Here is a 288,358-nt window from a genome sequence, read left to right as displayed (position 1 = left end):
TTGGCTCATAGCCAGTACAGGGCTGTAGCGTGTTTTATTCACAAATTGAAACAATGTCTGTAATAACACCATATACATTTTAAATACCCCAGTTGCCTAAATGCCAGGCAACTAGAGACCAGTCTCATGACTTGCTAGTGTTTACATCTGCAGATGGTAATATGCTGTTTGTTTGTTTCCACTCCTATTCAGTCCTAGAGCTTGTCAGCTAGATGTTAGAACCACTAGAAAGGCTGGCTCCACTTCAGGTAAAATAAGCACCAACCCTAACTGTTACCTCAGACTGCTATCAAGACATTTCCCAAGTGAACTGGGTCAGAAATGTCTGTGGCTCTCACATATAAGCCCGTTCTCATGAGACTTCCAATGCAGCGATGTTCAGATGCACTTGACAAGCTTCCAATAAAGGCCTGAAAGGCTAGACAGTGATAACCTAACCCTGCAGTCGAGATCTTTCCATCACTAATTTAAGCAGAAATGGGGTCACGTTTCCCAAGGATGATAGTGATGTGGCCCTACAGTATGTGTGACCAGTAAGCAACCCAGCAGTCCTTGACCTTGAAATACTGCACAGGGATAGGTGTCCTCTGAGTCAATCATTAACAAGCTTGACAAGTATTCTCTCTCAACTATATCAGACGGCGCTGGTGACACAGGATGTAAAGCAAAAATATGCAGAGAGATCGCATCCAAACTTTGCAACTTCTAAGTTACAGCCTGATTCTGCAGCTCTTACGCTGAGTAGCATCTGCTTGTGCAAACAGTCACACTAAAGTCAAGGGAACTACTCAGCTGAGTAAAAACTACATGCTCTAGTTGACAGGTCAGCAAGTCACAAGGGTTGCACAACTTCTTTCGACTCTGCCTCTGAACTGAGGAGTGAGTAGCTCTGCAGGAATTAGTTGGCAATAAATCCACTAAAAGAAAAGGAGTACTTGTGGCACCTTAGAGACTAACCAATTTATTTGAGCATGAGCTTTCGTGAGCCACAGCTCATCCACTGTGTTCACATCAAGAGATGTCCCGTGAACTGCGGTGATCACCAAAATGAGAATGTAAGACAACAGAAGGATGATTCATGCCACTTAAAGTCAGTGCACTTCAATGCAGAATTGGAACTGATAATGCTACAAAACTGAAGGTGTGACTGACACGGAAACTGAGGATTTCTGGATTCTAGACTGTTCTTGCTGACCTTAAGCCTGTGGCTATGCTCCACAAATCTTTTTTTACACAGATACCCAAACTCACTCAGGCAGCTTGGAGGTCTCTTATCCAGCTGCCATCCTCATTTGCCCCAAGGCCTTTAGTAACTCTCTGACATTAAGAACACAACTGATTCACTAAACGTTATCACTGGGGTGGACAGCAGAGTGGTTACACTGAATGGGCCGCTCCTGTCAGTTTGGCTGTGGAAACACAGATCCATTTCTCATGCCTCTCAAATCACGAGCTGCTGTTGTTCATTACATGCCTGATCCAATTCCCACTGATGTGAATTCCCACTGGAGCCTGTCCATTGACTTCAATAGAAGTTCAACTGGGTTCTCAGAGTATATCACACACAAGCATTGCTCTGGATTTAAAACCAGATAGAAGAAATGGTTAATAACCATATGAAAAAGTAATGGTCATGGTCTCATTCAAACACGTGGTTTGGTTTTAAGGGTAAAAGGTGGTAGAATCAAAATCTCCCCACGGATTGAACCAAAAAAATCCAAATGGCTGCCTATGAGAATGCTGGTTGAACTGTTCTTGTCCGATTTTTTCCAGATAATAAAAACATATTTTGAGATTATCTTTCTTTAGTCTACCTATTGAGTGAATGATTCATATACCAGTTAGGATAAGTGCAATGTAATTAATATATGCAATGTATAATATACATTTTTAAAATATTTTATGAACTTTCTCTTCATTAGTTTATCATAATTTTAACAGTATGAGCAGATGGAGAAGCAATGTGCTAACTGGCAGGTATATGTGTTAATTCCCCTGTTCTCAGTTTATGGGTCCAGGCCCATAAGGTGCTGAGCACTTCTTGGGAACTCCCGATCACTTCACTAGTATTTGGGGGCATTCAGACCTTCACTGCAGGTGAATCTTCATAACTAGGCTTGGCAGGATTAGATTTTTATCGGAAAATGTCAGTAAACATCGATTTCACCGACACACTCAAACCAATAAAAACAATATTTCTATTGATAACCATTTGAAATTTACAGATAGGTAAGGTAAGAAAAACGCTGCCTCAGAACTTATTAGAGTTTGATTTAAGGATATCTGCTTTGTATATTTTGACCTGGGATGTTGACAATTTATGTCTTAACGGTTACAAAGCTTTTTGAAGCTCAACAGCCTCTAATTTCCCTCAATTGTGAAAATTTAAATCGATAAAAACAGGAAAAAAATACTCAGAACCCATCATTTTGTGTCACTGTGAAAACTGTAATCAATAAACATATAAAAATGCTTAAATATAAACAGATATTATCCACTGAAATGGCAAAAAAAAAATCAAAATCAAAATCAAATTCTGCCATGCCTATTTATAAGAGCAATAAAACGACTTAACTGCATAGCTAAAATTCATGTGAAATTCTTTGGCTTTCTTCCTCCATCTCCATGTTGGATGGGTGGAGGTGGGGCACAGATGTTTAAACGGCGGTTTTAACTACAGTGACATGATTTTTTTGCTCTGCCCAAACTGTCTTTGGAAGGAGCACCTGGGCCAAAGAGCAAGGCCGTTCTGTGACACATAAGGAGGGCTGGGCCTTTTTTGTTTCTTGGAACCAAGTCAAAGAAGGCGCCTTGCATTGTTCACTACATTTCTGCCGTTCATCTGGATGTCAGGGTATAAAAAGGTGAAACTGTAGAAAGAGCCACCTCTGGTCGTACTGAACCCATTTGGCTCCTGGAATGCATGCCGCTCTCTGGAAACCATGAGGCTGTGAAAAAAGAGACAGTAAGTTTTGGGAGTACTGTTCCCCACTCATTCGTTTTTATTACAGGATAAGCAGGTTAATGATAACAGTACCAAGGGGAAGGTATGGCATGCCATGCAGTATTGTATATGGTGCAACAGTTTTAGACAGTTTGTTAAAACAGCTGTTCTCAAACTGTGATCCGGGAGGCATTTTCACGACTGGTCGTACATAGAGGCTGTATGATAGGATCCGTTCAGTCTACCAGGATTTATTACAGTCATATATGCAGGCAAGGTGCTCAGCAACTCTGGTGACAAAAACAGTATGAAGACACTGCAAAAGGGAGAGACAGGGAGAGAAAATTGTAAATTTTTAGGTTGTTGGGCTTTTATGCAGACAGTTGCACAAGTGATGAGCTAGGCCGTGCTTAAGCCTTTAGTTTCATTCATCGCAAGGCAACACATTCATACAAAAGCAAGAGCGATTGTCTCTGGTGTGACGGATGCTGGATTAAAACACTGAGTTGTTAAAGGGGACGGGTATGCACTTGTAACTGAATGACAAGGTGCTGAAGCAAACAAGATATGCATGGCTTTAGGCGGGGCAACATAATAGTCATTGTCAAAATAGTCAATATTCAATAGTCAATAGTCAAAATGACCTGCTATTAAGGTGACCAGATAGCAAGCGTCAGGACAGGTGGTGGGTCACAGCGATTCAGTCAAATATTTTGAGTCTGTTTGAGCTTTGAGGTGGTGACAAATGCCACCCATGTGCCGTTGGACAAGATCCCCCCAGTCATTCAGTCTCCTCCCGTTCACGAATACTGAGGTAACTGCAACTTACACGGCATAAATTAGCAACTCTGTGGCCAGAGACGCCAAAGACAGGCAGAGAAGGAGAGTGACCACTTACTGCTTGACGGGGTCCCTCCGAGCCATTTGCGCTGACAGTGGGAGGGCGCTGTCATTGTGTCCATGGAATATGGTGAGGAGGGGCCTGCAGTGTCCCTTGCACTGCAGTAAAGAAAGGCATGGTGATAGTGAATGCAAAGAGGATTATTTATTCAGGATGCTAGCTGCACATAGACAGACTCTCATTTCCATGGTTCTCAAGCTCACAGACCAGAGAACACAGCTTATGTCACCCAAAGCCTGGCTAAATTCTGACCTGGACGATGCAAGCCTGGAGTAGACAGCTGATCATACTACAGTGCCTTGCTTCCAGACACGTACTTATTTCCCTTGGGGTGGATGCAGACTGTGTTTTGCTAAGTCTTCTTCGAGCCACAGCCTCACAGTGTCTTTCCCTTTTGTTTCGTTAGAGCGTGCAACAGCAACCCCATTTCAGCCAGAGGGGCAGAGTGTAGCCAGATCTAGCCTAGCCAGATCTCATGCAATATGATCATGTCAACCTTTACCATCTTCTAAGGCGAGTCAGTGACATGGGGCTTTTCTCTGAAAACTGAGGAGCATACTTATAGACTGGGGGGTATTCGATTAAAGCGAAGCACATCTCAGCAGGTAACAGCTACCATATATTGGCCCTGATCTCGTCTAGCAGTGACAGTGGGTAGCATGGAGGATGTGGTAGTTTTTGTGGTTGGCAACAATTATTTTGCCCTTTCTGCTAGTTCTTGCTGTTTTTTTAATCTACACTTAAGCCAAGTGATCGCTTCCAACGTGTCTGATTAATGAGGGGTTTCGATAGTGCCCTGATAGAGCTTGTTTTGTTTCTTCTATAGTGAGACCTTGGATTTTGACCCCATTTTGCACACAAATTGATGCCCCCCTCTTCATCCACCTTCACCCTTGGGTTTTACATGCCTCCCATAATGACCACCTAAGTGCTGAGTTGGGGCAGCCCCCCAAAGAGCTGTCCTGGTTACAAAAGGGTTAGTTATGAGGAGTTTACAAGAGCACAAGGAAGTAATGGTGGAAAGAAGATAGAGGAGACAACACGAGTGACCATGAGTCCCAGCATATCCCATGGCAAATTAAACATGGAGGTGAAAATGACCTGTGAAACTCAGCTCTGCAGCTGGATCCAAAGCTCCCATATGAGAACAATCTGGCCCCCGGAGCAGCAGGGAGAATGGCAGGAGTTTATCCGTGTTGTATAAAGGCGGCTCACAAACTGGTAATATCTTTTCTAATCTAAATGATGTGGCCGAGCTCTTGGCCAAACCAGAGGTCATCGCTAACGGCACCATGCTCAAGAAGGTCGTCCTGTTAATTCCACCCAAGAACGTTACCAAGTTTCTGAATGCTGCCATGTCTGCTGCTAACAAGGTATTAATTGATTCAGAGGTTCACATTTTGGATTACATTTTTCCTCCATAGCATAAAACTACAGAATGGTTAATGCACAACAAATACTGGTCTTCTGGTTCTCTTATGGTCATGCAATATGTAACCATTACATTTGAATATATATTTGATATGTAAATAACACACACATGCACGCATAGTCTACTAAGGAGCATTCTGCCAGCCAGAGCGACCACGAGTGATGGTGTCACACCAGGAGGTGTGTAGTGAAGTTCTGGCTCAGTCCCAGAAATCCAGGAATCTCTGGGGTAGCCCCACAGTGCTGCCAGAGTGGGTCATGATATGTATGGAATGCAGGGAATTTAAATGATAGAAGACAAAATAATATGTATATATGGTGTATTGTGGGACTTTCTCAAAGGAATCTCATGAATCACATGCATTAGGACCTGGAGGTTTGGATTTCTGTTGGTTGTGATCGACTGACCCAGCTCTAAATTCTAAGATTCTAGGATTCATTTCAGGTGCTCAGACATAGTTTACAGACCTCTTGTGAAAATCTCACTCAGAGGCTGATCCGAGAGAGCCCTAAGCACCTTTCATGAGACGTTGAGAGTCCTCCTTGAGATGAATGGGATCAGCTTCACGGGACTGGGCCTTCTATGCTTCTCTTCAAATTTAATAAGAATTTAACCAAATTTTCCTGTGAATCAGCTTGCACTGGTTCCTGCTGAGAACAGGACACTGGCCTAGATGGACCGCAGTTCTGGTCCAGGCTGGCTGGTCCTAAATCCTACCTCAAATTCAGCACATTTCAGGTAACAGCAATTCTCCTTACTCTCAGCTTATTTGTAATCCTCCACATTTTCTGATGAAATTTTCTCCTCTTTCTCTTGCTTCAGGCCAGTCTGACAGATTCCCAAATTACCGCACTGAATGTGATGATACTGACAGCTGTTTGGAACAAACTGAGTTCCAGCTTCTCACACTTCATACCCCTGGACTGGAAACGTTTGTTTCAAGATTTACGTGTGCTACTTCCCAGCATAAATTCAACTCATCTTCAGCTCATCCCAGCCAATATCAGCTGCTCCTCCTACCAGGAAATGTAAGTATCTGCCTGCTGCTGTTCTAAACACTCAAATCTGAGTTTGAAAAGCAGGATGGCTTCCGCCATCCCAGCTTCACTGAAAGACCTTCAAATAATTCCTCAATTGTCAAGAGAAAAATGTAAGCCTTACCCTACTACGAGCTGGGTGTTCAATCTGTTATACCTGTGCAAACTCACTGAAAGAAGCAGGATTATGGAGGCATCTTTAAAGACATGAGAGGAAGACAGTGGTGTTGCAAACTGAAAGCCTAATTTAACCTGCAAATACTTAATTGCTGGTGAAGATGCACAAAATGGAAAGATCCCAGCTTGACTGTCAGGTCCCAGGCTGAGTTTGCAGCCCTGGCAGTTAGAAAAAAGACATCATGTAGCATGTAATCAGTGCAGGTTTGATATGGAATCACAGAGACATTAAACTTGGGACTCTCTCCAGCACAGGGTGCCAGGCTGGCTGAGAGAGTACGTCACTTCTCAAACTAGAATCACTAAGTCCTCAGTGCTGTCAGAACAGCTTCTTTCCCAAACTAACCAAACAACCCGTACAATGTAAATGACACTCAGTGGACACATCCAACATTGTCAATATTTGGTATTGTTTCCTCACAGAGCCACTGCTCTTAGCAATGCGTATACGGAGCTTACTGAATCGGCACAGGACTCCATATACAAGTATCTACTGGCTGTCCACAGAGGTAAATTATGTAGTTAAAATGACTTCTCTGTGAATGCGAGCAAAGAAAGTCTGCCTGCCTGGGACTAAACGCTCAACTGCCATAACTCCACTCAGTTACATCAGCAGATAATTTGGCCCATGGAATTTAAAACAAACCGTTGTTCCTCATCTTACAAATCATATTGTGGCCCATTTGTTTTAAACGTGATTTAACGAGAGTTGGGAGAATTGGTTCAGAATCACATCATTTAAACAGAAATGACCTTTTTTCTATGTTGAGGTCAGAACAGGTTTGATGAACTCTAAGTATTTTAATTTTCTTACAATCTTTCCTTCCTGGTTTTGCGTGGAAGTGAAATTATTGAAAATGCCACCTGAAAGATGGTAGTCTGAATAAAAGCAGGAAGTACTAAAGATCTCACAGGCTCTTCAGGCAGAAAGTCCCCACCCCACGTGTGATCACAGAGCCCTCCCACCACCTACTGCCTTCTCCTTCCATCCCCACCACTCAAGATGCATGATCTTATTCTCCATCCCCCAAGCAAACAACAAGTGGTAACAGCATCAACTCCACAATGAGGCCTTTGTCGTATTTAGAACCCTGATCCCCTAACCTCTGATAGATCCTTGTGCCAGCATGAACTAAACGATGTCAACAGAAAAAAAGAAAAAGAATGCATCAAATACACCTCTGATGTAAGCCTCCGTTAAAGAAAGTGGAGTTCCACCCACTTATTCCAGCAGGGAATTTGTCTCTATGGTTTTAATACACAGCAGCTTACAAGTATATGCATGTGCTTTCATCTGCTTAGAAAAGGGTGGATTGGAAGGGTGCAACTTTCTAAAAAGAAATAAAGAACTCTCCTCCAAAGAGGGAGAGCTCCGTTGTCATGCAGAAATAATTCACATTTGTCTGGCTATGTCTCTTGCTTTACGGTCTTTTTTCCCCTAAGATTCCACCCTCAAATGTTGCACTGGATCCAGTCTTACAGCTTTTCTGGATACCTACTTTGTCAAATTCTCCAGCAAGCTGACGGCTGAGGATTTAGTAGCCCTAATTCCTTCCAGCCAACTGTCACAGGTGAACACATTCATTATTCAAAATCACTTTCAAATGCTAGTTCGTCATTGATTTTGGGCCCAGTCCCGCAATCCTAACTCAGGTTAAACAGTCACTGAAGTTGATGGCCTGAGTTATCGTTGATAATAATATAACGAATCTATTTAGCTTAATAAAGAGAAGGTTAAGGGGTGAGTTGATAACAGTCTATAAGTATCTGCATGGGGTACAAATATTTAATAGCGGGCTCTTCAGTCTAGCAGGGAAAGGTATAACACAATCCAATGGCTGGCCGTTGAAGCTAATCAAATTCAGAATGGAAATAAGGCATAAATTTTAACACTGGAAGTAATTAGCCAATGGAACAACTTACCTAGAGTTGTGGTAGATTCTCCATTGCTGACAATTTTTAAATAAAGATCAGATGTTTTCCTAAAAGATCTGCTCTAGGAATTATTTTGGGGTAGTTCTATGGCTTGTGTTATATAGGAGGTCAGACTAGATGATCACAATGGTCCCTTCTGGCCTAGGAACCTAGAAATAATTAACACAGAGTCAGGGGTTTAATAAGCAGGTTGTAACAGCTGCTTCCTAGTGGCCATAAGGTGGGAATAGGGAAAACAGTGTGAAAATCACCCCTGTGCAGAGGGCTAGTACAAGCCCTAAGCACCAGTTAAATCTCACTTAAGATCTCAAAATACAGCTTAGGTGAGACCTAAGCAGTGCATAGGCCGAGGGTAAAAGTGTCCTAAGGGCCAGGTTCGTGACGGTATCTAGGCATCTAAAACTGCAGATGGGCACTAAGGCATAAAACCAAACATTCGGCATAAATTGGTTTTCTGGACACATTTCAGATGGCCCTAAAATATTTAAAGACTAATGACTTTAATATTGATTCATGGTCATCAGTGCGAGTTCATTCATTAAATAATGCTACAGCCAGGACAATGTATCTGTTTATTGTTTCCTGCAATGTTCAGACATTCTTTTCTGTTAACCCAATTTATATGGGTTAATTACAGAAAATTGGCTCGATGCAGCCCAGAGAGCTTCGAGACATACTGATAAAGCCAGGCTATCCCAGCAACTACACAGCTTTGGAAACCCTCCTCAGAAACTATGAGGACATCGATAAGATTGGTACAGTGCTGGATGGTCTTAATCAGCAGGTATAATGTGTATCTAAGAGCTTAGTGAGATTCCCAATATCTAGGTGAAAGACAATAGCAGCTGCTGTGCAAATAAAGGAGAGAAAAATCACAAAGTCATTCAACTCTCATGCTTCAGCACATAAGCTGATCACCGGCTGGGAGGCTGGAAGAAAATTCTTCCAGAATGTACATTATTGAATAGTTAGGAATGTTACAAGAATTTATGCCTTCTTGGCCACTCTTGGAAATTGGAAAATAGATGCTTATGTTAAATATTAACAGACATCCTGCTTGCTCAGCAAAACGGGGAGCTGCCACCTACTTGTCAGTTGATATTTAGCTTTACGTAACCCTGTCTGCTCTAGAGCAGAGTTTCACAACCTTTTTGATACCAGGGACTGGCTTGTGCCTTCATAAACTGTCAGGCAGACCTCAGGGACCGGACCAGGTCTCCAGATTGGTCATCGAGAAACACGGCTGTAGGGACAATCGCTAAGTCTATCAGTGACGTGTAGCAATCCATTCACTGGCAGAAAATGATATTTGTCCAAGACCCACTTTCCTGCAGCTCATGTACCTTATGCTGTGATTGTGGGAGATCTCGAAAGCAAAGCAGAACTGAGTCTGGATAGGGACACCTGCAAAGAAGACCTGAGGTCCTGCAAGAATGAGGTCACTGAAGAAGTAAAGAGAGAAGCATTGAAATTGAGGGGGAAATTAAGCTCTTGTTAATATAATGACTTTAGTTAACACTAGCCAGAGAGGATCTATTAGCCAATTTCACATCACCCTTAATTACACAGTGCAATCCTGTATCTCTCAGGTAAATAGGACCAATGGGAGCCTGAAAGCTGTTCTGAATGGTGTCTGGCCCAGCTTTGTAACAGCTCTGAGCTCCTTTAACTCATCCAGTTTGGACCAATGGTTAAAGAAGCGGCTCCAGACCCATCTCCCTCTCATCACCCCGAGTCAGCTCAATACATCTGAGATTCTTACCACAAATTGCCTGGCATTCCGGCATCTGTAAGTATTTTGCCTTTTCCCTTTGAGAAAGCAGGTTCCTAAGGTGACGACAGCCTTCAGGGGCTGCACTCACCACCTCTGACTCTAACTAAAGCACTTCTCCAGCTAACGGAACAATTTCACTAGTCAAGAGCAGTAGCGGACTCTTCCAGGTGCTAGAGGGAGACAAAAGCTATACTATGTAATGTATAGCTTACATTGTAATGTATATTACAATGTAATAAGGGTTACACTGACAGATTGATATGTATTATCTCCTATGGCCTCAGTTTTAAAATGCTCTTAGGCTGTGTGGAGAAATTGTTGAACAGTTTGGAGGTTTCTCAAAGGGACATGAGACGGAAATCGAAGAGCATTCCATAATTTACCACAAATTGGTTGGATGCAGGAAAGGATCTCTTGCAAGCTCCCCACCCCTCTGTCCGATCACCTAGTCCATTCCCCATCTGCAGAATGCAACACCTTTTTGTTAATGCCTTAACATTTCCCTTTTCCCCTCGCACCAGAGTAAAGGCTTTAAACATCCACTACCATGATTACACAGTGGAGATGCAGAGAAGTATTTACATCATTCTCAAGAACTATCTTCTTCAGCCAGGTAAGCTCCTCACGTAATGTATAATTAACCTGTGGAACTCTGTACTGCAGGATATTTTTGAGGAAAGTAATCTTGTCATTTTTTTAATTAGACATTTACAGTAATAAAAATAGCAAGTGCAATTACACTAGCTAGGACCAAAATTGCAAGGAGTCATCGTCACTAGGCCTCATGCTTGATTACCAGCTAGGATCTAGAAGAAATGTCTCCCCAGGGAGAGCATTCATCAGTTAAGTGACTGACTGTTTTAAATCTTCCTTTGAAGCATCTGATGTTTGCAAGGGGAACCAGAACTAGCTGGATCATCATCAGTCTGTTCTGTGGTAGCAGCTGCAACATAGTTAATATTAGTGCCATTTATATCTATTGTTATGAAAGCTATAGGGGGGACTGGATTGCTTAGGAGACTGGCTTTCAGACGGAACTGAATTAACACAAGAATAGGTCTCACACTCTGTCCAACAGAGGGCACCAGTACAGAGATTCCTGAATTAATCTCTCAAAGCAACACATACTTTGGGCCTGCCAGCATTTTCACTCTGTGTCACGAGGCAACACTGTGGGACGAAGGCACAACAGCGATGGGAGCCGAGAGACACTGTTCCCCCCTCCTCCTTCTCCCCCCCGCTCTCTTGCTGGTAATAGCTCATCTTAAGTGATCACTCTCCTTACAGTATGGTAACACCCATTTTTTCATGTTCTGTATGTACATAAATCTCCTCACTGTATTTTCCACTGAATGCATCCGATGAAGTGAGCTGTAGCTCACGAAAGTTTATGCTCAAATAAATTGGTTAGTCTCTAAGGTGCCATTAGTACTCCTTTTCTTTTTGTCGATTTATAAACAACTGTTGAGAAATGATAACTCTCATCCCTGGCAGGTGACCAGCCAAAGTGCTATAACCAAAGCGATGAGGACCAGAACTCCACGGCTTGGTTTCTAGACCACCTGGGAAAGTATCTGACACACTGCACTGGTGAGGATCTCAGAGCCTTCAGGGACAGCCAGCAGTTGGTACGTACAGAGTTTGGGTTTCTTGAGGGGTTTCGTTCACTACGTTTTACTGTCCGTCGACGTAGGAGTGCATTCATGCACATTAACACATCAGTGACCAGGCTCGTCATTATTATTATTTATTTATATTAGCATAGCGTCCAGGGGCCCTAGTCATGGACAGGGCCCCAGGCGCTGCACAAACATAGAACAAAAAGATGGTCCCTGCCCCCAAAGAGCTTCCAGTCAAAATATAAGACAAGAGACAACAGACGGATGTAGACAGATGGGGGAATACAAGGAAATAATGAGACAATATTGGTCTCTGCACACCAGCAGCTAACTGTTGTCAAGATAGTTGTAGGCATCATGACAAAGAGTTCTGGGGAGGGACTCAAAGGGGACACCTTTTTGTTTTTTTAACAGGCAGCAGGGGTCGAGCAGATTGACCGTGACACTCAGAACCCCTGCTCTGATTTGCTCTGGGATCTTGAGCCTCCTTTAAGTCTACTGCAGTCGTGGAACGACTCTCACGGATTTCCACAGGCATTGTTCTGTGCTTCAGTTTCAGTCATCTGTAAAATGGGGATAAGAATATTTACCTACATCCTGGAGGACGATGGGCATCAGTTAGTTCATATCTGTAAAGAGGGAACATGCTGTAAAAGGGATGGGGGTTGTTTTTATTATCGCCATTAAGAAGCAGCCGAAAGGCAGCGCTGGCCGCGGCCTCAGGCTGGCTCATCTGCTTGCTGAGCAGCAGCCTGGGATCTAAAACTGAAGCAAACGCAGCAGCTCGATTAGAAGGATAAGAGGCTCAGAAGGCTGTGCTGTGCCAGTGTTTCTGAGTGTTTGTTTTATACTGTTGAGACCGTTGCAAGGACACAGCAATCTGGCTGAGCTGCAAGGCCCCGCAGAGACAGCAGCAAGGCTGTCTTGGATATGCACTGCCAAGCACACTGCAGCTCCACCATGCACGGCCAGTCACAACACTCGATGGGCCGGTTCCCCTACTGGTGCAGATCCATGGACTTCGGTGGAGATTTGCCCATTTAGAAGAAGCAGATCATTTGGCTTTATATTTTTTAACATATTCTCTGGGTTACATTTTATTATAGGTCCAAGCTTAAGTACCTGGGATGCTGGGAAATCAGGAGCACAGGAAAGCATCCATCTCAGTTTGGAAGGAGATTAGGGTTTCTCTGCCTCCTTATCTTGGAATTTTCCCCTTACAATTCAGCTTTCCCGCTATATAGCAGTGGCAATGGCTAACGACCGTATGGCTCCCTTCATACTGTTACTACCTCAGGGAGTTCTGTGGAGTTACGCATCCCCTAGGGCCAATCTCAATCTCAACCCTGGGGTAACCCCACTGATGCCAGGGGTGTGATACCAGAGGTGCACTTATACCCTTTGAGATCCAACAGAGAACCTTGCAAGACAAAGCCCCTCAGGCTGCCAGATGTAGTTGCACAGAGACCCCTTTGCATGGTGTTTGGCTGGGCTGATTGCTGCCTGAGTATCCCTGAATATGCCGTATTTTAAAGAGACAGGGTTAGGACCACTTGCAGCAGTCCAGGAGCGATCAGCACCCTGCACTGCCAATGTGACAAACTCCCCACTCTCCTCAACCGCTCTGCACATGTTTTCACTTGGCTGGTTCCCGTTGGGCCGTCAGCAGAGATTGGTCCCTAGTTGGTTGATTTCGGATCCGGACCTGCTGTTGAGTGGGGCGGAGGGCATGTTTCAATAACAAGGACAATGGTGACATTGAAACCTTTCGTCAGAACAGCTTCAAGACTTTGCGGTGGATCCTCGAAACCTGGCGCTGGTGCGGGAACTCACGCTTTCAGAAGACGTGAAGGAATACTACTCCACTCTGATCTCGATGCAGAATCCTTCCATCGGGCTGGGAAGGTAACGTGACTGGTCTGTGACTGCTGTGGGGACGGCATGTGTACCTTTAAGCCAACAAATCAGGCATCAACGTTAGGGTCACAGGGGTTTTAGGGCTGCCTGGCCACGGTGCATGATACCCACTGGGTTCGCTTGCCTGATTTCAAGGTGATTCAAGGTGTTTTTTTTAGTTTTGGGTTCACACAAATCCAGCAAACTAAGACACCCTATTGAGTGTCATCCAAACCAGTTTAACTCAGTGGAATTTCCCTGTCTCGACATGGCCCCCCTTAGCTTGCTCATGGAGGGAGAACCCCAATGTTCTACACGGCCCCTCCCCTCTAGTCACGTGCAGAGAAAGTCCATCCCGACTCCTCCACTGTCTTCCTACTTTGTGGGGGCTGACAGGGTAGGACACTCCCCACACCAGGCCTCTGCCTGTCCCCCCACTGTGCAGCAGTGGGGCAGTAACAGCACCGAGCCGTGGCCTCGTTCCGGGGCCTCTCTGCACCACCCCAGTGCTCCTGAATAACCCTGGCGAGGCAGGAGTTAAATGCCCCAATCCGGCCAGGGCCCCACCCATCCCCCCCCGAGTAGGTGCTGCGCCCCTCTGCCCGGGCTCCAGGGCTCAGACTGCAGAGAGGCGGCCCGCGCATGCGCACTACCTGTTTTGAAGTGTGACTGAAGACGCCAACGCACGCGCACATCTACTCCTTTTGCGCCATTGAGGCTGCCCTCCGGCGGCCGTCGCGGTTTCCGGCAGCGTGGCTTCTCGCCGTTATCTCCCACGCCGCCGCGCGCTTTCCGGCAGCGTGGCTGGAATGGCGTCTCACTTCAGCGGGGTGCTGCAGCTGGCCGACCTGGATGATTATATCGGGCCCTCGCAGGTGGGCGCGGGGGCGAGCGGCGCAGGCGGGGAGCGCGCTGGTTGGCTGCCTGCCAAGGGGCGCGAGGGCGGGGGGAGGCTCTGCACGGCACGGGGCTGCCTGGAGGGGGGCTGGGCTCTGCACGACCCTGGGAGCGGGGCACTTGGGGGGGTCCCCCCGGGGGCCGGACATGGGGGATAATAGGGGGTCCCCCCCGGGGGACGGGGATGGGGGGGTTGCCTAGGGGATTGGGGGGTCCCCCGGGGGTCGGGGATGGGGGGTTGCCTAGGGGATTGGGGGTCCCCCCCCGGGGGTCGGGGATGGGGGGGTTGCCTAGGGGATTGGGGGGTCTCCCGGGGGTCGGGGATGGGGGGGTTGCCTAGGGGTTGGGGGGTCCCCCGGGGGTTGCCTAGGGGATTGGGGGGTCCCCGGGGGTCGGGGATGGGGGGTTGCCTAGGGGATTGGGGGTCCCCCCCGGGGGACGGGGATGGGGGGGTTGCCTAGGGGATTGGGGGGTCCCCCCCGGGGGATGGGGATGGGGGGGTTGCCTAAGGGATGGGGGGGTCCCCCGGGGGTCGGGGGGGTTGCCTAGGGGATTGGGGGGTCCCCCCTGGGGGATGGGGATGGGGGGTTGCCTAGGGGACTGGGGAGTCCCCGGGAGCTGGGAAGGGGGGGTCTGTGTGGGTATGTGGGTGATTGCAGGTTTGTCTGGCAAGGGGGGGTTATTCAGGGGCCCGCGCAGGGGAGCTGCAGGTCTTGGGGGGGGGGGACCGGTAAGGGGGGGGTGCTCTGCAGAGTGTGGGACAGGAGGGGGATGAATGGTGTTGCCCCCTCTTCTCAGCCCCTCCCCCCCTCCTGTCAGGTGAACGCTGGGGTAGATCCCTCTGGGGAGCCCTTGGGGGAGAGCCTCTGTCCCTTCTCCGTGCTCCCAGCCCAGGCCAGGGCGCCTGGGCTGGGTATCCCCAGGTGGGGGGAGTTCTAGGGGCGAGAGTCAGGCTGAGCACAATGTCTTCCCCCCGCCTGGTTGCCACTGAGTCTTTGCCTTGCCTTGCCCTGCCCTGCAACTCCACCCCCAAGAGGTGGGGACCCAGGCTGACTGCTCACAATTGGCCCTACGACAATTGTTTTCTGGTAGATTTGAAATAAGTTTTCATAGAATCATAGAATATCAGGGTTGGAAGGGACCCCAGAAGGTCATCTAGTCCAACCCCCTGTTCGAAGCAGGACCAATTCCCAGTTAAATCATCCCAGCCAGGGCTTTGTCAAGCCTGACCTTAAAAACCTCTAAGGAAGGAGATTCTACCACCTCCCTAGGTAACCTCCCTAGGTTTCTGCTTCAAGGGGCTGTGGATGCCCCTGTGTCTCTCTGTTCTTGCTCTGAGCACCTAGGGTGGAAGGCGCTATTGATGTGCACTGTAGTTATTGTTACGTTTCTCATCTAACGTCTCTAGAAAGGGGATTGTTTCCTTTACAAATGAAGTACAGCCACCTATGGAATAGAGCACAGAGGCTGATTAACCGTTCGTAACACCACCACGCAATCGGTGGAAATGTTCTCGTAGTGAAAAAGCTGCTTCTGCACTTCTAGGACAGCTGGATAACAAGTTGAGATAAAAGAAAAGGAGTACTTGTGGCACCTTAGAGACTAACCAATTTATTTGAGCATGTAGCTCACAAAAGCTTATGCTCAAATAAATTGGTTAGTCTCTAAGGTGCCACAAGTACTCCTTTTATTTTTGCGAATACAGACTAACACGGCTGCTACTCTGAAAGTTGAGATAAAATCTTCCAATTTTTTTTTAAATTCTTACAAGGGTTCCTATAATATTACTCTTAAAGTGTAAATTATGGACGACAATAGACTATCATTTTGTAAATAGTATCCTCCAAACAGATGGAATCAATAAAAGGAGAGCTGATCTAGAAGAGCAGAAAAGACATCAGTCAGCACAAAGTAGTTGCAGTATGGAGGGAATGGAAAGTGGCAGGAACACAGGTGAGCTTTGCTGTCATTTGTAAATCAGAGCAAATAGGAAAGCAAGACTGGAGAGAGTTGCTAACGGAACAGAGCCCCAAGTGAGGAGCAGTATAGGGAGAGGACATAGGAGCGCAGGGCTAGAAGTGGGGAGTAAGTCCATGGAGAGGTTTGATTGATTTAGATTCAATGACCATAACTGGTGCATCAGAGTGATTTGGTCTTCCCTGCAGTGGGAGCGTTCTGAACCCCCCTAAATTCAGAGCAAAGATTTTTAGAAGCAGGATTTACAGTAGTCAAGATGGAAAAAGGATTTTGGTAAAGTAAGGATGATTTAAGGTCAGGATGAATTCTGGTGAGGCTGCTAGCCAGACTTCTAGACAAGGGAGGTCTGAGTGCACAAACAGTGCAACTCTTGGAAAGTATAAAAACACCCTCAAGGCTTCGGTCACCGAACTCTAACAAACTAAACCGGAAACAATCCATATAAAGTCATCTGCTTGCCTTCAACATCAAATGAAATTTCATTGGCAATAGCCACATGTTGAATGTAATCCCCACACCTCCTGTCTGCTAAATCTCACAATGAAGAATGCCTGATCCCCCTTAGCGATTCTGGAAAGGACAGAACTTTGCAGTCATCTGTTTTGAGCAAGACTTCTTTAAATCTGAGCGTTTCACACTGGCAGCAAAATTATATTATAGTTTTGATTATGATGTTGGGAAAATGTTCATTCTGTAAAAATGGGGTAAGTAGGTTTTGTATGTTTGATTTTTGCTTGTCTCCTTGGTGGTTACAGGAACTGTAAGATTGCATGCTAAACAAAGAATCCAATGCAGCTTAAACCAGAGATAAGAAGTTTCCACTCTGGAACTGATCTTTGTTTACACTCTGTCCAGTTTCAATCAGTCTTTTCCTCTCCTGCCTCTTTCATATTTAAAGGTTCCTCTCCTTAATTTTTGACTTTATTTCTGTTTTAGGATTGTGTAAAGCCAATAAAAGTTGAAAAGAAACCTGGAAAAACAGCAGCTAAGATCCGAATTGAAGATGATGGGAGCTATTTTCAAATCAATCAGGTAAGACTGTTTTCCCCCTTGTAATCATTGTGTAGAATGCCCATGAATTACCTTATTATTCTGTACATAAGTATGTTACAACTAGTAAATATCTGATATCACTTTGGCAATCATTGGGTAACAATCTAGATCACTCAGTCTGAGATGATGCCTGTTGTCCCTGTTACTCATTTGAAAGAGTGGGGGTGGGGTAAATCAAAATAGATGCGACTAGCTGCTGGTAATTTCTTTTACTTTTGGTTCTAATTTTTTAAAAGATCTTTGTAAAGTGGCTTGTCATGTAATTACGTAACCTTTGGAACTAGCTGATAGAATCAAAACCAACAGAATTGTAATGAACTATTTTCATGGTTGCAAAAGTAGAGTTACAGGACTTTGGAGGTTACCTGAGCTGGGAGCGTTGCAGAAATGGTGCGCTCAGCTTCAGGGGTTAGGGTGTACTTCTTACACAAACTTGGGATGCTCCTTTTTCAAGAGAGCTTGACGTCTGTTGTGAGTTGAAGATGGAGGCTGCTGCATTACTGGTGTCTGTTAAGGAAGGTGCGCAGAGGTCTGATTGTGCACTAGAGCAGGCATCATTTAGTGGGTGAAAGCAGTGTTTGACATGCGATTAAGGCTAGCAGTACCCTGCTGTTCAGGCTATGATTCTGGTTTCTGACTTTCAGTTTGGTCTGACTGAAGTTGGGTGAAGGGGGCCCCCCCAAAACAAAGTCATTTGAAAACTGACTTACTCAGTTTGCCTATTTTGGCAAAATTCTCTTAGTACTATGTAGCAGGTTGTCTTTGACATGGTCTGCATATGGATCTCTGATTGTTATGGCTAGGACTGGATCTAATCTGTTTCTTTCTAGGATGGAGGAGCACAAAAGCTTGAAAAGGCTAAAATTACCCTGAATGATTGTTTAGCTTGTAGTGGCTGCATCACATCCGCAGAAAGCGTGTTAATCACTCAGCAGAGCCACGAAGAGCTCAACAAAGTGTTAAGTTCCAATAAGGTAGGTGATACTCAACCGATGCAGTAGCCAGCAGGTAGGCTCGAGAATTTGAAAATCATACTGTTTGATTGCTGAAGCGCAGGTAAAATAATGGGTAAGAAGATCTTCTGTATCCAGATTAGTCTTCAAGAACCAAAAGCTATTGCAGCCCATCCACAGCTGAACACACTTATCTGTTCCTCTGAATTTAAAAAGTGGTCAGAATAACTTTGTGAAAGGATCATAATATTTCATATAGTAATCTCTTGATTTGGAAATGCAACATCTTCCCCCACTGGATCATACTTTAAAAAGAAAACATTGCGACCATGGACAAGTATCTTCTAAATGACTAATTTAACAAAGATGCTCAGGAAATGTTAATATTCCACTTCTTGTTTTTCAGACTGCAGCTCCTAATCAACAGAAGCTAGTTATAGTTTCCGTTTCACCACAATCCAGAGCATCACTAGCTGCAAGATTTAAGATGACACTTCTAGAAACAGCCAAGAAATTGACAGCATTCTTAAAAAATTTAGGCAAGCTTGTTACCTTTTGGTAATCACCGATGAAATTTTTTGGTATAGCTTACTAACCTTCCTAGTGCAGCTTCTGTTAAAATCTGTAGAAGTTGCAAGAATAAAATTCCAAGTGCCTGTTTCAAAAATCATAATATGAATGGGAATTCAGACCTCTGTTACTTTGATGGCATATTAAACTCAATGTGGGGGAAGGGATCCTAAAACACTCCATCAATTCATTTTTCTCATCCAGTTTTTCTATTAGACTCTCTTATTATGTACTAGGAAACTGTTCTGTTTCTAATTACAGCAGTCTATAAATATGTAAAAATACCAGGATTTAACCTAACTGGGCTGGATTTTTGTGTTGTAGTTTGTGGCATTTGTCAATTTTTTGGTGGCTTTAATATCTCTGTGCTATCTAGGTGTGCACTATGTGTTTGATACAACTTTCTCAAGAAACTTCAGCTTGCTGGAGAGCCAACGAGAGTTTGTACGACGCTTTCAAAGGCAAACTGAAGATAAAAAGGCTTTGCCCATGCTAGCCTCTGCCTGTCCAGGTATATTGTAAAATAGTTAAAAATGGCTATAGAAGTGGTCAGATAATGTGGCAGACTAACTGCACACTAGAGAAGTGTAGTAAACGGCTGAAAAAGTTAATGGCTAAAACCACGCATAAGTGAGACTTGCTCTTGGTGCCATGAAGTTCTCTTTTAATGTCTTTTCACTTTCCGTTCCACTTAGACAGGGACTACTGTGCTGTGAGGATATTATAAATGTCTTTAATGGTTTCATAAAGAAAGACACTTGTTTCCAAATATGATTACATGAAATGTGGAAGTTCTTACCTATAGTGGTACAGATGTTTAAGTGCATCATTACTTTGCGAAGCTAGTCTTGTCCCAGAATCTGGTTGGTAAGAGCTATTCTTACACTGTGTGCAGAAGAGAGGCTGAAAATGGTAGTTATTGGCTGGTAGTAAGGCTGATTCTGAAGCCACTGAAAGTCTGTGCATTGATTAATTATACTTCATCTTTTCGCAGGTTGGATCTGTTATGCGGAGAAAACTCATGGAAGTTTTGTTATTCCTTACATTAGTACCACTAAGTCCCCACAGCAGGTCATGGGCTCCTTGATCAAGGGTCACTTTGCAAAACAGCAGGTAAAGCTTTACATTGACCATGCTTAACAGGAAACTGTAGAAATTAGATCTTGAGCTGTGTTCAAAACATTGTTAAAGACAGCATATTAAATAGGACTGATTTACGGATATGAAAATCTTGTAGAGCACTAGCAGGTCAGCCTGTCTATCATCTCCATTTTATTTCCTGAGAAGCGTAGAGTTGGAGAGAGAGTGTTAAAATCAGACTCATGCCACCAGGTGTCTCCTTCGCCTCCCTTCTGGTACTTGATCTTAGAGCAGTCCGTGTCGTTCCCCCACCCCCCCACACACACACACACCTTTAGCTGCCCGGCTCTTTCCCTGCAAGTGCCTATTGGGAGCAGAGTTTCAGGTTTGGCATTGAAAAGATCAGTTAAAACTTCTGTCTGTTGTTCAACAAATCCAGAAGAATTGGAATTGTCAGATCCCTACCACCATCCTATTTGCTTTTCTGGTGGCTTTTTCTCCCCTATCTAAAAGCAAATGTCTACCATGATCTTACGCAGAGCTTGAATTCATGTTTACGTGCAGATAGTCTCCCCAGCTTAATGTTTCTATTTCAGTTTGATTTAATTCTGTTCTGTTCTGTTCTGTTGTTGTTGCCTCTGGAATTCCTCTAAATGTCACTTTGATGTCTAAGGACTGGGGTTGCTCTTTTGGCCAAAAGTTGAGTCTACCAAAAAACTTGAGCGTTGTTGCCATGTTTTATTATCCATAAAGGAACTTTGGTTTTAACACTTTTGTTGAATAAACTCAGACATCTGGCAACTACTCAGAGCATTTGACAAGAGATACTGAAACAATGGCCTTGAGTCAACAACTTGTTTCCTTGGTCCCTGGGAGCTTCTTGGATCGTGATGAACTTTTGTACCTGTTTTCAGCTAATTTCCTGGAGTTGCTGTTGCAGAATATAAATTGTCGTGGGTTTGAGTCTGGCCTGTGGCAACTGATTTGAAACACATCTGACTACTCATGTAATCATGGACTCTTAACTGACTGAATCTGCCAGGATTGTCTGGCTTAGTAGAGAAAACACGCTCTCCCCACACCCAAAAAAAAAAAAAAAAGCTATTCAAGCTTGCTACAGGGATTGTTACTCTATTATTCTTTCCTGCACAATTGGGAAGGAACAGAAAGTATTAATTCAGTTACTGAAATTGTTAGCAGCAAAGGAGATTTCTAGCAGCATAATTGGCTTTTAGCTGCTTCACTCCTACCTGTACCTAATTAATTTAATTAGTGCAACTGTACAATTTTTTTGCAGCATTTTTCACCTGACCAGACCTACCACGTGACAGTAATGCCCTGTTATGACAAAAAACTAGAAGCTTCAAGACCAGACTTTTTCAGCCAAGAGTACCAAACTCGTGAGGTTGACTGTGTAATTACTACGGGTAAGGGAACCAGAGGTGCTCCATTGGTTGTTATGATATAAGGTAGTAGCTGCTGATCCTAAAAGAATGCTCTGAAATGCCATGTAGACTATGCTATCTAGCTTCACCTCACTTGTCCTCTAACCCACAGATATGCGCTAGACTAGAGTGCTTTGTAAAATATGCTTTCATGACCTCTTACCAGTTCTGTTAGTAATTTTGCATTTTAACACTTGGTTTTCTAGGACATTAGCCAATGAAAACTTGTCAACTTGGAACGTTTTTTGCATTTACCTTTGAGCCATCATTGAGCAGTTCAGACTGCTTTCCTGCAAAGCATCTCCCATTGCCACACAATAGAAGTGAAATAAGTTATGAAGAAATAGTCACTTGGGACAGTTGACCCTAATTACATTTGTGGATTTAGGCTTTCATACTGATGAACATTTTTCTGTTCCCTAATAGAGAACCCTTACGCTTGTGGTTCTGTTTCAGGAGAAGTTCTACAATTGTTGGAACAAAAGGGAGTGTCTCTGTCAGATGTGGACTCTGCTCCTTTGGATATCATGTAAGAACAAATGATCCCCCTTAAACATTTACTGAAATACTCGCACAGCTGGGTTCTACAGCAGAGTTTGCCCCTTCCACAAATTATTTAACACTACAAAAGTTACAGAAAAGATGCAAGTATCTGCATCTTACTCAAATTTTTGCTGTTGTCTTCTGGATTTTGAATCTGTTAAGAACAATAGTGCATCATAAACTGCTCTGTGCAATCTGCAAGATCAGGTTAGTAAGCATTTTAGGAGACTTTGAAGTTAACTGTCTGCTGTAGACTTATTTTCATAGCCCAACCAGTAATAGCTGTTTTTCTCCAAAGCGTCAGGAGTGGATGAAGTCACTTAATAAGATTGTTGGTGACATAATTGTTCTGCTACCCACACTTTTCCGTCCAGTCTTTATTACTTTAGATAGCTAACATTCGCACTGTATCTGTGTTTTTAGAGACATTACACCAAGCATAAATTTAGAAACTAATGATCAAGTGGAAAAATGAAATAGTCTAGAATGGAGAATATAATATGATACAGAAATTTACAGGTCTGCTGTATTTAATTTTTTGGTACTGTATGTATTCCAGTGCTAAAGAACAAATGAGAAAATATCAAGGTAATTTCAACTAGTCTCTAGGTGTTCTCTTAGTCAATAAAAGCACATTGAACATGTGCAAAGCAGATGAGACTGTTTAATTGCTTTAACTGAAAAGTAACTGCAGGCTAAATGCCAACTGTATGGAAAGCTAAGTGACTAAAAGAATTTGGAGGATTTAGAAATCCGATGTTTTATTCATCTAAATTAGCATTAGCTGCAGTATTCCACAGCACATTAAACTAAAAGGATGTGTTTTCATCAGTGCATGGAAAGTGACTTTGTAGTACTTTGATACATTAATAAAACTGAAGTGTTACAAATTCAGTATTTCCCTAGAAGCTGTAAGAGGAGAAAATAGATGTACATGGCCCAGTAGGCTAGTGTACAAGATTTTGCCTCATGGTTCGAGCATGTCAGTATAATAATGCCTGCATCTGTAATTTTTACTCCATGCATCTGAAGAAGTAGGTTTTTTGCCCACGAAAGCTTATGCCCAAATAAATCTGGTAGTCTTTAAGGTGCCACTAGACTCTTTGTTCATTAACATTTCCATAGCACCAAACAAAATCTCTAACGCTTTGATAAAATCCTTGGCTAACTTATTAGAAGTGCTTGTTTAATATTATGTTTCATGCTTAGTGATGATAATGCTCCTCTCTAACCTTTCGCTATCCTTAACCTACTTAATAAATTGACTGGTCATAAACAGAACATATTCCACAGAATTTGGAGAATTAACATAAGTAGTCAGATGGCTCTTAGTCCATTTATTCCTTTGACATGTGGAAAAGGCCAGTAAGAGGTTATTAAATTTGGCAGCAAGAATGATACAAGAGCCAAAAATCCTTGAGCCTTTGCTGGTATAACTGCTTGCCTTAGCCAGCGATGGGGCTTACTGTCAGACTCCTTTTCATAGAGCTGTAGTACGTAAGGCTGGACACACTGAATCGCAGTTCCTGTAAACAAGGGTTGAGTTAATAATAGCCTCTGAAGCTGATTACTGGGTGAAATATTGTCTTTCACAGTTCTAAGTCTGAGATTTTTATCTGCAAGTGCAACATCTTAGATCTGACTGAAATCCCAGGTGTTTTCCCTTCTGCAGCTCTGAGGAGCAGAATGCAAGTGTCACTGTTTGGTGTGGGTCATTACACATATTGAATCTCTTTCCCCATGTTAAGTATCCTCACACATTCTTGTCAACTGTCTAAATGGGCCATCTTGATTATCACTACAAAAGTTTTTTTTTCTCCTGCTGATAACTCATCTTAATGAATTAGCCTTTTACACACACACAAATACAGAGAACATGAAAAGGGGGGGTATGTATGTGTATATAGATATAATCTCTCTCTTCTTACTGTATGTTCCATTCTATGCATCCGATGAAGTGGGCTGTAGCCCATGAGAACTTATGCTCAGATAAATTTGTTAGTCTCTAAGGTGCCACAAGTACTCCTGTTCTTTTTGTGGATACAGACTAACATGGCTGCTGCTCTGAAACCTGTTTGATGAGTGGGTATAAGCACATAGCTCCTCTGATTACCCTCTCATAACAGAAGCCATTGTTGTGGCTTACATGTGGTTTGTTGTTCTCAAGAAGCATTACAGTGACCTTCCAAGTAGATAGCTGTGCTTTGACAGATTACTGGAATGGAATTGTTTGAGGTGTTTGACCTATGGCTTTTCTTGGCATTATTTAGGCCGTATAAACATGAGTGTTCCCCTTTAGCTTGCAGGCTTCTAGGAGAGACTGAGCCAAAGATCAAAGGTTTGGCCTCATTCATTTTGGTCTTTCTGGTTTCCTAGAAGTTCTGTGGTTAAGGGTATGGAAACCAGTTGGCCAGAATTGATAACTGAAGCCATTTCCCCTCCCAGTTGTACTGGAACATCCGCTATATAAATGCTTTTGGGATAAGTCCCAATTTCTGGGTCTGAAGTGGATTCATGGAGGTTGTTCTATTGGCATTTCCCCATTATTGGAGAGAAGTGCATAAGTAGCAAAACAACTTCCAATGAAAAGCAAAATTCAGCAATAGGGTTGCTGCTTATTCTGCAGAGTGGCTTTAACACTCATCAATGGCATTATCATCAAAATAAATAGTTGGGATCCTTCAGAAATGGAAATGAATGAGATATGAAGTGGAAGACCAGTTTAAATTCCCAGGTGTGATCAGTGCTCCAGAAATTCCTAAGGTAGGCCTGTTCGAAGGCAGTTTCTATTGGATAGGCTCTCTAAGACTGTACGGTCATGTAAAGCTAGACACTGCAACCAGTCTCCTTTTTTTTTTTTTTTTAAATTGGAAGCTTCAGTTATAGAAGCGGAAAAGTAACAAGTCTGAGCAAAGTTCCTTAGATGTTCAAATAGACACTTGTAGTAGGGATTAGCAAAGATGATAGAGTTTAAGGCTTAAACACTCTGATAACAGTGACACAGTGAAAGTTACCTGGAGATGGTATGTTTAACTTGGAACAAATTTTCCTTTTTAAAAGTTTTCAGAGGGCTTTGGATCAGCGTAGGGTTAAATTTACATAGCCATGGAATGATCACTAGTCAATACCGGGCAATTCAGAACTATCAGACGGGAAGTTGGTCTCAAGAAAAACTAAATTATAGCTGGCGACATATTACTTCCGAATTCCACAAGCCCTTGTTGTGCATGATGCAGTAATTCTGTTTCAAGAGGGGAAAAGGGACAGGGTTAACTCTTTTACTAGTGGTCTGAAACTACTTCACCAGAGTTGAACGGATTCTCAGTGCCAATGGACTTAGCACTGGGTATCCTATTTTATAAACAGTTGCAAAGAGGGGCCGCCTTTTCTTCCTTTTTCCCTAGGTTTAGCAGCGTTTTAGAAGAGGAGCTCCTTGGCCATGCTGGTAGCGGTTCTGGTGGCTATTTGGAGCACATATACAAGTATGCAGCAAAAGAACTGTTTGGGATTCAAGTGGATGAAGTTCAATACAAACCTTTAAAGTAAGGAATTGAAATATGTTGCAAAGTGCTGTATTTCAGTGCAGTTCTGTTTATACTCCTCTCCTGGCGGTAATTAAAGAGCAATGTTCAGTGTTAAACATTTTACAGCAAGCCATTGGCACTTGACTCCCTACCCCCCACAGTTAACTTAGCAATGAATCAGCCTGCAGTCTGTGCAGCCTTTTCCCTTGGTGCCTTCTTGACTCCTTCCCCATCACCCACATAGTGTTCTGCAGTGTAGATTTCCCCACTATTAAACTACAGAAAAAATGTAGAGCAACCTGGCAGCTGAAGCTCTCATGGAAATGAGGGAGCTCTTTGCCTGTCATCAGACACTAAAACACGTGTGTTGGGATTTTAATTCCTCCTCCCTAATTGTGTTAACTAGTAGTTTGATTAGAAGACTAGGTGTCAGGACTCCTGGGTTGTATTTCCAACTTTGCGACCCAATTGCTGAGAGACCTTGAGAAAGTCACTTAAATCTCTCTGGACCTCATTTTACCTGTATGTAAAATGAGACGCCTGCCTGCCTCCCTGGTGTGTGTTTAATGTATCATTTGTAGGGCTCTGTAGAAGTACATACTAACATGGGGATTTTTATATCCAGACACTGATGCTCTTCAGCAGATCAAAGCAGCAAGGTGGTCATCTAGGGTGAGTGCACCTGAGGTCCAGGGATGCTAAGAGGAAACCATGCACAAGTTGTTCTCATATTTCCCAGGCACCCTGTGCAGTGCATGGCTATTTCGCCAGGGGGCAGCATCGCTGGCCTGACTTGAGTTGCCGAGTGTGCCAATTGTCTGACTGAGCAAGACTGGAGAGAGTTCAAAGCTCGAAATTAAGACGTGTCCAAGCATCAGTTTGGGGAAAATGTTTTCCTTAGCACACTGTGTTTCTAGTTTTGTAGTTACTTGCGTTATAACTGTTCTGTTACTACTAAAGATGCCAACAATTGATCTTTTTATACACACAAACCATGAAAAAATGAGTATTTACCACTACAAAAGGTTTTCTCTCCCCCTACCCCACTCTCCTGCTGGTAATAGCTTATCTAAAGTGATCACTCTCCTTACAATGTGTATGATAATCAAGGTGGGCCATTTCCAGTGGGGTGGGGGGAGAGAAAACCTTTTGTAGTGGTAAACACCCATTTTTTCATGGTTTGTGTGTATAAAAAGATCTTCTGTACTTTCCACAGTATGCATCTGATGAAGTGAGCTGTAGCTCACGAAAGCTTATGCTCAAATAAATTGGTTAGTCTCTAAGGTGCCACAAGTACTCCTTTTCTTTTTGCGAATACAGACTAACACGGCTGTTACTCTGAAACCAATAATTGATGTTGTCTAGAGTTACATCTGCATTATGCAGATATAAAAATGTTCATCTTTACGCGCTTTTCCTTTTGTATTTGAAGTAGAATTGGGGGTTATTTCCCTAATTTAACTAGATTTATGGAGGCTAGTTTCTTCCCCAAGAACTCTCTTGTACTTTGCCACCTCAAAGAAGGACACAGTTTCTTTATTTGAATAAGCTTCTGCATAAAACTTAAACTTGTTCTCTAGTATTTAGTCAAATGCCAAATAGAGAATTAATTTAGACCAGTGATTCTCAAACTTTTGTATTACTTTACAATAGTAAAGAATAAAATTGTCAGACACATAGAGAAACATAAATTGTTGCGCAAAAGTCAGCATGGTTTCTGTAAAGGGAGATCATGTCTTACTGATCTCTTAGAGTTCTTTGAAGGGGTTAACAAACATGTGGACAAGGGGGATCCAGTGGACATAATGTACTTAGATTTCCAGAAAGCCTTTGACAAGGTCTCTCACCAAAGGCTCTTACGTAAATTAAGTTGTCATGGGATAAGAGGGAAGATCCTTTCATGGATTGAGAACTGGTTAAAAGACAGGGAACAAAGGATAGGAATAAATGGTAAATTTTCAGAATGGAGAGGGGTAATTAGTGGTGTTCCCCAAGGGTCAGTCCTAGGACCAATCTTATTCATAAATGATATGGAGAAAGGGGTAAACAGTGAGGTGGCAAAGTTTGCAGATGATACTAAACTGATCAAGATAGTTAAGACCAAAGCAGGCTGTGAAGAACTTCAAAAAGATCTCACAAAACTAAGTGATTGGGCAACAAAATGGCAAATGAAATTTAATGTGGATAAATATAAAATAATGCACATTGGAAAAATAACCCCAACTATACATACAATATGATGGGGGCTAATTTAGCTACAACTAATCAGGAGAAAGATCTTGGAGTCATCGTGGATAGGTCTTTGAAGACGTCCACGCAGTGTGCAGCGGCAGTCAAAAAAGCAAACGGGATGTTAGGAATCCTCAAAAAAGGGATAGAGACTAAGACGGAGAATATCTTCTTGCCCTTATATAAATCCATGGTACGCCCACATCTTGAATACTGCGTACAGATGTGGTCCCCTCATCTCAAAAAAGATATACTGGCATTAGAAAAGATTCAGAAAAGGGCAACTAAAATGATTAGGGGTTAGGAACAGGTCCCATATGAGGCGAGATTACAGAGGCTAGGACTTTTCAGCTTGGAAAAGAGGAGACTAAGGGGGGATATGATAGCGGTATATAAAATCACAAGTGGTGTGGAGAAAGTGAATAAGGAAAAGTTATTTACTTGTTTCCATAATATAAGAACTAGGGGTCACCAAATGAAATTAATGGGCAGCAAGTTGAAAACAAATAAAAGGAAGTTCTTCTTCACTCAGCGCGCAGTCTACCTGTGGAACTCCTTGCCTGAGGAGGTTGTGAAGGCTAGGACTATAACAGGGTTTAAAAGAGAACTGGATAAATCCATGGAGGTTAAGTCCATTAATGGCTATTAGCCAGGCTGGGTAAGGAATGGTGTCCGGAGCCTCTGTTAGAGGATGGAGATAGATGGCAGGAGAGAGATCACTTGATCATTCTCTGTTAAGTTCACTCCCTCTGGGGCACCTGGCATTGGCCACTGTTGGTAGACTGGCTACTGGGCCGGATGGACCTTTGATCTGACCCAGTATGGCCATTCTTATGACCCCTTTCACATAGCAAGCCTCTGAGTGTGATTCCCCCCTTATAAATTAAAAACTCTTTTTTTATATAATTAACACCATTATAAATGCTGGAGGCAAAGTGGGGCTAGGGGTGGAGGGTGACAGCTCGCGACCCCCCACATAATATCCTCATGACCTCCTGAGGGGTCCCGACCCCCAGTTTGATAACCCCTGATTTAGACGAAAAAAGAAAAGGAGTACTTGTGGCACCTTAGAGACTAACCAATTTATTTGAGCATGAGCTTTCGTGAGCCACAGCTCACTTCGAAGTGAGCTGTGGCTCACGAAAGCTCATGCTCAAATAAATTGGTTAGTCTCTAAGGTGCCACAAGTACTCCTTTTCTTTTTGCGAATACAGACTAACACGGCTGTTCCTCTGAAACCTGATTTAGACGAATGATTTTGCCTGCTTTTATTCCCTAGAAACAAGGATTTCCAGGAAGTGACACTGGAAAAGGATGGCACAGTCCTGCTGCAGTTTGCCTTGGCTTATGGATTTCGAAACATACAGAATTTAGTGCAAAAACTGAAACGAGGAAAATCACCTTATCACTATGTTGAAGTCATGGCTTGCCCATCAGGTAAGGCTACACAGGAACTTTCACTGGTACGTTACTGGACGTCAAGGTTTGCTGTAAGACTTTTTAGGGTTTCTGAAGTTCTGAGAGCTGGATTGAAGCCTTCATGTCTGTCTGTCTGTGTCTGAAAGCTAGAGGCCTTGTGTTAGTGTTTTGTTAAGTCAGGTGTGCTGGTCTTGTTTTTTAAGTGTAGCAGTCAACAATTCTTTAGCAATTACTTTATAGTCATGATTGAAACTCTGCATATGAAAACGGGGTGCAATTCTTAATGAACAATTCAGCTTTTAAAAACCTGCTCACTGCCCTGCCCCTAGCTTTGTAAACCCAAGTGCTTCCTAAGCCATGCAAAAATGAAAGTTCTGCTCTTCAACTAGCTTAGAGACAAGTGGTGCTCCGTTCCAGTGTGCTAGAAACAGCTTTACCACTTCGCCCAATCTTTCCCCCTTCAACTTGGGCAGTGATGTTCAATTACCGTCTCTGCGCTCACAATGCCCAACTCCTTCCATTTGGCTGATGGGAAAAGAGCCATATTCTCAGCTCAAGAGTGACACTGTCACCTCGAGAGGACTGCAGGGTGTGAGAAATGAAGGAGTCACATGTAGGAAAAATTCTTAGACTTCTTAGAAAATGTTAAATAGATTCTTACCTTTCTGGTGTAGGAAGTGCTGCAGCCTCCTCTGGTTGGATACATGGGCAGTTTAATTTAGCCAGTCAGCTAAATTAGGAAAACTCAATCCCTCTGGGGTAAATAAGTCCAAAGCAAGCACTGGCTCTGACCAGCCATTCTTCACCCTCTCTGGGCCTCAATTCCTCCTCTAGGGTTCATTTAATTTTCACCTAGTAGCAGTGTTCCCCAGCACTGCAGAATTGGTTGCATGGTCCAAACTAAGCATTATGCAGCTGACTCTGATAGCTCTGGTTTCAGGCACACTGCTCCCCTGCATTTGCAATCCCTGGCTTCTTCCCATGACCCCTCCCAGCTGCTTTCTTCAGTCATCCACCACGCTTGCATACTCCCCCTCCCAGTGTTCTGTTTATGGAGAGGGCAGGATTTTCCAATCTCCTTCCTTCAGTTGAGACTCAAAGGCTATTCCTGACTTGGTCTAAGCATGGTCCTTTTCCAGGCTGTCTGAAGGAGAGCCACAAGTTCCTGCTCCCTCTCCAACTCCCCCCCCCCCCCCCCTCTCTCTGAGGAACAGGAAGTCCTAGTTCCCTGTCCTTTTATCAGCATGCATTGCTGTCCATTCTGAACCACGACTGGGCCATGACTGACCAATAGGCTCCTTTGTAGGGCTTGTGTCCCCCAACTGTTACAGTATTTGATTTCATTCCCCACTCAGCTGTGTTTTAATTTATGAAGTCTTACCTTGCTACTGTCAATTGCAGATTGAGATCATTGTTTTGTATTAGTTGCTTTTAATTGCTCTTAAAGTTTTATTAAAGCATTTCCACACCCACAGGCATGTTCTCTTGTTGCACCTAGGCTGTTTAAATGGAGGTGGTCAGATCAGAGCAGAAGGTGAATCCAGCAAGGATTTGCTTCAGCAAGTTGAGAAGTTGTATGAATCTGTTAAGATGGAAATTCCAGAGAGGAACCTCACTGTAAAAGAACTGTATGAACAATGGCTGGGTGGTACAGACTCAGAAAAAGCTGGAAAAATATTGCACACGGAGTACCATGCAGTGGAGAAGATGAACTCTGGATTTAATATCAAATGGTGAAGATGTATAATGCACTTGTATTTCTACAGGGACTGTAAATCTGTGAGACCAAGAGGTACACTTACTCAGTGCCCTTTTAAGTTGTCTGTCATTTTAAGGTCCTCAAAAGTCAACATGTGCACTGAAATTCTAGGATACTGTGACTGGAAGGACACAATCTATACATAGAAAATGTCTTGCAGCTAGAAGATAATGTGTGTACACCCTGGTACTGCTAATTAGTTCCTACAGCTTCTAAGGCTATTTAAATAAAAACAAATGCTGACTTTAGATGTGAAATACGTCTCTTTAAAAGAAGTAGTGCATATTAGCCACCACACTGTGGCCCCAACCTTGCATTCCTTTTTCACACCCCCAGTCACACTGGAGTCAATCAATGCATTTAAGGTACACAGAGAATCCAGGACTGACCCATGTCAACTGTGACATTATTTGGATCTTCTTAAGTCAAAATTTTACCAGTCCTGTACCTGAGCAACACATCTGCTATATTTTCACAGCATGAAGTTTTAGGGCTGTGACTCTTAGACATCATGTTCAAGTTAGAGTTGGGTTAATTGGCCCCTGGTACTCTATTTCCTGCTCCTGGAGTCTAGCCGTGATATCATTTCCTGTATTTCAGGTAAGCTGAAAGTTGCATAGGCATGGATGGAAGCAGCCTACAAGCGAGTGAGTTTGTTTAAAACTTTTATTACCAGTTGAACTCTGACTTGAATGAATGGGCAGAAAAACTTGTCACCAGTTTTTTCATTGAAATAGTCTACAACTGCCGATGTGAATTAGAGGGATTAACAGAACAGCAGAGTCTACCTAATATCTCAGTAGCAGAGTTCACTAGTGGATTTTACCTGACACTCAGATCAAGCAAGTGATCTTCATACAGTATGCTTCACAGAAGGGTTAAACAGGCACTTTTCATTTCAGAATGACACACAGTACTCGGCATAACTGTGCTCAGTTCTGAATGGGGCCTCTAGCTGCTACTCTACGACAAATACTAGGACCAGAATATTAAGCCTGTGAGACCAGAAAAGAATCAAGGGTAGTTGCTTACTAGAAGGAATATCATGGTAGTGAGTATAAAGTCACTCCATATTTAACGCAAAGCACCAACACACCTAAAAACAATGGTCTGCTTGCATTGGAACACATAGTCTCCGGTTTGTTTGATAGAAACATGTACCTTAAACGGGCTGATCTTGCGACATATTTGAAGTTTGCTTATGGGCAATTTTGAGAACTGTTCATATTAAACAGGGTAAAGACCTTTTTATTTGATTTGAGCTCACTGTGAATTTCTAATTTCCTACTAAATTTCTTTACGTAGTATGGTCTAAGAATTCTTAGACCATCACTTGACAAGGGATTAAGGGATACTGTCAGGTTTGAAAAATTAAAATACTTCCAGATACTGGACCTGCCACTCTTCTTTGTGGCAGGTTACAGAGCGGTAGCCATGTTAGTCTGTCTCAGCAAAAACACCGAGGCGTCCTGGTGGCACCAGGACTCCTCCTTGTGGGTTTATAATCACATGTTCCTATATTTAAAAATGCTTCTCTTCCCTACCCTGCTGTGTGAGACCCACAGAGTGAAATGAAGGTAACTGACTACAGAGAAAGCTGTGAAGGGCGCACAATGTAGAAATTCTCTTCCAGTGAATCATTTTACATGTTACTTTCAGCAATAATATATATGATTTTAAGCTATTGTCCTTTTAAGTCCTACACAAAACACAGCAGACCTTACAGTTGCTATATGGTTAAACTGTGACCAACAAATTGGTTTCTTTTGATATCTTGTAAGCAGCAAACTACACTCCAATCTAAGCCATGCCTTGACAAGCTGTTAGAAATCCTCATTCAGGGAGTTTAGGCTCTGAGCCTACAAATGCTTTATGCACATGGTTAATTTCATGTATCCAAGTAGTCCCCTTGAAGTCAATGGGAGAACTCAAGTGTTTAAATGTTAAGCACGCACAGCTAGAGGACAGGAGCTTTACATTTTTTTAAAAAGAACAAATGCGAGATGCAACTCAGATTTTGTTCACTTACAATGCTTTGACGAAGCCAGTATCTCTCTTGCATGCCTGGGTTCCTGCCTTTCCAATAAGATTACATGGGCCTAATGCAGAATGGGGAAAATTAGGTAGCTGGAGCAAAAGATGCCATTTCACTTAACTTCTGCTTTGCTAGAAGATGACTGGCCTGTTGGTGGGACTCAATATTTGAAAATCTTAAATTCCACCACATTTCAGATCACTGAAGTATTCATGCAAAAGCTGAGCTCCTTCTATTTTGGAACAGTCTGCTGTGTATCTTAGGTATTTGTTGGTTTTGGTTCTAAACAGAGCATCTGATCAAACTGGAGCAACAGATCTACCTCCATCTTGTCAAAAGCAAAGTTGTGAAAGACAATGGTTGCCTTTTATACCTGTAAAGGAAAGTCTTGTTTTCTCTTGGTACCTCCCTTTTTTAAGTCATCAAATGTTTACCAAAAATAAACCATCAGTAACATGCACAACATGTCAAAGTTTAAAAAAAAAAAAATCAAAGCTTTATTTAAAGCTGTCATTACAATCTAGTAGCAGGTACACTCTGCTCATCCGGCAAGACTCTCGCATTGCTTTTCTCTCCTGTTTTGCAAGGAGGGGGCTAGTTTCAGTGAATACCTTCTCATGCATAGTTTTACATATAGTATTGCATTAAACCTGTAGGTTTTAACTGCAGCAAGCCCCATGGATTCTAGTGTTAAGTGATGCAATTCTAGGTTTAGTACACAAGTGCTAGGACTTTGAACTAAAGTGCAAAAGACCCAAGTTCAGTTTATTTAAAATGTGCAGTCTTCATTAGGCATATACAAATAAAATGCTAATTAGCTATTGCACTGTAAAATTAACCCATTAGTAATCTGCATTTTGTTTTGCTACCCCTTTACGAGAGCTATATTCTACACATCAGTAAAATAATCTCAAGAGTTGTACATCAGTGGTGGTTAGCATCAAAGTGTTACACCATGGTCAGGTCTACACACAAGTTGTACGGTGCAAACCTAGTATGGAGACAATTATATTGGTTTATTTAAAAAAAAACGCTCACTGTACATAAAAAAAATCAGGTCAACTATAATCCAGTGCTAAGAACTTATCAAGTTTAATCAAAGCTGTGTGAACAGTTTTAGAGTCAGACGTTTTAGGGGGCCCAATCTGCCTTCCTTGGTGTTCTCATTCACCTGTGTGATGTAGGTGTAAAATCACTGCCCTTTTAACGGAGTAGTGTTTATCCAGCTTTTTCACTTTGGTGTAAACAGTAACTCAAGGTAGTGGAGAATGAGGCCTGCTATTTAATAGTAAAAGCTATGGAATCCTGAAACAGAGCAACTTGCTCCCTAGAACTGCTCCCTCTAATCAAGGCATGCCGATTTTCACAGCTGTTTACAGAGCTACTCTAGATTTTCTTTCAGAGGAGACAACACTTAATTCTAAATATTGTAATAAACTGCTCCAGTGCCTTGCAAACTTTAAGTACTACACACAGTTTTCAGATTGTTAAACTAAAATTGGAAGGCTGACAAATTTTTTTTAAAAAGCAGATCTTGAATTTTTACTTCTATAAAAAAAATTAACAGTGATACAAACACAAGTCCTTCCCCTTTCCACTCTGCTAAACGTACACGTGGGAGGGGAAGAATCTTTCACGTTCTATAGTGGGAGAAAAGCAGCAGAACAGATGCTGCTTACTGACCCAAGGCCCTGATGCTGCAGACATGGATGTGCTTAATTTCATGGGTGTGAGTAATCCCCTCGTCAATTGCATAGAGTTAAATGTGCATAAATCTGCACAGGCTTTTAACTGTGGTTCCTTAATCTGCCTCTGCTGGTAAAGGGAGCATATAAGCATATTTTCAAACTAGGAGCCTAAGGGACGTGATCCATCAGGCCTTCTGCACAAGCAACTCCCAGCAAAGTCTTGCTTTCAAGGACCACAAGCCTGGGCTCCAATTTAAAGCATTTTGCGGGGTTAATCTGTTCAGAAGCCCATGCTATGTCCCTAGTAATTGTTTTTCAAATCCTGCTATCACATTTTGATTTGGGAATATTAAAAAACAGGGTGTGTTTTTTTTTAATGCTGCTTTTGACAAAGATATTCCTGATTATTAAGCAAAAAGACAATTCCCCTCCAATTACCCTGCTGCTAGTTTCAGCTTGCTGTGATTAAGCGTGGTAAATTTTTGCCTTACATACTATAATTCTATTACATGAAACCTTTCCAACCTGTCAAGGTTGCAGGGAGCCAGTGTCGGCTCCTTGAAAAGATGCACTGCTTTATATACTCAATATACATGCATCACCAGATCACACTACAAGGGGCCCATTGACTGCCCGTTTTGATTTTCTGGAGACAGTTAACAACTGAAGACAAGGGGAGTTTGGCACAGAAATCAGCACTTTCAAGTTTCTCAGTTATCGTTTGTGAGAGTCACTGTTGACAAGGCCAGCCCTGGCTTCGTGCAAAATAAAAATGTTTTTTCTAATGCTACATTGGTACACAGCATAGTTTCGTTCCATTCAGCGAGCAGCCCCTCCTCCAGTAATTACTAGAAGAATTGGAAGTTTTAGATGTCCCCAAAATATCTTGTTTTGGGGAGCAACAAAACAGCCTTTTAAAAACAGGAATTGTTCTGGGCAGAACAGTTCCACTTCGAACCCTTACATTCAGATTTCCCCGTTTTCCAGAAGCCCATAGTTTACTTCCAGGTACAAAAACGAACCTGGTTCTTACATCACCCCTTTTAAGAGGCAGGGCTCAGAAAATCAGACCATTCACAGAGGGGTGTAAGGAGAGAGAGGAATTGCTTAGGGTGGTTCAAACACGTACAGCTAGAAGTGAGGGGATCAAAAGGAGAAAAGAAACAAGGCTGAATTACATCCCCAATTCCGAGCTGCGGGGCCCATGCAATAAGGGAAGCTTCAGTGGCCGAATCATTTAAAGCCAGACAGGACAGAGCCCTACACTATGTGCTACGGGGAACAATCCTTGCCCAGCGGGGAGACAGACTGGCCCTCGCTGTGGCCTTGGTTGCATTTATATATTGGCACAAAATAAACGATCCGACAAACCCGGCTGCATTTCACTTCTTCTCCATGAAGGGGCTGAAGAGACCCCACTCGAACGCCAGCATGGCCTGAGGGGTCAGCCTCTCTTTGGGCTTCTTGAAGTTATCCTTCTCTGTGCGGAGAGCTCGCAGCACGTCCACCGGATCCGTCTTGCCCGTGAATTTCTGCACTGATTCTTCCCTGCAAGTTCAAGCGACACCCATTGAGTGCCCCGTGCGTAGCAGCAAAGGGAATCAAGACTCAAGGCCAGGTTTGGTTTTCTGGGACTCCGGTGGCCATCTGGAGTCTTGTTTTTAGAGACTCCCTTTGGCTTTACACCAGAGTAACAGAGCAGAATCTGGCTGTAGTCTGTCTCCTCCCACCACCCTCACTGGTGGGGAGCAGAAGCCAATGGGGAGGGTATCTTCTTCTGTCATATCCCTGTAGAAGGCTGGCTAGGAATGAGTTATCCTGGATGGGGAGCTAGGGGGAGATGAGACTCCTCCCCGCCCCATCACCTACCTGATGCTTCTCATACTGGTGGGAAGGCAAAATTCCCCTTCCCCTGTGAGTCACCAAGTGAAAGGTCTGTTGCTGGAAGGCAGAAAAGCAGCCGCATTCCTCGGCCTGGTGCAGGACGGGGCAATGCTATGGGGCATCTCCGTTCCCGCAGAGCCCGCTGCCCCCTCACACTCAACTGGGCCTGCCAGTGAGGCACTTGGTGCCCAGGGGGCTGCGGGAGGCGCTGAACTCTACTCACGAGACCCGCAGGAAGGGGTTGTAGTCGAACTCCTCCTGCAGAGTGGAGGGCACCGTGGGCAAGTCCTCGTCGTCTCGGAGCTGGGGAGAAACCACAGACTCGTTCAGCGTATGGAGACGGTCCCCATCACTGAGCTCATGGAGAATATCAGAGGCAGATGCTTAGAAGCTCCTAGACATGGGGACAAGCACCTTAAACACACAGACCAATTAGAGGGGAAACAAATCTAGCGTTCGCAGAACTCAACGTTCGTTCCAGCCTCCCCCTCCCGCTGGGACTCTCCGCTTCGGAAGGGGAAACACCTACTTTTGCCCAAGCGAGTTTCTTTTTCACAATCTCGTTCTCCGGTTCCACTTTCAAAGCAAACTTGAGGTTCCTCACGGTGTACTCGTGCCCACAGAACACTTTCTGCAAGGCAAACGAGACAATGCACCTTTACGGCCTGCATGTCGCCCTGGGCTTGGTACCTCCCCACCCAGGATAGCACGTCTTGAGACGGCGTCCCAGCGGCGGAGACCCCAGGAGAGCTCCGGGGGACGAGCGTTCCCGCCTGTGGAGGAGCCTGGATGTGGAACTCCCTCAGCCAGAGCCACGGGCTGCTGGTCTTCAGAGTGCACCGCAGAGCTCCGCTGCTTAGCCAAGCAGCTGCTTGACCTTGGGCGGAGATTCTGGAGGGCTCTTCTCTCTAGCGGGCTAGGGTGTCCTACCAAGGGAGGATGCATTTAATGCACGTGGTTTGCCCACTGCAATTAATCCAGGGGGAAGCAGCTGCCTGGGGAGAGCTCTGGGCCTGATTCCCCATAGTCACAGTGTCTAGGAATGATTTGGGGGGAGCTCTCTGGCCCGTGTCATGCAGGAGGTCAGACTAGATTATCACCAGGGTCCCTCTGACCTAGGAATCCGACTCATGCTGAGGGGACGGTGGGAAGTAGACGCTGGTGGAGCGTTCTGGGCCCAGTCCCCACACTCATGAAGTAGCCACGGCCATTCCGGTCAAAGAGTGGCATTTGGCCAACGTGTCAAATGGCAAGAGGCTGGTGCCAGCCAAAGAGAATCCAGGCAGCGCACGTTGCTCAAGAAGATGGAGAAGCACGTTGGCACCAACGTGCTGCGGGCATAAAGCTCTGCCCGGCCTACACCGAGACACAGAGAGGGAGATGAAGGGAAATAGGGGAGAGGGCCCGGACACCCCCTGAAATAGGCGCGACACTCACAGTGTCCTTTGGCAAAGCACCCAGGATTTCAGTCAGGTTCCTGTACATCTGCTCGGCCGTCCCTTCAAAGAACTTCCCACAGCCACCAATGAACAAGGTGTCACCTGGGCGGGGAAACACGTCACCTTACTGCGGGGAGGGCAAGGAAGTTCTGCCTGCAGGGCAGGCGGGAAGCCTGTGGCCAGGGGCTGATGCCTGGGGGAAGCCCACCCTGCTGTTGTATCTGTGCCAAGGCTGAACCGGACTTTACTCCCCGGGGTTGGCAGTCAGGCATGTTTTGCTGGTCTAGTGGGCAGGGCACTATTCCTAGCTCTGCCACAGGCTTCCTCTGTGCCCTTGGGCAAGTCACTTAAGCATATAAATACTTAAGAGGATCTGGACCTCTGGGCTTCAGTTCCCCATCCACACAATGGGAATAACAGCTCCGCCCTGCGGGTCAGGGGCCAGAGAAGGGCCTAGACAGATATCACTTTAAAGGAAAACAAAGCCCATCTTGCTCAGGCTTACCCTTAAAATGAGGCAGTTCCCATGCAGATCGCAGCTAAAGGAGGACGGAATCTGAATGATTCTGGGTGGAATTCTAGTCTAATGATCGGTCCCCCCACATAGCTCACTCAAAGAGATCTCAATCGGAGACTGTCTGAGACTTTTCAGCTCCGGCTGGCTTCTCAAGAAGGTGCTGAATACCTGAAAAGACGGCTGGAGCATCTGGGGAGTTCTCTTCCCACATGAAATAACACACGTGGCCTGACGTATGGCACGGCGTGAACAGGCACCTCACGTTAATATCCCCGAACTGCAGAGACAAAGGGGCAATCCGGGTTGGTATTATCACCACACGTAGGGACCCTAGTCAAGGACCGGGACCGCACTGCTCTAGGCGCTGCATAAACACAGAACAAAGAGATGGTCCCTGCCCCAGAGAGCTTCCAAACCAAGCAATACGGACTTCCCTTCTTCACGACAGGATGCTACAGCAGATCAGCTTACTTCCATCCCAGCCGAGATCTGCTAGCCGACATTTTTCAGAAGTCAGCTGCTTACTCTTCGGTACAACTGAAATCACCAGAAAGGCCTGGCTTTGCAACCATTTTAGAAGCAACGCCTCACCGTGGAGAAGAGAAGTATCTTCTTGTTTGGAACAAAGGTGAGTGACTTGGCACATCGTCATGCTGATGACCCCTCCCCAGGAACGTCAGAAGCTTCCTAAAAGCATGGCAGGTCACCAGTGGCCCTAACCATGGCCCCACTCCCATGCTACCCCTTACCCCCCCAAGGCCCTGCCCACATGCCACCCCTCAGGCCCCACCCCCCACTCACTCCTCTCCATCCCTGCCTTGTCACTTGCCCTTACTACCGATACAAAGTGGGGGGCCATGGCCCCGGCCCCCCTATGTTCTGGCAGCCCTGCCCCTCCCTTACCTCAATAACTAGATGACTCAAGATGAAAATGGGGCAACCAAAAGATAAAATTCTCAAAGACAGACATGCAAGAATATTTTCCATGTTCCCCACCTGCTAATGCCAAAGACGATGCAGGACAACAAGTGACAATTATGCTTAGTATTTATAAGGCATTTTTCCCTCTTCCTGGCATTTCACCAACAGGACAAATAGCAAATTAAGATTCACAACAGGCAGATGTTATCCCTGTGTTACGCGTGGGGAAATTTAGATTGGGGATTGGCAGTTTCTGGCTCACAGGCCTGTGCTCACATCCACCCCAGAGTATATAAAGCCGGCTATGAAGTTCGTCCACAGGATCTATTTGAACAAAGACGGGCTGCAAAATTTCTGGCACTGTGTTGACTGGCAGTGTTCAGATCTAGGATTTGGTTCAATGCGTTCTAAAGAAAAGGGTCATTTGTAAAATTCAGATGCACATTTGGATTTCAAAGAGTCCCCGAGCAGAGGCGATCTATCACATGTGGATTTATAACCTTGGGAAAATGCTACCATCTACTGGCTATTTGTTCCATATGAGAATCTGCCACAGAGAAACCTGGCAGCAGTAAACCAGGGAAGGTTATTGACGCTGGATCCTAGCACCGACCCCCGCGCGGCGATCCCATAGATTCCCACACACGCTAGAGCAGAGACAGACCGAAATGAATTAGTAGTTGGAGCAACTGACAGGCAGCAGCTTTCTCACGCTTCCCCCCTCTCCCCTGGTCACAGCAGTGGGTTACACAGCAGGAAAAACCAAAGACAGTAAGAGTGTGTGTAGTGGGAGCATGGACCGAATCCTTCCCTCGGTTACGCCCCTACAATCTCATGCACATTCATCCCCGGGCAAGCAAAGGACTCTCTCGCTCTGGTCCCCGTTCTCACATTGACTCCCTGTGGGTCTTTGGGCACATCACTTCCCAGCTCTGTTCTTCGCCATCACCCTCAGTAAAACAGGGATCCTGACACCGACCTCCCTGCCAGGGCTCAGGAGGTGTCATTCAATCGTGTGTAAAGAGCTTTGAGATCCTGAGGGGGGCGCTAAGTGAGACAAGAGGAACAACAATGTTAATAATAAACCTCCAGTCTCGTACCTTTAACTCCTCGTTGTGAGTCACCTTGTGTGTCAAGGCTCCAATCCGCTCATCTGCTCCATACACCTGCAGCTCTGGATACACCTTGGCCAGTTCTTCATTTCCTCGGGCGTGGTCCCTTCACAGACAGGGAGTGAGATTAGCGTCTCCAAGATACACTTGGCATTTACTGATACCCCAGAGGAAGGGGGAGGGCTAAAACGAGTCTCAGGCTCCTGCATCAATGTAACCCTAGCGTTACAGTACTGCGGGGACAGCCCTGGTGTGTGCTGTGACATGAAAAATACCGCAACTCAAGATTTCAGCGCATGAAAAAGGGCCACCTGACATTCTGGAACAGGACACAGTTTATCCATATGTGAGCACAGCAGCCCAATAGACCTGTTCTGCATTCAGGACCCAATCCTGGGGAGCACGGAGAGCACTCTGCTTCCACCTCACAGGATCGGGTCTCTTGATATCTCTCAGATCACAGAGTGTTGCTGTCATGTCATGAGCAGGGATTTCTGCATAGATCTCCCCCCAAGCCTCATGCACTCTGATGAGAGCATACTATGAACATAAGAACGGCCATACTGGCTCAGACCAAAGGTCCATCTATCTAGCCCAGTGTCTCGTCTCCCGACATTGGCCAATGCCTGGTGCTTCAGAGGGAATGAACAGAACAGGGCAATTATCAAATGATCCATCCCATTGTCCAGTCCTAGCTTTTGGCAGTTAAGAGGTTTAGGGCACCCGGAGCATGGGGTTGTGTCCCTGGCCATCTTGGCTAATAGCCATTGACAGACCTATCCCTCACAATACAGGTTGACTGTGTGTTGTGTAAAGAAGTACTTCACCGAGTGTGTTTTAAACCTGTTGCCTGTTAACTTCATCGGGTGACCTCTAGTCCTTGTGTTACGCAAAGGGGTAAATAACACGTCCTTAGTCACTTTCTCCCATCATTCGCGATTTTATAGACCTCTAGCATATCCCCCCCTTAGGCATCTCTTTTCTAAGATGAACAGTTCCAGGCTTTTTAATCTCTCCTCCTATGGAAGCTGTTCCATCCCCCTAATCGTATTTCTTGCCCTTCTCTGCACCTTTTCCATTTCTAACATACAGTACTGTACCCCTTTCCTCTCCAGAGCACTTACCAATGGTGATGGGTGGTAAGAATTGCTTTAAGTGCAACGCCTTCTTTTCTGACAATTTCTAGTAACTAAAATGGGGGGGAAAAAGAGTCATGTCAAAGAGCATAGATTTTAATAAGATCCTGTGTTGGAAAGTTAATCATTAAAGACCCTAAAGACAATCTTGAAAGCCTTGCTGCTTCCTGAAACACGACTCTGCAAAACTAGCATCCTGCAGGGTCTCCCAGTGACTTCAGATTATGTGTGAACAGATCACATTTGAGGAGGCAAAAAGAAAAGGAGTACTTGTGGCACCTTAGAGACTAACCAATTTATTTGAGCATGAGCTTTTGTGAGCTACAGCTCACTTCATCAGATGTATACCGTGGAAACTGCAGCAGACTTTATATACACACAGAGAATATGAAACAATACCTCCTCCCACCCCACTGTCCTGCTGGTAATAGCTTATCTAAAGTGATCAACAGGTGGGCCATTTCCAGCACAAATCCAGGTTTTCTCACCCTCCACCCCCCCACACAAATTCACTCTCCTGCTGGTGCTAGCCCATCCAAAGTGACAACTCTTTACATAATCAAGTCGGGCTATTTCCTGCATAGATCCAGGTTTTCTCACATCCCCCCCACCCCCATACACACACAAACTCACTCTCCTGCTGTTTAGATGAGCTATTACCAGCAGGAGAGTGAGTTTGTGTGTGTATGGGTGTGGGGGGGATGTGAGAAAACCTGGATCTATGCAGGAAATAGCCCGACTTGATTATGTAAAGAGTTGTCACTTTGGATGGGCTAGCACCAGCAGGAGAGTGAATTTGTGTGGGGGGGGTGGAGGGTGAGAAAACCTGGATTTGTGCTGGAAATGGCCCACCTGTTGATCACTTTAGATAAGCTATTACCAGCAGGACAGTGGGGTGGGAGGAGGTATTGTTTCATATTCTCTGTGTGTATATAAAGTCTGCTGCAGTTTCCACGGTATACATCTGATGAAGTGAGCTGTAGCTCACGAAAGCTCATGCTCAAATAAATTGGTTAGTCTCTAAGGTGCCACAAGTCCTCCTTTTCTTTTTGCGAATACAGACTAACACGGCTGTTCCTCTGAAATTTGAGGAGGCAGCGATTCTAACTACCAGCCCTGCAAATTCACCCTGCGATCAGCATAATACTTGGCGCTGGAAAGGCAGCGTAAAAAACAGCTGGCACACAAAAAGCCACAGGTACAAGAAACAAGGCGCAGCCTCTTGGGATGGTTTTTCATGCAACATAGTATTAAATGTTGTCAAGTGCGATTTCATTTATAAATCAGAACCCAGCATCAGTGAGAGAGTTAAGGGATGGATATTTTTGTTAGAAGAAAGAGGTAACCAGAACAGTGGGTCTCTGCCTGGCAGTTTGAACGTGAGCAAATAATACTGCACACAGCTCCTGACCGCCCCTCTCCTGGGAATCAAAAGAAGTGCTTAGTACATCATGTATCTTCCTAACACTGTGAGCTTCCATAAACTCTTTCAAGATGTCTTATCGCAAATGTCACAAACTCAGCCCATTTCTGGTAGGATCTTTAAGCATGATGCCTTCGGGAGCTCCCTAGAACACTGGGGGAATCCACTCTGTGATCACAGACAGATCAGATCAGGGTAACTCACACTACACCACTGGAAATCCAACTGCAAATACGCCCCTAATTCGAATCCCCCTCCCAAATATTCGCAGCATTGATATTGACAGGGATTCCTACCAATCGGGAGATTGTGATATTGGCTTCCACTTGTGCAACAGCGCTTTTTGGCCCAATTTGCATAAGCGTGTGCACAAAACTGTATGCATGTCATTTGCACATGCAATCACCACAACTGCACATGCAGTCACAGCACCTCCAGGTACAAATTATGTGCATGCCTTTCACATCTTTTCACATCAATATGAAAGTCTGGCCTTGGGTATTTGCGTCATTTTGGTCTGATTAAGAGTCAAACTGTGATCAGAAATGATACTGGGCACAAGAAGGGTGCAAAGGGCAACCCACCTGCAGGAGAGAAAGGGCTGCCCAGAGGCAGCCATGCTATCAGCATGACCACTCCCAAGGGGACGAGAAGGTGAAGCATAGCCCCACTGTCTCCCACCCCAGCCGGCCAGCCCTGGAGAGGAATGCACCCTGCACCCCTTTTAGGGATATAGCAGCAGCCATACTCCCCCATGCTCCTGGAGGCATCATGCTTCCAGAGCCTATCGGAAATGGAGACAGATCCTCTCTCCCCGACGGGCCCCCTGCCCAGCCAGTGACTGTATTTGATGGCCAGGTTGGCAGTGGATGAATTCTGTCAGATACAAGCTGTGTTGCTATGAGAGATGCTTTTTCCATGCTGCTAAGCCCAGTAGCTCCAACCTGCTGCACCATGATTGGCTCAGCTGCCAGTCTCAAGGCCAGCTAAAGCAGGGAGAGTTGAGCGCAAGACTAAACACCTAGCCTCATAACAAAAAACCCCAAAATTCTTCACTGGTTATAGAAACAGAGCCAGGCTGCCATTCTGGTGAAAAGGAACACTACCAACCCCCTGTGCTGCATGAAGCCTCCTGGTGGAAGGCAGTCTCTGGAAGCCAGGGCCCCAGGAAGTTTGATGCTGTTAGCAAGAAAAGACTTCAGAGTTGGCTAGTGGAATGCAATCGCACAGATCATGAGGGAGATGGACAACTATAGACTTGAAATCCTGGGCATCGGTGAGAGGGGAGTGTTAGGTGTGGATAAGAAGTACTTCGAGCAAGAGGACACCACCACACAGGGAGCAGCGCCCCATACAACAGATTCTGTGGGGGAAAAAATCATTCATCAACTGCAATCAATGAACCAATGCAACGTAGATGCCGAACTCCAAACCAGAGGCCTAAAGATGTCAATCAGTGCTCTGCTCCAACAGAGGAGCACAGCGATGACGACAAGGAGGACTTCTATAATTGCCTCTGAAGTGTGATTGACAGACTACCTAAACGCGACTTACTCCTTGTCTTGGGCAACTTTAATGCTGGAGTAGAATGTGATAACCAAGGAATGGAAAGAGCAACAGGGAAGCATGAGCTGGGAACCATCACCCAAAATGGCAAGAGACTCATTGAATTGTGTTTGGTCACCAACCTAGTTCTTGCAAGTAGCCTGGTCCCTCACAAAGACACGTGGAATTTGTCAGATGGCAAAACAAAAAATCAGATCGACCACAACTGCATTCGCCGAAGATGCAGGTAATCTGTCCAAGATCTAAGGGAATACTGAGCAGCAGATGTTCACAGCAACCACAATCTTTGCATTGCTAAACCGAAATTAAAACAAGAGGAAGATCAACTTTAAACAGAAAGTGGTAAAGAAAATGGACAGTACAAAACTGAAACCAGAGAGTCCTGTGAGAAATTCCAGCGTGAACTAAGGAACAGATTGCAGGCACTGACAGAGGCAGAGAAAGGTGACAGAGAATGGGCCTGAAGAAAAAGGGCAGCACTCAGAGACAATGTGAATCAAGCTGTACCAGTCACAGTCGAATATCAACACAGACAGAGCAAGAACTGGATAGGCCAAGAGACGTGGCGTCTCAGCAAGGAAAGAAAAATTACCAAAGGAAAACTCCTGAATTCTAAGACCAACAAACTATTGGAAAATGTACAGGAGGAGTACAAGAAAGCAGACAAAGCAGTGAAAAGCAGCTCAATGAAAGATAAACGGAGATATGTTGAAGACTGAGCAGCAGAAGCTGCTGCTAGCATAGGAAACCACAGAGCCACTTACCAAGTGACTAAAACCCTGTGTGGAAACTTCAAAACAGGACATGGGCCAATAAAAAGCAAAGAGAGAAGAAAGAAAGCTCACAACTGAGGTAGAACTGAAAAGCAGATAGGCAAAGCATTTCAAAGATATCCTCAATAGACCCAGCTCCACTTCAGCATCTGATGTTGGTGAAATACATGGACCTGATCAACTTGACTAACATCGGTCACTAGAGAAATATCAGAAGTGAAGGCTGCAATCAAAAAGCTGAAAAGTAACAAAGCAGCAAGAGATGATCCAATTCCAGCAGAAATGCTAAACGTGGTTGATACCATAATCTTAACGAAACGGACAGAGCTGTTCAACCAAGTTCGGGGAAAAAAGACCCCTCCTGACCAGTGGAAACATGGAATCATTGTCAGAATACCCAAAAAGGGTTGATCTTACTGATTGTAGCAACTGGAGAGGAGTAGGGAAAGCCTTCTGACGTGATACTACACAGGATGAAAGGCAGTTGATACAAAGATTAGGGAAGGCCAGGCTGGATTCAAGCCCAAGAGATCCTGTGTGGATCAGATGTTCACACTAAGGTCCATCATAGAAGAATGTGTAGAATGGCAATCTCCCCTCTTGGTCAATTACATTGATTTTTCAAAAGCCTGCACAAGACCCTGGAATATTCCTCAGTCCTACGGCATCCCAGCTGAAGTTATCAAGATCATCAAGGAAGTTCTGTGTAAGGGTGAACACCCAGAAAACAGAGCGCTTTAATATGGACACTGGTGTGAAACAGGGCTGCATTTTATCTCCACTGTTCTTTAGCACTGCCATAGACTGGATAACGAAGAAGTGTATTAGCAACACAAACATCAGTATAGATGGGTAGATGGCAAATGCCTAGAAGACCCAGGCTTTACTGATGATATTGCTCTACTAAGTGACACCCTGGAAAAGTTACAAACAAAGACAGACAACCCAGCAACAACAGCATGCCAAGTAGGGCTCAAAATTAGTTATGCTAAAACAAACATCCTTGAAACCAAGACGTCAAGCAGTAACATCACATTAGAAGGCAAAAATATCAAGAAAGAACAACAGTTCACCTACCTGGGCAGCACCATTTTAGCCAACGGAGACCCCAAGAAAGAAGTGACACCAAGGGATAGGAAAGGCATCCACAGCATTTACAAAACTCATCAACGTATGGAATCAAGGCTACACAGCACCAGAACAAAACTGAGAATTTTCAATTCAGACGCAATCTCGGTGCTAAGATATGGCTGCAAGAACCGGAGATCGACTAAAAAGTCAGACAGAAAATGAGACACCATTGAAAATAAGTGCCTATGAAAGATTCTGGGCACTGGCTGGAGAGAGCATCACCAATGAAGAGATCTGAGAATTCACCAACCCACAGCTCGTTTCTGCCATACATAGGGCATGTACTTCAGATGCACACGGCTACCTGCATGTAGCAGTCCAGTGGAAACGAACTCGTGGGAGGAAACAAGGACGCCCAAGAGAAATCTTAAGAACCCCCATTACCAGGGAGGGCACAACTGTCTATCTCAACACCATAGAGCAAATGGAAGCAGTAGCAAATGACAGAGAGGAATGGAGAAGACTGGTTTCCACCCTGTGTGCTCACACGGGATGTAATAATGTCCTAATAAAGCCCAGGGCTTTAGAGGCGTTTTTTTTAAATCGACATAAAATACAGTTTTAGTACCATATTCTTAAGGCTGCTCCAGATCAGGCCTTAAGCTATTAATTAATTGTTTGAATCAGCAAAGCAACAGTCACTAACAGTCAGATTTCCCTTGGTACTTACAGTATTTATCCCTTTAGTGTAAGGAACGCAGCACACAATGTAGAGATATATCAGAGACTCAGACTCTCCAATGAACTCGGCCTGGGTGGAACTCTGTACTCCTGGGGTTCTGCACTGGAACAAGGATCAGCCCATCTGGAGCTCAATGTAGGATGGAGGCTTCTGTTATCAGAGGGTACATCTGCACGGCTATAAAAGACCCGTGGCACAGCTGCCCTGACTCAGCTGACTTGGGCTACAAGGCTCTGGCTGCGGGGCTAAAAAGGGCAATGTAGATGTCCAGACGTGGCTTGGAGCCCAGGCTCGGAGACCCCACAAAGGGGGAGGGTCCCAGAGCCCGGGCTCCAGCCTGAGCCCAAACACCTACATTGCAATTTTAGTTCCACAGGCCAGTTGACCCAGGCTCTGACACTTGGTGCCATAGGTTTTTTATTGCCATGTCGATGTACCCTAAGACAACAGGCAAGTGCTTAAGAATGGATCCCCATCATTTCCATCTCACCATTAATGCTGCTTGTTTGTTTTTGTGCCTCAAAAGCTCAAAAATCACAAGTCAGGCCTCTAAAATCAGGAGGTTATTTTTAAAAACTCTGATCATGTTTAAGCCAATTAAATAATTTTAATAAAATAATTAACAAACAAATAATAATTTAAAAACTAATTTGGGTTTTGTCTCTTTGCCTTCTGGTTTGTGAGACTTGAGGATCAGATTTTCAGGCTCTTCCCCAAACCAGGAAGAGGACTAGAAACTTTCATTTAAAAAACAATTAAGCTGAGATTCTCACAGAACGATAGGACTTTAGCAGCATCACTCCAAAAACCTAGTAATGCCAGGCCCATGATAAAAATCACCAGAGTTGGCAACACTGCATTTTGGATAATGAAACAACCCAGGCCAGTTTCACCTTTGTTTCTAGTCAGTTTAATTTTCCATCCTCTCCACTAGCACAAGACAGTTCTTGTGTTTGGGTGTCCAGCACTGCAGGGCAAAGTGTGAATCAAGAAAAACAAAACAAAAACATTTTTACTTCAATTTTTAAAAAAACGTTTAAGGCTCTTCTGTTTGTTTTAGGCTGTATAACATCTTTTTTGACCTTTCCCCCTAAAACAATATACATTTTGGGCCTAAGCCATAGTCAAGTGTCATTTTACAACACACAGTTGCAATCCCAGGGTCCATCCTACAGACCCACACTGAGTAACTTTTAAATCCTGCAAACAAACAGAGAAGCATTTACAAGATTGGGCCTCATTTGTACAGCACCTGGCACAACAGGACCCATTGGGACTGGGAACTTCAGGCACCATCACAATACACAGGTTTAATAAATACAATGGCTTCTTGTTTTTCCTGATTGTAACTTTTCACTGAGCTCAGACCTGCTGCAGGCATCCACCCTGGACTAACTAACCCCATAGCCCTTATCTGATAGGTCCCTATGTGCTCTTAGTGGAAGCCAAGCTAACCCAATGCTCTAGATTCCTTCCTTTGGTGTCTACAAACAAGCCAGCCTGCTCTGAACAAACGTCCTGAACCAGGACCAGATGTCCCTCAACTTCAAGGCTTTAAGTAGCAAAATTCCTAGTTACCCTCTTGGGAACAGCCACATCCACTACAACAGCTTCCTTGGTATTTTCCTCAATGACCAAGTACATGTAGTTATCTTCCAAGACTGAAATAACTTTGACCTTCATAGTCCCAGGGCTGTGAAGCTCCAGGTGAGCTGTAAGGGCAATTCCATTATTATAGAACTATCCCACACAAATCACAAAAATTACAAGAAATAATCTTCCCAGAACACACTGTGGGGGAATTAAAGAGACACACGGAAGCCCCCAGCCCACGCGCAAAGCATCCTCCAGCCCCGGGTGAGCCCCCCGCACCCAGGTGCCCATCACCCCCCACCAATGTGGAAAAAGCCCACACGCGGTGTGAAAAGCCCCGCACGCCGATCACCTCCTCCACCCCGGTGCAAATTAATCAGCTGTCTGCTCGTGTCACCCCCCCCCCCCATGCCCTCGTGCACCCCCTTTCACACGCGTGTGCAGCAACCCCCGTGCACACCCAGCCCGGCTCGCGGGTGATCGCGGCAGCCCCGGGGTTCGGTACCTGCTCGGGGCGGGCAGCTCCCTTCTGCGGGGACCGGGAGGCCCCGGCCGGCGGATCGGAGCGTAGCCCTGTCACTGTGCGCCAGGGCCCGCCCCCAGGGCTCGGAGGCGGCCGCCTCCATCCCCGGCCCCCGCCTCCCGGCTCTCCCCAGCAGCTGCGCTCAGCCCCGGGCGGCCGCCGCCCGTTCTCCTGCGCTGCCCCGGGACAATCTGCGCGACCCCAGCAGCGGCTGCCCGCTTCTGGGGCTGCGGGCGCTGGGTGTGCGACATTGCAGGGGTCGTGCAAGGCCAGCTGCTGCGGGGGGAGAGGGGGCGCAATCCCCCCCGCTTAACCCTCCTCTTCCTCTCTCGACCCCCCCCCTCCCCGTCCCCTGCCCAGCAGCCCAAAACACCTGGCCCAGGAGGAGCCCCCCCCCATTCCTCTCCTTACCTTCCCCCTCCCTGGTGGCAAGTCTTGCCCTCGGGTGACAGGTGTGTCCCACCAGCACCCAGGGGAGCCCACCAGCACCCAGGGGAGCCACTGTAGTTTCAGTAGCCGGCAGGCGAGGGCCCGCTGGCAAGCCTGTATCCGGGTGCCTGCTTAAAAGCCATGGCCTGGGGGGGGGCCTACATGGCACGGCAGCCTATGCTGTCCTGGGAAGGTCAAGGGGAAAAGCTCTTTGACCTCAGCCCGGGCAGACGGGTGGCCTATTCTTCCAGGCCTCACCTGTCAGGACAGCTGTGTCATCTCACCTCATCATTCCCTCGGGGCAGTACCCATCCGTAAAAGGCAGAAATGTTAAATCCTCCACCATGTACCTGAGCCCCTTAGCCCAATCCCTTCCCGCTACACTGGGAGGGCCTAGCAGTGGGCAGCAAAGAAATTGTGTGGGAGGAGGAGAGGGAAGGTCTTAAATTATTTCCAGTCCACTGTGGGCCGGTGGGAGAAGAAGAAACCTCAGCCTTCTCCCTTTGACATTCTGGATCTTTTACAAACTTATTCCCCCTCCTGCCCCCGCCCGCCACTTATCAACATAACCAGCGTGAAGCAGCAACGGGGGTCCTGGCACCTTGCCGAAGCACATGCAAAGGTTTTCTATTTCTTTGCACCTGGAAAGGGCTTTCAATTCCAGGCTCGCAATGTGTTATACAGCCCCATTTTACAGTTGGGAAAACTGAGGCAGGAGCTGAGTGCACAGGCTGTCTTTTTACTTCACGTTTGTACAGCAGGGCCAAGCCAAGAACTCAGATCTCCTGAGGCCAGGGCGGTATTAAGGTATAAGATAACGAAGCTACCGTTCAGGGCCTTGTAATATGAGGGGCCTCTAAAAAAGAAAAAACTGACTCCATGTCAAATTTTATCAAAATCAGCTGATAAGTAAAGGGGATATGGAGAAAAAAAAGATTCACTCTAAATACAGACATTTTCATTCAAATATTACAAAAATATACACATCTGGTTATACACATACCCTTACCCTTCACTAATTGTTCATTATTGACAGGGGAGAGGCTAGGTCTGAGAAAAAAAAAATGATAAAAGCACTTGTAAAATTAGTATTTCTATGAGTAAGTCTGCTATCAGTCTCCTAAGGTAGCGTTTTGTTGGCCAGTTGCTACTGGTAAAATTCTGACCATGCCTTCATAATTTATTTAAACAAATAATCGCACTGCCGATAAAATCGGGAAAATGATGAGTTCGGAGACAGTAGTATCGTGAAGCCATCCTGCCAACCTCATACTCCTGTTCTTTCTTCTTTTGATCCGTACATACGTACACTTGTGTATTTTAGTGCATACGCGGCTTTCTGCTTCATGCACTATCCATGCTTCACGTGATTGAGTTTGCGGGTGATCGTCTTATGGTCTTGGATCGAGTGGATCTTGAGGAGGATAAATTTGTGTTCGCTTCCCTCTGTCAGTTTCGGGAACTTTCACAGTAAATATCAGAGAATGCTGACCAAAGGATACAAAGAGGGTTTTGAGAGACATGAAGGGAGATATACATATATATAAAAATATTCTGAGTACTTGATGAGCAAGTTATTTCAGACTATGTGCATATAGAAAAGGAGGACTTGTGACACCTTAGAGACTCACAAATTTATTTGAGCATAAGCTTTTGTGAGCTACAGCCCACTTCATCGCATGCATTCAGTGGAAAATACAGTGGGAAGATTTATATGATTTATAGACTATTAAGGCCTATAATATTCATTATATTTGCCTGAATATAGGCTAGTTTTTCTCACTTTCTCAATGCCTGCCTGGAGATTACCAGTCTTTTCTCTGGTAAATTCTCTCTCTCTCTTTCGCGCATATAGCTTGTTGTTCCTCTGTGTGTCCGAGGTGTTTACTCGAGATTGATTAGTGGTCCTGGGGGAGACAGAGGATAGAGAAGTGAACACGAAGAGAGATGTCTGCCTAGATTTTCTGCTCGGGGGGGTTTGGCGCATGCAAGATACTATTTTATTATAGGTAGTATGCTCTGTACAAATTCTTATATAAACTTATAACTCACACATCATATGCACAATACATTGTATTTTTATAGTATGGCAAAAGAAAAATCCCAACAATTCATTGTTTCATAGCAAAAATTAAATCTGAATGAACATTTGTAAATATATTTTACATATAGTCTGGATAATCTTTGTATTTCCCTAACAAAAGTAATCAAACGCTTTTCATATGAAAAGAATAATTTTCCTTATTCATGGTGTAAACAAAATTATATATCCTCTCTTGTTTTCCTGTGAGAACATAGACAAAATAGCACTAACTTTCACAAAAATAGCCTGGTAAAACAACACAGGCTTTTGGCATATAATTTTTTGTTGTATAGATATATAAATCTCAATATTTATAATATAAAATTCATTTTTTTACTGCTTTCAATAAATATTTTCTGCTACCTATTTTAGTACCAATATTAGGTAATTCAGCACAACCTTCTATAAAAACAAAACAAATCTATTTATTGAAAAAACACAATGCACATGCAATTTTCTGATGGTTTGCTTATTACCTGGGTGTAATTCATATCAATATAACTAACAGTTGAGCTTTAAGCTTGTGGGTTATCCGCATCCTATATCCTCTACGAGTCTCATTGCGTATTCAGGCCAGGAATACCACAATTTAGATGCCCCAACAGAGAAGAAAAAAATTTCTGAGAAGTCTTCTAATAAATTGTATTATTTAAGTCTACCCTACTTACATATGCAATTAGTTCAAAGAATTAGTCTAAAATGTATTTCTGTCATGATGTCATCGTTAGAGAGGTTTCAGAGTAGCAGCCGTGTTAGTCTGTATCCGCAAAAAGAAAAGGAGGACTTATGGCACCTTAGAGACTAACCAATTTATTTGAGCATAAGCTTTCGTTATGCTCAGATAAATTTGTTAGCCTCTAGGGTGCCACAAGTACTCCTTATCCACAGACATCAAGGTCAGAAGGGACCATTATGATCATCTAGTCCAACCTCCTGCACAACGCAGGCCACAGAATCTCACCCACCCACTCCTGCGAAAAACCTCTCACCTATGTCTGAGCTATTGAAGTCCTCAAATCGTGGTTTAAAGACTTCAAGGTGCAGAGAATCCTCCAGCAAGTGACCCATGCTACAGAGGAAGGCGAAAAACCTCCGGGGCCTCTTCCAATCCTCCCTGGAGGAAAATTCCTTCCCGACCCCAAATATGGCAATCAGCTAAACCCTGAGCATGTGGGCAAGGTGCACCAGCCAGATACCCAGGAAAGAATTTTCTATAGTAACTCAGATCCCACCCCATCTAACATCCCATCATAGGCCTAATTATCAAAATCATGTTATACCATCATACCATCTCCTCTATAAACTTATCAAGTCTAATCTTAAAGCCAGATATGTCTTTTGCCCCCACTGCTTCCCATGGAAGGCTATTCCAAAACTTCACTCCTCTGATGGTTAGAAACCTTTGTCTAATTTCAAGTCTAAACTTCCCGATGACCAGCTTATATCCATTAGTTCTTGTGTCCACATTGGTACTGAGCTTAAATAATTCCTCTCCCTCTCTGGTATTTATCCCTCTGATATATTTATAGAGAGCAATCGTATCTCCCTTCAACCTTCTTTTAGTTAGGCTAAACAAGCCAAGCTCCTTGAGTCTCCTTTCATAAGACAGGTTTTCCATTCCTCGGATCATCCTAGCAGCCCTTCTCTGTACCTGTTCCAGTTTGAATTCATCCTTCTTAAACATGGGAGACCAGAACTGCACACAGTATTCCAGGTGCGGCCTCACCAGTGCCTTGTATAACGGTACTAAAACCTCCTTATCTCTACTGGAAATACCTCACCTGACCTCCCAGGACCACATTAGCTTTCTTCACAGCCATATCACATTGGCAGCTCATAGTCATCCTATGATCAACCAATACTCCAAGGTCCTTCTCCTCCTCCGTTACTTCTAATCAATGCGTCCCCAGCTTATAACTAAAATTCTTGTTATTAATCCCTAAATGCATGACCTTACACTTCTCATATTAAATTTCATCCTATTACTATTACTCCAGTTTACAAGGTCATCCAAATCTTCCAAATCTTATCGTTAGTGTGTTGCTGAAAATGAAGATTATTCTATTTTTACAACTTTGCCTTTATATTTATGCAAATATAAAGCTTTTGTGTTTATATATTCAACATCCTTTCTGTGAAAATAATAAAAAAAAATTTTAATGGTATGGGGCCGCTTACACTTGACATCATTTATGGCCTCAGAATGTCATAATCCGGCCCTGCCTGAGGCCCAGTAAAGCAGCTGTCATGTAACAATCATTGTACTTTAAAGAGGTTGTTTCTTTTCATTAGATTTTTAAAAATTGCTTCCTTTGCTACTATAAACAAACTGAGGGCTGATTATGAATTTTAAGTTCATACTCACATCTCTGGGTCTTTCTGTTTATTATAGCAGGGAACTGAATTCTTCTTGGACTTTTTGATGTCCTGATTGTGTATTAACCTCACGTCTGGGAAATAGCAAATAAAGGATAATTCATACTGTGTGAGGGAGGGGGTAGATGCCAGCACTCCCAAATTCTAATCTCACTTGTGCCAATGATTTACTGTGTGATTGTAGACAGGTGACCAACTGTTCTGGACCCCATGCAGTCCTTATAAGCGGGTGGAGTCTCCTTTGGGTGCAGTGGAGATCTGACGCTTCTCCCAGGGCTGAATTTAAACCTCTGTGCCTCCATTTCCCCCCGAGGACACTGCAGACAACAGCAAACTGCTCCCTGCAAGGATGTTATGAAGTTTAATTTGTAAGTGGCGAGCCAGGGCAGACCCGTGGAAAGAACGTTTGACTAAGTGCATCTGCTGCATTGCCAACCCCAAGGGTTCAAAAATCATGAGATAACCCCCCTCCCCTCCAATCATGCAGTCTTTTGTTTATTGAATCCCCCTCATGTCTGTTTAGTGTTGCAATTTTTCCAACAGTATTGAATAAGGTGGTCTGGATCTTGCTTGCTAGCTGATGGGGCAGAACTTCCAGCTTCTCTCCAGCCCCCAAACTTGTAATCAATTGTGTGCTCTTCCCCCCCAGCAGAGAAATTAATTATGCCCTCTCCACCCCCAAATTGGTTCCCTCCCCACCACAACAGTCCTCCATGTTAAAGAGAGACAGACTCTTCCTCTAACAGAAATGCCAAACCAAAGGCTCAAAGGGCATAGTGTGTTTCAGGTCTGTCTTTTGATTTCCATTTTAAAGGAACATTTTTAAATACAATCCAGACCTACTTTTGAAAGTGTTACCCAGGCCCCACTGACTTTCCATGAAACTTAAGTACTTTTGAACATTTTACTCCTTAACCATTAGTAACAAGTAAAATACATTTACATTCTTTCCCTTTAGATTACTGCCCTGATTTATGCTCTGTTTACATGTCTTTCCACTTTGCAGTAATAACGTTCAAACTGTTTTTCTTTTCTAATTGAAACTGTACAGGTTTTAGAGACAGTTGGGAAATCTGTGTTTCAGAAACTGCAGTATTTGGACATTTATATTTCACTTTTTAGAGTGTGTAAAAAACCCACCCACCCCTAAATTTAAGTCATGTCCCTTTAAAATACTTTCATCATGTGACTGCACTGGCTGGCAAGCAAAAAATTAACTCGAATTCAAGAGGAGACAAAGTCCACCATGCCCACTTTACTTATCAGGCAATAAACAGAAGAGGAGGAACTAGATTCAGAGGCTTGAAATGACTCAGCATTACTCAGTTTCAGCTGAGAATCATTTATTGAAAAACATACATTTAGTTTGTAACTGCGCAATCGGAAGAGACACAGGAGGAGAACGTAATTAGGAGCCCAGTTCATTAAGATATGGGTGTCAGAATTTTTCAAGTGTGTATTCTACCACTTTGTGCTCATATCATGTCCCACGAGCAAGATGAAAACACTGCAGGGTCAACTCCCACATAAACTGTCTCTGCAGACTTCTCCCCCCCCCCCCGGCCCCGCTCCTAAGCTACATGCACCATAACAGTGACAGGTGTTAGAAGTGAAAGTATTAATAGCAACGTGCATCTTTGCTGCATTTGAGCAGTAACCACGTCAGAGCTTCAAATAGATACTACAGTAGCCACACATTGGACAGTGTTCACCCTCCAGGTTTTGTGGGCACTATTACATGGCTTATGGTTCTTTAAACCTCTTTCACTCTCCTTCTCCATTTTTTTTTATAGTGATATCCCTGGATGAAAGCCAGAGTCTCTGAGCACTTTACAAACCTACACACAGTAGCCCTAGCCTCCTGAAAAGTACATGCATTGTTTAACCATGCAGAAATTGAGGGACAGAGAAGGTAAGGGGCCTGTCCAAGGTCAGAAAGACTCCAGAAAAGGGAGCCAGGACTCCTCTGCCCTAGCCACTTGGGGTGGGAGGGAAGTTACTTTTGAAAACTATCCTCCTTAAAGCGCAGTTCTCTGAAGACTCTAGTGACACCAGCTCTGGCTCAGAGATGCAGATGTGGAAGTTGCTCCAAGTAGGACAGAATGAGCAGCTTGTGTTAATAGGGTGCTTTTGGCCATATATTTAAAAGAAGCCTTTATAATGAGGGAGCTGAAACGAACCCTGATTCATGGCACAGATGGTAAGGGGGCACGGACACCATGCTAGGTCCCTCTCCTGCCCCACCAGCTCACTTGAAGCCTATTGTCCAACACGGACACTGAAAACTCTCGGCAGCAGTTCTGTGACATGGCAAAATTCTGCCTATTTTCCTCCACCCCAGCAGTTACTGAGAGATCTGGAAGACCATCCTTTGCTCTGAAAGAGACCAAGTGGTCCCTTTTTGTCCAGAGTACCAACCCACAAGCAGCATGAAAACAAAGACCCAGAGAACGGGTGGGGAAAGTCAGGCTTAATTCACCCCCTCTGTGCCATGCACAGTCTCTGCCAGGGAGGCAGGGTTTCCATGCTCTCGATCTGCTTTCGTAAAATTGTGCTCTGTTCACCAGGATGAACAGACTGTTTAAATGAACACAGCAGTCTGGGGAGGAAGTTGCCATCATGTCTGTTTCAGGCTGGCTGCCTATTCCGATCATCTAGATGTGCCTGCAGTTCATACCAGGGAGGGCTCTTTGAGCCGCAAGGAAAGGACAGTTTAAGGAACAAAAGTTGTGTTGGAAGACACCCTGGATCTGCCTAGAAACCAGGCTTTAGTGCAGCTGAGTGACCAGGGCAAGCTTTGATTTCTTTACATTTAACAGCACTCTAGAAGAAGCTTCTGCTGGAAGACTAAGATTGCAGGAGCTAAGGGGTTAAACCCGGCAACTCTAGTTTCTGCTCCTATTGAAGCAGGCCCTGAAGGGTAGCCATTGTTTCAAACCAGCTGGTACCTTGATGATCTTGGGCACAACAGTAACCAGAACTCTTGAATCTTTTTGCCAGAGAGGTCAGTTGGGCTAATCCTGCTATGTTAAAGTAGCATTTACAGCATAAAGAAGCTATCCTGATGGCACAATGGTAGGAAAGGTTATATCTACGGTCTAACTTAATAGCTACTCAAACTTGTAGGACATGCATTTACTCACTAAACCAAGTTAGTTCTCTTTAGGATCAGACTGGTCTATCGGCCGAGTCCCTGCCTAAGGCTCGGTGTTGTTACAGGCACTATTCATAGTTATACTTCGGAGGGGAGTCAGTGGGTACATGCAAGCTGCTTTTTAAGCCGTTAATACGCAGCTGTTCATACTTGAAGGGTATAAGCAACATCATGGCCCATCAGTCTGAAAAACATGCTGCCTTTAGAAATTATTGATCTCTAAGATGCAGAAGGAAAGGGGTGGGTAGAAGGCGTGGGAGGGGGAACTACACTCTAATGCAAGCTTGGACAGTCTTATTTCTACAGCCAGATGTATCCAGATACCAAGCAAGCTGGGCAGCATATTTAATGAATTAGACCCTTAATTGCTGGTGACAAAGTGAGCACTGCACTATGACAAGTGAATGTAGCAGATCTTAAAGTGACAGAATCAGAAAGGTTAATTTCATAAGTTGCAAAAGGATTCGTTAGACAGCCATTTGTTTACGTGCATTCCACACAATTTACTTTAATTGTGGAAGTCTCCTGGCCCAATCCTGCAGTCCATATGCAGGCAGATCTCCTATAAAGCTAACTGAGTTTTGCCCTGGTAAGGACGAAGCCCTCAAATGTGCCTTCCCCTCCCACCACCACATACTGAACATTTGTAAGGATTCATGCAAAACCTCACTGCATCTGACAGTTTGAAAGCCAGGAATAAATATTCTTTAACATCTTATAAATAAGCCATAGAACATCTTAACGAGAGCAAAGTGCTTTTTATCCCCACCCCACTTAAGACAGTTAAAAAAACCTAACTGTGAATGTGTCTCCACCACAACAGAACAATGAAACTTCTAGTTCCTAAAACACGATAAAACTGACAGGTAAGTGTTTCAGACAAAGTACTCAGTCTTTTGGTACCCTGAAGTTATCCTTCTCTTTTCTGATGGCTCCCATTGTTCGAATGGGATCAGTTTCCCCAGCATGCTGCTGGACTGTCTTCTCTCTAGCAGAAGTAAAATAGACAAGCCAATTTTATTTCACTGCAATAAGACTGTGTATATTAATCATATTTTAACTCAAACCAGAAATATTATAACTCAGACCTGATTTCACATTTAAGTTACAATCACACAAACTTCTAGGCAGTATTTCTTGCAAAGCGCCTGCTCACAGGATACTTATCGACCCATGAAGATGTGAGGGCAGAGCATGGTTTCTCTGGGCTGACCAGCACAATCCAGAACTGAGCCCTGTCATAGTGTTCATAGCGATCTTAAGAATTTTTAAAGATGCAGTCATCAGCCAGAACAGATTGCAAGTGATAAAATCAACATGCTGAAAGGAGGTGCTTACATCTCCAGATTTGCACTCTCAGAATATACAGCATGAACGAGGAACACGTCACTCAGCCAAGAAACAGATCTTCGCTCGGGTCAAATCGTATAGCATTCTTAAGACTTAGCCAGTCACTACACCTTCATCTGTTGGCACAAATCTCTCCCAGGATAAATAGTTACGCATGTGAGAAGAGGTCACAGAATGGAACAATTTAAACGCAAGTAATGCCACAGAAGCACCAGCTCCCTTGCTCCCCATAATTGTTTTAAGTGACACCGGTCTCCATCGAAACTGAAATTTGCTGATGAAAGGCAGAGCAACAAGCTGCGATTGCTGCTTTCTTTAGAGGTCATGGCCTCCCCCATTTCCTAATAACCCAGGATAATATCAGGATCAGCCATGCATACACAGGTACCTCACTCGCATGAAGGGGTTGTATGTAAACTCCTCTGCAATAGTAGACGGGATAGTTGGTTCGCCACTGTCATATTTTGCCTGTAAAAAAGGGAAAGATTTCTGCTTTATGATGGGTACAGATGTGAAAAGCAATGGTCTTCAGTATCGTGCAGTAAAGCTAAGACACAGAGTCAGTGCTGTGTTTCATTGCGACATTCAGAGCAGCTAGAGGCAATGCATACAGGCCATCCACAGGCCAGGCTGCTCTCACCAGGGGAAAAATGGCATAATCCTTCCCCAAATGGACACATAGGTGCAACATTCAAACAGATGCAGGACACAGACAGATGCTGAGCGGCCCCATTCACAACCCTCTAGAAGCAGGAATAGCACATGGGGAGGTGGGACTGGGAAGGGCAGAGGGAAGCTGGATGTAGGGCCAGTGCTGGCTCACAGGGTCTTCGGCCGTCTGGAACTGCCCCTTTGGCTTTGCTCCGCACGTTCAGGGTGCGGGGGGGGGAGAGGGGGGGTACCCTCCTGCTGCTCCCACCAGTGAGGCTACAGCTATGGCCTCTTTGGGATAAAGACAGTGTGTGAGCTCCGCCCATCTGCTTTGCTCCCGCCACCAGCCCCAAACCCCTTCGTGCTGCTGGGTTTAACCAAACTCAGGACACGACCTGCCTCAGCCTCCTGATCCCGGTCATTGCCCTCCCCTCATCCCTGCCCTCCATTCCTCTCAGCATCCCTGCCCTCCCACCAACCACACTCTCCTCCTGCCTCCTCACCTCCTAGCACCACGGCTCCACCCACAAACCTTGCACGACTTTGATGGAGGCGTACAGGTCTCCTCCGCCACCACATCACATCAGTGCCAGCGCCCTCCTTCTCCCTCTTATTTGTTAGACTCACTTGTTGCATCGTGTCCCACCCTTGACTAAGATCTGAGGCAGCGGCCATGTCTAGATGCACTTGTACAATGCCTCCCCCCTTACAGGGCCCTGATCCCAAAAGAGGCTCTGGGGTGCTACCCCACTATAAAAATAATTCTAATAACCCACTAAGCCGAATGCCAAGATCCCACTTACCTTAGCCCAGGCTAGTTTTTGCTGGATGGCAGCGTTATTGGGTTCAACATGACGGGCAAATTTTAGGTTGTTGATCGTGTATTCATGACCACAGTAAACTCTCTAAGAGAAGGGGAAAAAATGTTACACTCACACCGCTTCATATCCCAGGATCTCAAAGCACCATTACAGATGTTAGGGCTGCAAACCTGGCTCCACTGGAGTTCATGGCAAGGGCTCATAATCCTCTAGGACATGGATATATATTCTATCCACCATACGGAGGCACAGAGGAAATGGGGAAGAGATCTGCCTGATGTTACATGGCAGAGCTGGGAAGAGAACCCAGAAGTCCTGGCTCCTAAGTCCTCTGCCCTAGCCTGCATTCCCTCTTTATGAGCAGAGGAGGGATCAGTGGACCAGTGCTCCCTTCTCCACGGACCCCTGGCTGTTCTACATGCAAGACAGTCCCTGGATATAGCCCTTGTTCATTCTGAAAGATCACTTCCCCCATTTTGAATACCAATTCCTTCTTAAGTCTGCAATAGGTTCAGCTTGGTGAATTTGCTAACATGAGATGAGGGATCGATACCGTTTCAGGGTCCAGGCGGCCTAAAATCTCTATCAGTGCTTTGTACATTTCCTCTGGGGTTCCCTCAAAGAACTTCCCACAGCCAGCCACGAACAGTGTGTCACCTGGGAGAGAGGACAGGACACAGTGTCACGACCAGACAACACACTGGAGCAGACAATCCCAGGGAAAAAAAAAAAAAATCGGTACTGTGGCTGGACATGATCTTCATTACACGCAAGCTTCCCACACACACAGTTTTGCCACCTTAAGCAAGAGACATGGCTAGAAGGCCATGCTATAGATCCAATGGACATTGGTCTGTAAACAGATACGTGAGGGTGCCTAACTCTTGGTTGTTTGGGTACGCTGACGAGAGCCTGTTAAGGAGCAGGTACACATGATCAAGTTCAAAGCATCAGACCTACTTCACTTGAGGCAGGATCACCACCCAGGTTTCCAGAGACCAAAAGTGAATGCACTACCCACTAGTATAGTCGCCCACCTAGTCTCTCCTCTAGTTAGCTACACAACTAACAAAGTTGTAAGAAAATATAGGAAAGCAAACATGGGCCAAATTAGTGATTGCTAATAAAATTCCAAGCCTCGCTAGTTGGACAAGTTTAGGGAAATTTCCATTTAGTGAGCTGTGGGGGGCATGGATCAACATTCATGTCGCACTCCTCATCAACACTCGGCCAGGGCAAGTTAGTGATCTAACCGGCGGACCAAATTCAATGATGAATCCTGGTCACGTGCCACCTGAGGCAAGTTGCACATAGGCTAAGAAGAAGTGAGCTGTGATTGTAACAAGGAACAGGGAAAGAAGCTAAATCTGGATAATCAGGAGAACATAAGCAGAGGAAAGACCTGCATTTCTCAGCAACACAGATCGGAGGCAAAATAAACCACCCAATTCCTCACCTGTAAAGACAGCGGGAGGCTCAGAACTATTTGGTTTAGTCACATAATAACAGATGTGTCCAGAAGTGTGACATGGCGTATAGAGGCATTTCACATGAAGAGATCCCACCTGAGGAGAAGGCCAAAGAATGAAGTTAGGCCACCGTGCACTGGTGGCAAGGGAGATTAACTCACTGTTTTTCTAGTCATACGATTCAGGCAAGTTCTCAGAGCTGCAGAGTAAAATCTCAAGTCAGGTTGCCACGGGAGCTCAGCAAAGGTAAGGAGGGGTGAGCTTACCAGAGAATGGAGCATATTACTTAAAAGCAGGTGCTGAGTCACTCTCACTTACATGCAGAGTAACTCAGTCCTTGGCAGTGAATGAGGCCACGACAAGAGCAAACAGATTGAGAGACATACAAAACCCAAACAAGTTAATCAAGTGTAAACAGCTACTGCCAAGAGCTGTGTTAAAGGGGACGTGAGCTATACCCAGAGACACATACTAAAACAGCCTGCTCACCAGGCTAAGGGGCCATTTATCACAGACATGAGTTAAATTTTAGTGCCCCCCCCACACACACACACACGCTTCCCAGTGTCTCTTTGTGCTTCCTTTTTTGCTAAATACATCCCTAAATGTATATTTCTGGGACAAGCAGAATTCCTGTGCGTCAGCAACATTGCCGCACGTTTTACTGCGTAGGCGCCAAACGTAGCTGGCAGATACCTCCACTGCAGTTAAACCAAAGCTTTGTCGAATAACCTTCGTTTGTTCAGCTTAGGAAGAGCAGCACCAGTCCTGAACCACTCACTTCCCCCTGCCAAATGCTGCAGTCCAGCCAGAGCAAGGAGGAGAGAGTCTCCACTCTGCATTTGCAGATCTACAGGAGCTGATTTTTAAACCTTAGTCTTAAGTACCTCTCTGGCCTCCATCGCCACAGTGTCTAAGCACCTCAAAATCTCTAAATGCATTTATCCTCACAGCACCCCTGTGAGGCAGGACAGTGGTATTATCCCCATTGTACAGATGGGGAACAAAGGCAGTGACTTATCCAAGGTCACACAGGGACTCTGGCAGAGCAGGGAACTGAACAGGTTGTGAACCCGTGAACCCTTAGTGGCATCCTTAGTGGAACCCTATGTAGAGACCTGTGGCATCTGTCCAGCTCTAGACAGGCTTCTCAAGTGGAAGGCGCATTCTGGATTGGGGTTTTTTTTTGTTTTGTTTTTTTTGTTTTTACCTGAAATGATGTAGAGTGAGACACTTTCTGTGTCAAGGCTCCCACTCGGTTGTCTCCTCCATACACTCTTAACCCAGACTCCATCTTCACAAGCTTCTCGTTACCCCCGGCATGGTCCCTAGAAGGTCAAAAGGTCACGTTTTGGGAGACCACAAGATGCATTTCTTACAACTCTGGCCCTCCTCTAGCTACACTGCAAAGTCTGGCTCGTTACCAGGCATTGAATTTTACCACCTTTTGTAACGTAAGCAGCTACTTGTTTCTGTTTCCCTGCACTTCACCTCCACACACAGTTTCAGAAGATTCAAGGTCACCATCTCCTCCCTGAGGCTATGCCCCACCAAAGCTATTGCTTGACTTCATTGTTCAATTATGTTTTAAGAGGAAGACCGGGACAATTTCTGCCGTGGGTCTCCCCACTGCACCTGTGCTGAAGTTTACGGGGTATGTGTTCATTACAAAAAAAGAAAAGATGCAAAGACCAAGGCACATTATTGACAAGACGTGAGGATTTTCAGGAGAGCTGGAGGAAGATTACAGATCTCAATTCACAATGTAACAGCATTTTCTAGTCTTCAACATGAGATTTTAGAATTGGATACGGTCTTTTCTGCAGAGCAAGAAGAGGGGCTAATGGGACATGGGCCCACGTTCTTAGAGGTATTTAGGCACTTAAGTGCCACTGAAATCAATGGAAGACAGGTGCCTAAATACTACAGAGGATCTGTGCTTTGGACACTGTCATGATGGGTGCTCTACAAGTACACAGCTAGGTCAGTTAAACAGAAGCCATCATGAGTCATTCTTTTTCATTGCCATGAGAAAGCTGGTAGCGTCACCAGCTCCAGTTCCATCGCCTAAGCCTGTATTAAAAGTGCTTCCTTAGAGCTTTCATTCCCACCAGACTTTAAATTAGATGGGTGTTAAGTAAATCTATCTAAACAAGATGCCAAGTGAGGGGAAGCCAGAGCAACTGTCAAACCAGTTTCCTCACTCCGCTTTCCCTGAGGCTTGATTCAGCTCTCAGTTACACACACGCAGCATCCAGCAGTGATAAATGCATGCACATACCCAAGGACCAAACTCTGCCGCCGGTAATCTGCTTTATTGAAGTGGGTCCTCCTGTCTCTAAATTGGATTCCAAGCCCAGTGAAGCCAGTGGGCAGACTGCCATCGACTTCGATGGGCTCTGGATCAGGCCCATTAAGCCTAACAGGGAATCTCCTTGTAAAGGTTAGTACATTTCCACTGAGCCCTGGCTCCTCTGAGCAGGAACTCATGTGTGGGGACCAATAATATCTGGAAGAACCACCCCTTGAATTGTGCTTTGGATGAACAACTGCCTCCAGAGGCAATTCTACCCTACCCTAAGATTATAACATCGCAGAACATAAGTGTTACCAATGGTGATGGGTAGTTAGAACGGTAGTCAACTTCACGCCATGCTTTCTGACCACTTCCACAACCTACAAACAGAGCATCATAGAAACATTAGACCTCATATAACCTGGCTTAGGCATGGCCTCAACCATGAGTAGGGGCTTTTGTGCCTCTATTACGGTTTGTAAGGAGCTGAGCCAGAACCTGCATCCCAGAACTCGGGCAAGGCTCCCATTAACTATGCTGGGAATGACACCGGAGTAAGGACTGCAGATCAGGTCATTAGGGCTTGCCAGACTGGATCAGAACATCAGTCCAATGTTCCACCTCCGGCAAATACTTGTTACTTCATAGGAAGCCAAGAAAAACCTCCATACTGCACCCAGGACAGATAAAGGGGAAAAAAATATCCCTCCTGTTCACATCCCAATAAATACAATTTGATTACCCTTATCTGAGCAGCTGTATCGACCAGTAAGCATGACTTCATCCAGCCTTTTTACCCCTAACCCAGAGCAAGGTTCATGGCTTAATCATTTCCTGCATTTAAAATGCAGGGCTAGCATAGGCAGCAGCCAGCCAAACCCAGCTCCCCTTTCACCAGGCAGAGCGCTTTAGCCAGAGCACCATGGAGCGTCACCTTCTGGGGTTGCACAGGGTCAACAATCGCTGCCTCTTTGGTTTCCTCATCGATGATGAGATACATGTAGTTGTCCGTGAGGGCTGGAAGCAGCTCCACCTTCATGTTGGTCTGTGTGACTATCTTAGACTTTCTCAGATCAGAGTCGGCGTGGAGGAAGCCAGCTCCTGGCCGTGTTGCACCTGGAGATGCAGAGGATATTTGAAAATATGGTTGGTGCAGCAGCAAAACTGGCAGTGGGGAAAGAGTATAGGGGATCCTGTGGCTCTGAACGCCAAGGCTCTGAAGGGCCCCGGAGAAAAGCAGCACATGGCTTAGTGCGGTCTCCTGCTAGAGCCGATATAGGCTACCACATCTAGGAGAAAAATCAAGGGCACAGGAGGGGTGAATTCTCCCAGGTAGGATGCCACCTGCCACAACGAGGAGTGAAATGGCTAGCACGTGGCAGTAGGGCCCTGCTTCCTCAGCAACACCCAGGAGAAAACCTGGCAAGTCACCACAGAGATGAGAGACAGGCCCTGGCCCAGGGCGCTTACAGTCATCAATGAACCTGTTTGCATGAGCAAAGTTACACAAGGTCTGTGTGATTGCAGGATTGGGCCTAATTTAAGACCTGACAGAGGGGTAATAGAGCAGGCAGAGGGGGGTGGAGGAGGGCTGACAGCTGTCACAGCAGTAGGACTACGGGGTTATCAGCAAAGGCCAGTGTACAGCACAGTGGAGCCAAAAATAAAAAAACCCCATGTTTTACAGCCGTGTTTCTCAACGGCCAGTCCAAGGAGCAGTGCCAGTCCCTGAGATCTCCCTCACACAGGTTAGAAAGGCAGCATGCCAGTCCCTGGTATCAAAAAGGTTGAGAAATGCTGTTTTAGAGCATAGACAGACACCTTTGGCTCATTCCTTGTAGACACCATAGCAGCAAGGTAAGCAAAGGGGGAGAGAATGCTGGATTCTCTGCGGAGGATGCTGGACTCCCCTCGGTATACAGGTTATTAACCAACATACACTCTGGAGGAAAGGTTTGGGTTAGTGGGCTACAGCCACTCAGACGTGACAAAAAGAGGTGTTCTGCTGTTTGCTTCGGGTGAAGTGTTTAAGCAGATCCAGGACATTTCACACGAAAACAGCCCAAAGTAAAAAAGAAGCCTATTTAACTCCACAGGGAATCGGTATGTAAAACAACAGCCAATGGGCAAAAGGCTCAGCCATTTAAATGGTGGAGATGAGCAAGAGAGGACAGCCCACTTGGCCTCCTGTTTCTAGAGCCTCTAGTCACCTACTCACCAATTTCAGGGCTCTTAAGTATAGTTGTTAAAAGTTAAAAGAAAAAAAAAACAACAACAAATGTTCCACTCAGGGAGGATCACTGTCGCCTGTAAAATCTTGCTCAGTGTAAGCCAGTTGTCTGGGATGAAATTCACCTCTATGGAGAGGGCCAGCACAACATGAGCATTACAGAATCACTGAGAGGTGCAAGACCAGGGCCCCGTTGCGCTGGGTGCTGTACAGACACACACACAGAAACAGTCACCGCCCTAAGGCACGTTCAGTCTAAATTGACAAGGTGGCAGCCCAGAGAGGGAAAGTGACTTGCCTGAGGTCACACAGCAGCTCAGTGGCACAGGTAGGAATAGAACCCAGTGCTGCCACTGGACTGTTCCGCTTCCCCACAATATGGCTTGTGCTGGCTTCTGTCTGTGGGATAATGGAAAGAAGAAATATCTACGTTTCTGGAAGAGGTTTCTAAACAGGCTTTGGGATGCACAGTACACAAGCATCACAACAGTGGAGACACACCAGACCTAGAGCTACAATCCAGCTTCATCGGTGTTATGAGCATTTGGCACACGAAAAAGCCTTTGAACCACAGTCTCGCCCGCCCTCTCCCCCCGGGACATTTAAAGTATTTCTACATTTATATTTAACAACACACACACAGCCCTAGAATGGCAGGAGACATTAGGACTTTAGAGACACAATGCACCAACAGGAAGCGTAGGGAAACAGACTCCCTAAGTCACTTCATAGCCAGCTCTTACGAGTTCAATGAAAGACCTCTCCCCGCACTTGCTCCTTTGCCAAGGATCTTCCACACACCCCATCTTTCCTCACCTGGCTTGGAAGCCTCTAAAGGGACGCGGCAGGACCATGCAGTACCTCAGCAGAGACTAACAACAGCTACAAGAGTCAATAGGGATTTAAGCAACAAGAAAACTTCAGCGAGGGAGCAGTTCTACTATGTCGCCTGGAGGTCTGTTCACATGGTCCTCGTTAAGTAGGTCACTGCGTCTCAAGAAGGTACCGTCTCCCACTCTGTTAGCGTGACAAAAACTGAAGCCAAATTGGAGTTCCTTATGGCAACTGCTGACCCATTTAGTCCAAAGTGTCTCTCACCCTGCTGACAGCAGCAGCTCTTTGTCTAAGCAGCAGAACCCGTTTCTGTCCCAACCCTGGGAGACTTTTCCGGTAGTTTCTCCCTTGCAGAGCTGCCAACTGTTGCAATTTTACACTAGTTGGCATTTTTCTTAAAGCCCCAGCTCCTGGAGTTAGGGGATTGTGTGAGAATCTCAGTCTGCATTTTGAAAGTATGATTCTAGCCCCCGTATTGCAGGCAAAAACCTGATGACCCACGTGCACCCTAAAGGCTCAGAACTCAAATAAAAAGAACCCCCAAATATTTAGCCTTTTTTTTTTTTTTTTTTTTTATAAAGTCTCATGATTTTCTGAGGCCTGACATGGTTTTTGTCTGTTCACAATTGGCAATGTTGTGCTTGCCAAGATGAAACACCCTTCTCTCCCAACACAGCGTCTGCCCATGGCTACAGCAAATGCTCCAGGTGAATGCGCTTTCCGTCTGATCTCACTCCTGATGAAGCCGGGGTAGAACTGCCCTAGCAAGACTGGAACCCGCTCGCCCGATCAAATAGCCTCCTATGGGAATTCAGCCATCCATCTCCCCGGAACAGAAACCGGCTGTCTTAATGCCGGAGAGAATTGATGCGCAGCAAAGAAGACAACCGTGTTGCTTTGAAGTGTGGGGACACAAGGGGCTGGTGTTTCATTTTACTCCCAGGACTCCAGCCCAGCGTTTTCTGAGATTTGGCAATTCGCAATTTTCCTGGAGTGCCAGAGGCACAGCAGGAAACCGAAATTGCAACCGAGGCAGCTTCTGAGCGAGCCTCTCAGATGGCTCAGGAATGTCCATGTTTGAGGAGAGACGTTTTTAAAAGGCCTTGTAGTCTTGCTATAGCTTATAAAAAACAAGGCCCGTAGAACTTTAGAATATATGATGTTCAATCTACTGCGGAGCTTCACTTTGCAACCATCTGAATCTCTGCAACCATCTCAGTACTGGCAAGCGCAATAACCCGTTGGAAAACTTAAGAGGCAGACAGTTGTTGCTGTAGGTCCCCTTTGGCTTATTTATCTGGCCCAGAGTCCTTGGTTTTCCACTCCACACCTGCCTTCCGCCTCATATTAAACTAGAGCTGTAAGATCAGTAAAGGAAGAGAGTGTAAGAATCTAAAATGCAATACTGCAAAGAAAATCCCCAACTCTGAAGCATAACAGAGCATACACATAAGAGGCATTTGACAGAGAAGACACTTTAGCATCCATACCTGCCAATTGGTGTTATGGAGCAGGGAAATCCCTTTTATAAAAATAAAGCTATCATTCCTCGGCAGGAGAAACACCAAAAACAAACCAATCCTTCTTCCCCAACCCAAATCTGGCGTACTTCAATAGGGTAAAACCATTTCCTCATCTCCCCCAACCTCTCCAACCCTGTTTACAGTTAAATTAGGCTCTGACCCTGCAAACACTTATGCACATGCTTAAATTTTAAGTAAGGAAATAGTCCCACTGACTTAAAGGTAATCATATTAGTATTTGGAGGTTCTGGCCACAAATTATTTACCAGATCCTTGAGAGGGGGTTTTCATGCAAGCACTTGCCTTTAAAATACCAAAGTGTGATCGGAATAAAATAAATAAATAAAAATAAGCGTGCACACACTTTGAAATGCCCTCCGAATTTCCAGCTGTAACTCAGACCTAGTTTTCAGAGCTGTTCTCATCTGGTCTACAGGTGCATAATTTCCTATCTGTGCACACTGATGCTATCAGAACTGGTTCTGTTTAAGATGTCATTCAGCCTCATAACATTACGTAACTGACCCCACTATCCAGGACCATATCACAGCATTTATTTCAATGTCACTATATGAGCCTTAATAAAGCGTACCCTAAAACATTAAGGCCTAATGGTTTTATTTTCATATTGTTCCTTAATATGTTATCATACTTGGGGTCTGATCCAAAGCCCCTTGAAGTCAACAGAAAGATTTCCATTGACTTCAGCAAGTTTGGGATCAAGTTCTTTGGTCATATCTTCTGGTACCACTCTTCAGTGTACAAGTGTGATTCTGCACTTGAAGAAGGGCGTGTTTGCAGATAGGAAACTGTTCACATTATCCAGCATATGGATGTACGCTGAGGAGACGAAGCAGAGTTTAATGCAAGACTTCTGTATGAGAGGCGTTATGAATTCATTCCTTCTACACTATTAGGGATCAGATAGGAAATTTATATTTATTTAATTTCTGAATCTGGTACCTGCATGTCTTGTGTTCTACATTCGCAGCTTCTTCTCCAGGTAGAATGGACTACAACAAACTACTTCTTATATCAGTTGTGAGACTTTATCTTTTTGGTCATACTGCTTGTATGGTTCTCAGAATTTTGATATGACTTATGCTCCTGTTTGTGTTGCTACCACCCGAGTGATTAATGCAATTTGCAATAGCAGCTCCCAGAAATACATCTGGGAAGGGCCAATCACATCATTATGCTTTTATAATAATAATATAATTACCCTAATACTACTTAGCACTTATGTCGTGCTTTACATGTTCAAAGCACTGTACAAACATTCAAGTTCTGGCAAACTGTGGGGTCCCTAATAATCCAAAGGGATGACAGAGTTGCTTATAAAATACTGTACACTTTTCAAGTTTGACAGCAAATGAAGTCAATAATAGATGGTTTAGGGTCATTCCTACAACTGGACCCATGTAAAATCCTCTGCTCCTTACTTCACTAGGACTCAGGGTGATAAATTCACATTAAAATCAGAGTTTCAAAGAAGTTCTGTCGCTGTTTAAGTTTGTTCGGGTTTCTAAAAGTTACTAATACAACCCCTCACCCACAAAATATTTATAGTTTATCAATAAAACCAGCTTGGGCTGGGTTTTCAAAATATACTCCAGGAGAATTTCCCACCCAATCATCCTGCTGCAGGAAGGCCAGAAATGAAACGGACTACAGGAAAAAGGGGAATGTCACCTATCTGCGGTCGACCTGTGGAGTTAACTCCCAAAAAATCCCTCAGCGAAACAGCAGCGTTAAAGCTGTAACCTCCTGAAGGGTCACAACCAGGGTTACAGCCCAAGAGGAAGGGAAGCGTTTGGGGTGCCGATTTTTTAACCTGACGGCCCATTTTTAACTAGGAGATGGTTCCCACCCACCCACCCCCCGGACTGTCCTTGTTCAGTCGCCTTCAAGGTTATTTCAAGCCCTGAAGTGGTTATAACCGGGCCCAGCCAGAGGCAGATACCCCCCCCCCGGCCCAGACCCACTAGACAGGGCTGGTGAAGCACCCCAAAACGGATCCCTCCTCCGGCCCAGAGCAGACACACGGCCCCGAGGCGGCTCTCTGCCCCCTTGCAGGCGTTACAGCCCCGACGCAGACGCGCTACTTGCGCGTTTCCTTCCCTGCAGCTGGCGATGAAGCCACGGCTGGGGGGGGGGGGGCGTAGTGCAGCCGCAGCGCACGGCGCTGGGCACGGCCAGGGGGTCCCCCCCAGAGCCCCTCTGCAGGGGACGCTCCACCCAGCGCGGCCCGCTCCGGCAGGCGGTGCCCGCAAGAAGCTCCCCCCCGGGCGCCGCCGCCACGTACCCGCTCGGAAGCCTGCCGCCGCCGCCGCCCCCAGCAAAGCCAGCGCGCTGCCGAGCCTCCGGCGGCTCCCGCGGACCATGGTCTCCAGGGCGGCGCGGCAGCCCGCCGGCGGGGTTACATAAGAGCCAGCGCCGCACGCTCGGCCGGGTCCGGCCCCTTCCCCTGCCCCGGCCCGCCGCCAGCCAATCGCGCCGCCGCTGGCCGGACCAGCCCTCCCCAGCGGGGCGGCGTGCCCGGGGCTCCGGCGGGCAAGGCCGGCGACTCACAGGGCCGCGGTGGGAGGCGCCGCTCCGGCCGGGTGCGAGCCGCCGCCGCCGCCGCCTGCTCCCCCGGTCTCCTGCGCTGCCCCGGGCCCCCGCGCTTGCAGCCTCGCCGACCGCGCCGCGGCCTGCGACGGGCGGGGGTGGCACGTACAGACAGACAGACAGACAGACACACCCCCCCCGATCGCTGCCTCGGGCTTTCCCCTCCGCTCCCGTGTCCCACCCAGCCTTGCCTTGCACGCCCGCGGATTGCACCACAGGGACGCTGCCGCCCTCGGCCGGGTGACCCGAGGCGTCCGAAGGGATCGCCCCGACCCAGCAGCATAAGGACGGGGGTGGGGGGGGCAGAGGCTCGGCCTGCTGGTTTCAACTCGCTTCTCTTGTGACTGTTTTTTTGGTTTTGGTTTTTGGGTCTCCTCTCCACTTTGCTCACGCTTTCTGCCTATTGCCTTAGGGACGAGGTGGCCTGGGGAATTTGCCCTGGTGCGTTTTATTCCATCAAACGGTTGGTAAGCTATAAAGTACACATTGGCACCGCATTTGAACGCCATCCCTGCTCCTCACCATCATGTGCTGATAAGGAGCAGGAAGGGTGGCTGGCAGGCCATGCATTTAAATACCCTGATTGCAGAATCAGCTTCGCCCAGGGGGGGGAAACCAGGGGCGGAACCGTGTGTGCCTAGACAACTCTGGTTTCCAGCTGCGAGCAATTGGATTGGTGCAGGGGGAAATGTGTCTCCTCTGACCGGCCGTAGCTGTCAGGTGATTGTTCTGCCCTGCTCACAGCTCATCATCTGACACAGAGGGAAGTTTGCAGCGATGATGGCCTCTTCCAAGCCTTTGGCTAAGTTCTGGGAATGGGGCAGAAACATCATCTGCGTGGGGAGGAATTACGCAGAGCACGCCAAGGAGATGAAAAATGCTCTCCCCAGCGAGCCCCTTTTTTTCCTGAAGCCTTCCTCAGCCTATGTCCGGGAAGGAGACCCCATTATCAAGCCTTATTACTGCAACAATCTGCACCATGAGGTGGAGCTGGGAGTGGTGATTGGGAAGAAAGCCCATGCTGTCTCCCAGAAGGCTGCTATGGACTACGTGGCAGGTTATGCCCTGTGCTTGGACATGACGGCCAGGGACACCCAAGCTGAGTGCAAGAAAAAGGGCCTTCCCTGGACCTTAGCCAAGGGCTTCAATACCTCCTGTCCCGTTAGTGATTTTGTGCCCAAGGAAAAGATACCAGACCCACACAAGCTGCAGATCTGGCTCAAGGTAAATGGCGAGCTGAGGCAAGAAGGGGAAACCTCTTCTATGATCTTCTCTATCCCCTACATCATCAGCTATATCAGTGAAATAATCACACTGGAAGAAGGGGATCTGATTTTGACAGGTAGTCCCAAAGGTGTTTCTGCTGTACAGGAGCATGATGAGATACAAGCTGGGATAAACGGCATCCTCAGTATGCAATTTAAGGTGGCACAGCAATCACGCTGATCTTGATGAGGGAATCTGTCATTTCTTTTTGGGGAGCACTCTACAGATGCCTTTTAAAACAGCCAAAGAATGAAGAAATACCTAGCTGTCTGTTCCCCAGCAGCCTAAAAGAATGTATCGCCCAACCCTCTTGGAAACAATGAAGAATCAAATGTACTGAGCTAAAATATTAGGTTTTGTGAGCCTTCTTATAAAGGCCCCAGATAAGGACTACCACTCTTGTGAAGGTCAAGCTTTTCACATTACTGAATGGCACACAGATCCAGCTAAAAATATGTATATGGTAGAGAGGCGCTCACGCAATCTGGTTAATGTGTTATATTTGAAGGAAGCAGCTTTAAAAAGGAGAGCTGGGAGCGTGTGAGAGAAAGGGATTGTTGTAGTGAAACGCTAGTTTAGGAAGTACTCTAATTAAATTGGTTTAAATTAAATGTTCTGTCATATTGTTTGCCCTAATCCTAAAACTAATTTAGTGCTTCAGGCATATTGTCTTTAAAATAAACATCAATTTTTGCTAAGGCATGCAGAGGCCTTTGGAAATAAGTGTCTACAAATTTTAAATGGTTCAAGAAAATTAGCGTTATCCTCACCACTTTTTCCTCTCTGTTAATTTTTTGGTGGGGCAAGGTGACATTATGGGCACATGAAATTTGGTCTCGTTAAAGGAAAAATTCACTGTGGTATACTTCACCACAGATACATGTTTGCTTCTTTTATATGACTGTCATTAAAAACAAATTGTTTTTCAAAGGAGGTTAAAAAATTAAAGGATAGCTGGCATACACAATATACAGTATATTTACAGCTGGTCTGGTAATTATCTTGGAATTACATGTCATCGAAATCATGCACGTGATTGCCAGGAGGCCTCGTTAACGGCATAAACCTTCTGGTGGCTGATTAACAGAAGTTTGGGGAGAAAGCTGGGTGCTCCAAATTCAGAGGTGAGTGCTGTGTCAGTGGGCAGCCAGAAGGGGAAAGGCATTTTATAAAACACAGCCAACTGTAAAATGGGGATAAACAAGGCTCTCTCACCTGTGCTAAGTGCTTTCAATTAATATTTATTAAAATTAGCAAAATTTAAAATATACCATTACTTCTAACAAACTGGCTTTCAAGAGAATTACTTCATCCAACTATTAGTTAAAAGAAAAATACAGTTTTAAGGAAATTTTCAGCAGTTGGGATCCAGTTGCCACATAAGGAGGGACTATTTTAAGGTTTAAGACCCAATTCTGCAAACGCTTTCTACACACGATAGTATTTAAAGGGCCACTTTCATTTTTTAAACTTTTTAATTACATTTGTGACAGTCCTTAAATGGGTAATTTTTTTTTTTAATTCTTTAAAGCAATTTAAAAAATTCTTTCCTGCTGATGTTTAAGGATCTTCTCAGTAAGAGATTGTTTCTCCAAACAGTTAAACAGGAATAATCTCATACATGAGCAATTTAGTCAGTCGAGTAATCCTATGGTGTTTATGTTCCTTGGACGACACCCTGGCCATAGAGGGGAAACGGTGAAACTCAGTATGGTACAAAGTACTATCAAATGCACAAAAAGAATAAATTGAAAGCTTTTTGTCCTCCACTAGCTTCTTTCAATTATACTAATCTTAGGCCACAATCCTGCAAAAATTTGGGCATATGCTTAATTATTATAAGCATGAAAATCATCTCAATAAGAAAACTCGTATACTTAAAGTTAAGCACATGCTGAAGTGTTTGCAGGATGAGAGCCCTAGTTGTTACTTATGAAACTGTAGCCGGTACAGCACTTTTGGACTGAAATACAATTTTCATGTATATCATTTATTTAATACTGCTACTGAACCCGCTATTGTGAAACAAGGATCTGAATTAACCTAGCAAAGTGTCTTGTCCAACAGAAAATTCCCTTGATACTCTCACTGTTGAAAGTTCACAGCTTCTGCAGAAGGCCAGCTTAGTGAGAGGAAAGGTCAGCCTGTTCCGGAAGCCCAAAACCCCACAAACAGCTTTCCACTTAACACTGTGCATAATGGCAGAATTTCTGTTAGTTTATGGCTGGTCACCTGGTACTGGCTCTCGTTGTTTCCAGGTGCTTGGTAACATCAAAATACAGCAAAAAAATTATATTTTCATATCTATACTTTCCCATGTAAACAATTCCTGTTATAACAGCAACGTTACAAGTTCATGAGCGGGGGGGAAAGGTGCCCAGTACACTCATGTATGCAGAAAGATACAGTCCACAGACGTTTTAAGATGTGGTATATACTGTGAAAAAAATTTGAGATTCCCTAATTGAAAAAATCCCTTTTCCTCCTCAAATATAGCTGTGCAGCAAATAGATGAACCTAGAATAGGAGTCATTCATAACCAAAAGGAAAGGGGACATTTGGGCTTAGCAGTGGGTTAGCAGCTGGTAAAGCTTTTTGGACATAGAACTTTTCAGTGCAAAGGTATTCTAATCACATTTTTTATGTCTGGCATATGCATCTTGGGCCTTCTGTTATTCTTCCCTCACAGATTTACATTCCTGAAGGAAGTCAGGGAGAGCCGTTCATAGCGTGCTTTGGGATCTATCTTCCCATACGTTGTAGGATCTCATCTATACTACAAATAGAATTGTATTGAGGACCTGGTTACAACCACAGTTATCCTCTAATACAGTTAAACTATGGTTCCATTTTAAAGCAGACAGCCATGTTTGGAATCAACAGCTCATTTTGTCAGCTTTGGAGTGAGCTGTAGCTCATGAAAGCTTATGCTCAAATAAATTTGTTAGTCTCTAAGGTGCCACAAGTAGTCCTTTTCTTTCTAAGTTCATGTCAAGCAGACTAATTTCTGTAGGAAAAAACACCTCCACGTCAGAACCACCCCCCTTCTGAGGGAATCTGCGGACAAGCTCAGTGCAGTGTCATTCTTAAGAAGTCTGATTGCCATATGTAGACGTTGAGCTGGGGCATCTACACGAATCCGTTGTGGAGAAGCAGGAAGCACAGAAGGTCTATTGTGACATCTCTTTACCTTTCCAGAGCTCTGTAACCCTTTCAGGAGTCTGATTTGTCTTGTCCCCGCAAAGTGTCACCTCACTTAAAAACTACATGCTTACAAAATCAGACATAAAAATACAAAAATGTCATAGCACACCATTTCTGAAAAATTGCTGACTTTCTCATTTTTACCATTGTGACAGGGTCAGGCCAGATGGCTACAGGAGAGTAATTTTTTTTTTGGAAGCAAAAACGGTATTTTTTTATTTGCATAACACACTTACAAAACAAAAGAACAGCATATGCAATGTGTAACACAGCAACCAATCACAATTGTTTTCTCATTAGCTTCAGGGGAGGGAAGTGTTCAAACTTGCCTGGGCCCAGAGCAGGGGGCTTCCTCGACTCTCGTGGTCTTCCACCCTTCCAAGTTACCTGGTGGCCCAGAGCGAGGGAGCTTCATCGACTCTCAAGGTCTGCCACCCTCTCGAGTTACCTGGCGCCACGCCCGAGTGTCACCAACAATTCCCTCCTCTGAAAGCACCCAATAAAAGGGCAGGCTATGGGGTGGATAACCGGGGGGGGGGGGCACGTGCACCCACGTGTGAAAGGACCCCTCTAAGGTGGTGGTGTCCACAGCAGCAATGGCTGGGGCTGGAGTCCCTTACTCTCTCCCCCAATCAAAGGGTCAAAACAAAGGGAGCCAGACGGGGACACAGAGCAGAGAGCCTCGGACAGCGCCCACTGCTCCCCAAAAGCATCAAGGGAGTCAGTGGATGCCGCCCAGAGGAACTCCACCCGGATACGTGAACAGACCGAGGATCGGAAAATAGCCCCACAGTCACAGGAAACTCCATCGGGCAACCTCCTCTCTCTGGTTTTATAGATGGCCATTTTAGCCAGGGCCAAGAGGAGGTTAACTAGGAGATCCCGCGACTTTGTGAGGCCACGGATGGGGAGTGCATAAATAAAAAGGTGAGGGGAAAAAATGCAACCAAAAACGTAATAAAAGATTTGTGAGGAGCCAGAACAGGGGCTGCAGCCTAGCGCACTCCAAATATATGTGCGCCAGGGTTTCCCTCACACCATAACAGGGACAAGTATCTGGGATGGGGTTGAACCGCGCCAAGTACGTGCCCGTGCTCACAGCTCCGTGAAGGAGCCACCAACTGATGTCCCCGACGGGCCTCGGAACCAAGGTGGAATATAGGCTGGCCCACTGGGGCTGCTCACCCTCCAAAGGTGGCAGAAGGGTGTAGAGCACGAGCGTGTATAGATGTTTCCTTGGCACGGTTTGGAAGCATACTGGCTGCAGTTCATGCAGCCGGCTCGCCATAAAGCGGTGAGGGGGTCGATTGGGTCTACGGGGCAGGGGTCTACGGGGCAGGGGTCCAATTAAAAGGTCCGGCGGGCCTGGGGTAGAGGGTGGGCGGGGCATGCCCTTGAGCAGGGTCCGATCGAGGTAAGCTCTAGCAGCTGGCGTCAAAGCGGCGTTCACCTCCTGAAGTACGCACCGGGGAGTACGAGGTCTGGAGAGCCCCATGCGCCGAGCGAGCATCAGGGGATCCAGCCAGTCTCCCCGGTCGTAGTCCAGGAGGTCTCCGACTCTCGTGACTTCTGCTAGGATCAAGCTCTGGCGCACCGAGCGGGACTCTGCCACCTGCACATAGAGCTGGGGGTTGCGTAGCAGGGGCTCCGCGAGGAGATCTGCCCCCTCGGTGGCTGCCACGGACCTGGTCGTTAAACACCGTTTCCAAGTCCGGAGGAGGTCCTGGTAGAAGACTGGCAGCCTGGAGAGGTCTCTTGGAAGACCTCCCGGACAGAGATAAAAGAGCTGCCGGTCATATCGGAGCCCTCGGATGCGGCACAGGATGGCGTGCGCCAGTGTGCTCCACGCCGAACTGCCTGCACTATAAAGGAGCCTCTGTAGGGCCTGGAGGCGGAAGACGCAGACCTGAGTGTGCAGACACTTCAGGCCCTGTCGTCCTTCCTTCAGGGGTAGATGAAGAACCCCTACAGGGGCCCAGTGCATTCCTGACCAAAAGAACCCCAGAATCGATGTCCGGAGGTTGGTCAGGAAACCCGGGGCTGGGACCAGGGTGTTGAGCCGGTACCAGAGCTTGGACAGGACTCGTTGATTAAGCACCAGCGCTCTCCCACGAAGGGAGAGACATCGGAGTAGTCCCGTCCATTTCCGGAGCCGCTCTATTACCCCGCCCTCTAAATTTTCCCAGTCCTCCGGCGGGGAAGGGTGCGTGGCAGAAAGGTAAACGCCGAGGTAGAGCAGCGGACCCGCGCTCCACCAGATAGTCTGAAGCGTGGGTGGGAGGGAGCTCGCCTGCCGCCAGTCTACTACCACCAAGCCAGAGCTCTTGACCCAGTTGACCCTGGCAGAGGAGGCTGCCGAATAGATGGCCTGGCAAGCCTCCACCCACGCCAAGTCGCCCAAGTCCTGGACCACGAGGAGCATGTCATCGGCGTACGCCGACAGGACCAGCCGCAGCTCCGGCTCCTGCAGCACCAACCCTGTCAACCTCCTGCGGAGGAGGCAGAGAAAGGGCTTGATCGCCAGAGTGTACAGCTGGCCCGAGAAGGGACACCCCTGGTGTACTTCTCGTCCAAAGCTGACCGGTTCGGTCAGGGTCCAGTTGAGCTTAACCAGACGCTCTGCGGAGGCGTACAGCACCCGGAGAAAACCCACGAACAGGGGTCTGAAGCCAAACGCTTGCAGAGTGTTTAGGAGGTACCCGTGGTCCACCCTATTGAACGCCTTCTCCTGATCTAGGGACAGGAGGGCGAACGACAGACCGTCTCTACAACCGAGTTCCAAATGGTCCCAAACCAGAAATAGGTTATCAAAGATACTGCAGTCTGGGACGGTGTAGGTCTGGTCTGGGTGGATCACGTCCGCCAGCACAGACCCTAGCCACAGCGAGATTGCTTTCGTTACGATTTTGTAGTCCGTGCTGAGGAGCGAGATGGGACGCCAATTTCGTAAATCGCGGAGGTCCCCCTTCTTCGGCAGTAAGGCGAGCACAGCTCGCCTGCACGAAAGAGGGAGGACCCGCTCTTCAGAGACTCGGCCCAGACGGTGACTAGGTCTGGGCCGAGGACGTCCCAAAACATGCGGTAGAATTCCACGGTCAGCCCGTCCATGCCTGGAGACTTATTAGTGGGCATACGACGGAGGGCTTCCGAGAACTCGGCCAGAGTGAGAGGCAATTCTAGCTGGTCTCGGTCGCTCGCACTGACCGTAGGGAGCTCCTCCCAGAGCACTCTGCAAAGGCCAGGGTCGGTCGGATCCGGGGAGAAAAGACTTGCGTAGAAGGCTCGGGCCCTCCCGCACATCTCCACTGGTTCCGTGAGGGGGGTGCCGTCTTCTGCCAGGAGGCAGGTGACGTGTTTCTTGGCCCCCTCGTTTTCTCCAGGGCATAGAAGAAGCGGGAGCCGTGATCCATCTCCCGAAGGAGGCAGATGTGGGATCGAACAAAGGTACCCCGGGCCCGATGGTCCTCGAGGGCCCAGAGCTCCTCCTGCTTCTCCTGGCACGCTCTGCAGAGGAGCGGGTCCTTGGGGATGGCGGCCAGACGCCTCTCCAGCTCTAAGACCTCCTGTTCCAACTGCTCTATCGCTGCATTTCTCCATCGGCCGGTGCCCCAGGTGTAGTCGCGGCAGAAAAGCCTGGCACGCACCTTCCCCAGGTCCCACCATCGCTGCGCCAAGGGAAAGGCATGCCGCTGCCCTCGCCAGGCCAGCCAGAATTCCTGGAAGGACGTCACGAAGCCCTCATCCTCCAACAGGCTGTTGTTAAAATGCCAGTAGGCCGGCCCCGGCCTCTCTGCATAGAGGGAGGCTGTCACAGTGGCTAGATGACGGTCAGAAAATGGGGCCAGCCGAATGCTGGAGGAGTGAGCTCGTGAGAGATGGAAACGTGATAAATAAATGCGGTCCAATCGGGAGTGGCTCGACCGATGGGCTTCCACCCGGACAAAGGTGAATGTGGAAGTGTCATCCGGGTGGTGGTCACGCCAGATGTCCACTAGGGAGTGATGTTCGACTATCTCCCGGAGAGTGTCGGCAGCGGCCAGGCTCTGCTCGGTCCCCGAGCGGTCCTGTTCCTTGAGGGTGGTATTAAAATCCCCTCCCAGGACCAGGCACTCGTGAGAATCTAAGGTGCCGAGGAAGGCGGACACCCAGTGGTAGAATTGCAGCCGCTACGGGCCTGATGTCGGGGCATAGACGTTAATGAGGTTAACCATGAGCCTCTCCATATGGACCTGGAGATGCAGCAGGCGACCCGGCACGGCCTCTGCGACCCCTAGCACCTCGGGCCATAGGTCAGGGGAGAACAAGGTCACCACTCCAGCCTGTCGAACCGTGGCATGGCTAAAGTAGACCCTGTTCCCCCACTCCAGCCGTCAACTGTTTTCGGCGGTTGGGTCTGTATGGGTCTCCTGCAGGAAAACCACAGAGTACCCTCCCTCCTGAAGGAAGGAGAGCACCTGGGACCTGCGGAGAGCCATCCTACAACCCCGGGAGTTCAACGTTGCGATGGTGAGAGGTGTCATGGGGAGGGGTTGGGGGGGATCCTCACTGGCAGGGATGCTCGCATCTCCCAGCGGGCCACGCAGCAGTCCGTGACCCATCTCGTAGGTGAGTAATTGTTCACAGAAGACGCGGACCCACCAGTAGGCCGCAGCATCCTGCTTCCCCATCCCTTTACCTTCCCCCATGAGTGCCCTTGTGGCCCGGAGGATTTGAGAAAAGTCCCCCCATCGCTGGAGTGCAAGTTGTACCTTTTTGCGGGAGCCACGGACATCCTCTAAAAACTTCCACAGCTCTCCTCGCAGCTCATGGGGGGGTGGGGTTACGGTTTCCCAGTTGTTCCCCGGCGGGGCCCTTGATGCAGCCCTGTGGTCCACTAGAACGGACAAGCAGGGTGCGGACCCCCGACAGGGTGCCTGATGGGCTGGAGCTTCTAGGCCCGCCTCAAGCTCTGGGGCGAGAGGGGGCGGTGGAGGGAAAATAGCAGCTCCTAATGGGTCAGGGCAGGAGAACACAAAGGCCGCTCCCTGGGGGGTCATCAGTTGGGAAAGGGAAGGAAACAGCCCCAGGGGCGGCAATGACATTGCAGGAGGTAAACTGGATAGGGGCAGGGGCAGAGGCGAGGTTGTGGGTTTCGGGAGGCAGGCAGCTGGATGGTGGCACCTCCCGATCAGGCTCAAGGGTTAAGGGGGTGGGGCGGGAGCTCTCAGTGACACTGGGTGCGTGCTCTGTGGTGGATTTAGCGGCCACAGCATCAGGAGGTAGATTGTCTTCTATAGGGCCCCCACCCGGGAAGGAAGTCAATTGCTCCACACCAACGGGGGGTGCCCCTGGTGACTCGTGTCCCGGCCGCGTGGCACCAGCTGTCACCTGAGCAGGCTCGGTGGTCATCAGTGGGGTGCCATCAGCGGCTGGGTCAGTGGAGGAGTCCAGGGGCTCCTTCGAGGTGGGAGCGGAAGCAGCAATTAAGGGGAGGGAGCCTGGGGAAAAGAGGGGTGGAGAGAGGTCGCCCAGATCAAGATTTGCTGGCAAGAGGTCGTCCTCCCCCTGGGCGACCGGGGTCAGATCTAAGGCCTTGATCTCCTTGAACATGGAGGAGAGGACACTTTCCGCCGCCCCGGGGTTCTCCTCGCCGGCACCCGCCACGACGGTTGCCTCAGGATTCACGGGGGCTTCGGGTAGCGTCAGGACAGAAGGGGCTTCCTCGAGGTGTCTCATAAGGGAGGGTCTCCCGTGGAGGGGAGACACTACCCTCTGGTGCTGCCACGTCTTTCTGGGCTGACACTGGTGGATGGGACGCACTCGTGGGCAAAGTGGAAGGTTCGGCATCGGTGCCCCCCTTCCTGGTCTTCCAGGGGGCCTCCGCCTCGGGTGGATGAGGCGGAGCTTGAGCCTTCCGCTTGCCTCGCTTCCCCTGGACTGTGGCCCAGCCCTCCATGACATCATCTGGGGGCTGGTTAGCAGGGGTCGTGGCAGGGGGTAAAGGCGATGGCTCAGGGACTTGGGAGGGGAACGGTGGGGCAGCATAAGGGAGGGAGGATTCTCCCTGGGGCAGGCTCTCTCCCATGCCTGGTGGTATCTCTGCCACACCCTCCTCCATAGGCCCCGCTAGATTGTCAGCAGCGAGGGCGGGGCTCTCCCGCTCGTCTGGGCATTGTAGGGGACGTGCCCCTTGGGCCTGAGCAGGAGTAGCGGTGGTCCGAAGAGGAGGGGAGGCGGGTTTGGGTACCGGGCGGCCAGGGTGTCGGCAGTGACAGAGCCGATGTCCTGCCGGGTCTTGGGTATCCCAGGTGCCCCTCCTTGCCAGGCTAAGGGGCAGTCCCTCTGGACATGCCCCGCCGCTCGGCAGAGGTAGCACCGGGCTTACCCCGTGGAAAAGTACACCCAGTAACGGGCCCCCAGGTGGGGGACTAGGAAGGGCCCTTCGAGCGCCACTCCGTCACGCGCCACCAATGGCAGTAAAAGTTGCACTTGCCGGCGGAACGAAAAATTGTGACGGAGGGTGGAGTCCTTGCAGCCCAACAGGAGAGGGCTGATAACAGAAACAGGTTTCCCCAGGGTTGAAAGGGTGGGTAGCAGGGCAGCATTGGGGAGAAAAGGAGGGACAGAGGTCAGGACCAGGCGGACGCTCATGCTCAAATAAATTGGTTAGTCTCTAAGGTGCCACAAGTACTCCTTTTCTCTTCAGGTCCTCTAGCGGCTCTTGGGGGACAACCCCCCCCCCCCACTGCCAGGCCCCTTTCCACCGCTTCCTGGGCAGCAGCCTCCGATGCTAAGAAAACGACCTTCCCTTACATTTTGGAGGCCGCCACAATGGCCGAGGGCCCCACCACCCTCGCCAACGCCCGCACGTAGGTCTCCATGTGGGGCGAGGCGGGCACCAGGAGGCATCGGACACCGTGCTTCCTTGTCATGGTGGGAAAGGGGCCCCTGCCGCTATTGATAGTGGCGGAGGCAGTGGGCGGGAGAGATGACGAGGCGGCAGGCGGGGGCTGCCGCCACCTGGGCATACATCCTGGGGGCTGAGGGAGGGACATCCGCAGAGCTGGTGGAGGGGACAGCGGGGGAGGATGCCGTGTTCGGTGGCAGGGCCGCAGCAGAGGGGGTAGCCCCTGCCATGGAGGGCCCAGTGGTTTTAGCGGGGCCCTTCCCCTTCTTCTTGCCCTGGCCTTTCCCGCCAGCTGGGGGGGCTTCCCTAGAGTCTGGGGAGGCGATGGGCATGGCAGTGGCGGAGGTCACCCCGGTGCCCTCCATTGCCAATGCCCCAGTGGGGGCGGTGGCAGGTGATTAACAGGAGTTGGGGTCAGGTAGAAAAGGACAAGCTGTGGGGTGGACAATTCGGGGGGGGGGGGGCACATGAACCACCGTATGCTTGTCCAGAGAGTCCTGTTTGGTTGGCTGGTGCTTCTGGCCCATGCAGTGGAATCAGGGCGAACAGCTGATTCCAGAGGCAGATGTTAGACAGCCAGCAAAGATGGTAGAGTGGGGGAGGGGGTGAAGATCGTAGTGGGGGGGTTGGGAGGACACAGATGGATCGGGGGGCAGCTCCGTGCCACACCCCCTGTGTCCCTACAAACACAGTTAAGACACAGTCAAGGCCTCCCCCCACACGAGAGCACAGTTCGAAAGTTACTCAGTCTTAGGCCCCCTCCACGGAGATTTGTAGATTCCCCGGGTGGTGTTCCTCTGGTGGACGGCTTTTTCTCTGTCTGTTCCGAGCTTTCTTTTTTGCATTCCAGAAATGCCGGAGCAAGTGGTAAGAGTCCTCTTGACCGGAGACGGGTCCGCAGACAAACAGCAAGCAGCTGGGTCTGGGGGCTGGGTCCTTCCACTCCCCGGCTCTGGGGAAGCGGGCCGGCAGGCCCCCCCTCTCTCGGGGGGGGGTTTCAGCTGGAGCGGCAGCAGCGTCCGAGGGCGGGCTGGGGGGGGCTAACAGCCAGCCGGCAGCCAGCCAGCACTCTAGCAACAGCAGAGAAAGAAAGAAAAAAAAACAACAAAAAGAAAAGAAAGGGGGGAGAGCGTCTGGCCCGGTCGGGGGGAAGCCGAAAGCAGGGACAAAAAGCAAGGAAAGCCCAGGCCAGAGTGTAGCAGCAGGAGAGCAGGCTAAGTAGGTCCCTTTTCCCTGGGTAAGGTAACAAGGAAGGTTTTTTGCCACAGCAGCTGAAATTTTATTATGATTTTAAATTGCCTTTTACCGTTGAACACAATTTTGGTTATTTAACATCTCTTCTCCTCTGGTAATGACCAAACCCTCCTACAGAGAGAAAATTATATATTGTGAAAGGGTTGGGCCAGATGGCTACAGGAGAGTAATAGAAGGCAGATATATTAGCCCCAGGTTAAGTAGGTCCCTTTTCCCTGGGTAAGGTAACAAGGAAGGTTCCAGAACTATCAGGAACCTTCTGGAGACAATTAAGACAGGCTGATTAGAACCCCTGCAGCCAATCAAGAAGCTGCTAGAATCAATTAAGGCAGGCTAATCAGGGCACCTGGGTTTTAAAAAGGAGCTCACTTCAGTTTGTGGTGCGTGCAAGGAGCTGGGAGCAAGAGGCACGAGGAGCTGAGAGTGTGGACTGTTGGAGGACTGAGGTGTACAAGCATCATCAGACACCAGGAGGAAGGTCCTGTGGTGAGGATAAAGAAGGTGTTGGGAGGAGGCCATGGGGAAGTAGCCCAGGGAGTTGTAGCTGTCGCAGAGCTGTTCCAGGAGGCACTCTAGATAGCTGCATTCCACAGGGCCCTGGGCTGGAACCCGGAGGAAAGGGTGGGCCCGGGTTCCCCTGCAAACCTCCCAACTCCTGGTCAGACACAGGAGGAGTCGACCTGGACTGTGAATTCAGAAAAACGGCCAAGCTGAGGGCTGCTGTGAAGCTCCAAGGTGAGCAAATCTGCCAATAAGTGCAAGACCCACCAAGGCAGAGCAGGAACTTTGTCACACCATGTAATTATAAAATAAATCAATTGGAATATAAATATTGTACTTACACTTCAGTGTATAGTCTATAGAGCAGTATAAACAAGTCATTGTATGACATTTGTTTGTACTGACTTCGCTAGTGCTTTTTATGTAGACTATTATAAAACTAGGCAAATATCTAGATGAGTTCATGTACCCCCTGGAAGACCTCTACATGTACCCCTGGTTGAGAACCACTGGTCTATTGTGTTTTATAGTTTAGAATTACAGGGATTTTTCCCAAAAAGGAGTGATTATCCTCTTTGGCTAGAAAGAACAGAACTTCAGTGGGCCATCAGTCACAGAAGATCATTTTTGGCGAGACAGAATTCTGTTTTTACTGCATTGTGATCACTACTCTCCCATGCTATACAAGATCACAGATCATATCTACTGCAATAAATCAAGAATTATGGTTTTAGAATTTCTTTCCTATGGGGTATATTGTAATAAAAACATGTTTGCAGCTTAGATTAAACAACTGTTTATTATTCCTTTGAGCATTTTTCAAAATGTATTATAAACTGAATGAAAATGGTTTCCCTCTCTACTTAAGGGGCTTAATTCAACAGAAAGTGCATCTAGATGGCAGACAGATTTTTCCTAAAATGACCCCTAAATCAGCTTTTTTAAGTAGAATAATATAAAACAGAAATATCAAGATGATATAGGCCCATTTGTAAAGTTCAGTAATAAACCTGTTTCTCTTTTACCAATCTAAATACATTTAACAAAATACAAGTATTGATTCAAACATCTTTTTTTATAATAATGTCGTTTCAACGCAGTACAACCTTTTTAAATCCTTCCAGCTGTTAAAAAGCCAAACAATGTTGTTTTCTTCCTTTTCCTGACAAGCTCTGACTAGCCTCTACAGGATCTGCTAGTTTGCATGAAAGCAAGTTCACTCTCAATCCGGTTCTCAAACTGGGTGACAAAACCAACTGTAAAAATAAAGAATTGTATTTTTTCTGCAAAACATTTCAAAACTTCTTGTTTTCGAAGTTATATACAATATCTCACGTCTAAATGAAGCATCTTGCTTATATGCCTATGAATGTCAAAGATAAATGCTTCCATTTTATGGGAACCAGAGACTGCGTGGGCTAAGGAGGGGTATATGTTATAAAGAGTTGTGTTTAAGGAATGTTAAAGAAAAGTTTGAAGCCAGATTACAGTAGCTCTATAAGAGGCAATTTTATAAAAAAGGGAGTACTGTACAGTGCACAGTAAAGTGTATGATTTAAAAAAATCAGGAATGTTGCATCAAAGCAGAAAATGTTTTAACAATTCACTTCTCCGGCCGCGTGGGTCTGTATTACTGTTGCCATTCCCAAGATAGCTAGAGACTCTAGATACTATCATATTCCCTTCCCCAAAGGCAAAGCCATATTGTTGTTTTAAAAAACATTTTAATTTACATAATTAAATATGAAAGGTAATATTTACGCAATCCTGGACACTGTACGATATAATCAAACATGTAACTTGGTCCCTGATCCTACAAACATACACATGCTTGAGCTTATGCACATGAGTAGTCCTAATTAAGTCAATGGTACTAATATGTTTACAGTTAAGCACATGCATAACTCTTTACAAGACCAGGGCCCTAGTCAGTAATGGCCAGATCCTGCAGGCCTCACTCAGATTTTGCCTGAGTAAGGCCTACAGAAATAGCCATCCTGCTGTCAAAACCCAATAGTGAGGACATTTATTTTCTTGTAATAATTAAAACAATTATTTGTATATAAATTCATACACTGTTTAACGGTCAACAAGTATACCAGGTGACTGTCTTATAACTGTTTTTCATCATTTTATTTTAATTAAAAAAAATCCTCTCTCTAACTGACACTAACAATTGGTTTACTTGTTTAGTGAAAACACTACATACTTACTTTAAAATAAATTTTGCTTCGTTCCAGAAGAAGGTGCCATTTTAATGCTGTCTTCTGCTCTTCTGTCAGAGTGAGGAACTCATGGACCTATTGAAATGATCAAACAACACACTTATTTCTGAAACACATAAAAATATACATGTGAGTGAAAATCACTTTCAGAAGATATTAGAATGACCACAAACCTAATGTCCTCAAAGGAAAATGTAAAACTCATTTCTTCAGTCTAATGTTCCAATAATCATACCTCACCAAAAAAAATGAGCAAACAAACGCTTCCCACCAACTGGTGGATGGAAAGAGAGATAAGTTGTTCATTTTAATAAACTTGTAAAGCTATCAAATATCACAGAGATGCATGTTTTATAAATACGTAGATATATTGACTAGAATAAACCGCTTAGTGTTCAGGGAGGCAGATTAATGGAAATATCAATTATGTCTCCAGGAAAGTGTAATTTTTAAAATGAAAAAATAGGGATTTTCTGTTGAATCTCTTTTAATCAAAGTAAGGTTTTAAGAGAATGGGCACCGTTATAAATTCTTAAATAAATTTAAACATGATTCCTTCTTTCTAGGCACTTGTTAGTTCCTAGTCTTTGACAGGTGCAGTAGCTATACAGTAGAATCTCAGAGTTATGAACCAGAGCTAAAACTGACCATTCAACCACACACATTATTTGGAATCAGAAGTACACAATCAGGCAGCAGAGATTTACAAAAAAAACAAAAACACTAATACAGTACAGCACTGTGTTACATGTAAACTACTAAAAAATAAAGGGAAAGCAGCATTTTTCTTCTGCATAGTAAAGTTTCAAAGCTGTTTAAGTTAATGTTTGTTTGAAAGAACCATCATAACATTTTGTTCAGTTACAAACCTTTCCTGAGGTGTTCGTAACTCCGAGGTTCTACTGGGTAAGGAGTACAAACATAATATAGCAATAGTAGTAATTTTTGGCTTGCTTCACACAGCTGGAACTTCACACTATTAGATCAGATCAAGCAGGGGAAACTGATTTCTATTATTTACCGTGCAGCTTAATGTTTCCTCAGCTACAACATCTGAGAGGTAACATGAACGTAGAGTGCCTGTGTGATCTGTAAGATCAACTAGTAAATCAAAACTGGTAAAAACAGACTTAGCATCTGAAGAGATGTCACTGCAGAAAGTGCATGTGTTTGACATTTCATTGACCACATAGTGGCACCCTGAACTGCAAGGAACAGGAAAAGACAAAGTATCAACTACAACAGGTATACAGTTATTTATTGTCAATCTGAAATTGTTCCCTAGACCCCCTGACCTTCCTCCAAGCCCACCCCTCCAATGGACTCTTCCTTCCAGCCAGAGTCCTTCATCTTTTACACTCATATAGAGACAAACTGGCCCTTACTCTCCTCTCTCCCCCCAAAGGCTAGAGAGGGCAGGCCCTATCTCTAATAATCTCTGACAAACTACTACATCTGAAACCCTCCATTCTAACGAGACCCGATTCCCCCCCGTCCCCTGCAGAGCAGTTTCATTTTACTTTCCTGAAACTAGGCTAAACATTATTTGATCTCAGTTGTGTTGGGGTAAAGGAGAGGAGGGCAAAGGTCTTTTTATATAAATTTAAAATATAAACAGTTGCTTACCACCTGTTTCGTATAATTTTAGATGAATCTGTGTCAATGTTCAATGTAGAAATATAAGCGTAAATAATACCATAGACTGGTTCAGGCTTTCCCTCATTCTGCAAAGCTTTTACCTTTAACTGCTCCACAGTATAAATGTCAACTATAGTCTGCACTAAAGTTGAAAGAAAAATGTTAAATATGTCCAAGAAAACACCACTAAATAATAATAATAAAAAAAGGATTAAGTTCAAAAAGGAATATTGGGCCTGATCTAAAGCACATTTGAAATCAACAGAGACTCCCATTGACCTTAAGGGTTTTGGATCAAGCTCATAATTAATATAAAAAAAAGTTAGGTATTTTCTTTATTGAATGTCTCAGAAGTAAGAGCTCCAACCCAGAGAAGATAAGTTTTACTCTAAAACATTTTCAAATAAAAATTTGTCCTGTTTTAATTTATTGTGAGCTTCCTTTTCTAAATAAATTAATAAATAGGTATTTTATATGCAATAGTTTGCCCTTTCTTTTTCTTATTTATTCCGTTTAGGTCTCTTGCCGCAAGGCCAGTGCATTTCCAAGAATAGTACCGTCAAACTGTTTGCAAGTAAGCATAGCCAACCACATTTGAGGTACACAACATTGTCAGACAATTTGTAAAACAGCTCAGTAATGGTCAGGTCCTGAAAGTCTTAAACAGGTGAAATTTTCCATTGAAGTCAGTGAGTTTTACCGCTATAAAAAAGCTTCAGGAACAGGCCCAAAAAGCAAATGACAGTACTACACAACCGAGTTACATTAAATCAAAGGAATATCTGGAGGAATGCTTACAATTTATGGATTCTTTTAACTGAGCCTCAGTTATATCATCCAAAGCTCCCGTTGCTGCACTCTCTTTTATGAAGTTGAAAAGAATATTCGCTTCTGGTATGTCTTGAAAATATAAAATAAAAATTAGCTATGAATAAATGTTCCCTGCAAAAAATGACAAGCACAATGTCTGAATTTTGAAATTATTGCTATTTTTATTCTGGTAGCAGCAAGGCCACATCAGTCTGCAGTGAGCAAAGCAATGCTTCTCTCTTTCATTCTCCAACCATTAATACATATATGGGATGCACAAAGGAAGCGTAGATGGAGGTGCAGCAGAGAAACCAGAAATTATTGTTCACTCGGCACCTGATTGCCCCTTCCTGCAAGAGGGGAAAAATACTCTTAAAAATACGAGCACAATGCTGCAGTACCAATGCCATATTATCTCACTAACACAAGGACAAAGGCCTAGGAGGAGTGGGAGGACCACTTAGGCCAGGGAGTCAAAGTAAAACAGGCCCAACCCTTCCACGCAGATCTGCCCAACAGAGATTCCCCTGTGCACCATCCAGGCACCCCACTTTTCCCTGGCATCAGGAGCAGCTCCAAGGTTGTACTGCCATTCTCTCTCCTGCCATAGCTACACCTCTTTATGGAGTTCCTGTCACAGTGAAGGAACTAAGCATCTATATATGCGCCAAATGTCCAGAGACTGTGGGGCACATTCAATAGGAAGTAAACTGTGTTTAGCAGCTCTTGTCTGACTTTGTCCTCTCTCCACTCCCCAAAATCTAGAGTCCCCAACATATGATGTTCACACAAGGGTCTTCCACGGACTCGAGTGAACTAACTGGGAGCCCTGCTGCTGATCTGACGTTCTCCTGCACAGACACTGACTCAGCTCAGATCTTCACACGTTCACTCCTTCCACCCCACTCACACAATGGAATGAGAACAGCTGGCCCTCAGAAACGATGCAACTGTTAATTTTACAAAACAAGTGCAATGTTATTTACAGGAGATACAAAGCCTTAGAGAATGCTTCCAACTGGTGAAGATGACTCACTGTGTGGGCAGCTAGTGTTAGATCAGGCCATTCTTTTCTTAGTTAAAATTAAATTTTCATATGTCTCTGCAAACAGATAAATTATGAATACGCTGGGCCAAATTCTGCACTCATATGCTCACATTCATTGCTCACTGAAATCAGAGATGCATGTGAGAATCTGAGGGCTGAATTTGACCCATGAACTCTACCTATTATCCTAAAAGTTATTTTTACTGGGTTTGCATTTCGTACCCAATAAAGGAAGAAAAAAAATATTCATGTCACAATGCTTAATAGGAGACTCAGCTAAGTTTTAACTACTGATTGGACAGTTGTGCTAAATACTACAATACTAGGTGTTCTAGAAAAACCATCAATAGGTGAGAGAGACAGAAATTAGCGATTGTATGTGGTGACATTTTTCTTCAGCTAAACCTTCAAATTTTGTTTTAAATTCTCATGCAAGCTAAATTTGAACCAAAAAGTTAACACTTTCACTTGAAGTATTTATCTACAATATGTGGGCTTTAAAAATCTCTTACCTGGATTAGTTGTAAAAATGGTTTTTGATATAACAGTTGCAGTCATGCAGTTCCTAAATTTGTCAAAATTTATTCTCAGCTCTGATGCAAATATTACTGGGCACAAAAACATAATTCTTTGTTATTTTAAATAAGTATCACACTAAAGATAAAAAACAGCAGCAGAAATCTTTCACAAAAACATAGAAAAGGGATACCTGTTTCTCGTGGCATCCAACTTTGCGCAAACTGGATAGATTCATTATCCCAACTAAATTAAAAAAATCTGTTTATTTAATAGCGAAAGCATTGGGAACATGGGTGACAAAACATGAAAAATAGTAGGTGTAAGCCTTTATGCCATTAAGGAGCATTTATTCCCCTCATCCTTCCCCAAAATATTAAACAAAGATCTAATTATAGGTTAAAATGGTCAGAATGACCCCAATCCAGCCTTTAATTGTACATGAACACTTCTGTGTGCATACCATTATTTGTATATGCAAACTACTGGGTTTATACAACCTGTATTTGTATGCCATGTGCACAAGCACAAATGCTTTTGGGTGTACAAATTATATCACCTGTACACCCAAATGGTTATGCAAACACAACTACGGGCACATTTTGAAAATGTAGCCCACCAAGTAACTACAAAACTTTCCTATGTTATCTCTAAGTGCTTGTTTTCATTTTAATCCCATTTTACCCTAACTCTACTTCCCATTATTAACTCTGCTTTAGTCTTTTATCATCTTTTATATTCCCTTTTTAACTGTTTGGTTTGTGGAGGGAATGCACTGCACTTACAGCTATTTTTAAATGGCAAGTGCTGTATAAATGAATATCTAATAATATGTTTACTTGATATTTGCTAGGAGATTTAATTATAAAACAGTTTACCTGTGAATGTGATGATAGGCACGTATAAGTACATTCATGCAAAGGTAGACCTATGTTTGGGGGCAAACAGTACATCTCTTTGCATAAATAAAATGTCTATTGGTCTGATTGGCAACAGTTTCTTTATTATTCCATACCACTGATGACCTTTCATAATTTATTTGTAGCTCAGCTTCACTCTGACACTCTTGAGCTGTAAGTTTGTCAATAACTCCTAGAAATAGATAACCTATCCAAGATCACGATCAGATATCCTTTATATGTAATATTGTTTAATGGATACTGCTGCCATGTAATAAATACTGCTGCCTCATCAGAGTGGCCACCCAATTAATAATGTATTTCAATTAACTAACTACAAGATTATGGCAGTATTTGCTACATTCAATTTATTCTCTCTGTATCTACCCGGGCTTTAATTTGTGTATTTGAATAATGATTTAGTACATAATTTACCAGATCATTGCAAAGGACAACTCTGTTTCATCATACAGCTTTACTTCACACCTCTGACCTTTCCTTTTGTCTGAAGTGGTAAAGTACTTTGGCTCCCCAACCTTGAAAAGAAAAATATTACTATTCACCTAAAATATATAGAAGAATTAAAAAGAATCAAGCTAGAAAGGAAGAGTCAAAATGATTAAAATATATAAAAAATGACAACAGGCAAGAATACAGAATGAGTTTGCATCCCTGACTGTCTTAGCTAATAGCCACTGATAGCCTACCCTCCATGAACTTATCTAATTCTTTTTTGAACCCAGTTATAGTTTGGCCTTCACAACATCCCCTGGCAACAAGTTTCACAGGTTGACTGTGTGTTCTGTGAAGAAGCAGAGTTTGACAGTGTTGTCTTTAACCCCCAGAGAAAACCCCCAGTTTTATTTCATAAAAACTGAATGAGTTATATATGTGAAGGTATCCATGGACACTCTGGTTTACTTTGAAAGAAATGTTGATTTCCAGATATGCATATCTTCTATGCATGTGCTGAGATGATCCCAAAACAGTGTGTGATTTGGAAGGTTTCCATTCTCATAAATCTTCACTGAAATCACCTATACAAAACCTACTTACTGAAAGTACCAGGATTTGGCCTAGCATATACACTTGAATGTATTTCAGAAAAGCAGGATTAGTGTTCATAGACAGACCATCAGTACAGTAGTTGCAATAAATTCCTGAACATATCTGGGGCGCTTTTGTGATCTCAAATATGCAGGTATACCTTGTGTTCTCAAACCTCTTGATATTATATTTGCAACGTAGATCTTTTAAGTGACAGTATGTGCTGGTGTGTGCCTGCAATTAGAGCTTTACACAACCCAAAGAAGTCCTAGCATCCCAAAACTTAAATATTACATTTATTAACTAATTTTACAATCTAATTTTTACTTTATAAAAGTGGACTTGTATGTATGATATGAACACTGAAATAAGTTATCCCCTTGTATTTTTGTATCAGATAAAGCAACATATTATATACATCAATCCTTATGTTTCATTTTCTTATGAATATTAAAAAATAATGTCACTTGTTACCCTTACTTTGTATTAACTCAGTCCATATGATTGCAGACCAAGACAAAAGAAAATAATTGCTTCAGGCAGCCATGACCCTGTAAATCTAAATCTACACTGACATCAATCAGGGCTTCAGCAGAGAAAAAAAAAACCCTCTTAATTTTATTGTAGCACTTCTAACTTACCGACTTCACTGCGGCAAGCACATTAATGATTCTTCCATCAAGGCTTTGCCCATTTGCAACAATGTCACCCAGAGAATAGTAATCATGAGGATCCTTTACAGGTAGATGCAACAGGGAAAGCAGCTTGGTGTCCACTTCATAGCAGCAACAAATTTTGACCACTGAATGAGTCTCACTGAGCAATAATTTGTAGCAGCTAAATTGAATACATAAAAAAGTGTTTCACACATCACCAGTACACTATCCTGTGAAAAGTTACATCAGTTCATAGCGAACTATGTCAGCTGATTTTTTTTGATAGGATTATTACTGAGGATGATAAAAGGTTAGGAAATGCAAATTGTTACATCTTGATAACAACATGTCAGTTCTTCATCCTCAGGAAAAATGACATGATTATGTTACGCTTCATAGATATTTACTACCAAGAAGTCAACATGCATTATTAACAGTGTAAAACATAAATCCAGCACTCTTTCAGCACTTCACAAGTAGTTTTTATTTTGTGATATATACTCCATGTAATGACATATTTAAAAAGTGCTTTACAAAGTGTTAAATTACATACTGTTAGGGTAGCAGCTCAGTGACAATGTCTATAGTACTTAGATTGTAAACTTTTTGGGACAAATACCAGTAATACAACTACTACTAAAACACACACACGCGCCAGGATAAAGGAGTTCCCTCTCCACAGATTCAAATGCCTGAAGAATATATGAGAAAAGGAAAAGATCCTTGCTTTTCCTTCTCAAACAAACAACCCTCAATCGATATCCCATGCTGGAATTTGGGTAGATAAGGTTTGATTCAGTTGTTCAACATCTGTGACAAACTCAGGTCTGAGTGAGGACTTACAGGGCTAGTTAATCTCATTGTGCCATCCCAAAGTTTCAGATACCTTTCACAAAGTTAACTGAAACCAAAATAATGGTGACACCATGTAAACTATTTTTAAAAAATAATGCTATATTGTACTAAACTGTCTTCCAGCTAAAGACATGCAAATGGATTTTGACAGGATTAAACATCTTTCCATAAAATTATTCAGTGTTTAATTAAACACAATGAGGCACAGTCATCCTTGGAATAAATTCAATTAACTTCAACATACTTTACTGCAGACATAATGTAAGTCAGGCTTAGCTACTGAGGATCTTTACTATATTACTACAAAAGCCAAAGGTCCACATCATGACTAAATATATTTTTCTTGTAAGTCTGTTTGGCAGAATATATGACTATATATTGTTCAGGACACACAAGTGAATGAGGACAGACACATGGATACATTTTAAACAGCAGGCCACAACTTTATTAAAATGTAACATCACTATCTGCCCCGTTTCCCCATAACAGGCATGTGAAGTGGGTCCAGTGTGGGTTTTATAGGGCAATTACCATAAAGCTCACAACTCTCAGGGTATACTTTTCACTGCCTACCCCAAGGATTCAACTTGCTCTTCTGAATCCTCTCACCTTTCCCCCTGCAAAGAGGGTAGAGGGTCCCAAAGAGGGACCCCATTCTGCAGGGACTTCAGGTCTCCCTTTTTTCCCCACAGATCTAGGATCCACCAGCGAAATCCTACATCTCTGATATTCTGGTTGCTGGCTGTTTGGTCTTTTATCCACATTGGACACTGGCCATAAATTGTGATGATGAACATTCATAAAGTTCCTCACATGAAATTCCTAAATTCTACACCTATTTAACATAATTGTGTCTCCTGGACAATATGAGGAAGGAAGGGACCAAAAAAAAAAAACAACCAGGCCACAGCCAATGTGTCCCTGATGGAAAAAATTCCTTCCTGATCACTTAAACAGTGATCGGTTAGACCCAGAGCAACCTAAAAACATAGTTCCTATATAACATAACAACAGGGAGAGGGGGTGGGTTCAGCTAAAAATAGACAAGAGGCTTGTAAAGCGCCTAGGCCATGGTTTAAGTAAATGACTGGGGGAAGCAATAGCCAATCTCTCTAGCTGGCCAATGGGCAGCAGAGCACTCAGTACCCCAGTACACACCCACTTTTAACAAAGTTGTCCAGCTCCTTACAGGTCCAATCAAGTATCCCAGCCGTTAAATCGGTGGTGGTAGGGTATGGAGGAAAGCATGGATGCATGAAATTAATCTTGCAATTTTCCCTTGGAAAATTGCCTTATAATAACTGTGTAGTCTGACAATTATAGACAATATTAATCATGATCATTCCACAAAAGAAGCTGGAAGTCTACTTTAAATTTACCTAGGAGTTGTGGGATTGAATTTTTCTTCCTTTTCTAGCTCCTTTGTTTGTACTAAAGGATTTTCAATTGTCACTGAAATGAAATACAACATTGAAAAGTAATATTAAATTATTTTAAAAGGAAGAGTACAGATATGTACAGATAAATGTATCTGGGCAATTATTTATTTGTTCTAGGTTAGATTGCAAAAATTGACAGTTATTACAAATAATTTAAAAGTGCTTTAAGAGTAAAATTCTCACCTGTGCAGAGGGGTCACACAAGGACAATATACTATGTCTCACTTAAGCCCTCAAAATATAGCTTATGTGGAACTAAAGTGGTGCACAGTCCTTGTGCAGGCTTTTTTTCACCCTGTAGGCCTGATCCAAAGACCACTGAACACAATGGGACTCTTTCTACTGATTTCAAGAGACGTTGGCACAGGACAAATAAATCAACAGCTGTAGGGATTTTTTTAGCGGATTGTGTTGGGGATTTTTTTGGTGGAGGGGAGGGGTTGTGTCTAATCATTTAAAAAATTATAACTGTCATAAAGAAGTAAGTAAAAATGCTAAATTATCTTAACACACAATTCACTTTTAATGATTAATAATAATTGAGCACAATATTAAAATGTGGATCCATTAACTATGGATGGGTTCTGAGTGGCAATATTCAGTGTTTATATCTGTGGGAGGGGCGCTGTTGACAACTGTTGTAGCTTTGACTTTAAATTCTAAAAGGTTTACTCCCTCTTCCTCTATACTTATATAACTGAACAATTTGTTTCCAATTAAATTGTTCTCATAATCATCAGATGAAAATACAGTAAAACCGCAAATGCATAACACTGATTTACAGGAAAAAATATTCAAACAGAAATATGTTAAGAGTAAACTCCAACTCACCACAATCACCTACTCTAAAACTTTCTGAAAGTGACCTAACATACTCCTCTCTGCCCCAAGAATTTACATTTATAAAGTAAGCTGGTGAATCTCGAATGGTAAAACTGAAAGTGTATCTCTCAGATCCAATGTCTAAAAAGAGAAACAATGCTTTTAATGTCAAATATGCATCAAAACATGTCAATTTAATCTGATATTAGTATTATTATACTTGACCAGATTTTGCCATAACTTTTATTTAAAGTGTTAAATAAGTTAGTGTACAGAAATTTGGTAAATACCACTAGAGGTCAGCAGATTTTTTAATTATGAAATTTGGTGTTCATGAATGGGAGCTGTCTGGCACCAATAAATACTATGGTTCAAACAGATGCTGTGCAAGTCTCCCCACACTACTTTGGCAAAGCACTTGTCATCCAACTTTTAATGGAGTATTATATTCTGTAACATCACATTTAGGAGTGTAATTCAGTAGATATGCACCAAAAATGTAATGTGTACATCAGAGAAAGATTTAAGATCAGTCAACTATAAAAATATATAGCAGTGCAAAATGATAAAGCAACACTAAACAGAGAACATATTGAGCTAACTTCTCTTTGGTATAGCTCCACAGCAGCCAACAGATAAGAGAATTTGGCTTACAGCAACCTCCCCAGGAATAAAACTGGCATGAAGAAGTGTAGCTATGAGGCAAAAAAAGCTCATGGGTGGAGATCCTCACCTCTGCTCCAACCCCTTTACACTGCTCAAATGGGCTGGAGCACTGATTCCCCCAGGGCAGGCAAACAGCCTTAAGGCTGCCTCTGGAGGACCTGTTCGCAAACCCTTGCAAAGACGACATGCCTGGGGACAGAAGGGACTCATTGCAGGGCAGGGTCAAAGCTCTGCAGAGATTCCAGGCAGCAATGCAGCCAATAGGGTAGTCTGGAGAAGCCACCGTAACTTAGTTATACCAGGGGCCTCTCCAGCGCTTGGAACAGTCAAGTATCAGGAGGGAGCAAAGATGACAAAAAGCCACCTTCACTCCCTCCTCCTGCTGGGCTGCAATTTCTTTGCTGAATACAGAATCCCATCCATGAAGCTGTCTTTGGATCATGCTGCACTGTAACATTTGTCATTTGTAAGTTTTCAATAAAAACTGTATGGTGATCCACACACAGCAAGAACAATTCTGATTACAATTACATGAACACATATCTTGGTATGTATTGTGAACCACTGAATTTAAAAGTTATGCAGATACTTTCCTAGAGAGGATTCTTCTCCTTGGGAGTGCCAGCAGCAGGACTGAGCATTGAATGTCAGGGAGACTGAAGTATTCTCTCTCCCTGAAGGCATTTCCTAACAATATCTGTGCCATACCTGTTCTCTGGATAAACAGACAACCTCACTCTTCAGGGCTGTCAGTTTGGTACCTGTTTGGTACCAAACAGGTACCAAACTGTATGAAATTGTATGAAAACAGTTTGGTACCTGTTTTCATACAATTTAAAAGGTATACAATCTATGAATCTGTGCCATTGAGATCCAAACAGCCCTATTTGCTTCACTCTTCAAATACATCCTTGACGCTTCTATTAAGACAAAGAATTAACATAAAAAACAGCAACATTTCTGGAATGTTCTCAATTAGAAAGGGGCCAAAATTGGCATCATCCCCCCCCCCCCCCCATGCCCTGAGGTGGGGTTAGGAACTATGGATCTCAAGCACCTCTGCTTTGGGGTTTTGGAAAACAAAACTGATGAGACTTTTGCCAAGTTAATGCTGTTCCTTCTGTCTCCGAAAAAATAAGCTTGATCTTTTCTATTTTTTTAACACAAAGAAAACTAAATATTTTTTGTTTTACTCATACAAGCCAAAGTTACACCGCATGAGAAACTGAAATTAAAAAAAGAACTCTACTTTTTCGGTCTGGAAAACCTTTGACATCTGTTTTCCCAATAACTACACCGATTATACTCTGAAAAACAAAAAACATTATAGAATACAAATATTAAACACAGGTGCATATGATAAATTAGATTTCATGGACTTGTTATGCTCTGATGATAATAAACATACAGTATTATTGACTGATAACCATTTTAATGTATTTATTCCACGGTGCCATATCAACTAATGGCTTAAGCAGAAACATTCAGGTTTTATAAGAAAAAAAGTAGAAACTAGTACAAAATGGTAAAAGAGGCCGAAACGTTTGCCTGGGTAAAAAGCTGTGGGAAGAAAAAAGGTTACCTAAAAATGTCTATAATTTTGGCAGTCTTCCCCTCAGATAGGCAGGGATAGATGGACTATGTTGTGGGCATGGTACGTGGCTCCCCAAAGTGTACTGAGCCAAGATCTGCTTAAATTCACAATGGAGAGAGACCCTGTGGCTTTCAGCCTCATTGTTATTATTTATATTACTGTAGCAGTCATTGACCAGGATTCCACTTGTGCTAGGTGCTGTACAAACACAAAAAATGGTCCCTGCCCTAAAGCATTTACAATCCAAGTATAAAAAAAGACAACGGATAGATACAGGCAAATGGGGAGTATACAAGGAAAGAATCCACATTGGTCAGCATGGTAAGCCGTGGTATTAGCACACAAGCAGCCTAACCATGGTCAAGTTTTTTGTGGGCATCACAGAAAAGGAGGTTTTGGAAGCAGGATTATGAGGTAGCTTTGCAGATGGTTATGCAGACTGCCTACCAAGGGTGAAAGACAGCATAGGAAAAAGCACAAAGGTGGTTGTTTGAAAAATTTAACAAGTGGGCAATGGAGCCTGGCACTGTGGGCTGACTGGAGCCAGGAGTCAGCATCTCAATAGTGGATGAGAGGTGGTAAATTGAAGAGGATAGGGTGTGAAGGGCCTAAAAAGTGAAGAATGTCAAGCTGCCTACCGCTTCTGCAATCTTAGCATCACCAGTTTAGTTCCCACTAGTTGACACACTGCCATTAGATCTCTAGGACCATTCCAGTGGTCACAGAGCATGTATCATTTATATTTGCATTTTGGAATGGACAACATCTCTGCATAGCGCTTGCACTTACATTCAATGGATGTCCTGCAATTTTGTTGTTCCAACAACAAATGGAATATACGACCCAGTTAATTGGTATTTGCAAATGTAACAATTTAGTGGTCAATATAGGTTGAATTCTGCACTAATTTACAACCTCATGCTAGTCACCTATTTTTCTGGAAGTACACAGGGTAGGTCTGCTCAGAACCTAAGCCCATGTTTATAGTTTACTTTCAATCACTAGGTGGAGCACGGTAACTGTCCTATCCTATAGTTATTTAAAGGATTTCATTAAAAGCATGTGTTTAATACAGTGTAACTTCCTTGAGGTCTTCAGCACTTTCTTTCATAAAGCATTTTCTATCAATCCACATAACATAGTTTAGTTTTTTTAAGCCAGGCTGGATGGCAATTAAATGAGCTTGCAACACATCCTGTATGTCATTGCTGGTAATAGGGAGTTAGTTCTTGGAATCTGAACAAGTGATTTAATGTCTTCTTAAAAACTTTAACCTGAAGTATAATTAATTTCAGCCTTTCCTAACAAAATAAAATTACACTACAGTAAACTAAAAACTAATTTTAACTAATTAAAATACGTACTCATTAGTTTAACATGTTAAACATGTATTGATAGATTTATTGTTTTTTAAATTATCTGACCATCAAAAGCTAATTAGAGAGTCAGGTTTAATTTGTAGTAATCGGATGTTTCTCAGATGAAAACAATCTGCTGCGCTCAAAAGTTACAATTTTGCTTTTAAAAGAGAATATATTTTAACTGAACTGGTGGATCAATTTATTTGTGAGTGATGACAAATGACAAAGACTTGAATGCATTTTGCTGGGACAGGAAGAATTTATGAAAAGTTGAAAAATGTCAGCACAAAGTACCGAGGTGTTTGTAAAAAATCTCATCTGGTTCAGTTCCTTTTGTGATTACCCAGCTTTCATTATTTAAAATAGACAAGAACACCGGACTAAATTGTCCTCTCCCATAGAAAAGCTGTGGCAACAGGAAAAGTACTTGGAAAATTCCATGTGTTTTCAACTCTGTTTCAATATAGCCCAGAATATTAAAATCTAAACTTGAAAAGCAAAGAATGAAAATTAAATATATGCATTGGGATTTCCTATTTTGATAATACAAAGTCAATGAGCTAAAATGCAAAGGACAGTTATGCTAGTGTATATATCATAGGCCTAATCTTGCAAGCTTTACTCTCATGAATACAGTAGTCTTGGTCCTCACTCAAAGTGTTAACAGTTAAATGATAGAAAATATAATATAGATATATACATTAATAAATCTAAACACGGATCATAGAACTAACAAGCCGTACTAAATTTCACTGCTTAGTGAAATTGCTTTTTGTTGCACCTCATTCCCCTTCCTTTTTCTGTATGGTATCTTAATGTATTCTGAGGCTGAGTCCTTATCTTCTTATAATCTATTAAGTGTCTAGACCATTTTTTGTTTTAAATAATTAAGAAATAATAATAAACAAACCCATTGGGTATATAATCTTGAAATCTTTACTCCCACTGATGTCAGTGAGAGTTTTGTCTGAATAAATAAGGACTTCAGAATTTGCCCAGTGGGACTACTTATTTGAGCAGACGTTGCAGGATCAGGCCCTGTGTCCATAACTTGTAGCCAGAGAATATCACACATCCCTGATGTGTTGTGACTACATAGTGTTGTCTCTGTATGTGTAATCACTAATTCACCATTCATTTAAAACGATACAAAGAGGTCTCTGATACTTCCAGATAATGAATTGCCCAGTCAATATCTATACTCACACTACCGACAAGAACAGCAGCAATTTTCATTTTCCTGGTGTGTACACAAAGAAGGTACGGTACTTTATATCTAATAATTATACTGACGCTCTGAGTTTCTAAATACATGTCAATTACATAATTTTGCAGTAATATAATATAGTCAGATACAATTTCATTTGAGAACAAAAGTGCGACGTTGCTGAGACTTACAGGGCGAGTCAGATTTGGATGCAGATCTGAAAGTGCAACAAAGTTCTGGGTTGAAATGGAGTAGGCCATTCTTTATCTGTAATTTGAGAAAACGAATTTAAATCTAAAAATCAAAACAAGTCACTTTGAACTATTCATACCGAAATTGTTAATAGAAGTAATTTTCTTTAAGAAATTTATTTTGACATGAAGAAGTTTGGTAAACAGCACCTCTCTTCTGTAAAAGTTTTAAATGCATTTCAGGGCTTCTCAACTAACAGTTTTCTTACTGTCCATGTTTGTATACATAGTCATTAATTTCATTTTCCATCCACATTTCCCACAGATATTTTGGGGTTTTAGTACTGAATGACTCTCTTAGGCCCTGACCTTGCAAATACCCACACGGCTTTTCCTACATAGGTAGTCCCATTGAACTTAATGGGATTGCTCACATACATAAAGTTACTCAGATGCGTAAAGTGTTTCTAGAGTTGTGGCCTTAATTTGAAGTTATTATTAAATACATATTATTTTAAAAAAATGAAGGCCCTATTTCCTTAGGCTTATTCTGCAGCAGCATGTTCTACTTCTGGCAGTATGAAAAAGGATTTCTAAGGGATGTTCAGTGCTAGAACACTTTTTTCTCATCCTCAATTTTTTATTTATTTATTTACTAGCGTTTTGAAATTAACAACAATGTAATTATTTTCAAGATTCAAATTTTGATTGTAAAGGGCCCACTCCTGGGAAATACTGAGCACCCAAGACTCCCAGTACTGGGAGTGTGCCAGTGTTGGGCTCTAAAGGCTTTGTTAGCCTGCCTGAATGCCTTTTGTAATTTCAGTGTTTCAATTCCAGGGCAGCTCCCTGAGGCATTTATTGATACTTTGCAAAGCGGTATCAGATTCCCTCTTTTTATATAAAGAGCCATCAAGATGTCTAATACATAATAAGACATATTATATGTACAAATAATAGAATAATTGTCAGCATTTTTCAGAAGTCAGATCTGTAAAGTCTGGAGACATCATCCTTCTTACAACTCACAACAATTGATACTTTGTGAGAGCTTTTAGTTGTTTTATCCTGCACCACCACCATTATATCTTTCGTAGTCATTGGAAATCTCTCTCACTTTCCTTTTTCCAGATATTATATATTTATATATTACTTTTCCTTTGACAGCTCATATGAGTTTTTAAAGACATTTTGTTTGACAGTTAAGGTGAGACTGACGGCAGTAGGAGTTTTGCCTGGTCTTTTGTGGCAGGTCTTTGTCAACATCTAATTCACCTTACTTTCAGGATGTCAGACACTAAATTCACTGATTGTTTCTGTTAATTATAGAAGATTAGGTAAGCTTTCGAGAGCTCTTTGAAATGAGCAGTTAGTTTATTTCTCCAAAATGAAATAAAATTTCCCAAGGCAACTACTAAATATCATCATCATGACATCATATGAAAATTAACATGATAGGGATGCAAGTAGCACTATGAAGAGTAGCAGAGGGAGATAAATACAGTACTTCCTATATGGAAGCTCAGAACATCCGTACACATTTAAGGAATTTTAGGATTCTCAGATTATGGTTTAAGTAATTTTCGAGATCTTCATTTTCTCAATTGATTATGATCTCTTATGAGAATCACAACAGAAACCTGTAGTGATTCCAAGCTATCTCCGGTGTCTCTAGATAGTATGTTCAAAAATTACCACCGGAGGCTCTAGCTTAATAAGAGTTAATGCTAAAGGATTTCACTACTATGTGGTCCACAATCACATCTTTCTTCAAACTCCAGAACATCTTATTTATACTTTTACCTTTTTAGTGACCAATCAAAAGGTAGAACTTGTAATTTGTTGTGGCTGATCCTATTAAAAGAAAAGTTTATAAAAACAAAAATCAAATCAAATCATGCTTAGATATTGCAATGATTTTACAAAGATGTACAGAAATAAATAAATAGAAAAAGATAAAAAATAATTCCTATAAAATATCCACTCCTTCCCCCCCCCCCCCAATTCCACTGAAATGGAAGTTACATTTGTAACATCATTATCTTCTGCTTGTAGCTTTTGTTGTACTGAAAGTTTAATGTCCCCAACTACCAAAGCTATAATATGAGCACTGAAAGTAACATTCAGATTCGCAGCCATCTGGTTTGTATACCCATGAGGCTACTGCAGAAGTCCAGGAAAAGTAAATGAATGGTACTTCTCACCCTTGTTGTTTCCTTTTTCCTCCTTGTCACACCTACAGCAATTCTATCTGGATCTCTCAGAGGGGAAAAAGTAGTATGAATTTTGTGTTTTGTTTTTTAAAAAGATGGATCATAGATTCATCAGAATATCCTAACATGACATCCATTTATTCCACCATCCTGTATTCCCTTCTCTTACCATGGATAGAAAATATATAATAAAATATAAACCATTCTAAAACCATAAACAAAATACTTTATCATAAACTTGGCTTGACAAATGAATCTAAACTTGTCATCTCCCACTGTATTTTGTTTTTTATTCTTTATTACACCAAAACTTACTTTGGGACAGACAATTTCTTGGAAATGTTAAATGAGGCATCCCTAGATCCCATAACAACATCTGGATTCTGGACATTCTTGCCTGCTTATAAACTTTAGTCCATCAACTATTATTAAATGAATATCACAAGATCCTGAATGCTGTGATTAACAATGACAAGCTAATAGTATATTATTTATTTAATACAACCAGGAAATGCTCATCTACATGAAATGGGATTCCTTCAGAGTGACTTCACAAATCATACAGCTTATGAAAAGAAAAAATGGCTCTAAAAAACAAGAGCAAGACATTTAAAGCAGAACAAAACTAGAAACAATTCATCTCTAGAACAATGTGCTTTAGTCCCACTGACTTCAACAAAACTTAAACATGTGCTTAATTTTTAAGCACACACTTAACTATTTTCCTGAATCAGGACCAGGTTCAAGGATGATGTTCCAATCACAGGGGCAAGGGGACACACAAATTTATGAAACAGTGATTTTAAGCAAAAAGGTGAATTCTCTATCCTCCTTCACAGAGGTCTGTTTTTCCTATAATGCTCCCAGATAAACTGCAGTAACATCAATGAGAGTAACTTTTGTGTGATGAAAAACAGATTTCCTCATTTTCTATGAAATACGTTATACAGAAGGTACTAAAGCAGACTGCGCATCAAAGAAAAATATCTGAAAAGCAAAGTAGAAAATCTTTAAAAGCATTTTAAAATGAAAATCTCATGGAAAGATTTCAGAGATTTATTTTAGAACTACTGTTTACTATGGCCCAAATCCTTCTCCTATTCAATTAAATGGAAAAATTGATATTAACGTTAAATGGGAAGAGGCTCATGCCCAAATATATCTCCAAGGCATCTATCAATGCTTTCCTTAAACACACTGTTAAATAATTTACCACACACTGAAACGGAATTCAGTAAAAAAGATGAACTCAAATGACCTATGTATCAAATGGAAATTAAACAGGCTATTAAAGATTTAAAAGTAAAAAATGCTACTGGCTCAAACAGCTAAATTGTAACATTCAATACCATGAATCACTTGTCTTTTAATGAGAAATAGAGGGCCCAACCCTGAGGTACTGAACACCCTCAAGTCCTATTGAAGTCAATAGGAATTGAAGGTACTCAGGACCTTTTCAACTCCTCCCAGGACCAAGCCGTTACTGAATAGGGAGGATAAGGGCATTTTTCCACACAGGGTGATATAATTATGTTGGAAAAACTAAGCAGAAATCTTTGATGGGTCAAAAGTATCAACCCAGCTCTTTAATACATTTTATACCACGCTCTTCTATACACGTCTTGACCTCGTTACCTCAAAGGGGAGCCAAGGTAACTCTCTATGGCTAGTGGTGTAGGTACCAAGAAATAAGACAAGCCCCTTTTACTGAGAAGAGCAGACCCGCCCTCTGCCCTGTCTGTCACCGGTGGACTGGTATACCGGCAGTGACGTCCAGGACCTGCACGCGCTGGGTAACGGGAACCCGCGGAGGAGGAGCACTGGAGAGTCCCTCCGCCTCTTGGAATAGAAGAAGCGGACCGAGAACCCTCCGATGGTGACGTCCCCAGGAAGAGGAGCAGGTAAGGTGACACACGCCTTCTTCTCTCGTCTCTTCACTTCGGGAAAGGTGGTATCCCTCGACGACGCACGGATGCTGCGAAGGCCTGAACCACGCACGCACAGTCACTGCGCCACTTGTCTGTGGTCCCAGCTCTTTTATGCAGTTTTTTGGCGGGAAAACATGGTACGGTCCCAGAAAAGGCGGGAAACAGTCTGAGGTAAAATTGTTCTGGAGATCGCCCAGTGGCGGGAAAAACCAGTTTGATCAAGTTATAACTAGGCCAGGATGACAGGGCACAAAGGGGGTCGGGGGGGGGGGTCACAAGATGGAGTTTACAAAATGGGGATTCAGACTCCATTTTGAACTGCTGCTATATCCTTACAAATTACATATTGGGTTTAACATACACATATTTTAATAAACTATAACAGTATAACAAATCACACCCAACAGTCTCATCCCTTATCTCTCAGTTATCCTTTACATATTTTATTATATTGATGTAACATCACTGCAATAATATGGGGGTGGGTTGTTTAGTTTGGTTGTTGCACTTGTAAGAGCAGTTATGCAAGGTCTTGGCAACACTGCTGTATGGACCTGATCCGACACCATTCCAGATAGGTTCTTATACCGCGCTCGTCACCTTAGTATCTGAGCTCCTTCCAGTAATATGCTAACTAAGCAACATGACTACACATCTGATATATGTTGTTTGTCCTCTCGTCCTCTCCCTAGAGGGAGAAGCAAGTGCCGTGTCTTGTTTCAGTTGAGTTTTTAATTTCTGTTTGGTTGTTTTTAGGCTATATATAAAAATAGCCTACATGCCACCGTTACTCAATCTGAGGTGCCAATGAAGTCAAGAGGGGCTTTGCTGGAGTCCGAGTCGGGAGGACTGGGGCGGTAAGTGGTTATTGTTAGAGCCAGGCAAATCCGCGGATATTTGCGGTCCATTTTTGCGGATCAGATGCGGATACAAATTTTGTACCCGTGCAGGGCTCTAATTATTGTCACTTATTCAACATTTGCCAAGACGCCGTAAGGAGCAATGATTATTGGGGTGGTGACACCGGCTCAGCCAGTCCCAACACAACAGGGAGCTCTGCCTGCAAACCCACACCGACCTATGGCCCATCCTTACTGCCCTGCAGTGGCTGCCCTTGGGAGGACCAGAGGGTTGGGGCAACAGGGGTGGGTGTCAATGGGGCCAAGGGTGGGAGGGCAGGGAGTGTGTGGGTGAAACAGAAGGGAGCCCCAGGGAGGGCTGGTGAGGTCCCTGGGGCAAGAGGAGGAGTACAGAGGTGGGGGGCCCAATGGGATCCTGGAGAGGGGCGCCCGCAGGGTGGGGGCCCCCACCTCCATGCACCCCCTGCACCCCAGTCCTTCGGGGGGGCCCCACCTCCACACACTCCCCGCACCCCAGTCCTTCGGGGGGGCCCCACCCTCCACGCACGCTCCCCGCACCCCAGTCCTTCGGGGGGGCCCCACCTTCGCATGCCTCCCATCCCCTCATTCCTTGGGGGGCCCCCACCTCCGCGTTCTCCCCACACCCCAGCCCTTGGGTGGTCCCCCAAGGGCTGGGGGGGCACAGAGGTGGGGGGGACCCTGAGAGGGCTACAGAGGAAGGGGCGAAGGTCTCCAGGAGCCTTGGGGTTCTTAGGGGAGGGAACCCCCAACCCCCAGGGCGGAAGCGGGGGAGGGGGATCCAGCAGCTCACCAGCAGGGGCACCCCTCACCCGCCGCCTCTCTCCCTCGCGATCTGCACGCGCTCTGAGTGGGAAAAAGCACCGGCCTGGAGGGCAAGTCGCTGAGTCTCTCAACCCCTGCGGCAGGGCTCGAAAGCCACCTGCATGTGCAGATGCAAGGCGCAGGCCTGAAGGCCCCATTCAGCAAAGCACATAAGCAGGGGCTTGACTATAAGTATGTTTGAATCCTGTTGCAATCCAAAGAGCTTGGCCACAGGAACAGAATGAAGCACATGCTTCAATTTAAATATGCATTTAATCCCAGTGAAATTAATGCGACTACTCATGTGCTTAGTTTTAAGCACGTGTTTAAATGCTTTGCAGAATCAGGGCATTAGTGCAGAGGTTACAAGACAGAAATTACCTAATGCTGAAGAAAAATTATCATTTGTCCAATGTTATCGCACCAGTCACCTTAAAGAGAAGCTGTTCTTGTTTTCCTACAAAAAGATCATTTGCTTTCTCTTCCCTAGTCAAGGTCTTTGCAAATATTCCTTCTCCTTCTTGGAGTTATTTTTAAAAAGTATTTGTATACAGTTATAACTGTAGTTTCAATTTGCTGTAGGCAAATTGTTCTGTCACCCCCCAAAAGCCCTTTCCTCGCATAGCCAGGATTTTTTTTTTTTTTTGGCCATACAATATCTTCAATTTTAAAAACAACAATATAAATAGTCTTCAGTTATACTAAAATTATGCATATATATTACTTCTACAAAAGCAATAAATTAAGGAATATAATTCATATTTTTGTCTCTGGCTTGTTTTGGTGTGTTTTTAATTTAAATAAATGAATAATTGCGGAAAGCTACATCTTGGTAAGCTAACACAGTCAGGCTCAACACAACAACACCATGACCACTCTTTCATGAGAATCATCCTGCTTCACTGCACATTACATTTGGTTCCAGAGATCAGCTTTTCAGAGAAGGACTGTACTGTCTTAATAATGAAGTCAGCATCTCTGATGTGCAAAGAAATGGTTTCTGCCTTTTCTGGTAACATTGCTGTGCAATAGTTTTGTCTTCTTAACAATAGCATTGACTTGTCAATACAGCCCTGATTAATATGAACAGAAATGTGGGCAACACATGACTAGTTCTTGCCACTTGATAAAGAAGTCAAGGGTGACTGAGCAAAGGTCAGAGCTGAAATAGTTTGCATATATGGCGAGAGAAATTATATCAGATTGCATCTGTCATCTCTTCAGAAAATGCCAGGTGTCAAACAGTCAACACAACACAGTATCCATATCATTGGTACAGGTAATATTATTTAAAACAGGAGTGGGCAAACTTTTTGGCCTGAGGGCCACATCGGGGTGCGAAACTGTATGGCGGGCTAGGTAGGGAAGGCTGTGCCCCCCAAACAAATGCAAAATAATTAAAAAATCATAACCCGAATTGTGCCTGCCTTACTCAGACAAGAAGTCTCATATGTGTAATGAAATGGGAATTTGGCCCATAGAATCTGATCCAAAGCCCAGTGAAATCAACTTGGATTGATCTGAGTGGGTTTTGGATCAGGCTCTTACTGAGCTATGAATACACTGTAAGTGGAAAACTCTTTAAAAAATATTGTACCTGCAGTTGGATCCCTTGCTTCTGTCATCTGAGACAGTGAGAAAAGAGTCCAGCTTGCTGTTAGAGGTCGACTGATTTGGATATTTGACCCAAAAAAAAAAGTCTGTAATTGTGAAGTATGTGGCTTCCCACCTCTGTCCTTTATAGTTTTACATTAAGAAAGCTGTGTGTGCATCCCCACTCATGGCTTACAGATCTTTTGAAATTAATCTACGGTGCACTTCATTCCATAAAAAATATTTTCTATAAAAGCTATTGAGATTGGTTCTGCACCTTGATGATAGAGGTTCTGTAAACACCCAAGAGAGGTCCAAACTAAAGCCACATCATGTTTAAGTCCCTTTGAAGTCACACACTTAAGTGCTTTCCTGAATCAAGACCTTAAACATCAGAATGTAGTATCCCACGTTTTTCACAAATTTGGATTCTCATTCAGATTGGCTCAGATCTGTCTCTAATATACATCAAGCCACACACACAGAGCTATAATGGGAATCAAACTCAGCATTGATTCTTACCCACAGCACATGGACATGAAATAATGCAATCCCTGATTTCCACAATGATGCAGTATACAAACTGTAAACCTCACAGTAACATCCTGAATTTTGTATGCTCTTGATTGAAGGGTGTACTCCAGTTTGTTAGCCTGTGACACTCATAAGAATCCTTAAGAGAAATGTACCACAAGAAGAGCTCCCATGTGAAGGCTTATAAGTACGTATCCTTGGAAAATGTGTTTTATTTAAACTACACATAAATGCATCCTTACTGAAGTTTGAAGAATAATTTTGTGGGATTAGAGATGGGCCAGTTCCAACAGCCGCTTCTGCCCCTGAGATCCAAATACCCACAAATTTTGGCAAAGTTTGTATCCAGATCTAAACTTCACAGCCAACCTCTCAATCTATAGCAGGCAGAACCAGAAACACTCCCAAAGTCTGGGAAAGTTCAGATCCAAAATGCAAATTTGTGTATTTCGGGCCTGTCTATGCGGGGCATACCACAATCATTAACTTGTTTGCCACATTTAAATCCACTAATTGTTACTTCACTTATAGTGTGAAAAAAATGGTAGGTGAGTCACAGATTAGGACTGGATGAAAAAACAGACGAACTAGAGTTTCTGAATTAAGATAATCAAGCTATGCCTCCAAAGGGCCCAGTTATTGCTACTTGGCTAAATCCTGAGACTTTTTCATATTTCACTCTGACAGTCCCAGATCCTCAAAGGTATTTAGGTACTAAGTGGGAGTTAGCCCCCTTTAAAGATCTGGGCCTCAATCCTTATGTAGGCGAAAGATCATTCACATCTATGAGAATTTGCCTGGTAAGGACCTCAGCATTTGGTCCATTGAGTTTTATTTTTTGTTTGGAATTCTTTTGATGTTTACACCGTCATGAGTATTTTACGCTGTGGCATGCTGGATCTATTTTTTCACTAGTTTAAAGAGACAATGGGCCAGATCTGTAGCTGGTATAAATCAACAGGGCTTCACTGAAGTCAATGGAGCTACTGCCATTTACACCAACTGAGGATCGATATTTTTAAATCTCATTGACTGTGATATCCACTTTCAGTGCCTAATGCACTTGGATGGACAAATGCACTGCAGAATACTTTGCTCTGTAGTAAAAATTCCCTGGCTCTTTATTTTCTTTGCTAGCCCATACAACTCAATGTGTGCCATATTTCATAACTGAATTAAAATTTATATGTTTAGACATAATTTGTATTGATTCGAACACAGCACTCATGGGTTTTCATAGACAGCAGGAGAATGGAGCAGGCCATTTTGTCCATTTATGATACATATAAAAATTAAAAAAGAATCAATAGAATTCACTTCTATGTCATAAAATTTTTTTAGTCCTGATCAGTAATTTTGTGACCTTGAGGTCACAGCTATTGAAATCTTTAGTGTGGCCTGACAAATGCTCTGAATCAACTCCATACTACAGGATCTTTCAGTCCTTCAATTAAACAACTGAAAATGGATACCACCTGTGCTCTCTATATTTATTATGTCAATAAAGTCCATTATAATTATACTGTGCTGATGACAAATGGCATGCCAGAGAACTGATGGCCTGGTTTTTTAGGTAACCATTTTATACAACATGAACTATGGATCTAACTTTTTTTCAAATGCTTTGAAAATGCTTGGAATGGCTTCTGTATGAGGAGAGATTAATAAGACTGGAACTTTTAAGCTTGGAAAAGAGACAACTAAGGGGGTGGGGGCGTATGACAGATATCTAAAAAATCATGACTTGTGTGGAGAAAGTAAAGAAGGAAGTGTTATTTACTCCTTCTCATAACAGAAGAACTAGGGGCCACCAAATGAAATTAATAGGCAGCAGGTTTAAAACAGACAAAAGGAAGTATTTTTTCACACAACGCACAGTCAGTCTGTGGAACTCCTTACCAGAGGATGTTGTGAAGACCAAGACTATAACAGGGTTCAAAAAAGAACTAGATAAATTCATGGAGGATAGGTCCATCAATGGCTATCAGCCAGGATGGGCAGGGATGGTGTCCCTAGCCTTTGTTTGCCAGAAGCTGGGAATGGGCGACAGGGGGTGGATCACTTGATGATTACCTGTTCTATTCATTCCCTCTGGGGCACCTGGAATTGGCCACTGTCAGAAGACAGGATACTGGGCTAGATGGACCTTTGGTCTGACCCAATTTGGCCATTCTTATGTTCTTAAATCCTGATAAACAGAAAGAGGGACTAACACATGGCTTACACCATTTTCATTAATGTTTTGCAAAACTATTGAATGGGCAGAAGATATTTCATGTACCCATAGGATTCTAATTGCACTAGAAGAAATAATACATAGGAAATCTGAAAACTTAAATACTAGAGATTATGAGCCTGCTTCTTATCTCAGTTACACTGATGTAAATCATCAGTAACGCCACTGGTCCCACCACTATAAAACTAGTTTAAGCAAGATCAAAATCAGGCCTCGTATTTATTTGAAGGCTGTTGTCAAAAAACTATTGGATTTCATGTGAATTCCAGTTATAAACAACTTTTGAAAGCACATACTTAATGGGACATAAGCACATGTATGTTTAAAGTTAAGCATGTACTTAAATGCCTCTCTGAATGAGGACTTTGTGCTTTGAACAAATGTGCAGCACTAGTTACCAGTTTCTCTAGGGTTTATCTAGTTTTAATTGCCATTTCTCACGCATATGCAGGTGTAATCTGACTGACTTCACTCCTTCCTTCACCTTTATGGCAACAAGTCATTGTTTGGATTCAAAGCTAGTAAAACAAGGGTGCTGTTGTGTGCCATATCTCTGTGTAACTGTAGCTGGAGTGTAATGTTTTGTGGTCAGGTAACTCAGACCGTCAGCATTTTGCCTTGTGGTTTACTTTCATTTTCCTGCTCTTGTTTTCAACTAACCAATGTACCTGCATTTTGAAAAGACCATAATTTACTTTCCAGTCACACTTCTTGTTAAAATGAAGTTACAAGGTCTGTCAAAGAATGACATTAAAGAATCAAATCACAACAAAGTAGTCGTGCTCAACAGGTTATAGACACACAAGCCACTGAGGTGACAATAGCAACAACAAAACAATTACACTTTGAGATCTGATTACCTATTCATTCCAGATTGATAAAAATGTCAGGTGGGAAGGAGGGAAAAGGTTATTTTAATTAGCATATCAGTCCCAAGATTATATTTAATAACTCTGCCTAGCAAGACTGAGTCCTGCTCCATGACTGGGGATACTAGGTGCTACTGCAATACACATGAATCATAAATTATTATAATAATAATAATATAATATTAATAAATGAACTCACTAACTTGAAAATATTCAGCCAATTTACAAAGTTAGGTATTTTAAAAACAATTAACAGAACCTGCAAAAATATGTTGCTATCTCAAGGACAATAATCCCTAGCTCTGATCAGTATATGTCAAAGGGCTTTACAAAGGAGGTCTGCATTTTACGGATGGTAAAACTGTGGCACAATGTGGGGAAATGACTTGGCTAAGTGGGGAACAGAACCCAGGTCTCTTGACTCCTAGTCTAGAGAGCTACACTTTAGGTCATACTGCCCCTTTGAAACAGGCTCAACCCTGGGATCAGCATTTTTCAGTTTTAGGGTCCAGTTCTTGCAAGGGGCTGAGCAACTTCAACTCTCACTGACTTCACTGCCAGCACTTTGTAAGGTTGAGCCAGTAATTAGCAGAGACTTTCTACAGAGCATCGAATGGGCCCAGATAGTTACTTCTTCATAAATGTATTTATTTAAATTATGTTCATCAGTATGGTCACGGAATCCAAATGGCATCTCGTAAATTCACTTAGCAATTTGTTATACCATGATTAACATTGCATGCATGCAGGGAGAGCTAATCTGGAACTCATCACTACTGTGGACATTTAAGACATATATTTTTAGCTTTAACAGGCTCATCAAAGCCATAGGACATCCTAATATTTGCTCCATAAACTTTCTGCCGCCCACTGCTTTTATTGAGTGGACTCATCTAATATTTATCCATGCTTACACCGAAAAGAATGTGTAAAATGAAAAGGGCAGACCTGTAATTTCATGTAATTGGCCTGCCTGAATGCATTAAAAACAGCAGATTATTAAAGGTATTCACTGGTTTTTGCCTTTGGCTGATACCTGAATTGGCTGGGAACCAGGAGCGTTGACTGAGTAATGATGACATTTTTAATAGAAGTAATACAGGTGCTGATGCAGCGAAACAGATGCTTGGTGCATTGAAGGATATTCAATCTAAACCTTCTCGCCATCACCCCAGTAAGCCATTGTTCAACTCTTTCACCAACACAGAGCCCCATCCCGTGCAGCCTTACTGACTGGAGTAGTCCTGACTGGAGTATTTACTGCCTGCCAGATTTTCTGTGATGCAACCTTCTTTATTTACAAGGAATGCATCAAGTCCTGTGTCTCTGAATGCAGAAGAAACCAAGCCCAAAAGGATCTTTCCTAGCTTACAGCCCTCCACCTCTTTAGCCAACACCAGAACCAAAAGCTGTCTTTCTCTAGGTTTTTCCTGAGTCACACTGTGCTCACAAGCTCCTGCTTGGCTTTCTTGCATCCCCCTCTCTCTGTTCTTGCCATTTCTCAGTTTCTGTGTATTTTTCTCTACACACACAACACACAATACTCAACCAAAAGCGCCTGTGCAGATTCACACACACCTTTTGTCTTAGGAGGGGGTTTACGCTTACAGTTATGTTAACTGACCGATGAATTGTCACCAGCTGATCTCACCCCATTTCAAGGTTTCACCCAGCTCATAACATTGCTCTGAGTAACTATGCAACTTCCTGGAGCCCATGAAGAATGCCTGCATACATGCATGCTCATTTGCCACTGTAAAATGAAAACGAACCATGGCGGTCTTCAGTCCAAAAGCCATTTATGTAAACGTGGCGCCTACCTTTGACTACTGTGCTTCAGCATAAAGCCTTCTCGGACCACTAGGACTTGAGGCTCCCAGGAGACAGGAGAGTGAATGGTATATGTATATATATGTCCGAGCAGGAGGGAGAGTTTGTGGCTAGATTGGGTTAGATTTAGAGATTATGATGACTCACTCTTGCTGCCTGACTGGAGTGAGGCCTGTGTGTTAACAAGGATGGAAAAGGACAAGCTTTAAGGCATAAACCTACTTGATTTTGTGCATGTGAGTAATGTAATGTTTTATGTAAGTTACTCCATGCAGACATGCATGTACAAGGCTAATATGCTTATTAGTAGAGCTCCAGCAGTCTGCTCCATACTCTAAAAATTGTGCACCAAAGTAGCTTTCAGCAGTGATGGGGTTTTCAGATTGTAATGTGGTGGTCTTAAATGGACACAGCAATTACAATTAGCATGATATACTTGGGTTGGTATAATGCCACTTGAAAGAACAACCGAGCTTCTTAGTGCGTTAAACTTGACAACACTTGACATCTATGACACACAGGGCTTTGTAAAAATGGCTCCCATTGCTAACATACAGTCAGTATTGTCCTGGTCCTTTAAAATACCTGCTGCCATACAGTGAAAATCCATTTACTAAAATGCAGTTCCTGTTTAAAAATAAATTCACCCTTCCTAGAGGGCAGGAGGAATTTTAAAGGGACAGGACTGCAGATGAGTAAATGACATCTAGGGAGTTCAAATGGAGAATCCAACAATTTCCCAAGAGTCTTTATCTATGATAGTTAGCAGTTCTCCTTCTCCAAAACCTGAACCAGCTGCCTATTAATCAGCAAGTTCAATTCAAGACCTTTTAAACAGAATTTAAGCCCTTCCATCACATAGGAACATTCAGTTCAAAGGATCATCTTTTGCCTAATGTCCAGCTGTTGCAAGTGAGGTCAGTAGGTCTGGAACTGCAATCTGTCCTGGGGTATAATCTTGAGAAGCTTGACCCACAGCTCAGGAATTCTCTTCCCATGTGGCTAAACCAGATATTGTCACTTAAATCTAAAGAGGGGTATTAGGCCATATTAGAGTCACATTGTAAATCTGGATATTTGGTAGGCCGCATTGAGATATCTACCCATCTATCCTTTAGGGCTGTACAAATGCTTCCAAAAAAGTATTACAATCCTGAATAAAACCCATGAATTCCCTTTGACTGTATTTACAACCCTTTTCCCCCCCACATGCTTTTATGTGAGCCATTTTAGGGACAGGGGTTACAAGAATGTGTGTGGAAAGCAGAGTTCTTGCCAATACTCAGGTGACTATTTAGCAGTCCCAGTGTTCATAGTGGAAGTGTTCATGCAGCCAACTTTGATTTCCTTCCACTTGTTTGTTAGTATGATTTATTATTTGCATTTGCCCAAAGTCCCCAATCAGGACCAAAGCCTCACCCCACAGCACCTCACACCCCAATAGGCGGGGCCCAGCGGCTCTCACCACAGTGTGCAGGTGGCGCACTCCTCCCACAATGCCTTGCCCTGTCCTTCCTGGCCCTGGAGTCATTGCATCACTTGCCTGAGCTGGGCTGTGGCAGGCCCAAAAGGAGTCAGGCCATGGCCCAGCTGCTCCCAGGCTCTGCAGCCTATGCCTTTGAAAAGCTGGTCCCTGCAGAGAGCTGAAAGTCCAATTTAGAAAAGTTTCATTCACCCAGTCAGGGAGCAGAAACAATAACAGGTGACGTAGGTGACCGGTCACTCCCCAGGAATAATGCAAATAGTCAAAGCAAATCCATGCTCTGAAATATATTCACATTACCTGTGTGATGCTGACAGACCAAATGCCAGCTCATGTCAAAGCCCCAAGCCAATTCACGTGTGTATTAATGTAGATCAGAGTGATTTTTAAATGTATAAGAGTGTATTTGGTGTTTAAACTTCATGAAAACTAGTGGGATGTCACTTGCATTGTTTTCATTTATCTGTATCACATTATAATGTAGCAGCAAACATTTACATTGCGTGTACCCCTGCAACTAAATAACCCATCCAATGAGAAAGAAGCCTTGTGGAATGCAGATGAAGAACTTTAAGAGAAAAGTGTTCATTTCAAAGCAAGTGGTCTTTGTGTGTGATGATCGGAGGCAAACACTCAAAATGCATTCCTCATTCTCCGACATCAAAGGAAAAGCCCACATGGGCAGTGACCCTATCAGCTTGTTTTCTGTGAGAAGAAGCTATAAATATGGATTCAGGGAATTCAGACTCTGGACTGTTTGGATTCTAACACAGCGGAACAACTGAATAAGAAGACTGAGATCCCCAGAGTTATTCTGGGTAGCCCTGAAAGATTTTTGGGAAACTGGCCGATGACTACATCTCTGCTACCATTTGGAATTGTAGACTGTGACTCACCTGTACATATATGTTACCTGCTTTCACCTCTCAATAACTCTGATTTCCTTTTCTTAGCTAATAAACCTTTAGTTAGTTTACTATAGTATTGGTTACCAGGGTTGTCTTTCAAGGGTACCAATGGATCTGGGGTAAGTGATTGGTCTCTTGGGATTGGAAGCAACCTGATGTGGTATGATTTTTGGCCTTTTATCACGAAGTCCAGTTTAACTGGGTGCAAAGGTAGACTGGAGAGTCAAAAGGGACTGTCTCTATTGTGACTCCATGCTAAGACTGGTATAGTGATCCAGGAGTTCACATTTGTTACCGGCTTTGTGAAATCTAATTGTAGAACATACCACTGGTTTGGGGTGTTTGACCTGTTTTCTGACTGTTTGCCCTAAGGCAGGCACTCAGTCGTGAACCACTCCAGACAGCTTGACAACATGATCATTGAGCAGTTTGGGGCAGGGGGGAATAGTACAAATCTAAGACTGTAGATCATTTTTAACATAAAAAGGGGAAAAGATTCTTGGCAATGAACAGCTCTCCCAGAACTTTTCTCTATCTGGGTGTCTTTATCTACTGTCTATGTGTCTGTAACTATGTTTGACTATTTCTGCAACCTTAGTCCTTTTGAAGATAGCTAAAATAAGTTGTCTGTGCAGCTATTTGATGTTCATAAACATTGGAAAATATCTTTAGATGTCACTTTGCCTATGTCTCTGTGCACAGACTGGTGCTGTATCTTGCTTCTTTGAATGTCAGACTCCAGTTGTCTGAGATTTTAAAGCCATCAGCTAGAAATTTAGCTTGCCTGTATCTGTAGAGTTGAAAAGAACTTCCTTATGGAACCAAGGAGCCAGTGCTTTACCACATTCAGCTTCTGGGAGTCAAATTCTTCTTGATATAAATCCAGAATTACTCCACTGAAGTCAAAGGAGTTAGTCCAGTTTTACATCAGTATCACTGAGAGCAGAATCTGGCCCACCCTGGACAAACCAAAATTTAACATTTTGCAACAGAAAATTGTGGGTTTTAAAGAAAAGAGATATACAAAGGTTAAAAATAGTTTTTGCCCCAAACTGGCAAAGAATGACTTGGGATTTGGGAAGAGAAAATATTTGAAAATGATTGGCTGTCATCCCAAACAAACATTTCCCACTATTCAAATCAGATGCTCAAAAATCAATGAAAAACCTATTTCTGGATTTCAGTTTGAGAAACAAGATATTTGACAAGGCTAATTGGAAAAAATGTTGTCCAAAATTTTTCAATGACAAAAGCTGGGGGTGAGGATGTTGATTTTTTTTGTTTCAGTTTCCAACCAGTTCTACTACTCAGTCAAACTAGCAGTTGCATAAGGAAGAAAATTTTGGATATGATTCTCAATGACAGATGGGCATGGGTGTGAGATAAAACTGAGGATTCCTAGAATAAACAGGATTTTCCTCCCAACACAAAGAAACAGGGCTTCAGTGAGAACCAAATAATACATCCAAGTTAAACTTTCCAGCATAAATATATCTTTAATATAATGAGTAAAATCCTTCCTCCCTTGAAGTTAATGGCAAAACTCCCACTGACTTCAACAGAGTCAAGATTTCATGTGATCTTTTTCTATAAGTAACGTTGTGTTCATGTTTCTTTTATATCCCTGAATTGTGTTCAGTCCACTGTTTAGAAAATTCCTTCTGATATAGACATCTAAAGTTGTCACCTACGTTTTTAAACATAAAATATCTATTGAGAATGCAACAAATATAAGAGTTGATCAGAAGTGGACTTGCCCAACAAATTTCGTTTTAAGAAGATGAACACTAGAGGTCAATCTAGCAACTTGTACCAGAAATGTTTATTCCTGGAATAAAACACTACAGACTGTTTTCTGTATACAGTACAGTTCTAACTACAACCACATTTACTGAATTGGCGACATACTTCGTATCTAACACACAGTTCATTCTATGTTTTAAAAGTTGTTCTTGTCTTGCTATAAATTAGTATTTCTTTTCTAGAGTTTACTTGTATGATCATTATCCCAATTCACATAATTTGCTAATATACTTAACTACCAGTTTATGAAGTGAAAAGGAAAAGTAGCACTTGAGTATGTAGATTACATGGGGCCAAATGTAATTCCATTGAAGTAGATGGAGTTAGATTACGAATGAATGTGGGAACAAAGTAACAGATTAGATTAATGGTCCATCTAATCCAGTATGCTGTCTTCAGTGGCCAGTACCAATTGTTTCAGAGGAAGGTGCAAGAATCCCCACAGTGGACCATTATGGAATAATCTCAGTGTTTGGCCTGTGACCTGAAGCATTAGGGTTTATATCCTTAAAAATATATCCTATTTAATGGAAAGGTGGATATTCTCCTTAACCATGTCTCATCCTTTTTCAACTAAACTCTTAGATTCAGTGATACCTTGTGGCATTGAGTTCCAGAGGTTAAATGTGGACTATATAAAAATGTATTTTCTTTCATCAGTTTTAAATGGGTTGCCGTTTCAGTGTATTTCTGCTTCTTCTTTTCTTATGGGAAATGGCAAATGTGGAGCCCTTCCCTGCCTCACCTTCTCTATACCACACATTATTCTGTAAGCCTCTATCATGCCCCTTCTTATTGGACTCCTCTCTAAACTATGTGTAGGGACATGTGCATTCAAGGATTGATCTAATACCAAGGAAATTTGCATTGCAAGCTCCTCAGGGCAAGGGTTATCGTTTTGTTCTGTGTTTGTACAGCTCCTAGCTCAGTGGGGTCCTGGTCTGTGACTGGAATCTCCAGGTGCAATGGTAATACAAATAATAAATAAATAGTGATGATAGGCTATGACTTCCCAAAGCACAGCTTTCTCTATGACTGGTTTTCTGTTACTATATACCAGAGCTAAATATGATTTGCAGTTAGCCTGGGATGATTCTGAATGTGAAAGCACACATCTTTCTCCACATCGGTGGTTCTCAAACTATTGTGCTCATTACCCCTATCACATAGCAAGCCTCTGAGTACAACCCCTCCTTATAAATTAAAAACACTTGTTTATATATTTAACACCATTATAAATGCTGGAGGCAATGCAGGGTTTGGGGTGGAGGCTGACAGCTCATGACCCCCCATGTAATAATCTCGCAACCCCCTGAGGGGTACCAACCCCCAGTTTAAGAACCCCTGCTCTACGTGGTAGTTTTGCTGATGAATACTAAGCACCTAGTAGCCTGCTACTGTTGTTCAAAGCAATTATCTAGCTATTCTGGACTAACAATCTCCCCATTCCTGAGGCCTCTAAAATAGATAATGATCCAAAGAAATGCTGAAGGTAAACCCAGGCTTCTCAAGCTGTGAGACTGTCTCAGGTGAGACACTAGCTCAACCAGAGAAGATTCAAGGAAACTCAAATCAAAAGATTAAGGACCCTGATCCAGCAAAGCACATGCTTAATTCTAAGCACGTAAGTAGTCTCACTGAAGTCACCAGGACTACTCGTGTGATTAAAGTTAAGCACATGAGTAAGTGTCTTGGTGAGTCAGAGCTGTAATATAGCTCTTCTTTCTGAAGGCTTGTCTACATGGGGACTTATTCCAGAATAGCTATTCTGGATTAACTCCATATGTAGATGCTCTTATTCCGGCAAAAGAGTGCCTTATTCCAAATTAGTTTAATCCACTTTCAAAATTGACCCCCAATGTAAATGTTCACCCTACTTTATTCCACATTAACTTTCATGTGTAGATAAACCCTTACTGTGAACCAGATTTTGCAACCCTCACACATGATGAGTCGCCCTTATTCACACAAGTAGTCCTTGTGGATAAGTGCTGTGAATTTTGCTCCGAATGACTTTCTCCTAGAAATCAGCCAAAGGCAAGCTCCATATGGCAATCCTGAATAGTCACTCAACAGCTTGGCTTTTGCCTTCATGGAAATGGCCCAGCAAGACAGAAGAGCAAACAGACTGCTGCTTAATGCTTCATGTTGAAATTGCCTTTAAAGATCTGCCAAACGGACCCCTTCAAAATATTTCAGGAAGATCTGTTCTTCTGTCCCTCCCTTTGTAAGGATCAGGGAGGCCCACGTTGCACTAAATGCTATTCACAGCAATATAACTGCACAGTGTCATGGACCATTCCAGGGGTGTTGCAAAGCAGGACTCTCAAATAGGATGCACTATGATCAACATTAGTCATTTCTTGGATTAGAACAGTTCTCAGGCATTTTCACAGGTATCTTATCAAAATGTACAGGAGAAATCCTGAACTGTTTAATTCAAGGAAGTAGCTAACGCAGAACATAGTGCATGCTTGTCTAGGGTAAGATTTGCAATACCCCTATTTCATGTTCCCCTTTCAATCTACTTCACCCACTGCTAAGGGCTCTGCTGTGGTTTTTAGACACTGTGCTGTTGAGGGTGTGGTGGAGACACCTTGCCTCAGCAGGCATCTTTGTGAGCGCTGTGCCTCCCCGAGCAACCTGATGCAGACATTGGAGCATGCTGGTTGATATGGCCCATTGGGGTGCAGCATACTCTCTTCTACACAGAGCTAGCTGGCACAAGGGGAGGAGGAGTCATGAAGCTGCCTTCTCCTCCCCAGTCCTTTTGGGTCACATGGCCCTTCTAGCGCGGATCAGCGCCTAAACTCAGAAAGGACCAGGGATTGAGATGCAAAAGCCCAAAACCTCATCTCCCCACATGCCCTTCTAGGACGTTCACAGGTCATCTCTGGCCCAACCCGCACAGATGGTCACATCCTGAACCTGATCTTCAGCCTAGATATCTCGACTGAGTATATCACAACCCAGCCACTGTCTTGGACAGACCATTACCTCATTAAGGCTGTGGTCAGAGATCTTCCAGCTCCCAGGCAACAAGAAAGACCAATGACTTTGATTCAACCACAGAGACTCATGGACTCCACCAGAACACACGAAAGGACAATAGCATTCTACTCACAGGATGAGGAGTCAGGACCTGGTGAATCATGATCATTGTCGCTAGCGCACCATTGACTCACTGGCCCCCCATTATCAAATTCTGCCTGCAGGAGCTATCCGGTCTGGCAAACTGCTTACATCACTTCTGAATGCCTAAAACCCCAACACAACTGAGCACCAAGTGCAGTGAAGAACTATCACCTGACTGCGCTGAAAAGATCACACACATTCAGGAAGTTTTCTCAAACAGCATGGAGCCACTGCACCTGCCCCCACCAACCAACTGCCTGCCCACTTTCCCAGAGTTCAGTACAGTCACTCATCAAGAAGTTCTGAACACCCTAAAGGAGTCTCGTTCCAAGATTTGTGAATCCAACCCAGGCCCTTCCTGGATTGGGAAGGAGGTGCCACTCCTGACCAAAATAGCCAACACATCATGCAGAGGAGGAATCTTCCCTTACTCCTTCAAACATGCAATAATCCAACCAACGCTCGAGAAACCTTCCCTGAATTAGGGTGACCAGATAGCAAAGGTGAAAAATTGGGACGGGGGTGGGAGGTAATAGGTGCCTATATAAGACAAAGCTCTGAATAGTGGGACAGTCCCTATAAAATCCAGACATCTGGTCATCCTACCCTGGACATACTGGTTCTAGCCAACTCTCACCCAGTGGCAAACCTGTTCCTGAGCCAGCTTCACTGCGCACACTTCTCCCCCTGGGGAGAGGATGAGAGAACAAACAACATGTGACAGGTGTGTAGTCACATCACTTAATGCACTTCTGGAAGGCTCTCAGATACTACAGTGATGAGCACAGGATAAGAATCTGTATAGAACAGAATAAATTGTAACTAACTCCTTACACTGTGGGGAGCAAGGGACTATAGGGGTTATTTTATGCTGTCCCTCAGACTCCCTGGCCCTAATGTGGTACTTGAGCCCTTGTGTGTAATTGACTCAGGGCAGGGATATGTCCCTCTATGGGTCTGTTAAGTGCCATGCACACAGAGTAATAAATAATAATGAACATAAACACAGTTGGGTCAGGTACACTGTGCAATGGGATTGAGATCAGCAACTTCCCCCCTGTGCAGAGCCTCCCTGCTAGCACTTTAACTCCTTGTTTTAACAGAGTTTAGAGAAGTAAAAACTATGCAGCTCCTTCCCTGCTATACTCTAACATTACGGGCTTTAACACTGGACTGGAAAGGTAGTTGCAAACAGGCTGGGGCATTCACTCCGATGACATGCAAGCATGTCAGTGTCTGCAATAACTTTCTGCTCCCTTTGAAGTCGGTAAGGGAAGAATACATGCACACAAGTTCAAACCATCCCTGCAACAAAGGGTTTCCATTTCCATAGAGCCCATCTGGGCACACGGCATGACCACTTCCAAAGATGGGGAAATGCCAGGCTTTTCACTAACACAAAACACTACTAAGCCAAGAAAAAACAAGCCTGCTACCTCCGTGCCAGCTTACCGACACGGGAACAAGCATAAAAGCAAAACAGGGTGGGCCAAATCATGTCTTCAGCTACACCTGTGTAATCCTACTGCCTGGTCACAATGGTGGCCAAAATGTATGTATACGCTAAACTTTTCCATAATGTCCATCACTGTACTATGTGGACAGCTTTCATACCTTGATGAATTTATCCTCTGCACCAACAGGGGTAGAAAACAGACCCTCCTGCTTCAAACCTATCAGTTCCTCTTGAGCTCATGGAGAATCTCAGTTAGCAGTATAGGGACTATAGGCACAAAATTACTATAGGGACTATAGGCACAAAATTCAGTACTGCTGGCTCCACCCAGAAGAGGGGAGTGGTGACATGTACAGATTAACCGCTTCATTACAGTACAATATACACCAATTTCTAAGTGGCCAGCATGCATAACTGTACTCACAAACTGATATTTTGCAAAGGTCTCTGGTGTTGCAGAAAAGAGTGGTTAAGAGATGTATATGCCAGAAATGATTGGCACCAATCGATGGGGAAACTGTGTTTGTTCTGTGCTGACAGCTGATGTGTTCATTATAACTGATGTTCTGTCGCAACTGGCTCTGCCTCCCTCCTTTAATTCAAAGCAGCCTTCTTGTCAGGTGAAGAAACTGCAACATGCAAAATGAAATCAGCAATGCAGACCATGGTGCAGGTGCAGAGATGCCTGAAGAGATGCCTGACGTCAGTGACGTGTGTCTGAATTGGCTTGAGTATGTCCACTTGGTTGCTCATTTCTCATCCTACAAAGTACTGAGCAACCTCCCCTCCCCATGACTTGGAGCTGGAGGCTACTCATCACTTGGCAGGATCAAGCCCTAAATCAGGGGCATCTGATGTGGAGCCTTTCTGCATGCCCAGACCTTTCTGCATTTAATTCTGATTACTGCTAAATCAATACGTATGTCTTCCTAGTAAATAAGTGTGTCAGGGGGGTTTTAATGGCGCACAGGGTGCATGGTGTCAAGACTATTTTTGTCAGCAAAACCAAGCTGTTTGTTTTTGTCTCCCTTCCCCGCCACTGAGCCTTCTCCAACACACAAAATGGGCTCCAGATCCACCTCCCACAAGGAAATGCAGGATCACTCAGCAAGAAGCCCTCTGTTCAAAGATCTAATGCCTCTTCAAAGCCAGAGCGAATGCACTTCTACCTGAGTTGATTTAGGCATGGCTTCTGCATCACCAGGGTGAGGGAAATGGTTAAATGCTAACAGAAGGAAGGGTAATTGAAAGCTCATTGTGTATACCCATAGCATGTTTGTCTGGATGAAGGAGTCATATCCCCCACGGCTGATGTTTAGATGGTGGGGCTGAATAATTGGTCTATTTATTGTACTTCATTTTCATATAATTAGATCTATATTAAATTTTCAAGGAAAACAAATAGCTCACAGACAGCAGCATACGCCACTGGATTACAGACCCTCTACCAAAATAAACGCCAGGAGAAGAAAATAGGTATAAAGTAAAGCGATGTCATTGCAATGAACACTGCTGCAGTCATAGCCAGTAGGGACAGGATGTGCAGGGTGGGCACTTAGTGGAAAGTGGACCACAGACACTAATGCGGTTTTCAGTGGGGAGCCTTATTACACACTGAAGGTCTGAAGCTGGGAGGCGCTCGCTTCTCTTTTCATTGACTTCCACAGGACGGGTCTGAAGGCACTCAGCACTTCACAGGAAATGATCTGCAATCTCTCATGGTCTGGTCCCAGTGCAGGGGCCTTCAAATCTTGCTCAGTTCAGGGTCATATAAATTGCACACCAATCAATGGAGCAGATTGCAACTGCCCTCCATCTTTAACACGGCAGGGCAGTCCACAGGGACTGCTCCCAGCTTACAGTTTTTCAATTCACGTCATTTCAATGTGACTTTGTTGGCCTGACAAGATATGCAAGTGTTGCCAAGTGTAAGAAAAAGACAGACCCCTCAGCTATGTGTCAGGCTGGGTCTCACTTACTCCAGAGAGGGTTACATCCTACACCCTTTTGTCATTTCTGTCCATGCTACCTTTGCAATAATAAAAGCATAACACAACTCTTATTTACCAAAGGACCCTGTAGCCGAGAGGCATCCAAGTGCTGTGCAAAAAATAAGCTAAACCTTACACAAAGTTTCATCAGCAAACATAAATACCCGACTCAGCACAAAGGATCCCACACAAAGAGAAACCGCTCAACAGTAGCTGTGCTTGCTGTATGGCTCACAAGATGGAGGAAGAGAGGCTTTATGACCAGCATGGTTCTTTCCATTTCCGTAAGACCAAAGAAAGAGAATCCGTCTTTCTTGAGAAGAGCCCCTGTTTACAAATGCCTCTGGTTCCAGGAGGCCCTTTCTCTTTTGCCAGGAAGAAGTAGACTCTGTTGCCAGGCTAAAGGGCAGAACACAAGCATTGTCTGCACTGCTGGTAATTTGCTTCAATTCCAGCAATCGAGAGTGAGCCACCAGCGTAGCTGCGTGAGTGCAAACCACAAGGGGGGACAAGGAAAGCTGCAATTTGCACCAATGGGGTTAACTGTGGTTTCAAGCAGCAGTGAGTTCCTCCAGTGCAAAAGGCAGCTTTCCTTATCTACTCTTAAGGTTTGTATTGGCTGGCCATCGAATGTTGGAATCAGTGCAAATCTATAGATAAAGGCCACAGTCTCTTTCAGATCTTGAGTGGATCTGGATGGCTAGCAACCCTAAACCTCCACAAGAAAGCAGAAGGTCTTGATAATGTGGGTTCACATGTCCTCTAGAGATCTGTTTTCAATCTTGTTTCCTTAATTCCCCATTATGTTAAGAAACATCCGATGTAAATCGTTCTAAGGTATATCTGTTTGTTTTTAATTTCCACTGATGCACCAGTATTATTTACACTCATGACATATAGTTGCGGGTACGTGTATAATGTTGTGTGCATGAAATACGGCTGGCTGCCTATATTATTTATTGATTGGTAAAGTCAATAATGCCAACCAGCACAATTCATTTAAATAAGCGAAGAACACAGCTGAAGACTGACAATGTACATAGCCAGTGATGAAAATGAATCCAGAGTTGGGTGAATTTCAACAGCCGTTCCAGTTTGATGGAGCCTCTTATCAAATAGGCTTTCCTCTTTATAAATCAAAGAAAGAATTTAGGGACAAATCCAACTCCCATTTTCAGACTTCGATGGGAAATGGATCAGACCCTTAAGTGGAGAACTGGCCTCGCAGACACCATCTCCGCCTGGATGGTAAATACTAGGAAGGTATCTGAAATGATATGGGATTCCTCCTGCACCATGGAGGTCAATGGGAAGTTTGCAGTTGACTTTAGTAGGGTAATGATGGTGACCACGAAGCAGTTGAAAAGTGGCTGCCTAGTGTAGTTCAAACCATTCTCCAGGTGCCCAGAGCATCTGTCAGGAAGTTATTAGAGTAGTGATTTGCCAATGTAGCTGTGGTACACTCAGTAGTTAAAGTACACTCTGGAATAAAAAATAGGGCATTATTAAAAAGAAAAGCCCTGCGTATAGATGTTTTGGGTTTGATTTGTGCACATTTTGGGATGAAAAATAGTGCATTAACCATCTGTGTATAAATAGTTACTCAGTTAGCATATTTAATGTATGCGGAATTTATTCAATGTCTGTGGATTCTTGGGCTTTTTCAGGAGTAAGATCAACAGGAAAATCTACATAATGCTGGATGTGCAGACCCATATCTCTCAACTGTCCCACATATTTCATCAGACACCCCCTCTTCTGTAATAAAGAGCAAAGACTGGGAAAGCAGAGTGTCATGCTGGATACATTTCAAGTTGATAGATCTCTATTCAATTGTCTTTAGTCAAAGTCAGAGGGTACAACAAACAAGGAAGAATATTTGAGCCAGATCCTCATCTGGTGTAAATCTATGTAGCTCTTTTGACTTGATTGACACCAACTGGTGATCTGACCTCCTGACTTCACTGAAGTTCAACATATTTACACCAGGGCTGAATTTGGCCCATCGTCCAACCCCAGTTGTGCAACAGGTTCTAGGACGGCTTGCAATCAAATGATCTGTCAACAATCCATGAGTAGACACCTCAGTGTGTCACTGATTTCACACCCGTATACCAGAGTAGAATTTTGGCTCTAAATCTGAGGAAGCAACAATGTAAAAAAGAACTAATGGAGGGGACCTATTCCCATCTGCATGCTTACAAAGAGCACAGAATTGCCTGTAAGCAGTTGCACTTACCACTGTAGCACCCCCTCTCATCAGGGCTTCTCATTGCAGGGGTCCATGCTCCAGCCACCCCTGTAGGCAGTCTGTCCTTGTGTGCCATTCAACCCTCAGCTGAGAAGCATCTAGTTCAGATCCTCTGCAGGGTAACAAAAGTCAAAATAACATCCAAACTGTCTCAACAAATCAGCCCATCCTCTGGGCTCTGTCTTCATTCCCCTTTCTGGTGGCTACTCCAGAACCTTCTCCCCAGCTCCAATACTGAGCACTGCCCCCCTCAGAGTGAGTCTTTCTGAGGTATCTGTTCTCCTGCCCAGGAGTCTCTCCATGTCTCATCCTCCAGGTGGAGCTCTCTCAACTTTTATGAGGCCCTGCTGTCCATAAAGTTATCACCTGACCCCTATTAGAGCCCCCTCTGGCTGAGGAGCAACTAATTAACTACACCACAGATGTAGTAAATGTGACTATCTGGCCTTTAACTCTCTCTAGCCCATACTGAGGTCTCACCCTGTCACATAACCCTATAGGATTTCCTAAAGGAAAAAGGCCATCTGGTCAGAAGGTTTCATTGCCAGAAGCTGTTAAGGATCCACTTTTTAGTAAATGGGACAGATTCTCAGTTGGTGTAAATGAGCACAGCTCCACTGAAATCAATGCTGCTACGACTGACATGAGCTGAAGATCTTGGAGAAGTGATACAGATCTCTACAGAAGTTATGGACTCTTAAAGGCTAAGCTCTGGGATGAGATCATGGTGGACAGTTACATTCCTTGGACACAACTGAACGCTCTACAATAAGGGCAAAGCTTGTCTGTGCGGTGGACACCATCTTCTCGGGGGCTAGTCCCAGACTCTGGAATGAACTCCCTGATCACAAACCTCCCTGCCTTCCGCTCCAAGTGCAAGGTGTATTTCTTTGACCTTCCCTTCTCTAACATAAACATACAGCAACATACATATTAAAAAACAAAACAACAACCCCTAAACAACCTACCAAAACATTCACTCTACTGCACACACTTCTCCCCCTGGAGAGAGCATGAGAGAACAGACAACATGTGATGGATGTTAGTCACGTCACTTAATGCACTACTGCAAGTCACTCAAATACCGTGGAGGGAAGGTGGGGTATCAGAATAGATAAAGGATAGACTAGACTAGAGAAATTACTGAGTGAGGTTCTCTGGCCCGTGTTGTGTAGGAGGTCAGATTAGATGATAGTAATATTCCCTCTTCTGGCCCTAAAAATCTACCAATCTATATATTTCTTCCTTTATGCAGAACTAAAGCATTTGCATTAGGTTTGTTTTCCAATCAGATAATAGCCTGAGGACCCAGCCTTCTTTCTAAAGAACGGAAGAGAGTAAGATACTATCTGACCGACAAAAAAATAATCAAGTTGGGGCAAAGCTTCTCTTCAGGTGCAGCAGGGTCTATAGAAAAGAGAAACAAGATCCCTGATTGTTCTGAGTTGCCTACTCTGTTGTGTTTTTTATTTTTTCATTTATTTAATTTATTGTCTATGAAATTCTTCCGGCTTCAAGTTTTTGTATTATCTGCTTTTAGTTGTCTTTGCTAGGGTTGCTCTCAGCACAGGACACAGAAAATGTGGATCAAATTAAGCAGCATGAAAAGAATTCCTCTCACTCAAACCAGGGAGCATATACCTATTGTCTCTGTCTCCTAGTTATGTTTTCAAAAGGCATTTTTCAAAGGTTGGCTCTTGCTTAGCTTACTGCACTGAACATTTCTTCTGGGAGAAGGTGGCTCTGCATCCAGTGATTGCATCGGGGATCAAAAGCTGGATTTGAATTTCTGAAGATGGGTAGTCGATCAAGTACGAGAGTAGAGTTTATGGAATAATGTTGAGGCTATTCACACCATGTGGATGTAGAGTTGTGAATTTTGTATCACTTGCCCCCATCCTGCAAACACTTGAAGCATGTGTGAGACTTTGTACAGGTGACTCATTCCACTGATTTCAACGGGATCACTGACACGTGTCACATTAAGCACCATGCATTACTGTGTGCAGGAGTGGGCCCACAGACTGCAAAATAACGGTCCGATCCTGCAATGTACCAAGCACCTTCAAGTCCCTTTGGGTGGGATTGAGACTGGATCCAAAAACTCTACTACCTGGTAACAACCTATCTGGTGAAATCGCAGTTTTGGGCTTTCTGGAACCTAAACTGCAGTCTGAGGGTGGCATGTTGTATGAAGGCTATGTATTGTAATGTGAAAACAAGAATCATTTCATTGGACTCTGGTTGTTTTGGGACATGCTGTGAAGATGGCATCTGGATGTCTCTCTAGCAGTAGACGGGTTTCCTTCCAGTTTACCTGGTCATCATCCCAAAGTGGATGGACATACTTACTAGAAGAACTCTTCAAGGTTCAATGGGGGACCCTCCACCCTTGTGTCAGAGGGAATAACCGGTGGTGGCCAAAAGGGTGAACGAAACCGATATAGCCTGCCCAGCAGCGATCATGTGCTGAGTGTGTTTGATGCAGGTGCGTTGCTGGTAACCAGGATACTTAGCTGTTTTCATGGTAGCAATATCTAGCTGCACTTCCGTAGTTAGCCATCTGCCAGCGATAATACAAAACCACTCTGATCATGTGAACCTTGAACAGCTAACATGCCTTCTTGCCCAAATCAGGGTTATGTTTCCTAGGAGGAGCATTTGTGGATCAGCTTGTGTGGGCTGCTTCCTTGATCATCCAAATATGTCCCCGAAACATGACAAACAGGGTTGTACCGTATCTCAGTATTATGTAGACTCCGGGCCCTGTTCTGATGCCTCCATCACTGTTTATATACTTGTCTAGCATAACTGACTTCAGCAGAGTTACTCTGGGTTTGTGCCAGTGTAAATGGGATCAGAATCAGGTTTTCAGTATTAAAAGGTTACTAAATGAGGTTCTCACTTTCTCCACAAAGACAGAGATATGTACCAACACAAACGTCATAAGCCCTGATTTTCTGAAGTGCCCTCAAATTTTGCACAGGCAAAATAAAAATGTCGGTTTAAATAATTATGCAAAAAGAAAAGGAGTACTTGTGGCACCTTAGAGACTAACAAATTTATTTGAACATAAGCTTTCGTGAGCTACAGCATGAAAGCTCATGAAAGCTTATGCTCAAATAAATTTGTTAGTCTCTAAGGTGCCACAAGTACTCCTTTTCTTTTTGCAGATACAGACTAACACGGCTGCTACTCTGAAACCTAAATAATTATGATGCATTTTATAGCATTTAGGTATCTAACTACATAACTGCACCTGCAAAGTTGCACCTGGAGTTATCTGTGGATGGAAGCATGCGGGCGTGAAGTCAGAGTTGACTGAGAATCAGGCCCAGTGCATTTAGAAAGAAACTGAAGCGGGACTCACACTGTCAAATGCAATTCCATGGCTGCAATCGGAACACCCCGCAACTTGTGAATATTCAGAGAACGATTTTTGGTTCAGCCCTTTATTAACAGGAGCCATCTGCAAAGTTTGGGCCTGGTTCCAAGGCTGCGAGTTCATGCTCTGCCTCTAGGAGGCGCAGGAAAAGGAGGGGCTAAAACGGCTTTAAGCCTCCCAATTCTGGATGAGCTGCCTAAAATTAGCAGCATAAAATCACTGTAGCAGTGTCTGCTACTAATTGGGCCCTCCACACCCACTGGATCCTGTAGGGGGGGGCTTCTGTTTTATTCATCTCCCACACCAGAGGAATTATTCCCCAGCCGGATGCAGGGCAGCATAAACTGGCCACGCCAGGGAAGAGATTCCTTGCCCAGGTTTCAGTCCATGCTCTGGGTTTGCACTCGTTTCTAATCAAGACAGATGGAGCTACGTTCTTTTCTCCGGGACATTAGTGGACTTCATCAGCAGAGTTCTTTGTGTGTCACAGAGAAGAGAATTTCACCCAGTTGCGTGTGTACATTACAGTGTATGTAAGTAAAATGATTCTGCTACTGAAATCTGTTAATCACTGTTTTCTCATGCATTAAAAGCCAAGACTGTTGAGCTAAATACAGTAAGTGACCAGTGCTTACAGTAAACAACACTTCAATTACTGTTCACTTGTGTCGTTATTTCAGGCTTGCCTTTCTTCCCCCCCTTTTGAGATAAGTTACAGAAGATGGAAATTTCTGTGAAGTCTCGTAAGACTTGCAATTTATTCCATCAGTTATCTGACCCCTCTGTTGGTTGTACTTCAATTTACAGGTTCTTATGAAGCTTATCGGGAGCTAATCCCACTCACTGCAAGCTGTCAGGCTGCAAAAAACAGAGCGGACATCATACCACGTGCTTTGCGTAACCTCTGGCTGCAGAAAGGCTGTTAAGAAAAATTAACTTTGTTGTGTTGTGATCGTAGCTGGGCCGATTTCCTACTGCCTTGCGCTTTACTGGGTTATGGAGTGGTGTGCCAAGCAGGTGCAAAGAGAGTGTAAAACACCCCCAGAGTGGTAGCATTTTACTCTCCCTCTCACAGAAGCAAAAGAATGAGCCAAGGAGGAAGGTAATGGAGCATCAAACTCTGCTATGTTTAAATATTCCAACTGTTTTCAGCATGCTCAAGTTGCAGTTCTCTGAATTGCTCTGTGATGTGACAGACGCAAAGCCAAATCCTGAACGAAGCCAGCCACACTATCCCGTCTCACATCCGCTGGGGATCAGGCCCATGATGTTTTTTTCAGCACTTCTGCTAGGGCAAATTGCTCCGCAGGTGCTACGCCTCTATGCCGGGGAGTGGGATTTTATTAGTTGCAGCATTAGTCTGACTTTTAAAATGGATCTGGTACTTGTGAAAGGGGCTAGCTTGGGGCCCTGGAGGCTGAAGTCCTCCGTTTAGACACAAAACCTGTACAGCCCAGGCAAAGCAGTGAATCTTTGTGCCTCAGCCCCGAGGAGCTGTGAGAGGCTAGTTCACTCTCCCTGCCTAAGTGATCCTTCGTTTTCCTGCTCCGACTGCCCACAAGGGTGTTAAGTCGACTGGTGGGTTTTGTGCTCTAGGACTGGAATGAGACCTGACCAACTCATTTCACATAGGGCAGCCATCGGCTGCTAATAACATTTGGTCACTGCTAGATTTGAACCTGGGGTCTGTACAGGTTACAGACCCCTGTCTTGCGCCTCTCAAGGAGTTCCTCCTTCAAGGATTTCCCTTCATGGACAGGCTCTGCTTAGATGTTACACATAGCCCGAGGTTGTATTCACTTGTGAGCGGATTCTCCATTGGGTTTGTGGTTCTAGTCCCCGCCCTCCCCGCTTGTACATTTCCAACCCCATGGAAAGCTTTCTGCATGATCTGGGATGCAGGGGCTTGTGGGTGGGAGCTGACACTATCCTCATGTGTTCAAAGGGTTCAAACATCCATGCACAGAGGCTCTTCCCAATGCCTAGATCTCAGGGGGACTATCTGGCCCCCAAACATTCACAGAAATACTTCTCAGCTGAGCAGCTGATCCAGGACTAGACCTGGGAGAAGAATCAATGCCCAGTGCGCCATTACAAAATAAATAATCAGATCTGTTAAACAACTCATTTGTCCATGCACCAAACCAAAATGGGCTTCCCAAGGGATTGATCGTCTTCCCACAGAGCTCAAGGAAAAAATTCCAGTGGGAGCAGGATTGGGCCCTGAGCCTTCTGGAATAAATGCCTGTTCAAGAACAACATGTGGGTGCAGCACCGGGTCCTCTAGATTAGCACCTCTCAGTGGGCCCACTCCCACTGAAGTCAGTCACCAATCTCCCATTGACTCCAGTGCTGCAGCACCCAGTCCCTCCCCTCTAAATCCTTCGCCCTCCAGTGCCCTGAGCCTTCTGTAATTCACAAATCCAGGCTATGTAAATGTTGCTCTGGATTAGATTAGCAGCTAAATGTGGGACCTATTGCACAATGCTGGAAGCATGAAGGTTCATTTGGTTTAATGGCATAACTTTTTTTTTTTTTGGTCTCTGATTCTTCAGAATATATTATTTGGCTATTTCCAGCCCAAACCACAGCCCCCATTAATTTTTGAAAAGCCATCACAATTATGCTGATTGCCGGGTGATGTATTGAGTGCAACCTGGCGTCTTCTGGAAGGGCTGGATATTTAAAATCTATCCATCTGAAATCAAACCCAAAAGAATTTATACACGTACCAGGCACCTCTTTGCCCCCCGAAAATATAAATCCACACACTGATGGCACTGCAGAGATAGAAAATGTTTTTTTAAATGCTTGAGTTTATGAGTAAAACTCTTTCAATCATGGTTGGGAGCTTCCCAGCTATGTGTTTCTTTAGCCCCATTCATGAGTTCTTTTCTCTCAACCCCTTTTTTTTTTTTTTTTAAGTCTTCTGTAACTTTATAGTATTAAAGTTTCATTTTAGTCTCTATTCTGATTTTCAGCAGATAAAAGAATAGAATGGAAGTGGAAAGAGCCCTGGAGCCAACCATATCATCGGAGTTGACAGACTCTGGAGTTTCAAGCTGGGAAAGCTGCTGTTGTGAGGACAGGCCTGTGCTCTGCTGTGGGCCTCATTCAGGAGGAGAAGGATGGGTATTCATCAGTTCTGCCAGTCATTCTGCAGCTTTGATCAAGGGACCATTTAGGGGGGGGAGGGAAGGCACATTTCATGTCTGAATGTTTTGCTGGTTGGCTTTTTTTTTTTTTTAAGTTAGAAATTTCATAGTTCCGAGTGAAATGTTCTCTGTTCTGCACAAGCCTCTGGGGGTCACTCCACGTCCCAGGAGAGAAAAACAATGACGGGTCAGTTGGATTCCCTCCCTTTACAAATACAGTTTGAAATGGAAATAATTGGGACTTTGGATGAGTTTATGTTTTCGTTACTGGAGAGAACTACAATGGCTGGTGAAAAGTTTGAGGTGGTAAATAAAATACGCAATATTGATGTTTAGATTTAAACCAGCACACACACAGCTATGTACATAGCCTGATTTCCCGAGGGGTTTAGGCCCAGATTTTTAAAGGTATTTAGACATTGCAGAGCTCAGCAGTGCACAGCCTAACCGATTTAGGACCTACATTTCATTGTCAAAAGGGCATTCAGTGGCATTCAGGCTCTTAAGTGCCTAAATCCCTTATGAAAATGAGATTCAGTCTCCTAACTCAGTTAGGCATTGCAACAATGCCTCAATCCTTTTAGAAAACTGGGCTAAGTGCCTGCAGCTCCCGCTGATTTCAGCTGACACTGGGAATACTCAGCCCCTCTGAAACGTAGGCCCGCAGGAACCACAGCAGAAAGCGTTTGGGCCTGTTTCTGACCTCACTTAAACTGCTCTTAATCTGGAGTCACTATTAGAGCCAATGGAGTCACAGCAGTGGCAAGTGAGTGCACATGCAGACTCAGGGCCTGTGTGAAATGTTCCCAGGAGGAACAAAGACTCAGATTCCCATTGGCACCCAATTGGGTGTAGTTAGGAGGGGTCCATTAAGGAGCCAGTTGAAACTCCTTACTCCCAGGGCTGATTTTCTGCTGGCTCTCTCCACAATGTAGATTACAGCAATCTCAGGGCTGCTCTAAACTCCACCGGCTGGGCTATGGGACTCTAGAGGCTGTTCTGCCAGCTAGGGATTGCCAGAGTGCATTGACACTCTAGACACGACCCCTACATTGGAGGCTGCAAGTGAGCGACAGTGGAGGTAACTACTCCCGCAGGAGAGATCTGCTAACTTTACAGCCCCTTTGTGCTGATCAGCTCGTGCAAATTGGCTGTAAGTGTTTGGGGCAAAGGGGGAATATTTGCTATAGGTTTCCCTTAACAGACTAAGGAGAGAAAGTCAACTAACATGGTATTTCTCCCCCACTTCCTATCTTTAGCCTCCTTGGTTTGACACAAGTTTCAAAATATGGCTCCAACACGAGGACAGAATTTCCCCAAAGTTCAAGAGTGTACAGACCCAGGGTTTGGACCATTATAGCACTGGAGACCTGCTGATTTTATCCATCTAGGCACTAAAACCACACCCATCTCCATAGTCTGGCTGAGGCCAATTAGAATCACAAGACTGGAAGGAACCTCGAGAAGTCATCTAGTCCAGTCCCCTGCACTCAGGGCAGGACTAAGTATTATCTAGAATATCACTAACAGGTGTTTGTCTAAGCAGTTCTTAAAAATCCCCAATGATGGAGATTCCACAACCTCCCTGGGCAATTTATTCCAGTGCTTAACCACCCTGGCAGTTAGGAAGTTTTTCCTAATGTCCAACCTGAACCGCCCTTACTGCAATTTAAGCTCATTGCTTCTCATCCTATGGAGATACGTCCCTGATCAGGAATTGAACCCAGGGCATGGCAATGAGAACACACCATATCCTGATCACTAGACCAGAGAGATGTCTAGCTTGTAGTCAAGATCTTGGTGGGTGGTGGGGATCTGGCTGGGAAAGGAATAGGGTTAATGGAGATTGGAATTGCCAGGAATTCTCCCACCCTGGTCAGACCAGGAGGGGTCAGAGCTCTTGCATGCTGGGAAGAGGTTGCTGCTCAAGGCAGATATATTGGGAGCTGCAAATGGGCCCCAGTCTGCTCTCCATGCACACGGGTAACTCTCCTCAGCACCACGTGGGTACAGAGAGCAGAACGGAGCCCTTTCACGGGACATTTTCCCCAGCTGTTGGCTTTGGCTATTGATTCTTTATAAAGGTAGGAGAGCTGGGAACCTCTCCCACTGATGTCATATTGTTCCAGGCAGGAGAGTTTAATATCAACAGAGGGTTGGACATCTGGGAGTAGTGTCTCTTCTGGGTTTAATGCAGTGGATGTTTATAAATAAAAAGTTGCCTTCCTTCAGTGCCTGGGGGGGCTGAGTTACAGAAGGGCTAAGTGAGGCCATGGGCACAGGCCAATGGTTAATGTACCTTTTATAGGCATTCATTATAACAGGAACGTTAACGTTTTAAATGATCTTTATATCCTGAGAACGTTCATGTTACTTGTAACTGGAATAAGGCTGGTGCGAAAGCCCGATGTTATTACTATTACTCCACCTGGGCTTCCAGTCATCCCTGGGATCTACTGCGGTGAGTACATGGCCACCCATGCATGACCACACACACACACAAGACTGTGTGTTGGACCCAATCTGTAAAAACACCAGTTTCTTAAAACAACTTTGTAAAGATCCGGCAGCACATTTTATTTTGTTATTGGTAAAAGGCTAGGGATGCAAAAGGAAAAAAAAAAAAAACCCGAAGGAGCTATGTTTAAAAGGCTGAAAACAGCCCCTGAACAATATTAACACACAGTAAAATGCACCACCCATTCTTTATAAGGCAGTTTAGGAAGCCAATGTTTTTCCACACATTAATGTGCAGAAGGTGCAGGCACATGGGGTTTGGCTACTTTTTAATATACCTGGGATCTGACGTGATAGGGTCTCTTTAGGGGGAGTTGGAGCAAAAATCTCACCGCAGTTCACATTAAGAGTTTAAAATAACAGCAGAGCTACTTCTGCTAAAGGAGTCAGTTCAGGGGATGGGAAATAGAAAGAGGAACATAGGAACTGCCAGACTGGATCAGACTTGAGGGCCACCTAGACAGTTCAGGGCAGCAGATACTCCAGAGGAGGATGTAATAAATCTTGCTGTAGGCAATTGAGGAACAATCTGCCCCCCCATGAAGGAAGGTCCAATCCTAAAAACTAACAGTTAGTGATTGGCTTAAACCCCAAAGCATGAAGTTGTATAAACCTTCCAAAAATGTTAATAGCATTAATGATTTTATCTCTAGGTATCCTGTGGAAACAAGTGCCAAGTGACAATAATTCCACAGAAGGGTGATGTACTGGGATGTGTCCTGGGATGTGTCTTCAATGATGTAGCTATTGCAAGTCTACACAAACATTTAGTTCATGGCAAGTTGGGGTGTGAATCTACCCTGCGTTAGCCTGCTGCGGGCTAACTGGGGGGAGGGATAGCTCAGTGGTTTGAGCATTAGCCTGCTAAACCCAGGGTTCAGAGTTCAATCCTTGAAGGGGTCATTTAGGGATCTGGGGGAAAAATTGGGGCTTGGTCCTGCTTTGAGCAGGGGGTTGGACTAGATGACCTCCTGAGGTCCCTTCCAACCCTGATATTCTATGAACTGTCCGTCCTGCCCCTGCTGATGGTTTTGATCTACTCCCGTTTGAAAGAAGACAACATCAAAGCACATTAATGAGCTGTTCATGCACATCAGCAGGGTCCACACGGACAGTTAGGCCGCAGCAGGCCAGTTCGGGGTAGATTCACACCCCAGCTTGCCACAAACTAATTGCTCATGTAGTCAAGCGCTAAATCAGTGCAACCCCAGCGCACATGCACAGAACCCGAGCAGAGGGGGGCTTCACATTGGGGCGACCCCCTCCAGAAACTTACCCAAATTTGAAGGGTTTCTCAAGTGTCACTGCATCAACTCCCCAAGTTGAGACATACCATTAAAAAGTCCCTGAAGCACCAAAAAATGCAATATAAGAAGCGGTTGAAAGCCAGAGGCCTAGTCTACACTACAACCCCCTATTGCAGCTCAGATATGTGGAGTCAATCCACTGGCCAGCTTGGAGACACTCACAGCTGCTTTGGCTCTCTGTGCTCCCCGGGAACTGGCTGCTTTACTTTACCGCTTGCTGCCTACTGGTGAACTTCCACTGTCATGTGCTCTGCTGTGCACCAAGCTAATTCCCTCCAGCAGGGGGCGTGGCGCTCACTCATACAAGCCAGGTCCTTCCAATGGTTTTGGAACAGGCTGAAATTTTTCCACTTTTGAGACGTCCCTGAAAAACTGGGTCAAAATGACAAATTCTGACAGAAAAAATGCTGAACATTTTGGGGGAGTGTCTTCCCTTTTGGGGGGTTTTGTTCGGAGCAGCACCATCATCAAGCTGTTTGGCAAAACCAGGTGCCCTTTAGGCATCAGGATCAGAGTCGACATGCAACGAGACTTCTCCCCTCATGCAGAAACAACACAGAACACAGCACAGGCTATTGACAGATGGTGAGAAATCAGGAAGGGAAAGGTTACGAACAGGGCCGGTTTGGGGTGCAGAATTGACTCTGCAGCTCTGCTCATTAGCAGCCCTTCTCAATAGGGTCTAGCAGCAACCTGATTTGTTAAACACTACTCTGTTCAAACTAAGTCCGTGCATTATTTACAAGGCTTCACGGCAGGCCACCATGACTTTGATACATGGGGCACTTTCCTTTCTTTCATTTCGTTAATAAATCTTGCCAGCAAAGGGGGCACAATATATCACATCTTACAGCTTTCTTGCCCCTCTGGATCAGTGGGTCCTGTGCTTTAATAAGGATGAAGCTGATCTGAGATGAGGCAATTTTGGTGGGACGTTGAGGGGAAAAATGCTCCATGGTAACAAAAGCACTTGGTGGAAACAGCTCCTGTGCACAAACACACATTTTCAGAGGGATTTACGTGCAGAATAAATCAAAAATGCCCCCCACTCCTCCTTGGAGGTAGGCAAATATTTTCATACCCAATAATAAATATCACTTTATAGATGGGTTAACTGGGACACAGACAGGTTAAGTTAGTGGCTAGGTTAGCTCCAGATAGGTTAAGTGACTTGCCCAAGGGTATTAGTGGCGGAGCTGGGCAAAGTACCCAGGAGTCCTGCTTCTCCCATTTCCTCACTGCTAACCACTAGACACACCATTGCCTCCTGATTTAGGACCTAGTTCCGGAAATCATGTGCTCAGTGCCTCCCTGAATCTGGATGTTTTCCTGAATCAGAGCCATAAGGGTTTCCTCTACTCTAGAGCCATGTGAACAACTACCATTGCGTCTGGCAGAAGCAGGGAGCTGATAATAGCCCAACCTCCACCCTGCCCCCTTCTGGATAACATGCACCCTGGAGGGAGTGAGGACCAAGCAGGCCATATTCACAGGGATGGCTGCTGTGGTAGGCCTTATACAAGTGGGAGGGAGCTTCTTGCCATCCCATGTGCCTGCGCATGAGTCAATCACGATCCAGCCATCAGTGTGAGATCAGAATCAGGCCTAAAGGAATTACCCTGGATTTACACCAGATCACCTGACAGCAGGATTTGACCTCCAATTAAGGCTTTAAGAGATTTGAGATCACAGCTTTTGAGTTCACACAGAGTGCATAATGGAGGATCCAATTGTTCCCTTAGGAGAAAACACAGTGTTGGCTTTGGAAGGAGGTGTGAACTGCAATAGAAAAGGACAACACACTTTGCCAGTGACATATCCACAAAAATGGAGCGGAAACACCTCACCATGGACGTTGCTTAGGTGAACTGGGCTATTACATATCGCACTATACAGATGTTTCCATGCTGGATGAGACAAAAAACAGCGTGGACAAACAATGGCCCAAGGGTTCAGCATTGGTGTTGTTTTGAAAGCCAAGCAGTCAGACCTTTTAAGAACTGATGACACACATGCTATTGGGGGGCCTTCTCCGGCACTCACTAGAGTAGCTCACCACAGCTTTAAAAGCTTAGCAAGACCTTGACTAGATAACAGGAGGGGGACATCTTCCCTGTAACATATGGCTATATTTCCATATGTAAAACTGGCAGTGAAGACAAAGATCTAAAGCCAGCTCATTACTGTGTAGCATAAAGGCACATGGGGCAGTGAACCGTCGGGAACAATTCAAAGCACCATCATCAGAGAAAACAGATGCCATGTCTCATGTCAAGTGTATATCAATGAAAATGGAATGAAAGGGAAGTGGGGAAGGGGGACATATGAATGTGTAACGAAAAGAGCAAGGAATTTAGAGCAGTCCAAAAAAATGGGAAGCCGAATAATGGGGAAAACAGGATTTTGAAATGGGGAAGTTTATGAACACATTGTCCTTTAGGTTTACATTTAATGAAGATTAGATAGATAGATAGATCATACACACATCTAAGATACTTATTTACATCTGGGTTCATACACAAACAAATTACATCTCTTCCTATACCTCACATAACGATAATGTTTTGTCCACGCCTTTAATGAGAACAGAATTACACTAGTGATTTAACTGTTAAGTATTGAGCTGAAGTTGCAAATAAATTAACCTGCACTAATGAGATAATAATTTGGTTTGATTTTTCCTTAAAACCACCCTCCCACACACAATCTCTTCACTAGAACATTAGCGTCTCTTAAAGATCCGTCAAGCCTGGAACGACCAAACCACGCACTTGAGTTTAATGGATATGGCAAATGGAACAACTTTAATAAATGTGTAAATTTCTAAGCAGCGTCTTGGTGCCATTTAAAGCAGCAGGCTCATCAATATTTTATTACGGGTGCTTACAGTTTGCCATTGATTTTCACCCCTGCCCTCGCTCCTTGTTCAGCATTACTTAGTCATGTACGCATTAAGAGCTACACCTTTGCTCCAAATGTCACCATGTCAATCCATGCAGGGCGGTCAGGAGCAAGATTAAAACACAGTTAGGTAAGGCAGTTCATTGATTCATTTCCCCTCTCTGCCCCCAGTTGCTTGCTGTCCCTCATACACACACACCAGTCAGGTATGTGCACTGGGTCAAGTCCTCTGCTGGGGTAAATGGGCACAGTTCCATTGGCTTGAGAGAAGTTGCACCCAGTTACACCAGAGGGAGCTATGGCCCGCTGCCTCTAAGTGGGCTATAGCCTGGGTGGGAGTAGGAAGCAAAAGGAGGTGCTGGGTTTAATGGCGAGAGAACAATGTTCAGAATCCAACAGATTTGCCCCAGGACGACACTGGTCTGATGAAGCCCTGCTGTAGCGGTGGCTTCTGGATCCCCTACGAACTGGTGAAGAATTCCCAAGTGGCCTGTGTACCAGCCTATACACTAGGTTGTGGGAGGCCCATGGAAGCACAGATCTAGCAGCTGGAGGACCGCAGGGGGCAACCACTGCTCCATCCCTCTCCTACTTGATCATGGAGCCAATTCAACTTCCACTGAACAAGTCAATGGATGCACTGGTGGCACTAATGGGAGTTAGTTCAGGCCCTAAATTCTACAGCACTTTTCTATGAAACTTTGCAAGCTTTGCCTTGCTTTTCCAATTTGCATCATCAGTCCTGGTTTGTGAAAAACCCAGGAACTTTCAGGGAACCTTTGCTTGCAAGCAGGACCTGTCGGAGTGAAAATCAGCTCGTTTTTGCTCTAGAACAGCCCGCAATTTGTCCCAAAATTTCAAAATGTTGAATTTCAAAAATGGAGGCTTAGTTTGCCCAAAGGTCATATGAAGATACAAGAATTCGGAGCAAAGCTGCCTTTCCATGAAAATCAAAAACATTCATTAAAATTGCTACCCACCCCCACCCCACTATGCACACACACATTTTCCCCATGATTTTTGGGCAAATCCAGGTCAATTGTTTGCAAGCAACAGGACCAGGGAAGAGGGGTTTGCAAAGGGCTGAAGAAAAGTGGATGAAAGGGGATATTGTTGCTTTTTCCATGTGGGCTAAATTGTGTCTTTGCCGCACACCCTGAATGAGAGGCAGCCTGTAGCGACACTACGCCAGGAAGGAATTGTGCTTTGGGGAATCCTCATCTTTTCCTTACTCGCCCTTGCTTCAGGGATGGGGCAAGAGGAATTTATTGCACCCCTTTTCAGTGTGTAGCAGGCTGTCCCTCCACTGCTAGCTGGCATATAGCGGGAGAGGATTAGCCACTGCTCCACCGCTTCCCCACCCACTTGTTCATGACAGGGGGTTAGAAGCCACAGCCTCCACTTCCGGACTCACTATCCAAGCAAGCCCTAGGCAGCTGTGCTGGGGATTGGGGCCTTAACTCAGCTGCCTGGAGCCATGATACATTATAGAAAGGCCTTTCCCTCACTTATAGTCCCTGGCAATGTTTATAAAGAAATAACTTCGTTTTTATACAGACTAAACACTGAGGCTAAGGAACCTTTCCCAGGCCCCTGTCAGGGGCTGTATCATCTTCCAGGGGCCTTCGTGCAATAAACTTTTACAGCTATTATAAAGCACATCAGAAAGTAATACTAAAGGTGATTAACTGACATCCCCCCCACACCCCTTCTTTTGATAGTACAAGAAACTCACTGCTCTACTCGCGTGGAATATGCTCTTCTTTAAGGAGCTGCAAATGGAGCACTTACGACTAATTTGCCCCATCGACAGTCAGGGAGCAAAATTAGTCTGTTTATTCATTCATCTAGTTTTTCTTTATTTAACCAGCCCTGCATTTCTAGGGATGTTGATATTATTATTGTTGTTTATTTTATTTTATGCTAACACACAGGGGCAAGGGCCTGATTGTGCTTGGCCCTGTGTAGAGACAAGCCCACACCCCTATCTCACCTCTAGAACAAATAAATCTCGGTATTAGCTTTCAAATATTTTCCATCCAAGAAATACCGGGCAACAATTCTTACCTGTTGGTGTGTTAGAGCTGGGGGTGGGGTGTTCAAGGAGTTTGCTGCTGTTTCTAGTTTTGCATGAACCGCAATAATCTCACATTTTCCTGCGTGTGCCAAAGAATCTGTCGCTCTTTTTGCAAATGTTCATATTCTGCCCTTCTCCCCCATCCCTGACTTGAGCCTGAGAGGAAAGAAATTTACAGAGAATGAAGGACACAACATGGTGGTGTTGGGTTGGGTTTTGTTTTTTTTTTCTAAAGCAGTCTCAGCCCTTCCGTGTCAGTGTTTATATGAACGTGTAATTAAGCCAGCTTTCCATTTGCCACACGGGCTGTGGAACACCATTGAATGAAGAGCCAATTCAGAATGGCAATTGTCCTGTACCATTTGGCTGATGCTACAAAGGAGTGGTGTGGTCCCTTAAAATACATGCTAGCTGCTCATGCTAAACTATTTGCTCGACCTGGTATTTAGCTGTGACACCCTGAGTACCTTTCCCAGACCTGCAGAAGAGCTCTGTGTAGCTCAAAAGCTTGTCTCTCTCACCAACTATCAGAGGCTCGTTCACCTGCACATCTACCAATGTGATATATGCCATCATGTGCCAGCAATGCCCCTCTGTCATGTACATTGGTCAAACTGGACAGTCTCTATGTAAAAGAATAAATGGACACAAATCAGATGTCAAGAATTATAACATTCATAAACCAGTCGGAGAACACTTCAGTCTCTCTGGTCACTTGATTACAGACCTAAAAGTCACAATATTACAACAAAAAGACTTCAAAAACAGACTCCAACAAGAGACTGCTGAATTGGAATTAATTTGCAAACTGGATACAATTAACTTAGGCTTGAATAGAGACTGGGAGTGGATGGGTCATTACACAAAGTAAAACTATTTCCTCATGTTTATTTCCCCCACCACCACCCGCCTCTGTTCCTCAGACGTTCCTGTTAACTGCTGGAAATGGTCCACCTTGATTATCACTACAAAAGGTCGTGTCATCCCCCCCCCCCCCCTCCTGCTGGTAATAGCTCATTTTAAGTGATCACTCTCCTTACAGTGTGTATGATAACACCGATTTTTTTCATGTTCTGTGTGTATATAAATCTCCTCACTGTATTTTCCACTGAATGCATCTGATGAAGTGAGCTGTAGCTCACGAAAGCTTATGCTCAAATAAATTGGTTAGTCTCTAAGGTGCCAGAAGTCCTCCTTTTCTTTTCACCAACCAAAGTTGGTCCAACAATAGATATAATCTCACCCACCTTGTCTCTCTAAGGGTAAACTGGTCTCACAGTGACCTTTTCACACCATCCTCCCACCTGCAAACCTCCTGCTGCAGCTGCTACTAATTCCCTACTGGTAGGAGGGTGTGGCTCTGGCCAGACCCCAGGCTTTCCAGCCATAGATTGCCCAGCCTGTGTATTGTCCAGCCTTCCCTCCACGGCTAGATCCCAGCCTGCTGCTTCTGCTCCCATGCAGCCTCTGGCTCCCTCCTGAGCACGTTCCTTGCTGAGCTCAGGTTGCACTGTGCCCTGGAGTGATCAAAGAGTCCTTGTTCTCTGCTGCTGGATCCAGGGCCCCGTAATGCATCAACCGGACTCCTAGATCTTGTGCTGGCTTCTGGCATGAAGATGAATCTCATCCATAGTGGGCCCAGGACAGAGAATGTAAGAGCTGGGATGGACCATGGTCCATCTAGCCCAGTATCCTGTGTCTTACGGTGCCCTATACTAGAGCTACAGGGATAGTGTCACAAACAGGGCAATTATCATGTGATCCACCCTATCTTTCCCTCCCGGCTTCTGGCAGTCAGAGGTTTAGGGTCGCCCTGAGCAAGGGGTTACATCCCTGACCATCTTGGCTAATAGTCATTGATGAACCTATCCGTCATGAACTTATCTAATTCTTTTTTTAACCCAGTTATACTTTTGGCCTTCACAACATCTCCTGGCAATGAGTTCCACATGTTAACTATGTGTTGTGTGAAAAAGTACTTCCTCTTGTTGGTATCAAACCTGCTGCCTGTTAATTTCATTAGGTGACTCCTGGTTTTTGTATTGTGGGAAAGGGGAAATGACACTTTCTTATTCACTTTTTCCACACCCGTCATGATTTTATAGACCGCTATCATGTCTTCCCTCAGTCGTCTCTTTTCTTAGCTGCACAGCCCCCCTCCTTTTCGTTTCTCCTCGTGAAGGTGCTGCTCCATACCCCATGTGATCTTTGTTGCCCTTCTCTGAATCTTTTCCAGTTCCACTATGTCCTTTTTGAGATGAAGTGAGCCCAATTGGAGCAGAACCCAGATTCCTCTGTTCCCAGTCCTTGTCTGAACCTCAGGAGCAATCCCCCTGCTTCCTTCCTCAAGAGAGAGGCACCATTCTCTCTTAAAGCCTTATCAACTCTGAGCATCAAACTCTCTTCCCTTCCTGCCTCTCCAGCACAATCAGGAATTCCCGCATTAGATTTCTGGTACCCTGGCATATTCTATTTATCCCAATTTGTTTGTCAGAAGAAGAAAGAACTCACCCCCCACTCTTTTCCTCCACCCCCGCAAAAAAAGCCTATTTTATTTTTTACATTCGTGTTGAAAAATGTGCTGAGCTATCTAAAGAAAATCCAGGCTGTCAGCAAAGCAGGATACCTCCCGGTGAGCTGGGGGAGCCCACACAGCTCCTTATGAACCACACTGACAGTATGGGTCATACATCTTGCAGTCCCAATGTGGCAGTATGTAGCCAACATGATATATATTATCTCTCTCTCTCTCTCTATATATATATATATATATCTCCCTTGGTTTTTCTGTGTTCTAAGTCTGGCCGTGCAGGAGGAAGCTTTTCCAGATCTGTGCACTAGCCCAAAGCAATGTAACACATAAGAAGTTAGAGGAGAGAAAAATCTTTTCATAGAAGCTGCTAACAGCTGTAGTGGGGAGTCCATAGCTGTCTCGTATGTTTATGTGGAATAGCAGTCTCGGTTAGCCTCAGGAAAGCAGAATCTGTGACTTCTCTGCCAGGGCTATGCTCAGGACTGCCAGTGTGAAGTCTCTAGCATCTCTCATGGTAGAAAGAGACAGGCGCAGGTGCTGGAACTAGGGGTGTTGCCGTACCCCCTGACTTGACGTGGTTTCCATATCCAGGGTTTACAGTTTGGTTCAATGGCTCTCAGCACCCGCACTATACACATTGTCCCAGCACCCCTGGGCACAGGTTGTAATGGATATTAAAAAAGGGATTTCTTTACTGAGGCTGCTGGACAGACAGACAGACTTGGTGGGTCTCTCGGTCTCTTGCTCCCAGGCTTACTCACACAGACTACTGGCTACACTGTAATGGCCGAGATATTGGTACAGTGAAGAATGCTCACAACAGGGTCATTTCCGGGGCAGCTCGTCAGCCTGGGAAAATGAGGCACAGCCTAACGAAGAATTCCCACAAGCTACTACATATACATGTTTTTTGTTTCCCCGATCAATGTACACAGATTTCAGGACAATTTGTGATTGGATGTAAATGCCACAACTCTCTTGCCCTGGCAGCAAAACGCAATCCCAGGAAGATGGAGGACTATAGTGCTGCGCGAGGCTCAAATGGTGGTATCACGAGTAGTTCCTCAAGAAGCTGCCTTGTGGCCATGGCAATTTGCCACGCCCAGGAGTCACTTTATAAGGGCGTTGCCGTGGTAACCGTTGCTTGGTGAGGCCACGATGGGTTTGTAGCCATTAAGCCTGGGCTGCTAGGGAATTGCAGGGGGCAAGGATGGGGCCTGCATCCTACCCCTGCCCAGTCTCTTACCCCACGTGCATGTGGGCCAGAAGCCGCCAGCACCGGTAGTGGCTCTAGCTCCCGGGTCCACCTGCTGCTTTTGTGATGTGTGCCTCACCTGTCCACAAACTCATGAGTGGCCACTGGTCATTTCTGAGCTCTGCAGAAGGGCTTCACTCTGAGCAGGGGCTTTGCTTGTCTGGCTGCTCTGTTTGCGCCTGCCGTGTATGGAAACAATTGGAGTTGATTCTCCTTCGGTAGAAATGGAGTTTCACGGTCTGGCATAACCAGATACAAATCTATGGACGTCAGTGGAGTGGCAGCCATTCCCACCCGAGCAAGAGTCACACCTCTCCCAGATCTGGCTGTCTGCAGTGGTTGCGTGGGAGCTGGATTCTGAGTGCTTAATGGAGGTTCAGTGCAGGGGGAGGCCGCAGAAAGCTCTCATTAATTTGTCTCTCACTGGTTTACTGTCCCTGAGTTCCACTTTTGTATTTGGGGTTCAAGGGAACGTAGAATACAAAGCAAAACTCAGCCAGAACAGCTGTGGGGAGGGGATTGTCTGGTTTCAGGTCAAAATCAGTCAGAACTGCTGAACTTCACGTGACTCCCACCCAAAACCTAGATGGCCCACGTTCACTGGTGCCAGAGGGCCAGGTTTGCTTCAGTCTCAGCTCAGGTTTGCTGTCCCCAGATCTCAGCAAACCCCTCCCGTCATTCCACTCCTAACCAAAGCTCAATTCGGCTCCAGGGTTAGTCACATCCTCTCTGAATGAGCTCCCAAGAAAGGAAGTCGTCTCTGCACCCAATGCAAGACAAACACTCGGCCAGCACAATGTCTGGCAATTGAGACAACGTGTTGGTTTGCAGACAATAGATTCCATTGCTTTCAGAAGTGGTACTGAGGCGGCACTGGACTTTGTATCTCACGGCCCAAAAAAACAGATTTCAGTTATTTTCCGAAGTGTTTTTCTTCTTTGTTTCCTTTCTTGTTCCCCTCCACCTTGAAATGGTTCAATGGTCCTATCCCTTCTTTCCCAAGCAGGTAGCATATGGGGTTGGAAGATAGGTGGGCAGGCCGCTGTCATTTAAGCCTGTGACTAAACAGGAAAAGAATAATTTCAGAAGAGCATTGCGTCTAAACCATTCCAGTATGGCAAAGCAATGTGAACCAGCTGGAAAATCACTTTACAGACCCTTAATTGAAGGCTGACTGTTCTGTAAAACTCTTGCCTATCTTAACCAGAACATTCTCCCAGACCCCCAACTCCCACCCCACCTGTCATTGCTAGCCCTTTCTCTCTCTCTGTCCTGAATGTGTCAGGAGGCACATAGCTGGGAGAGGTTGAGCTGAAGTGCTGACCCTTTGTGGTCACATGGACGTTTTCATTCACAGCAGAAATGGGGGAAACAAATTCTTGCCCTCTTCTCGTTCACATGTGGTTTCTTTAGGCAGCGTCTAGACTTGCCATCAAAACTGAGCCTTGCTGCCTTGGGCTTTGGGGTTTTTTTTTGCTGTCTTGATGTCCCCTGAGGGACAGTCCCTGCCCTGAAGAGGTTACTATCTGACTAGGGTCAGGAGGGGAGAAAGGAAGAATTATTACCTGCTGGTTACAGATGGAGAATTGAGGCGAGATTGGTGGTGAGATTATATGACTGGTCCAAGGTCACCCCACAGAGTCTGTAACAGTGCAGCACATTCAGGCCAGGTCCCCAGAGTCCCAGTCTAGTGCCTTAACCACCAAATATCTCTTCCCCCACCCCTACCCCCTGTGCCATTCCAGTTGTACTGCCCTGCCAATGCACGTTGCAACCATGACCTAAACAAGTCACTTCTCTAGGTAAATGGTAGCTTGGCATCTAAGGCCCATTCAACCCGTCTTCTCTCTGCTGAGGCTGCCCACAGGCAGGAGAGCCACTTTTGTGAGGTGAATTGGACTGAGACTACCAAACTCATTTCACACAGACCCCTGAGCAGCCACCAGCTGGTGGCACCTATCCCCCCCGCCGTTAAACTGGGCTGGATGGGGAGAACTGAAGGTGAAAAAACGTTATATCTGGTTACTAGCCCCTGGAGTCACCCTCTCCGTTGGCAGCCATCCTCTTTCACCGGGCACTCCTGCACCAGGCTGCAAGGTCCCAGCAAAGAGCAACAAAATGAGGGGAATTGAAAAAGGATTGAAAACCTGCCAGAAAGGCACTGATCAGAAATCCCTGGGAGAGATTCTGTTCTCACCTACACCACAGCAAATCCGGAATGACTTCACTGAAGTAAATGGAGTCAATATGGATTCACACCTGTGGAACTAAGATCAGAAGCTGGCCCACTGTCCTTTCATTCTTATAACTTGTGCTTCCATTTATGTTCCAGAACAGGGAGAATTGTTTTGGGGAGCCAGGAACCCATGGAAATCTCAGGGCTGGGTTTTTGAAGGCACTCAGCCTTTGCCTAAGCCTGTCCCCATTGAGGTCAATGAGAGAACTCCCACTGACTTCAATAATGACAGGTCCAATGAATCCAATGAAGTGAGCTGTAGCTCTCGAAAACTGATGCTCAAATAAATTTGTTAGTCTCTAAGGTGCCACAAGTACTCCTTTTCTTTTGACTTCAATAGGAGCAGTCAGGCCTCTGCTAAGCACATGTGAGAAACCCACCCCAGATCTTCTTCTGCTTTTAGAGCCTTTCTTTTATAACATGATGCAAAAGCTATAAGCACATGTGACTGGTTCTCAGACCATCTGTGGTCAACTCGTCCCCACTGCTCTTTTTAAAAGCACTGCGTCTGACTGGGTCTCTCTCACATGGGCTCACTAGTGACTCATCCAGTATACAGAGAGGCTTTCGTGTGAGCCTGTGTTGCATTAAAGAGTGGGAGCAAGAAGGTATTTTATGTAGAGGGAGGATCAGAATTTGATTTTGTATCTCCTGTGTCAAATATCCAAAGGCACCATTTTTTTATTTTATTGCTATAAATTCGAGCATTTTGTTAGGCAGCATAATGCTGTTTCTAATCAAAGAAAACCAAAGCCTCTTTCGTTAATTTAACTTAGGCACTCAATACATGCAAAAGTTCACAACAAAAATATGATGACTTTGTCCAGGAATATGCTGGCTTCCTTTGAATCCTTGTCTTTTCTCTACGTGGTAGGCAGTTGTGGTTCTTTAACACAGTGACAAAAGTTTATATCTGTGTGAGGCATGTGGCTCATAAGGCCGAAATGGTTTGGAAAACTTTCCAACGAGAGACGCTACATTTATCATAATTAACACACACAGGGGCTGCTTCTGCTCTCCCTTACACCTGTTTGATACTGGGGGGACTCCACTGGTTTCAGTAGAGCCAGGTAAAAATGAGAGAAGAATCACACCACTGATGGCTTTACTCCCAATTTACAAGTGGGTGACTGTGATCGAAAGCAGGCATAGGGTGATGGAGAAAAAGAAGCAAGCTCTGGATTTCTAGCTAGATTAATAAACAAATAATTTGGTCAGGCAGACCAAGAATGGGACCAGCGGTGAGGAGCTCCTGCATTCTAATTGTGGCTCTGACACTGACGCTGTGTATGGGCTTGAAGTCTCACTGAACACCAGCCTCCCCGTGTGACAAGCTGAGAATCTCAAAGTTACTGCCTGACTTCCTGGAGATGTGCAAGACTCTATCAGTTAGCATCTGCGTAGTGCTGTGACAATGTTGGGCCTGATTCTGCGTTGCCACGAGCCTCGTGCATTCATCTTCACCCATGCAAAATGGGTGTTATGCACAACCAAAGCAGAATGATAACATTTTGCACTCGTAAAACTAAAATGCCTTGTTGGCACTGAGTTCTTATGTCAGGATAGCTCACGTGCGTTAGTCACCCAAAGGTTAAGAAGTGTACACCCTTGTTAGCAATGAAGACAAGGCCTCAAGGCTGTGCTCCTGTCCTGCTATGCTGGGAAGAAGTGCCAGCTGCAAAAAGGCTGCCCGCCCTTTGAGTTCCCACGCCCGGAGCACAGTGAAGGGCGTGCCGGGTGGCCAGTTCACTCCACAATTCTCCAGCCCTGGAGGAGAATTCAGACTGGCTTTAGTGAGCCTTTGCTCCCAGGAGATCCCAGGGTAGCTCTACAACTGCATGGGACACTACAGAACTGCAGTAAACCAAGAATCATAGAATATCAGGGTTGGAAGGGACCTCAGGAGGTCATCTAGACCAACCCCCTGCTCAAAGCAGGACCAGAAACCACCTAAACAACTAAAGATGCTGATGAAATGGCTGTAAGGGAAGTGCAGGGTTCACTACATTTCTATGGCTTGTATGTTGTAATGATCTGGCTAGTGTATCACTGCCATCTGCTGGATGGAATCAGAGCCACTCCACTATGTACCATATTCCCTATATTGCTATAAATTAAAGGAGACTGCTCCTGTAGCTCAACTGGTGGAGACATGGGTTTTTGGAGTGGGAGGATCTGGGTTTTGTCCCTGCTGTCCATATGAATTGCTAAGTGGCCAGGGGTGTTCAGCAGAGCAATAGGGCACTGTACTGGGACTCAGGAGACCTAGAGTCTATTCTCAGCTTCGCTGCTGGAAGACCTCGGGTAAGTCTATGTGCCTCAGTTTGCCCATCTGTAAAAGGGAGTTAATGATACTGACCCCCTTTGTAAAACACTTTGAGCTACTGATGAAAAGAGCGAGGCTTTATCATTGTTACAATATTGAGGAGTGGAGAACAAATCTTTCAGCCTACAGTGTGCACTGTTCTGGGCCTTTTTCGTTTCTCCTCCTTTCTGTTGTCTTTGTGAAATCAAGACAGAGAATGGAGTCGAACCCTTGCAACTCAGGCCGGCCAGTCGCTTCTAGAATTACAGGCACCAGAATAAAAGCGTCACTTCCCCAAACGGCGAGCGCCTTATCAAGGGGGTTTTAAAGTCTCAGCACAAAAACTGAACTATTCAGAGGCAGGAAGAGAAAAGGCCTTCAATCCCTCCTTTTGTTAGCAAGCAAAATCAGGGCTTGTGAAAGGCAAGACTCCACCTATGGAAACTGCCTTCTTTATAGCCAGGCTGAGCGCAGGGAGGGAAAAAAAACAGAGGATTCTACATTGTCACCAGTTCGAGTCTCTTAGTCACTCCTTGATGAGACGGTCTCTTATACACAAGTCTCTCAGAGATACTTGCATTATTTTGAGGGCCCTACCACTGATGGCTATCTTCCACTCTATGCTTGCAGAGATAATGCCTTTGTATCTCCTTTCCCACCCTGCTGTATATCAATTTTCATGGTTGGCACAGGCCTACATGGTCTGTGCCCCACCCCCCATTGATGGGCAATGCCTGATGCAGCTAATGCCACGCGCTGAAACGTTGTTGACTATGTTGCACCAGCTCATTCCCAGACACAACAGTCTTCTGAATTGACTTGCCAAGGTGGGGGTCAAGGAGCTGGCTGGGGAACAGAAAAGGTGTAAGACATCTGAGTTGACCCTTTGCTTTCAGATGTGGGGAGGTCATGGTAGCCACTAAAAATGGCTAGCTCGGGAGATTTATCCTCACTCCAATGGCTTCTCAGTTCTGCTATGCCTGAACAGCCAGCTCCTGGCAGTGCTCCTGAAGGGCTGGAATCAGTTTTCGCATTGCTGCAGTAATAAGATTGGTGAGAACAGCAACAGCTAGAACAATTTCCACAGTATGGGCTTGAGTACGCTGACTCGTCTGTGGCAGACACCTGCGTACTAATAAACGGCAGCCTGGACAGCTGCAGAAGTCAGTTCCGTTATTCTGCGGCCATATAACTTCTTGATGCTCTCCCCGCATTGCTTGCAAAAACCTGTAGACAGCAGCTTTGGTGTTATCAAAGTCTGCAAATGATCCTGCAAGCATAGCTGGCTACTTCTCTGCTACCCTGAAATCAATCCCCAATACAATCAGAGGATATCAGGGTTGGAAAGGACCACAGGAGGTCATCTAGTCCAACCCCCTGCTCAAAGCAGGACCAATCCCCAATTTTTGCCCCAGATCCCTAAATGGCCCCCTCAATGATTGAACTCACAACCTTGGGTTTAGCAGGCCAATGCTCAAACCACTGAGTTATCCCTCCCCGATGACTCCCAATAGCCTCAGGACTATCAGCTGTTCAACCTCATGCTTTCTTACTTAGTGATCAGAAAAGACAATGATGAAGGTGAGCTGTGGAAACATCTAAGACACCTTGTAAGTGAGCAGGAAGTCAGGCCTTCAGGTTACCCTGAGGTGGAAACAATGGTTGCACAAGTGATTTGTATCCATGTTCCAGGTGCGGAGCACTTCCTCATTTGAGAAGGTGGATCAAGAGGTGGATTTTCTGGAACACCATCCTGTGTTTCTCTCTGTCCAGGTGGCAGAGTTAAACAACATGGTGCTAAGGATGTCTGTGCCTTGTCTACACTCCAGCATTCCCACCTTTCCTCCCACTTGTGGTGCTGCACCAATGGGAGCAGCAGTGGAAAAATTTTAGGGGGAAAAAAAAGGCTAGTGGAGACAAGGCCCCAGGGTCAGACCCTTAGCTGGTGTAAACCAGCATCACGCCATTGCCTTTGCTGCAGCTACACCAATTTACAGCCTCGAGGATCTGACCCTCTGAGCCCAATGAAAAGCCTTATTCGTTTCAATGCAATGAGACCCCGGGGGATTGTTCTAGCTGCGAACAGACATTCTAGCATCTCGCCATTTTCCTCAGGTCCCCTGGTCTCCCTGCTCTGTCAGTAACACCGGATTGAGTTGTACTGGGTTGCTGCTTCTCTGATCTAGCCCTTTCCTTATTGATTTGGGAGGTCCCCTAGGGTCCTCTTCTCGCACCTATTCTTTTTAATATTCATTGGCTCCCTCCCGGCCCCATTATACTCAGATCTGGCCGTGATTAACATACATGTGCTGAGGACACATTCATTCCCTGCGCCCTTACTGAGGATCCCTAATGAGCTGAATGGGCGTGGAGCGGTCCATCTTACTTTGTGTTTGGGACACGGTGGCCCGGATGATGGAGGCATTTTTAAAAACCCAGTGCCGATGAAACAGAATTGCCTTCAACTGCTGTTCCCCATGGTTTGATTATGGGTTGTCTGTTGCCCCCACCCTCCTGCACACTAATTCCTTTTAATGAACTTGCTTAGGTTCCGGAGGCTAAACTCAGAAACTTTGATGTCCCCATTCATTTGGCCATGTCATCCAAGGTACTCGTTAATGTCGTTATTAAGAACACCCTCTTTCATCTATATCCTATCTCTAGGCAGTGTCTCGTTCGTTCAGCACCGTGTGGTCTATTCTGGCACATGCCTCCTTCTCTCGTTGGGGAAGCTGAATAAGTTACGTTAGAGCTGGAGGAGGCTGATAGAAAGACTGGTCAGCGAAAACCTGATGGTGCTACATCTGGGTGATAGGAACTAAACCATCCTACCCCTCTGTGTTTTCTTGCAGGTCTTGAAAGCCCACAGCTAGCTTCATGCCACACAGCCTCTTGTTTCCAACATTCTCGCTGTGGATAAGACGCGTTGGCTCAAGCCCACTCCGGTTGAAGGCAAAGCGCGTTTTGCTGTTGACTTCTGTGGCAGCAGGAGTGAAGCTTTTATATGGCTTTGCTATTGGCTCAGTGAGTGCCTGCAGAATGCTCATCATTGACTCTGCACCTAGCCAATTGTTACGTTAAGCCTTAGCTGGTCACCTGTCCGAATTCTGGATGCCGACTGAAATGTGCTGGGTGATGCGCACACACACAATGCTCTTCATTTATGGAACCTCCTGCGTGTGGTGCCTTTTTTTAAAACTCAATATGGAGCTGAAACAAGCATTCTGGGGAGACCTTCGTGCATGCTGTGGAAAAATTTTCATGAATGTTTGTTTGAATTGTTAATTTAATGAATGCACTTTGAGTGTATTTGCCCCTCTTTTGCATTCACTTTTAATCACTGAGTTTACTGGGATAAATGTTTGCAGAAACCATGAATGTTAAAGGGCTTTTGGAGCATACTGGTGGCAAGTGAATTTGTGTGTGTCCCCTGAAACATGACTCAGCAGCTATGCTCATCCAGTCAGGAAACAGAAACCCTGGGACCTGTGCATCCAATGAATTTGAACCAACACAGATCAGCTTTCAAATAGTAAATAATCACAGCAAATTGCTCACAAGCTACAGAATAAGAATTATCTGCTGACATTATTGGGCAAACAATTTCAAAAAACAAATGCCTTCAAGGAAACAGTAAGTTGCTTGTAGACAGTTAGCAAACTGAACTAGAGGCTAAATTAGTCAAATATCATATTTGCTCCACTCTCATTCTGGGTAACCGATAGCCTTGTACGATAATTAAGGCAGATATTAAACCAAAGCATGCCAACTGATTTGAAAATTAAAAAATACTCTCAGTGTATCTGGTTTCCCTCTCGTTTACATACTTGCATAAACCGGCAATGCCTGATCATGTTTGTACGCACATGTGTAGACCAGACTTAACATTAGATGACTTGGAGCCAGGCCATTGGCATGTGGATACAATTACAACACTCTCTCCTTTGGCATGGGCATTTTCTTGACGACTGAGGAATATGGCATGAGTTTATTCTATGTATTGGGATTACATTGAGATTGAAACCAGAACATAAAATGTAGAACTCGGCTGGGCTGAATGTTGCAAAGCTATTCTGGCTTTCTGCAGCTCAAGAACCATGCTCAAAGCCATGAATACTTTGCATCAAATGTCAGTGGAAAGAAAGAAAACTCCCCAAAAGGCAAAAACATTTTTCTCCCCAGGAATATAACTGTTCTCTATGCTGTCATCTTGCATCCTGCAGAGTCATTGTGAGGAATGTTACGTTTTTTGAAGGGAAATGTCATAGATGTACTCCCTTCCTGAAAGGAGTCTTTCAGGGAAGTACCTGATGATAGGAGGCAAATAATCTGCAGCTGACATTATGATTTTACTTTTCATTCGGTTTCATTGGGGAGAGTTCTTCACTACATTGAGTCAACAAAATGTTAAATTCATCCCTGCAATGAACTGAGTCAAACTGAGGATGGATCTGGCTCAGATCCCTAGTGCTGACAACGCAGCAGATGGAATTATTTCTTGTGAAACAATAGCCATTGTCAGTTTAGCCCTTTCTTCTCTCCAGGAAGCATTTAAGAACAATCTGCAAACATAGAGCCAGGTTCTCATACCCTTGCTCAGGCTGTATAGAAACTTAGTCAGCAAGCAGAGTCTTATTTATTTCAATGAGACTGTGGCTGAAGGAAGGTGCTGCTCAGTGATCCTGGTACCATTCACCAGATCGCTCAGCTGTTTCTAGTCTTTGCATTATTCATGGAGTTAGAGCTTATTTTGTGCCAGGGTTTGCCAGGATTCAGCCCCAGCACCTCTTCTGTCAGTGGGGTGTAGGGTGTGACCTCACATGGATTATACGTGTGAGTTCATGCTGTGCAGAGCACACCATCGTTATTGCTTGAGCTCTGGCATCTCTTTCTTTACAAATTAAGCACTGCATGTACCATTCACTTCAGCTATGGTTGCACCTAGAGGCCCTACCCATGATTGGGGCCACACTGTACACACGCTTAGTAAGGGATCAATCCTGCCCTGAGGAGCTTACAATCCAAACAGACAATACAAAGGGCAGGAGAAAGGAAAAATTGTTATCCCCATTTTAAAGATGAGAGACTGAGGCCCAGATAAATCAAGTGACTTGCCCAAGGTCACACACAAATGCCTTGGCTTCAAGGCCTTCATTCCATTAAGTATTTGAGATTCACCACCTTCTTTTGGTTAGCTAAGTCACATGGTATTGCTTCTACTCCCTGATTGGAAGACTGAAACATTTTAAACAGAATGACAAATAATTAATAGAAAAGAATTAAACTGCTGATACAAATTGTTGGACAAATAATCAGTTGTGAAAGTTTGAGGTTTTACCAATATTTTCACGAGTGCTGAGCGGGATGGATACACTCTTCAGAACCTAAGAATGGCCATACTGGGTCAGACCAATGGTCCATCTGGCCAGATACTTCATAGTGAATGAACAGAACACAATTATCAAGTGATCCACCCCCTGTTATCCAGTCCCAGCTTCTGGCAGTTGGAACCCAGAGCATGGAGTTGTGTCCCTGATCATCTTGGCTAATAGCCATTGAGGGACCTGTCTTCCATGAATTTATCTCAGACAATAAATCACAGCAAACCGAGTTCATCACTTTTAGTTACAAATCACATTTTGTTTTATTCTACCAGTTCTGAACACAAGTTTCATTTTGTACAATAAGATTTTATATAACATTTCATCCTTTAATGTAGCTCAGCAATGAGTCTTACTGAGGCTCTCTTCTCATGGAAAAGAGCAGCATATTGGAAAGATGGAAGTCTGCATCTGGTTAAATTGTGCAAAACAGCATAATGGTATAGTACAAGCACACTGGGAAATTAGAGAGATGGTTTGAAAAATAAGTAGTTTATAATGGAAGTTAGTTCTTGTTTCAGGAGTTATATGATTAAAGTAATGGTATGTTACGATACCAATTCTCTCTGAACTAGTATAGCCTACTGGAATATGGTCTGTAACCAAGTGGTACCAAAGTAAAAGTGTTTTGCCTGTGTTGGGGGGAAGGGGGAAATGCAATTTTTGTTAAGTATGGTTCGTTGAAAATCCCTAGCCAGTGGCAATTCCGAATTCCCAAAGGGCTGCAACCTAGGGTATGTCTACACAGCCGCTGGGACTGCGCTTCCCGGCTAAGGTGGACGGATGAGCTAGCAGTGCAGCCAGGGGTAATGAACACAGCAGCTCAGATTATCTGCCTGAGTACAAACACACCTGCGCCTCTGGGTGCATACTCAGGTAACGAGTCTGAGCCAGCACCCATGCTACCCTTGGCTACACTGCTATTTTTAGTGGGTTAGCTCAAGCAGAGCTTCTGCACACCTCGGTTTGAGCTGGGAAGCATGGTCCCAGCTGCAGTGTAGACATCATGTACAGGTTTGCTCGCCTCAGCAACCAGCTGATCTGTTTACCGGCGTTGGAAGTTGAAGATACAAGAGTGCTCTTGGCTGGGAAGCTCTAGGTCACTGAGTATCTCCTAGCTGCTGAAAGTGCTGCTGATGGTTATAGGAACTGGAGAGCAGGAGGCCGAGCTACCAGTGGTCTCAGAATGTAACATGGCATATAGGGTATGTAACACTCATATAGGGCCCAATTTTGCCATCCTCGCTCATGTTAATTGTTTTCAGTAGGATTAGCTGTGGTGAAAGGGACTACTCATCCTGAATAGAGGCGGCAGGATTGGGCCCATAGAGAAAGTATTATCCCTTAGCTTGACCACAAGATTGGGAGCTAGGACTCCTGGGTTCTATTCCCAGTGCTGATACTGAATTGCTATGTGACCTTTAGCAACTTATATTAAGCTCGCTATGCCTCACTTTACCCATCTGTAAAACAGGTATCTTACCCAATTCATGGACATGTTCCGAGCTTTAAGCCTTGGTTCATATTGGGCTTCCGGTGCTTTTTATATGAGCATCCCAAAGTTTTGTGGGCTAGATTCCCCACGGATGAAAGCAGCCGCCACTCCATTGATTTCAACAGGCTCATGGTCACTTCGGCCAGTGGTGAATATATTATACTGATGTCAATAGAGCTACAATGAACTAATTTGACCCCATACCTCAAGCATGTCATACAGCTTGCTTCTTAGTGTTATGCAGTGGGAGGTCTTCAAATTGAAGAGATCTTGTCAAAAGATGATTTCTGTACTAGCCATCTCCTCGTTTAATTTGAATGAGCTTGATATGAAGCAGGGAATTGGGCCTCCCACCTCCCAAGTGAGCACCCTAACCACTGTCCATTATACAGAGTGGAACAGCTCCAAAAGAAGAGAGTGACACAACAGCAGAAATTGACTCAATCGCGTGGTGGTTAGATCAGTCACTTGGGATGTAGGAGACCTAGGTTTGAATCCCTACTCCAAATCAAGCAGACTAGGGAGTTGAAGCTGGCCTCCCCACATCCTCGATGAATGCCCTAAGCAATTTCACCATAAATTTCATCCTAGATCCAAGAAACCTTCCCAACAAAATTTTTTCTAGAAACCAATACATTTTCTATGAAAAGTTTCCATTTCTACAAATTGGCATTGTTTGGTCAAAAAATTCCCAGCCAGCTCTACCTAAACTGTGATAATTTTACACCAAGTATCACCATGCAAACAGACTCTCTTCTAGTGCTCAGGTTGCATTTCCATTCAAATAACCAAGGCTGGGGGAAAAAAATTCTCTCCAGAATCCCTGATCAGAAAAATGAAATGGATTTTGGCAGCCCACGGGGCTAACACAGCTAACCCACATGCACACAGGGATCACTGCTGCCTACGCTGTGCATGCCATGTACATTGGTAAACCTAATTTTCTCCTCTCCTGCTCTTTCAAAGTGAAATTGACCCATGCAGATGTAAGCTACCCCCATTCAGTATGGCACCTGTCCCCCTGTAGTGGCAGGTGGTCCACATAAGTTGTTGATGAGTGTCTCCTTAGCTGAGAGAGCTAGATTTTTGTAGCTAAGGCACTAGAAGCTCACACATTAGCTCCAGAGCCCCCAGGTTCAATACCCACTGCTCATGACCCACCACCGGCATGCAGCTTATGCACCACTCAAGTCTCACCTGTGGTCTGTTTTTAAGATTTAAGTGGAAGCTAGGTTTCACCCAACTCTTTCACATGATCATATGAACCAGTCAGCATGAATCATCAGGGCCAGAAATTTCCAGGGCCATATGCCCTGACCCCTTTGCATTTTTAGCTCCCATCTTCACATCATTCCCACTCTTCTTGTTTTTTTTGTTTTGTTTTGTTTTTTTTAATTTCCTCATTTCTTGACTGTATTCAGGGATGGTGCCCTCCCTGGTCACATCTCCCCGGCAGCCTGTGCCACTGCCCAACTGATCTTATGGTTCAGAACTGTTTTCTAAACATCCCTGGGCGGATATTCCATTTGCTCAGGAAGAAGGGAACGTCACAGGGACATCTCATAGGTATAGGATCTCAGAGTACTTACCAGTAGGGAGGGACAGAGTGATGGGCAGTCTACGGCAGCTAGACACAAAATGGCTGTTCTAGGGCTGCAGCTGCTGACTCTCTCAAATTTAAAGAGCCAGTTATCAGAAAAGCATGCTGGGAAAGGCTAGTGAGCCTATATTGGAAACCAAGTGATTGCAGAGGAAATAGTTACTTGAGATGAGCTGAAGTCCCATCTTTGTAAGGGTCAGGAATGTGGGTGGAAGACACCCTGGGCTTTCTCAAGGCTGGAGCCAGGTGGTTTTGCAATAGTTATGTCCCTGTGATGCAATGTTTTTTATAGATGTTCTTTGTATAGATGTACTCTGAGCATCCTGCACTGAAATCTTAGTATGGCTTCAGTTTGGTGTCCTACCTCAGTATCAGGCTGTTCTCTGATCTGTAGAGAGAGGTAGGTTCTATGCTCCACTCTGTCACTCACTCCTTGTGTGACCCTGAGCAAATCACTCAACTTTCTCTGTGCCTCTTCTATCTCACCTATGAAATGAGGAGGAGGATAGTCACATGGCTTTGCAAAGAGATTTGAGACACATTGATAAAAATAGCTACAGCTGATTACAAGATTTTGACTGAGAATTTTTGCTACCAAACTGAGTTTGCTTTGAAAAATATCATTTATGATTGAATTATTTTTCCTTTTCTTGTGCAGGAAATTGCACAATTAAATGGTCTCATTTCATATTGACATTTCAGTTTTGGTTTTTGAAAATGGAAAATTTTCAAAATGTCACATTTTTTGTTTTCCTGCCTTTCCCTTGCTGTTTTCCTTTTTTGGGAGGAGGGGGCCACCAAACACAGTAGAAACTCTGAAACTTTTCCAAAGTTGGAGAAGTTTTGAATATTTACATGTGAAAAAGTGGAAAGAAAATAACCACTTCATTCCGCCTAGCACATTCAGTGGCCAAAGAAAGTTTGGGGGGGGGGGGAATCCAATTTTTATTTTATTTTAAAAGGTCAGTTTTCAAAATCTTACCCACAAGGAAAAATCTCAGTTTGAAATGAAAATTTCGATTTGAATCAAAACCCTATGAAAATTTCCTTTCAAAAATTTCTCCTGAAAAATTTCAAATGACAGTTTTCCAGCTGAAATTTTTCCTAGAGAAAAATGTTTTTTCTGACTCACTGTATGTGTAAGGGAATATGAAAGTTTTGTGTTTGTGTCACTGCACAGACCGCGCCGCATTTAATGGATGACTGATCATTTACCAGGGGTGATGGTGGCACTGCCAATCAGATGCATGCTGCAAAATGTGGTGATGAACTGCTTTCCTGTTGGTGACCATAGCTAGATTATAAATAAGCACTGTCTCCTGCACCAGCCATGCTGACAGACTCCTTCAGCACCAATCCACTCTTCCACTCCCTCCTCAATAGGCTGGCTGTAATCAACATTTGCAGACTCCATGAGTCAAGCATGCTCAACACCACTTCAAAGCAGAAAGACAATCAAGGCCGCCTTCTGGCATTTGATATATGCAGATCCTGGTAGCATGTGACATTGAGGAAGGCCAGATCACACAGTAAAAAGTGAGTTTTGTGGAGAGGGGTATCCTTTGTGCATAGAATTCTTTATTTCTAGCCAAGTGTTTTCCACAGCAAATGGGCCTTGCTTACAATTATTAAATGGTCACCCCACCAAAGTGTAGCCAGCTCACAAATAGGGTCATTTTCATGAGCAGACTCCATAACAAACTTCTGGACTAATGGATTCAACTGAACCAGAGAAAATGTCATTGAGCAGGACCCCAGATATAGATTGTGATTGTCTCTGGATGCAAACATTTTTATCAATATGTGTAACTTTCTCAGTGCAAGTTAATCTCAGTTGACAGTGAACGCTGCCCTCTGTCCAAACACTTGACAAGGTCACATGACAAGAAAGCCAGGGAGATCTGTGACTGACAAGGTCACATGATCACTGGGTGACCCTGCCAGAAAGTCTGAATATAACTGACACTTTACCCCAAATGTTTAAATAGTCAGAATCCCTGTAGAAAACTTGTGGGGCTGGGGGCAGTTGAAGAGAGCTGAGGGAAATGTGTGTAGAATACGGCAATGTCGTTTTTATGCCAGAGGAGTCTCTGATACAATTTTTTTCCTTCCTAGAGCTCACCGAACAGAATAATCCTGGCAAGGTGCAATTACCAAAGCCCTGGGAGGTGACGGGAAAACGTTCACCATTATTGTCATCTATGTAAACAAAATTACTAAGGATGCAGTAGGCACAAAATTACTAGTTACAGTTCACTGTAGAGTCACATGACCAGAATTCATTGGCAATAAAGCACCTTTGACACATTAACACGTTCAGCTTTGCCTTCCCTCTCTCTGTGATCAATTTCAGCTCACACATGGATGATGCAAGGCATGCCAAGATAACGGTTTAATGGAAGGAACGTGCCCAGATTATGCCTAGTTAAGGAGCACTCAGTGTATGATTCTTGCATCATGTATGCATGATCCTTACATTTTTAGCTGTAGGAGGCCTGATAGTGCTTTCTCGGAGCAAACCGAAGTCCACATACATTATCCAAACCATCATTTGCATGCTAATTTGGAAATGTCTTGACCTAACAGCAGTCAGTAGCACGCGGGAAGAAAATGTTTGATATATGTCAGGCTCTCTCTCACGTTTTGAGGCCAGGTTCCTTTATAACTAGACATCCTGGAGAATAAATATTGACTTCCAACTAACCTGAAAAATCTGAATTTTTACAAATTCAAGATAGGGACAAAAGGGGAGAAAAATCTATGAAAATAACAAGAGTCTATTTTTCACACTGGTCCAGAACAGCAAATGCACCAATGAAAACAAACAATAGTCCTGCATCATTTTCTTTATAACTTTATTTTCAGAGATCTTGTGCAGAAAAATATAGTGGTTATTTTTTTTTTTGAGTGTGATCATATTCTGACATATTTTCACCCAACTTTGTTATCCCAGTGGAGACTGCTTATACAAGTTTTACAAGTGGTGAGAAAACTCCAGCAAAGGAGAGTGATATCAGACCCAGAGCTCTCTCTCTGTTAACAAAATATAAACACAAAGATGTATCTTCCATATAGGGAAAAGGGGAAAAAAATATAATAGCACAATCCAAGCCAAACAATCCATCTGATAATTTACAACATTCAAATACATTTCACACCATACTATGATATTTCCAGAGCCAATTGCTGCATTCTTACTGAGGCAAAACTCCCATGACTCCTGGGGGAGTTTTGCCTGTATAAAGAATGTAGCATTTTGGTTTTTCGCAATACAAGTTTGATGCCCACAGGCTTAGAGGAATTTTAAAAAAAGTGATTGTAAATTAGGTGAAATTGGCCAGTGGGAAAAAAGAATAGACATTTTGGATTAGATTTTCATAAGTACTCAGTACCCACAATTGAGGACAGATTTTTCTAAGTGTCCCACTTAGACACCCAAAATGAAGAGATCAACTTTTTTTTTTCAAAAGTTCTTAGCGCTCATTAGCTCCCATTGGGAGGGATGGGAACTACAGTATGTTGTGCCTTAATGGAAAAGCTGGCTGAAATCTTTAGAAAATCTCACCCCTAATTTTTCTAAATTTTCTTTTTTAATTAGGCCCATTAGCAAATGACGACAAAGGCCATTTCTTCTAGGATATACACGAGGCACATGTGTTAACACATGATGGGTTCCCCATTCTGTCGCTGAAAGGAATCCACTTGTAATTGGGGAACAATGCATCACAAAAGTGACCACTGCTCGTTCAATGGATTTGATTCTACCAGCCCAATGTAGACTTTGCATCTTGGTTGTCACCAGCAATCGTTAACTGTCCACTGATGGCAAACAGAAGTGAATCGTTTGGAATTCCTCTGGCTTTAAGGGTTATCATAGGCTAATGATTCTGCATAAATTGAAACGCTAGCCATACAACTTGATGGATGTTTGAAGCACGTTATATTTCTCATGCTGGGCGCAATGCTTTAGTGGTGTCACAGGAGAACGTTGCCTTTGGAACAGTTTAACCAATGGCAGCAATTTGCTAAGATTGTGGTGGCATTTTTCAATGTGTTACGATGGAGAACTCTTAGGAGATAAAGTTGAATTTCAAGCAGCCCCGGTGATATAAGGTAGAGCATTCTCTATCCAATCTCCTCTCTAATTCACCATCACTTGGATGCCAATTCTGCCTCTTGCTGCAGCTTTTCTTTCCTTACTGATGAGGTAAGTCCCCCTACCCAAAACAGGGAGACAAACATTTTAGGACAAGCCAGGCCTATTTATTAATGTTCAATTCATTGTGAAAGTTTAAACGCAGGATATGGAAGATACATCCCCACAGTGTCAGAGGCAAGGATGAAATTTTGCTGCCCAGCAAACACATCTAGGGCTGAAGGCAAAGAAAATTAAATGTCAGTGGATTTTCTCTGATCTCAGTCAGCTTTGCAATTTTTCTTTCAGTATACCTGTAACAAAATTCATAGAATTCAAGTAATAGGTTTCAAAGTAACTCCCAGGGGGTGACAGTAACAAAAAACTGCAGCATTGTGTACTAACCAAAACGACAGAGATTTGTACACACTGAACTGATATATGTAATTAAAGTTACATTCCCTTTTAATTGAACTGGCCATTTTAGGATAGCACAACAAAGATTGTAATGAAGCATTTGGCAAGGCTACCTCCCCGCATTTAGTATATTAGATTGCAAAGCCACTATTCCATGTGGGAACTCTTTCATTGAAAAACCCTGCAGTGGTGGACATAAGTTTGTTTGTATTCAATGATTCTCCTTTGAGAGATCCATGAAATTTCCATCTTGGTTACCTTTCCCCTTCCTACGGGGAACTTCCAGCTTATTGTCCTGGTCTAATGAAGTGCAGACTTCACCTGGACAGCCCCACAAATGGCTCCTCTCGAATGCAATGAATACAAACACTTGACCTCATGAGCCATGGGGCAGCAATTAGTTTAAGCAGGGGGTTTGTGTATCACTTCAAAAGTCTTAATCCGTGCGGTCAGCCCTGGCACGGTATTTGCCAGAACCTATTGAGTAGTCTTAATGAGTTTGCAAAGCAAGCTTTCAATACATTTTGGGTTGCTTCAGATGCTTTAAATGGCATAGTCTATATGGTATTGTGCAGCTTTAGAAAGGCCTAGGCTTTAAAAAAGTATGGCCTCCTTTCACAAGGCAGACAGAAACCATCTTTAGACCCGGGGCCCTTAACGTTTTGCATATCAATATGGCTCTGGCTGAATGTAGCCACTCAGCTGAGAAATAGGGTCACTATCAGCATTTCTAGGCTTTCACAGGCACTTGGGAAACTTTAAAGCCCTTCATGGAGAATAATTTGGTCGAATGTCGTGGCTGGAAACAAAACCTAAACAAGCAAAGTGCAGTCCATCATGTGGTGCTGCCAGCGAAAGTGACAACAGGCTCCAGCAGCTCTGACATCCAACCCCAAGCGGGTTGGTGGAGAGGGCACTTCCCTTTCCTTGGGCCGCTCACCTTGGCAGGATTTGCACACTTGGGGGAGGGCAATTTTACAAGGTGCTGGGCACCTGCTGTTGGGGCTGAGCACCCTCAGTTCCCCCTGGCAAAGGGGTGGAGGTAGGGTATGAGGGGAGGAGAGAGAGATTCCTCTGTGGTTTGTACAAAGCCAGACAAAACCAATCATACGAAGCTGTAGAATTACTTCATGGGAAAAGCTACAGAAATGGGGGAAGATGCCATTTACGTGTAGCCTGAACCTCTCTCTGCTTCAATTGCCTCTTCAGGACCATATTCTCAGCTGGCCTGAAATCACTGTAGTTCCACTGAAATCAATGGAACTGCTCTGATTTACCCCAGGTGGGGATCTAGCCTTTCGAGCGCCGCACAAAATTAATTCAGATTTTCTTTGTTGTTTAACCTACCACGGCGTCTTAACCAGGTACAATGCAGCTACATTGCCTTTAGAAACTGACAGGAATTTAAAGCAGGGCAAAGACCATGCAAATTAGAAGTCATGTCTATTTCCAAGGTATACCAAAAAAAGTTCACGTTTCTCTCTCCATCTCTCAATATATAAATAGCTGAGATGTTTGTGTTCAACTTAGACCTGACATTGAGTTGCATCATTTTGTGCATCGTTTGTTGCAGCAGTAAACAGATTAGCCTCCTGTCTGAAACAGACTAAAGCGCTGACCATTAGCCGTGAGTTTAGAGGCTTTAAGCGCCACCCATAGAAAAGAAATGCCACTGAAGAAGAACAAAGGGGAGCCTCTTACTGTAGAAAAAGCAAAGAAGTGGGAGAAGCTTTAGCAACATGTATTGCAAACCAACTAAAAACACCCCATCTAAAATGCCAGATGCAAAATCAATCTGGAGAATGACTGGAGCACTAAGGGACGCACTGGAAAGGGCAGAGGCTCTTTGCTTACATTGTATTTGTCAAGGAAAACATGGGCTACCTGAAAGAGTTTAACATTTGTGTTTAACAATGCAGCCGGGATGGTTTGCAACCAGTGGCTTGTGACCATTGAAACAGCAAGTCAACCCTACGCCTTACAGGATAGCCAGCACTGAGACTATGTTGTACTGGAATCGAATGGATCTATCACATAGTACAAAACCGTGCAGGGCCTTGGGGCCCTTCAAAACCATGTAATGAACTACTTAAAAAGACAAACAAGTCACTAATAAGATTATGAAAGGTTGAAGTGTTTTTTGCCCCTCTTTAATTATGAGAAAACTTGAAACTCATTCCACCGGCCTCCGATGACTGCCCTTTGTGGCTGCAAATCTGGAAACCGATTGGTAGGCACTGGGCTAAAGGTCAGACTTTTTTTGCTATATGTTCTTTGGCAAAATTGTTCCTGGGAGGGGGGGATATTTGTCCTTACTCTTGGAGGTCTCCAACTTTATCACCTGTGTTGCATGTGATACACAATGCAACCGGATCTGGAATATATTCAGAACTACTGCTGCTAATTGTTTTTATTCTTTCAGACTATTTTAAATCAGGAAAAATACACCATTCTCTGGATTCGCTGTTCGACCAGATGTATCATCAAATGCCAGTCACTGCCCAATCTCAGAAAGGAAGCTCGCCTCAATAAAAATCAACATGAGAGATGCAGAGCCAGCTGCAAAATGGGAAAGAGAAAATGGTCAAAGTGCCATTCTGAAAACAGGGCCCCAGTCCTGCAAGGTACTTGAGCATGTGTCTAAGCTTTTAGCATGTGAGTGGTCCCATTCTATTCAATGAGTGTTTTGACTCAGCTGTAAAGGCCCTGATTCAACAAAGCATTTAACCACCTGCTAAACTTTAAGCAGGTGCTTAACTCCCATTGAGGTCAATTACATGTAAGTACCAATTTAAAGCTGACTATGTGCTTAAGACGATTTTGCTTATTAGGGACAGAATTAATATTTCCTTTTATTTCAAACTTTGCCAATTTACCATTCTTCTGTCCAACCTTGTCATATGCTACTTGACCACCCACCAAGACAAATAATATTTGGACTGACAAAGTACCAATAATTTTGTATTCTCCTGGGGAAAAGAGCTGGCAAGCAGATTTTGTGATGTGGCCTAGTAAATTTTTATAATAATTTTGTAGAGCTGCAACTTTTGTCACAATTAAGAACAGGAGATTTTTCTACTCTTTTTTGCCCAGAGTTGTCAGTATTGTATGTTCCTGAAACCACACCAGAATAGAATTTTTAATGCAAACAGTTTAGCCAGAAAAGAACTGTGGGTAAAATCCTGTACAACTGAAGTCAATGGGACTTTTGCCGTTAACTTCAGAGAGGGTCAACATTCTACCCTGTGCATTTAAGACAATTCTGCCCTCACTGAAACTCCCACTGACTTCTGAGGGAGAATCAAGCCTTTAAATAACAATAAATCACCCACAGATTTGTATTATTTTGTAGATTCATTGTGTCCTGTTTTTTGCAGATCTGACCGAAACTATCAAACCAGGTAACTGTTTCTAAGGACACCAAACATGACTTAGGTCCAAAATTCAGATTGTCTTTTTTAAAAGGGCTTTTACAAAACTCTAATAAACACAACATTTTATTTTATTTATTGTACATTTTAAGGAAAAAGAGAATTTTGGGAAGAGGAGAGCATCCATGTCCTCTTGAAGCATGGGAAACCGAAAACCAAACTTGCAGGGCGTAGGCACTGGAAAGTGAAGTTGACTAGAAACACATAGGCCCAGATCATCAAAGGTATGTGGAGGGAAGTTAGGTGCCTTTGAGGATCTAGGCCAAAACTCACTGGCCCAACTGAGTGAAGCACAAAGAAAAACAAATAGCATAAAAAGTAATAGAGAAATAAGATTTTTTTTTTAAACTGGGGCATGCTACTGGCCCCAATAAGTCAATGGCCAAAACTCCATTGATTCCAATGGGAGGAGCAAGATCAGTCTCCTAACATGTTATTATCATAAGTCATTAGTGTTTTTAATATACCAGGCCAGAGCCTCAGCTGGTGTAAACCAACCTAGCTCCTTTGAAGTCAATGGACCTACATTGCTGTACAGCAGCTTTGAACCTGGCTGCAGTTATCTTTACAGTGTCCCTTTGTAAGGAAGGCATCCAAGACCTCAACACAGCACTGGTGTCTAGGGCCCTTTCGCCTGCTAATTAAAAGGGTCGGGATGGCTGATTGTGAATATTACAGCACTCTCAGTATAGTCAGAGAAAGAGCAGCATTAGGAGGCCAACTCTGATTTGCAAAGCTTTATTGTGAATCTTAGTGCCTTTGTCACTGCACACACTCACGCTCACTCTCTCTCTCTCTCTCTCACCATCTGAAAACCGTTCTGGTTAATATAGATTAGCAAGATTTATATGGAAGAATATTTAATCTGATCTGGGGTTGGGGTTTTTTTTTTTGTTTGTTTGTTTGTTTTTCTTTCTTAAATATTTCTCTCTAGTCAGTAAGTGTACATTTCTCTCCAGGAACAAGTCCGTTATAAATTAGAACATGGGAAGTGTCTTCCAAAAGTTTGCCTTGGACACACCTATGCTAGAGTCCCTGGGAAGTTTGGCACACAATGTGCCAAGGGCCCTGTAGGTCTGCTAAGCGGACTAGTTGTCCTCTCTCCACTGTGGCTTAGAAAGCCATTGGCCTGGTGAGATCTCAGTCCCACCCAAAGTCCTGCCCAGTCATCTGATAGAACTTCATGTTGAAGGGTCTGTAAAACTCCTGCAGGCGCTGGATCACCTGCCCGTGGATTTTTGGATGAGGTCGCCCTTTGGACTTCCCCAAACAGCGGGGCCGGCTGCTTCCTTCGGGCTTCTTCAGGCAAGGGAAGCCCTTGGTCTCATTGAAATAGAAGTGTTTGTCCGTCACGACTCTCTTGAGACCCAAAAAGTCTTGCACTCGGCCCATCTCCCCAGCCGGGTCACTCACGAGTCTTTCCCCGCTGACAAAGAGGAATTTTGAAAGGGGGAAGTACTGCAGCCAGTTATCCAGGTGCTTGGCATAGATGCCGATCCGCACTGCACTCCAGGTGGTGTCGATGAGGCCCGTGCTGACATTCTTGAAAGCCAGAGCCTGGAAGCTGGGGATGGTGGGGTTTTTGGATAGTGTCTGCGTGTAGTCTGAGATGGCCCTGGTGACCGGGTTCCTCACCACCACAATCAGCTTGGTTTCCCTGGACATGTTGTAAATACGTTTGGGAGCCTCCTTGGTCACAAAGTAACTCGGGGTTTTCTCCATCGTGATCTGCCCCTCTAGAGTCCGTGGCATCAGGTTCCTGTGGAAAGGAAAGGACAACAGTAATGACTCAAGTGGATCTGTCCAGCTTTGACCCATTAACATCTTCAGTGATTCGCACCAGTGTAAGAACTAGCTGATAATATCAAGCCGTCAGCCCCCACATGCCAAGCCCAATGTACAGGGAAAATCCTTCATCAAAACTCTTTAAAATCCCTACTTAAGCCCTATTGTGTTGTGCTGCCTACAAGCCATTCCCATCAGGCCCTGATTAGGGTTGTGACTTCTATTTTTTTGCCAAACTGTTTCTTTTGTTACCTCCCTCTCCAACAGACCCCAACCTCATTTCTCTGTTTTGTCCACCTCTGGCATGGCTAGACTGTTAGCTGCCTTGGGCAAGGACTATTCTCGGTACTTGTCTACACAGTGCTTAGCACAATGGAGTCCTGAGCCTTGTCTGGGATTGCTAGATGTGACCCCAGTACAGATGGACACACCGAGTGCAAACCCATTGACTACAGTGGGGTTGCATGGGATGTAAGTCAGAGCAGGAACTGGCTTTAGTCTGTAATAGTGCTGACAAAAAGCAAAGTACAGTACGACAATCACATTACTGGTCTTCTCCTGAATTAAGCACACAGGTCAAGGTTCTGATGTCAATGACCTTGGTATAAGATCTGGAGTGGATGGGTGGCAAAGGATGATTAGAAGAAGACTTTCTTTTCTAATTAGCTGGTGGGACTCCAGAATGGGTCAGCAATGACCGCGCCTTCCCTTCCATTTGTTCAGCACCTGGCACATTGTGGGCTCTACCAGAAAAAAGTTAAATTATAATGGCGAGTGACGATGTTGCCATCTGAGGCCTGTCCAGGCCCTCTCTTGAATGGGTGGAGAGCCAGATCCAGTTCAGACTATCCAATTGTCCACAGCACCAAAATCATCATCATCTTTGATACTAATTGGCACCATTGTTGGCATCATCAGCAAAAAAGCCAAGGAAAGGTTGAAATGGCTGGGGAGACCAAGCTATCTGACCCCCAGAAACAGTGGCCACAGGTTCTCACACCACAAAAAAGAACCCCTTTTCTCCCTTTTAGCTGCCTTCACACACCAGTTTGTTCATTTTAAACTGCCTGCCAGCTAATGAGACCTGGGAAATGGCAGTCCATTTAGACTCTAATGGGCACTTTGTTTTCTGACAGGCTGGACTTGCTCACTTACAGAGTCCCTTCCAAGATTTCGCTACCAAAACAAAACAGAATGCTGCGTACCATGGTATCGTCAGGAACTGGCCAGTGTGTATGTGCATGACTGCCCCCTGCTGGAGGGACTCAGAACTGTTCAGCTTTGTATCATAAACCCAATAGTGCTAACTGGAGCTGGTTGAAAAGATGTCAGTGAATCTTTTCCACTGAAAAATGCCATTGATTCCAAACCAAAAAGTGTGAATAGTCATTAGCTCAGTGGTTAAAGCACTCATCTGATATGGAGGATCCCGGTTCCAGTCCCCACTCTGCCTCATTCAAAGCAATGATTTTAACCTGGATTCCAGAGTGGGAAGGTATCTTGCGTTACTGTTTTTGTTTTCTTGTGAAAAAATTCCAAAGGCCTCGGTTTCATTCCGTAACAGAATGAAAACAAATTTCAAAACTTTGAAATTCTTTGCAAAATAGATTCACTGCTTTCCAGCGAGCCCCAGGGCTAACATTTAGGAGAGGTTCTCTGTCAGCTCAAAGGGTAAGGGTCTGTATATTTGGATGTGAGTTTGGTCACGGTGGAGTTCTGAGCAACAAGGCTGCTCAGCAAGCCTCAGGGCCATGGTGCTCACCTAGCGATGTGATGGATTCGCCATCACTTGCTGGCTCTAAGCCAAGACTGGATGTCTTTCTGCTATGGCTCCAACAGACGTTATGGGCTCAGCATCGGTTCTCTAGCCTGTGTGATGCAGGAGGTCAGATTAGAGAATTAACATGATCCCGCCTGGCCTTAAAATCCACAAAAGCCCTCAGGGGCCATGGATTGTGTCACTACTACACAGGTCTGACCTCAGAAGAGCTTTCAAAAGAAGCTAGCATCCTTTTTGTTTGTTTGTTTGTTTGTTTCTTTAAAGGAAGCTCAGAAGCTAGAAATTAAGACAGGTTTAGAAAAATGCTGAGTTTCCTTCAAAGAAATCTAGAAGGACCTTTCCACATAAAGAATTTCTGGATGGAAACGGTTCTCTCTAAGAGCTCAGGGGGTCACATTGCCACTGGGCATAGCCCCACTGAGTACATCCCCCGTGAATTTGGCCCAGGCTTCTTGAAGAGAAGACCCCAGCTGTGTCAACGATTGATTTCAGATCGACTCCCCCACAAACCCTTCTCCTTGTCTGAAGCCAAAGGGACTGCCATCTTCCTGAGCTGTCAAGCTCAGTTTGGTGCCGTGTAAGTCTCAGACACAGCGAGCAGGCCCACGCTGCTTGGAATTCAGGAGGGAAGAATTAATCAGTCTGTCTGCATAAATATCCTCACAGGCGGATGAGGGCCTGAGCTACATGAGTTTCTGGGGCTGCTCCGAGGACCATCAGAGCTACTTGAAAATAATGAGAGGAGAAGAGAATAAGGAAAGTGAGAGGAGAGGAGTGTGGGGAACCGGGTCTTCAAGGACTTACTCTACATCACAGTCTTGTAACAGACCTGTCTCGTAACAGACTTGTCTCTACTGCAAACGTCAAAGAGCGAGAAGCGTTACAGCGTAAACTCTTCCCCGACGGGGGTTTATCAGCCAGGTGTAGCCACACACTTCGGGCTGCACAGGGAGAAGGGAAAGCTCATTCTGTACCACACTGGTTAGCCCAGTTTGGACAGATTCAACTCTGCTAGGCTGTACTAGCATCCCGAGGGGTCAGGGACATGAGGTGACTTCCCATGCCCGCTACTCACTGTCAGCAGCCCAATCAAATTCACTTTATTAAACATAAGAACATAAGAATGGCCATACTGGGTCAGACCAAAGGTCCATCCAGCCCAGTATCCTGTCTACCGACAGTGGCCAATGCCAGGTGCCCCAGAGGGAGTGAATCTAACAGGTAATGATCAAGTGATCTCTCTCCTGCCATCCATCTCATCTCCACCCTCTGACAAACAGAGGTTAGGGACACCATTCCTTACCCATCCTGGCTAATAGCCATTAATGGACTTAAAGAAGAGACTAAGGTAAAATCTCTCACCTAACCGCGCCCTATCACAATCCAACAGCTATAAAGCGTTTTCAGTCCACTTTCTCTCTTACTGGAGACGGTTTCTCTCTCTCTGACTCATTGCTCAGCAAATCCAGTCTCAAGCCCTTTAACACAAAAGCAAATTTCTCTTATTGCCATGCCAATAAATATTTATAGGGTGTTCAATCGTTTTTTATTCTTCATTTAGTGAGTTGCAGGTTGTCATTGTAAAGGCTTTTTTTTTCGCTCTTGTGTTTTCCTGATTGGAGTTCCCATCACAGTGACGGATGGAGAACTCCTGGCAATGTTACTGTTTAATCAATAGCTGTAGAGAGGCCAGCTGGGATGCTGTGGGACTTGCCAACAGCACAGGGAACTCCATCTCTTAAAAACGTTCAGTTCCCAATTTTGCACACAAAAGGTGTGAGCAAAAATGCAAATAAAACACCAGATTGAGTCCTGCACATTCCTTTGCTAATTCTTCTAACATCCACTCCCCTGACCAGCGCTTCCCTCAGGAAGACAGAAAATGCATGGAATACGCAGCATTTCATTGGACTTGTCCAGTACACACTCCAAGATGGTTTTTCGACAACATAAGACCCCAGCCATTGTTTAAAAATTCAAATGTGCTTTTAGCACATCCTGTCGTCTCTCTGAAATGTGCTGTGGGCGAACTGAAACTTACAGATGATGATAAACAACCCAGGCAAAATAGCTGGTATGAACTGGTATGGGACCTATGCGAATTTACACAGCTGAAAATCTGGTCCCATTTCTATTTTTAGGGCAGCGTGCAAATTTAGGTGGGAGGGGGAAATGTTTTGTTTGTTCTAACACCCAGCTAATGTTGTAACAGCACAATGTGGAGTTACAATTGTAAGGATTAAAAACAAAGCAGAATTTTGAAAGGGATATAAAACCCCTGCTCAGAGCATAAGCCAAACAGGCTTGGGACTCAGGAACCCTGGCTTCAATTCCTGCCTCTGCCACTGGTTTGTTAAGTGACCTTAGGCAAGTTACTTCCATTCCCTGTGCTTCAGTTTACCCATCCGTAAAATGGGAATAATGATAACCACCAAGGCTGGATTAACCCATCACTGAGCCCTAGACAAACATACACTTCTGGGCCCCTCTGCTGGCCAGCTAAACTAGATGCTCCCATGGCGTGGGCACATTTATATTAACAGTGTCCTGGCCAGCACAGTTGCACTAGTGATCTATTAACCCAAACACATCTGGCTCCCACCACACAGATGTTGCTTAGTTAACCCTCTTTTGTCCAGGTCAGTCAGTGACTGGCTCCTGCTGCCCAGACACTACCCCACATGTCCCACCCGCTGGGCTCCTTGGGCCAGCTTCCCCATGTGGGCATTCACGGCAGCTCCCTGTACTGCTAACAGGTCTCAAGACTGTCGCTGAGTGGGCAGAGCAGAGGGGTCAGGGGTGCTGGAAGTGGGACAAGGCCAGGAAGGCCCAAAGTGGGGAGACCTGGTGCAGGAGCCAGCCCCGGTGCAGGAGCCAGCCCCATGGAAGCTGTGAGAAGCAGCATTAGCCGCCCCACTGGCCATTCAGGTTTGACCCCGGGGCCCTGTGTGATGACAGAGGGGAGGTCGGGCCAAATCTGAGCAGGTGGCGTTGTGCCAGGGCACAGGGGGTCACAGTGCCCCTTGGGTTGGGCCCCTCATGAATTTGGGCCTTAGGTACGTGCCTAGTTTGCCTATGTGTTAATCCACCCCTGAGAGTGCCCTCCTTTGGGAGGTGTTTTGAGATCGACAGATGGAAAGTGTATGACAACTAGCTGTTGTTACTATATTAACTGATGGGGAGCAGGAAGATACTTTCCCTGGGAGCAGGTTACCCCATAACTGCCTGCTGCAGGCTTTCCTTCACCTTTCTCTGAAGTCACTGCTAGAGACAGGATATTGGAGTAGATGGACCCTGGTCTGACGGAACATGGCAATTCGTACCCAATGACAATATCCCCACTGAATGGTATTTTATCGCTCTCTTCCAATATATATTATTACAGTCCACACTGGCTACACATTAACAAAATTTGCTCAATGTCACTTTGGTCTGGATTCACACGATGCCAGTTTCCCAGGCCCGTCAGACTTCTCCAACGGTCCAAAAGCTGCAGCTGTCTAGAAAATAGAAACAGCACAGGGATGGCTGGGTGAACCCAGGTGAAGTGATATCTGGCAACCCCTGAGAGCAAATCCCACTGAGCTTCACTTGACTCTCCCCCTTACCCTGCCTAGCTGGGATGTGCTGCAAAATAACCGGCTCCCTACAATCGAACCCAACCCTTTGATCACCCCTTCCCCCCCAAAGTCGTCTTCTGTCCACATCAGCCAGACGTGAGGTGTAATGCCAAAAGGGGTGCAGCGAGAGGAAGGAAAGAGATTTGGGAGCACGTAGACTTCCTCACTGTGAACACCAGTCTCTTGTCCCATGCAGCGGGGACACTGTCCCAAACACAGGGCTCACAGTCATGATTATTTCATAGCATCAGGCTGTCTCACTCACCAGTGAAGAGATGTTCGCCTAGTAACAAATAATAGGCCAGCCTATGGGGGGATTGCTCAGCCATCCCAGGCAGGCCGCAAGGAAGGTGGGATACAGATGAACTCAGGAAGGCTTAGGGGAGTCCAGCAATGAGGACAAAAGAATCTGAGTGATTTGGTCATAGCAAAGGGACAGATCCTGAGATCTTACTCCAACAAAATTGAACGGGAGTTTTCCGGAGTCAGACCCCAGAATCTGCCCCCAAATTAGCTGACTCCAAGGCTAATTAAGTACTATTATTATTAGAATATTTATCATTTATGTCACATAGCAGCACAATGGCCCCTGTCAGCAATAGGGCCCCGGTGCACTAGCCTCCAGCTGGTCCCGGCTCATCAGCCTCAGGACTGGCCCCAATCTCCCAGAAAGCTCCACACTTTTTCCTTGGTGAATCATAGAATAATAGAAAGGTAAGGCTGGAAGGGACCTCAAAGGATCATCTAGTCTAGCTCCTGGAGTCACCTTCTGACTCCTCCATCACACCTGGTCTTCCAGATGGATCGGTGGGAGCACATTTTTAAACCATCCTTCCTGAACCTGTGACCAAGTGCCCCCACACAACTGCGGGTAGCTGCCTCCCTGGCACACGGCACCACCAGAGTCCTCACAGGCCCACCTGTGCCAGTGGTTGCAATGTGTGGGATGGCGTTCAGGGAAGTGGCTGCATGGAATTCGCAGTGATTTGGTGCATGAGTAGGCGTGAGGGTCAGAGATTGTGTGTGTGTGTGTGTAACTGCGTGTTGTTTGTGATTTGTGTATTTTGTAGCGTCCTTTCCAGAGTTGTTTATTCACTGTTAAGATTAGTGCCGGGTTTTCCCTGTCTGCAGTCATTTCATTCTGTACCTAACCCACCATCTTTGGGGTCTGCACTTGCTGCAGTACTGTTGATGCTCATGCCCTTCACTGACATACACAGTTTTCTGCATGCTGCATTGACTCAGCCATCTATCCCCTGATTTTCGCTTTGGTGTCAGGTTAGTCAGAAAAGGACCCCACTTCAGTGGGTAGGCAAGGGGAGACCCTGGGGATTAAACACCTACTCCACAAACGTTCAGTCTACCCCACCAGCACGACCCTTGATTTTTCTTTACAAAGGGCCACATGCCAGGTGGACAAGGGAGCTCATGTGTTCACCTTTCATCCCATAGGAATTAAGGTCAGACCTACTTTAGAGCAGAGGTGACATAAGTGTTCCCAAGTGGGGGGGTGTTTACACCATAGAACCACCCCATAACTCAGCAAGCTCTGCGTCAAGGGAAGCAAGGTGCCTTGCTGTTCATGACTAAGGAGCAGCCACAAAGCTGGGGGGGGGGATTAAAAGCACCTGTCCCCATGACACCTGGATTCACCCAGTGCCCTGAGTTTCAGAAGCACTGAAATTCAGTGCATTTCCCCTTACGCATATTGATACACTAAAAGCATCGATTGGGTCAGATAGTGCAAATCAGCCTTGTTCCATTGAAGTCAACCCACCGTAACGTGCACAACCCAGTCAATGAAGCTACACAGATTTACAGTAGAGGGGGATCTGACCCATATGGTTTTAGAATGAATTCAGCGCTGGCGAAGGATGCCTGGAGCTTGAAATCAGTGAGCTACATCCACAGAACCGGCATCAGCACAGCAAGCTCTCTCCGTACCATGAGCCTGATCCTCCTCTCACTTCGACGGGCAGTAATTGGGAGAGACTCCACTGAAGTCAGTGGAGTGACACAAGGTAAGTGAGAGGCGACAGAGACCCTTACACCAAACTTTTCCTCTGTGTGACCCCACTGCATGGGCGAGAGCACGCCTTACAAAATGATATACTCCGCAGAGCATAATCTCATGTGCTCCGTATGTGCGAGGTCATGCCACATGGAAGACGCCATTTTGCTCTACCGAGTGGCATCCTACACACAGGGTGATCTTTCATGGAGGGTGAGTGCACGTTCACGCTGTGTGGAGGAGGCCATTTTGTAAAATGGTGTCCTCTGTACACACGGGATTGCCACAACCGCTTCCACTGATGACACAACCCCACCTGGAGCCACAACCCGTTGTGTGGGAACTGCTGCCTTAGACCCTTAATTCTGCTCTGGAGACACCATTTTTAGGACAGAGAAGGCAATTCAGTCCCTGGCCTCTTTGCTGAATAAGGCTAGCCAAAAACATTTCTGTCAGAAAATGGAGTTTTGTTGAAATCTAAATTATCCACGACGAAAAGATAAATTTGGGGAGAATTTTCTGAAACGAAATTAAACGTTTGGTTCCGGATGAACAATCATCTCTGCAGCTGCCTGAAGGGCTGCAGTGCCTCATGAGAACTGAAGTTCCAGATCCCTCCTGCTCCCAGTCTCCTCTATCAGTCAAGTTCCCCAGGCAGACTACACCTCCCATGATGCACAGCAGTCCCTCTCTGTGGCTGAGCTGTCACAGTGCCTCCTAGGGGCCCCACAATGCACCGCAGTGGCTGAAGGACAGGGAGAGTAACGTCAACATTTCATAAACCAAAAAACTGAAATGAAACATTTCAACTTTTCCAAACAGAATTTTACTGGAACTTTCTGCGGCATGAAAAGTTTCACTATTTCAACTTTTCACCCAGATTCAGGACAAAACTAAGTATTGAAATATTGGAATTTCGATGGGATGGAAATTTTGACTTCCAATCAACTCTACTGCTGAACCTGCCCAATTAGTGTTATTAGAGGTGGTGGCTTTTGTGTTGTCTACTCCCCAAATTAAAAGTACCTTAAAGCGAATGAAATCTTCTAAACAGCTTAAAAAGCAATATGGAAATCAAGAGAAGTGATTCAATTTCCATGGTGCATTAGCAGCCAGTATCCAAAAGGTAACCTTTACCAACAGCTTTTCTGTAAGACATACATTGTCAGCAGATCATCCTCAAAAATATCTTCGCCTCTCAAGTGAACAAACCGGAAAGATTACAAATTGGGTAATCAAATAAAGGAAAGAAGCTACGGAATGAGAACGTCTGAGCAATCAGAACATATTGTTTTGTTTTTTTTTTTAAATCTGACTATGACTGCTCCATCTGTAGGTTTGCAAGGCAGGAAGCTCATCCAAAATGATTTGCCAGCCACTGAAGTGGGTCTGTGAGCAGTGCATTTACGAGGGGCTGCACCTAGCTACGTTCAGCAATTGTTCTCTTTCCCTCCCATTATTTTGAGGAGTTGCTGTTTGTGTCAGGGCTGCGGCCAGTTACTCTGCAGGATCCTTTTATATTTAGGCTTGGAAGGATTAGCTTTTTATCAGCAAATGTCAGTAAATGTCGATTTCACCGAACACACAACTGACAGAAAAATATTTCCGTCAATAATAATGAAAATGTACCCATAAGCAAATTGAGAAAAGTGCTGCATGAGAACTTACCAGAGTTTGATTTAAGGATATTTACTTATATAAGTACCTATATACTTATTTACGTATATTTTGATATGTGACGTTGACAATGGTTACAAGGTGATTTAATAGTTATAAGCCTTTTTGAGTGTCAGTGTCTACTATCATTAAATAATTGTCTGACCCCGCTCGTGCTGACCCCCCCCATTTCTCACAACTGTGAAAATTATTTTAAATTTTATCAATTTAGATAAAAAATAAAAAATGCTTAAAAATAAACACTGATATTAAGAACATAAGAACGGACATACTGGGTCAGACCAAAGATCCACCTAGCCCAGTATCCTGTCTTCCGACAGTGACCAATGCCAGGTGCTTCAGAGGGAATGAACAGAAAAGGTATTCATCCAATAGCTAATCGTGCCCCTGGAGCAGTGGATTCCAAATATTAAAATACAAGATGGAGTTATCGATCTGAACTGTTTGAGATAAACCTGTCTGCCCAACTATGATAATAAAGCCTATTCTGTGAATAAGTACAGATAACAACAGAGCCATAAAAATCCAGGTCTCACCAAAGACTATCTCTGAACAGAAAAAAGGCCAAATTGGACGTGTGTGTGTGTGTGTGTGTGTGTGTGTTTATTACAGTAACGCCTGGACGCTCCGACCAAGTGCTGAGTCCCACTGAGCTAGACGTAGTGAGAGTACATACCCTGCAGAGTTTACAATCTACATAAATACAGACAGTGGGAAGACACCCAGGCTCAGAAAGGTGAAGAGACTTGCCCAAGGTTGCACAGCAAGTCAGTAGCAGAGTTGAGATCAACCTAGATCAACCAATTCCTTATCCAGTGCTCAATCCACTAGATTACATTGTCTCTCCATACCTCTGCTTGTTTGAGCAGCTCTGTAATGCAATTCTTTAAATTCCTCCCTTGCCTGAAGTCAGCCAAACATTCCCTGGCTTCCATTACACATGCTCCCCGTAGCATGGGGGATTTCCATTGGGAATGGATTTGCTTTTGCTTGGACAAATTATTTAACCTGAACCTCTTTTGCTTTAGCCTCCATCATATTGGCTCGAGCCAGAAGGAAAGTACATTCCAACCAACTTCTAAAAACCTGCTGACCTGCTGCTTTATTGGGCTGAAGCCAGGAAGCGGAAGTGGAAATGGCAGCACAAGCCTGGGGGCATTTGCTAATCGTGAGTTATGGCTTTCAAGAAGTAACACAAGTATGTTTGATGACTTTACGGCAGCAGTTTGATTTTGATCCAGCACAGTGTGTTACATTTGCGAAATGCAACATATGCGACGCTTTGATGTTTGGAAGTTACGCTTAGGAAGTTACGTTGGAATGGAAGCGTCTGCTATTCCTAGGCGAATTCCCATGGCCCTCGCTCACTTTATATAGTACCATGAATGTGATGGATCCAGTAGAGCTGGGCAAATAAAGCCTTTTTTGCTTTGCTGAAAAAGCTCCAAAAAATGACATTTGGGGGGGATCAAATGAAATGTTTTGTTATGACAAAATCTAAAATGTTTCTTTTTGGCTTTATCCATTTTTAAAAATTTTCTGCAGGGGAGGGGGGATAACCTGAAAGGAAATTTGGGAACAAAAAGTCATTTTGAACCAAAAATTGAAACATTTCATTTTGAAAATGTCAAAAATTAATATTTCAATTTTTTTCAGCATTTTTTTAAGTTCAGCACAATCAACACAAAGTTGTGAAAGCTTTTGGTGTTGCTAAATCTGTGTGGCTAAATCTGTGTCGTACACAGCAGTTTGTTAGCACAGATTGACGTATTTCCTGGCCTACAGAGCTTCCAACCAAAGGGCTTCAGCCTGGAAACACATGAGTATCTTTACTCACATCTGTAATCCAACACAGTCCTCAAACTGTCCTCATTAGCTCATGCCGTTAGCTCTGGAAGGCCCTGGTTCCATCCCAGGATTCTTGGGTTTTACTCCTGGCCGCACAGGTAAATCACTTACCTGTTCTGTGCATCAATTCCCCATCTGTGAGATGGTGATGATAATAATTCTTCTCCTCACAGCAGCTGTGGATCTGGATTAATTCGTGCTTTTAAAGCACTTTGAATTCTTCCAGTGGAAAACATTATAGAATTGCAAAGTGTTATCAGTATTAACCAAATGTAGAAAGCGACACTACCTGATGCTCAGCCTGTTCCAGAATTAGGGGAGAAGTTTCCTCTCTGATCCACAGCGAAAATGGATCCCAATTCCTGACTGCCTATTTGGCTCCTGTTCTGTCTGCAGATTGGGAAACTGCCATCAACAAGAATTGAAACCCCACATGTGGGGAAATGTGCACTAGAGATCAGCTTTACTCTCACAGCTCATCTGACTACACCACAAGGAAATTAAGTAACTCGCCTCAGGCCCCAGAGCAATTCAGTGGCTTGGTCTGAATTACTTCCCCCTGCCTCCAAACACTTTGATCTAACCACTAGGCCACAGAGTCTCCAAACATTACATTACATTAGCACTAATGCAGATGGCCCTGATGAACACTCCTGGCTGGTCTGGAAGCTAGCTATGCATACACACCCTCTACCATTAGCTCATTCAGCACTGAGCTTTGAAACAGATTTTTTAATTTCTAAGATAAGATCCATTTTGTTTAAATTTAAAAAAAAATACAAAGATCCTTTGGCTTTGAAAATTGCCATAAGGCATGGGTTTTAATAATGCATAAGCCAGTAGAGAAATAAGTGGGCACTTTTGCAGCCAAACGTAATATTTTTAAAAACAATCTCTCACACTGGGGTTTCCTGATGCATTAGCAAAATAGGGAAAAGTTCACTTTGGAATTTCTTTTCTACCCTGCTTATTTCCATAGGCAAGCACAACGTTTTGGCTCTGAGACACCTCAAGGAAAAAAAGTATATTATGTCCAATGACAACTTTGTTAAAGAGAAAGGATCCTATGTAACCAATGTAGGAAATATACCATTATTACTCATTGCAAAGCGGTCATGATCCTGAATTCTAAGGAAGTATTTGTTATTCACAAATATTTACACCATAGCTCTTAAGCAAACAAATTTCAGCCCCTGGGGACGTTCGCAAGCTGTTCACTTCAACTTCAATAGTCACATGATATTGTTTCTGCTTCCCGATGAAATAAACGTTTTTTGAGGATGTGAACAGTGTCTGAGGCATGCTGAATAATGCACTTTTTGGGACACATTTTTGGACTAATAAATATTGGGGCTAAAAGTTGTGAAATTCATTTACAAACCTATAAGAAAAAGACACTGCTAACATAGATAGACAATGCGACAATTTGTCTAGGATGCAGCTAGATATCTGGTATTTCTATGCTTCCTGTCACCTCTCGATGTTTCATGTATTTATCCCCAGGACACCCCTGCAAGGAAGCCCAGTGCTATTATCACCATTGTACAGATGGGGAAGTGAAGTAGAGAGAGGTTAAGTGACTTCTCCACGTAAGAAGCCTGTGGCACTGCAGGGAATTGAACCTAAATCTGTTTTCCACATCCCAAGCTAGCTCGCTAACCATGGGCACATCCTTCCGGCCTAATCCCTCATGCCAAAATTGCCATTAATCTTCAGTGATTATAAACTCTGGAAAGATGTCTCCTGCGGCAGCACAGATCCCCACCCATAACATCACACCGAGGCATCTGTCCTGTGCTTACTCCATAGGACAATTACTACATCGGGTCACCACCACTGCTGGCTAGCAGGCCTCAATGGCTGGAATACTCCAGAGTGGAGCCAGTAGAAAGTGTTCCAATGGAATGTCTGTCCATCAGAAAATGCCAATTTGTCAAACTAGAAATATTACACGCGAACACTTCAATTTCAATGTTTTAAAGAAATGCTCAAAATTGTTCAATTAGTTTTTTTTGAGAATGGAACATTTTGGTTTTTTCTCTTAATTGACTTTGCATTTTGAAATCTATTTAATTTTTCATTATTCTACATGATAATTTTTAAATTATTAAACCCTAATTTTAAAAGACAAATATGAAATAGAAAAATCATTTAGGGTCAATCAACATTTCATTTTCATTCAGACTTTTAAATATTTTTTTCAGATTTTCTGATTGTCCTTTCAGGGAATTTTGTTTTGCAGGAAATTTTGACTTTTTGTTCCAATTCGGAATTAAAAAAAATGTGAAATGTCAAAATTTCCCATGGAATGAAAATTCCACATTTCAATCAGATTTCCTCCACAGATTTCCTCCTGGATTTTCAAAGGGAGGTGCAATGATGGATACTCAGTGAGGGTATTTGGAAAGGATTAGACAACCCTGCATCACCAGACGTGCACCTTTATGCTTTTTTAATTCAGTTTATGGCAGCAATTTTTATACTGCATGATTGAAAACAAGCTCAGCCACATGCCCTAACCTGGGGAATTTTTTCTAAACCAATTCCTTAAGCTTCTCTTTGATGAGTTTCCTAGCTCAGAGTGTTGTTTCTTTTTATACTCAGGAACTGCACGGACATATAAAATTAACAAGTCCAGACTAATGTTAGACTTCTATAAAGTAAAGATCACTCCAGCCAATGCAGTCACAGATCACGGAGAACTCAAGTCAAAGCATGTTCAGGTCATTTTTATTAATATTGCAGTAGCAATCCAAAAGGGCGAAACGCCATACACTCACATATGAAGAGACACTCCCTGGCCCATAAAGCTTGCCATCTAGACAAGAGAAGAAAGGTGGAAGAGGAGAGACACAACACACAGAAGCAGAGCCATCAGTGTGATGATTGGCACGTGTCTTGTGAGTTCATTCTTTCGTTCCAACCCCCCAGAGAAGGGCAGCTGGGAATTGTTCCGATGTATGTCCCCACCAACAAAGATTTGGTTGGTTAATCGGTAGGGCTGCTTAAATGCAAAACCACCCAGTGCAAACATGGAGAAACAAGGAAATGGCCTGTCGAGGAAACCACCCTGAACGTACCTAGACTCACACATCACACTAACCCCCCCGTGCTAACAGAGTCCTAACTGCAGAGTCTCTTCCACTTCCAACAAATACAGAAACACAATGCAGTCACCAGACTTGGCGCTCATCATAGAATCATAGAATATCAGGATTGGAAGGGACCTCAGGAGGTCATCTAGTCCAACCCCCTGCTCAAAGCAGGACTGATCCCCAACTAAATCATCCCAGCCAGGGCTTTGTCAAGCCTGACCTTAAAAACTTCTAAGGAAGGAGATTCCACAACCTCCCTACGTAACGCATTCCAGTGTTTCATCACCTTCCTAGTGAAAAAGTTTTTCCTAATATCCAACCTAAACCTGCCCCACTGCAACTTGAGACCATTACTCCTTGTTCTGTCATCAGCTACCACTGAGAACAATCTAGATCCATCCTCTCTGGAACCCCCTTTTAGGTAGTTGAAAGCAGCTATCAAATCCCCCCTCATTCTTCTGCAGACTAAACAATCCCAGTTTCCTCAGCCTCTCCTCATAAGTCATGTGTTCCAGTCCCCTAATCATTTTGGTTGCCCTCCGCTGGACTCTTTCCAATTTTTCCACATCCTTCTTGTAGTGTGGGGCCCAAAACTGGACACAGTACTCCAGTTGAGGCCTCACCAATGTCGAATAAAGGGGAACAATCACGTCCCTCGATCTGCTGGCAAAGCCCCTACATATACATCCCAAAATGCCATTGGCCTTCTTGGCAACAAGGGCAGACTGTTGACTCATATCCAGCTTCTTGTCCACTGTAACCCCTAGGTCCTTTTCTGCAGAACTGCTGCCTAGCCATTCGGTCCCTAGTCTGTAGCCGTGCATGGGATTCTTCCATCCTAAGTGCAGGACTCTGCACTTGTCCTTGTTGAACCTCATCAGATTTCTTTTGGCCCAATCCTCTAATTTGTCTAGGTCCCTCTGTATCCTATCTCTACCCTCCAGCGTATCTACCTCTCCTCCAAGTTTAGTGTCATCTGCAAACTTGTTGAGGGTGCAATCCACACCATCCTCCAGATCATTTATGAAGATATTGAACAAAACCAGCCCCAGGACTGACCCTTGGGGCACTCCACTTGATACCGGCTGCCAACTAGACATGGAGCCATTGATCACTACCCGTTGAGCCCAACAATCTAGCCAACTTTCTATCCACCTTATAGTCCATTCATCCAGCCCATACTTCTTTAACTTGCTGGCAAGAATACTGTGGGAGACCGTATCAAAAGCTTTGCTAAAGTCAAGGAACAATTCGTCCATTGCTTTCCCCTCATCCACAGAGCCAGTTATCTCGTCATAGAAGGCAATTAGATTAGTCAGGCATGACTTGCCCTTGGTGAATCCATGCTGACTGTTCCTGATCACTTTCCTCTCCTCTAAGTGCTTCAGAATTGATTCCTTGAGGACCTGCTCCATGATTTTCCAGGGACTGAGGTGAGGCTGACTGGCCTGTAGTTCCCAGGATCCTCCTTCCCTTTTTTAAAGATGGGCACGACATTAGCCTTTTTCCAGTAGTCCGGGACTTCCCCCGATCGCCATGAGTTTTCAAAGAGAATGGCCAATGGCTCTGCAATCACATCCGCCATCTCCTTTAGCACTCTTGGATGCAGCGCATCCAGCCCCATGGACTTGTGCTCGTCCAGCTTTTCTAAATAGTCGTGAACCACTTCTTTCTCCACAGAGGGCTGGTCACCTCCTCCCCATGCTGTGCTGCCCAGTGCAGCAGTCTGGGAGCTGACCTTGTTCGTGAAGACAGAGGTAAAAAAAGCATTGAGTACATTAGCTTTTTCCACTGCCACTAGGTTGCCTCCCTCATTCAGTAAGGGGCCCACACTTTCCTTGACTTTCTTCTTGTTGCTAACATACCTGAAGAAACCCTTCTTTTTACTCTTAACATTTCTTGCTAGCTGCACCTCCTGGTGTGATTTGGCCTTCCTGATTTCACTCCTGCATGCCCGAGCAATATTTTTATACTCCTCTCTGGTCATTTGTCCAATCTGCCACTTCTTGTAAGCTTCTTTTTTGTGTTTAAGATCAGCAAGGATTTCACTGTTAAGCCAAGCTGGTCGCCTGCCATATTTACTATTCTTTCTACACATTGGGATGGTTTGTCCCTGTAACCTCAATAAGGATTCTTTAAAATACAGCCAGCTCTCCTGGACCCCTTTCCCCCTCATGTTATTCTTCCAGGGGATCCTGCCCATCAGTTCCCTGAGGGAGTCAAAGTCTGCTTTTCTGAAGTCCAGGGTCCGTATTCTGCTGCTCTCTTTTCTTCCCTGCGTCATGATCCTGAACTCGACCATCTCATGGTCACTGCCTCCCAGGTTCCCATCCACTTTAGCTTCCCCTACTAATTCCATTCAGTTTGTGAGCAGCAGGTCAAGAAGAGCTCGGCCCCTAGTTGGTTCCTCCAGCACTTGCACCAGGAAATTGTCCCCTACACTTTCCAAAAACTTCCTGGATTGTCTGTGCACCGCTGTATTGCTCTCCCAGCAGATATCAGGGTGATTGAAGTCTCCCATGAGAACCAGGGCCTGAAATCTGGTAACTTCCGTGAGTTGCCGGAAGAAAGCCTCATCCACCTCATCCCCCTGGTCCGGTGATCTATAGCAGACTCCCACCACGACATCACCCTTGTTGCTCACGCTTCTAAACTTAATCCAGAGACTCAGGTTTTTCTGCAGTTTCATACCGGAGCACTGAGCAGTCATACTACTCCCTTATATACAGTGCAACTCCCCCACCTTCTCTGCCCTGCCTGTCCTTCCTGAACAGTTTATAACCATCCATGACAGTACTCCAGTCATGTGAGTTATCCCACCAAGTCTCTGTTATTCCAATCACATCATAATTCCTTGACTGTGCCAGGACTTCCAGTTCTCCCTGCATGTTTCCCAGGCTTCTTGCATTTGTGTATAGGCACTTGAGATAACTCGCTGATCGTCCCTCTTTCTCAGTATGAGGCAGGAGCCCTGCCCTCTCGCGCACTCCTGCTCGTGCTTCCTCCCGGTATCCCACTTCCCCACCTACCTCACGGCTTTGGTCTCCTTCCCCAGGTGAACCTAGTTTAAAGCCCTCCTCACTAGGTTAGCCAGCCTGCTTGCGAAGATGCTCTTCCCTCAGGAACTCTCTGTCATGCCCAGACAAGCCCTAATCTTACCAGGCGGTTTCTTCAGGACTATATCTAGCAGTGGGGAAAGTATTAAGGGGAGACCCCTACAAGTTGACTGAGAAGTGGTCAGAGACTTCCAATCTCCTCCAATTCCAACTCCTGTCTTATGGCCAGACTGTGAGCCCTCCAACCCACACCGGCGAGCAGCTATTCACATGGGGAATCCCACTTTTTTCACAGAGAGTCGCTGCCCACCAACGGAATATGGGGTGACAATCCAGCCCGGTCAGTTAAGCCACTGAGGCCTTCAGCACTCGGACAGGTATGTGGTAGAACAAGCCCAAGCAAGCTGAAATGGGGAGCCTTGTGCATGAAATTGAGTTTTATGGGAAAATAAATTGATCCCATGGCTTAGCAACCTTTGGCAGGTTCAGAACCAGTGCATCAGCCAACTGCGTGTGTACATCCCGGGCTGAACAAGCTTGCCTTAGCCAACAGGTCTGTAACCTGCAGACAAATGGTGAGCCATCTAGCGTCACCGCCCGTCTATTTTTAGCAGCCAAGGGAAGAGAGGTGAGAGTGGAACTGCTGAGTTAAAAGTACCTCCCAGCTTCTCCCCATCTGGAGCACTGGAGAAGGGACTGCTGCCCAAATCCTGGGCAAGTCCTCACTGGGCCCCCAACAATGTTATTTAGTGTGAGACTGGCCTTTCCAAATGCAACACCAGGGTTTTCCTCACTAAATATATTAAACAGCATCACACTCAATTAGCTTGGAATGAAGGAAAAAGGATGAATAAAAGCCAGATTTCCAGAAGTTTAACTGCTAGGTTTTCTTAGCTAGTCCTGCCACCTGTAAGCATGGTACATTAGGGTTTTCTCCTGCCGACTGAGGTTTCTTAGACTGCAAAGCCGGCACTCTCAATGGGAGTGGAGGCATATGTGTCTGCAGCTACCAGATCAAAAGACGGCCAAATAAACAACGATATTCATCACTGCCACAGGCTTCCAGTTGGGCTGGGAGATCAATTCAAAACAATGACTATTAGTATTACTTATTGTTTGTATAACCATAGGGCCTAGTCATCTCAGTCATGGACCAGGACCCCACAGTGCTAGGAGCTGTACAGACATAGCTGCCCCAAACAGCTTACAATCTAAGCACAGGAAAAGAGACAAACACATGGAGACAAACAGACAGGGGAGCACCAGGGAACGATGAGATAATCTCAACAGCCTGTCATGCTGACTAATATTGACACCTGTGCAACTGAGAAAGGACTGTATTTAGCTGCAGGCTTACATTTGTTCCAAGCATTTCTCTCTAACTCAATCTAAAGAGTGAAAGAGGATGAAGGAAAGTTCTTACATTGCACTGGGCAAACTCACCACCTCCGTGTTTGGTGGAGAATACACTTAGCCCAGGAATTGTAGGAGAGGATCACCCTGAGAATGGGTATAAATGTGTTACTGCCCGCTACAGAATGGGGCACTGTCAAACCCAGGGTTAGGCCGTGAGATTGCCAGTGATCTACTGTAGAGAGCAGGGGAACAAGGCAGAGTCCAAGAGTCCCAGGCAGTGTGTGGAAAGCTGGATAACAAATCTGACAGGCCTGTTCCAGATGGGAGGGTCAAAGGCTAGAGAACAGTTAGGGAGGAGATGGGACTACAGTCCTGCCCCAACTCCGCACTGACCTAATGCAGATTATTATTGGTCTGAAAGTACCAAGGGGCACCAGGCTGAATCATCCTAAGGGATGACTTGGGGTTGTCCCTTTCTGGGAATGCAATCCAGACCAGTGAGGGGTTGTGTCCTGCCTGCGCTGTAACCCTGGGTGCCTTCAGGGCTCTGCTGTTGTGGCTCCCAGCCCGGACACCAGACAAGCATGCACTGCGTGTCTGTGTGTCAAGCAGCTCTGGGTCAGCGTTCTGATTGCAGCAGCCTGTTTGTTATACCCCAGCCACATGCTGCTCTCCACCAACCTTGATTACCACCAGCCAAATGACCCCAGGCACTCCTAACCCCAAATTTTCCCAAAACCGTGTGTTCTACTATGTCCAGGCCTTTCCTGCACCTTTCAGAGGAATAATGAGGTTTGTTTGCTCCTTTAAAGAGTCAATACCCAGAAGCTCGCCACATGAACTGGAGTTAACAATCACTTCAATTCAAACACAGCAATGGGTTGGTTTAGATTTATTAACAGCAGGACGTAGGTTAAGTGATGCCAAGTAAAAGCAATAAAGGTGGAAACGGTTACAAGCAATACGTGAAAAATACCCATCTAGCAAGGAACAGCCTTTGTTTAAGATGATGTCTCTCACCAAACACTCTGCCCAGCATGGCTGACTCGCTCTTAGTCAGGACCTTTCACAGAACCACAGGCTACTGGTTCCCCTTGTCCTCCTAGGTGAAAGATAACTTGGGGTTCTTTGCCCCTTTCTTTTATAGTCTAGTGAAACTCAGCAAAGGATTCCTCTGAAGCTTATCCCCCAAAATAAAGTTCATTCAAGCTGTGAGTCCGGTGGGGAAGGAAGTTCCATGCAGGTTTCTTCTCCTGCTGGTGTTTGCTAAAATGCAAGTTGAGTTGTTCCTGTCCTCTCCAATGCAAATGAATAGCCACTTGACATGTGATTGCTAATGGGCTCTGATGACACCTGGCTGGAGGTGTTGGTCTGTCCTTTATCTGGGAGAAACCTGTTTACCCATTCCCTGGACTTGTCTGATAAACACACTTTAGTTCTACATTTCCTTCATATTTGTATGGTCCCCGGGTGTTTATCATACACACACCACACAAGAATATTCATGATCAGTTTTTAGATCAGAAAATTAGTTTTCTAATTATACCTTACATGACCCATATTGGATACAGTTTATGACATTAATAAATTGAGATATTCTGAACTGGTCAGGCCAGCTGAAACTCACTACCAGATACCAGTGAGCCCCTGGCCCTCTCACAATGGGATGTTGCTAGGGTCATAGGGGTGCAGGGTCCCCTGCACACTAACCCATGATTCTGTGTTCCCCAATGGATAGCAAGAACCCACCAAACAATACGGTATCACACAGCAAAATGTAACTGACAAAGAGCTCACTTTCCGGGATGAATTTTCCACAGGATATTCATCCATGCTAAAACCTGTGCAAAGTTTGGGAGATTCAGAATATTTCTCCCAGTGTCTGATGGGAATGACGAATGAGACCCCCCCCCCAGATCAGCACACAGCACACCCCAAGCTCTGCATCCCCAAAGCAATTCCTTTCCTCTGCCTGGGAAGCTAGCCCACAGTCTGGGGGCCCTCACAGTTAGAAGAGGTTGTGCTTTCTCAATGCTAGCTCTCTACCCAGCAGAGCTGGTGACTTGGGAAGAGGATGGGAGGTTGGGGGGTTTCTGAATGCAGGAAAGAACATTTTATTAAAAGCATTCGCGAGGTTATTCCTCACACACTCCCATGGAACGCCATGGAGGAGCGACTGTGGCTTTTGATTGGGTCAGCGTTTACAGTGCCGGTTATTCATTCCCGGCTTTGCTGCCACTCTGAAGCAACTGGCAGAGCACATGCAGTTTCCATACGTTTGGAGAGCCGGGAGCGCAGCTGGTATGAGTGTCTAGCACGCTCCTGTTCCCGCTTGGCATGAGACAGTTTGCCTGCATGCCCGCAAGTGGGGAGCTCTGAAAGAGGAAGAGATTTGGTTGCTTCCCAAGCCTTTTTAATACTTCCCCCTCTCCCCCAATTAACCTCGCATTTGTACCCTTGTTTGGGAAATGTTTGACTTTGCCCCAGGGATTAGCCTTAGGTTACAACTAAGCAGGTGGGAAGGCACAATGGATGCATTCCCTCTCTGCACCTGGGAAACTCTGGGAGGCGTTGTGCCTCCTGGAAGCATACAAGCCACAGTTCCTGCACAGGTTTGGGAACCCCACAACTGAGAGGGGTGTGTGTATCAGTCACCGTTTTGGCCAACAGCTCAGGGATTAAACCAGGCACCTCCAGAGCTCAAAGCATGAGCTGCTCCAGCTTGAACTAAAGCTCCCTCGCCGGGACTGTAACTCTCATATCCTCTGCAGTTTGGGCTGAGAGAGGAACCTGTAACACACACTCACCAGTGGGCTACTTGTGCTGGCCTCTGCAGAGGCCTGAATTTCATCTTTCCTGTGTACATTTAGGGCGTTGCATGAAACAGAATAAGAGCTGGGTTCTTTCACAGGAAGCTTTTTGGTCATGGATCTGCATCCTTCATTCCATTCCGCTTTGATCTGGAGACTGACTCGGGAAAAAGCAGCAAGCCAGATTCTGCCGTGCCAATCTCAGTGAGAACACGAGTGGCCCAGGACGTTGATATTTCTAATATGCACCCAGGGCCTGATGTTTGGGGAATGTTTCCATTAACTTTAATAAGAATCGGAAGGGGCCCTTAGAGCCTGCTTGCAGCACTGTTTTCATCTACCCTTTGAGCAGCAGATTGTCGGTTGAGTGATGGTCTACGTTTGCAGAAGGAAGCCAAAATGTCTTTGAAGCGCCGCACCTCTGTTAAAGAGCCCATTAGCACACCTTAAACCTGCTGCTGTTTTTTGCTCAATAAGATAAGCAGGGAATATACGTTTAATTACGTTCAGAAATCTGTCATAAGATTTGCCAAGCTGTTTTATAGAGCTGCTCTGCGTAGACTGCTGAAGAATTTATGCTGTTCCCCAGTGCTTTCCTGGGATGTCATTAATATTTTTGTACAGGAAAATGATTCTTTCCATGTGCTGCTAACAGACATAAAAATATCACTCAGCAGACACAGACTTGAGAGCTAAATTAATCCCTCTGTTTAACGTGCAATAAAATGTTTATTATCAAGCAGAAAAAGCTGGTGATTACATCATCTCGGAAGGGACCACGTTAAACCGAAACGCTGCTTTTCTAAATCCCTGCATCACAGAATGGCATTTCTATGAACTCAGCAGAAGAACTCAAGGTTCTGTTCAGTTTTCAGAAAACATAATGGTTCAAATTTATTTTATGTGCCCTAACTGTGCTCCTTAAAAATAAACTCAAGAGGAAACCCATAAGAGTTGGTAACAAGCAGAGGTGGTGGGTAATAATTGTGCATTAGCAGGCGTTTCTTTAAAGCGGCTATACAAATGTAGGAATGGTTTGACCATCTGGAACTGTAAAAATCTTATTTTAAAAACTTCTTATGGCAGGTAAAGTGCAAATAAAAAATACCTCATCCACAAATACACTGGAGCCCAAACACTGTAAAATAGATCTGAATTTGCCACCTTTTACAGAACACTGGATGTGGGTGGTCGGAAAGGTTTATGAACCGGCATTTAAAGCATTCACTCCACAAAACAAGTGCATTTTCCTGTGCAGCAAGGAATAGAAAGCACAACCTTTACCCAAGGGCCTACTGGATTTATGGACCCAAATCCCAGTGAAGTTAACTGAAAGGGTCGCCTCCACGCTGGAGTCCCCCGCTCAGAGCCATCTCCACCTGCGCAAAGTGGGTATAAAATGCTGCTACGAACCTGAGTGAAGTATTTTGACTTTAAAGGCATTTTATACCCACTTTGCATAGGTGGGAATGACAGCAGGGTAAGGGGCTAGCGGCCAGAGATAAGAGATCCCAAAGAACAGCTGCCACTGCAGACGATCACCACCGCTCTGGTTCCTGCTCAGAGCCACATCGACAGTAGCCCTGGGCTCAGAGGCAGGGCAGAGTGGGGATGGGCCACAGGTAGGGGGCATGTAGGGGACAGGGCCAAGGTGAACCAGTTCCCCAACCATTCTGCACCCCTGCAAAGGCCTTGCAACAAGGCAGGGACAGACTGGCGCCCCTTTCTCTCTAGCTGAGAGATGACTGTTCCACAAAGTACAATCCCTGGGGAAATCAAGGTCTTTAATGAGCCAAAGGCATTGGACACTTTTCCAATTGTTTGTGTAGTCTTGCATCCAAGAGCTTAACTACACACACAAGCTGCACCAGTTTCAAAAGCGAGCTAGTGAAACCAGTGCAAACCCCGACACTCAAATCAATTTATCCCTGACTCATACAAGGTTAGCTTGCACCAGGCAAAACTGATGTAAGCCAGGTTAACACTGAAATTAGAGTCAATGTACAATGATGCACCGATTTAACTAACTCAGTTTAAAGTCGCACCTTTAGTTAACTCAGAGCAACCACCGGCACAGACCAGGTCACAGATGGAAGAATATATTCTTGACATTATTTTTGGTGTCTGGTCGCTCCATCATTTTGGGATCATGTTGGAAACACCACCCACCGCCTCCATAGTTAATTGTGAGATGCATCCTCTTCCTCTGCAGCTCCAGCACACAAATTCCCAGCTACTGCGAGATAATTACACTATTTCACATTTTCATTAACTCCCTAATACTTTCTCCTAAATTATGTCTGTTAATTATTGACAACCCCACTCTCCCTCCACATCTAGATGAAACTGGCAAATGAAAGGCCAGGCTCCACTTTGGCGAAAGCATTGGAAACTTTAATTAAATTTATAGTTAATTCCTACTGACCTTAAGAGGCTATCTTTGGAATGCTAAGCATTGCCTACAGGTACAAGGTGAGAGATTCAAATGACGGCGCACTCAGGCACGCTTCAAAAGGACTTATATTTCAAGTGGAGAGCTAATGCCTGGCAGGGAGAATAAAACATTTTTGCCTCTCTATTAAGCTGATACATTTCGATCGTTAATAAATACTAAAGTGACTGGCATTCGTTGGGCATCAGAGACAGGATATCCTATGTGGGGGGCTTTCAACGCATCAAACTGCTAACGTTTAGAAAACCTCAGACGTACGGAAAATGTCACTGGCCCTGTGATCTCCCAGGAGTGATTTATCTTTTCATTCTCGAAAGTTTTCCTTTACATACACCTTTGGCAACCTACCCTGCTTCCCTTGTCCCCCCCACCTTGTGGAGCGACTGTTCGTGGCAGTTGCTTATAGGCTAACAGGCCATGGGTTTTGTCCCATTGGCTCAGTGATTGGATCCAGGCTTCTAGGTTCCCTGGCTCCACGTTTTCTGTTCCTGGTGAGTGATGATTCTGAATCTTGTGCTCCCAGCCCCAAAATAGATATATGCACAGCCCCAAGGGGCAGGGAGCTCATTTCGCTGCTCCCTCCATTCTCCAGCGAGCCTGGGTCAGAGCCACAAACGTCTTATATACCAGTCATCACAATTCCTCAGCAAATCTGGGCTGCTATGCAAGCTTCCGAGGGAGCAAAGCCAAAGATCCTTACTCCTCTTCCAGGATCTGTATATGGAGAGGAACCTCTGTGCATGGATCTCCACACCCTCTGTGGCATCCTCCACCCTGTTCCTGCATGGGCAGAGGGCTCTCCAGATGAGCCAGTGGATTTGTGTTACGGGGTGGGAAGGAGGCTTGAGGACTAGAGGGAATAGAATTCACACTGCATCATGGGGAAACCGTCCCCCATAGTGGGTCCCAGGGACCCAGCTTTACTGGAGCGGGAGAGTGGCCCCTGTGCTGGTGGCCATGTGTCTGATTATGATCAGAGTGGATCTTGGGAGAGGGATCCTTACGATTTGGGGCCCAAACCCCCTGCTTCTTTTTTTGTGCTTCATTAAATAAAATACGAATGAGAAGAATCCAGATTTCTGCCACTCTCTTCATCGTTGTCCCCCCAAGAGTAAAATACCATCCCCCACAAGAGCCTTAAGCATTGAGCACTGGAAGCTAGGCCTCTGCACTGGGCCTCTGCACTGTCCTGGTGCTATCACACCTGTGGAGAGCAACAGAAATCTGGCACGTCTGCATTGTTTGCAGTAATGTGCCATGCAGACCGTGCGTCAACGGACTTCGGTCTAATTGGTCCCAGCCCAGGAGAGGAGTTTCAGCAACTGCTTCGCAAAGTCTGCCTTTGATTCTTCAGACTCACTCCTCACATTTCCCTCCCCTGTGGGAGCCCGGGAGCAGGTGCCTGACATGCACAAAACAGGGCTGTGCCTGCATCTGCTGGCGAGATGGGGCAGGGAGGAGGAAGTGGTTAGGATCAAACAAAAGGCTGCTCAGAGCGTGGCCATGAAGTCAGAGTGAATCCAAGTCCTTGCTGGAGGAAAAATGGCAGGATCACCTTCTCCTTCTCCATTGTTTTATACATCCAGGCATGTCTGGACAGCGGCACAAGTATCTTTGGAGCAGCACCCCTTTCGAAGATGCCCCAAATCAGGACGTGCAAAAGCCTTGCAAGAAAGCCAGTCCTCAGGAGAGTTCCAGGCTGACTGTGCAGACTCAGAAAGATGGGATGAACATCTGAACCAGAACATCAAACCCTCTGAGGTTCACCCATGACTTAGTGAAAGATGTATTGGTTCCAGCAGATCCAAATGACAACCAGATTCTACCATTTCCGTGTCCATTTCGATCTAATCTACCAAGCTAACCTGCTCCTGGTGCCCAGCCCAATGGAGCCCTTGTCTAGTGCTGTCTAGGTGCTACCACAATATAATAATCCCCATCTCTCCAGCAACCCAAACATCCTAATCCAAACCCTGTCAGGCTATTGGTTTAGAGGGACAGCACTCATGAGTTCAGCTAAGTATTTATTTGTCTGGCATCTGGGAAATACCAGTATTCAAAGTGTTAAAAAGGAGTCACCAATGGTCCAGTAGGAGGAACATAAATGTAGACAGTTAAGAGCCAGGGCCATCACCATGTAAACGCTCTTGTCCATTCAAGACATGCTTGTTCACTTTGAGGCTGCATAATTGCTCCCATATAATGTCAGCCTCTGCATGTGAAATGAAACATGACCCTGGACTTCAATTATCAGTCACTGAGGGGTTGAGCTAACAAGCTCATGTCTTTAACGGTCTCTAATTGCTATCAGTAGAGAAGCGTTTCGGAGGCCAGCGAAGATTCACTTTGCTGGACATTTCAGAGGGCACATATATTGTATTCAAACGGAAAGTTCAGATTAAGACTGCACTTCCAAAATGCCTTGCAAGATTAATTACTTCTTGCGTTTAGGTAACGAAGTGTAATAAGTTTAACACTGATAAAAATGCATGCATAGTGGCATTAAATACAAATCACCAGCAAAATTCAAAAGCTTGGTCAGAGATAACCATCCAGTGTTAATTGGTTCACGATTCCTGGAATCTAGAATGATTTTGTTGCAGAGTGTGGTGGGGCGGCTTCCCCACACAGGCAGAAGAAGGGTTAAAGCAACCTTGGGGAGGCTGCACAGAACCCAGCCAATCAGAAGAGGGCTTACTGAGCCAGCCAATAGGGAGAAGTCTCAGTTGAGCAGCCAATCAGGGCCAGACTGGCCCATATAAGAAGGGCTGCTGAGCAGAACAGAGGGAGGAGGCCAAGGGAGGAAGACTGGCTGCCCTGTAGGAGGGTTGAGCGAGACAGCACCTCGGACAGAGCAGTGCTGGGCAGGGTCAGGGGAGCAAGAGGGATCTGCAGCCTGAGGGCTGCCAGACTGAGGCCCTGGTGCAAGGGCGGAGAAGGTGCTAGGGCTGCGGGGAAGTGGCCCAGGTAAACAGACAGCAGAGTAAGAGTAGGGCCAGGAGGTGGCTGCCGGCTACAGGGTCCCTGGGCCAGGACCCAGAGTAGTGGGCGGGCCCGGGTCCCCTCTCTTTGTCCCCCCACTTGCCACTGAGGGGAGTGGCCAGTGCATGGACTGCAGTTTGCCACTGAGGCGAGTGGCTAGACTGAGGACTGTCAGATCCCCCAGAAGTGGGGAGAGAACCAAGTGGGGCACAGCCAGAGGGCTGTGTCCAGAAGAGGATGCCGCGTCCGGGGAGCGACGTGGGTCCTAGAGGTGGAGGCAAGAGTGACGACAGGTGAGACACCACTAAACCAGGGTGCTCCGGTGAAATGAGAGCTAATTCCCAGGATGGCCAGTAGGTGGCGCTGCGGTGGTGAGTCAAACCCCGTCACACAGAGGAAGGAGTTCCGTTGATAACACGCTGAGACCATAATGGAACCAGCTGTTTAAGGGAGGATGAACTCACTGACAAGTAAGATTGCAGAGCCAGAGCCTCCTACCTGATAGGATCTACAGAGGCAAATACAGCACATCTCGAAGTCAGAAAGCGGTTATCACAACACCAGTGACCGGGGGTCGACTTGGACTTTCAGCATCTTATACTGAAACATGTGGCAACAGTAAAGACCCAAATTAGAATCTGGCCAGTAAACTGGGGCTAAGGCCCCTGCTCTTGGGAAACATCCCAGGACCTCTAGTTTATGACTCATTCCAAAGTGCAATTTAAACTACTGTTAATCTTCTTATGCTCTCCCATCCTAGCCTGCAATGTGGGCTTGCTGCACATGGTTCACAGGGCTGTTATTTGCCATCCCAGAGGGTAGTGCCTTTCAAAGGAAATTTTCAAAAAGAAAAGGAGTACTTATGGCACCTTAGAGACTAACCAATTTATTTGAGCATAAGCTTTCGTGAGCTACAGCTCACTTCATCGGATGCATACTGTGGAAAGTTTAGAAGATCTTATTATATACACACAAAGCATGAAAAAAATACCTCTTCCCACCCCACTCTCCTGCTGGTAATAGCTTATCTAAAGTGATCACTCTCCTTACAATGTGTATGATAATCAAGGTGGGCCATTTCCAGTACAAATCCAGGGTTTAATAAGAACGTCTGGGGGGAGGGGGGGTAGGAAAAAACAAGGGGAAATAGGCTACCTTGCATAATGACTAAGCCACTCCCAGTCTCTATTCAAGCCTAAGTTAATTGTATCCAATTTGCAAATGAATTCCAATTCAGCAGTTTCTCGCTGGAGTCTGGATTTGAAGTTTTTTTGTTGTAAAATAGCGACTTTCATGTCTGTAATCGCGTGACCAGAGAGATTGAAGTGTTCTCCGACTGGTTTATGAATGTTATAATTCTTGACATCTGATTTGTGTCTTGACTACAGGACAGGCCTAACAAAGAAAATAACAGAACGCCACTAGCCGTCACCTTCAGCCCCCAACTAAAACCCCTCCAACGCATTATTAAGGATCTACAACCTATCCTGAAGGATGACCCCACACTCTCACAAATCTTGGGAGACAGGCCAGCCTTTGCCTACAGACAGCCCCCCAACCTGAAGCAAATACTCACCAGCAACCACATACCACACAACAGAACCACTAACCCAGGAACCTATCCTTGCAACAAAGCCCATTGCCAACTGTGCCCACATATCTATTCAGGGGACACCATCACAGGGCCTAATAACATCAGCCACACTATCAGAGGCTCGTTTACCTGCACATCCACCAATGTGATATATGCCATCATGTGCCAGCAATGCCCCTCTGCCATGTACATTGGTCAAACTGGACAGTCTCTACGTAAAAGAATAAATGGACACAAATCAGATGTCAAGAATTATAACATTCACAAACCAGTCGGAGAACACTTCAATCTCTCTGGTCACGCGATTACAGACATGAAAGTCGCTATTTTACAACAAAAAAACTTCAAATCCAGACTCCAGCAAAAAACTGCTGAATTGGAATTCATTTGCAAATTGGATACAATTAACTTAGGCTTGAATAGAGACTGGGAGTGGCTTAGTCATTATGCAAGGTAGCCTATTTCCCCTTGTTTTTTCCTAACCCCCCAGCCCCCAGACGTTCTTGTTAAACCCTGGATTTGTGCTGGAAATGGCCCACCTTGATTATCATACACAATGTAAGGAGAGTGGTCACTTTGGATAAGTTATTACCAGCAGGTGAGTGAGTTTGGGGGGGGGGGGGGGGGGGAGAAAACCTGGATTTGTGTTGGAAATGGCCCAACTTGATTATCATACACATTGTAAGGAGAGTGATCACTTTAGATAAGCTATTACCAGCAGGAGAGTGGGGTGGGAAGAGGTATTTTTTTCATGCTTTGTGTGTATATAATAAGATCTTCTAAACTTTCCACAGTATGCATCCGATGAAGTGAGCTGTAGCTCACGAAAGCTTATGCTCAAATAAATTGGTTAGTCTCTAAGGTGCCATAAGTACTCCTTTTCTTTTTGCGAATACAGACTAACACGGCTGTTACTCTGAAAAGGAAATGTTTTCATCTAATATTTGCACAGTGTTTTCAGGTTCTGGAATGAAACAGCCGATAGAGCGAAGTAGAATTATTACTTGACACAAAGCAGGGGAAAACCCTTCGTCCCATTTAGATGGGTGCCATCCGCAGACATTTAGCAGCATGGGAAGGGCACGGTGGTCACAATTCCAGACCCCTGTTGCCTCCCCCAGGTTGAGAATCCATGATCTGAGGTTCCTTTCTACTTGGTGCTAAAGGGCGTCCATCCATTATATTGTTGTCTCTCTCTCTTTTTATCCCCCCTAACGTCAGGAGCTGTACGCACTCCGATACCACGGTGATGGATGAAGTATAAGAACCTGAACAGAACACAGATGAGGCGATCTGATCTACAAGGGTTTAAATAATGCCTATGTGTCAGAACTGGTACCATGTGATCCAAAATTCCCCTCAGTCCAGCCCACTGGAGGAAGATTCATATAAAATAAGCCTCATGATCTTTGCTTGTTTGTCTGCAGGTGCCTTTGTGGCAGAGGCCCCGTGAGCTGATTTACTATTTAAAATGGGGGGGAGGGAGCACAATTTATTCCTTTAAAAATGTCAGGAAATAGCTTTAGTGAGGCCAGAGGTCCAGCTTCATTACGAGGCGGGATTGATTTCACATCACCAAGTCTCATTACGGCTAGAATGCATGTTGCTGGTTGGGACGGCTTTCTGGGAGAGTGCTCCATTAAAGAGCGTAAACATGGATTTCCCGCCTTCCCCTGCAAAGTGAAAATGTCATTTGCCTGGAAAGCCTAGGGCACTAACAAACATCCTAATGATACAATAAGGGGATAGAGAAGTCTGCGGCTCTGGCTCTGGTTCTTCCAACCACAGTGCACTAGGTGCTAGCGAGGGTTATTGTTTGTGCATGCCCCGCCCAGCACAAGGGGCATGCACAAACCAGAGTTCTGAGGCATTTTCCCAGAGGGTGAGATCCTCAGCTGGTCTAAAGCAGCGTCACTTCACTGAAGTCACAGGAGCCACACTGATTTATACCAGCTAAGGAGGCTCTCCACCACTAACATGCCTGGACTGTAAGCTCTTTGAAGTGGTAATCACCTTTTGATTGAGTTTGTACAGCCCCTAGCGCATGGGCTTCGTGCCCCTGATGGAGGCTCCTAGGAGCTACTGAAACGCACAAAATAAATAAATAACAGATCAAGATGCTCGATGGGTTGGCTAATCTCAGCCCGTCTCATAGCAATTTGGCAAACAAGGGCTGAGCTGGTTGGCACAGCTGGTAAGCTGGTAACCTTCCCTCTCATCTCATTCCCCTCCACCCCCCAGGATCATCTTTCTCCTTCCAAGAAGACATATACAGTAAGAAGGGCCTTGGGTCTCGATGGATGGGAGGAGATGGCTCATCCAACTTGACCCTCCTAGTTCTGTTCACCGGCTCCCTTTGTAAACGGACCCTACAGGATTCCCCCAGCCTAATTCATAACCCATTACAGCAGGAATCTGGTCCATCTGCCCACCCACTGTTCCTCTTCGAGCCCTTGTGAACTGAACCAACTCCTGCTGGTTCACTTGGAAAGTCAAACTGGTTGAGCCACCTCCTGCTATTGAACAAGGCCCAGAACCTTTCTTACTGTAGATGTCTTGATGGACAGGGGAGGGGAATGAGATGGGAGGCAGGGTTAGCAGCTCAGCGGCTCTGCCAGCCACCTCAGCCCTCGTTTGCTGAACTGCTACGAGACGGGCCTGAGCTCAGTGAACCCGGCTACCATCTTTCCCATCTTGGCACTGGTAACGCAGCCGCCATTGCAGGACCTAGGCACAAAACACTGCCCTGCCAAAAAAAACCCAGCGTTAGCTCTTTGAGATTTACCTATCTGAGGGAACCCGCCCGCTCTCTCTCGCTCCTTATCAGGAGCTGGTTAACTGCGTGGGGCACATTACTGACCCGGCTGACGGTCCAGGTGTGGGTTACGTTTTACAGGGAAATGAGGGTTGCAGATATATGGGAAGGAGATTACACACTAACCAATCCCAGTACAAACCTACTGTCCAGCTCCTGAGTGCAGCCCTCACTCTGGCAATGGGAGTTTTGTGTATTAGTGAATGGCCCAGTCTCGTTTTAAAGGTGCCAAGCAATGACGCATCCACCACTTCCCTGGGGAAGATTAACAGGCCTGTCAGAAAGTTTTACAGAATATTCTGACTAGATTTCCCCTTCCGCGCAGTTAAACTCCCTTTTATTATGCTCATAATTCCTCTCCCTCCTTGGGCGTTCATACCGTTCAAATATTTGCAGACAGACAGTTATCCTGTCTCACTCCTTCCCTGCCCCCTGCTTAATCACAGCTTAGCCAAGCTGGACGTATTTAGCTCTTAATATCTCTCCTCATAAATCAGGCTCTAACCATTCCCACTGCTCTTCCCTGAAATCCCTTTTCAGCCATCACCTTGCAATGCTCCAGGAGAGACACCTGAACACCATGTGGACCACAGACACCTTTCCCAGTGGGACTGCCTCTTTACTTGACAAACGTTATCCTAAGCATTGCCCGCGGCGTTTACCACGGCCCCAAATGTTTACCCAGAATCCCCCTCAGGGCATGTCTGACAGGCATGGAGGATGCTGCTCCCATGATCCTTAGAGGCCATGCCATCTCTGGCAAGCTCCACGACAGCACTCAGTCATGCAGCAAGCACCTGGGATATGTCTAGAAAGTTCCATCGGAGATGCTGCCCCTGTTCTTCCTTAGCCATGGAAGCTAGATCCCCAGCAGCTGCTAAAGAGTCTCTCCTTCCCCACTCTAGAGCACGACCATTAATTTGTGTGCTAGAGTTATCTTCCATTAGCTGCATCTCTTCCTCAGCAGATCTGACAACTGCAAGTGTCCTAGGACCTGCCTCGTCACCAGATACCGGAGATAAGGGAAGATCTCTCCAATCCACAGGTGTCGTCCTCCCCCGCGGTCACCTAGGGAAATCTGCCCTGCCCTGCCCCACACTGTTCTCCTTGCTGCCTTGCAAGCTATCTGGTTGGGATCTGAGATATATCGTCTTCCAGTTATCACACTGCTGGTGTTGGGCAACTGTACAAGAGCCTTCACAAGCACCTCTGCGTCAATAGGTTTTAATTAAGAGCAAGGCCATTTCAAACAACATCTGTGTGATGTTGCTTTGCTGATGGAGGACACAGCAGTTGTATTCAAAGCACCAAAGGCCAGAATCTGATCTTAAAAATACTTCTGCACATGTAAGTGAAATTATTATAATTACACCACAGCACTGCCTCTTCATCTGAGGATCGCAGAGCAAGTTAAGCAATCCCCACAGAAGCTGCAAAATGGAGATAAATTTTAGGGACAGGGAAAGTGAGGAAGAAAGGGCTGATTTCCAAGTTAACTTGTCTGGAGGTATATGCCTATGTCCTGCACTATTCCCCAGGATTTAGGGCCAATGGTATTTAGGCACCTAAAGATGCAAATAGGAACCTCATCCACTTGGTGCCTAACTGCCACTGATACCAAAGGGAGTTAGGTACATAATCTGGTAGGCACCTATCTATATCTTTAGGTGCCTAAATACCTTTGTAAATCTAGCTCTTGGCCCTTTGCAGTCCTACTGGATGGAAGGGATGGGAGACATGGACAGCACCATTATTGGGATTATATGGACTTAATATGGAGAGTTTCTTGATCTCGTCCAAAGAGTGATGTGGTAGGAAACTGCGTAAAACACGTCCCTAATGTAAAGGTGCTGTTCAAGGGGAGCGAGGCTGCTCAATGCTCATGACTAGCAGGAGTGCTCCTTGGAGGAACGACATGGAAGACTCAGCAGGCTTCCTATGAAACTGTAATGGGACAAAGTGGGCAGGCAGCTCCTCTGCTGACTTCCCATAGGATCAGCAAAACACGACCTACAATACAACACATCGCATTTTCAGAAGTCCTGGGCGTCTGGCTGAGGACTTGATTACACTCACTGGGAGCTACAGGTGCTCAGCACCTCTGAAAAATCAGACTCATTATTGAGATCTACGATTTGAAGCAGGGAAGGAGGAAATCAACAGAAGAGAGCATTCCAGGGAGTTTGAATTAAAATGAAAACACTGCCAGACGGTAACAGCACAAGTCGCTGGCTCCCAGAGACGGATGCAGAGTTTCCCAAAAGTCTGGGCCACAACAAAACGGCACATCCAAGTACTTTAAGGCATCCCATCTCCGTAGTATCTGAGCATCTCAGAATCGCTAATGTATTTATCCTCATGGTGCCCCAAGGACATAAGACAGTGATACTATCCTCATTTTACAGATGGGAAACTGAGACACCGATCCTCAAAGGTATCGATTGCAATGGAAGTGAGGAGCCTAAATACTATTGAGGATCTGGGCCAGAGAGTCTAAATGACTAGCCCAAAGACATCCACGAAGCCCCTGCCAGAGCAGAGAATTGAATGGGGATCTCCTGAGTCCCATACTACCGCCCTAACCACTGGTCACACCGCTCAGTGTGTTTCTCAAAGCTCCAGTTCCTGGAGTCAGGTGGATACAGGGGATTTGCAGCTGTCATTTAACAGAGAGTAAGTTTCCAGCTTTTGCAGTGGTGGAGAACAGCTTGGGAGTGTGACCGGAGTGCACCCTATAGGGCAGAGACCAGGTCAATTAAAAAAAACCACCACTTTTGTTTTTTACAAAATCTTTTTTAAGCCACTCTCCAGATTTTTTGAGCCACTGGTTCATGACCTTTTTTTGAACCCTTGAGGTTGGCCCTGTTGCCATTCTCCCAGCCCCAGGGCCCAAAATCTGCTTCACCTGCTTCTTGCTTTCAAGTCTCAGCTAATGCCATGGAGTCAAGTAGCATATTATAAAATCCAGCACTAACATGACATCGCTAGGGGTCAGGTCACAAGAGGACAGAGGATGGGGCTCAAGGCACTAAATGGTATGAACCCCAGTTATCACTGGGACCACCACTCCCCAACTACCATGAAACCAGGGCATGGGATCAGGTCAAACGCTCTGGCCATTAATCTCTCACCAGCATGGGAGAGTGGATGGAAGGCCATTCTTTGTGCCAGGGCCTCGGCCCTAGCATTCTCTCTCAGTCCAGGTTTGGTAGTTCTTGGGATGTGGTGCAAGATGTATCTGCACAATCTGGTCTTAAGCGTCTTGATTTACGGAGCTCTTTAAATCAGAAGAAGAAATATCATATCACAGGACAGATGTAAGTGGAGAAAGATTGAGCCAATTCCTCACTAGAAGGGCAAACTTCTTTGAGAACTGTAGAACTGGGTGAGTCATTCACAATTCATTTCTTCAGGGAATGTGACCTCTTTTCCTACTTGCAAATTTCCTGCAAACAGATCTGAATTTGCTCACATTTGTTCCTCAGTTATCATCCAAACCCTTCCAATGAATAACCTTCACAGGGCTCACAAACATGATATTCTCCCTATGATATTGTGAATGAGCACACTTGGGATGGCACATGTAAGTCACATGGCTGGTTTCTGTTCCCTGCTTCGATGAGAGCACAACTGTTAGCCTCCAATCTGAAGAAGGCAGAGTGGTCTAGCAGGGGGCATTAGACTAGAATTTAAGAGACTTGGCTTCTAACCCCAGCCCTGCCACTGACCTACTGCGTGTCCCTGGGCAAGTCCCTTCCTGCATGACTTTCCCCTCTCTCTATTTATGCTGTATGCTCTTTGGCGCAGAAGCTGTCTCTCATTTTGTAGTTACGTCTACACTGCAATTAGATCCCCGCAGCTGGCCCGAGCCAGCTGACTCGGGCTCACGGGGCTCAGGCTGCCGGGCTGTTTAATTGCAGTGTAGACATTCAGGCTCAGCCTGCAGCCCGAGCTCTGGGACCCTCCCACCTCACAGGATCTTAGAGCCCCTGAGCCTGATCCAGCTGGCATGGGCCAGCCGCAGGTGTCTAACTGCAGTGTACACATATCCTGGGCGTGTACAGCTCCCAGCATGTCAGGGCCTACAGATGCCACCCACCCAAATACAAATAGTAATAAATGAAGGTGCCAGCACTCAGCGTTATACATTCAAAATATGCTGCGTGTGCAACAGTCCCCGTTTAAATCCAAATTCCCATGCCTGTTACTGCTAGTAAGCCCATTCATTAGATTATTTATTTCTTCACCTCTTTAAAAATACAGCCGTAGGCGGCCATCCAGTGCTCTGGGTGCCTTGTCCATAGATTAAAGATCACAACCATAAACAAAGGCTACTCATATATGGGTCCACCTCAGCCCACACCTGCCTCAGCAGCTGGGAGGTGCTTTCCCACTTGGACAGACAGGCGAGCTAGTATGCTAAAACCAGCAGTGTGGCCACTGCAGCTAAGGCTAGCCGCCAGGATAGAGATCCAGCGAGCCCAGGTAGGTTTGTACTCAGGCGGCGAGCCCCAGCTTCCGCATGCCACCCCCAGCTACATTGCTATTGGTCGCGCTTTAGCTGGAGAACAGCTAGCATGCACCTGTCCACCCAAGCCGGAACGCACGCTCCCTGCTGCAGTGTAGACGTACCCAAAGTTGTTAGGAAACCAGGGAAGAAACTGTGTCTCATTATAAAAACGCCACAAAAGCAAGCAAAAGGCAATGGGATTTATCCTGGGGCCGATACGGTTGAAAGATTTCTCCAGTGCTAAAGAAAGCGTCACCCTTTCAAGCCAGTGAGCTGGGAAGCCGATGGCATCGTGGTGGGGACAAGACTCCCAGCAAGGCCAACACAGATTAATTTCCCCTTTCCTTTGCGCCCCTTTCCCTCCCCTCCTCAATTCACTCAGGCGGCCCCTAGAATAGCTGGGGCGATGCTCTGAATTCAGTCCGGCCACAATTAGGCTGGGAGTGCCTCTTTCAAAGGCAGCGTGACAGGCTGCCCCAGGAACGGAGCTTAAGGGGGACAGAACCCTTTTTGTGAAAATGTAAAACAGTTTGGAACCAGGAAAGGAGGCCGAGGGTTGGTGCAGATTTATCCGCTCACACCAGACATACAGTACCACCCATCTCTGCATATGAATCACAATAACAGGCTTATCTGCAGCAAAGTTGAGACAAGGCCGCCTTTGTGAGAGTGGAAAGCCACTGCTGCAAAGTTATTACATTGCAGATATACCAGCCTTTTCCTTTTTCTTTTTGGCGGTGGGGGGGAGCACCGAAATAGCAGCACCTAGACTGAAAATAAGGGCCCAGAGCCAGTGCTGGGGTAACCCCATGCTATCGCAGATGGAGTTACGCGGAGGATGACCATGGCCCAAATGGGGTGTTTTTGTTCCCGACTTGGGAACAGACGGGAAGAGGCGCTTGACATTCCTGGTTCACAATGACGTGGCCAGTCTCCGAAGAGATGCACATGGAAGCAGAACTGCCACTTCTGTCCACAACCCCTGTTCCCACCAAGACCCTGCAGCGTGCTGGAGCCACTTCCAAATGCTCAGCGGGTGCTCCAGGGCCCCCAACCCCCCCCACCCCCCACCGAAGCGCCTATTGGAGAGGCATGTCAGAGCTTCTGTTGAATCTCTAATGTCCCTCCTTGCCTTCCCACACGCAAGGCAGAGGAGCATTAGCGCTCCAGCAAGCTGCCCGGGAGCAAATTAGGCCAAGTTCCTTTTGGCAACAGGAAACCTTTTTACTTCTAATTACTTTAATCTTCCCCCTTCTTCCCCCCGCTTCAGAGAATCCAGCATTTCACTTCAAGTGACTCACAAAGGCAGCCACTGGGCCCTCCGGGCACATCAATTCCTCAATCTATTATTTTTGATTCAAAAACCGTGCAAATGAGGCTGTGGGTTTCCAATCAGGCCTGGCCGTGAGCTAATTGCCTTTAAGAAGAGAAACCTGAATATGCTAATAGAGGCAATAACGAAGCGACGATGCCCCCGGAATGAAAGCCAGCCCCTCGGCTCAACAATCCGCTGACTTTGAGACCCATCAATTAACAACAAGGAGGACAATTTATTAATGCGCTTTCCCCACACACGTACACCGCCCTTTGCACCTAATTACAGTTTGATACAAGAATATCCAAGGTCTGGGTGGGGGAATGATCCCCCTGCCCCAGATATTTGCTGCTTGAAGGAACATGGTCCATGCTCCGGAGCTTGGCCAGCACAAAGCACCTCCTGCTGTCTCCAGAGCAAGGAGTGGATGGGCCAGGGCCTGGTGCCTTTAGCTCTGAGGTCCCTGCTTTGAATCTGGTTCAATAGCAGTCAAGCCTGAAGGTGTGCATGAAATGGAGCAGCCAGGTCTGAGACTAGCTCCTAGTGGGCAAATGTCTGTATGGCACCCAAAACCCACCACTGGAAACCGAACTCTCCCCTACAGGGGTTGCCCATCCAGCGTATGGCTGAGGTACATGAAGAGGGGCTGGTGGGATAGGGGAAGAGAGCCCAAGGTTACAGTATAAATCCTGGTTCTGCTGCAAGAAACAGAGAGAGTCAAAACGTTTCCCTTGCTCACTTTGGTCTTGCAAACAGCAGGATTTAGCCCAGTACAGACACATCCCTCCTGGATGCAGAGTTAAGCGAGTTTGGTCCGCAGTGTCCACAAGTCAATGACCCCAGCGGAGGTCATGACCCGGAAGCTGCTTCTAATAACTGACTGTTCAGAGAGCGCAGGCAGGGGGTGTGGGCCAGAAAGCAACCAGTTTTCCTTTGCCAGCTATTTACCTTTAAGACCTGGAGGGATTTGGAGTGACAAAGAGGACAGAATCCTGACTCAGAGCCAATATTAACATTGCCATTTGGAGTAATTTCCACTTGAATCAGTTCTCCGAGGCCCGGTTATTAACCTTAGATAAGAGCCAAGCCGATTTCTGACACCGGCACAGCCACTTCGGATTTTCAAAAAGTTAATTGGTGTCATCTGCCAAACACGACAGCACAGCCTAAAGCGATTATCCCAGAGGAGGGAGATGAGCGGAGAGAGCACATTAGCCGGCAGCTCCAGCAGACCTGGGTTTGGACGCTGGTTTGTGTGGGATTGTCTCAGATCCCGTTTGTGTTCACGGTGAGAGCAGTTTGGCTTTACTGGCTGACATGCCGAGGACTGGGAGAGCGAGGGACGCTGCAGGTCAGTATTGAGGGGCGCTAGCAGAGGGGTGTGCAGGAAGAGAAGTCATACAGGTTTGGGTGTAGTGATGGAGTTGTAGGTTGGGGGGACCCCTCCGGCTAGGACTGAAATAGGGCGGTCAGGCATGAGGCGCATTGGCGTGACCGAGTGAGATCCCAAGACCAGGACTGGAGGAGCTGGGTGGGTTCCAAGGAGTGGAAGCACAAAGGGTTCGCACACGGAAACCAGGATGCAATGGCACAGCTGTGTGGAGTAACCGTGTCCACCATCTGCCCATGGTCTGCCCGGCTCTGTAGTTAGCCCCTCATTTCAATAAGCGCTGAAGCCCCAAAGCATTTGCAGAGTTGGATCCAATGGAGGGCCAGATCCCAATCTCATTTCTGCAGGTGAGTGAATCCGCTAAAGTCAGTGGAGTTAGTCTGGATTGTCACCCACGTGAATGAGATCAGAATGTGTCCCAGGGACACGCTGCAGAGACTGAACCTCGAAACAGTCACTGAAAGGGGAGATAAAGGGGTCACCCCCACTCCATGTGGTTGGGTACAACCCTTTCTAAGTGATCCTCATCTCCTTTGAGACATAACCTACCCCCCTTCATTCAACATTTGATTTACATTAAGATCATGCTAATTTTTATGACCCAGGCTGTGTAATTATGGGCAGTTCAACGCCCTGCAGGTTTGTAAGTGACTAACACAAGATTTTCCCTCTGAACCCAATACTTTGGAAAATCCAGTACGGCTGGCTGATTCCTCCTCCAACTCCGAACGCCACAGGCCTATGAGCCAAGCCCGCAAGGGCTGCCTTTTAATCTCAGGTTGTGAAGACAAGGAAGCCTTTATTCCCAAACGGCAGCATGGGTTCAGTGCTTTGTCTCTGGAGAGCACAGGGGATAGTCAATAGTAATAACATTTCACTCCTTTGGGAGGATTACGGTGTTTTCTTTCCAAGGCCGGAAGTCATGCTCATTTCCATAGAGTTGTTAAGGCCAGAGGGTTACTGGTGAATGCACATAACAGCATATGACTATGTATAGTGGGATATAAGAGACAATTAAAGGGGGCGTTTCTTTTCTTCTTAGAAGACATTGACTAAGTGGAAAGGTGACAGCCCTAGAGACTGGAGTCCTCAGTTTATCCATCCTAACCATGTGCCTCATTCCTGGTGTGGGGAAAACTCCGACGGGGCAGTAGGGGACATATCCCATCCATTCCCTGGGCTCTTTGTTGACCCTGCCAGTCAATTTGTGCCTATTTGAGTATGGTTTTCTGTGACATGCATACCTAGTTCTGGAAGGAACTGGACTGCAATCCAGCAGCTCATTTCACGCAAGCCCCCAGCCGTTCACATATTCCAAGGCATGAAGGGACCACTGTGACCATCTAGTCTGACCTCCTGTATAGCTCAGGCCAGAGACCTGCCCCACAATAACCCCTAGAGCAGATCTTCCAGAAAAACATCCCATCTTGATTTAAAAATTGTCAGTGATGGAGAAGAATCCACCATGACCCTTGCTTGGTAAATTGTTCCAATGGTTAATGACTAAGGCTGTGAGTCTGTCACGGAGGTCATGGAAGTCATGGATTCTGTGACTTCTGCAGCGGCCAGTGCAGCTGGCCACTGCTGGGACAGTCTCAGGCCACTGCGCCCCAACCCCAGCAACAGCAGGAGTTTGGGTGTGGAAGGGGGCTCAGGGCTGGGGTAGGGGATTGGAGAATGGGAGGGGGTGAGGGCTCCAGGCAGCACTTACCCCAAGGGGCTCCCCGGAAGTGGTGACATGTCCCTCGGCTCCTAGGCGGAGGCGTGGCCAGGCGGCTCTGTGCACTGCCTCCGCCCACAGGCACTGCCCCCCTGCCCACAGTTCCCATTGGCTGCTGTTACCAACCAATGGGAGCTGCAGAGCTGGCGCTCAGGGCGAGAACAGTGTGCGGAACCCCCCAGGCTGCGCCTCCACCTAGGAGCTGAGGGACATGCTGGCTGCTTCCAGGACCAGTGCACAGAGCCATGTAGGGAACCTGCCAGCCCTACCAAACTCCACCCCCCAGCAGCAGTGGGAGTCCCAGGCCGCACACCACCACCCCCCAGAGCACCCGCAGCACCCTCAGGCCGCCTCCCCCAGAGCACACACAGTGCCCCTGGGCAGCCGCCTACCCCCAGAGCACCCAAGATTTAGTCAGGGGTATATAGTACAAGTCATGGACAGGTCACGGGTTGTGAATTTTTGTTTAGTGCCCGTGACCTGTCCATGACTTTTACTAAAAATACCTGTGACTAAAACATAGCCTTATTAATGACACTCACTGTTAAAAATTTATATCTTATTTCCAGTCTGAATTTGTCTAGCTTCAACATCCAGCCATTGGATCATGTTATCCTTTCTCTGCTAGACTGAAGAGGCCATTATTAAATATTTGTTCCCTAGGTAGGTACGTACAGAGTATGATCAAGTCACCCTTTAACACGGAGGTTACGCTAATTAGATTGAGCTCTGGGCCTCTATCAGAATCAGGCAGGTTTTCTAATCCTTCAGTCATTCTCGTGGCTCTTCTCTGAACCCTCTCTCCAGCCATCAGAGGGGACGTGCTTCAGGGGATGCTCTTTCAATCCCACACCGCCTGTTGGCTTGACACATTAGCTCCCCTCAATACCGGCTGGAGATAGATGCCTGTTCCACCTTGCAGGGCACTGAATCCTCCCACCTCCTCAGCCTTGTGCTATTTAGTATTGTAGGTAGGAAAGAAGAATCCAATTTATAGTCAGAAAGAGCCACCCTTTCCAAGAGAGTTCTGATCCTGAATGGTGCTGTGTGCCCTCAACAACCACGGAAGCCAGAGGGAGATAAAGGCCCAGATCCTCAAAGGTATTTAGTTGCCTAATTCTCACTGGTTTCAACAGAAGTTAGGTGACTAAACATTTTTGAGGATGAGAGTCTAAGTCACTCAGGGTATGTCGACACATAACCCACGCACCTTCTGGGTGTGGTGTTCTGTCCTATTTAGTGGCACTGAGATCACTTAGAAAGAGATTAATGACTAGAGAATTATGCACTAAACTCCAAAGGCCCCAGATTCAATCCCGCCTGCTGACGACCGCGGTCTGTCGGTATTATATACACAGCAAAGAAAAACCCACAGCTGGTCCGTGCCGTCTAGAACTATCGTAATACAATGAATCAATACAGTGAGAATGCCACTTAACTAGTGAGATCATTAAGAAAGTCAACCTAATACTTAGACTGCAGCATTTCACTTCGTTAATTTAAAGATATTTTAAAAGTTACAGTAATGAAAAAGCAGCCAAACCCATTTTTTCCAGGAAAGCTGGTGTGATACACGAAACAGCTCAATTCATTCTTGTAAATAACAAAAGATTGGTTTACGGAACATGGTTTGTCAGCAAAACTACCATCATCTGCTTTCTGTACAAGGAGAAACCATGGAATGAAATATAAAAAAGAGCAGAGAAGATCATTCTTATGAGGGCATCATGGAAAACTTTTCATTCTGGTATTTTGGTGTCCAGATACCACGGTGATGGCCACACTAGAAGTAAGTAACATCGTTAATTCACATCGATGACTGGGAGGAACCCCAAGAGTGACTGTATGTTACACGTGTAGCCAGTACGTTTAGCCCATTGTGGATCCATTCTGGATGAACCTACTTAAGAAGAGTCAATCATAATTTTTTCCCCTCTGAAACCTTTTTAGCATTAAAAAGTGACCTTTAGAGAAAATTCATTTCTTTCCAAGGTTTCCAACAAATCAAACAATTTTCCGTTTTCAAATTTTTTCCTCCCTCTCCCTTTTCCTGACTTTGTCACTGAAAGAGGAACGGTGTGGAGGGGGAGAAGAAAGGCGGGGAGAGGTAAAAACAAAAAACCTGACCAATGGAAAAACCTAAGGTTTGGGGTTTTTTAATTGAAAACTTACCGGGTTTGGCCAGACTTACAGTTAAGCACGTGCTTAACTCGAAGCACATATTTAAACAGTTTGCTGGGCTGCGGAATGGTCAGCTCCAGCACAGCGAGGCTGATGTATCCCCACAGCGTGCTTCATTCCTTTGATTTGCATATAGCAGTTGTGTTTGATTTTTTTTTGAGAGAGAGAGAGAAATACCCCCCAGAATCCTAGTGAAAGCGCAGGACTAAGTCTTAGAATTAAGGAAAGCGGGGTACAAAGAGGCCTCCCCACAGCAGTAATATTAACCCTTTGCTGACAGGAGGTGGGCACTGAAACTCCACCTGGGAAACCGCCAGGAGTTCATTATTAAGTGCACAGCTTAGGGATCGGCAGATTAGAGACATTCTATGACGAGATAAAACACGGTAGCTGGACCCTGCTAGAACACTCTGTACCGATGCAGAGTTAGAGAAAGCAAGCAAAGCAGACCTTCCTAGCACCTACAGGTGTTTTAATAACAGCTATTAATTCATCCTTAGATTGTTATTAATAGTGCATGGAAACTCAACGCTCAGAGGGGTACAAAGCTAGGGACTCTAGTTTCTTCTTTCCTTCGTGTTTACAAAGGGAGATTTCTAAGGACTTGCAGGACTCAAACCGCAAAAGAATTATTATGTTTACGAGATGGAGAGATGCAGGGGCTGGGGTGAGAAGAGAATGGGACAAACAACCCCTTCCTATCCTCCTGGAATGAAATGTGTTGGCAAAGCCGCAATTAGAAATCCTTTTATTGATATTCCCTCCCCAGTGTCTCTTTGATTCACAAGTCCTTGTTGCCATCAGGGGCGGAGAGGAGACTCTGTGACAGGTGTCTTGCCTGTGACCCGGGTCAATTGAGGGCTCTGATCTCCAAATGACCCTTTCCATCAGTGAATATGTACAGCGCTCAAACAGCTTGCAGATGAAGGGGCAACAGACTGGAGATGATTTATTCAGGAATTAAAGGTTCACTACCCCTCTTAAAGACTGATCCTCAAAACGGTCAGCCTTCATTGCACACAATTAAAGGGGTTAGCTACCCAAGCCTGCCATTATCCCTCTCCCTTAAATAAGAACAAAAAAACACCCCCCAATTGCTCGAATATACAGTTTGGTGCCTAAAAGAGGAGCTCATCTCATCATAACTGCTCAGAACGGCAGCAACATGACTGGGGCTCATTGTTTAGGATTCCCATGAGTTTTCCACCTGAGGCAAATCCAACCCTTGCCCCCCTCCATGGGACTGGGCAAGAGTGTCTCTGTGGAGATTCTCTCACCTCTCGTGGATTTTTTCTGCAGAAGGGGTTGGCCCAGGTCTGGATTTCTATTAAAGGAAGTTTTTCACTTAGCCCATGGGGAAGACAGTCCTGTCCTGCTCTACAATTAGACAAAAAAGCATTCCTGTAGGCCTGGCACCTGGATACTTTTTTAAAAGGGATGCTCACGGGGAGGTTAGGTCCAAAACCTCCGGGGGGTGGAGGTTGTGTTTGAAAACACAAGGTTTAGTTTGGTTTGTTTTATTAAATCATGCCTTGAAAAACAACACGGCATCGAAAATAGTCTTTGTCTAGATTTAAACAAGAGCTCAGGAGCCATTACAACATGGCATTAATCAGAAAGTGAAACTGACTAGGAACGAATATGTGCTGACTAATCTATTTCTACTATGCAAGTCTGTGAAATGCAGAAGGGGAAACACTCCACACACCCACACACACACACACACGTAAAAATTAAATTTTGACAAAATTTTCTTTCACTATTCAAAAGTATTGTTTAGCAAGACAAGCAGGGACTTTTAAAAAGTGCTTTGACTTTTAAATTGACAGCAGCCCTTTAAAGATCTCTTCCGTTCTACTCCACACTGATATGGCTTCAACTGGACACCACATTTCAGGAAAGATGTGGACAAATTGGAGAAAGTCCAGAGAAGAGCAACAAAAATGATTAAAGATCTAGAAAACATGACCTATTAGGGAAGATGGAAAAAATTGGGTTTGTTTAGTCTGGAGAAGAGAAGACTGAGAGGGGACATGATAACAGTTTTCAAGTACATAAAAGGTTGTTACAAGGAGGAGGGAGAAAAATTGTTCTTCGTAACCTCTGAGGACAGGACAAGAAGCAATGGGCTTAAATTGCAGCAAGGGAGGTTTAGGTTGGATATTAGGAAAAACTTCCTGTCAGAGTAGTTAAGCACTGGAATACATTGCCCAGGGAGGTTGTGGAGTCTCCATCATCGGGGATTTTTAAGAGCAGGTTGGACAAACACCTCTCAGGGATGGTCCAGATAATACTTAGTCCTGCCTCAGTGCAGGGGACTGGACTAGATGACTTCTTGAAGTCCCTTCCAGCTCCATGATTCTAATCTCTAAGATCTCCAAATATAAAGGACTTTGTTCCTTTCTCGCAACTATTGTTGAACCTGTCATATCATTCAGCTCCAGCATTAGCTCCTGGCCTCACATCCCAACCTAAAGGCCTGATCCAATGCCCATTGGGGCAAGATTCCCCATTAACTTCATCAGGTTTTGGATTGAGACCTATGTGCATATCAGTTTGAGCCACTGGGCTCAACAAGGGAATACAGAGAGAGTTAGGGGCCCAATCCTGTGAGGTGCTGAGTGCCTCATCCCCAGACAAAGCCAAGGGGAGTTGAGGGTGCTCAGTATCATTCAGGAGGTACTCAACACCTGATAGTTCCAGATCCAATGGGCCTGATCTTGCAATGCCCACAGAGAACCAACTGCAGGATTGGTGCTTAAGTCTCCAACTCAAAAATGCACTTGATCACATGCTTAACTGAAAGCACATGCTTAAAGTTAAGCACATATATAAGTACTTTGTCAAATCAGGGCCTTAGAGTGGATAAGTGCAAAGCTTGGGCTCTTAGCCGCTTTGTTCTTCTGGGTTATTAAAACTGAGATGATCAGTTTTACTGTTGGAGTGAAAACACTGGTTATGGAGACAAACAGCATAAACTCAATCCAAAGGTTCCTTTTCTTTTATAACACAGAAAGAAATCTGCTGGCTACAGCAGCTGCTAATTATCTATTCCCAGAGCAGTAAATTTGCCAGCAGCTATCCAGCTAGTAATCCAGCAGATTATTACACCTTTCAGAGGGATCAGCCTTTTAAACGTGTACTTCCTCAACTGGCATCTTGTGTTTTATGACTAGCTGAAGATACTTGACTTGCTGTCTTGTCTGCAAGTGGTAAAACAAAAAATTACACCCTTCTGCAAACACAGAGGAGGTACCAGTGACAAATTTTATACCTCTGGTAACTGGGGTTTCTTGAGCATGCCAATAAATCAGGAAAATTTGCTTTTAAAACTCAACTGGGCTGCCAAGTTTGGGGCTTTGAATCATTGCAGCAAGTGTGGGAAAAGGAGCAGAATCAAGGCCTGTCATTGCAGAGGAGGCCACCAAACTGAACTAGGCAAATGGGATACCAGCCCAGGTGTGACCATACTCCTACAGCAGACATACAAGCATGTGAGCCACCATTACACTGGTTAACAACTGGCCATTAAAAAAAAAAAAAAAAAAAGATGATCCCAGTTTGAATATTTCATACAGAGCTCAGAGACGGTAGATTTTCAATCAAAGCAATTTAGGCCCAAAACTTAGGTTCTGCTAAAAGCAAACCCCTCAGACCAGGATAAACATTTCTATGAACTTTTTTCAATTCTTGGGCGGGGAAGGAAAGAAGGAATTCGGTTTTGATTTAAACATTCTCCTGCAGCGCTGGGCAACTGTACAAAACCCAGGAAGTGAAACTGACCACTCTTTGTTTCATTGCCCACGCTAAGAGGAATAAAAGCCATAAACAAACAACCTAAATGAGGAATGAAATGAAGGGGATGTGATATTTAACAGTTTTCATTTTTGACATAACGTGTTATTTGTAATGAACACCAAAGGGATATTTATATTACGCACCTATAACACACACAGAGGGATTTTCACTCCTTAACAGGAGTACATCAATCCTACATCACTCAGAACATTCTCTTCGCTAACTAAAAGAGTCCATCCTATGAAACACTAAGAGTCAGATTCTCAACCAAATCCTCAGCTGATAGTTTCAGAGCATCTCTTTGAAGTTAGAATTTCAGAATTGCATCTACACATCTTGCACCTTCCCCACTAAAGAACCCCACAATGCTGTACAAACCCTATACACAGGGATTGCTTTACTCGCCTCTGAAATGGAGCTACTGCTGGGGTGGAACAGAAGAGTTCTAACAGTAGAAAACAGCTCTGGATAGACCTAAAACCAGGATAGACCGGGTGGAAATGCAGCAGGCATTTTAGCTAGGCACTTTTACTTACCCCAAGGAGAATTTGGCCAAGATGCTGGGGCATCTGCAGCTGTGTCCTCATGGCATTTTATAGGAGATATTCAAGATCTGGTATTAAAATAATGAGGAACTGTATTTCATCTAGGAATTGGCACTTCTGACCACACAGATCTCCAAACACTGTGCTGGCACATTGGTTCTGGACTGACTTAGCGTGCGGTCCAACTCCCCCTGAAGTCAGTGAAAAAAAAGACTGCCATTGGCTCCAGTGGCTCCTACCTGGAAGGTCTCCAGCTGACTAAATCACGCCCTACACTGGGCTCTCGCACCTAACCAGTGGTAGAGGGAAGGTTGGGCTCACAGATTATAAAATACAAATGAAACCACAAAACTCTCATGGTTTTATGGTTCTCGCCTTCCTTCCTTTTGGATCTAATCCATCGGCCATGGGAAGATACTCCTGGACAACAACTGGCTTTGGATAAGACCCCCATGCATGAAATACACACAAATAGTAACGGGAGTTCTGTATGTGCCAATACCATATGGGAAGGCAGCTCGCCTAGGGAAGCGAGCATTTTTCACTTCCATGGTGGGTTTTTTTTCCATAGATTCATAGATATTTGGGTCAGAAGGGACCATCATGATCATCTAGTCTGTGTTACATCTTGCATGAGCTTTCTATATCTATTATGTTTTGGAGGGGGGGGAAATTATCAACAATTCAGCAGTTTTGCCCGTTCAGTTCTCAGCTACTGCAGAAGAGATGAGATTCTACACGGACCACATCCTCTTTTCCACACAAAGGATATTCACACAGATATGCAGAATACCACCCCAGGAAAATCACTGACAAATGGATTTTGGAAAGCCACAGAGGGGACACATTTATTTTCCTTTTTAACACAACAGGAAGTCTTCAGATCACCCACCCACAAAACCTTTCAATCATAAAGGCGAAAATCACAGAGGGTAAATAAAACCCTGGATCTGGAGCATTACGAAATATTAAGGGTCTGTCTTATTTGCATATAAAGGGTTGAACTACTGAATATGACAAATGCAGTAGGTACACCATACAAAAGTAACTTCCAACACTTGGGGTAAATCATTCCCTTATATTCTCAATGTTCCTCTTCTGGAGCAGCTCCCTGACTTGCATATGACAACCTGACAGGCCAAGGTTCAGGCAAACTGGGGTGCCTAGGAACGGTTGTTGTGTTGGATTCTCATGCTCCATCTTGCCAGAGGGAAAACAGAAAGCGAGACAATTAAGCCAAGTGAACAGAAGATCTCTGGATACGCAATTTGGGCCATATTTGCAAAGGGATCTCTCCAGCATGCTGGTAAATTTTGAGCACGCCCCCACTGCAAGATGTGCAGTTGACAAGCCCAACCCAGCGCAGTCACCATTTAGGCATATGATAATGAAGAACAAATGGAAGGAAGGAAGGATTCACACTTGTCTCGAGACCGTTCCCGTTTGTCTAGGAATTGACAGACCCTTTGATTTCTGCCCATTTCTCAAGTAGCAGATGCTGCGAAAGCCTCTGGATGAGTCCCCAGAGCTATGAATAATTTCCCTTTATTTGATCTCAGTAGAGGCTACCCCCGCTTGGCTTTTGATCAGCAGCTCTTACAAAGCCCAGCCTCGGACACCTGGCACCGCATCCAACGGAAGCCTCGGCTAGGGTGACTATTTTCTGGAATCTCCACCATGACAGCCTGTACCGACACTGGCCATGTGCACTCACCCAGACGGGAGAATCAGGTCTACCTAACTCTCCTGCAATGCAACCCAATCATAGCCCACAGCCCCCTTTGTAAGACACCTCGCTCCTGACCTTCTCCCCCACTAGTCCAGTTCGGGGTGCCCCATACCCCGCTCTTCAATGCACCCGAGTCTTTACCTGCAGTATCCACCCTTCCTCTGGTATTCTAGTCCTGGGCTCGCTGCCCCCGCCCCAGCTCTGCGGCTGCCCCTCAGTTCAGACTTGCAACACTCCTGCCATTTCCATCCCTTAGTTTCACAGCAGCAGAGGCTGCCAAACACATCAACCTGAGTTAAGCAAGAAAATCCCGCACACAGACCCGCACACCCATCAGGGCTGTGATGCTGAGGCCCCGTAGCTTGTCAAGAGGATGTGAACCCAGGACTCTGGCTGTATTAATGTACATTGCTTTCCCCTCCCCGGGTCTGGGAGAGGGACAGTCTGGAGGAGCCCACACAGTACCCCCTCCTTTCCACCTGGATACCGCCTTACAGAGGGATTTTCTGTGGGGTGTGGGAGCAGGTCATGAAGCAGACTCACTTCTACACATGCAGCATCATTCAACTCCCAGGGTGCTGGACCAAACCCAGGCAGGAAACAAGAAGGCCCAGACTTAGAGCTGGTTGGGAATTTTTTCCCAAAACTTTCCCCTCCCACTCCCGAAAAACACCAATTGGTCGAGACCAGAACGGCTGGCAGCCACGGGTCACTTTCGACAAGTCTCTTGACAAAGAAGTGGAGGAAAAGAAGAGTTCTGAATTCACCGCAGGGCTTGTGTCAACCCTATCAGGACAAACCGGCTTGGCTTTTCGTTCCAAAACGACTTTCTGGTTAGAAATTTAAGTTAATTTGTATTTTAAAAGAGTTTCAAAAGGGAGTGAAATTGGAACAACTTCTTTTGATTGACCCAAATCAAAAAAACGTTCAGTCTGTCGATTCACAGACCCATTACAGATTCTCACTTTTTGGCCCAATTCAGGATAGGAAAACATTTCAAAAATCAGGAAAATTTGCACATTTCCTGCCCAGCTTTCCTCATATTCCTGTAGCTCCAACTCCAATGGCGACAGGGAATTTAACATGACTCAACGTGCAACAGACACAAAATGCTGAGAGCCCTTTGCTGTTGGCCAGCTTGCAGTGCCAGAGAGATCTCTCCAAAGCGAACAAGGGGAGATGAGGCCTCATACAGCCAGATTTCCCCAATAAACAATAACCTAGACAGCAGGAACAACAACAAATTCGGAGCTTGGGTCGCCTTCAAAGGGCCCCCACGCTGTGACGCATCGCGGATAATCCCAACACGTGGCCAGTATACAGATTTCTTCCAGTGGCACAAAACGGAAGCAGCTGCGGGAACTCCCTGTTATCTACGGGACACAACGGGAGAGGAACATCTGACTGGGATATTTGGCTCTGCGGGATGAATCTGCTCTATGAAATAAGAGCAGACTCCAGAGATGGGATAATTAATCTGGTGTGGAAAAGCTGTCAAGTTTGGTCAACCGATGAGGCCTTTTAATTTTTTTTTTTTTGGGGTGGGCAACTGGATGCTTGATTGAATTAAGGGTTAAAAGCCTCTTCCTTCAGCAGGTTTTTTTATTTCTTGAAGGGAAGCTGAGAGGAACTTCAGCTCCAATTCCGAGGGGCTGGGGAATAAGAAAACCTCAAAGCAAATCACCACCATGTGTGAGAGAACAGCGAGGATGGTTTAAAAGAAGCAGAAATATGGGACAGCTTTGTGGTCAGGCATAGGGCTGTACCCGTATTATATAGGATGGCCACCACATAGGACAAAACCAGTCTCAGTTATTCTCATCAAATTGAAGCGGATCAAGCTTCTGAGGAGAAGAACGGAGAGCATTGTTTGCTACAATACAATTTCATATCATCAAACCTGTGTCCCGAACCACTTTGCAAAGTTAAACAGAAGGAGCAAAGTTAAAAGCAAAAGGGAAAGGACGTTTTCAGCTTAGATTTGGAATGGCATGGAGAGTGGATGAGACGGGCTCTTCTGGGTACCAGGAACTATGTTATCAAATGCGGTGAGAGCGAATGAAGGGATTGGAGAGAGGCTGGCACTAGACAACTGGAGGGAGAGGCTGTTAGCGAGGCAGTCTGGAGAGGGACACAGTGGACCTTCTTTATACCCTTGGGAAGGTGTCCAGCTGTATATGGTTTATGGGACAGGCAGTGTGTTCCAGTGGATAGGCAACAGACCTGGAACCAGGAGACCTGGATTCTACTCCTCCATCTGCCACTGACCTGCTTGGGCCAGTAACTTCCCCTCTCTGTGCCTCAGTTTCCCCCTGTATTTGAAATCGGAATGCTTCAAGCTCCATGGCTGAATGTGTCCAACACACTGTGCTAAATATTATCACCACCCAGCACATGATGGAGCTCGCAGAGCTCACAGGAATAAGACTCGTTAGCTGCCCAAACAAGCCTCCTGCAGAAAATTCCAGTTGTTTTATTACTGTTGTTATTAACTGGTTTGCATGACTCTGGCTTAGGTTCCAGCCCTATTTTCCTTCCTTCTTTTAAGTGGTTATTTACTAGCTGCTTTTCCCAGCGCAGTATTTCATCTAAGGCTATGCCTCCCCCACCCCAGTTTTAGTTAACATTACAGGATTTTCTTTTTTATAGCGTCAGATGTTTCCCATGCTATGAATTTCCCTGAGCTGGATCAGGTCTCCCATAAAGAGGGAGAGTTTCGTGTGTGCTTCGAACTGTGGCATTTCTTATTAAAAACTCTGAGGCGAACACAAGTTCAAAGGCTGGGTGCTGCACAGGAGTCGTGAGCTTTACCATCAGCGGACGAAACAGTATCACGACATGAGTCTAGGCGATAATAAGGGAATCCTATGAAATAATTCCTACCAGCAGTAATAACTCTGTATAAGAACGGCTAAACGTGTGTCCGTGGCAGAGGATCAGTGTGAACATGTGCTGATGAAACACGGCTCCTGATTACTTGCGGTCATTACCGTTCCGCAGGCACTTTTTGCAAACCTAGGGGAGTTAGGCGCAGAATCATGGCCACATTCCAAGCCGGGTAATTACTAGAGCTGAGCGGATTAATTTGTAACCCAATTAGTCATCGAGTTTCCACCTCTTTTTGTGCTCACGAGCAGACTGCAAAACTCTCCAATTTATTGATAACGCAAAGAGATTTGTGAGTTTCGCCGCACTGCATGAACAGTGCACTGCAAATATTTCATGGGCCAACTCATCAGCCACTATGCATCAGCCTCTTTCCACTGCAGCAACTGGAGCTACAGTGAGTTACAACTGCTGAGGATCTGGCTATAAGACAGGTCTCTACATATTTGGGTCAGAGGATTTTAATAAGAGAGAAAAACAAGTCTATTAATATTTCTCATGTATGTTTGGATACTGACCCTGCTGTGTCTCAGTAGGGTTAGATCTGTGAACTGAAACCAAAGCGCAGTATGGCAAAGGGGTGGAAAATATTTTACACTCTTTGAAAAGGTTTCAAGAGCCCATCAGACCAGGATCTTCCCATCCTGTTTCCAACCGCCATCATTATTTGATTTAGGGTCAAAAATAATATAATGGGTCTTATATGTAACTATGTAATTATTCACCACCCTCGTCTCCTCTCATCGAACTGCTGTATCTCAGTGCTCCCTAACGAAGCTCTAAGTACAACTTTCCCCTCTCTACCCCTGTGCCTGCCTTGGGCTCCTTAAACATTCTAGGGAGCGTAAAGCTCAGAACAACTAACAGCGTCGATCTAGGATAAACCTCCTGTGTTGAGCTATGGAAAATGTATGAGCTGGTCCCAGCGACCGTCTGTCCCCAGCAGAGAGCAGACATCACAAAACCATAAGAGCCAAGCTCTGCCCTAATCATCTCTGTCTTGAGCTGGCAACATTTCTCTTGTATCTACCCAGGAGCACTGTTCAGCATAGCATGGCTGCTGCTGGGTCATTAATTAAAACCACTCTTCGGTGGGCGTCTTTGGAATCAGTGGTAACCCAGGGAGAGAAGTAATAAGGACTAAAGGAAAGAATGTCTTGGCCCTTGATAATTCTGTCTAGTCTTTTTCTGGTGCTGGGCTGAATACACCCAGGGCTCCAGAACCTGCAGGGGTAGTGCTGGGTGGAGGAATTCATCTTCTAGCTGGCCTGGGTGGGGGGACAAACTGAAAGGCATGTTTGTGGTTACCCTGAGCTCCTTTTAACAGGCATGACCCTGAAAGCCCTTACCAAGGCAGAACTCCCAGCGGCCTCAACCAAAGCCCGATCGGTCCTCCGGTGCTTTGTAGGGGAGTGTGCTTCGACTCAATGCTCGCTCACACACATTCAGCACCAGGGTCAGTTGACTTCAGTGAAGCTCCTCCAAATGGAGTGGGAGGGAGAGCGGAGTGGGGCCAGAGACCCAGCCCCTCTGCTAGGGCTGAGGAGAGCCACTCAGGTGAGGGACAGGAAAGACCACCTTTGCACTCACTCAACTCTGGATCGTCCCCTGGCATCATGCTAAACATTGGCTGCCAGCAGCCCTTAAAGGTTCACACAGCGGCTACGGACCAGTTGGATGTATGGGGGGCAGGGGCGCAGCAAGAATTTGGGGTGGTGGAGCAGTCTTTACAACACTGATTGTGCTGGCTTTGGGGACACGATCCTCCTGCAGCAGCTACCACGCACGCCAGGGGCTGGGCTAGTCCCCCCTGTGAATTAAAGCCAGGTTTAATTGGCTTGATGTAAAATGATGGCAGAATATAGCACAGAGGTTAGATTCCTGCCCTAACACCTGACCTTGCAACCATGCTGGGATCCCCCACGTGCCTGGCATCCCCATGGCCTGCCAAAAGAAAAACTCTGAGCCCATGGTGGCTTCTGGGCATTTGGCAGGAAGGGGATGCTGGAGTTAAGAAGCTCAGCAATTAATTCAGTAGGACTTGGACAGGAAAGTGTGCAGAACAGGTGTTTCTAGTGAGAGTGTCTAGACAACAGCAGGAGCTGATGGGGTTTGCTAGGGACAAGAAAGTGATGCAGAACTCAGCTCTTAACGCTGACTGAGCTTGGAAGGAAATGCCTCAGAACTGGCAGCAGGGGAATCCATGAAGCCTTTCCAGAAGCACCTGGTCCAGGAGGAGCAGGGTGGCCTGGGGTGTGTTCCAACGCCCCAGTTGTTTCCTGGTCGCAACAGCCCACCATTGCCATAGCAGGCAGGGTGCAAGTTAGGGCAGCCCTTAGGGCTCCTCTAATCCATGCCAAGGGCTGAACCAGGGAGCTTTTAGGTAAGAAGGCACAAGGCCCTGTGCTGGGCTCACACCCCATATGGCTGAAGATACTTTCAGTGTAGGCCCCACTCCAGCAGGTTCTGAGAACACAGCGTGTTGAGTCGCTTCGTACTTCTGTTCCACGTTCGATCTGAGTGGCGAGGAAACCCACAGCAGCAGAGGAAACCCAGGCCTTGGACTCACAGCCACTGTAATTCAAACCAGATCAGGAGCCGCCGTCTGCCTTTCGTCAGCAGCACGAGTCGAAAACCTGAGCCAGGCCAGCGTTCGCATTTGGCTGTAAACTCCGAAGAGGGCGGCCTGCCCTACCTGGCTGCAGAGATTTCAACAGGCCGGTTTGTGATTCATGGGAAATTGCTCCGAGGATGATAATTACACATCCCCTTCAGATCGCATAATCGCTTGTGGCTGTAGAAGGTGGGTCTAGCCAAATGGGATCAATAGCACGTCGTAAACCTTTGCATCAAGGGTGGAGGATGGCTTGCTCCAGCTCTGAGCTGGGGAGGAGCAGTGGAGTTCACAGCAGGTTTCCCATTAGGTTTGGAAGCTAGACTGCAGGAAATTTACCGCCGAGTCATACACGGCTTCATTCACCACTGCCTTACCCTGGCATGGAGCTGGAGTAACCGTGTTGACTTGGGTAGAGTCACACTGTGGGAGAAACCAGCAGTGAGCCAGCCCCATGTTACTGCCTTATAGGAAATGGACTCCCACTAGGAAAGGAACAATGCATCGGAGTAAAACACCTGACAGGGCAGGAATCTAAAGAGATGCTCAGATGCTTGCAGAACAGCACCATGAAATTTACCCCTGCACAAGAGGCTCACAGAACCCCAAACACAGGGCTAAGTGCTGCAGAAGCCCCTGGGCCTGGGGTGAATTTTGCCTGTTTTGAGGGCAGGGTTCTACCCAGCTCACAGGAGGCGGGATACAGGGGAGACGCGTTGGAGCTGCGGCCCTCCAGGTGGGATCCTGGCTGACTCAGAGTTCTCCTGGCATATGCACAAGCCTAGAGGATGCCACGTGCTCCCCACCCTGCCTGGTGGGGGAAGCTTCATGGGCTGAAAAAAAAAGCTTCATCGGGCTGAAACGAATGGACACGGGGCTGCACCCACCCATCCCCTGTATGCGCAGCTAGTGCCCATGTAGGTACTAGGACTATACTCTCCACGGGGATTTGGGCTAGCCCTGCAACAGTGGGTGTGGGGCATGGAGAGCATTCTTGTATTCCTCCCTCTCCCCCTCCACCCTCACCCCCAACCCCACCCTCACACCCTTGTGACGTGCAGCCAGAATGCAGCCCTGAGTTCCTGGAGCTCTCCCAGTCCGCTACGAGGGTCTGTTCAGGGTACAGTTATATTCCAAAAACAGTGCAGCTAGTTACTTGGATCTTCAGTTGTGACAGGTCCACCGCATTATCATGCCAGGGCTGGAGAACCAGAAATTGAAACTGACTATAAAAATCAAAGAGAAACTGACTGGCTAGTGTGCTTAGCTAAGACACTGATCCAGACACTTGCCTCAGCTCCAGTAGGTGGAGTTCCTGCTGTGAGCAGAATGAGAGATCAGTTGATTTACTCCATACTTACACTGGCGCAACTGAGATCAGAATCCACCTTGGTCCTTAGCTGCCTGCCATCCGATATGGAGCAGATTGATGCTGCATTTCCATAGAGATATGTGTCCATGCCCATTCCCGCACTGCCTGCACCAGGAGAAGAGGAGGGCTCCTTCTCACTCACAGGGTGCTACTGATTAGTGCCACATGGGTCTCTCACTGTCATTGAGCAGGTCACGTGAGGGCAAGCGCTGTGCATTAGGGGACTGCTCCCAGCTGGCTGAAGAATGGCTCCCAGGTGAGTTGAGGGCTTTAACCAGCTGATCCGTCCCCATTTAAAATTCTTTAAACAACTGTGCGGTACAAAAGCTTTGATTCTTGGCTAAGTTACCAGATAACAGATGTTCTCTCTGAAAGAGTATCGGAGGTCTCAGAGTATGTTAATGTCTACCCAACACTTCCACATTCGGCTGCCCCTGCCCCTGTTCTGCAGAACTGTTCTGCAGAGGGAATTTTACTCTATTAAATTTTAAAACAGGGCAACACACGTTACAATCCCAGGCAGACTCCTGCCTCTGATTCAGAAGCCCCAGGTCCCTCTCTTAGAGTGCAGTGACATGGGGCACAGACCAAAGCCTCTGGTCATCTAATACCCAATGAAAGAACCATTGCACATTGCTGATTTTCATACTGAGTACAATTTATTTACAGAGAAGAAGTGGGATCTAGTGCTTAGAGCTGGGTTCAATTCATAGCTCACCCACTGACACATCATGTGATCTTAGGCCAGTCACTTAACAGAGATGCGTCAGTTTCCCCACCTATAAAAGTGGGGCTAATGATATTTACCCACCCCAAGGGCTACCAAGAGGCTTAATTAAGTGAGCCAGATTCTTTCCTGGTGTAAACTGATACAGCCCCTTTGACTGCAGTGGAATTACACTGACTTACACGGAGTAATAACCATCATATATTAATTAATTAATAACATGACCAAATGTTTGTAAAGCATGTTTAGAATTTCCAGTGACAGATGATATAGAGGAGCAAATTATGATGGAACCAGTTTAAAAAGCACTAAGCCATTGCTTAAAAAAATCAACTTTCAGTGCCAGCGAAAGAGTCACACTCATGTACAGAACATCACACAAAGATCTTGAGAAGCTACATTCACTTAGACTGGCTGTTCTCTAGGGCAGGGCCCATCTTTTTGATATGGGTTTGTACAGCCCCTAACACAAAGGGTTTTGATACCACGATACGCAGAATAATAAAGGCTAGGTCTATACTAGGCAAATAGGTTAAACATGCTAGCGAACCTGTTTTGACTAACGTGATTTGAAACAGGACCTTGCACCTAGTGTAGACAGAGCAGGTAGTATTTAAAAGAGGGTTAGCAGGTCAAAGTCAACCATAGCCTGGGAGGTAAGCGTAATCTTTAACAAGGCAAGAGCCTCGCGTTAGCCATTATAATAACTGCTTCTTGCATCACTGGCTGGTGATTTTCACACTCACAGGTGAAGGCTCACAGGTATCATGTGGAGCTGTTGTGAAATTGGCAATTGCATTTCAAGGGCATTTGTGCAAACTCTTTTCCAGCTTGGCTTCACCTATGTTAACACCCCTTGAGTTTTGACTTGAATTACAGGTTCAAATGAACCCAATGTCTCTCAGTCAAAGTCCTCCAAAGCCGCCTGGTTTCCACCTAAAAACCACAAATTAGTCCCAGCTTGTGAACCTGGGCCACGTTTGGGGTCTGTAATAAAGTCTTTGGGTTCGATCAGGAAAGTTTCCCATGTCAATTATATGCCCTTTGGTGCAGGGACTGTGTCTTCCTATACATTTGTACAGTGCCTAGCACAATGGGGCCACTGCCCCGACTGGGACCTTTGAACACTAACACAGTAGAAATAATCATCAATAAACTCATGGGGAAGGGAAGTAGCACCCATGCCTGGATCCTCACTTCCCTTCTGGAGATGTGCATGATCAGGGAGGATGGCAATCCAGGACTGCAGCCACTCAGGCTCCATAGCCAACGTGGGGCTGGATCCAAAGCCTAGGGGAGTCAATGGAAAGTCTCCCAAACTACGTCTACACTACAGCTGGGAGCGTGTAGACAGACTCGCGCTGGCTCCTCTTGACCTAGCGTGTTAAAAATAGCCATGTGGGCGTCATGGCACAGGCCGCAGCGTGAGCTCACCCTCCTCCAAGCCCGACAGACCCCCCCGGTCCAAGCTGCCGCCCATGCTATTTATCTCGAGTGGCACTAGCATAAGTCTGCCTACCCGGGCTAGGAGGTGCGCTTCCAGCTGCCGTGTAGACATACCCCCATTGAAGTCAGCGGGCTTCGGCTCAGGCCCTGGAAGCTGAAGGCGTGACTAATTCTTTCTCCGGTCCTGTGTCTCGTACAGACAGAGAGGGAGAACAGCCATGGGAGACACGCCTATTCAGGGAGAGTCAACAATCCTTTTAAACTGCTTTCCACAGCCACAAAGAGAGCCCTGAGCCCTTCAGGGGAATTAACCTTTCCAAGAACATTTCTGCATTCACACCACAAATGCGTCTTCTGTTTATCATGAAGACAGGAGTGCTAAGCAGGCTCCTTGTTTTGCCGCCAGCAGCTCTCTTTCTCCCTCTCATCCCGCTGTACCCATTAAAATTAGATGTTGACATCACATTCTGCAAATGAGTCCAAGCTGCAGGTGGCAAGTTAGAATCAAATCTCGTTTCCTCCTTTAACCCTCATGCCACCCCAGCCCAGCTCGCCATCCCGCAAGGTGAGCCGTCGTCCGTTTCAAGCGGCTCCGTTTGATGACAATGACAGATGGGTTTCCAGAGCTTTAATTTGGTTCCACTTGTCATTCTGCCTATTGATTGTGTGAATGGCTGGGGTGGGCAGGCTGGGCCTGAAGGGCGAGAGAGAACTCGGAAATTATGCAAAGCAGAGTATTTCTATCTACTGTAAATGACATAACCGCAGGCTTGCGAGGACAGAAAATAACTGACTGGAATTCAACAGGAAAGAAAACCCCATGATGATATTCACACGTTTGTCTGCAAAAGGGTACCTGGGCAGCAGGCCGTATGGGGACTGTCACCAATATGACCCATGGAAGAGTATTAAGCCTTGAGGGGGTGGGGGGGTTGGATCATCAAATGAATAAGGGAGAAGAGGAGGAGGATTCCAATACAAATCTGTGCCATGGATCACAGGTCACTTGGCATTTCTCAGCCTAACTGAATCCCTCATTAGAACAGGTCTACCTCCCGCCCCCCAGAAAATCAAGCGGCTCCATTTGAACGTTACGTTATTCAGCATGTTAACATCCAGACTAACTGAGTCTGACGCACAGACCGCACAGATCAGAGCTGACAGGGCTCCTAAACGGCATTAAAAGATGCTACGTTATTTAATATTTTTGTGCCGTGGGCTTTAGGGGGCTTTGCTGCAGCACCAAACCCAGCAAAACAGACCCAAATCCACAGGTTCAGTAGCCCTGAAGTCAGGGGGAGTTTGCCTTTGGAAAGCAGCATGAAAACTGAGTAAAGGCGGCAGGATCTGGCCCACAGGCTGGCGAGTGCTGATTTGGCAGTATAATCTGAGCTCAGCAGAACTTTGATGGCAGCCGACCTGACAACCCTCATGCCAGATTTAATAGCCAGCAGGTGAATGGTGTCATCTGCATCATTAGCGCTTGGCTTGGGGGACCGGGGGACCTGACACCGAGCCCCTGCATGGTTCAGAGTAAGGAGCAGATGTCTGGCATGGGAACAGCATGAAGAGCAGAAGGCCATGTTGCCCCTGCAGGTGCAGGTGTGGTCAGAGGCAGCAGCAATTAGGATGTTCCATTACTCAAGGAGGGGGCCGGCGGAGATAGGAAAACCACGGCTGTGGTCTCAGCTGTGCAAAGCCTAAGGGTCTCGGAGGACAAATCCGATAGTGCATTTAGAACAGGGAGACAGCTCATCCATGTTTGCAAACCTCACCGGATCCTGTAGCCAGCTCTATGCTGGAGGTGGGAATGAAGTGACCCCGTCTTCCCTTTTCCCTGAGATTTCTTTTGACAGGACTCAAGTTATCGATTCCTGGGACACTGCCCACTTGGCCCTGAGTGGAACCTGCAGCCTGTTGTTGTCTCTCCCCCAAGCTCCGGGTCCTCTTGGTCACACACGCTGTACAAACCTGTCCAGAATAATAGTTTGACGAGACAGCAGCTCCAGGTAACGAGCTGAGCTCCCAGAGAGCCTGTTAGTCTCTAAGGTGCCACAAGTACTCCTTTTCTTTCTGTCCTTCACTGTGACCAAAAGGGAGGACATGGGGATTTGGCTCTGCACCCCGTAGGCAACCCATGTCCTCCCTGGCACTGGGTGTGCCTGAAGAGACTTGGAAAGGGAGTCAGCAAGAAAATGAAGCAGATGTGACCAAGCCTGCACCCTCCTGAGGCACCATCCTCCTGGGCAATGGGGCTCTCCGGACGAAGTGAGATGCTGGGCAAAGGCAGCTGAAAACCCTCATTCCAACAGCCAGCGATGACTCGGGGCGGTTGCTGGAAGCTCGTTCTGCTCGCTTTGCTGGGGGGTGGCTGGGGGCAGGAGGACCCCTGAGCACAGTGTGCAGAGCTCCTCTCCACGGCTGGTCTTCTCCAGACCTGGGCTGTCAGGGGAAGCAGTAACACTGCTTTAAAAGGGGAAATTTGGCCTAGCGGGAGGAGTCAGCGTTCCTGGTTCTCGTCCCAGCTCAGTCATGTCCTGACCATAAGTAATTCCCTTAACCTCCCTTTGTCTCCATTTCCCCATCTCTGAAGTGGGAGCTAACCCCGCTCCCCAGGCTCATGCAGAATTGGACGGTTTGTGTAGACTTGAGTCTTTTGAATCCTCCAGTAGAAGATTCAGAATATTTGTCTATAACCCCCGAGGAATTCAAAATTATCAGTATCCCAGGACGCAACGGAGCCCCACATGACACTCCTGATCATTGAGGCCTCCAATTAGCAGCTGGGGCTGAATTAAGCCACTGAAGCACCCAATGGACTGGAAGGACCAAATCTGGCCCATATCCTATTTTGCAAACTCCTAAAAATGAGCCAGCGGATAAGAATGCCTCTGGTAATTGAGGCTGGACTTGCCTGTTAATGAGATAAGAACAGTGCTTTAAAGCAAAATCCTTTTCTGTGGTGTTTATCCCCTTGCCTGCTCGTTAGCTTGGCACCTACTTGTCCCGAGATGCGCACTTCGGGGGTTTGTGTGTGGACAAGGGGAGTGTCGGGCACGGTCATGCCCTGGACACACCTGGAGTCAGCAGTCTAGATGTACTCTGTGAGATGAGAATCAGGCACCTGGTTTTTCGTCACTTTCAACTTCACAGGCCTGAGCACAATGCTCTTGGGTTTGATTTTCTAAGTCTGCCAGGGAAGTTTTGAATTTAAAAAGTCTCTTTTCATTGACACCCCTGGAACCGTTGGTCTAGAGTCCTTTCCACACCTCCTCCTAACTGCTCAGAAACAACAGCTTGCCTGGTGTGAGGCATCACCAGGGCTAACACCAGGCACATGTGGTTGCATCCATGTTCTAAGGCACACTGGGGCTTCTGGGAGTTAGGGAAGAGAATCTCCTTTTCTCTCCTCTCCCCCTTGGCCATGGAAGGTGGGTTTTTTGCAGGCAGAAAGCTGTTACCTCCCCATGGCGAGGCTCTCTGTGAGATGGAAATGGCATCACATTTCCCACAAAAATGGAAAAATTCCCATCTGTGTCAAATTTGCAGTGTTGCCTGGGGGAAGACAAGGAACAAATTTCACTCTTTTTACCATAAAAAAAACCCTCATTTGCGGGCAGAAAGCGCAATAACATTCCACCTTGGGCCACATCAGTGATGCAGTCACACGGACAAATAATGGCTGGTTTCAGAGTGTTATGCTCTCCCCAGCTTACCAGCCAGTGGCAAAAGTACCACCCAGCACCAGGCCTGCAACAAGGAGCGTCTCATGGGAGCTGCCCTAAAGGGAGATGAGAAAAAGCCAATGAGCACCACCGTGTATTTCCACGGCTGATTATTGCTGACGTGTGGTTGCCACATGGTTATTTTTCTTGACAACCTGTCCAGCCATTTCCATACCTCTGTACTACAGAAACCCTTTGCACTTCCGTATTATCAGATAAATGCTTCCCCACTGACCGAGAATGCTACATGATCAGAAATCTGTCCAGATAGAGCTCATGAATACAACACAACTTCCTGCACTATCATGATTTTTGGATGCCTCCGAACATACATGTGTCTCTTTCAGGGATGTAAGAGGTCATCTCGCCCATGGTGCCTGAAGCCCTAGAATCAGACCCAGCTGGCACCCACATTCAGCCCATACAATGCAGGCGGGAGCAGGCTTGACACATCCGCCTGTTCACAAAGCCATTCCTCTGATTCCCGCACACAGAAACACAGCAGAGATGCTAGGAAGCTTTTTTCAGATCTGGGGCATGTTTCCGTATCTGGCACCATTCTGGCCACCGCAGCTCCAGCTGAGTTGGAATCATTTGCTGCTAACAGCTCCCGAAGCTTCTATTAGACAATCCTTTTCCAAAGGCCACGGCTCCCCAGGTCGGGTTTTACGGGTGCCATTAACATTTCTGCAGAGGGTAGTTTTCCAGTTCATTAGTGTCTCTGACTTGCTTGGAAGTGGTCAGTCCAGGAAAATAATCTGTCTCTCTCCCTCCCGCCCTGCATCCTTACTTCCATGCACCCTGCCACTTACCCACCCTTATGCGGGAGTCTTCACTTCCTGTCCTAAACTTGTGCTGTGTTGCCCTGAGCTGTTAGACACCGTCACTTTTAAAAACATATTTAACAGGTCGGGGGGCAGGAAATTGTTTCATACTGGGCTTATTAAAAACACTTTCAGCTTCCCTATGTTATTAGTGGTGGTGGTGTTTTTTTTGTCAGCATGACACCCCAGTACATGCTCCTAGGGTAGACTCCCTGCATCAGTTTAAACCATGACTTGCACACCACAGCACACCCACACTAGGCTTTACATCAGCTGCACGGGTGCACGAACACTGGTGCAAAAACCAAATCTATAGTGTAGACATGGCCTCCGCTTATGAAATGCTATGGGGAAGATTTTCCAAAGTGCCTAAAAGATTTAGGAGCAAAATTCAGCAGGACATATGCTCCTAAATGCACGAGGCTCTTTTGAAAACCTGCCCCTAAATCGTTTTCTTTTCACCACTTGTTTAAACTCTTTGCATTTCACGCAGCTGGGAGGATGAAATCAAGTTTTGTTTCACTTTCAAGCTCTCAGACACCAGCATGATGCTGCAATGTGTGGCCTGCAAACCCAGCAGAATGGGGATTGTTCCAGTTCCAATTAAAATACAATTCACTGAAATTGTAAACATAAACCCATAAAAACCTTTCCATTGAACTGACCTCCCTTTTTACAGAACCGAAATCCACCTGGCAATGGCCCTTTAAACAGCTGCCATGTTGCACTCCAGAGGTGGCTGCATTTCAGTAGCAGATGAGCAGTTTCTGTAGTTTAAGGGGATGACCCAGCACCTTTTGAATAGTTTTTATGTACTTCAATGGGCTTTAGATCATCCCCTCATGGCTTTGAAGCCCTTCAGGGTGAGCATACTATGGAAACACAAGGTACTGTTATTATTACAATCACGTCTCAAAGCTTTTCTCTACAGCTGCCCTGAACTTGCTAAGTCAGGATGGGAAACCCTGACCATCCCAGCCAGGACCACCCAGTTCCTTCTGGGGCTTGGTAAGCAGCCCCCTGGCATGTCAGGAATAATTCCAGGAAACTTCCCATGTGCTCTCCTCTGGCTTATTTCCTTTGGCAGCTGGTTACAATAGAAAACAGTCGATGGACATGCCGCAAGCCACTGACCCTCCTGCTAGAAAAGAAAAAAGGGGGGAGGGAGACAAAGGAAAGAGAAGCACCTGCTTTCCGGAGGACTCACTGTGGTTTGTCCTTCCTTCTGCCCAGATCTTAAGCACCAATAAGTAATTACAGCCTGGCCAGACACAACAAGGATTTGAAAGGACCCCAAAGCCCTGATGCTACAGTTCTCCTCCCTGTGAACTCTGGGCTGAGCCTCTCCATGTAACTTTAGCCTTTGAGGAAACTCAGTGGCTGTGCTTCCCCCAAACCGCCTTCTTCGGAAGGAAAACATCAAATGCCCATCAGCATCAAAGCATGTTCTAGCAACATGTCGTTAGTGGGGATTCAAACAAACGGTTATCAGTCCATCTGCCCAGCATCTGGAATGAGGGCTGGGAAAAGGGAATGGGGGAACAGCGGCTGGCCAGTTCTAGCCAACGTTCTGAGCATGGTATAAAACGGTGAGGCCCAACATCCAACAAACTGAACCTTCCCAAGCTCTCTCCACAACCAGCTCTCTCACATCATCCCTTGCAGGCTTGGAAGGACAACTCGGCCACGCAGTAAGGCCTGGTGGGCAATGCATCTTAGCTTTGGTGAAACTAATTCCACCGGCAAGGAGCCCTTAACAAGAACGTCCGGACTCCGGTTCCCTTGCTGGCTGGCACAGCCACTGCATCTCTATGGATTTATAGAGAGGTAACATGATATGATGTCCAGACACATCATGGGAAACCAGCTTATCCCAATTACAATTGCCTACAACACATTTATGCTACTGGTTTCCACTGTGTTCTCAGGCCATCTCCTCCTAATTCCACTCCGCCTCTTGGGAGGGGTGGGATGAGGAGCCCTACCTGAGATCCTGCCTGAATCTCTCTTCACTTGGTCTCCACATATAATACCATCTCCAGTGAGATCAAAGGAAGTATAAAAGACCACCCAAAAGTTACAGAATGGACATGCTGCTGGACCTGATGGTATTCCACCTGAGCTGCTCAAAGGTGCTCACTATTCCAAGGCATCAGCCTCCATCCACTGTTCTTAAGAGCATGGACATCAGGCAAAGTACAAGCAGAATAGAAAGATGGTATCATAGGGTCCCTGAACAAGGGCAAAGGATCTCAAACTGTGTGTGGCAACTACGGGCCAATCTTGATGGGGTAACAAGCCTTGTGGATGGGGGAAAGCGGTAGATGTGGTATATCTTGTCTTTAATAAAGCTTTTGATACTGTCTCACATGACCTTCTCATAAACAAACTAGGGAAATGCATCCTAAATGGAGCTACTATAAGGTGGGTGCAAAACTGGTTGGAAAACCATTCCCAGAGAGTAGTTATCAGTGGTTCACAGTCATGCTGGAAGGGCATAATGAGTGGGGTCGCGCAGGGATCAGTTCTGGGTCTGGTTCTATTCAATATCTTCATCAGTGATTTAGATAATGGTCTAGAGAGTACACTTATAAAGTTGACAGATGATACTAAGCTGGGAAGGGTTACAAGTGCTTTGGAAGATAAGATTAAAATTGAAAATGATCTGGACAAACTGGAGAAATAGTCTGAAGTAAATCGGATGAAATTCAATACGGACAAATGCAAAGTACTCCACTTAGAAAGGAACAATCAGTTGCATACATACAAAATGGGAAATGACTGCCTAGGAAGGAGTACTGAGGAAAGGGATCTGGGGGACATAGTGGATCACAAGCTAAATATAAGTCAACATTGTAACACTGTTCCAAAAAAAGCAAACATCATTTGGGCTGTATTAGCGGAGTGGTGTAAGCAAGACACAAGAAGTAATTCTTCTGCTCTAGTCCACGCTGATATGGCCTCATCAGGAGTATTGTGTCCAGTTCTGGGTGCCACATTTCAGGAAGAATGTGGACAAATTGGAGAAAGTCCAGAGAAGAGCGACAAAAATGATCAAAGGTCTAGAAAACATGACCTAAGAGGGAAGATGGAAAAAATTGGGTTTGTTTAGTCTGGAGAAGAGAAGACTGAGAGGGGACATGATAACAGTTTTCAAGTACAAAAGTATAAAAGGTTGTTACAAGGAGGAGGGAGAAAAATTGTTCTTCTTAACCTCTGAGGATAGGAGAAGAAGCAATGGGCTTAAATTGCAGCAAGGGAGGTTTAGGTTGGACATTAGGAAAAACTTCCTGTCAGGGTGGTTGAGCACTGGAATAAATTGCCTAGGGAGGTTGTGGAATCTCCACCACTGGAGATTTTTAGGAGCAGGTTGGACAAACACCTGTGAGGGATGGCCTAGATAATACTTAGTCCTGCCATGAGTGCAGGGGCCCGGACTAGATGACCTCTTGAGGTCCCTTCCAGTCCTATGATTCTATGATTCATTGTAATTAGTCCCCAGAGAGGTCTTTGCTCATGTTCTGCTTGGTAGGATGCAGCCATTCTTTAACACGCAATCGGGGTTCACTGTTGGGCGGTCAACAATCCCTGGCTTTTGGCTGAGACGCACTGAGAATTTAACCACCCGCTTCATGAGGCAAATAGCAACATAAAAGCAGCTTCTGATTCAGTCAACAGGCCAGCCCTCTGGCTCACACTTAAAGGAGTTTGCTAAATCTTTGCTAAATCGATGCGTGACCTTCACATCAGTACCGGTGCAAGTGTGCTTGACGATTCGCAGCTTTTGCTGCATTTCTACACAGCCTCAAGTGTGCGGCAGGGATGTATTCCCTCCCCAGTGCTGTTCTGTTGACTGGATATCAGGACTTGCCGTTCTACATGTCAGAATCAAGGCTGGTCAAGAAGTGTTTACCAACAAAGAATATGCCAACAACACTACCTTGCTTGTGAACAAGTAAGAGAATTTCAGACCCGTCCAGGCTGCAAGCAGAGTTCAGACGGTCACAGCAAACCAGACGCTGGACGATTAATGGGACCCCCTGTGCTAGCTACTGTACAGGCATGGAAAAAAAGGACAGTCCCTGCCCCCAAAGAGTTTACAATCTAAGAGGTAAACAAAGAGCCAGATTTGCAAACCTCTCTCGCACTGGTGAGCATTTACTCACACGGGTCACCCTGATGTCAACAGAACTATTTCTGTGAGTAACTACTCACCCGTATGAGAAAGGGTGGCAGTCCGGCTCAAATGCAGGAGGTGATGGGCATGGTCTAACACTAGATAGGCAGATTAGCCAGATACAGGCCCACACGAGACCATCAAACCTCAACCACCCCATGTCCTGGAAGTATGAAATTGGGACCTGGAATGGAATTTTCCACATGGCTCCTGTCTTGGTAAGGGGCCAGACCACAACACTGGATCCAAAGAACATTCAGACTTTGCAGTTGTTCCAAATGCAGAGCAGGGTTTCAGTTTTCCAGGTTTGAGACATCTCTAAAAATTGGATCTCTGCGCAGGATCTCCCAGAACCTCTGCACAAGTCTCCTTAGTCTGAAAAGACCCCTTCAGGATCAATTAAAAGACAGTGAAAGACAAACTGATTCCAGCCGTGACTATACCCAAGCAAAACCTTCTCTTCAGGTTCAAATAATTGGGTTAAATTTTTCACGTTTGCTGCAGCCTCTGCCCACCAGATTCCACCCGGGAGTGCTCACTGGCTGTTCTTTGCGAGAGCGCCTGTTAGGCGAAGTTTCAAGCACAAGTCTGCAGACTCAAGGCAGTGGCGGTGCCGGAGAGGGGGGAGGAGGTTGTGTCAGAAAAGCAGCGAACTTCCGAGGGGCTTCAGACCACAAGCCTGAAGATCTTGAGGTTCCTCCATCGCTACTAAAAGCCCAGGCACATAAATAAGATTTTGGCTATTTTTTTTTCTTTTTTTGCTTTAATGCCTGATATCATAGAATTTTAACTGGATGATTCCACTACCCTCCTTCCCCAAAACCTCATGTGCCAGCAACATCTTCAGTGCAACTTCCTTAGAGCCAATGAAATTACACCATGGTTGAATTTGGCCCCTGATCTAAAAACGCTCACAAGATACATTAATTGCCATCATTTCGATATCAGGATGGAGACTTACTCTGTTTTTATTAGGGAGGTGGCTTTTGAGAAATCAGAGACTCCTGTGTTAATCCTGAGACCACCAAGGAACTGGAAAGAAATGTTTGTCTGCCCTCAAGAATCACTTACTCTTTTAAGTGGGAGACTCATTCCATAAATGCTGGGGATTAGTACTGAGTATTTAATTCAAAAGCAACCAGACCCCCAAGGAACAGGATACGTTGGCTTAGAAGGATTAAATTTTAATCGGTAAACATCAATTTCACCATCCTCACACAAGTGGAGGAAAAAATATTTCCATTGATAATAATCAAAATGTAGAGAGAGGAAAAGTCAGAAAAATGCTTTCATGAGAACTTAATATTTGATGGAAGGGTATTTACTTGGTATATTTTGACATGTGATGTTGACAATTTGTGTTTTAGTGGTTATCAAGCTTTAACTTTTTGAATCTCAACATCTACTGACATTCATTATTGTCTGTTTCCCCCCACAACTTCCTGCAATAGTGAAAATTTAAAATCAATAAAAAATTTAAAATATCCTTTAACACAAGCATCTATATTATCCATCAAAATGATAAAAAACAAACAATCAAATTCTGCCAAGCCTATGTATGCTGTACACAAAAATCAGTTCACCCACTGCTGAAATACAACCGTCTCTGGAGGGGAACGTAGCAGCTATTTAATAGGGCACATCAATTCAGGGCAAGAAGAATACAGAATGAACACCTTGCAAAAATGAAACTATCAGGAACCATGATGTGTGACCAGAATTAGAATCTGGTCAGGCTGGACTGACACTCCTAATTCTAATATTTAAAAAAAGTGACAGGATCTTCAAAAATCTTCAAAAGGGGTCAAATTTTCAAAAGCACCTAATGGACCTAAAAGCCTAAGTGCCTTAAAAGACAATGTGGACTTAGGTTCCTAAATCACTGAGGCACATTTGAAAATTTGCTCCCAGAAGAGACGATGACCTGGCTTGACATCTCAGCTGAAGGACAGCAGGAGAGTTAGCTTCAGAGAGGTCTCTCTGTGAAGAGGTCAAGGTAGCTCTAGTCTAAGGTCTGGAGGAGATAGGTCCACCTCACAAGAAACACCAACTGCACTGACCCCATCTCCCCAACCCCAGAGACATCAAGGACTGAATGGGCATTGGACAACGAATGAACCTCTCACCTGCCTGATCAGGGCTGAGACACACTGACTAGGCAGAGTGGCAGCAGGGTGACCAGATAGCAAGTGTGAAAAATCGGGATGGGGCTAATAGGTGCCTATATAAGATAAAGCCCCGAATATCGGGACTGTCCCTATAAAATCAGGGCATCTGGTCACCCTACATGGGAGAAACTGTACTATTATACTGACAAACAAGAGGGCTTCAGCCTACAACACTCTCAAGGAGGTGTGTTTCATTAGCACTAAATTCATTTTTAAACAGATAATAAAACGCAAGGGAGATTGAAAATGAACCTCGACAGAGTTTAAAAGTACAAAACACTAGAAGGATACGGATACATAGTAAGGGTTGGGTTTTGTTTTTTGTGGGGGAGGGAGGGAAGGTCAAGTTGGGAAATTGCATGCATAAAATGAGGATGCAACTGTACACCTCCCGTGAGTGTACCTGCAAACTGGATACATGCAATGCCCACCATCAGCCATCTGTACAGAAACTCCAACCACGTGCAAACACAACCACAGTAACTGTTTCAGAGTAGCAGCCGTGTTAGTCTGTATTCGCAAAAAGAAAAGGAGGACTTGTGGCACCTTAGAGACTAACCAATTTATTTGAGCATAAGCTTTCGTGAGCTACAGGTAGCTCACGAAAGCTCATGCTCAAATAAATTGGTTAGTCTCTAAGGTGCCACAAGTCCTCCTTTTCTTTTCACAGTAACTGTGTTGGCAAACTGGGCAAGAATGTTGCACACTTGCTTGCACGCCCTACGTTCTAAATAATCTGGCCCGAATGGTCAGACCACATTCTCTGCAGTTATTCAGTTCTGTAAGCTACCAGAACCCTGCACAGAGAAACACTGCTATGGTTTGGAGTAACGTTTTTTTGGATACAGACTAACATGGCTACCCCCTGATTTTTATGTAAGCTGCAACATACAAAATTGAATTCCAGCATTTTATTGTGTAGATTTATTTACATCATCATTTGTAGTTGGTAGTATTTATCGTTATTTATTTGCATTAAGTAAGAGCCTGAGTCATGGGCCAGGACCTCAGTGCGCTGGGGGCTGTACGCAAACACAAAATTGAAAGATGGTCCCTCTCCCAAACCCCAACTGGGATCAGGGCCCCATTGTTCTGGGCACTACAGACACGTAGTAAGGAAGGGTTCTTACCCCAAACAGCTTGTAAATCTAAAACAGACAAGACAGAATTATTATCCCCATGTTACAGATGGAAGAGAACTGAGGCACAGAGAGATTAAGTGACTTGCGCAAGATTATACAGCAAGAGCAGTGCAACTGGGAATTAAGTGTACATCTCCCGAGTCCCAGCCCAGTACTTTACCCACAAGCCCACCCGTCCTCCCAGCAGGTACACCCAGCTAGTATAGTTCTAGCCAAACAGTCCACACTGGAATTGGGCTGTCTCTGGGCATCCAGTAGGGGAAAGAATTTCAGCTTCATCCTCCATTGCTCCTTTCCCAGCAAAAACCAGAGCAAAGCGGGTAAGCATGCACGGGCTCTGCTTCTCATTCACTGATTGCGACTGATCTATTTGCACCAAAGCCCCGCCTCAGCAGCAACGCCAGGAACTGCAAGCCTTCGAAAAGAAACATCCTTCTTCTCTCTCCTGCGAGATGAATGGGTCCCCCTTTTTCCATCTCCCCCACCCCGAGCCATTCCCAAGAACCTTGTAGTTTTCTCTCCTAAATTTATCAGCAGTAAAACGTTTCCATGTGCTAGTCCACGCCAACTCGGAAAACACAGAGAGTAAATTACAGCTGGTGATTTGGATGATGTTCGTGGTTTGGTCCCTGCTTTAGGCTCTGGGATGGGTTTGGGAGAAGTATGCCAGGAGAAATACTAATAGATCCAGACGAATGGCCGGGCCAAGAAAGAAAATAACCCCGCCTTGGCTCGTTCGGGTCCCTAGAGGTGTCCTTGATCCTGACTGCAGCAGCTGGAGGAGGTGCTGGAATTAAAGTGTATAATTTGTTACTTTTGGTGCAAGCATCTAGACAACAAGGGAGAACAACCCCAGAGAGCCCACTAGCACGCTGGAGCAGGATTATGACTGATGCCTGAATTAAACTTTTATTATTATCCCCGTGCTGCAGAGGAAGGAGAGCTGAGGCACAGAGAGATTAAGTGATTTGCCCCAGGTTATACAGGGCAGAGCTGGAATTGACCTTAGATCTCCTGCAGCCTTTATCCCTGGCCCCACTCTTCCTCCCGATGGTGCGTCGGCATTTTTACACCCATGGTTGCTCTGTTTTATTTATCAGAGCAAACACAATGCTGGTGAAAGGAGCCAGACTAGCTGCCCTAGACTGAATTCCTTTGTCTAGCTACCAGACGGGGGCACTTCAGGCAATGCAAACTCCCCACACCCACCACTGCCATTTCACTCAGGGACGCATACAAGAAAAGAGCGAGGAGTTCCCTCTCCACGGCCCATTCAGTCTTTGCTCAGACTGCCCAGCAAGGGAGTAGACTGAAGAGAATTGTGAAGCACACAACTATGTCTCCAAGAAATAACCTGAGGCCACTGACTCATGTCACAAAAACCACAAACATCCAGATGGTGATGACTTTTGGTCAAAAACCCCCTCTTCTCTGAATCCCTTGGGTGGCTCCCATCCCTTGCCTTTCCTTTCCCTCCTGCTAACTGCTTCTCAGACAATCAATCCCATGCAGAATTATGGAAGGAGGGGCTTTCAGATCATCTGAACCATTGAACTCCAAGGAGTGACATCAATTTACACCTGCTCAGGATCTGGTCCAGAAAACATAGGGGAGGAGTAGAAATGGTTACAATTTACGAAAGCAAAACCTGTTGCACCTTTTCCTTTACTTTTTAATCGTGCTGGGCATGAAGAGACCACCTATCAGTGCACGAGAACCTATCGTCTGGCGTGCTAAGGTAATGCACCTTTCTTAGCAAAGGGACTCGCCATGCTGGGGTACCAGCTGGCAAATTCGCTTCAAGGTGACCCCTTTATTCAGATGACATCATTTCTGTGTCTTGGGGTGTATTCCGTATAGTCACCTTGACAGGCCTTGTGGTTCCAGAATCATTCAGATTTAGGCTATGACTAAACTACAATTTATGTCGGCATAATTTATGTCGCTCAGGGGTGTGAATAAGCCACTCCCCGAGTGACATAAGTTACACCGACCTACGCGCTGGTGTGGACAGTGCATGTCTCTCCCGCGAGCACAGAGACCGCCTCTCGCGGAGGTGGTTTGATGATGCCGACAGGAGAGCTCTCTCCCGTCGGCATAGAGCGTCTTCACCAGATGTGCTGCCAAAAACCAAGAATTCCATTATGCACAAGATGTCAGTGTTGCAGCATTTGTTTTCATACCCCACCAGAACAAAAACGAGACCTTCTGAGACTTCTTATGGAAGAGAGAGACCCACCCACACTAGAACACCCACTAGCCCAGTGGGAGATGGAAGACACAGGTTCTGCCTTATTTGAACCTAGGTTTCCCACGTCCCAGGGGTGTGCTAACGACTGGCATCTCTCTCTCTCTCTCTCTCTCTTATTTTGACCAGAAATCACATGGACCCTAGAACCTGCCTGACAAAAGTTTTGGCTAAATCAATAAATGTCTGCAAAAATTGTTTGTCTGTAATGAATCAGCTTTTTCCGATGGGAAAACATTTCATTGATAACTCTGAGCTGCCCTCGAAATCTACAATTATGGTGTTAAACCAAGAACCACCAGCAGGGTGGTGACTGGCACGGCAGCGCAAAGGGCTGAGTCGGTGAATTCCTGGATCACAAGGATATGGTGAGACTCAGCCTCGCCAAAGGGTTGGCTACGAGGCTGTCTCACCCCACAGCAGCACGCTCGTGGGCAGAGCGTGACGGCTGGGAGCATGGACGTGTCCTGGGGCTGCCAGGGATGAGCTGCAGGCTTTGGCTGGCAAAGGAAAGTGGGCAAGTTTGAGGTTAGGGCTTGAAGCTGCTCCCTGCTAAAAACAACTGCAGTGAGTAAAGTGGAACATGGCTCTTTGGTGGATAATCACACGTCCGGCTCTGCTAGCAGGCGGGGCCAGGTCCAGCCTTATTTAACATCTTCATCAACGTATAGAAGATAAAGATGTCTCCAGGGTTCCTTCCCCTTAGGCATCCCCTACGCTTCCTTCCCCCTGGGCATCCCAGAGGCTCTGGGCACGGCCCCAGCACTCATCCAGATCCCTGCTCTATGACGTCCGGAGGGTTTTCCCACTCCAGTTCCAGTCCTCTGGCTGGGCCCCAGACAGTCCACCCCTCCTGGGGCTGTCCAAGCACAGAAAACCCACCCCAAAGCTGGGTAAAGGTTCTCTGCCTTCAGAGGGCATTTGTCAGGCTGGGTCACTAAGTGGCGTTCACATGTCACTAGAGAGGAATAGTCCCCTCTCAGGGTGAGTCACCATTGGGCCCTCCCTTCCTTCTGGCTGTCGGGCAGGGGTTGTGCTGGAGCTCCTGCCTTGAGCCCCCTCTCACCAGGAGCTGAGCACTGGGGACCTGCTCTCCTTCCTGGCCCACCAGCGGCTGAGCTGGTTTTCTCCCTTTTAAGCTCCAGCCTGCAATGCCGACATCTCTCAAAGGTGTAATGGGGCAGGACCACTGGAGCACATGTTAGCCCATTAACCCCACACCACCTGGTGTGGGGTTTGTGTATCCCAAGAGTGGGCAAACCTTTTGGCCCGAGGGCCACATCTGGGTGGGGAAATTGCATGCAAGGCCATGAATGTAGGGCTGGGGCAGAGGGTTGGGGTGCAGGAGGGAGTGCTGGGCGTGGGAAGGGGTGCGGTGTGCAGGAAGGCGCTCAGGGCAGGGGGTTGGGGTGCAGGAGGGGTGTGGGATGTGGCAGGAGGCTCAGGGCAGGGAGTTGGGGTTCAGGAAGGGTTCGGGGTGCGGGCTCTGGCCTGGCGCTGCTTGCCTGGAGCGGCTCAGGGGTGGCAGCGGTGCGCAGTGAGGCTAAGGCAGGCTCCCTGCCTGCCCTGGCCCCGCACCGTTCCCGGAAGCAGCCGGCACCACGTCCCTGCGGCCCCTGGGGTCGGGGGGGGGGGGGGGAAGCCAGAGGACTCCAAGCGCTGCCCTCGCCTGCAGGTACCTCCCCCAAAGCTCCCATTGGCCGCGGTTCCCCATTCCCGGCCAATGGGAGCTGCGGGGGGCAGTGCCTGAAGGCGAGGGCAGTGCACGGAGCCCTCTGCCCCCGCCCCCCCCCCCGCCCAATCCCCCAGGGGCCGCAGGGACGTGCTGCTGGCTGCTTCCAGATATGGTGCGGGGCCCATGGCGATAGGGGGTGGCAATCCCACGGGCCAGATCCAAAGCCCTGATGGGCCAGATCTGGCCCATGAGCCGTAGTTTGCCCATCCCTGCTGTATCCCATCACAGGAGCAAACAGCATGGCCATGCAACAGGCTGATGATCATACACTGGCAGGCACTGCAAAAACCAGTGAGGACCCAGATGTAACCCAGAGTGACCCAGAGACATGGGCATGAAATAACAAAGTGCTATGCTGCTTGGGTGGGGAAGTGCAAGGGGGGGAATGAAATGAATCTTCGGGGAGACCGAGGGGCCCGGCTGAGGTTGGACTGCACTGTTAAAGGCTGATGAGCTGTGTCAGCACTTCCCCGGTGGATCCTAGTTGCTGCTGCAGAAATTTTTATTTTATTATTTAAAAAAAAAAAAAAGTTTCTAGCCCCCTTCTGGCGACAGAGATAGAGGGCAGGTCTGTACTTCAAACGCTGCATCGATGCAGCTTCACGGCTGTAGTACTGAAGGGAAGATGCTCCTATGCCGACAGGGGAGCTTCTCCCATTGGTGTCATTAATCCACCTCCCCGTGGGCAGTAGCTATACTGGCGGGAGAAGCTCTCCCAATGACCTAGCGCGGTCCACATGTGGGATTAGGTCGGTATAACTACCTTGCTCGGGGGGGTGGATTTTCACACCCCTGAGCGACACAGTTACACAGGTGTACGTTCCTAGCGCAGATCTGGCCAAAGTCTCACTGTGAACTGACACCGTGTCATCTTCTCACATCTGCTGGCAGACAGACAGAAACAATAACTCCCTAGAGAGGCGTGAACTGGGACCATTTGTCTCTATGGGACATTTGCACTGGAGCCGAACGATGACAGGCTCGACGTTATCTTTCGTTAACTATTTCAATGCTGATGACTTCAACAGAAACATCTAGGATTGTCATCAGATCTGGAGAGAACAGGGTCAGCCACACATGGTCCCAGCACACCGGGGTGTGGATTCTGGCACTGTGTAGTCAGCATGAAACAGAGTGCCCAGTGATTTTGCTCCACAGATCCCATTGCATGTAAGTAAGTTTGTGCTTGTGCGTATACACACACAGTTGCGTACACGTGCGAGTAAAACAATTAAACCACCAGACACTAATTTGAAAATATTTCCTGCATGCTACTGTCTTGTCTTAGCATTTTTAACTAAATACTTGGACACTACAGGGGCAGACGGATGGATGGAGCTAGACAGACAAACAGATCAATCCACTCATTTGGTAACTGAGCCACAAACTGACACCACTCCTGGCCTCAGACCGTTGCTCACCCTTTTGGTCCAAAGCAGGGAAGACATGGCTGCTTTGTAAGACCTGGAGAAGATGCTCTGGAGTGGTGGTTAAGGTCAGCCAGCTCATTTTGGGGAGCAGGGACCCAGAGGCAGGTTGAGAACATGTTGATCCAAGCTGACACCCAGGTATGGGAGCAAATAAAAAAGGAAAGGAGAATGCAGAGGTGGGGGAATATCGAAGGAAGCCTCCATTGTATAAAGCCCTGCCTTGCCAGCTCAGGGTACTGCGTGATCGAAACAACACAGCGTAAAGAAACAGAGCAGTGTGACAAGAAAACACAAGCAATCGTCAATCTCCAGAGCCAAGCACAAACTGTGCCAGACAGACTGGAGAGGCACAGCATGGCTATGATTAAACGGACCCATTCCAACAGATCAACACTCGAGAGCACTGTTCCCTCTAAGCTTTGCGCGCACACACAGATCCGAAACAACGCACACACAACAATTTGCACAGAAGAAATTTTTTGCACACACGGCCTGTCAAAAATTAGAGGGAACATTTCTCGAGAGCCACTCAAACATGGCAGAAAAATCAATTCTGTTTAATCATTAGATCATCAAACTGCAGATGACGTAGAAGGCAGCCACCCCACCCCGTGCCTCAGAATACAGGCCGAATAACAGCACAAAAGACACTTTATATATATATTCCCTGCCCCCTCCGGTAATAAACGTAGCAGGCGGATTTTTCCGCTTCACTATTAGGTTACTGTAGGCTGGCGAGGGGAGTGGAGATCAGGTCTCCTTATTTTGTACAAAGATGGCAAAGAATCCCTGCAACTGATGCTGGAAATTAAACAGAGAGATTCTTGTTTCCTGCTCGAACAGTACAGCCACTTCTGGTAAGTTTCATTCCACTGAAAGGGAAACCCCGCTCAGCTCCAGACAGCCCAGTAGTCCCATCACTCCTTGCATGGCAGAAAGAAGCAGCACCAAACCCCATTTGGGTTCTTTAGGAGGAGTCGCCAGTTCCAGCTGGCAGCGTCTGATCAGCGGCCAAGAAACAGCTTTGGGAAGGAGAAGACTTGATCATCGGGATTTTAGGGTGAGTTTCTGAACTACAGCTCGAGTGAGAAATAACTAGGCTGCACTCAGGATGGGTGAAGTGGGTCAACCAAAATAGAAGCCACCCTAGAACTTGAAGAAATCCTCCAAATTAGCCATTTTTGCAAGGTTTGGAAGGGGCCAGCAGCTCCAAAAATTCTTCTTAAAACAATGCTAAAAAAACCCCAGTTTTTACTCATAAAAAAATGACCTGGAATTTGCCTAAAAGTAAAGCACTGAAAGTAGGACGTTCCCTAGATTGGGGCCTCTTGGAAGTATTTGGTCTCCAGATTACCAAGTCTCCATATACAGGTCACAGGTATTACCAGGCTGAGCGACTTTAATCCCCAATCTGAACACCCAACTAGGAAACTTGCAATAATTCTTTGCTCCCACAAGGGGATTTGATCATCCCTCCTGGCTCACGCGAGCAGTGGTTGATGGTTTCCCTAAGAACAAGCATAATGAAGGGTCGTCGAGATGAAAAAGCACTCGAGAGACCACAGTTTTGGATACACAAAGCATAACAGTGCAACTTGGCCTGCTCTCCACTAATACCCAGCCGCTGAAAAGAGCAACAAAGAGAAGTCACAGAAACCACCCCAGATGTCACAAGGAGAGTAACATGCATGGGAATCTTATACATGGGACACACACAATTAGTTGACAGCTGGCCATCTCCAGCCACAGCCCTGCTTGCAACTATGGCAAAGTCAAGTGAAAAGCTTGTCAGTACCTGGCCATTCAAAGAGGTCGACACTCTGGTGTTAAGATGGCTGGGCTCCATCTGAGATACGAAAGCGTGTTTGCAAACAGCAGATGGTCTTACCCAGTATACCAAACATGCTATGAGATCTGGGCACCACAGCAGGAACGAAGAATGGAGGTGAAGCCAAAGGGCTGAACATTCTAGGTTTATACCCATTATTTTTTGTTTTTAATAGATATTATTGAGCCAGGTCTCACTGGGTATAACGAGGAATTTACCTTAATTAAAAAGGTAACTCCCACAAACTCTCACTGCCTTCGAGATGCAAGACTCTCTGTTTTCCTTAGTTCAAAAAAATGCAGAGAATATTTTTTCCATTAAACCTGCCTTTTTAAACCGGCTTCCCTTCCTGGATCTACTAACCAACCTTCCCTTAGAGAAACGTGACCCCTCCGTCCGGCCACTTCATACCTACTGCTCTTAGTGTGTTTCAGAGTAACAAGATGCCTGGAGAGGAGACAGTTCAGGCAACTGGCTCTAGGAGATGGTGTCTTTCATTTCTAGGCTGCCAGTATGTGTTAGGGGGCTTATTCCTTCACCCACTTACTTCCCTGGTCCTTCTCGCAGGAACAGAGAGCAACAATACCCGAAGTCCAAAGGTGCAAACAATTCGATGTTTATTGCGGTGAACTTCCAGCAAGCATTCCAGTTTCCTTCCTTAGTGTCCCCCTTCCCAGCTCTGACACCACAGAGCCTTACACCTGTGTCCCTGTTCCCATTCCTGCCCTTAGCCAAACACGATTCCAATTTCCCCACCCACATTCCCTGTTCCCATTTTCCCCCCCACCTACCCACACTTCCTGATTGACTGCAGACTACATAGTAAAACTTGAGTTCTTCTGAGCTATACCTTAACCAATCATTTTCCTGAAATTTAACTAACCAATCCTAATATCTTGTAACATGATTATTTAACCAATTATATCCCACCACCTTAATTAGTTTACCCTCAGCAAAATTAATTATACAGCAGACAGAAACAATCACAGAACCAGACAGAGATTATGCAGACAAACAATAGGGAAATGGGGACTACAGTGATAGAACAAACACAGAAATGAGGATTTCACATCCCAGCTATTGATAAGTGAGTTCTTGCCAGACAGGATGCTATCAAACTAAGTTTCCTTTTACATTTTCTAGGCACTTCCCTTTCTCTGGAGGTGATAAGCACTATCAGGACAGGATTGTATCCTAACAGCCCAATAGCACCTTCTTTCAATGTGACTAGTTTGGAATGTGAGGAGGTGACCGGTTGCTTCCCAGCTTATGGCTGCCTCGCCAAAGGCCTTAGCCTAAGCACAGGGCCTCAGACTGTCACGGTGAGAGAAGGCCCTTACACCAGCAGACAGTGATTTTGATTCTTTCTTTTATACCCCTAGAACTAGCCAAGTGATAAGAATACACCTAAATTAGAGTATAGGCCTTTACAGACAGGCCTGAATATCTGTATCCTAACAGTATGAACCCAGCCTAGGTTTCTAAGCTGACCTAAAGTCATTACTGTCCGATGGCTCTTTTGTGACCTTGGTGGAAAAAGTTGGTGTCTCTGATCTGGCGCATAGAAGTCAGGGGCGCACACCACAAAATCTCCTCCGCCACCCTGGCTAGTCGAGTTACTATGCTACCTGCACACAAGTACTTAATGCTGTGAGCTGGTCATCACCATGTTATTGTTAATTCACTGCACCACGGCCATTACGGTGCCGAGAACTCTTCAGGTGGACTTCTTTTCATTGTTGTTTAACTCTGAAGACATCTTAAAAATGCAATAGCCCCCTTTGCTAGAATCTCAATAGATAGAGGCCTTGAATGGACCGTGGAGACTGACTTCCCTGGCAGCGTCTCTCTCCAGGCTGGGGTGGGTCATGCCGGCAGATCACTGTGACTGCCTCTCATGGGTCCAGTCCAGCTCCAGTGAAATCAATGGAAGCCTTTCCATAACTTCCCCGATTCTGACAAAGTCTTCTGCGAGGGCACAAGAGGCACGCTCAGGATTTCTCTGGGATGCACATCATCCCGGGGGTGGGGTGGGGGTGGCAGGAAGTGAAGACAGGTGGCGAGACTTGGGACTGGCCCATGGAACACAATATTAGGGTAATATGCTGTATCCTATAAAGGAAGGCACAGAAGCAGGTTTTGTCAGACCAGATCAGCCCATAGTTCCATCAAGCTCAGGACACAGTTCCTGGCAGTGGCTAACACCCATGATTCCTGGAAAGGCAATTATGCACAAGGCCAACTGTACAACGTTGTGCAATTGGAAGCATCTAGTTGTCATTGGCAAATGAAGCAACCGGTGCTGCCTTCCTGCATCCCCACAAAGCAGCTAACCTGCCAGCCTCCTGCCGGCTTGCAACAGATGTGGTTTACAGAGAAAAAAAACCAGACTGACCTGCTGCCACTGCAGAAATAGTGTTGCCCGCCTTACCCACTGGAGCGAGACTGGAAATGCTGACCAACGGGCTTTGAATGCAGACGCCTTAGAGCAATGGAGAAGAGAAGGAGCGAGTGACAGAGAACAGGGAAGAACGTGGAGACGTCAGTGCCTTTGCCCCATGCATCTCTCCAAACATTTCACTGATGAACATCAGTTCTGCTCAGATGGTGCCATTTCACATACAGGGCCAGATTCTCAGCAGGCATCAGTTCCTTCAAAGTCAATGCAGCTGTGCTGATTTACGCCAGCAGAGGATCTGGTGCCCAGGACCATACATTAGGAGGCTTTCTGAGATTTTGAAGGAAAGAACAAAACCTCTGCCACTTTCCCCTGAAAGCTTCCCACGCTCCTGAAATGTGTTGAGAGACGGGTTTAATTAAAGCAGCACAGCCTCCTAGTGCCAATATAAAGGTTCCCCTTATAAATTATTCCTATAAATGGACAGAAATGAGCTCTCCTGGTATAAGCACTTTTACACCGGTGTAACTGTGGGGTTGGACTGATTTTATCATATCCCTACAAAATCCCACCGCTCACCAGAGTTAAATCGGCACAAAAACTGCAGACAAGGCCTTCTCATGGGCCAGATCCACAGCTCGGGTCAATCAGCATTGCTCCCTTGAAGTTAATGAAGCTGCAGAGATTTACACCAGCTCAAAACGTGGCCTTGTATTCATAAGCGGCACAAGCCCAGACAGAACCCTTTGTTTATACACTCACATAACACTGATCTGTTTGCTCCTGGTTCCCTTTCACAACAGCAGCACAAACGATGGGAAACGGAAGAGTTTTCACACAGTTTTCATCCAGCGCACAGCGCAAGTTCAGTGTTTCGGGGATCAGCCCTCAGCTATCAGGGTCTACCTAACCCCTACATCTCATAGGAAGGATCCGAAGAAATTCTTCTCAGAGCACAGGGCATTTGCCTTGGGACCACACCGTTCTTTCTTTTCATGTGTGGGTAATAAAAAGCAACATCTTGGGACATTTGGTGAGTATTAAATGGTCAGTCACCAAGAGGCTCTCCTTGCAATGCACACTCAGCTAATTATAAAGCTGTCCAGCAAGCCTGGGAATTTCATCTGGGGTTTAAAAACACTAAGTATATTGGGAGCTTGCTCTGTACATTAGGTGGGGTGGTGAGTTACAACTCAGTACAAGTATTTCCAAGAGCCCCATTTTACATTACTTGTGGGATCTTCTTACAGTCCCCATGAGAAAGGCGGGAACTCTTCTCTTTCGGATAGCAGGTCTCCTTTTTTTATGGGAAGTCCTGGAGGGCAATTTAAAAAGATTCTCCTTTAGCCCAAATGATGGAGGCCTAGGCTTTTGGAGAAGGAGGATCAGAGTTCTCTCCCAGCTGCTGCTAAATTCCCAATGGCCACAATGTGACAGCCGGAGTCTTTGGTGAATTTGGTTTTGCCCTCATGCTTTCAGGGAGCTTAAATCAGTCAGCAACGGATACATGGCAGCTGACATTAGGCCACATCTGCAGACTCAGGTGTTTACAGTGAGAAAATCCTACAGATAGTGGAAATGGAGCTTTTTACATTCAAGAAACCAGCACAGTTCTGGATCCCCACCAAACTGCATACTGAGGAAATTGAGAGCATATGTCAAATTAATCCAGGGTTGATTTTCATCAGCGTTTGCAAAAACTATGATAGGAACTCGCAGGCAGGATTCTAGATTTCAGCCTTTCCTGCGTGCAATGCAGAGCAGAGCAAATTGCATTTTAAATGGCTCTTAACCTGCAGCATGATCTAAACAGCGAAGGTTAGACACACACAGGCAGGATGACAGAGTACCTGTTGTAGCAAGAGGAGACTTAACCCCCGGAGGGGAACACAAGTAAAACAGATTGCAAATTAGAGCCGGGGAATAACAGATGTTTTGCAATTTCGAAAAGTAAACAAAAAAATTGTTTGGGGTCGAACAAAATGTTTTATCTTGATTTCGGCCATTTTTAAACATTTTTGATTTTTTTAAAAAATAAAAATTAAAAGACATTTTTAAACTAAAACTTGCTTAAGCCCAGAAATGAAAACATTTAGATCTTTTCAGAATTTGAGGGGTTTTTTTAAACAAATAATTCAGAGAAATCAACATGAATTTACAAACTGTTTCGGTGTTGCTGAGTCTCCATTTTATTTATTTATTTATTTGCCAAAAAAAGTTTGGCCAAAAAATTTTGCTAGCTCCGCTGCAGATCCTCTTTTTGAGAGATGGAGCCATCAATCCAACAACTCCTTAACAATGGGGTCAGATGAATCGTGACCCAGATCTGAACCTTGCCCTGTCTTAGTTTTGACAGGCAAAATCCACCACTGATTTTTGCCCATCTCTAAAAGTTGAACGATATTCCTCCAGACCCGAGATTTCACGCTGGGTGTATCATTGATATCGAGGAGCTTCAGTAGGAGCTATAAAGATGTCTTTTTCCCAGATGCCTGGCTGGTGGGTCTTGCTCCCACACTCAGGTCAACCTGATCGCCATTCTCCAGGTCAGGAAGGAATCCCAACGCTCCCCTCTCCCCCCCCCGTAGCATATCACATTGGCAGAGACTTTGGTGTTTTTTCACCTTCTGCTGCAGCATAGAGAGCAGGTCACTTTCTAGCATCATCTGGGCACAGCTCACCTAGCCAACTTCCTGCCATTTCAGGGGCCTCGAGCACCAGTGCACCTCTCTCGCTCTCTCCTCTCCTGTGCTGTGACACACAATGGTTCAGTCTCCTGAGTCCAAATGCAAGTGTCTGGGCTCAGTGCAGGAGAAACTAAGGAGACCTGGGATGTGCAGGAGGTCGGATTAGATGGTCATGTTCCTTCTGACCTTAAACTCGACAAGGCATCATAGTCTAGTCCGAGGGGCATTGGATTGGGCATCAGAGACTGGATTCGATTCCTGGCTCGGCCACTGACCAGTTGCCCACCTGGAAATGCTGCCCTTTAAGAGAAGAGAGGAGATGGGCGATGTCTCAGCTCTTAACAATTACACTATTTATACACGCTGCCTGCATCCCCCTGGCTCAGTTTGCTGAACTCATCCCTTCCACTCCTTCACTCTGCAACTCACGCTCTACTTGCGGATTAAATGGATCCATTTTTCTCTCTGGGCGGTAGCAGGGCGTTCCCACCACTGACGTTCACCGAGCACATTTTCCTCATCATGGCTTTTGGAGCAGGACAGTTGGCTCCCTTCCAAATCTCATCCAGGCTCTTCCCCAAACAGACCTAGCAGACAGTTCCAAAGCGAGGCGGTTAGAGCTGATCCGTCCATCGGTTTTCCAGCCAGGAGTTGAAATTTCAACATTTCCAGTTGGCCCAGCCATAGGCACAGCATAAGGAAATGATTTCGGTGTTCAAAAAAAAACAGCAACCCACATCCACTGCACACAGTCAGGAGCTGAGCAGCGCTTGTGTAAAATGGGTGCCAGGAGACTATAAAGCTCCCATTTTTAATGGCAGCCAACTGGAATCCAGAGCACGCACGTCAGAACCATTTCAAAGGGAAAAGGCACACACACACACACACACGCTGTGAAAGCTTCTCGGCATTTTCATGACAACGACGTGCCCGTGATTCATGGGAGCTGCCACTGAATAGCTCTCAGCACTGAGCCCCAAACACCAACTCCTGTTGACAGTGGCAGAGCCTTGGAGTTTCCCTCCTGAATCTGGGGATGGGTCCAAAACAGACTTGGGATCAGAGGATTGGATTTAGTGGGGGGGGAAGGGTGTTAATGCTCTTTTGTGTTGGCGGTGGGTTTTTTTTAAAAGAGGGGGCGGGATGTGGTGTGGGCTGGATCGAATGAAAACAATCCAATGGGCTCCCCCACCCCGGACACCTATGGAAATCGATTTCTTGGGGCTTCTGCTGGCCACTGTGGAAGCCAGACATTTTTCTTTTTGTTTTAAATTGAATCTGGGTTCTCAGATGGGAGGAAGGTAACACAATTTGAAAGGTTTCAGAGTAGCAGCCGTGTTAGTCTGTATTCGCAAAAAGAAAAGGAGGACTTGTGGCACCTTAGAGACTAACCAATTTATCTGAGCATAAGCTTTCGTGAGCTACAGCTCCCTTCATCGGATGCCATTACAGGGGATGGGTGGCTACTGTGTTATAGCATCCCTCTCTGCACTCCCGTTACTAATGCTTTAGCTCCTCGAGCACCTGTCATCGGGGATTTCAAAGCACTCTCCAAACCTTAACTGCCGAACCATCATGCCACACCTGTGAGGGAGGGAATTATATCTGGGTGTTTATAGCTGGGGAAACCGAAGCACAGAGAGGCTACGTGACAAGAATTCAGTGGCAGATCCAGGGGCCCCGACTCCCTCTCTCCTGTACAAGCGTTACGGCTATTCGTTATTTGTAATACGGTAGCACCTAGATGCACCAACCGAGATGGAGTCCCTGTTGTGCAAGGCACAGTACGGACACACAGGGAGCGACAGCTGCTGCACTGAAAAGCTCACAGACTTGACAGACAAGGGTAAGGGACTTGCCCAGGCCATATAGCAGGTCAGTGGCAGAGCTGGGAAGAGAAAACCAGGATCTCGTGACTCTAGTCCAGTGCTTTGTCCACTAGGTGCTTAATCCTGCTGTGTGTGGAAGACCTTCGCCTCCTACTGTTTACTGGCCTATGGATCATACCCCATCCCTACAGGCGAAGATCTCTCAGTATTTCCATTGTAATAGACCCTTATTTTCCGTCACCGAGAGGAACACTGTTAGACTGTCAACGGGTATGATCTCTCAGGGCATGTCCGCAATACAAAAGCTACGCTCGTAGCCCAGAGGAGTTATGTGCATGCCAAAGGAAGAGACTGTACTTATCAGATCGAATTGGCAAACTGCAGCTCCATACAGCATACAAAGCATGCATTAAAGTCCTGGGCAGTAAGTGTTAGCATGGACTTTGCAGAAACTCTCACAACTGACCAGCAGTGGCCAGCTCTTGGTGAAGAGAGGAGATGAGAACATTTAACAGAATGTCTGATTAACATTAACATTAATGCTGCGCAAGTCCCCAACTGCTGTCAATCAACAGAGATCCAGAACAATACAACTATGACAACTGAGGATCTGTCCCTACACACACACACACACACACACACAGTTTGACTGTGTTGTGCTTTAGGAACTGAGATCAGAAAAATCACTTTAAGGAAAACTGCTTTTTCCTCCTCTGTCAATAATTTTTTTAAAACAACATTTAATGCATGTCAGGGTTGAGTTTTTTTATAGATATCCTAAAAAATTTTAGATCAGAAAATATTTTGAGTAAAATATTCTCTTCCTCACAGCCTTAAATGCCTCACCAAAATCCATGTGAAGTATTACTTTCCAATCCCTTATGGCAATGGGATACTTTAAGGTCAGTTAAATTTATTCTTCACTCAAGATTTTTTTCAGTTCCCTGCATATTCTAAACTGATTTTTCCTCTTTAACCCAGCTATGTTACAAAAAAAAAAAAAAAACTTTCCCTCTCTTTTCTGAAAAGAAAAAACGAAGTTGTCAAAAGAAGAGAAATTAATCAGAAACAGGTTCTCACGTTTTCCAACTCACTACACTTTATACTTGTTACCAAAAAAACATTGACAATCTCTCCCGTTCCCTGAATCCCTCGATGTTTAGAATGCTACACAGAGTTGTGCTCGGAATAAAAGAATTAATCTGAATATTTGAATTTATTTTTCCTATTTGCCATTTCATGTCCCACAGAATAAATGTTATACATGAGGAGGGGGGCTAAGCTGAGTGAGAACAGAAAGCTAGCCCTTCAAAATCTGAAGTTTGTTAATTTTTGTCCATGCTGGGGGTTTCCAATGTACCGGAATAAGAACTTACTTTTTTATAGTGCTTTTCACCTTGAAGGAAGCCACAGACTTTTATTAACATTATATACAGAAAATACTTCATTCAATTCTGAAGTACAGCCATCTCTAGAGTGAAAAATGGCAGCTCTTTTTAACAACACGTAAGCAGGAGCCAATCCTGCAGACCTTACCGTATCTATTGGTGTTGACAAGAGTGGTCCCTTAAGTGGCAGAATGTTATCACTCCAAATGGAATTTGGCCAGGACAAAACAGCTAACATCTTACAGAAAGTGTCATGTTTCATGTAGTTTCTGTTCCTAAGAATTAGTGAAATATTCACAATGAAATTAAGGACTTTGCATTTTGGTGTTTATTCACAAAAACAACCCCACTTTGCCCCAAACCTGCCCCAAATTATAGGTGTCCTACTCAAAAACTGCCCTGTTTTCAACCAGAACCACCAACACTCATGAAATTCAAAATCTCATCTGGAAAGATCCATTTCCGCATTAAAAAAAAAATCGGTATCTACCCACATTTCAACGAAAAAATGAACAGTTTACAAAAACCAAAATGTGGGGGGCTTAAAATGGAATGAAAATGCACACACCATTGCACGACATTTCAACAAAATAGTTTTGCTCCGCCACAAATAGCCAGGAGCACTTCCCTGCTCTGCCAGGGACACTCTGCGTGACCTTGGGCAGGACACTTAGCCGTTGTGTGCCTCGGTTCCCCAGCTGTCCGATGAGGATAATACTTTCCTATCTCTCAGGGGTGGGTGGCAAGGATAAATACAATAAAGATTGTCATCCACAGATCTCAAAGTGTTCCACAAACGCTATATGAGAGCTAGGTATTATTAATTATTATATATACACTCCTGCAGGAGACTCGCTCCTCGCTGTATGCTAGCATCCTCAAGTCCATTCCCAGTCCAAGAAAGAATTCAAATAAATGCTTAAGTCTAGATCTATATTCAGGACAGTACGTAACCACACAGTTACCTTTAACCATGCGCTTGAATCTCAGTGACTTCAGTGGGACTTTAGATTGTGCTTAAATGCTGCCCCAAATAAAGATGCTGTCCTGAATTGGAGTTCAAATGAGTCACCAACACTACTTCCCTCAACAAACAGGGTGCTCTTTGGAGGATTGGCTGGGACTGGGAGAACCTCAAAAGGGTCAGAATTCAAGTTTAGTTGGGCTAAAGGATGAATCTGATGTTTTTCTGAATGATCTGAGCCTCCCAAGTGTGCAGAACTGGTCTGGAAATCTCATGAGAACAGGATTTCTAACATTTCCACTTCCAGTCCACCTAGTCCACGGTATTTTGGCACTTCCAGCTGGTCTTGGAAACGTAAAGAGAAAACTGGCTTCTCCGAACATTTCAGAGCCTCCCAGAAGGTTTTGTGCGGGTTTGGTTCTTAAAAAATAGGTGCAAATTTAGAGGGCAGGGCTATTTTTCTTTTAATCCAAATCAATCTGCCCAACCCCATTTCAGACCATGCCAAAACCTGCCCAGCTTGTGACAACTGACAAGTTCGCATCCCGAGGTGCTATGCAGCTGCAGGCTTGCTACACCCATGCTCTCCTTTTATACTTTGGAATAACACATTTCGCCAGAGTTGGCCCTTATTAGCGTCTCACTGTGGTTTGCAGCGTGTTTGCACAATATCCTTGCCTTTCCGTACCTCAGGTGTGGAATATTTGGTTAAATAAAATACATTCCTATTTACTGCATGGAAAATTAAAATTTCTGGGACTTGGCTAGGACAATACACATATTAGACTAATAAAAGAAAAAAGGAAAAACACTTCTTTGTGCAGAGCTCTGTGACAGGAGGTGATGACTTTGGCTTCATTATGGACTGGACAGGTGTCCATCTCACAACAGCCAGCTCTGTAATTAGCCTTCTTGGGCAATCTCAATGAATGCATTGACATGGAAACTGGAATATCCCTTCTTCCTTAACAGTGTTTCTTTCAGGCCAAGACGAAGGGACATTGGCAGGGGGCGGGAAGCTGGCAATACAGCAGGCCCATGCTGTAGCTGTTCTACGGATAACACCACGGAGTTATGGGGACAGATTCCAGACTTACCAGTCAGCCCCCTTGCATTAGCACAAACTCATATTTCAAAGTATCTTGGGCTCTAAACAGAAACTGTTGGTCTGGAGTGTTCAATAGGATGAACTGCATGGGGTGCAATATACTCTTGATCAGTGGTTCTTAACCTGGGATGCATGCACTCCCTGGGGGTGCGAGACGCCCCTTCTGGGGGTGCGAGACATGCCAGATTTTTTTTAGAAGGTAAATCATCAAAAACACAAATTAAGCACAGGCATGTAAGTACAACTACTTTGTTTCATCAAACCTATGTGTTTATTAACATGATACATTTTGAAACGATTATTGTAATGTACCATCAAAAAATATATCTTGGTTTAAAGAACTGACCGACTTCAACTATTTTTGATAAGGGGTGCAAGAACATATTTTGAGAACCAAAGGGGTGCAGGCTGCAGTAAAGGTTAAGAACCACTGCTCTAGATCCACCATGAGTATAACCATCATTTACATTTCTGTACTGCAGTGCCCTTGCCTTCATCCCGAAGTCCCTCACAAAACATATATCCCAGTATAACACAGAAATACAGCCATCTCTCGAGTGGAGAGCGGTAGCCAACAGACAGGATCTCCATTTTTAAGTACTCACACAGAAGAGACTCAACCACAGGGCCAATGGCTTAGCACTCAGGGTAGCTATTGTAGATTGAAAGAATGCAGGTTCAAGTGGCCAGATTCTTAGGGTGACCAGATGTCCCAATTTTATAGGGACAGTCCCGATCTTTTGGGCTTTTTCTTATATAGGCTCCTATTACCGCCCACCCCCATCCCGATTTTTCACATTTGCTATCTGGTCATCCTACAGATTCTGATCATGCTTACTCCGGTTTTACACTGGTGAGCCTACATTGATTTCAATGGCATGACTCCATTTCTTCTGGTCCCAATCTCACTTTCACCAGTGTCAATCAGACATAGCAGGCCAAGTGAGATCAGAACCGAACCCTGTGAGTCTAAACCTTGCAGACGATTGCTCAGGGTGAAACTACAGAACATTCCCCTACGGCATGCACTAATTGGAGCCAGAGGCAATGTTCACACCACAGAAGATGCCAGTTTATCAGTGGCGCTTCAAAAGCACCCCTCACCCTAGAATGTGGGTGCCGTTCTTATCAGAATCCATCTCCTGCTTCCCAGAGGATGCTGAGCTTTATATATATTGACAATGCCTCAAATTTCTGAAGCTGATGAAAAATCCCTACTAAGATCTCTACCTAGTAGCCAAAAGATTAATGCTAACAACCAGGAGCCTATCCCAAGTACAGAGGAACAGAATGTGGGTCCCTGTGATCTTGCTCCATAGAGCGAATATCTTACAAATTGTTAAACAAATTCTCCGTATTTGTAGCCATCTGGCCTGCATTTCACCATCTACATGATTCAACATATGTTGCTTTTATCCCCTCCCACCACCCCCAGCTTTCCCTCTGTTCTCTGAACACAGGCGCGTCATCCCTTTCACCCTCACTCTCAGAACTGGCTCCATGCTAATCCTGTAAAGTGTTGGGTACATTTTAGCCCTTGTAACAAATGGACCCACTTGCTCAAGCCATTCTCACCAACAAGGGCAGTTTTCCAGCATTGGTGACAAAGAGGAAAAGGGTCTTTGCTAAGCAATAAAGCTGCTCTTGTTGGCCCATCATGTGGAATTTTTGAGTCAGACACACTGAGGACCAGATCCTCCATTGGCATAAATCAGCATCTCTCCAAGGTCATGGAGAATGAGGCTATTTTCCTATAGTTCTGTTCATGGTAACCGCTGGAAATACACATCAAAGTAAGCAGACCCTTTCCCAAAACACTGTTCAGAAGCACTAAGAACATCACAAACCAATTTCCGAGCAAGCAGCACTATTCAAAAGACCCACAATTCCTACCCCAAGGATCAGTCAGACCTCAAAGACTCAGACTTCAAGGCCAGAAGGGACCATCTTCTCTGACCTCTCGCACATTGCAGGCCACAGAACCTCACACACCCACTCCTGAGGTAGGCCCCTAGCCCCTGGCTGAGTTAATGAAGTCTTCAAATCTTAATTTAAAGACTTCAAGTTACAGAGAATCCACCATTTACTCAGCAAATGGTCACAGAATCATAGAATCATAGAATATCAGGGTTGGAAGGGACCTCAGGAGGTCATCTCGTCCAACCCCCTGCTCAAAGCAGGACCAATCCCCAATTAAATCATCCCAGCCAGGGCTTTGTCAAGCCCGACCTTAAAAACTTCTAAGGAAGGAGATTCTACCACCTCCCTAGGTAACGCATTCCAGTGTTTCACCACCCTCCTAGTGAAAAAGTTTTTCCTAATATCCAACCTAAACCTCCCCCACTGCAACTTGAGACCATTACTCCTTGTCCTGTCCTCTTCTACCACTGAGAATAGTCTAGAACCATCCTCTCTGGAACCACCTCTCAGGTAGTTGAAAGCAGCTATCAAATCCCCCCTCATTCTTCTCTTCTGCAGACTAAACAATCCCAGTTCCCTCAGCCTCTCCTCATAAGTCATGTGTTCCAGACCCCTAATCATTTTTGTTGCCCTTTGCTGGACTCTTTCCAATTTATCCACATCCTTCTTGTAGTGTGGTGCCCAAAACTGGACACAGTACTCCAGATGAGGCCTCATCAATGTCGAATAGAGGGGGACGATCACGTCTCCCGATCTGCTCGCTATGCCCCTACTTATACATCCCAAAATGCCATTGGCCTTCTTGGCAACAAGGGCACACTGCTGACTCATATCCAGCTTCTCGTCCACTGTCACCCCTAGGTCCTTTTCCGCAGAACTGCTGCCTAGCCATTCGGTCCCTAGTCTGTAGCTGTGCATTGGGTTCTTCCGTCCTAAGTGCAGGACCCTGCACTTATCCTTATTGAACCCCATCAGATTTCTTTTGGCCCAATCCTTCAATTTGTCTAGGTCCCTCTGTATCCTATCCCTGCCCTCCAGCGTATCTACCACTCCTCCATGCTCCACACTGCAGAAGGCAGCAAACCCTCCCTTTTTTCCCCTCCGCCAGGGTCTCTTCCAGTCTGACTAGGACGAAAATTCCTTCCCAACCCCAAATATGATGATCAGTTAGACCCTGAGCACGTGGACAAGACCCACCAGCCAGACACCAGGAAAAGAATTCACCGTAATAACTCAGAGCCTTCCACTGTAGTGTCGCATCTCCAGCTGTTGGAGATATTTGCTACCAGCAGTTGCAGATGGGCCACATGCCATTGTAGGTAACCTCATCACACCATCCCCTCCATAAACTTATCAAGCTCAGTCATAAAACAAGTCAAGTTTTTTGCCCCTGCTGCTCCCCTTGAAAAGCTGTTCCAGAACTTCACTCCTCTGTTGGTTAAAAGCCGTCCAATTTCAAGCCTAAGCTTATTGATGGACAGTTTATATCCATTTGTTCTTGTGCCGGTATTGGTCCTTATCTTAAATAACTCCTCTCCCTCCCAGGTGTTTATCCCTCTGATGTATTTGTAAAGAGCAATCATATCGCTCCATAGCCTTCACTTGGTTAGGCTAAACAAGCTAAGCTCCTTAATTCCCCTCTCATAAGGTAGCTTCTCCATTCCCCTGACCATCCTAGTAGCCCTTCTCTGTACCTGTTCCAGTTTGAATTCATCTTTCTTAAACGTGGGAGGCCAGAACTGCACACACTACTCCAGAGGATGTCTCACCAGTGCCTTGTATAATGGTAATAAGGCCAGGCCTTGATTCAGGGCCATTCTACCATGATTATTCTCCTCTCTCTCTCCTTTCCTCACTGGTCTTGTTTCCTGCTGTGAATTTTTCTCTAGCAGAACACTCAGTTCATTTGATGGTGCCATGAATCTATAGCGGCAAATAACAGATGCAAAGGTGACTTGCTAAACTCTAAACGGGCAACACAGGAACCTTCTGCTCCAAAAACACAAGCTCCTGCCGCTAAAGTTAACAGACATCTACACTGGGTGCTAATAACCGGTTGCTCATATCCTCTTTGCAGGTCTCTAGAGGCTGCCAAGAGTGAGTGGACAGCAGTGATAAGTATTGACACAGCCACGTTACACAGAACAAGACAAAGGCATCTAGGGAAGAGAGTGAAAAGCAAAGGATTTTACTTCACATCTACGTTTTCCCCCCAATATGCTAGGCCAACAGGAAGATACAGGTGCTCAGCATCTCTGAAAAATCAGCTCAGCTATCTAGGGATATTTAGGTCCCTAAATCTAGGCACCCAGGGTTTGAAAACACCGGTCTTGAATCCTTTCCCAGCCCGGGGATCGCAGCTTCCCTGCAAAATGACTCTCTCCTCTTAGCCATCCCTGGTAAAGCGCTTGTGTCAGACGCCCAGCTGGACACTTAACACTGGGATTGACGCGGCCTCTCATTCAATTTTCATGAGGCCTGTGGAACCTTGCTTCAAAGAGAACTGGGGAGCCTGGAGCGTAAGGGCAGCTCCACAATGGGACAGGGAGTGTATTACACTTAATTACACACTGTTCATGGTCTTAAGTATCAGACCAAGTGTTACCAGATGTGTTCGGATCTCTCCAAGTGAGCTGCACGCCTGAATGCCTGTTTGGATATTTAATAGGTCAGTATCTTGGGTGTTAGGGTCAGGGCTGGATTTCATATGCAGATGTGACAAATCTTTTCTCCTCTTCCGATAGCCTTTTAATAACAGCATAAATCATCAGACACTTCTCAGGTGGCTGTATAAATTACTCATTAGTGTATTTAAACAGGTTTATCGGGGACCTCTTTCTATGCCACCGTACGAAGCTGTCGGGACAACAGACCTGCCTGCTGAGAACGCCGAGTCTGGGACTTTGCATACACCCTACTTCATATTAAAAAAAACCCAAAACAGATCTCCACATTACACCAGTGTGCTTCAGATGTGTTATAGCAGGGCAAGAGAAACACGAGTAACTGATACAGGAAGGCTAAAAAAGGCTGGAGCAGTCTATTCCTAATGTGTGCCTTGCTGCTTGCAGTGTTTGGATTGCAACTGGGAATTTAACAGGATGCTCAGACAGAGGCAAAGAAATCAGCTCAAAGGAGAATAAAGGAACATCACTAGTCTGGCATCAATTCTGATGACCTCCTGAGGTCCCTTCCAACCCTGAGATTCTATGATTCTGAGATGACAACCTTTTTAGTTGTGCTTTAAAGCATTCTTGCCTTCCCCACATGGTAACCAAGAAACTACCATTTAGCGTGTACAAGGCCGACAAAGACAGACCAGGTCATCCCCTACACGAGAGAAGCCCACATACGGGATGGGAAACCCATGTCAGGCCATCACTGTTTGCTCCCCAAAGAACAAGAGGGGCCCCCTAAAACCAGCAGACCTTGGGAGAGCCGCGCAGGTCAGTGAGATTTCTGTAGAAGCTCAGTGCCTCCATGTAGCTTCTGTGGTAGCCTGGCCTCTTCGAGTACGTCCACACTGCATCCCAACCCAGGTAGACAGACACACGCTAGCCCCGCTCGAGCTAGAGCGTGAAAAACAGCATCATGGATGTTGCAGCCCAGACCGGAGCAGCCATCCGAGGATGGACCTGGTGGGGTCAGGCAGGCAGGCTTGTACTAGGGTTGCAAATCCGTGCTGGTGCTTGAGCCACAGCATCCCCCCGGCTATTTTGAGCGCCGTAGCTCAAGCAGAGCTAACGCATGGGTCTGTCTCGGCGGGCTGCAAGGTAGACATAACTGTTAGGACGGGGCGCAGCTCCCATTTATGCTCGACTGCCCCAACTGTCAACAGATTTTTTTGCACAGAACATTTTGAGTTTTGCCAACCCGGCCAGGGGCCAGGCCCCAAAAGACCATGAGACTGGCTTAAAAATCATGGAGTATTTTTTTTTAAATTAGAAATATGGGATATTTTTATTAGCCTTCTAATTTCTGAGCCTTTAGAGTTGACACTTTCTGGGAAACATGTTTTTTTAAAAGAAGTGACAGTGGAGATCCTCCCATTATAACATGACTTCAGGATCTGGGGCTTTAAGATAAACAACAAATATCATGAGACTCATCATACAATTGCAGGAGTTTGCACTGCTGCATATCACACAGCTTATGTTTTGAACATTAATTCTAATTGTGACATTAAGAGAAGTATCTCTTGTTTAAACAATCCCAGTGGAACGCTGCAGACTTTTACCCTCAGAATTCTTCCCAAAGAGTGTGTTTTTACTTCTCACTTTTTTGGAAATGAATATGATTCCTCATTTCATTTAAACGGAAATGTATTCTTCACTCTGAGAAACACAGGGTGCATTACACGCTGTCGTAGGTCTAATTCACTGGCCAGGAATGTCATGTCCATCAGAGACCAGGTAACATCAGCTCCATGTTTGAACATTCATGGTCAGACTGTGGAACCCTTTACCAGTGGCAACGTGTGGGATGGGGCATGCGGGGTCACATGGCTCTCCAGATTTGCTGCTTGGCTTGTACTGAGCCCACTCAGTAACACTGCTGAAGCCAGCTGCCCTCACGCTGCACCCCGCCCCCACTATCAGCGGGGGCAGGTTGTCTCTGCCCTTTACCCACGCTGATGCAGGCTCACTCATTCACATAAGGGTTCCTCAATTGGGTCACGAACGTTAAAAACGCAGAACTGAAATCAGCTGGCTGCCAATTACAGACATTGCTGGAAGATAAACTGGGACCTAATATTTTCATTTATTTTCAATTAACCCGTCAGTAGAAAAAAGGTTTAGTGGAGCTATGGGGAGGTTTAACGCTAAATGTGGAATTGACTCACTGACATATTTGGTCATGTTACACATTCAATAATTCACTCTTTGCAAATTACTTCTGAAAGTGTAGGACCCTGATCTTGCAAAGCCTCACTCCAATGATTAGACCTTATTCTGTTAAGTCACATGAGTAAAGGCTGCAGAATCCGGCCCTTAATCATTTTCTTAGTATACTCAAAACCAAACGAATTTGAAGTTCTAACACATAGCCCTGGTATCTGCCTTATAACAAGATCAGAATCAAGTCAAAACATATCCCTAGGTGAAGAGAGAGCTGGATTACATTGGACCACCAAGTTTCTCTTTCATTTGTGTGTTAGGAAATTAACCAGAGCACCAAACTCCAAGACTGTGTCCAGACTGATTATGACAACCCATTGGGACTCTGTGACTTCAAACAACTTCGGCAGCTGCTTCTTTGCTTTACTTTGCCAAATGAATTGTGATATTATCTTTTATTATTATTATTGAGCTTGTGCCAGAGTCTGATTCCAGTTGTTCTAGTGTTAATCCAGAGCCACTACACTGAAATCAGTGGGGTTAGTCCAGATATACACCAGTGTAAATGAGAACAGAATCTGGTCCCTTAGGGTATGTCTACACAGCAGATGGGAGGTGTAATTCCCAGCAGGGATAGACACACACACACTCGCTCTGCTTGAACATGGCCACAGCACCATGGGAATTTGGGTTAGCTGCTGGAGTACGTACCTGGGCTCCATCAGGATTGTGCTCGGGTAGCTGCCCTTAGCTGCTGCCCATGCTGCCAGGGCCATACAGCAAATGACAGTTGTTAGCTCAAGCAGAGCTAGGGCATGTATGTCTGCCCAAGCTGGGAATTACACCTCCCAGCTGCTGTGTTAGCCGGACCTGGAAATACAATGCACCAGATCTTCAGCTGGTGTAAATCAACAGAGCTGTACTGAAATCAATGGAAAGATTGCATGGCACCAGCTGAGGATTGGACCCAGTTTTTCCACCACAGAAGTCAATGGAAAGACTCCCATTTGGGCTTGGATTGGACCCTTAAAATCTGGGATAGGGGATGTTGGCTTCTCAATCAGGATTAAGCAATGGCCAAGGCACTGGATACTTCCTATTTAAGGAACAAACTCAGGGCTGTAGAAATAGGGATGGAAGCATTCTGACTATGAAAGCAGGATGGAAGAAGACTGTGTTCGGGTAACACAGGAACTGACTCAAAACCAACCTCAACAGCCATCTGCTATTTTGAGGTTTCAAGCCTTTCAGACAAATACTTGTTCAGTCTGTTCCTGATGCCTTTGCATTTTCATAATGCGGCTGGGACCAGGAGCAGATGTGCTGAAATATCAGAAAAAAATAAAAGCATGTTTTTTTGGTATTTCTAGATGGATCTGGTATAACACCAGAAATCTCTCCAGAACACCTCATATCTCAGGAGACCACCTTTTTTGACTATCAGACCCAGGAGGTTCAGAAAAGGTTTGGATAATCATCCAAACAGAGGTCTCTGGAGGTTCTCCAATTACTTGGCTTAAAGTAGCCCAGACAGGTTCTGAGATGAGTGAGACCAGAGACAGAACTAGGGCTGGAAAAAAGCTTGAGTTTAAAAAAGACCTGCCAATTAATTAAAAAGCAGGAAATGCTGCGTCAGCCAACAATGGTTTTTCACTGAGTACAAGAGTCACTTTTAACTAATAACGTAAAAGAGGTAAAAGCAGAGACCTGAGATGCTCTGCACTGAGCTTATTGAAATTAAAGAAAATCAGAACGGGGGGAAATGCGCGATACAAAAGTGAGCAGAGATCTACGACCAGCATCTGCTGCAAGATTAATTGGGCACTTGCAAAGCACTGTGGGTAGCAATATGCAAATAAATAAGCATGTCCAGTGTTCCACTCGACCTCAGAATCTTCTGTGCCCTTTTAAGCAGTTCTGGTTGTAACAAAAAACTATGTGGGTGGAACCTGAAGTCACAGCAAGGAGTTGTCAGCAGTACAGGACCATCGACTGGTTGAATTGGATTGGGTGGTGGTACATGCAGAGAACAAACTATTTAACACCCAGGGTAGAAAATATGATCATCCCCTGTTTAAACTGTGGGGTCGAGCACTGTCCCTTAGAATGGGACTCAATCCAGTTGACACCGTCTACACCGGCAGAATATTTCCAACACCCATTCAGCAATGCTCTAGCCGGGAGACTCGATCTCTATGTTTGTCCTCCAATGTTGTACTCATGTCACAGAGGAAGAGACAGGAAAAGGAGGTGAGCAATACCGTCAATTATTACCAAACAGTGCCTCATTCTGTAACAAAGCCTGACTAGCAGCCAGTAAGATTGACCTTCCCTCAATCCAAGCCATACTGCAGAAAGCAAATATATGTCTGAGTGTGTAAAAACATACAGGTCCACACTGGGCAACATGTCTTTTTTATTTCTGTGAAATCCCATACACATTAATGATGCTTTGTAAATATTAAATAAGTAATAACTTCAGTAGCTACCTCAGACTAAAGTCCCAGCAGGTTCACCGTAAATCCTGACAAACAAGTCAGACCTCGTTACGGAAACACCAGGGGCCAAATTCTGCTCTTAGCTGTACTACTGTGAATAAGTAGTACAACTTGCCAAGAGGATTGACACCCATGTAGCTGAAATCCAAATATGGCTCATTCTATTCAACGTAATATAGGGTTAGAGCAGTTGAGCATGATCCTCACCTGCAACTGTGGACACCACATACGCTCTCAGGGTAGACACGGTCTTCTTTATTCCTTGTCTGCCCAGACCATGGGCCCTCATCCTGGATTGAGGTACAGTGGAACCTCAGAGTTATGAACACCAGAGTTACGAACCGCCCAGTCAACCGCACACCTCCTTTGGAACCGGAATCAGGCAGCAGCAGAGGACACGCGGGCACAAACACACACACACACACGCGAGTACGTTACAGCACTGTGTTAAACGTAAACTACTACCAAAAACAGGAAAGCAGCATTCTTTTCTGCATGGTAAAGCTCCAGAGCTGTATTAAGTCACTGTCCAGTTTTGAGCTTTTGAAAGAACCGCCATAACGGTTTGTTCAGAGTGACAAACAAACAGCCTCCATACCCAGGACCAGAGGGGTAGCCATGTTGGTCCGGATCTCGTTGTTCCCATTCCTGTTCTTAACTCTGAGGCTCTACTGTACCTGGATTCTACCGTAGCTGAAATGAATAATCAATTTGTGCTTGTGCGACACGAGCGCATTCTGATCTGGTGACATTTTACATCCCTCTTGCACAGGCATAAGTGACAAAACCATGTGGAAGTCCGGGGAGAACCAGGCCCTCCGTCACGAACTTTCGTTTCCCTTTTAGTAACCAATAACCATTCTGCATCCTGCCTGTTCACCTGCTGCATTTCATTCACTTGGACACAAAATAAAAATCGATTGACCAGCCAGGCAAAGTGAAACAATTTCACTTCTGAATACTAGCCCAAGCAGATGTAGGTTTTTCCCGCATGCTTCGGTCTACAACACGGCAGGCGAATGTTTAAATCTACCCCCCAAAAAGCTTTTCATTGAAACGAGCATTTCTTTCCTTCAACAAAACCAAAATTCTGAGCCTAACTGACTTGGCAGCGGCCCTTGCATTTTTCTCACCGTCTGTGTGGCTTTGGAACATGACTTTCTGACATATAAAAGCGGCCAGAGGAAGCAGCGTACGTTCTCATTTGGAGAGAATAATCTCCCCCGCTTATGCCAAAAGCTCAGTGGCTCAAATGCAGCCCCAGCACACACACCCCACTGAGTTGTCACTTCAGGGAAGGGACTTGGCAGGCAAACGCGAGCAAGGTTAGGACAGTCCATGAAAAGGTTTGCGTTGCCATCAATAACCCAGGAGACCTCAGCATGCCACTTTTGTTGAGCAGGCTGTGTCGATGGACGGCATTTTATTGGCAGCCTATTCAGTCCCTTGCCAATGGCTCCATCCCAAACCCTAAGCATCAATTGACAAGTGTAAGTAATGAGGGACTGCGTACTGACACGCTGGAGAGCTCCTAGTCGAGCACCTGATCAATGACACCTTCTTCATATTCCTTTAACAGCCCACTCTGTGCACCCGGTAATTGGGGAACTGCTTTCACTTCCATCATTATTGACAGTTCCTCCATCGGGCGTTGACACACAACTTGTCACTAGGAATTACAGTGCGACTTCAAGACACAGGGCAAGATTAGCAACAACCACACGGCATTGGGGTGTCCGAATAATCCAGCACGGGAAGCTGTCGGGGTGCAATCAGCCATTTGAAAAGTGCACATTTATACAACTGAACGGAAGGACAGGCTAACTTCTGCACCCCTACAACCTCCCCAGCAGATGCACTTAAAGAGAGATGCGTGTTGCATGATGCACGTTAGATAAGGCGGCATGTTGCTAAAAGCATGAAGGAAAACAAAATGAGCCTACCAGTTGCCATAAGTAATATTGCCTCGAGGAAGTTAAAAACTACGTCATGGTACACATGGCTTAGGCATGCCAGAGCAGGACAGGGTCTGTTCAGAGCCAATCAGGGGAGAGGGCATAGGGGAGGAGGGGAAGGTAGAGTAATCACAAATCCAAAGTTGTAAACTCTCTATTGGCGCAGCACTGCCCAGTGGTTAAAAACAGAGCTCAGAAAACAAGTATCTTTTGCTAGTCCCAGCTCCGCCACTGACTCTGCATGTGACCTTGGGCAAGTCACTTTAGCTTCTTTGTGCTTCTATTTACCTCTATCTGTGAAAGGGGAGAGTATCTGCCAACCTCACAGGAGGACTGCAGGACTGAGTTAATGTTTGTAGAGTGTTCTGGGATAAGGGTCACTTCTGGTGCAAGGGGCCAGAGACGGCTGACTGTTAAAGTCACGTAGGGGTCAATTCTGCCCTCAGCCCCCAGCTCAAGTGAGCAGGTTGTGTGATGGCAAAATCCACCAGGGTCAGAAGGAATCCAGGGTGGGGAATGGCCAGTGGATCAACCATCCCAGCCCCAGGGCTATCCCCAGCTAAGAGCTCCATCGTTCAGAATACTGGGGTTTAGCGAGCTCTCACAGCTCAGCCGCAAGGGCAGAGTTCAGACACCATGGGTGGGCTCCCAGAATGCTGCCTACCCCCATGCACCAGCAGCAAACCTGCGGCAGCCAGGTCCCTATACAGAACACAAGAAGCTGGGGAGAGAAGGAAACATGATTTGGCCTCCAGGGACCGTATCTGTCAGATTTCTTGTGCCTTCCCATCAATCACCAGAGACTCCTTTTTGCACAATATGGTGCATGTCCAAAACACCTGCTAATTCACCAGCTGAACTACCAAATGAGTACAAATGGTGGCAGGTTAGGAGACTGCTAATTCTTCATTATAGCTGCAAATACACCTGCTGCATATGCATGCAAGAACGCAAACGCACACACGCGGCGTATTTATGGGTCTAAGTAGTAAATCAATACCATAATGGTCAGTACTTCCAACAGCAAGGACGCTTAACAAGGTCACATTCTTATTCTCTCCAGACTAATGAGTGAAGATTACTAATAAGACCCCAGTGACAAGTGACTACATTAATGTAATTCTCTCCTGCTTGTAATCAATGTTCTGTGTTAAAATTCACAGCTATTTTTGATGCCTGAAATCACTTGTCTCTCCCCTTCCCTCCCCCAACACCAGCTCCTTTCGATCAGCTGTTTCAAATAAAGAATTTTACATTTATGATGTCCTGTTGGTGCCGAGATTTCTTCACTTCGGAACATCTTCAGTACTACGGCTTGACAAAGAGAGGCAAATGTCCACGAGGACATGCGGTGCGCCACACTGCTTAATGTTAAGCATGTGAGTAAATTCCCCTTGACTTCATGGGGATCTAATCATATTCTTAAGGTTAAGCACATACATAAGTGCTTTGCTGGAATTGGGGCCAGAATGATCAGTACCTTGTAGGGTCAGTGAGCAACGGAAGTGAAAAGAGGAAACTCTCCTGCTTGGGGCTCAGCATGGCCCTTAGACCCTGGGCGTGAAACCCAAACTCCCTTCTCCCCACTGCCTCCCAAGCTATCCGCTTATAGCCTTTCCCCTGAGCACCCATGCAAGGGAGCAGGGTAGCTGATCTGAAGTTAACCCCTTGACTCTTTAAAGTATTTGCCATCAGAGACAACTCTTATGCGGCAGCTTGTGCTTTGGGCAGGCCATCCTTTTGCAGAGGGGGCAGGGAAGAATCAGTCCGTTGCTGATGAGCTTTGTAAGCAGATGGATTTTGAAAGCTCTTTGAAAAGCCATTTAGAGCTAAATCCGGGTATTAAACCAGGCCTTTCATTAGCCAAGTTTTCAATCCCCACCCAAGCTTAATACAGTGAAGAGTTTTGAAAGGGTCAGGAATAAGCTTTTAAGCATGTTCTCCAATTAACTTTTGTGCTTCTCTCCACAACTTCCTCTGAGCAGCCCACTTCCTTCGCAGGGTGACTATAATTACTGTTTTAAAAATCTTTGAACAGTCTTAACTAACAGATTCCATTTGCATTTAGGCAGCATCCAACTCCATTAGCCTTTTCCACTTTCCTGTCATTATTTACTTGTAAAAGCTGTCTAGAGAGAAAAAAAAACACGGTATTTTCAAGAATAAGTCGGGTCGCTGCTAAGAAAGGCGTTATTGTCTTTCAGGACAATCGCAATTACTTCATGTTATCAGATACAATGTGCATGATCATACACTGGATATATCAATTTAAAATCATCAAGTCAAGAAGAGCAATGTATCATCCCCCTTTACAGCAGCAATGTTGCATTGTATCTATCCACGTAACAATTAAGAAGCTGGATTTTCAGAACAGCTGAGTACCCCAAATCCCCGTTGATGTTCAACAGGAGCTGCAGGTGCTCAGAACTTCTGATAATCAGCCCCGACTTTTCTTTTAATACGACTTTTAAATAGTCCTTTTTCTTAAAGGGACACAGGACAAATCTGATCCAGAATTAATATTTTGTATTAAAAAAAGCTTTCAAAGAGTTTAAGACCAATATTTCTGTGATGGCCTTTAAGCTAATGAAAACAGTTTATAAATAAAGGTAGTGTTTGCAATTCAGACAATGCCGCGTTGCATGAATGCATGAAAATCAGACAGAGAAAATGACTAGAAGCAAAAGTGAAACTGGCTAGTTTATTGTCATTGTCCAAATAGAGAAATGCAGCAAGTAAACAAAGAGCATAAATTGCAAAGAGTAAATTAGAATTTTGTTTAGTTCTTTCCATTTTAATAATCTAATCTATAACATAGCTAAGATTTTAATAAATATATTAACTGTAACGTTGATTTGATTGTCATAGCAGAAAAATCATGACACTCCACAACATGCAAAATTCACAAATGCATAGAAAATATGAGCAAATGTCACAGTGGCACATTGTTTTGTGTTGAATGTAATTTATTTTGCAATGACAATTATTTAAAACTGTTCCATAATAATTAAGCTAACAGCAGTGCTGTAGCTTTTGCTATTTTTTATAGTAGAGTTTCACAATGTTTGAGGTTTTTCTTAAAACTTCAGACCCTGGAGTCACGTAAATACACAAGAATCTGAGTTTTCATATAAAAACAGTAAGTTTTAATCCTTGTGGTTGCAGAGATAAGCTTGAAAACCTGAAGTCCAAAGGTTCAAAAGCCAGAAGGCAAATATAAAAAGAATTCCAAGTGTATTATTTGTTAAATCTCATGATTACATGATTTCTTGGGGCCTGGCTCACGATTTGTGAATGCTTAGGGTCGGCAATACTGTTTTGAACCATTTAAAACCCCATGTCACTCCCCAAAGCTTCACTACATTGCAAATTTGTTTAAAAAAAAATAATTAAAAGTCTTGCGCAGCTGATTGCAAAGAACATAACTTGCTCCATCCTAAGAGTGAGAGCTTTTATCAGGAAGACCATAGCTAATAGCAACACACAGCCTTAATCAGTTTTAACCTGATGGTGTCTATTTAACAACACAGAGAATAAATGGGCCTAATTCCTTTGCAGTTGCACCAGTCTAATGGTGTGATCTAAAGTCTGTTGAAGTGAGTGAAGAGAATTTCATTGACTTCTGTGGGGTTTGGACTGGGGCCAAAACCAGAAGCCACCCCATTAAAGTCAACAGCGTCACACTAGTGTGAAATTGATGTACATGAGATCAGAATCAGGCCCTTTGCCTCAGAGCTGATTATGCTTTAGTTGCAAAGAGTTTTCAAAACAGCAACAGCATAGTCCATCTCAGTCATCATGAATAATGCCTGCCCTGTGATCATCTTAAACATTTTCAAACGTTTCTTCTCCATCCTAGCAGCAGTACAAGCTATTTTTAATCCCACTTGAAAGCAGTTTGCAAAATGCCAAAAATCTGCATGTCCTGCATCCCTACAGATTGCTTCATAACTACTGTCTAGGCCAAATGACCCAGAGAGGGCCCAATCCTGCAAACACTCATGCATGCGAGGCTCATTTGGCTTGGTGTCTGCAGAGCACAGGGCTAAATGTTATGTAACTAACAGCAAGCTAAGAACACAAAACGGTTGCTATCCAGGTGAGATAATTTTACTATTTCAGCTGAAAGAAAGTTAAATAGTTATTCTACAGACCCAGACAATTTAAGGTGCAAAGCTTAATATTTCTTAATGAGGGGCTAGCCTGATTGACTTTTCTGTCTTTTTGTTTGTGTTTTATATATTTTTTGGATTGTTGTGACCCGATGTGAGGGGTTTGGAGGTCGTGAAGATAGACATTGCTTCTGAGATTTTAAAAAATGGGATAAGAAAATGATAACTAAGAAGTGTGCTCCAGAACTCAATTTGTAGGAAGACACTGTGAAAGGAAGACTGCTCTCAAACTTTGAAGATTTGGAAGTTAGTTCATTGGGAAACCAGATTAGCCTTTGTCAACGAATAAAGATAATGCATTAAAGTCAAGCTCCTGGGATGTTTTGTCATCTGATTCCATGTTTATTTTGTAAGATTTCTTTGTCTCTCCCCACCTATATATTACTTAAATGCTTCTGTGAAAAGCTTTCCTCAAGCAAGGACATGAGTTTCATGCCAAAATGCATCTTGGCGATCACTAGGAAGTGAAAATGTCCATTTATTTAACAGATCCTGCTATAGGATGTCTTGATCTGTCTGCACAAATCACAACACATGCAAAAACCCTTGAGGCATCCACTTAACTCTGCTTTTCAACTGCCAATAACATTCTCAGCTAATGTCAAAAGAGCAACACTGGAATCACAGCAGTCTTTTTGTGTATCTTTTCCACGCCCGCGCAAAGACTTAAAGACAACAAGGTTTACAGATAAGAAAGCCTGTCCCAAGAAACCCTGTCTCCCAGCTCCCTTATAAGATTGTTACTTGCCTCTAACAGTGAGACAGAAGAAATGCTTGCAGATGGCAAGGTTTAACTGCCTCTAGTCCCATTCTACACACACACACACAAGTGTGTACACAAACAATATTAATAATTAGCTCCTCCTTTTGGCCTGTGTGTACTGTTTTTGAACAACGGAAAATTAAGAAATACAAAGTTTGGAGGGAGAGGCTCAAATAAATTCAGCGGGTTTAAATTGTTTTATTAAATTGATGGAGACCTAAGGGCACAAGTACTATGCATAACCTCTCTGCGCTACAGCACGGTCCACAGATCAAGCATTTATATTCGTCCACAAGGGCCTGCCAGCTGTTACCATTGCATACACGCAGCCATGACTGTGTGGCTTTGTTATTTATGCCAAAAAAAATTAATGAAGTATGCATTTTTTTAAGTTCCTATAAAAATCTGATGTGGGCCAACATCCGCGGTGTGAAATTTTGTGGCACAAGAGGCTAATCTTTCAGCAGCTGCATTTTCAGTGTTTGTCAGAGGCAACAAACATGTGATGAGTTATCTAGTGCTTTGGCACAGCACCACACTTATCCTGCCTCTATAAAACTGTGTTCCTTTAGGTATCAAAATACAGGCTGCGGGACGGAGCGGATCGTCAATAAGATGAGGAAATAGAAAATGCACTGCTAGTTATTCGGTTGACAATGAACTGGCTAGTCTGTGCTGTTGCATTCTGCAGGGCTTCAGTGCAGGGAAACTGCTCTTTGCATCAGCTGATTTTAAAAACCTTAACGACCCAGAAGTCCCTGCTATCTAACATAATGTCCCTAAAGATCTTGTCATTCCATTGAAAGTTCCCTCAATTACCCAGAACCCCCATTATCCAAACTTTTCCATACTCTCCCCGTGACACTAGAATCGTTGAGGCCGTTCTGTGAAGCAAGGAACTGGGAGATTTTAGAAAATCCGTTTAAGTTATAGCTGCCATGAGGACAAATTAAGATCTAACAATCTGAACGAAAAATCTCAGCACTAGTAACAAACAAACAAAAAAATCAAATGCAACATTTTAGATTCCCCCCCCCCCAAAAAAAATCCCTAGTTATACAATCAGAGATGAGCAATTTCTGCTGTATGTTAAATCAGCCACAGCCTTTTACAGCTAGAAATTCTCCACATAAAAGTTTTATTGAATTGAAATATTCTGCAGTTCTTTCTATCCAGCCCCTTTCAATACAGGTTGTGGCCCTGATTCTGATCCCGTTTACATGGCAAGTACAGACTAACTGCATTGGGCCAGACAGTCTGCTGATGTAAATAGGCAGAGCTCCAGTGAAATGAAGGCGTTATGTCAATGCATTACAGTAGCTGAGGCCCTTTACTTCAGTAGAGTTAGGGGATACATGCACCAATCCAAATGAGTGCAGAACTGCCCCCATGTCTTCATGGTTAGCTAGCATCCCTAAAAATATTCCTGCTAGAATTCTAAAAATCACTTGTCAACTTATGTCTTCATGCAATTTGAAGTATTTACATTTTCCCTTTTCTTTATTTCCATAAAGCAGAGAAATAACTACACAGAGAGACAATAAAGTGCTAATATTTAAATTTAAAAAAAAAAAAAAACCCTTCTCCTTTGAAAGACAGTGCATTGTTACCCCAGTAGCCAAACTGACTACAAACATCAGCTTTGCTTTCCATTTAGGTTTAGTTTACACAGTGTTAAGTGCAAAAAAAATAGTTTTGCTTTAGGATAATAATTCACTTCATGCTTGGATTGTCCATTAGGTTATTTATGTCATAAACCAGAAAGGAAAGCTGTTTATCCTCACATTATGAGTTAAACCTATAGTAACCAGAAAACCGTCACATTAGATATTTGGTCGGTTTATGCTGAAGACTTTCGAGCCATTAACAAAGACCCCCACCCCACCCTACCCTTTTCAAAAAGGCAGAGCAGATAAATTGAATTTAAATACACAGTGAAAGACTAACTTAGAATGAATGTTTGTAATCAATTAACTAAACAATGCTTTAAGTGGGTAATATAATATAAACTACTCCACAACTACAACTAAATACTGCTCATTTCAGTACAACAATTGTTCCAAGCACGGGAAACTGAACTATGATTATGAAGAAGGGGAATCTGGAGTTGTACATATTCTAGAGGAATTTTTTTTTTTAATTTACTTAAGGCAAGCAACAACTCTATACAGGAGCCCCAGGGCCCCAATGTGTTGACATTAAAAGCTTTGGTGTAATTTTAGTTTCTTGGCTCATTCAAATATTTAAAAAAAAATGTTTACACCACTTTGAGACAGTCCTAGGAAAAGTTTAAACTTTTATCCACCTTCTCTTTTCACACAGGCACATCTCAACTTTAGCTCAGTCTGACGTTAAATGAAGAAACAACAATGAAAACACATTTTCATATGAAAATAAAACTGGAAAAGCAAAGAATAATAGAAGAAATATTCTTATACATATTGTTTTGAATGCAGACTTGTTCTACTCTGAATCACAGCGAAGTGTCTTTAAAGATTCTTCTTTACCAGAGAGAAAACGGTCACATCTTTATAGAATATTGCACTCATTTCTGGTATTCAGTTAACGATATAAAAATGTTCTCTACTTGTATTTCCACTGATTCCACAATGCTCAGAACCATTTTAAAACGTTTCGTTGGTCTCACCTAAACTCCCTGCAAACATTTATATCCCTCAAAATTCACAACTAATGCGGCACGAAGCATATTTACTCATTTTATGCCTCTGCGGTACATGCTGCAACTTTCTCTTCGCTCCACTGTAGCCATTTAAGAGTATTCTAACTTCTGTATGGGGTTTCATAATGTGTATAATTGTCATTAAAATGTTTTTCTGGCTGGTTAGATCCATCGATTGGTTTTCAACGAGAAAGAGACGACTGATTATTGTCAACAGCGTAGGAATATATTGAACTTAGAAATGAAATCATAAATCCTTGTAACATTAATACAATCATAAAAATACCTTTGCTGCTCACTGTACTTGAAGGGGCACTAAGTCAACAACTTCACAGCCCAGATGTGGTATTACAGAGCTGCAACTGTGAGGCTAAAGTTACCTCACTTTCCATTCAAAGCCCTGACTTTCAAGGGTTTGTGTTTCAGGGAGAATTATTACCTTAAACCTTCCCCGCGACGGAAAGAAATGTGAAGAAAGATGAAGTAATTGAAAAGAAAAAAATCTTTTTTGTTTTGGTTTAGAAGAGAAAACAATAGCTGAACCGACAGAAAGACAGACAGGGCTCCCCCCGTTCATTACTTTCAGATGTTTGAATAAAACAGAGTGACACTTTATCAATCTGCACATGTTGGCTCTCTTCAACCTAACAGGCTAGATTCATTCACTGACTTTGGGGGACTTACATCATGAGTGAATTTGGCCCAGACACTTCCAGTTGGCCAAGATATGAAAGTTTAATAGACAACACATGCACAGTAGCTGCTCTTCCAAAGGTTTTATCGCCTGAAGAGTTCAACTCCATTGAAACCCTTGAAACCAAACAACTCCCTTGAATCAATACGGGTCTGCCCTTTGACACAACGGGCCGGCCGTGACGTATCAAGGAATTCAGACAATAGTTTTTTTCCCGCTTCTCTCCACTGTGCCAATATTTCCAACCCACTGTAAATAAGTGATTCCTTTGATCGATTCAACCATGTCATGCAATGCTAATGGGTACTCAGTCTTTTTTAAACTCCCTAAATGAAACACCATAAAAGGAAATGGGAAAAAATTGCAGGTGTATCAAGGATAAAATATTAAGGGTTAAAACCATAAATCCCAGGTAATTCAGAAGCCAAGTCTCTAGATTCATCAGTCTTTCCTTAACCTATGCCATCTGTCCCAGAACCAGCGAAGCCTGCCACATATAGGTACAGTATGGTGCGTTAAGAACAGGGGGCCCGATTTGCACAGTTACTGAGCACTCACAACTCCAGCTGAAGGCCGTGAGAACAGCTGGCGATCAACTCCTCTGAAAAATAGACCCAGGGCTTCCTATCATGTAAGATTCACTGGGTTCATGCTGACATTAACCAACAAACTTGCAATGGACTGTTCCCATCCATGCCTGCAATTTAATTTTTGTTTTTATTAAGACCACTGATTGGTCGATCACTGGCCTCCGAATCCCTGAAATAACATTCAGACTCAGGAAACAAGACAGGTTTTGTTCTGATAAACATTTTTGCAGCGAAAGCCAGCCTTGCAACTAGCAGGCATAAAAGGTCATTTTAAGTATGGGTTACTACTGGAACTTCTGTCAGCCTCCCTTTAAAAAAAAAAAAAAGTTGTTTTTAAGTGTTAAGAATAAAAAAAATTAGACGGATTATTATTAATAATTTAGACTGAGAGCCCCCAGCACGTGCTCAGAGCTTTCCAAAGCACACAGGGCGGCACGGGCTGGAACTTAAAGCCTGATCACTGTAAACCTGTTGCTTTGGCACTGGAGCAGAGACCAAGGCATTACCAGATACCCCACCACGGGTCTGACACAGGTTGGCATACTTTAAACTGTATGATGCTGCAGAGAAGTGGCTCATGATTTATTATGCACACGGGGCATTCATTCCTGCTGTGCTATGAAAACGCAGCATCCGCAGAGACCCGAGGAGGTGAATGATTTCCCAAGGAGGGAGAGATTGGGAAAGGCTAGGCACGCTTTTATAAAGGCTGTACATAAAGTCGATTTCTTAGACTTGGCATTTTAGTCACTCTGCTAATAAAAATTAGGTACAGGGTTCCCACATACACACTCCCTGGCATGATTGTTTTTTAAACTAACAGCCCATTCATGCCTTGAAAGATTATTACTGCCTTTTTCTAATGCGGGGAGGGACGGGACAAAACCAATGCAACCCAGGTCATCTTTCCACACCATAACCCCCTCAAAAAGTGTGCATAGAAAATTTTTAAAGAGACAGTAATTAATTTTAGAGGGGCAACCTGGTTTGAGTTGAATGGGAGCAGAGGGCAACCTGAATTGCATGGATTAGGGGGTGGTTAGTCTGGATTGAATTGTTGGGAGCAACAGCTAACTGGGATTATATTAAAGAGGAGTAACCTGGATTGAGTGGATGTGAGCAGGGGTGAACACAGATTATACTGGAGTAATCTGGATTAAGTGGGGAGAGCAGGAGTGAACCCAGATTATATTCAAGAAGAGTAACCTGCATTGACTGGGGGGACCAGGGGGACCCCAGACTACAATAGAGTAACCTGGATTCAGTGGGGTGGGCACAGGAGTGAACCTGAATTACAATAAAGAGGAGTGATCTGGATTGTGGGGCAGTAGGAGTAAACCCAGATTACATTGGACCTGGACTGAGTGCCGAAAAAGGGGGTAACCCAGATTACAACAGAGTAACCTGGATGGAGCTGGGTGGGAGCAGGAGTGAATCCAGATTAGTGACCTGGACTGAGTGCAGGGAAAGGGGGCTAACCTGGATTACACTAAAGAGGAGTCACGGGGTTGACTGGGAGTGGAAGCAGGAGTGAACGCACATTACACTGGAGTGACCTCGGTTGAGTGTGGGGAAAGGGGGTAATGTGGAGTACATTATAGAGGAGTAACTTGAATGAAGTCCGGTGGGAACAGGGGCAATCCTGGATTACATTGGAGTGACCGGGGTTGGGTGGAGGAGCAGGACTGAAGCCGGGTTACACTGGAGTGACCTGTCTTGAGTGCAGGGAAAGGGGGCTAAACCGGTGTATTTTTACAGAGGAGTCACTTGGACCGTGTGGCCTGGGAGCAGGAGCGAATCCAGCCAGAACACAGGAGTGCCCCAGGTTCAGCAGGAGCGAACCCGGACGACACTGGAGTGCCCCGGGCTGGGTGCGGGGAACGGGGACTGACCCGGGCTGGGTGCGGGGAACGGGGACTGACCCGGGCTACGCGGGCGTGCCCCGGGCTGGGTGCGGGGAACGGGGACTGACCCGGGCTGGGTGCGGGGAACGGGGACTGACCCGGGCTACGCGGGCGTGCCCCGGGCTGGGTGCGGGGAACGGAGACTGACCCGGGCTGGGTGCCGGGAACGGGGACTGACCCGGGCTACGCGGGCGTGCCCCGGGCTGGGTGCGGGGAACGGGGACTGACCCGGGCTACGCGGGCGTGCCCCGGGCTGGGTGCGGGGAACGGGGACTGACCCGGCCTGGGTGCGGGGAACGGGGACTGACCCGGGCTACGCGAGCGTGCCCTGGGCTGGGTGCCGGGAACGGGGACTGACCCGGGCTACGCGGGCGTGCCCCGGGCTGGGTGCGGGGAACGGGGACTGACCCGGGCTGGGTGCGGGGAACGGGGACTGACCCGGGCTACGCGACGGAGGAATCCCCGGGGCGGAGCGGGCTGTCCCGGGTCTCACCTGTACCAGGGCAGCCCCTTCTCGTAGCCGCGGTCGAAGAAGTGGGGCTCGGCGCCCAGGGCGCGCACGGCGGGGTGCGCCCGCAGGAACTCCAGCAGCGCCCGGGTGCCGCCCTTCTTCACCCCCACGATGATGGCCTGCGGGAAGCGCCGGCTGCCCGGCCCGGACCTGCCCCCGGCCGCCGCCGCCGGCTCCTCGGGCCGGTCCCCGGCGGGGTCGCGGGGCGGCGGGCGCAGCTGGCGGGCGGCGGGCGGCAGCGGCTCGCAGGAGCCCGTCAGGCAGTAGAAGAAGTAGGTGCCGAGCAGCAGCATGGGGAGGCCGAGGGAGGCGCGGGGCTGCGCCCGCAGCAGCCCGCCCAGCTGCCCCGCCAGCCCGCCGCGGCTACCGCCCATGGGGCGCCGCTGCCGGGGGCCGGCCAGCGCCGCCCGGCCGGCACATGCTCCCCTCGGCCGCCGCCGCCGCCGCCGCCGCCCCGCGGGCCCGGGCGAGCCTGGCCCAGCGGGGGCCCCCCAGGCTGCTGCCCAGCCGCGGGAGGATGCAGCGCCCGGTCCCGGGGCCAGCGCTGGGCACCGGCGGAGCCACCTCTGAGCCAGCCCCCTTGGCCGCCCTCCTCCTCTGCCGCTGCCCGGCTGCGGGGGGCGGGTCCCCGGCTCCTGCCCGAGGGGAGCCGCTCCGAGGCGGGGAGCCCCGGGGACCGCGGCCGGGCACCCCGCAAGGGCGCGCAGGCGGCGGGAGCTGCTGGTGCGGCGGCCGCTCCGTCCCCTTTCGGAGTCCGCGGCCGGGGCCGGTCCCGGGCGGGGCAGGGGAGTCCCGCGGGTGCCTGACCTGGGCAAAGACGCCGGCGGTGCGGGGCCGGGGAGTTGGCAAAGTCCCTCCCCTTTTGGAGACGGCGCAGGCAGCGGCGGGGCGAGAGGCAGGGACCAGCCGGGCTCCTGACGCTCGGCGGGATGCGCCTGCGAAGCGTCGGGCTGAAGGAGCGGAGCGTGACACCCACCCCCCGGCCCCCAGCGGCACTCAGCCCGAGCAGGGGGGCGGCCCCGGGGGCGGGAGTGCCGGGCTCCGGCTGCGGGACACGCACGGGCCCTGCTGGGGCAGCGGCGCGCTAGCCAGACCCAGAGAATGAACTCCTGCCTCTGTCGAGGATCCAGGATGCCAGCCTCAGGCTCTGTCCGGAGTAGGATGGGAAGGTGTGAGCTAGCACCTTCTAAAAGTCTCCTATACACAAGGCAGGGTTTTAAACCGGGGGAGTTACAGTTTAGGGGGGAGCCTAGGAGTTACCATGAGCCCTTTAGCACCTGTTAAATCTACACCCTGCCTTGTCTACACTAGGATTTTGACACCTTAGGCAAGTTAAAAACACACCTTTTCTTTCCCAGGCGAGGCACCAGACTCTAGGAGTGGGGGTGAGGTACGCCCTTTGCCAGCTATTCGCTCGACAGCAGAGGAATATTGGGGCTGGGGTCCTGGTTCTGTAGGGGTGTGTTCAAGTAGTGCTTACAGACCTGGTGTCCCCTTTCCTACACCCCAGCCTGGAGCACTCTGCCCCTGAACATCTCTCCAGCCTATCCCCCTCTGCTCCTATTATTCCCAACCTGCCCTGTTCCCCCTCTGTTCCTCACCCCTGTGCTTTCAGCTCAGGCTTTCCCCCCTTCTCCTGGGCAACAGCAGGAGGAACACTGGGAGCCAGCGAAAACCGGTTTGCTCTGTCTGAGATTGTTCCCAGTGCCAATACCTGGCACCACAGAGGGCACCAGCCGTGAACTCAGGCTCAGCCCCTGCAGCCCTGGGAGGGAGCATGCGCAGTCAGCTTTGTAGGAGTGGAGCATGCTCAATGCCAGGCAGCATCTGTCAAAGAATTTTGCTGCCATAACATGTAACAAACTTCTCCTGTGTATGTGCAACTGGCAGTTTTCACATGCTACTCACTTGAATAGATTTGTGTGGATTTGCAGAGGGGCAGCAAAAGACGCCTGTATGATCCCATGGTGATCCCCTGCCAAATTTCCCATCCCTGCTCCAAAGCATGGAGGGGCTAGCGTTTCTCAAGGAAACATTTGTAATAGTGGTTATCCTGGGCAAAACAGCATATTTCCCCCCATCCTTGTTCTTGGAAATGGCTACGCCATCTTTGCTCAAAAGTTTCCCAAAAAGTTCAGCCTGAGGCAGACACCCAGCTTGGAAAATTTGGGCCCAAATGGTTAAAGTTCTGCAAAGTTATATGCAACTGAAAAACAGTCTTTATAATGGACTCTTATCTATAAGTGTGGCTACCAGCTTAACCAATAATACATAAATATATTGCAAAGTCTTAATATATTATTAATGAACCCTAAAAGAGATGCAACAATAATTATTAAATCAAGCTGCTTCATTAAGTCTGGAAATTAACTTCCAGGATGAATGCTCAGGCCTGCTATTGATCCATATGTGAAATTCTCCATTGAATTAATCATAGAATATCAGGGCTGGAGGGGACCTCAGGAGGTCACCTAGTCCCACCCCCTGCTCCAAGCAGGGCCAATCCCCACTTTTTGCCCCAGATCCCTCAATGGCCCCCTCAAGGATTGAGCTCACAACCCTGGGTTTAAGCAGGCCAATGCTCAAACCACTGAGCTATGCCTCCCCCATTTATGAATGCAGTAGGGAGTTCTCAGTACAAATCCCGAGTAGGCTAACAGAGCCAAAATTTAGCCTATTGTCCATTCATATTTTCCAGGCAACACAAGGAGTTAAATTAAAAGGTGTCTGGTCAGAACCAGCATGGAGCAGGAGGTGCTTGCGGGGCTATGGAAATCTCTAGCTATGCCACATTCCTTCCCCCCGGCAATAGCCACACCTGTATTCACACCCTACACCCTAGTATAATAATCTTATAATAGGCCTTGTGAGGTAACATTTGAAAACTAATAACTCGCTGGTCAACACTATCATGGTGAAATGTATGCAGCAACACTGGGTGTAAAGTTATGAAATCTCCCGTATCTAATGTTAAAGGCACATGTTCCAACTCATGTAGCACAAATTAAGGCATAACTGGTCAAGCATGTCTTAAAGAAAGGGGTGTAGAGTTACTTCAGTTTGCATATAAGCTGTAAACAGAGTCCTCAGACAGCAAGAGAGAAAAGAAAATCTGCATCTGAGCACACACAAGTGAAAGAAAACCGCATGAAGAATCTTTCCTCACTAGACTCCGTATTTCCTTCTGCTCAGATGGATAGAACTTTATGGGGGGGGACTGAACTATAAAAGTGAGGGGCAAACACCCCAAGGTATCTCTCTCCCTGTCCATCTCACTCCTTGAACCTAGGAAGACAAAAGAAACAGCGGTTGGACTTTGGAGGAGGGGTCCTGACCTGAAAATTTTGGTAAGTAATGCTTTTGAATGATGTGATTAGGACTTGGCCTTGAATCAAGTATAGTTTGTTAAGTTAGGCACTAGGAAATGTTTTGTCTTTATTTTTTGTGTAACGATTTATGACTTTTATGCCTCATTACTTAAAATCCTCTCTTCTTTTGTCAATAAAACTTGTTGTATTATTTAATCCAATCCAGTGTGTTTAAGTTAAACTGTCTGGGTAACTCCATTTAAGGTGGCAAGTTGTTGTGTATTGTTCCCATAGAGGGACTGCAGACCTAATACCTCTGGACTGTCCAGGAGTGGGCTGGACAGTACAGAACATACATTTTTGGACTGGGAGTGTGTTGGGGTCACCCTGCAGTAGTAACCCAGGCTGACGAGAGCCCCAGTGTGGCTAGCAGGCTGCAGTTACACATAGACACTTGGGGACACCTGCATGCTGAAGGCTGTTTGTGAGCGATCCAGGTTGGGATATACAGCAGCGAAACGTTGCAGGGGCCTCCAGTTAAAAGGGGGAAGGCGATGACACAGCCCCTCCCTGGTCTGGATAACACCACAGTATGTCACAGAGGGCTGATTTTCAGGCCTTTTGCAGTGATGAACACCATTCCTGGCTCACCCAGAGAGGAACATTTCTGTTCATTAGCTCAGAGCATATGATCATCTCTTTCTTTAGTGGCTGGCGCCAGTGGATACAAGCACCTCCTATTTACTGAGTTAGGTCCAGACCCTCAGCTGGTGTAAATCCACATTACTCACAAAGCCACTAAGCCGATTTAGACCAGATGAGAATTAGACCCTGACTCAGAAAGCAGCAATTTGTGCTTTTGGCACTGAAAAATTCTGGTTCCTCTCCCAGTGATGACCTTAGTGTTTGAACGTATGCAATCAAGGTGTGCGACAAAACAGGCCCCTGACATGGGCTGAGCACCAAAGTACAACATTATGATGAAAATACCACATCAGCCGTAATGACAACAGCATCTATGGGTGCCACTGAACCATTTGCGATGCATGCAATAGAGGTGGGGCGTTGCGCCAAAAAGCGTTCTACTCATTTTGCAGAATCCTTCCAAGTTTCAACTGCTTCCTTCCCAAGTGAACAGCACACCCACAGCGACAAAAAAAGGAAATTGAAAAGTTTGTCTCTAAATTAAAATGAACATCAAGCAGAGATTGAATACCAATAAAACTGGAAGGTAAAAACCTGTTTTACAGCCTACAATCGATTAACTAAATATGTTTTCATTTTTATGGCACTCTAATTATTGTTTTAAATCACTTACATCATGCAAAGGGATTTACAACAAACTTTTTTTACTGCAGAGTTTTTAATCAAAGGGGGAAATATGCTGTAAATAAACAATAAGGATTGAGATGATAGCCAAATGCCAGGCAATTAACAATCAACACTGAGAAAGTCAATTTTAATTCTACTGCATCAGCTCTTATGTGTAAGTATAAATACAGTGCACATATATATTCAGATTGGGGGAAACCATTCAAAGGTTTATTCAGTTACCTTAGGGCTTGCAAAACAAGTTAAAAGGAAACAATTTACAATGTGGGACTTTTTTTCAAAATCAAATACTTGAGGTGGGTCACATTAAAAATACATTTTTGCAAACCTCAGAGAGAACCAAAAACCTGTCTGCTGTTTTCTCATGGAAAATTCAGTGCATTCTTACTATGCACTTACTTGTATTATATTATTATTTCAATTACAGTAGCAGTTGGAATTCCTAGCTGCAGTAGGGTTTCATTGTGCTATACACTCTACAAACACACAGAGACAGCCCTGCCTTAAAGAACTTACAATCTAAATAGACAAGACAGACAAAGCAATATTATCATCCCATCTATAGATGGGGGAACTAAGGATCAGAGAGGTTCAGTGATTTGCCCAGGGTCACACAGGAAGTCTGTGGCACAGCATAGGTTTCCTGAGTCCTATGATAGTGACTTAAGCACAAGATCTACTGCCTATACATTTCTGGAAGGTTAGGTCCGATTTGTAGAGCCCTCCGCCAATACAAAATTTGTATCCACATCCAATCTGGAAACATAGTTCACAGATATGTGTTCATATCTGTTCATATAAAGCAGATATGTGCAGATTTGCAGGGCTCTACCTATTCACCCTGCTCATCTTCAATAGGTCTGATTTAACTTTCTGAAACACCCCTGGTATTCGAAGTATATGCTATATTGAGGTCACTGGAACTACTCTTGTGAGTAAGGCAAGCAGGATTTGAATCAAGTTTTTCTAGGGATTGCAACTTTTGCATGCTGCCTCCTGGAACAGCAGGGTAAGGGCCGGTGTCTTGGTGGAAGCAATAAATAACAATACTTAGTACTTATGACAAGATAATCTAAATGTGCTTTACAATCTAGGCATCAAACATCCCCGTTTTCCAGATGGGGAAACTGAGCCACGCAGAGAGGCAAAGGGATTTGCCCGAGGTCACGCTGGAGGTCAGTGGCAGATCAAGAAAAGAACCCAAGACTCCTAATACCCACCCACTGTCCTCTCCACCAGACCTCCCCCTTGTCTGCCACAGCAGCTATCATGTAGTGAGAAACACCTTATATTGAGATTTATACACATCATTTGAGCTTCCCAGGTGCTGCTTAAAGTTTCCCTCTTCCAAAGGCCTGATCCTGTGCATTGCTGGGTGCCCTTAACTCCCACTGAGTCACAGGGCACTCAACAGCTGGATGGATCAGGCCCTAAGTTTGCAATATGCATGGTATTCTTGTCAAGTCATGTCATGTCGAAAAGGGTCATGGTGTAAGGAGCTTTCTGCTACATTCTTTTTCTGTGGGATCTCAGCACCTGTTGAGATGGGGTACATTTCTGCATTGATACCAGCTGAGAAATCTCTCAAAACACACACTCTCTCTCTCTTTCTCTCTCTCTGTGTGTCTTTTCCAGAGCACTCCTCTTTCACTTGTGCAGTTTACTCAAGCCTGCACAGTGTACTGACACTGGGAAGAAAAAATACAACCCAATGGAAACAAGCCAACACCTTATTTATGTGACTTGCCAGTGAGAATGAACCAATGTACACCGGAGAAAGAGTTTTGTTTGAAGGTTAGAATGTGACTGGATGTCAAGTGACTAGTTTCTATACTACTGCCCTCTTCTGGATGGGACTGGAACTGCTGGCCTGTGTGTCATAGGTCCTATACTGCTAACGGCTCATAGAGATTTTCCTTTAGCTCTGGTGGTAGAGGCTTTGGCTTCTAGAGTAAAAGAATCCAAGTTACATCCTCACTGTGACTGCAAAGTTCCAAATGGCCAAGGCATGCAGCACACTGACAACCATAAGTGCATAATGACAGGTTTCAGAGTAGCAGCCGTGTTAGTCTGTATCCGCAAAAAGAAAATGTGTTAGTCTCTAAGGTGCCACAAGTACTCCTTTTCATAAGTGCATGGGTAGCCACAGATCTGCTACCATGTAATTGACCTTTTCTAATGTGATCTAAATACCTTTTAAAAAAAAAATCTAGCCCCAAATACCCAAATCACTTTTGAAACGGGAGCGTAGGCTCTTTTGAAAATTTTACCCTATATCTGTCAGAGTAATTTGGACCTTCAACGGGGAGTTTTAGGGTTAATATGCACCCCAAATTTGCTTGACAATGGGAAAATGTTGACCCAGTGCGTTCAGCATCTTTTTCCTTTCTTCACCCCAGGCACATTTTATCACTGGAATTGAAATAAAACTGCCGCAAACTAACTTACTAAATTAAATATGTCTGTACACATCTCCACCCCAGGCCCTCAGTCGTAGACTATGGAGTTTCATCTAACTTTATGGAAACCCTGGCTACTTAACTGAGAAGCACACAGGTCCTTCCCTCCGTCTCTTTCTGAAACGCTGCCATTTCAGTCATTTCCAATTTTGTAGTCGGCCGTTTTTAGCTAAAATGCAGGGCCTGACAGGCAGGCACAAGATTAAGCTGATAAGGAATCTCAATCAGGCAGAGAAGCAGTAAGACGATCTTTTGTTCCAGCGGAAACCACCCTATTAATGCTCAGATGATTCTACCCCCTGAAGCACCCAAAAACTGCGCTGGACATGTCAGCACTGCGAGCCAAGTCATAGCTGGAGACGTCTGCAGGTGATTACCAGATGCTGCTGTTTCTAAATAGAACTGGAGGATACAGTTTGAGGGGCTGGAGAAGAAACAGAACAGCACAGTGGTGACATTGACAACCCAGACTAAGAAATCACAGAATGTGAATCAGAATAAATAACAATACTGTGCATTTGGTCAGTGCTTTCCATCTAAGGATCTCAAAGCGTTGTACAAGCTTTAATGAACCGTCTGGGGAAGGTAGAATATTTGTGACCTGATGGGTCAAACAGAGTCCTGTTCTAAGGGGAACTGTTCTCAGGCATCAGAGGGTGTATTGGAGGAGGATTTCATTGGCAGTTGCATCAATTTATGCCAGGGCTTCAATCTGGCCAAGCGACTTTAACGTAGTCGTATCTGCTCACTGGCTGAATTTAGCCCACAAGCCCTTTTCCATCTTTAATTCCCAAGAGTCTGTTCACTGTCCCCATTTGAAGTGAGTTTAAAACATTGCCTGGTGTCTCTAAACGCAAGTGGTGGTCTCATGGTTGGTGTTTTACCTGAATTTCGATTGCAAGCAGTTCAGGGCAGGGATCTGGTCTTTTAAATGTTTTGCCAAGCCCTGTGTGCGCTTACAGCTCTCTGTGAATGAGAACTATGGGGGACATGTCCACGAGAGTTGGGGTTTCTATATCAGAGCACCCTAATGCCAGGAGAGCCTTTTCTAACACAGGTTTCAGAGTAGCAGCCAGACGTTCTCCCACTGCCGGAGAAAGAGGGAGAAATAGCGCCCCCTAGTGTACTAGTTGAAGTAGGAGGCTCAGGGACATCAGCGGCGATTCACTGCTAAATTAGTTGGTAGATTTTTAGCAAGGAGGGCATAGATGCTACAGGGAGAACAGATTAAACCTCCCGATTCACTACACTAACATCTCCAGGCAGGGAAAACAAGACATAAAGATTAAGACAAGGACGTGAGTCTGTTACTGGGAGCACTTTAATAAACAGAAACTAACTCTGGATATACAGCACAGTGCCAACAGCGTTTGCCAGTTCTTGTTAGGCTCACATAACTCTGATTCATGGGAAGCACAGGCATCGTTTAGACTAGAGGATAAAGGATCCGTGGCCTTAGAAGGCATCCTAACCCCCACCTACTGCCGGTGCATGATGCCCTTACTAGCAAACAGGAGAGAGGATCCTCACTGCATTTTCCACTTTCATGCATCCGATGAAGTGAGCTGTAGCTCACGAAAGCTTATACTCTAATAAATTGGTTCGTCTCTAAGGTGCCACAAGTCCTCCTTTTCTTTTTGTGAATACAGACTAACACAGCTGCTACTCTGAAAAGGGATCAGTGTCTTTCGGAAGCTTTAGAACAGATTTTTATTATGCTTGATGAGGAGTTAGGTGACTGCAGAATTGTCACCAAAGTTAAGTCAGCCAGGGGGGCTGGATGGCTCAACACATGGGGGTGAGGTGGGGGCTTAGTAATTGGGAGCCTTTTGTCTCTAGGTCCCATGGTTCGAATGCCACCTAGATTATTAACAGTGTTCAGTCACCACCAAACACTAGTCTGTGTGAAACATTGCTTGTCTCAGCCCACCTCCCAGTAAATAAGGAACCAGCCTCTAGCTGGGAGTCTGGGAGATTTCAGCTATCCTCATATTGATTGGGTACATGCCACCTCAAGACGGGATGCAGAGATAAAGTTTCTTGACACCTTACTTGACTGCTTCTTGGAGTAGGTAGTCCTGGAACCCACAAGAGGAGAGGCAGCTCTTGATTTTGTCCTAAGTGGAGCACAGGATCTGGTCCAAGAGGTGAATGTGGTTGGACCGCTTGGTAATAGTGACCATAATTACAGTCATGCTGGAAAGGCATAACGAGTGGGTTCCCGCAGGGATCGGTTCTGGGTCTGGTTCTGTTCAATATATTCATCAATGATTTAGATAATGGCATAGAGAGTATACTTATAAAGTTTGTGAATGATACCAAGCTGAGAGGGGTTGCAAGTGCTTTGGAGGACAGGATTAAATTTCAAAATGATCTGGACAAATTGGAGAAATGCTCTGAAGTAAATAGTATGAAATTCAATAAAGACA

General features: G+C 45.3%; 6 protein-coding genes and 2 long non-coding RNA genes across 12 annotated transcripts; 3 read left to right on the top strand and 5 right to left on the bottom strand.

The window, feature by feature from the left end:
* Window positions 1–12,030: 12,030 nt before the first annotated feature.
* LOC142068416 (uncharacterized) lies at window positions 12,031–14,456 on the bottom strand. 2 transcript variants are annotated; one of them, XR_012664253.1, is made up of 3 exons: window positions 14,369–14,456; window positions 13,585–13,768; window positions 12,031–12,382 (listed from the first exon to the last, which is right to left on the bottom strand). It is a non-coding gene; the product is annotated as an uncharacterized LOC142068416 (long non-coding RNA). The 2 variants fall into 2 exon arrangements; XR_012664254.1 differs by having other exon boundaries at window positions 13,653–13,768; window positions 14,369–14,455.
* Window positions 14,434–31,412, top strand: CIAO3 (cytosolic iron-sulfur assembly component 3). Its single transcript, XM_048867874.1, has 11 exons — window positions 14,434–14,590; window positions 17,526–17,621; window positions 18,473–18,616; window positions 19,002–19,134; window positions 19,542–19,676; window positions 20,160–20,278; window positions 21,543–21,672; window positions 22,147–22,219; window positions 25,638–25,775; window positions 29,266–29,423; window positions 30,904–31,412. The coding sequence occupies exons 1-11, from the start codon at window positions 14,525–14,527 to the stop codon at window positions 31,140–31,142; spliced, it is 1,431 nt and encodes a 476-aa protein (XP_048723831.1). The 5' UTR covers window positions 14,434–14,524; the 3' UTR covers window positions 31,143–31,412.
* A 2,254-nt stretch (window positions 31,413–33,666) lies between these two features.
* Window positions 33,667–49,689, bottom strand: LOC125644240 (hydroxyacylglutathione hydrolase-like protein). Of its 2 annotated transcripts, XM_048867877.2 has the most exons (9): window positions 49,570–49,689; window positions 49,050–49,183; window positions 41,885–41,949; window positions 40,749–40,866; window positions 38,896–39,004; window positions 38,209–38,312; window positions 37,301–37,402; window positions 36,995–37,074; window positions 33,667–36,435 (listed from the first exon to the last, which is right to left on the bottom strand). In XM_048867877.2, the coding sequence occupies exons 2-9, from the start codon at window positions 49,152–49,154 to the stop codon at window positions 36,270–36,272; spliced, it is 849 nt and encodes a 282-aa protein (XP_048723834.2). In that variant the 5' UTR covers window positions 49,155–49,183; window positions 49,570–49,689; the 3' UTR covers window positions 33,667–36,269. The 2 variants fall into 2 exon arrangements, with proteins under 2 accessions (XP_048723834.2, XP_074973666.1); XM_075117565.1 differs by lacking the exon at window positions 41,885–41,949 and having other exon boundaries at window positions 49,570–49,670.
* A 6,112-nt stretch (window positions 49,690–55,801) lies between these two features.
* LOC125644241 (hydroxyacylglutathione hydrolase, mitochondrial) lies at window positions 55,802–71,275 on the bottom strand. 2 transcript variants are annotated; one of them, XM_048867880.2, is made up of 10 exons: window positions 71,109–71,275; window positions 66,745–66,845; window positions 65,151–65,332; window positions 64,532–64,596; window positions 63,131–63,248; window positions 61,908–62,016; window positions 61,005–61,108; window positions 60,434–60,535; window positions 59,368–59,447; window positions 55,802–58,617 (listed from the first exon to the last, which is right to left on the bottom strand). In XM_048867880.2, the coding sequence occupies exons 3-10, from the start codon at window positions 65,253–65,255 to the stop codon at window positions 58,518–58,520; spliced, it is 783 nt and encodes a 260-aa protein (XP_048723837.1). In that variant the 5' UTR covers window positions 65,256–65,332; window positions 66,745–66,845; window positions 71,109–71,275; the 3' UTR covers window positions 55,802–58,517. The 2 variants fall into 2 exon arrangements, with proteins under 2 accessions (XP_048723837.1, XP_048723836.1); XM_048867879.2 differs by lacking the exon at window positions 66,745–66,845 and having other exon boundaries at window positions 71,109–71,268.
* A 323-nt stretch (window positions 71,276–71,598) lies between these two features.
* On the top strand, window positions 71,599–73,655 carry FAHD1 (fumarylacetoacetate hydrolase domain containing 1). Its single transcript, XM_048867882.2, has one exon. The coding sequence runs from the start codon at window positions 72,191–72,193 to the stop codon at window positions 72,857–72,859; it is 669 nt and encodes a 222-aa protein (XP_048723839.1). The 5' UTR covers window positions 71,599–72,190; the 3' UTR covers window positions 72,860–73,655.
* An 11,681-nt stretch (window positions 73,656–85,336) lies between these two features.
* MEIOB (meiosis specific with OB-fold) lies at window positions 85,337–101,567 on the bottom strand. The gene is made up of 13 exons (XM_048867005.2): window positions 101,499–101,567; window positions 98,395–98,452; window positions 96,489–96,620; window positions 95,598–95,670; window positions 93,349–93,544; window positions 92,096–92,196; window positions 90,955–91,007; window positions 90,758–90,853; window positions 89,186–89,287; window positions 88,376–88,529; window positions 87,771–87,954; window positions 86,738–86,824; window positions 85,337–85,780 (listed from the first exon to the last, which is right to left on the bottom strand). Exons 1-13 carry the CDS (start codon window positions 101,565–101,567, stop codon window positions 85,652–85,654), a joined length of 1,434 nt encoding a protein of 477 aa, XP_048722962.1. The 3' UTR covers window positions 85,337–85,651.
* A 29,423-nt stretch (window positions 101,568–130,990) lies between these two features.
* LOC125643853 (uncharacterized) lies at window positions 130,991–133,989 on the top strand. Of its 2 annotated transcripts, none has more exons than XR_007358851.1 (3): window positions 130,991–131,328; window positions 131,754–131,897; window positions 133,777–133,989. It is a non-coding gene; the product is annotated as an uncharacterized LOC125643853 (long non-coding RNA). The 2 variants fall into 2 exon arrangements; XR_007358850.1 differs by having other exon boundaries at window positions 131,603–131,897.
* Window positions 133,990–162,395: 28,406 nt separating this feature from the next.
* HS3ST6 (heparan sulfate-glucosamine 3-sulfotransferase 6) lies at window positions 162,396–279,204 on the bottom strand. Its single transcript, XM_048865695.2, has 2 exons — window positions 278,813–279,204; window positions 162,396–169,299 (listed from the first exon to the last, which is right to left on the bottom strand). Exons 1-2 carry the CDS (start codon window positions 279,202–279,204, stop codon window positions 168,681–168,683), a joined length of 1,011 nt encoding a protein of 336 aa, XP_048721652.2. The 3' UTR covers window positions 162,396–168,680.
* Between the last annotated feature and the right edge of the window lie 9,154 nt (window positions 279,205–288,358).

Source organism: Caretta caretta, chromosome 10 (genome assembly GCF_965140235.1).
Source record: "Caretta caretta isolate rCarCar2 chromosome 10, rCarCar1.hap1, whole genome shotgun sequence".
In the NCBI taxonomy this organism is placed as follows: Eukaryota; Metazoa; Chordata; order Testudines; family Cheloniidae; genus Caretta; species Caretta caretta.
This window is presented reverse-complemented; position numbering and strand designations above follow the sequence as displayed.

Coding starts and splice junctions, on each gene's coding strand:
- FAHD1 (XM_048867882.2), top strand. CDS start 72,191: ATGATGGCCTCTTCCAAGCCTTTGGCTAAGTTCTGGGAATGGGGCAGA.
- MEIOB (XM_048867005.2), bottom strand. CDS start 101,567: ATGGCCTACTCCATTTCAACCCAGAACTTTGTTGCACTTTCAGATCTG. Junction 98,453..101,498: donor ATCCAAATCTGACTCGCCCT/GTAAGTCTCAGC, acceptor TTTGTTTTTCAG/AGTATAATCGGTGTAGTTAT. Junction 95,671..96,488: donor TTTTAGAGTAGGTGATTGTG/GTGAGTTGGAGT, acceptor ATTTCATTTCAG/TGACAATTGAAAATCCTTTA.
- CIAO3 (XM_048867874.1), top strand. CDS start 14,525: ATGGCGTCTCACTTCAGCGGGGTGCTGCAGCTGGCCGACCTGGATGAT. Junction 21,673..22,146: donor TGACTGTGTAATTACTACGG/GTAAGGGAACCA, acceptor GTTCTGTTTCAG/GAGAAGTTCTACAATTGTTG. Junction 22,220..25,637: donor TCTGCTCCTTTGGATATCAT/GTAAGAACAAAT, acceptor CTTTTTCCCTAG/GTTTAGCAGCGTTTTAGAAG.
- LOC125644240 (XM_048867877.2), bottom strand. CDS start 49,154: ATGAAGGTCAAAGTTATTTCAGTCTTGGAAGATAACTACATGTACTTG. Junction 40,867..41,884: donor CTTACCACCCATCACCATTG/GTAAGTGCTCTG, acceptor CTGTCTGTGAAG/GGACCACGCCCGAGGAAATG. Junction 38,313..38,895: donor TGCTCCAGCCGTCTTTTCAG/GTATTCAGCACC, acceptor TTCCCCGCCCAG/GTGACACCTTGTTCATTGGT.
- LOC125644241 (XM_048867879.2), bottom strand. CDS start 71,187: ATGGTCCGCGGGAGCCGCCGGAGGCTCGGCAGCGCGCTGGCTTTGCTG. Junction 64,597..65,150: donor ACCCTGTGCAACCCCAGAAG/GTGACGCTCCAT, acceptor CTCTGTTTGTAG/GTTGTGGAAGTGGTCAGAAA. Junction 63,249..64,531: donor CTAACTACCCATCACCATTG/GTAACACTTATG, acceptor TTGACCTTCTAG/GGACCATGCCGGGGGTAACG.
- HS3ST6 (XM_048865695.2), bottom strand. CDS start 279,204: ATGGGCGGTAGCCGCGGCGGGCTGGCGGGGCAGCTGGGCGGGCTGCTG. Junction 169,300..278,812: donor AAGGGGCTGCCCTGGTACAG/GTGAGACCCGGG, acceptor TCCTTTCCACAG/GAACCTGATGCCACGGACTC.